This window comes from Lepisma saccharinum, chromosome 2, assembly GCF_977018435.1.
Source record: "Lepisma saccharinum chromosome 2, izLepSacc3.1, whole genome shotgun sequence".
Classification (NCBI taxonomy): Eukaryota; Metazoa; Arthropoda; class Insecta; order Zygentoma; family Lepismatidae; genus Lepisma; species Lepisma saccharinum.
This window is the reverse complement of record NC_139230.1, coordinates 53,782,863-54,066,929: the sequence shown is the minus strand read 5'-3', so window position 1 is coordinate 54,066,929 and position 284,067 is coordinate 53,782,863. Positions and strand designations below refer to the sequence as shown.

Sequence of the window (284,067 nt, the reverse complement as noted above, 5' to 3'; positions counted from 1 at the left end):
CCCTTGATTAAAATATTCCACTGAGGCCACTTTTCATTGGACCACTTCATCATGAAGCAAGCTCGGTGGCCAAGCTTGTTACGTGATCGACTTTTGAACTCTTCACTGAAGTTCCCGGGTTCGTGTTCCGACATGAGTGTTCAGAGTGTCATTTCATCAGCATCATCGCAATTAGCCAAAAGTGGCAAAAAAGCGACGCGAAATAAGAAAAATACAAATATAATAAAGCCATGCGATCAACAAAGTTTCCCCACTTTTCTCAAGAAGACAAGCTACTACTGGCGATTAGGGTTTAGAATTTTTGAAGTTTCTCGGTCACCCACCATCGCGAGGAAATTGGGAGCTACGAATGAGTAGCGTAAGCCAGTGATGGAAACCCACAACAACGATTTTGGGTTCCTCGTGCTGACCACACGTCTCCCAGCAGCTGGACTGGCCCTTACGGGTAGTTACGCCACGGGTTAATGCTAATTCTGATTCAACATTGGTTAATTTACGTCGGTTTTTCAATCCTCTAGGCCAATAGTAACGATAATAATATATGATATCTTGATGAAATAGTTAATGACACAAGCCCAAATCTAAGCTTTATCCAGGATTGGAACAGAGGAAACTTGGTATCGTTAAGGTGCTACACATGGGCACTTACCACCCTGTCGTAGAAGCTGGTAATTGTTCTATAGATCGACCACAAGGAAAAGAAACCTTGGACGAAAAGTCCCCGCGCAGCTTTCCCTTCTTCCGTTCAGCTCGGGCCATAAGGAAGCATGGTCCACTCTGACCCTCCCCTACGCGCGGGGGTACGGTGCACAGGAGTCGCGGGTCTGCGCAGGTTGTTTTGCTTGTGGTTCCACTATAACATATGACCAAGACATCTTGTAACAACCAGTAGCATTTGATTAATGGCAATTTTTGAATTTACCCTGTTCCCTTACTGTGAGTAGCCATGTTTTTTCCGCCCATCTATGTCACATTCTTTTTAATTCTAAAGTTGTCTCCGTGATAGAGCGTGTGAGTGCTAGGTGCTTCAGATTTAAGGGACTAAGAACTCCGATTTTTCAAACCTCTTGGATTCATCTCAATTATGTTGTTAACAAGTTTCGGGGCATATATGTAACGCTTCCTGGGGTATAATATTTTTAACTTGTGAATGTACCGTGCGTCCATTTCGATCTGCAGCCGAGAGATCGGGAGAAACGTGGCGGGCGGCGCTGACGGAGGTGCCGACATTTGCGGCCTGTAATGCCCGCATATTTTTATGGACATATGCAGACATTTATATAAATATTGCAAAACTAGCACTAACCTGTGTTATAAGAGTTGTTCAAAGTGATGTCCACCTACATTCACACATTCCTGGCATCGTTTGATGAAATTTTGATTCACACGCAAAAGTTCTTCTTCCGTAATTCTTCCTAGTTCTGCCCTTATATTGTCTTTTAGTTCGTCGATGCTATGAGGGTTATTTCGGTAGACTCTATTTTTCAAGGTTCCCCACAAATAATAGTCACATACGGTAAGATCTGGCGAACGTGAAGGCCATAAACCTCTTGAAATTATTCTGTCATCAAACACCTCCCTTATAGCGTCCAAAGAATCAGCGGCGGTATGGGCTGTGGCCGAATCTTGTTGAAAATACCCATATTGTCTCTCATTATCTGATAACAACTGAAAAAACGGCGCGAGTATTTGTGTGCGGTACCTCTCTGAATTTATTGTGTCTTCAAAAAATATAGGCCCTATTATTCTTTTGGCACTTACAGCACACCACACACCAATTTTTGCATCGTGTAACGGAACTTCGTGTATTATTCGGGGATTTTCAGTGCTCCAGTATCTATTGTTCTGTGAACAAACATGACCACGCAAGTGAAACCATGCCTCATCCGAAAAAATTATTAACTGTGGATCAACAATACCATCTACAATATTCTGCAAAACCCAATTACAGAAATTTACTCTACTTACGTTGTCAGGGGGCCGTAATTCTTGCACTATAGAAACTCTGTACGGTTTTAATTTTAGTAGCTTAGTGGCTGTATGTGCTGATGATTTTGACACGCTCATCTCCTGTGAAACACGGCGTAGAGGTTTGTTTGGAGAACGTTCTAACGCTGCACCAATTTCAACGAGTTTTGCTTCGGTTAGAATCCGTCGTTTTTGCTTAGGTGTTTTAAAATTTAACGATCCAGTTTCTCGTAATTTAAGGACAAGACGTCTAACCGTATCTCTATGTGGAGGTGAAACGCCTGGGAATTTCTGTACAAATTGCCTACACACGTCTCGACACGAGTCTGTTTTCACGTAAGTGTCATACATAAAAATTCTTTGTTCTAACGTGAACCTTGCGGCTGGCATTCCAATCGTCTGACTGACACAACACACATACACACTGCAATAACACAAACAAGTAACGGCAAGTAACCAAGAATAACACTCTTACGCACAGTACGAAATTAACACGCTCTTGGTTTACATCTGCCTGCCACTATATTCACAGCTCTGTAGTCGCGAAGGAACAAAAAACTTGAGCTAGGAGATTTCGGATTGCAAGGAAGCTCACGAACACCATTAGCTTTTAACGGTTCGTCTGCAGCGTAATCTTGATACAGTGTTGCACATTCGAAACCTCCAAACGATCCCCATCGACACAAAACTCTTTCAAGGATATAAACTTAAGCAGGGCCTTACTGGTCAAAACTATGATTAAAATGTTTTACAGAGTATTATCTGTGGCTCTTAATATAATTTCTAAAGCGTATTTATTTGTGTATATAAGTGTGGAACTTGGAAGAATTACAGAAGAACTTTTGCGTGTTATAACACAGGTTAGTGCTCGTTTTGCAAGATGTCCACAAAAATAAGCGGGCATTACAGGCCTCAAATGTCGGCATCTCCGTCAGCGCCGCCCGCCACGTTTCTCCCGATCTCTCGGCTGCAGATCGAAATGGACGCACTGTACTTAATAACTGTGTGCTACTTTGCCTTCTAATTAGTCGACCAGAGGCTCTAAACTATGTCTTGAACATTACTTGCTTTTAGAAATGATAGTTCATCAGTTTTTTTACTTGATCTACCCATGCAATAGTGCACTTGAAAACATAGTGAATTTAGCAACTGCTTTTTCCACACTACACCAAAATCTCCCATCAGTTATGTATTTCAATACATCGTTTCTCAACCTATGGGGCGCGACCCACTGCTGGGTCCCGAGGGGGCGTTTGGTGGGTCGCGAAGTCGGGCTAGAAAATTTATTTAAAGTGTCTTAAAAACCTATTACATTTACATTACTAAGATATATTGTTTTAACAATTGAAAGAAAATGTGTTGTACGTAGTCTGAACTCTACATTTCTGTACCATTGCACATTAGTCACATTAGTTCGGTGAGTAAAAAAAAAAATCTGTTTTCAATTTCTTGATGTGTGTTTAGTTAGATGTTGCACTAGAGTATTTTTTTAAAATTTACTTTTCTAGAATAAAGTATGTGTAATTTGTTTAAGCAAGTGTAAAAGAGGGCTTCTTTTATAAACTGGGTGCACACCCCTACAAGTAATTCTGCCGGCGCCCATGGTTATGGATCCCATGAAGTGTAATGTCCTTCAAGGTGAATACCGGACTTAAAAATGTTGAGAACCACTGCTATAGAGGTAAATTTAAAGCAACTAGTACGTTTCAAAATATTAAAGTTCAGTTGAAAATATTTTTTTTTCACTTTTGTGCATTATAATTTCACTTTATTGTTCCCATGATGCACTAGAATTAAAAAGTATCGAATTGGTAAATGTCAAGTTAGGAGGAATATATTAATTGTTTATTAACTATTATTTATTACATAGTATTACTTAATACGACACTGATGTGATTGACTCACAATCTAAATTCTATTGATTCCTCGGACCATTTATACGTAGTTACAATCCTCGCGCATATTGTTTGCCCCAGATTCCGTACCTACCTAGAACAGGAAAAAGTCTACAGACATATCTATAACATCAAGAAGGATTTACAAAAGGCTATATTATAGTAATGCAGCCATATATTAATCATCTCAAGAATGCATGCTACATTTTGATTTTATTTTAATTATTAGCATGCTCCCAATTATAGCATCGTGTAACAGAAAAGAATGTCTCATGCTTTGTTTAGGGTACGAAAAGATGTCATTATGAAGTGAAAACATACCGTATGTACTTTCTAATTAGATAGTAATATCAAGATGAGGTTCAACTTGAGAGAAGAAGACCGGGAAAGGCGAGTGCTTTGTGTTGTGCGTGAGAATATTCGAAAATTAGTTCCTCACGTCGACAAGCACATCTCATATGCCCATTAACTCTTCCACAAACAACAGAAGGAACAACATAAGATCAACAAGTTTCGTTTGAAATGAAAGTTTTGTAGAATAGCCCTAGAAAAGACTAGCCTCCAGGTCTTTTTAGAAGTGGTTGCGAATGTGGATGTATAATTTAGAAAATAACTAGTTAATACGATACAGATCAGATCATGATACATCTCTAAGAACGCGAGAGAACCACTTTCTTGAATAAAAGGAATAGACTGTATTTACGTAATTAGCCATGAAATACGAATTGTAAGTTATAACATTTAATATACACGGGGTACTCTTCGATACTTCTTGCTTGATGTGACTGGCTGTCTGTTCAATCAAAATATTGATTCGTATCCAGTTATCTAGTTATTTAACCGCAGTTGAAATAACGAGTTACAGCAGTGAAATAATTGAAAACAGTGAGAATAAAGAATGCAAGCAAAGACAACAGCATTGAATAGGAATTCTTGTTCAGATATTTTCAATGCAAAGTAGATATTTCTTGACACGCACCTTTCGGTATGTGCAAAGGTCCTATAATTTTTACCTTAACCGGACTTGTTTGATTTAACGGCGAGAAGCAGTACAAACTTACTTTACATTACCTTCAATACGTGTAGGAAAACTTCAATATCTTAATAATGTTGAGTTCCCACATACATTTGACATATTACAGCAATGCAGTTCCCAAATAATACACTCCAAACTTCATTCATATTTTAATTTTTCGTTCTTCAAGAAATGTCAACACATTTGTACACAGTAATACAATCAACACCAATATCTCAAAAACGGCAAATAGAATTAACATCAACTTTCATTTTGTTATATCCAATTCCATATAAAAACCACGATCATCTTAGATCATCATTTATCTCCTTTCTTAAAAAGAAAAAAAAATACAATATATGGATTCGTCGTTAACCACGCGCTCTTAACAATACGTCATAAACACTCTGTCTCGGTTATCTCTGTAGCAAGTCCGCGTATAGCAGCAGAGAAGGGGAGAGTGGGCAGAGCGAAGCAGTACACGCTGCTGCGAAGGCTGGTAAGAGCAGTAGCTTTCCTCCTTCCACGCAATCCCATTCCCTCTCACGTGTTCATTGGTGGAACCGTCTCGTGTCACTACTTACGCAGATACTTTTTTTAATTCGCTTGCTCCAGAGATAACCGGGACAGAGTTAGTTGAAATCATTGTGATTACTAGCACGGCACCTGCACTCTCTACATTTTCCCACTACTCTTTCAATAAGCGTTTACGGCTTGCGTTTCCTCCTTTCACTGTTTTCAAATGCTGAATGTTATGAGTCCATTCTTACCTGTTTTCTTCACTATTCTCCATTTCTCATTTTGGTTAAGTGATTGGAGGGTGCAAAAGCATCGGGTAGCCTACCCAAAAGAGAAGGGAGAGGTTCAAATCCCGGTGTGGCCATGGGTGTTCTTTGTCCCTTCATTAATTTTATCATATCCTCGCTCATTCTAAACGTCGAAAAGTGGAAGAAAGGCGACGCTAAATAACAAAAATACAAATACATCATATGCATGTTCTGCTTCGCTCGTAGCCTTGTATATGAACCAGATAATTTAGGCCAAACTTCAGCACAGCCAGAAATTAAATTCAAGTTTCTGGCAGTTCGATAATTTTAATCCATGATCCTTACATCAGTTTAGTGCACCAAATATTTTATTTACAGGGTGGGCGAAAGGTCCCTACACCACTGCCATCGATATGGATTTTAGTGTCCGTAAGAAGTAGGTAAATACGTAGTAGGTATAGGTTTGAACTGGTGTGCTGCAGTTGAATATAAGCGTGCAGAAGAATTTGATATTTTTCGTTCTAAAATGAGCAACGACATGCGAAAAGATTTGAAAATGAACCCCTATCGCTCTTTGTCAATGACTGGGCTATCATATGAATTTAATCCGACGCTAAGAAGCTTGCCAGTTATTTCTTCAGAATTTCCCAACAAGAGCTGATAAAAATTATTTTAGTTTTAGCGTTGAAAGTGATATATACGTGGAGGAATCAAAAAGTAATGGCTCCTCATATATTTTTTGGTAATGTGTAGCGCGTTGTTGATTGATTGATTGATTTAGTTTATTTTACTTCGCCTTTTGTGCCTCTTGGCTAATTTGCGAAGATGGGGATGAGTGATGAAAGGATGAAATTGATGAATGGACATTCACAAACAACCAAGCCCGACCGGGATTCGAACCCGGGACCCTTGGCTTCGCAGCGCGATGTGCTAACCACTTTTTTTCTTTTCTTTTTTTCTCTTTTCTTTTTTTTTCTTTTATTACTATTATTACAAATTACATTTTATATGAACATGGTTAAAAATAAGATACCTTCTTTTTATTCATATACAACCTTTAGGAAATTTGCATAATTCTTTCTATTATAAACAATAGTATTTTGCATTAATTCTTGTTGTAAGAAATCTTTAAAATTACATGCGTACTTAATATTTGTGCAGTTTAAAGTATAGTAAATATAATTGCTAATAAGCCATTGTACTGCATTCCATTTGGTTTTAGGATAATACTTAAAATCTGGTACTATTACAGTCTGTGTCGTATAATTAGCTGTTGATGTGCGACATATTCTACTTAACATGTTTCGTAATTGTTGCCACATGGTACTTGCGTGACGACATTTAGATATTCTGTGTTCTATTGTATCTTCCTCATTGCACACATTACATAATGACGTGTCACTGAATTGAAGTCGATGTCTTTTACTTTTGGTATCACATTTATCATGTACTAATATATACCATAAGGATTGAACCTTGTTAGTTAAATGTTTCGCCCAAACATTCGTCCACACTAGGTTCCATTCCTTATTGGGAGTTTGTTGCTCTACTTTCGTTGACTGCGCATTTAGGCCAAGTTCCTGGCGATACAAGTCATTGATTGACTTGTAGGTTCGCTATCGTACTTCCTGCTCCCAGTCTGTACACACATTCTGCAATAGAAGGTAAAAGATAAGCAAAGTTTTTCGGGATAGCTGCTGTGTGCATTGGCAAGGTCAAGGGAATTTTATCGAGGATCGATCGTAGCACTATCGCTGTGTAGCTATCTGGTTGTTGTATTAGCATCTGTAGATTACGCGTGTTGAACAATGCCGCTGCTTACCATTCCACGTGCATTAGTTCCAATCCACCTGCCGTTCGCTGTTGCACTGCAGTGTTATAAGCCACTCTGAAAACCTGACCTTGCCACAAGAAATACGTAGCTAGCGACCGTAAACGTGTTGCAAAAATTCTTGACAAAGGGAAGAGTGCTGCAACAAACCAAACTTTTGCGAATATGTATCTGTTTAAATAATGCACTCGTGATATAAGCGATAAATTTCTTAACACATTGGTTTTAATCAAACCTTGTATGTTATTTATTATTGTTTCAAAATTTATATTGATCGTCGATTGTAATTTATTCTGAAAAACTATCCCCAATATTCTTACTTTATCTTTAGTTACAATTTCACGTCCATATGTTAAGTTTGTTTGCTTTCCCAGTGGCAACAAATACGATTTTTTATAATTAATTTTTGCACCTGATATTTGCATGTATTCATTTAGACAGACTATAACTTCCTCATAATCAGTCTTCGAGTTAATGAAGGTTGTTACATCGTCCATATACCCATATACATGTAAATTATTTTCGCAATATCTCAGAGATGACAATTTTGTTTGAATTATGTTCAGAAAAGGTGATAACGATAACATGAATAGATATGAACTTAACGGTGATCCTTGTAAGACTCCTCCTTTCACCTGTATTGTTGATGTTAGGAACCCATTAACAAGTACCTTAATATATATATTTCTAGTTAATAGTTGTACCCAACTAATAAATTTGTCACCAAATCCAAGTTTTTGTAAAACTAATTTTAAGTATTTATGGCTAACACAATCATATGCAGATGCAAAGTCAAGCGCGAAAATAGCTGTATCAGTGTCATTCTTCTCTTCATATGTTGCTATTATATCTCTAGTTATCATTAATGCTTGGTGTATAGTGCCAACACTTGGCATTCCATATTTTGTGTTACCTACTAACAATGACATATATGGTTCTAACCTATTTGATATTATTTTTGTTAAGATTGTATACTCAACATTCATTAGATTAATTGGTCTGTATTCATTAATGGTTATCGGTCTCTTTACCTTAGGTATTAAAACAGTCACTCCAGTACTACAATTTTTTCCTATCTTAATTTTGTGAAATACCTCTTGAACCCACTTGGTTACTGTGGGTCCTATAGTAGGCCATATCTTTTTGTAACCTTCACTTGTAATACCATCGATACCTGGTGATACATTTCCACGTAAACTGAAAACTGCTTTAGTTATTTCATCCTGAGTAAACTCTTTTTCTAATATATTTCTATCTTCATCCTGAAGTATTGTGGGTATATTATTTATTATTATGTTTCCCTCTATTATGTCGATCGTTTCTGTTTCAAATTTTTGTTGAAAATGTTCCTTTATTACTTGTTGTATTTCAGATTGCATTATAATTTCTTTCCCATGTTTGTTTTTAATTTTGTTTATAATTTTTCTCTGACCTCTATTTCGTTCTTGTTTTATATGATATAATGTGGTTGTTTCTCCGTGATCAAAGGGCTGTACCTTACTTCTTACTTGAATACCTTTTATTTTATTTCTATGGAATCCTAATAATATCGCCTGAACATGCTTAATTTTATCTTGTACTAAATTACCTTGCAATACTTGATATTTTAATTCATGCAAAACACTATAGTAAAAATTGTACATACTATTTCTGTCTTGATATTTTTGTTTTCCATAGTTTTTACAAAGTTTTTGGAATTCTACTTTAAAGCAACTCTCCCACCACTCCACAAGATTTGTCTTATAAGTAGTTTTTGTTGACCACGTCTTCCATTTTTCTTGAAAAATTACTATGAATTCCTTGTCTTGAATCAATGCATTATTTAAATGCCAGAAACCTGGTCCTCTACAAATATTATCTGAATCTATTTTGATCCTAACTATATATGCAAAATGGTCTGTAAAGCAAATTGGGAAAGTTTGCTCATTAGAAACATGGTGCTTAATATTATTAGATACATAAATTCTATCAATACGCGAGGCATGATTTGGTTTGATGTACGTATAACCTTCTTCATTTCCTTTAAGATATTCCCATGTATCAACTAATTGTAATCCATCTATTAATGCCTTTAAAGTTGGGGAGTAATTGTAACCTGGTTTTTGATCAGTGGTTCTTAGAACTGAATTAAAATCACCTCCTAAGATGATAGATGTAATATTACCATTTAATTCCGCCGCCACATCTTCTAGAAAGAAGTGGTTCCGCTGTGTTCTGTTTTGTGAACCAGAAGGTGCGTAAATATTACAAAGTTTTATTCCATTTAATATTGCTGTTATTATTCTTCCTGAATAGTAACATTTTACCTGTTGCATCGGTATTCCTTTACGAATATAGATAGCTGTACCATGATTTTGTGGAGTAAAATTATTATACACATCATATATGTTACCGTCTTCTAAATATGGAGTTCCAATTTCTTGCAAAAAGGCTATATCCACATACGCTTTTTTAAGGAAGTCTAGTAAAGCTTCCTGTTTAATTTTACTACACGACTTATTATAATTAATAGTAGCTACTGTATAGGTCAACATATTATGAATGTATAATGAAAAACTAAGGATTACATGTATATATATATATAAATATATATAGAGTTATAAGAAAATACTCTTTTCCAGTTCATTTTAACTTAATCTTATTCTGGCTATATATGCTATATTTCACACCAATTATCAAGGCCAAACTATCTGTTAAATTATTGTTTTGATTTACTTAAATCACCTACCCTTCGCCTAGATCTTCTTTTCGCTAAGTTCATGTCGCTCACTTTCGCCGCACTTTTAGTCCGTTTTTTTGTACCAGTTACATTTTCCACTACCATTTTCATATTTACACTACTACTCTCACTATCTTCATCAGTAATCAACTCACTATCCATATCGTCTCCCATTGCGTTTTGTTGTTCTTCCTGTCTTTCTACTGTCGTCTGATCCTTAATGTCATTGGTGCGTACCACGCCATCCTCTACGACTACTTCTCTCACTGATTCCGGTTTGGAGTTTTCTTCCTTAGTTACCAAGCATGGTGTACCATCTTCCTCTGAGATCTTCGAAGCCGCCACTGCTACTTCTGCTTCTTTCGTGGTGTCTTCTACGGGGTTGGTAGGTGTTCCGTCCTTCTGGTGGTTAGGGTGTCTTTCTGTGTGTATTTCAGTTGATTCCAGCCGATTCTCAAGGCTAGTAGAAGGTGTTTCACTGGATGGAACTTCTTGGTATGGTCCTTCTCGTTGTTGCACCACTTGACTGTAGTTTCGTCCTGGCCTGAGAGGAACTCTCAGGACAGTGGGTTGACGAAGGTCGCACATCCTACGTTCGTGACCAGGCTGGTGACAAATCTGGCACGTCCGTTGCTGTCCATCATAGCTAACGTGACACTGAAACGAGCGTATTACTAGAAACGAAGGGATTGGTTTTGTGACTTCCATTTTAGCCACTCGCACTCCATTATACACTGGGTATCGAAAGTTGCCCGACCATTGTTCTTTGTCTACACTATCGACAGTTCCAAATTCTCGCAGTTTTTCTTTCACGCTATCATCGTCCATTTGCAATGGGAGATTAAAGACACGCACAAATTTCACTTCCCTTCCCGCATCTTCTAATGACACTTTCACACTATTGCCATCAGCGTAACGAAACTCCATGTCAGGCCCATGTTGTTCTAATAGTTTTCTCATTGTCGCTTCTCTCACAAATTTAATATACACACAACGCAAAATTGTCGGGAGTTGTATTCCCATCAATTCGTCAACATGCAGACGGAATTGTCCGTGAATAAATTCATGTATATCCGTTGCCCTCGGTTTAGGAGCATTCACTGGAAAGCTTATCTTTATCGTATTTAACCTATTCATTTCGTTATTCTTATTTGCCACTATAGTACTTACAAGTTTATCGATTTGTCTCCTATTTTACAAGTCCAATTTTTCAGACGTAGTTAACTCACTAGCTGCACTCGGGGAAACGCACTACCAGAGAACGATATCAGCACGTCCAACACCCACGGCGTCTACCGAGGAACTAGCGACCACTCGGCCACAGGGTCGGGCTGTAGCGCGTTGTTGATGTGTTATTACTATGTGATATATATTAGACCTTCACTAACACTTGTGCACTTTATGTTTCAGATTGACTGGAGGAAGCCATGGATTTGAGGCATAAACAAAGAGCTGGTATGGAGTTCTTGGCAAAAGAGGGTTGCCCCCTGTAGAAATGCATAGGAGGTTAACAAATGTCTATGGGGACACTGTAGTGGACGTGAGCAATGTCAGATGTTGGGTGAAGAGGTTCAACGAAGGATATTGCAAATAAACCGTAAAGCGGACGTCAATCAACATCACTGACGGAGGACAAGAAACGCCGGGCAGATTAATTGATTCGTCAGGATCGGCGCATCACAATCGAGGAGTTGGCAGTCGTACTAAACGTGTCTTATGGGTCTTCTCAGGCCTTAGTCTGTGACTCAGGATACCACAAAGTGTGTGATAAGTGGGTTTCCAAAGAACTGACCGCATACATGCGCACTAGGCGTGAGGAAGTGTCGCAAGAGCTCCTGGCCACGTTTGAAGCACATCAGAACGACTTTTTCAAAGATTGGGTCACTGGAGATGAAACATGGGCGTATATGTATGACCCAGAAAGTAAAGTGCAATCGATGCAATGGCGCCATAGTGGTTCTCCACGTCCCAAAAAATCAAGTCTGCAAGATCAACGCAGAAAGTGATGACATGGTGCAGACGAACTCCAGAATTTTGCCAACATGGATTTGATACTTGGGTTCAACGTTGACGTAGATGCATTGAACTGAACGGTGATTATGTGGAACAGTAGGCATATGTAGAAGAGGCTTCAGGCTTCACTATGGTGTATAGTTTATCTTGATTGATGCATTATTAAAGATCTTGGATGGAGGAGGAATTACTTTTTGATACCCCGTAGTATATTTAACGTAGTACGTTTATTTTTGGTACAAGGATAAATCTCTATTTTCCCTAAGAGTGATCACTCAGAGTGATTTTGTGTTTTAAGTTCACTTTATGCACAGTAAGGCTAATCGGGAATGGACCTACAGTTGAAAGTAGGATCCGAACGACTATATGCCTCCATCGGTTATTGATCCCGGGATCCCTTGATTACAAGGCTACAACGTTTACCACTACGCCATCGGAGAGAAATATGTTGTAACACTCACATCATGTGACGGTTTGGACAGGAATTAAAGATGATCAAGCGTTTGGATTCACAAAAGGCAGTTCACGTTATTCTCTCCACGTTGAGAGTTGAAACTGTAGACCCAGTCCCGATTAGCTTATCTGAGCATAAAGTGGACTTAACAAACTTTGATTTGCTCCATGTTGATGGACCCGGTGGAGGCAAAAGAGGTGGGATCCCACTTTAAACTGTATGTCCAGTCCCTATTAGCCTCCCAGTACATAAAGTAGACTTAAAGCCAAAACTCAAACTCAAACTCCATGTTGATGGTAGGAGTATATGGACTTTACGTTCACCCTATACATCCCAGAGTTAAACAAAGCCATTGTGCGTCTACGGAACTCACTCGCATGACCGAAAGTTTAGGTACAAATCAACAAGTGCGTATCTTAAATATAGCAAGTGATTTGTTTCTTATTTACCTGCAGATTAGTATAGAAGTTCAAATATTTTGGTCTAATATCAGATAACAGAGAAGAAGATGAACGATTTGAGTTTGGACTGAATGAGGAATTCTAGGTCAAGTTTTTATTTCAGAGATTCGATCGAGCATTTGTGTTCTCAAATGAAACGGTGTATAAAACACCTCAGGAAGAAGAAGAAGAGTGGAATGCAATCTTCTTTCCTCACACGTTCACTCTTCCCTCACGCCCCCTACGGCAGGTCTATTCTGTCCAAGAGCCCCTGAAGCCTTCATTACAACCCAAACAAATTACGGTCAAATTGATTATGAGGTTGTTAGAATGGGTCTTAAGGTTCGGAACAGGGGAATTGGGCTACCCTAAGTATAGGTTACACTTCAGCGTTTCTTTGGTTGTGCAGCAGTCACCAAGGACACGGGTAAAAGAGCCTGGAAAAACGAATCCACGGAGACTTCTTCGGGAAGACTGAACAATGGATGTTAAGTGCACAAATCATTTCTCACTTGCTAAAAACCTTCAAATACTGACTTCTAAATAAGTTTTTCACGTCTGCAGAACCTTTTCTAATAGTGGGAGTTATCGTTAACACAATGGAAGACGGTGGTTCTGACAAATATGCAGTTACTAGCTCTGAAAAAGGATAAATTCAACCATCAAATTTTATTGTTCTCCCTTTCATGCGGATTACTGACCCAATGGATGGTTTAGCGCGTTGAATGATCGACTCATGGTATCGCCATTGAAGGTTCAGGATTTGAGTCCGTCCTTGCTTCGAGATGCTGTGAGCGTATGCTTGTTGTAGAATAAACTTTTATTCAACTCTCTCCTATTTTAAAGCTCGAAAATCGATCTACTGTTTCTGTTCATTCTTCTTTCTTTTAGGCGGTCAAATGAAATATGGAAAAATGGCAAATTTAAGTGATTTTATTGAAGGGACGTAAAACACCAGAAGCCGTTCGCAATATATACCTTTTTTTGGCCAGGATACCGTCAACAAACAATAGCTCAACGCTGGTTCCAAAAATTTGCTAACGGTGAAGATGGTGGTCGCGAAGGTTCAACAACCAGTTGAGGACCATTATTGAAGCGATAAACCAAAATGGTCGACAAATGGGTGCCACATGAGCTTAATAAAATTGATTGATTTAGTTGGATTTTTAAGTCCACAGTAAGGCAAATCGGGACTGGACCTACAGTTTAAAGTGCGATCCGAACCACTATGTGTCTCCACCCTGAGCTTAATAAAAATCAAACACGAAATCTGCTCCCCGGGTTCGATACCCGGTGGAGGCACAAGTGGTTCGGATCCCACTTTAAACTGTAGGTCCAGTCCCAATTAGCCTTACTGTGCATAAAGTGGACTTAAAACAACAAATCAACCAACCAACGAAATCTGCTCTTCGCTTCTACGCAACAAAGAAAATAATCATTCTTGGATCACATTGTGACCTATAACGAAACATTGCTCTGTACGAGATCCAACGGCGTTCTGTGTATGGCAGGATTGAGGGGAAGCTTCAAAACAATTTCCCAAACAGAAACTTCATTAAATATTTGTGGCCACTGTTTGGTGGTCGGCAAGCGGGATCATTTTGAATCCTGGCAATATCATCGCAGCAGATATAATTGTTAGCAAGGAATAGGCAAAAGGTACCAAAAACTGCAACGCCTACGTCCAACACTGGTGAGTAGAAAGAAACAAAAGACAAATTGTTTGCTCCGCTAATACGTTTGACCACATGTCTCGAAAATGACTCTGCGGAAATGGTTTGAACTGGGCCATCAACTCTACGTTACCCATCTTACACAGTAGACTTCTCCCTGATAGACTGCAACCTTTGCAAGCATCTCTTCAACTTTTTCTGAGAGATATCGTTTTCAACAACAAAGCATCAGCTCAAAATGCCATCAAAGAATTTATCCCTTACAGGACTCCAAAATTCTATGCTACTGTAATAAATAGAGCCCGGAAGTTTGGCAAAATGCCTCTTTTTATCTACTGCATATATTGATAACATTTTTCCGGATATACGTTTCTCATGTTGTTTCGAATGTTTTAGAAGCCTTTTCATTTTGCCTATTTTGCCTATTTGGGACCCCACTGCCTATTTTTAATTATAATGCCTTTTTTGCCTTTTTCAATTAAATTTGACCATTTTTTTAAAAAAATGTGTATATAAATTATTTTTCTCCCAAAAAACGTTGTTGGCATTTATTTTTCTTTCGTTTATTATCTGAATAATTTTCGCCTTATTTAAGTAATATTGAACTCATGCATGTTTCAACATTGCTGAAGGAGAAAAAGTGTGAGAAAAATGTATTTCATGCTCAGTTAGGCTATTGCCTTTCGGTTAACATTTCCTTGTGCATGATTGACTGCTGAAGTGGACAGGTTAATTTCGAACACAAAAAAGATACGTATTTCTGAAATCTCCCTCTCGAACCCGAAAATTTAAGAAAGTTGCATCTGAGCTTAGTTTACCTCCGCAACCAGTCTTGACCAGATGGGGAACCTGGATATCAGCAGCTATATATTATGCTAACAACCTTGAAAAAATCAGTGAGGCGATAGATGCTCTTCCAGAAAATGAAGCGGCTTCAATTCGTGAAGTGAAAAAACTCCTGTGCTATTCAAGTTTATTTTTGCACATTATGGTGCATTCCCAGAGACAATTACAATTACAGAACTTAAAAAAAACACCTTGTAGCATCCATGAAAATGTACGAGGAATCTATGCAGCAGTGCCAGGAGAAAAGGGGTCAGCCGTTGCGGAAGTGCAAGCGGGTAGTGAGTGCAAATGAGGACTTGAAACAATTGAAAACAATTTGTGATATTCTAAAAGGTGAAAATGCTGTTACCGAAATGCGTCCAGCTACATTAGCTTGTTTTATGTATGCTCCAATAACTTCTGTCGAAGTAGAAATATCATTTTCTATTATGAAAAACATTGTCTCTGACAGACTACTATCAATGAATGTTGAGTAATTAAAAAAACACCTTGTAGTTATGTGCAATCAAGACGGAGAAAATTGAAATGCTCTTCCCAATGTAGATTTTAACATGTTGCCAGAAATTATAGATGAAAGTAAGCGACTTCCAAATGTGCCTTTTATCGCTTTATTTTGCCTTTTTTTCATTTTTAGTGCCTATTTTCCAAATTATAAATGCCTTTTTGCCTGCCTATTTTAACGAAAATGAATGCCTGAACTTCCGGGCTCTAGTAATAAACATAATTATTATGGTAAAGATTTTAATATATATTTTTTAAAGTTAATAAATAAATGTGTGCTGTGGGTTCAAAACTACAATTACTTATGCAACTTAAGTTTCTCCCTTTTTCCAAAAAGTGTTGAGGAAGTCAGGTACTTTGACCATTAACACAAGAAGGAAAAAAGTTAGTTTTTATTTTAAGTCCACTTTTATGCACAGATAGGTTAATCGGGACTGGACCTACGGTTTAAAGTAGGATTCAGGAATGCAAATTTAAGGAGAAATTTAATCAATGTGTATATACAGTATATACAGAGCATTCCTTGACATTCGCTACCAGACTCGGCGGCAAGCGCTTCAGCGTCAGCGATTGTCTTTCCCGGTGAACGGGGTCCGCGACAGTCGCACGCTACAGTCTGTTTTTTTCGCTCTCCCTGCCTTCGCTCTCTTTCCCTTTCTGTTGACGTTGCAGACTGACACCAGTATAATCCTCCCTCGGAAGTTGTGTTGTGTCGTGTCCGTGTGTTGAAGATTGTGGCTTAATATGGCACCACAAAAGTTTACATTACAACAAAGGACTTTTTATGTCGAGTGTTACTTCAGAAAGAGGAATTGTTGAGAAGTGCGACGACGTTTTGCAACGAAATTTCCAGGTGTTCCCGTTCCACATAGGACCACTATATTAAACCTCGTAAAAAAAGTTTAGAGTAACATGGTCAGTTCTGAATAAAAGTGTACTTACTGAGGAAAAACTCGATGAGATAGGACAAAGGTTAGAACAGTCTCCTCGGAAATCTATCCGGCGCCTCTCGCAAGAACCGGGTGTTTAAAAAACCCTCTAGGTCCCCCGATTTGTCAGCCTGCGATTTTTATTTATGGGGAAATCTAAAAAATAAAGTATACAAAGACAATCCGCACACCATCCGTGAGTTAAGAGAGATTATTGTACGAGAAATCGGGAGAATTACAATAGACGAACTTGCACGTGTAAATGCCAATTTCCTTCGGAGATACCAGGAATGTGTTGCAGCAGAGGGACATCATTTTCAACACTTTCTGTAGTCAAGGTTAGTACACAATATGAAAACTGTAATTTTAATAGCCGACTCTACCGACTGTCGCGGACCCCGTTCGCTGGGAAAGACAAGCGCTGATGCCGGACCCCTTGCCGCCGAGTCTCGTAGCGAATGTCAGGGAATACTTTGCATACTTTGCTTCCCTTTAAAAATGGCAGCTATACATCAAAGTATTACTTTAAAACAAGTTATAGTGAATGGAACTGCATAATATATGACGTTAAGAACACGCTTATTCTCAGTCTCCTCCGTGTTGGATTCAAATCTCCTTGAATTAGACAACAATAGGAAAAATTCTCAGCACCGCCGTGCTATGGTTTCTATGGAGACTTCCATAGAAACCAAACGACTTACCGTCTGGAGAACAACGTTACAGAAAGACTTTAATTTTTCAATTTTGAAACTGCTAAAAATGTATAATAAAATATATCAACTGTGAAAATTCGTTTCGAAACTGACAGTTATAAGTAAAATTCCGTTGTGATATACTGGTAGTCCGGAATAAATTCTTCCATGCCAAATTATTTTTTTTATTTTTACTATATTGACCGCAAGCAATATCTACGGAAAGATAAAAATAATAGGGGATCTTCGTTTTTTATCTTGCACGAGTAACGGAACAGCATTATATATATAAACATCAATCGAGTAGTTGTGCATTTTCCACAAAAGACCACACCTTAAAATATCTTTAGAACACCCTCTGGAAACCCCTTCAGGACAGGAAAGGTTGACTTATCGACCCTACCCCATTACTATTACCAATTCTGGACCCGCAATTTAGAATCTGATAAGTGTTCGATAAAATAACAGGAACTCCAAGCATGAAATCAATTAAACGCAAGAAAGCGATTCATCACAATCAGGAAGAGACAATGGAAGTTCTTATCTCGTAAAATTACTACGAGACATCACACGAATCCTCTTAGAGTAGTTCGGGAATTAACAAGGAAAGGATTGCAAATCACTTTCATTTTACTAGATGGAAAAAAAACAACCTAGACTATGAAAGATTGGGAGAGAAAGGGAAGAGAGAGGGGAAGGGGAGAGAGGGGAAGGGGGAGAGAGAGAATGGAAAGGGAGAGAGAATAAGAAGGGAGAGATGAAAGATGGGGAGAGAGAGAGAGAGAGAGAGAGAGAGAGAGAGAAAAGTAAGGAACAGAGAAAGCGAAGAGGGAGAGAAAAGGAAGGGAGAGAGAAAGGGAAGGAAGAGAGAAAGGGAAGGGAGAGAGGGAAGAGAGAGAGAGAGAAAAGTAAGGGAGAGAAATAAAGGGAAGAGGGGAGAGAGGGAAGGGAAAGAGAAGAGGAAGGGAGATAGAGAGGGAAGAAAGAGAAGAGGAAGGGAGATAGAGAGGGAAGAAAGGGAGAGAAAAGTAAGGGAGAGAGAGAAAGGGAAGAGGGGAGAGAGGGAAGGAAAAGATAAGAGGAAGGGAGAGAGAAAGGGGATGGAGAGAGGGAAGAGAGAGAGAGAGAGAGAGAGGAAAGGAATGGAGAGAAAAGGGGAAGGGAAAGAGAAATGGAAGGGAGAGAGAAAGTGAAGAGAGAGAGAGAGAGAAAAGAAGGGAGAGAGAAAGGAAAGAGAGAGAGAAAATGAAGAAAATGAGAGAGAAAGGGAAGACAAAGACAAAGTGAAGAGAGAGAGGGGGAGGAAGAGAAGATAGATTAGATCCATGAAACGAGGCTGAAATGACATTGAACATTGGGATAAAGAAGAAAGATGAAACTTATAAGATCTGCAGTGATAGATTAGGCTTGACCTCCATATTTCTGGAACACACTCAACTGGCCAGCTTTTTCTCTAATTACAAATGTAATAACTTTTGGTGTCATAAGTTTTTGTATTCACGCTTTGATTAAATTCGAGCGCTCGGTAATCCGTATTGCGTAAAATACATTTTTCAGTCATCTATCACAAGGAAGTTGTTGGTTCCAGCAAACTGGCTAAACCGTAAGTAGGGAGTAGTATTAAAAAGTTCTAAATAGCGATAATAATGTAACAGGAATCTCAACTTCTCAGGAATACTTAAGGCTAAGAAAGTTGAATTTGGATTCGGAAAAAGCGGAAACAAATCTGAAATTCAATACTTCTCTGAATGCTATACTCTATTCCGGGAATCTCTGGAGCAAGCGTAAGGAAAGAAGAAACGCGTGAGAGTGGAAGTAAGAATATGAAGAGGAAAATGCGGCTGCAACTACCAGCTGTTAGGAACAGCGCCTTTCGCCCACTCGCTTTCTTCCCTTCTCTACCCTTATGCGCGGCTTTGCTCCACAGTTTCCCGGGACAGAGTTGGACAGATAATTGGACATTATCCATTGTCGAGTGATTCTTTTTAAGGCTTCGTTTATTTTAAATTCAAGGCTCTTAATTTCTAACACTGACGCAATACTTTTTCCTCGGAAAGGGGTGTCGAGCCGGTCAGTCGACCACCCTGGAAATTAACATCAAATTTGAAAAGGCAGAACACTTATTATTTTTAGAGTCTACAGCAGAAATAAAGCCAATTAATGTGACATGTGAACAGAATAACCGAAGCGAAGAATGCGTTAGATCGAAAAAATGAGTGTAAAATGCAAAAACATGCCAGAACTTCATGTTTTCATTTTCTACTACTTAATCCAAAGAATAAGTTGTTTCACGAGTTTTGAATTTTTCAAAAAACAAATTTTTGTGTGAGAGGTGACAAAAGTAAACTTTATGAGTAAAATTTTCCTCTAGCTTCCAAAGATTTTTTTTAATGAGGTATGTAAAATATAATAACAAAATTTAATAACACTCCATTCCAGTATATTTTAACTGCATGAAATGTGAAAAATATAAAAGAAAAATTGTTGAATTAAATAGTTACTCATCTGGTGGATCGGGTAGAAGGTAAGGATAAAATAATAATAATACCCAATAAATAAGTATTTATTATGATTATTAGTTTATAAAAAAATATTACTATTCCTTCCATTCACTTTTACGTCAGAGGCACAACCACCTTATAAACATTCTGGTAATGGCTGGAATATAGCGATTCCTTACCATCAATTTCTCACTTTTTAAATTTGAAATTTAAAATTTTCCATCTTTGTAAATGTTTGGTTTTCGTCAGAATGTAAGTCCTTCTGTTATAAAAACGCTGATAGATATGGACACTTTTTCTTACCAATTTTTAAACTGCGCGGACGGGCAAATTCCATCTCTGCCCGTTAGTTAATAATTAAGAAGTAGCGGATTCTTAGTTCCTTTCGAAGCTGTAATTTTCTTCAAGCATTTCTTCAAGTCAGCTCCAGTTTATGGACAGTAAACGAAGGCCCAAGTTTTGTCTTTCTTCATCGGTACACGAGGTTGAGTAATAGTTGTCCTTTTCTATTTCCTTTCTGATTGGATATGTCGTCACACACACACTGTCATTATGTTCTGTAATTTTCCTTGTACATTATTTGATGCCTGGGAACTGAGGGCTTGGGACGCACTTATTATATATCACTTTGCGTTCCGCATCCTCTTACCTCCCTGGCACAAGCCAACCAACAAAACTTAATAACGACTGAATAACTTGGAAAACACATAAATACGTTTCCGGATGCCTTTTAGGCAAGGCACTATTCTCGTGCTGGAACGTCAATATATATTTCCAGTATTTCTCTAACGATCAACCCTACTGCAAAGATTTGTACAAGTATATCCCTCCTGACAACCAAAGGGACGGGCTGATGAAGCTGCAACGAAACCCTCCCAAAATCCATCAAAAAAAATATGCAATTTACCAGATTGATTTATTTGGTTTATTTTACTTCGCTTTTATGCCACTTTTGTCTAATCGCGAAGATGAGAATGAGTGATGATATGAAATTGATGAAGGGACACTCACAAAGAACACCCATTTCCAGGCAGGGATTCGAATCCAGGATCTCTGTCGTCGTAGAGCGGCAATTTACAAGAATATAACCATATTTTGAAAAGTATGAAATTACTCTGCAGTTAATTATTCGGGTCCATATTGGTGTGAAAACCATTCAGTACCATCCGGGTACTGAACTATGCCATGTGCATGTGTGAAGGTAAGGCTCTGCACATTCACAATCTGTCGTATTTGAAGGCCATGTGGTCAGCGCTACGCTCTGTCCTTTTTCCTTCCCAGGGTTGCCCCCAGGTTCCTTAGAAGCTGGGTGGACCCCGGAACGGCTCTAGGCAAGAAATTGAAAATTTGCTATCAACGGATACTATCAGTCAAATTTCTACTGAAAATACTTTAAATGCTAAGTGTAGTAATCATAAAATACTGAGTTTGATTCTCGCCGGAAATTATTGAAACACTTTATATTTCCATAGCTGCATAAGAGTCATTCCATGCCAAATCAACACAGATATGTGAAATTTTTAACCTGACCACCTCCGATTTTCATGAAATTAGGGGAGTTGAAACTATGCATAGAACGTAGTAACTATGAAAATTTTTAGTCTCGTGCGTTTTGTAATTGTTAAATTATTCAAGGTCAAAGTTTGCAGAAATTGCCTTTTTTGAGCCCGCTTAGCTATACTGAATCTGCTGTAACTCCGCCCCTATTTCGCCTAGGAAGCTCAAATAAAGCTTCTTGTACAGGGAATTGAACAAGCTTTCCAGTGATATATAACAAGCCTATGTTTGGATAAAAATATAATTTTGTCACTTGACCTTGACTTTTGACTTTGAATATCTCAAAACATGTCATCACCAAAAGTCGTGAAAAAAATATATTTGGTCCCTCATTCCATACTCTAAAACATATCAAAATATCATTCTGGGACTGCAATGGGATCAGAAGATACAAAATAATATGTGTAACTATGTGACTGATAAAAGCCTCATTGCATGAACTATGAAGAGTCAAGTGTCCCTTAACACCCCCTACAAAATGTGAAGGAGTTATCCTGGGTATAATTGGTCATGAAAGAAATAGGTTAGGCACAGGGAGATCCCTAGCCGTGTGTGTCAAGCGCAGATCCGGCATATTGTTGACCGCCATATTGAATTCAACGCAAAAATTTCAAAGGAAAGGGAGTTGATATACCAACTTTCCTTGCATCTTCACAGGTAACAGTGTCTTCATTGAGTGGAACGTGTGTGAGTAGATAGTAAATGTACCTTCTACGACAACCCTGATTTTTTGACCTCTAAGAAAATCGCACCAAAACCTCAAAAACTCACTTTCTCTCCACGTTCCGCGCCTCATTTATTGCGCTGACGATGTTTCACAGCGCAGAAAAGCAGTTATGAGTAAATGCACTTTCTCATCCTTGAAGGATGAATGCGCCTTATCGTAATTTTCTAAGTCCGGCCATGTTTATATATCGTGACCTTTGTAAACCTCGGAACGATGTGATCTTTCTGTCGCACACGCGCGCGCGCGCCTCTCATTATTTCAAGCAAACAAACAAATGATAATTGTTTTTTTAGGATTCCTGGCCCCTAACCTCGCCAGGGTGCGTGGTGCCCAACCAAAAAAGGTTCTAACGGCTGCGGTTAGATAACCACACCTCTGTAGAGTTTCACGTGTTTTTTTTTTCTCAAACTTCCATGAAACCCTACAGAGGACCTCCGTAATGCATGCAACGTGTACTAACGACTCTAGTGTTATTTGATGTTGTATTTGGATATAGAGTTTATTGTGAGATAGATAAAAATTATGTTTATTATAATATTTTCTTGATGAAGATGGAGAATGTGTGTTACAAATAAAGTTGCATGCTTTTTTTTTCTAGTGTGTATGTGTATGTGTTTTGATGTTCGACAGCATCTGAAACGATAAAGTAAAAAAAAATAATTTTATTGTTAATTTTCTCATATAAAAACAACAAAATTTTTGTGCAAATTCTGATTATAACTGATTGTCTCGTGCTATAGTGCAAAAACTGATGAAAAAAAGACATTGTAACTGATAGGATGAAAAAGATATTGTAACTGATAGTGCAAAAAAACTGGTGAAATTCGTATTGTGCATATTATCATTGTAACTGATTGTGCTAGTACAACTTCTTATTGTAACTGATTGTGCAAGTGCAAGAAAAAATGTTAAACTTGTTAAAACTGCTCTGTGACCCTCTCGTTCTTCACGTCATCGATGAAGGACTTCTCTGCGACCAGGATGACGCTGCACACGGTGTCCTCGGGCAGCGCGTCGTGGAACTCGCAGACGACCTTGATGTTGGTGCGATCGTTGACCACCACCTGCTTCCGCTTCGTGGTATTGATGACGAACATCGGCCTGTGGGTTTTGAATTCGCTGGGCGTGTAGTACATGTCGACGTTTCCCTCGGTCACGCGCTTGTAAGCAGAGTACGCTTCGTAAAGTTTTAGGTAATCATCTTTGGTCATGTCGAGGTTGTAATTCTCGCGCGGGAACACTTCGTTCCTGCCATTCTTCAGATAAATGTTTTTGATCTTGCAGTCTTCGAATTTGCTGGAATCTTTTTCCTGATTCTTGTCCCTCCCGGTCTGAAAGAGTACAATGACGAAATCTGGCATGTCGAACTGTATGTTGTTGAACTGCGTCGTCACGTCGAATTCCATGTGACTTCCGGACGCTATTTTCTGCACGCACTGGTAACCGTGAAAGTGAATGGGCACCTGCGGACTTTTCAAGATCTCCGCTTTGTACTTGAGGGCGTAGTTCGTTTCGTATTCCACGATCGGCATTCTCAACTCCATGCTCCGGATGACGCATTTGGCTGCTTCGGGAAATGTGTTGGGCAGCGGCGTGATACCGTCTGCGTTCAAGTTACTGTATCGCATCAGTGCGTCGTTATCGTTGGCCGCTCTTCGAAATGTGATTCTCAGTCCTCCCTTCCACATGATCTCCTTGGAGTCCGAGAAGAATCCCGGAAGCAGACGCATGGGAAAGAGCACCGTGTGACTTCTCGTCGATATTTTGGTTCCAGCTTCGAACCCCCCCCCCCCTTGATAGTATGCTGCGTCCGTTTTGGATAATTTCAATGTTCCCACTGCCGTTGACGTGATGCCTGGATAATCGATTCTGTCGATGACGGTGTTGTGTTTCCTCACCTCCACCTGCGAGAACAGGTGAGGCACGAAGTTGTCCACGAGTATCAAATTTGCTGCTGCGGGGAACGCGTCTCCGCTTTCTTTCTTCACCACGTCGAATTGAAGGTAAAGGTCCGCTCTGTGAGGATGAACGAACCCATCGCCTACGTCTACGTCGTATTCGATCTCCCGGTTCGCTTCGTTCAAATTTGCGAACGTGCGACGGTTGGGAGGGAAAGATTGCAGTTCGTAACTTTCGATTTGTTCCATTTTTTTTCACTATGTGTTATTTATTATACGTTGATCTCCAGGACGGCCGTCGTCGTGGCACCTGCAAAATCCACCACGTCTGCTTTCTCGTTCGTGACCACCAACTCTATGTTGTCTATGCGGTTGCGACATACTGGAAAATAGATCGGCGAAGAGGGTGTGTAGATGATCGGTTCCATGAATTCGGAACTGGGTTTGAACGTGGCTATGATTCCCGTCTGCTTGTGACTTCCTAATCCGTCGGATTTCGTGATCATGCCTTCCGCTACGTTGCAGTGAACGTTCAGAGTCGCTATGGCCAAGAATTTAGGAATATTGGCTGCTACGTGCTTGATGCCAGCTTCGAGTTTGGTGTTGTTCTCGAAACCTAAAAGTTCTCCTATGGTGCCCAGGTCCACGGTCTCCGTTGCCGATACGATTTCCACTCTGTGAGTGACCGAATTTTGAGAAAGGTACGTGCCTTTGGGTAATTGAGCTTGCAAAGTAGAAAGATTGTATTGACCTGGCGTGACGACTATATGTTCGCTTCCGACGCTAATTTTGTTGTTGCGCTGCGTGACGTTAGGTATGAGGTACATGCTGTAGAATGCACGCAGAGCTATGGATTTAGGATAGACGATGTCGTCGTGCAGCGTGAGTTTCAAGATCGTAGATTCGCTCGTGAGATGGAACACGCCCATCGTGATGCTTTAGGTTCCACAATGCTTTCTGGAAATCTTCCACCTGTGGCTTATTTATTTTAGAGAGAAACGCGAGCATGGAGAGACAGAGATGACCGCAGTTCACGTCTCCGAAATTTTGAATGCGTTCGTCGTTGTAGTATAGGTTGTTCGTTTTCAGATAATGAACAAAATTTGTAGGTGGAACACCTCCGAAAGAATCGAAAACAAATGCTTTGTTAATGTTTGCATTTTTGTGGTAACATATCCAATGCGTGCCTGGATTTTCTTGACTGTCCAAGTTGACTACTCCACATTCCCTTCTTTTAACGGTTGAAGGTAACGAGTCGGACATGAAAACGCCTCTGAAGTGTTTGATTTGTAATGGTTTGATCAGAGATTCAATGTCTCGGTTGGTGAGGCTGTTTCTTTTTTTTATACTTGCTCATGAGCCCCTTCCCTTTCTTCTCCATAGCCAGATTGTGACGTTTCTGTTCTTCCAATTCTGCCTTGTTCTTCTTCGAGTCGATGACGGTTTTCGCGATGGCGGCGCTACCCCCAGCCAAACTTCCAACGGTCCCCAAAGCCGCCAGGATGGCCGGGATGCTGAATATGAAACCTCCGATCTTGTGCTGTTTTCGCGAACGCTGCAACCGTCTCAATTGAGGTGTGCTGAGCAGCAATTTCATTCCGTGACCTTTGGACAGGCAAGAACGTTTCTTCTCGCGTTGTTTCTTGGTGAGTAAGCCATCCAGGGTACCTAGATTTTTTAGATTGGAGTATGGTATTTGGTACACTAAGCCCTTGGGTTTCATTTTTTTTGATGCTATGTTATCTGGGAAAGAGAACAACTTTTTTTTCCGCTAGGTTTACCGGTGTGTTATTTATATCGTCTCACTCAACACAACTGAGAATAGGTGGCGGTGTGTTATTTATATATATATGTATTCTGGGAAAGAAAAAGTTTTTGCTTCGTCTAATGCTATCATGTGGTTTACAAGATCGTCAGTTTCAATGTTCGACGCGTACCAGTCTTCGGTAAATATTCTTCTCCCCTGCCTCCACTCGTGCAGCTCGTCTAACCTATCGTCAATTTTTTTGTCTGCAGCTCGAAAGAGAGTCTCGGGATCGGAATATTTTTTCATTCCGCTTATTTCTCGGAGGTGATCCATTAAAATCATTTTGCACGGTGAACGAAATTCTGGCGTTACTTTACACAAGTCTATGAGTTTAGTTACATCCCCGTCGAACGTGAACGTAAATATTTTGTGCAACAATTCGAGATGAAGTTGAGTTATACAAGTTGTCATTTTTCATGGTATGTTATTTATATATATATATATTCCGGGGGTGGGTGTCTGTGATTAAACACATTCTATTACGTGCTTCGTTTTCTTACCAAGAAGTTCCTTTGTCCCCGTGTACACGATTTGAGTTTTGTTCTCGATTAAAATAGCTAGCTTCTCGTCGGATAACATGATAGCGTATCGATCTGGTAAAAATAGACTGTATTGTCCGTTGAGCAACAGACGCACCTTGGGACCATACTGGGTAGAAACAATTGAACCGGAACTTATCGTGTAAGGTTTGTCCACTTCCAATTCCTGAATTTTTACGTATTCGACTGATGAATTTAGCATTTGTTTCAATGCTTGGGCGTCTAGTGATTGTTTACTCATTTTCTTTATAAGATGACAAACACAACTGGAGTTTTTTTTTCACGTAGTGTTATTTATATACCGAAGAATTTTTTTTTCACGATTCGAGAACATTTTTTTTATTTCTACACTCCCCATCCAAATTTTTGTTTCGCGTTCATGGCGATGGTGGTGCCCAGTGCTGCAACTTTTTCTCCCAAAGAAGCATCTCTGCTGACGAATCTTTCGAAAGCGGTATGTTCCAATTTCTTGTCTGCTTCGTGACGTGCATCCAGATCGGTGCAAGTGTTGTAAGCGATGTCGTGATCTTTGCATGCCGCGTCCAACGGATTCACACCCTTGTCTCCTCTCTCCAATCTTTTCTCGAGTTTGGTACCCGGTCCGCAGTACTGGTAGCCAGGTAAATGCATCTCGAAAGGTAACTTGTTGATGATGTCGTTCACGAGTCCCTTTCCTTCGGCCACCTTCCAGAATCTCGGAGGCAGCGTGTTGATAATTTTGATCAAGTAACCTATGCCTTTGTCGTCGTTCACGATGAAGTTGGAAAGTTTGGTGCTGATCATGTCCACGATGCCAATCTTCTCGTTGTAAAAATTACGATTGCCTGCATTCTCTTCGCCGGCTATCACTAACAATCTGTCGATGAGTTTTCTCACGTCGTCCACCCAAACGAATTCTTTGGGTAACGTGTTGTAGCGTTTGACGCCGCTTCCACTCTTCACCTCGTTCCATATCGGTTTGATGAGATTCCTGTACTTCTCACCGCTACTCGATTTCACCCTATTCTGCGAGGCATCGTTGTTCTGGTACATGGCATCCGTCATGATTAGAATTTCCCTGTAACTCTGGTAATCTTCGTCGGTGTAATCTTTCGGATATTTTTTGGCAACGAGTTCCCACAATCCCACCGTACCCGGATACCTGGTCCAACTATTCATATCACCTAAATTAACTTTAATGTCGTTGCCTTCGAAGGTGACTTTCGATTTCCCAATCTTCCACACGACGCCTTCGTTGGTTTCCATGCTCGGATACAATCCGAACACTTCATCCTTGTCGAATTTCCCCGTGCTCAGGTAGTCTCGTGCCAAAGGTCCCAACTCGATCTTATCCGAAGAAGAGGTACTGCTTATGGCTTGACGTCGTGCCGGTACTTCCTTCAGTTCGAACGGCGTCGAAGGAATGCTTGAAATGGGCGTGGGTACAGTGTAACTTTTAGCTGCAAGTGGTACGAGTTCGTTGATCAAATTTTTATTTTGTTCCGTGACACTTTTAATTTCTTTACCTAGATCGCTGATGGCGTCGATCACAGGTTGATCTTGACGTTTCTTCTCTTCGTACAAACCACGATTCTCGGATTTCCAACCTTTGAATCGCTTCACTAGATATTCCCGCAACTTGAGATTGTCCTCTTCTTGAAATTGACGTTTTGACATTTTTCTATATACGTCGGAACGTTTCTGAAACGTCGAATTCTAAGCCTATACGTTCGGTTCTCGTAGTTTTCTTGCCGTCACCCGCTTGAGACTATCAACTTTTCTAACACTCACTTTTTTTTTGTAATGGTTATATTATATGTGCTTGAGACGTTTGAAAAGAAAAGAACGTTTTTTTTTCAAATTTAATTTGTTTGACTGTTTAGGTTCTCGACCGTTGATTTTTTTTTTTGGATTTTCTTCTTCTTGTTGCAAATCTGAAATTGTCCTCTTGTCCTCTGAGACGTCTAGATAAACGTTAATTTTATTCCTATACTTTCCATGGTTTGCTTTTCGAGTCATGTCAATGGTCACGAATCCGAAATCACCTTGGTTCCAACAGTGGGAGCAGAATTTAGAAAATATATTGTAATTCATATACGTAATCATCATGTGCGTGTTTTAAATTGGTGTGATCTTGTCGAAACAAGCAAATAAAATTAGCATTATCACGTAGCAGTTGTTTCGGAACCTTGGAAAAAGTTTGTGCCAGGTAGAAACAATCTAATCCTTTGTGACGACCTCGAGTGAAAAAATTACGAATCTCGTTTTGATTTTCCAGGATCATGTCGTCGAACACCACAACGGAATTCTCGAGACAATCGTCCAGTGGAATGATTTCAGATGCGAAAGTTGCAATGTCCAGTCCCTCGTACAGTTTCATAAGTTGCTGGTATTTTGCTTGTTCGAGACTTTTCGAAAATACGTAGAGGTGTCTGTTTTCCCAGTCTAACCAATTGGGTGCGAGGATAAAATTATCAATGAGCAGTGTCGTCTTTCCACACCCTGAAGGTCCTACGATCAGACATCGTATGCTATCGGGGAGCAATTCGCCATTCCTTTTTTTCGTTTGACTTTCCGAATCAGGTAAACGTTTCACAACATTCCACGTACTCATAGAATCACTTCGTTCGAGTCGATCCAACTCGTTCCCGGAAGTCCCAGCCATTTCACCAAAAGTTTGTCACCTCTCTTACGCAAAACTTTTTCGATAAGGTACGTGTCGGGGTATTTAGTTTTACAGAGTTCCTCCTCGTAGAAGCGCCCCAATAAAATTTCACCGCCACTGTCCTTTATTATATACGTGTGACGGTTCCCGGGTAAAACTCGAACCACGGTAAAAAGTTCCGTGCTCCAGTTTCTGGTGAAACCCCTGTCGAACGTTCGCTTCAATTTACTGATCCTCACCTGGTCTCCAATTTTGTATTTAGGTCTTTTTGTCGTGGGTGTGTACTTTGGGCAGTAAACGGTAGAAATTAAACGTTGCTCGTCGGACTTCGTAACGTCAGCTGGCTTCATGCCTATCGTTCTGTGCAATGTGTGATTATAGTCGTTAACGAGTTCCGGAAGAATGGTGACCCACTTGTAGCTTCCCTGAAACGTAAAGCGTGACCACATGCGCGATTTCAGAGTCCGATTGAATCTTTCCACGATGCTGGCTTTGACGTCACTGAAGGTCGAGTAATGTTGAACGTCGTGTTTCCGAATAAACTGCCTGAACGTGGCATTGTAGAATTCCTTCCCGTTGTCCGTGTGCAGAAACCGAGGTCGTCTGCCGCTTTCGCGAAAAATTAATTTGAATGCTTCCGTGACGCATGTTCCCGTTTTGGCTTTCAAAGGTACTGCCCATGCGAATTTCGAAAATGTGTCTATGACGGTGAGGAGGTACTTGTTGCCCTTGTTCAATTTATGTACATTTTTTAAATTGCCGCTGCTCATCTCCACGAGGTCACTTTCCCAGAGGTCATCGATGCCCTTGGTTACCACCGCTAAACGTTCGTAGTTGCGGCGTGCAGGTTTATGCAATTCTTCGACGATGGCTTGCCTAGACATTTTTTTTAGAGATTACGTTTGAAGAGAAGCACCAGCGTGATGGGATTCAAAGAGGGTGGCACCTCGCTTGTGCTTTGAATGATCAGCTTATCACCGGCACTCACGTCGAAAACAGTAAGATCTTCGTCTTTGTGTATTTCATATATGTTGTGCGTTTCGTTCCAACGTGCCAGAGGAATGTTTCCTGCTTTCTGGACACCACGATTCGATATCAACGTCATGGTGGGAACGCTAGCTTTTCTGCCGTGAGACCAGTACGAAAATTCGTTTATCTGAATCGTGCCATCTAGGAGAAACTTGTAATACGGATGATAAGGATGTAACATGTACAGTTTGTTACCTTCGACGAACGTGGAGATTCTCTGTTGATTGGGTACGCTGTTGATTTCGATGGCTTGCAAGGTGAACAATTTGGCGATTTTAGTATCGACGCTGAGCAGATTACTGTGAACGTGTCCAAGTTTATTTTCAATGGGCAACAAATGCTCGACTATGGTATCCGTTACGGCAGAAAATGACGGTTTGATTTTCACTTCCACGTTCAACTGCTTGTAGTTTTCGTTCAGTTCTTGCAACTTGGCACCGAAAGAGGCCAGCGTCGATTCCTGCGTGGATTCCAACACTCCAACTTGATCTCTGATGTTGACGACAATGTTCTGAAGGTTCTCAACTTGATTCAATTTCGAACTCTTCTCGGTAAGATCGTTCACGATGCTTCGCATCTCTGTAAACTGCGTGTGAAGATCCGTGACGCTCTGCGAAGTGGGCAACGTCGACACCAGCGAAGTAATTTCATCTCGAATCTGTTCCACGTTTGCCGTATCCGTTTCTAGTCGTTTCAGCATTCGAGATATGTCCCTTTTCAAAGCGTGTAATTCTTTGGAGGTGGGGAGATTGGCCACCGTACTTTCGAGATCGCTCAATGAACTTTTGATGTCACTCGAATCGGATAATGCCGTCACTGCCGTTTTCAATTTTTCCAAATCTTCCTTCGAAGGCACACTCGTCCGTAACGATTCCAAGTCACCCTGTATGTTGTCCAGTACGTGATGAAAATGAGCAAGGTTCGATTCGACGTTCAAATTTTCTAAATATTCGATCTTCTGCTGAACCGTGCTTAACGTGTCTTGAATACTCGTCAACGCGCTTGCTTGAACGTGAATATTTTTAATTTCTTCGTTGATCAACTCCAAAGACGCCTGAAGCGTAGCGATGGTGGTTTGAATGTGTTCGAAATGTTGATAAGCCTCCAATTGAATTTTTATGTTCGCAACGCTTTTACTGATGACCTGCAGTTCGTCTGACGATGGTAGGTTTGTCATTGTATCTTCCAAAGTCTGTAACTTGGATTTAATTTCGTCCAACGTGCTGGTGAATTCTTCTTGTAATTTAGAAACGACGACATGCAAGCGTTCTACATCGATATCATTCTCAAACTGTTTGAAGTTCAGAGAAATTCTTTTCAATTGCGGAAGTTCGTTCTTCGATTTCGAGTTTCAATTTTTCGAAATCTTTCGATTGAAATTGCTGTAATTTGGTCAAATCATTTTGAAGCGAATCCACGCTCAACTGTATATTTTGAACGTTGTCGTAAGAAGGTACATCAACATAATTTTTTATGAGTGTTTTCAGTTCGGAATCGATTTTCAAAATAGGATCGAGACATTGCGTTTGGGGCGTAGCGATTTCAGATTGTAAACTATTGTTTAAGGTCTCCTGCAAAGCAATCAAATCGCCCCTCAACTTTTTAACTCGAACGTCGAGCATGAGAATCTCTTCTGCGTGGTCTACACGCTTGGTGTGGCCGAAAATGTCGTTAGGCATTTTGTTAACGGTTATTTATAATAGGATAGGTGATTCGTAATTCTACGAAGAGAGGAATGAGTTTGTCGTAATCTCCGAGGAGTTGAACGTAAAGATAATCTCCTGCAGAAACATCGTACGCCATGTTAGAAAGCATCTTGTCGTGCTTCATTCGAAAAATGTTCTTGCCGGTAGACATTTTGATTTCGCCTGCGTTCTCCGGATTCACGGTGATACGAAGTTTCCCGTCGATCGGAATCTCGTAGAAATTTAAATTGTTATTGACGACGTAAAACATCTTGCCCACGTCCTCATCCAATTTTGTCCAAATGCTGTTAAGGTGAATAATCAGTAGACCGTTGAGTTTAGTTAACACGGAAGGTAGATCTGTCGTGCGGTGTACAGTTTCCATTGTTTGCTTTCGGAAACCAAAGAGATTCATTGTCCTTGGTAGTTATTTAAAATAAAATTTCTATGGTATGCCACAATTTTTCCCCTTGTAGATCGAAAAAAAAAGAGAAGGTTTTCTCTGCAGCGATGCAATTCAAAAAGACTCGAACATGTAATTATGTCATTAGATCATGATGAAGAAAAAAAAGGTAAGAGTTGAATTTAATGAGCCTCGTTAAAGCGAACATAACGACTTCCACTCCTTTCATCGCCTGAGGGCTTCCTCTTTTCCTCTCTATGTTTTTGGAGACGGAAAAAGACAGCGAAATTCATGGCTATGCGGTTAGGGTACACACACGTCACATTTGTCGCTTTCATTGCAGTGGCCCCACTCTCTTGTGTGGATTTGACAATCAAGAACACGTAACTTGTTGTCTCTGGCATCCAATGCTACCTTGGTTACGCGCGTCGTGTACAGTTCGTGTAATGTATTGGCAATACGATGATCGGTGCTGAGTTTTCTTTTACCTTGAAACAGGCATTCTTTGTAGTCTTCCATGGTGAATTTACCAGTGCTTGTTTTTCCCACCCCCTTCGCTTTCCTAATCTCTTTCTTATCTGCAATCTTGACGGAGTACATTTTGGCACGAAGGCCCGCAAATTCGCTGATGTACTTCCCGCCAACTTCATCTTTGTATTTTCCAATCGTCATTTTATTTTCTGTCGAATGCAAGTGATGGCCTGATGGTAAATTACTAAAATCAAAAAGATGCTTCATCGAATTCAGATCATGTTGTAGGTTTGGTGTTTGGATTAGAAAAACGAAGCTTACGTGTCAATGTAACATATTTCAATGTTATCTCCATAAAAGGGTTGAAACTGATCGTAGTAGGATTGGTACATGTGCAATTTAGAGAGTTCAAGGACGGTGGCACCTATGGCAATCGGCTTGTTGAGCATCACTTGCTTCTTGTTCTTCTCGACGAATATCAGATTCTCGTCGAAAATGGTGAAGTTTTTGAAGTAGGGGACCCGACAATCTTCTCGAATTTCTTTTCGTCCGTGACCAACGTTGCGTCGATGTAATTGCGCACGTTCTCCATCGTCTTGCCGTAGATGGCGTTGTTGAATAGTTTGTACAGATCCTTGTCTGCAGGGGATGTTGATTGCGCTCTGCGTTGTGTGTTCTCGGCTATGTACGGTTCCAGCCACTTGCTTTGTACAAACTTCAATCCTCTATGTATTTTCTTCAGGTGCAACCCGTGACTCACGTAAAATTGGAGAAGTCGGTAGTGTAAAATGTAATTCCTCTTGTTCTCCACGCTTAGTATCAGTTTTGGCTCCGATCCTCCTCCAGGTGGCTTCTCTTTGGTGGGGGCCAGGGCCAATCCGTGATGTTTCTCGTGAAGCGTTTCGGGATAATCGAGATCCACTTCCAAGAAACAGCCCCATTCGTTATTTTCGGTCCAGTTGAGAAAATCCTCGGAGAAGAGTTCCTCTTCGTTCATCCATTCGTAGCCGCCGATGGGAAGACACTGCGACATGGAATGACCATACAAGTTCTTGACATCCCAGTAGACAATGTAGGTGTTGGGCTTCGATGCATCGTAACCAGGCGTATGAGGGTTGTTTGCGAGAGCATGACGTCGGGGACATTGGACAATACCACCGCGTATCGCACTCTCCATGAAAGCATACTGTTCTTTCTCTGCGATGAGCCCCAGTTCTACGTTCGTGTATTTCATCATAGATTCCCATGTCAATCCCGGCGTCGTGAAGAAATACGCAGGATCCAACTTGCAGATCGCGATGCATCTCTTGCGAAACGACTCGAAAATGTCCATGAGAAGGGTCACATCCAATTTCAGATACAGGTCGTGATAGTCGCGAAAAGTTTGGCAATTGAATGCGTCCACACACTACGAGCGTGTTCGTAGTCCTCTTCGGAACAGACGTCCTCCGTGAGATGAGAATAAAATGCCTCCCGGGGTGGAAGTTCTGTCTCGTCAAATTTGATGAAATCATAGACGTACTCGTAGGGGTAGACGCCCTTGCGACGCAACAAATTCAAATTCTCATCTCCGAAGCATTGCTTGGTGGCCACAAGATCTTCGTCGCCAAGTTGAGTTGCAAGGATGGCGAGGCTGGAGGACAGGAAATTGTAAGAGTCCAGGATTCTAACTTCCACACTTCCTCCTTCTTCAAGAGGGATCCACACTCTTACTGCAATATACTTCTCGCTCGTTCTAGGGATGATGCTGATTCGAGTCGTGATATTGTACAACTCTTTGATGAACAGATGCGTATCATATTTTTCTGTGTAATGCAGATACACGGCAACAAAATATGACTCCTTAATTTTAAGATTACAGGAATTACAGATGGTGTTTAGGAAAAATCCATTCTGATGGTTATGGTGAACGACCTTGTGATTTTCGGGGGTGAAAGCCTGGTTACACTCCGCACATCTTGTTGCCGTGTCATGTCTCCGTTGTTGTTCCGTCGTGAGAGGAGGTGGAGAAACGTAAGGACCTTTCAGGCTGGGTGCAAGTTCCCCTGCACATTCCGCTATCTTCTTAACAAATTTTTTTGCCGCATCGGGTCCGCAATACAAGATGATATCATTTAAAATTTCTCCGTAAATGGAGAAACTGCAAGGTTCGTGGTGAAAAATTTGTATTGTGCTTGAGGTAGAGGGATCAGGGTTGCAAGACGTCATGGGAACTTGGAAGCTTTCAAAGTCGGCATAAAGGACAACGGGATGGTGGAGAAGAGCCTGGTGTTTCTGAAATTTCATCTTGGTTCCGGGTTCCGGCATGACATCTTCGGGTTCTGCATTCACGGAGCCAAAACACTTGTGCTGTTCTTTCCCCCGCGAAAAATTCTCAAACACCGATCGCAAATTTCAATCTTATCGTGATGCTTGCTGATCTGTCTTCCGACTAGGCGAGAAAAATTGCGAATCAAACTGTAACGGCCATCTACAAGCAAGAGTCAAATTACATTATTCTGGCTTCTCGCAGGTCTTAACACACAAATGTCGCAGCAATCGTCAACCCCGAACACAGAAATATCGAGATCTTCTCTTTTTTCCTCTCTATAGTTTTTTAAAAATTGATTGATCTTATTCAGGGGCACATGATAGGAAATTCCTTTCATCACATTCTTGTATCTCCTCTCGTATTGTCTGTAATTGCACAGACGTTCGGGTTTACTATTATTAGTGGGGTGTAATGCGGCGATGACAGACCATAAGAAACTCTTCGCATCATTACTTTCTATCTTTAACACGGCTTTTTTTTTATGTCTGGTGCAACATTTTTTGTTTTTTGAGCGCTGCGTAATGGTTTGAAGTTGCACACTCGAAGCTGTAACATGTGGCTGCGACCGCAAAGACTCCATCCACTTCCACGACCTTCAAAGTCTTCTTGTTTTTCTCCCAAGTGCTGAAATAGGCCTGTCACAATCTCGTCAAGATCGTCGTGATTGCTCTCATGTAAGCCTTCGCACCCTACGTAAAAGCTGAAAGTGCTTGTCTCGGACGTGACAACTTTCTCATACAGCAGGGTCAAGACGAGATGAATTTTAACTGCAACATTAATGAGGCAATCCCGTAATTTATCAACTACCAGAGATTTCACATTGTCGAGGAACGTGGTCGAGTCACACTTTTCGTCACTTCCAGATTTATACGTCATGATGCGTGCACTTTTATTCAAAGCACCGCCTTCATGCGCATCAATGCGAGATTTCTTTGCCGGGGGGACATCATGTTCCGGTAGACGACATTTTTTCAAATGCCTAGCAATATTAGGTTTAGAAACCAGCTTCCCACAGTTGCGACATGCCATTTTCCCGCAAAACCCTGAGGGGCCTGGTTGCGGTTCCATTTCTCTGTGTATATACAGGGTGATTCTAAAGGTATAATACAAACGAAAACCACAGATACCTCCCATGAAATAGAGACGAAAGTTCCCCTTCCACTTTGCCGAGAGATGCCTCCGTGAGGAGCTAGACAACGCCGAAAACGTGTGAAAATGAACTTCACACCTCTGTACGGCCAGTACCAGTGAAGATAGAAAGGCGGAACAAACGAAGTCAAAAGGAACACCAAAGTCGCCCATCCGAAAAACACTAGGCGGCAGCTGAGCAACGCATGCGCATGGGGTTCCACAAAGGAAATAGGAGTGTCCCTCAAGACAAGTGAAGGGAAAGGGTAGCGATCGACAACGGTAGGGAGAAAAGAAGCTATGAAGCATGAAGTAACAATTGTACAGCGGGAAACAAACACCTTGACTGAAGCAGTGCAGTCGAGAAAAGTAGTGTGGGGTTGCAGAACCACGGGAGGACGACGTAGGATGTAAAAACACACCGAGAATGCAAGCAAAGTGGTCCGTGACACTTGACAGGCAACAGACGCGTACATGATTCGGGGCAGAAATGGCGGCGCTGGCGGTGCAGCGCAAGGGGAGTCCCCAAAACACAGTGGGGAGACACCGCAGCAAGAACAAAGCACGGTGCAACAAAAGAGAAAGAGGACCGGACGGGGAATGGTACCTGCCAAGGAGACAACAAATGCGGGACGAGGGATTCCCCGTAGCAGCACCGAGGGGATGTCACACAGAGGTCGTGCGCCAGCAGGACAAACACAGCAACTACGGGCACAGGAGGTTATTGCTAATGAAAGGTGCACGTACAGATAGGACCACGTACCCCGTACTGACGTTGTAACAAACGTCGTGATGGGGCCCAATCAGCCTCTTAGAAATGAAGCCGGAGGCACATCGCTGGGTGGGAGCGGGCGAAAGGCTGCTGGATTGTCGTACGGACCCCACCACTCCGTACGGTGGACGACACTAATGGACGAGGTCGGAATGTTTCCATCCCCATCACCAGGTCCACCGTTCCCAGACCTGACGCGGCTGCTTGCTTCCGAGCGCAACCCCAGCCGAACAACTCGAGTCCCTCCTCGGCCGCAGCCTTCCGCTCCGAAACCAAGCGTGGCCTCACACCACCGCAGCCGCACACTGCCGCGTGGGTGTGAGACCGGGCCGAGCAAGGCTGGACAGATAAACTGCGTGGGACAATCGTGTAATGAAGCTACGTGGGGGTATGCACGTCTGTTCAACTGCTGGGTTACCCCACATTGGTGTACACAAACACCACACGATCGTTCGTAGTGCTCCCCGTCGGCTCGAGCAAGACGGACGAAGTACGTGTTGTGGGTGAATGGGGCAAGAACGAAGGACGCTACATGTGTTCCACGATGACAAGGCCCCAGAGTAAATGGCCTCACCTGACGGCAGTGGTCAGGTAGTGAAGAGCACAGGCACGGGTGGCTCAGGAACGTCAGCTGATTGTACCACAGCGCCGTGCGGACGTGTGGGCTGATTGGAAGTGCAGCGTCAGGGAGCGTGTCAGTGAAAGAGCCGGTGCGGTGGTGGTGTGCTTGACGTACGACAATTGAGTACGTTGTTTCGAAGCCGTTGTGACCAGTGTGTGTGTGTGTGCCACCTGTGAACTGCAGTACAGTATTCCATAATTGGCACTATCCTCACCGTACCATGGAACGCTACACATTTGTAGAACTGAGGGACATGCATTTTGTCTACGGCCTTGCAGATGGCAATGGCCGAGCAGCTGCACGCCTTTATCGCGGACGGTATCCGGAGAGGCGACAACCCGACAGCAGGTTGTTTTCGAACGTGCACCGTACCCTTGGTGAATCAGGTGTGTTACGTGCAGGCCATCATGTCGGTCACCCAAGACATGTGCGCCCCGCGGCGGTCGAGGAGGACGTACTTGCTCGCGTGGACGACACACCGTCCACTAGCATCCGTAGCATTGCACGTGCAGTGGGAGTATCACAGTCGACAGTGTGGCGTGTCCTTCATGATGATCTGCTGTATCCCTATCATCCACAGCGAGTCCACGCGTTGCAGGCTGGGGATTACCCACGACGTGTGGAATTCTGTCAACGACTGTTGCAGTTTTGTACCGACGATCCCCGTTTTTTGCGCCATGTGCTTTTCACGGACGAGGCAACATTCACCTGTGAGGGCATCTTCAATTGCCGAAACAGCCATCTGTGGGATTATGAAAATCCACATGCAGCAGTCGAGGTGCACCATCAGACCCAGTTTGCAGTGAATATCTGGGCAGGTATCATCGATGAACAGATTATCAGACCGTACCTGCTGCCACCACGTTTAAATGGCCGCCTCTATCGCACCTTTCTTGCATCAGTCCTTCCAGAGCTGCTAGAAGATGAACCCCTCAACGTGCGACATCGTATGTGGTTTCAATTGGATGGAGCGCCTGCACATTTTGATGGCACAGTGCGAACCCTTTTGCATCGTACCTACCCACAGCGCTGGATCGGCAGAGAGGGCCCCGTCCCCTGGCCCGCCCGTTCGCCTGACCTCACACCAATAGATTTCTTCTTGTGGGGCCATGTGAAAACACTCGTCTACGAGACCCCGGTGCCTGACAAGGAAACATTGGTAGCGCGGATACTTGCAGCATCGGCCGAGGTGTGTACCATCCCAGGGATTTTTGATAGGGTTCGCCAGAATTTCCTGCGACGCTGCAATGCCTGCATTGAATGTGGTGGCCGTCAATTTGAGCAACTTTTGTAACAACGTCAGTCCGGGGTACGACTACGTACTACGTACTATTCCTATCTGTAAGTTCACCTTTGCGTGGCAATAAACCTCCTGTGCCCGTAGTTGCTGTGTTTGTCCTGCTGGCGCACGACCTCTGTGTGACATCCCCTCGGTGCTGCTACGGGGAATCCCTCGTCCCGCATTTCTTGTCTCCTTGACAGGTACCATTCTCCGTCCGGTCCTCTTTCTCTTTTGTTGCACCGTGCTTTGTTCTTGCTGCGGTGTCTCCCCACTGTATTTGGGGACTCCCCACGCGCTGCATGTGTTTGTTTCCCGCTGTACAATTGTTACTTCATGCTTCATTGCTTCTTTTGTCCCTACCGTTGTCGATCGCTACCCTTTCCCTTCACTTGTCTTGCGGGACACTCCTATTTCCTTTGTGGAACCCCATGCGCATGCGTTGCGCAGCTGCCGCCTAGTGTTTTTCGGATGGGCGACTTTGGTGTTCCTTTTGACTTCGTTTGTTCCGCCTTTCTATCTTCACTGGTACTGGCCGTACAGAGGTGTGAAGTTCATTTTCACACGATTTCGGCGTTGTCTAGCTCCTCACGGAGGCATCTCTCGGCAAAGTGGAAGGGGAACTTTCGTCTCTATTTCATGGGAGGTATCTGTGGTTTTCGTTTGTACTATACCTTTAGAATCACCCTGTATATACTCTGTTATTTATATACGTGAAATTTTTTGGGGGTGGTGGGGAAAGCGCACTGAAACAGAAGGAAAAAAAATAGAATCAAAAAAAGCTGAAAAGTGCTAGACATTTTTTTTCTTCCACAAGTGCATATATATATATTAGACGCGAACAGTGTGTCCACTGTTGTAGGAGGTAAAAAAAAGAAAAAATGTGCGGCATGTGTGTCAATTTTTTTATGACTCCTCTGAATATATATGTGTCAGACGCAAAACAAAATTAAATATATATCATGAAAAAATAACACACTTGAAAATAGAACTTACCTTTTAAGAGAGAGAGACTTAAAAAAAAAAATTGTAGCTCACTGAACTTACACGATGATATGTATGTATACTGCCAGACAAACAATTAAGGATACTGAACTGCCACGATTGACGTTCACTATGATAATGATGTACAAAAGGAGAAACTGGTGCGTTATATAGGAACCCCACCCACGCGACCACCTGGTAAAAACACAATGAGCACTATAGTCAATGTCCTAGCAAATGAACCCCGTTGACCGATTCACTCATGCGTATGTGTGTGTGTGTTGCCCTGGTACAAACGAACAATGCTATATACTTCCTATTTTTTTTTTGACACACACAATGTCCTGGGGACAAATGGCAAAAATGGTTCGTTGACCGATCTATACCCATTGGGGCATTGGTCTGCTACAAAGAACAATGCTGCTTCATACCTTTTTCAGCGGACCGGATGTTTTTCTGGACAAATGATCGTTGACAGATCCACCACACCCATGAGTAATTTTTTGGCTTGGTACAAAATAACAATGCTACGTACTTCCTACTTTTTCACCCGAGAGCAATTGACATGAGAGAGAGAGAGGGTGATCATTTTTCCGACATCCGACGAATCCGACCGAGCAGGAAATTACATTACGACGGCGATCACATAGTTCAGAATGTCACCACGGACGTCGTGCCCGAAATTCACTCTGCTTACACGAATCACCTGATGCTTCAACGGGGATGATCTACAGTTGCGGTATGTTCACCAATCAATTTTGGGCTTCCGAGATTCTCTGGCGATTCTCAAGAAGAACACGGCGAGAGTTTTTTTTTACTTTCGTTCCTGCACGTGTTTCAAGTTGCGGGCTTTTTTTTACCACGCTACGCACTCGAAGAGGTTTTTTAGACCGGCTCAACAATCACTGCGCTGAATGTTTCACTCAAGGCCAAAAAACTTGTGTTTTTCCTTCGATGACGTTCTCGAATTATTAGATAGACAGGAAGAAGCAGCAGTACCTGACGCGACAACTTCCCCCCCAAAATAAAAAAAACTCCTCTCTGCACTTCCTCGCGTCCGTCGAGGTTCTCACGGTTCACACACCCAACCAATCTGGAGCAAATTTTCTCTTCGATAAATTGTCCTTTGCGAAACGTGCAAATTACTTCAATGGATACGGCGCCTCGTGTCTGTGGGAACACGTTTTCTCAAGAGTAGAAGTGCCCAAGTGGATTCCCCGCTTGCTCAGCATCCCAAAGGTTACAAGATGCTGCAGTGGTTGTTCGGCACGCCCCAGGACGTTGATTTGGAACGATCACATGCAGATGATCGAGATCACGTCCAAAAAAAATCCAGAGGGAGAAACGCCCGTATACCTGAGCAGGAACGTCCAAAAATTTCGTGAAAATGGACGATCGGATTTTATTCATGTGTTGCATGTACGATTATTTGAAATCTCGAGATTCTCTTGTCGATATACGCGCAGCGTTGCAGAAAGATGCCGTCACGACCGAACCGGTCCTCATCCGCTGTTTATTATACGTGTTGGGTGTTGTAGACAGGATAGAACGGCATGGACGATGATGATATAAATTATTTTATCGCCTGCGCGACGAGCGATGTCAGATTTGAATTTCGGATGGTTGATTACCAAGATCCTTCGTGAAAGAAGCGAAGGTTATCTAACCGCAGCCGTTAGAACCTTTTTTTTTGGTTGGGCACCACGCACCCTGGCGAGGTTATAGGGGCCAGGAATCCTAAAAAAAACAATTATTATTTGTTTGTTTGCTTGAAAAAAAACACGTCACAATACAGAAATAATGAGAGGCGCGCGCGCGCGTGTGTGTGGCAGAAATATCACATCGTTCCGAGGTTTACAAAGGTCGCGATATATAAACATGGCCGGACTTAGAAAATTACGATAAGGCGCATTCATCCTTCAAGGATGAGAAAGTGCATTTACTCATCACTGCTTTTCTGCGCTGTGAAACATCGTCAGCGCAATAAATGAGGCGCGGAACGTGGAGAGAAAGTGAGTTTTTGAGGTTTTGGTGCGATTTTCTTAGAGGTCAAAAAATCAGGGTTGTCGTAGAAGGTACATTTACTATCTACTTGTGTGAATCGTTTGTCGAGCATTTGTGGTGGGCGATTTGTTCGACAAACGATGCAGATTTTATCTTTGATTTGTGTTATCAATATGCCGGTTTATGGTTTATAAGTTCATAGAATGCACAAAACACTTCCATGTTCTTCGTCTGGTAAAGAGATATGTCTCCTAAGTTGGCCTTCTAGGAGGAGGGGTCAGCGTAACGTGCTCGAACCCAGAGGTCCCAGGTTCAAACCCCGGTTAAAGTATGGAAACATCATTGTGTTTGTCACATCATCAGTTTCATCAGTTCATCACTCAACATCATCGTCGCGATTAGCCTAAGAGGTAAAATAGGCTGAAAATAAGTTGGCTGTTCCTGCTATCGGCTACATAGCATCTCTATGTTCTGAATACTTGATTAAAATTTAAATTAATTGTGTGTCAATTAAGTTTAAGTCCTCTTAATTGACACACAATTAATTTAAAACTTATGAAAAGAGTTCGTATCGTTATTAGAAGTGTAATGCATTTGATTGATCAAATACATTACAAAGATTTTTCTAAAGTCACTGAACTTTGCTGACCTGAGCAAGTTGATGAAGCATAAATGAATAACGAAAGCATGGTACGGAATCTGCTTAAACGTTACAATGAAACTAAAAAAGAACTTCAAGGTTGAATCTTCCCACCTTGGCAATAAAATTCGCCCGGTTGCAAATATCATAAGCAATTATGAATCACCTCATAGAAGGACGGGCGCTTAACCCGGAACCTTGTAGTCCAGGCAGACTAAACGCTGGTAGCTTCTTCAAGATCAATCCAGTGAAAGCGTAGTAGTAGCAACATGATTGTTGAATGACTGGGAGAGAAAGGCCACCAGAATTTGGTTCCCACCGATACCTTAGTTGCACCTGGTTATTTCTGTAGGTCCAGTCTTAATTGGCCCCCAAGGTGAAAAAACGGACATTACACTGCTACTTCTGATTCGGAGGCTTACCGAAATAATTGCTCAGATAACGTTGTTGATAAATTAATTCAGAGATCACTTGTTTTGTGAGCGTATATTAAGGGTGTGTGTGCTTCTAAGCCCTCTTCCTCCTCTTGCCTTGTGTAACGGGTGAATTTAAAACTGTTTCTTGTGGAATGTGTAATCCAGGCAGGCAATTTATGAAAATAATGACTGCTGAAGCGTGTGGAAAGGATTTCAGCTTCGGGCAACTGGTGTGGTCTTCCGCGGTGTCTAGGTCATGAGTGTTGTCTAGTGGCCTGCGTTAGAAGTAGGTTAATGATTATTCCTGGCTGGTATTTTTCAAGAGAAATCACAAGAAATACTTGCACCTGTCTGCTTACACCTCTCATTGTAGTGTTCGTCGTGAAGAGAAAAGGTGATGAGAAAGATTAAGTTGCTCGCTTGGCCGAGTCCTTCGCCATGTCGTGCCTTACTCGTGTCAAGCTCATTCTGCTGCCTGAAAGATATGGGAGTTAATGGGATGTTGCTCGAACTGCCACCAGATCAGACGGCTTATTTTAGAAAAATGAAGTATCTTCTTTATCTCAGTTTGCCGAAGGCGAGACACAGAGGCCATGAATACAGAACTCGTTAGTGTTATAACTAGACTAGGGTTAGGATTTTCATGGCTTTGCATATGTATGTATGCATATAAGGTAATATGTACCGTGTCACGAAAAACTATTTAAATTAATGTACTTTGTTGCGGCAGATGTTTGCATATTTGACCATTTTCTACTTGCTAGAGCATATTTTAACCCATTTTGGTCATTTTTTCCCATGTATAAAAATTCCTTTTTCGCTTAGCTATTTTTCAAAGCAGATTAATTTGTTCCTCCTGTGTCACTCGAAGTAGAGAGTAGATGTTGTACGAAGTTGTCATTTGACACAGTAAATCAGCGGCGGAGTGGTTAGCACAGCGCACTACGACGCCAGGGGGCCCGGGTTCGAATCCCGACCTGGAGATTAGCCAAAAGTGGCAGAAAAGTGAAGTAAAATAAACAAAATCAATCAACCAATCAACAGCAAGTCAGAACTTGATGTAAAAAAATTCCAAAATATATTTTCAATATTAAGAAGAAAGTAAATAGTCCTACGTACTTTCAAATTTCATACTTTTTACTTGTTTCTCTTATGCTTCTTTAATTTTACGTACATCTTATATCCAATGAAGAAAACACTATTTAATAATTTAATGCTTTATGGTTGTTGGGGCATATTTTTGGAAATTTTAGGTCATAAAAATTACAGCCTAAGTTATCGTTGTTGGCACGGCCACCTATTGTACTGTACTAGATCTGGCCTCCCCGATGGCATAGTGGTAACGTTGTCGCCCTTTAATCAAGTGTTCGATACACAGTGGAGGCACATATTGGTTCCGATCCCACCTTAAACCGTAGGTTCAGTCTCGATTAGTCTATTTGTGCCTAAAGTGGACTTAAAATCTCTACTGTACTAAACCATGGGCGTAGTAGAAGGGAAGGCTGAGTGGTGATCCCCCTGAGACATCTAAAAGTAACAGTAAATCGTGAACTATCTATAGAGTACTATGCCCTAGAAACACATGAAATGGTACTGTAGCGAACCATCTTCTCATGGAGGAAAAGATACTTCTATCGCATGCAATAATAATAATAATAATACGTATTTCACAAAGAGGCAGAGGTATATGCGGGGCCTGGAGCGAATAACGTGGGAGGGCCTATAGAACCAAAAAAAATCGCATGAATTTAAGAGAGATTAGTTTCAGACCCAGGGCTGAAGCCAGATCCATGCGTTTGTAGCCATAAAGTCCTGGGTTTGTCCTGTTGTTGTGTTGATACTTATCTACTGTAAACTCCGAGACATTTTAGTTTACTGGTTACTGGACTTCGGTTCCATAGAGACCCATATGCAATTTTTGCATATTGCATTTTGCATTATTTGCATAATGTTTAGACACGAAATGCAACGTTTGCATTAAACTACACATATATCATCAAGCATTAACACAAAGCATCAACCGCGCCAAGTATATTTTTCCAATATGTTGTAGACTTTGAAAGTCCGCCATCTTGAAAACTGTTGACCGATTTCGCTCAAAAGTAACAATAAACCACACCTTCGAGGTATATAGAAACTACAGGAACTTCAGTTCAAAAGCTGTACATTTACGGTACTTATCGGGATCACAATATTGGTAACATGTCTCCACTTCGGGTCTGGCGTTCCTCAATACAATTCATTACATTACTTAATGAGTATTTTAAAAATGTATAGCTCGAGTGATTTACTGTAGTTATTGTAGTGGCTTTCACTCCTTTCCTGAACTGCACACTATATTAAATGTTTCATAGCAGAAAGTACTGCTTCAAAATTACTGGGTTTAATTCCTTACGCTTTGAGAAAAAGTAATGTAGGCAGAGTGTTGAAAAAAATACTTTAGTAGCAAGGTAAAGTACATGTGACATTGCAAGAATGAACCTAAAGGTTCACTTTATGCTCAGATAGGCTAATCAAGACTGCAATGGGATCAAAACCACAAAGCAATTAGTCTCCGCCGTGAGTCGAATCTAAAATCTCTTGATTACAAGACGACAGCCATAAAGGTTCTTGCAGAGGTAATGCTCATGCTACAATTTTTATCAACTTATAAATATTTAAAATAATATTTTCACATTTATCAGTCGATTAACGATGGATTGATGAAAAGGTAGGTGGCACAATCCCAAGGATAATCAATTCGTCACCCACGGTTCGAACTTGCGACCTCTGGCGTTCAAACGTGTTACGCCGACCATTCCACCACGAAAAAATGAGCTGCTCTCGGATAAGATTTTCACTGCCAATTCTGGCCCCTTCTGTCCTCGGGTTATCTCCGTTCGAAGCAAAATTCTACCTAAATATTTGTGAAAATTGAAGAGAGTTGTTCATGGGCTATCTTGTCCTTTTTTCCCTCCGCGCTTTGCTCCTTTTATTTTTTTCTCTCCGACCTCTTTCGCTCTGTTTTGTTTTTATTTTTACACCGATTGGGTGGAGGCAGTCCACGGGACTCACCTCGAGCTAGCTTGCGAGACAAAAGTTCAGCTACCAGCCAAAATGCTTCCCTCCAACCTACCTTGGGGACCTACCTCTCGGGGGGTAATTAACATACCAGACTACATACCATCTTCCCCAACCCCGCTCCGCCTAAGAAAACTTAGCAAGCGAGAAATCAACCAATGGAGAAAAAAAAAAGGCAGTTAAGAATAGAAGTGGGAGAAGCAGGAAAATTTATAATGAACCGGTTGCAAACACGCCAAAGAACGCATTGCCGTATTTCAGTAAGACTATCTTTCTTTTCTTTTTGTCCTCGATGAAAAGGTGTTTTGTGAACAAAGGGCAGGCACAGGTAAACAACACATGCTGAAATTTTTCAGGTGAAGGAAGGAAATGACAATCGATTTCGCTTCCAGCGCTTCTGGAGCTCGCAGAACTGAAGGCGATCTTAAAGTTAAAACACGAAAGATTTTCCCAAGACTTGTTCCAAATGACCTTCTGTGAAAGAAGTTCCATCTTATTTGTGCTGTCCGTAGGGCATTCTCACGTTCTACACGAGGATACCTTCTGAATAAACTCCTGCCTAATGATTACCCCAGAGATGGAAAACGGACAAGATTCAGCAATTATCCTCCTGCTGGAGAGGTCCGATGCCTGCGATTATGCGCCCACGATCGCGAGGCTCGGGTTCGATATAGTGTGGGGATATACCGCTCGTGGGCGCATGGCGTTTGAGGTCTCTCGCTATACATGAAGACTGGGAAGAAAAAGTGCCCATAAGGCTTTTGCCTTCCGCTCAACAGCCTCCCCTCTCTCCCCCCCTTTTTTGGGATGGATGAGTTTTCGGTGGTAATTATAACGCTAATCCTATTGTTAGGCGACAACAAAGCAGGCAATTTACAAATAATGTGAGAACGAGATTGCTAATTTTTTGAGAGTGTAATTCTAAGGTCAATAAAAATTTTAATGCACGATTCTTAACGGACGTTAGCTTTTCAGAACCGTATATTTAAATTATAAATCATCAGCATATGAAAAAATGTTGGTGCGAGGGCAAAGACTTCAAATATTAATTTTATCACCTTGCGGTGGAAACAGCCAAGCTAGATGATTGATTGAAATTCAAATTATGGGTGCTTCAGCACTTAGATTTGCCCCGACACATCATACGGGGTTCAGCCTCTTGCCGTAGCTAAAATGAATATCTCTATCCTAGGACTGCAATCTCCTTACCTAGTCAAAAGCTGAAGCTGCAAAGGGACACTCAGTACATAGAAGGGCAAAACACGGGGCAACACACAACCTTACAGTGGATTATACTGGCCGTAGGTCCAGGCGCCAGAGCATCGTTGGCCTGCAAGACTGCAATTGCCGAGGTTTATAGTACGTTCAAGTGACGTGGACATTTAGGTACCTTTTCGAAAGGCCATCCCTTACAGCCCCAAGTTAGAAAATTGTTGAATATAGATGTTACAAACTTTGAACTACTACAATCGAGATAAAAAGAATATCCTATGAGAAGCATAAATTATTTAGAAATGATGGTTAAAAAGATATAACGCATTTTCTTCTGACGGAATTTGGGAACAGTTGTGAATAACTTTATTTGGCTGTGTCGAATTTTGCACAAGTGCGGTAATGGAGAAGTGTAACTATCATTAAAGAAAATTGCATGCTCTTTTCTTTTCAATAGTGCCTAATTTATCCTGTGATCACCAGATTAGTAAATTTGCTTCATATCAATTATAAGTTAAATGGTAAAAAAAATAATGAATAACAATTTTATACTAAGTTCATAGAGGACATCAACTGTGACTACCTCCAAAGAGATTGCAGGCCTATTTTGGAAATTTTTGCAAAAATTAGTGCTAAAAAAAATTAAATGTGTTGGCTAGAGATTAAATTGAGACGAGCGTCGAGAAAGAGGTCTGCCAAAACTCTTCCAGGATGTTTACCGAAGGTAAAAGAAAAGTAGAGGGTATGCTTTAATAGACTTAGACAAGATTAATGTAGAAGTAAAATTATGCAGCAGCTTCTAACTATACTTTGTTTCATTTAATACAACACATAATAATGAGCTGGACAATTACATATAAGCAGTGTACGTGCATAGAAATGAGGTTTAGATTTACCGAGAGAAAAAGATTAAATATTATTAACGTTCAAGTGCAACTGACATTAGACAACTTGACGCGCAAATTATGCCTGCCACATTGCTAGTAACAGATTACATTACATAAAGTGTACAACAAAGTAGAAGACTGTAGACTGATGTGCACATAAGCATAAAAAAGAAACAGAAAATACTATAAGGAGCAAAGGAAAGAAGAATTGTACTGTACGTTTGCGTGACTGAAATCAAGCTATAATCTACAGATAATTACATCTTTGATGTGCTTCAAGTGGGAAGATTCATATTGCTCATTCTGGTATTAAATATGGCCTTGCAAGCTAATGAAAGAGTCATCAGTCAACTTGATGCTAATAAGCGCCCAAACAGCAATCTGCAATTATTAAATGGAAGTGCACATATTTTGCAGCGGTACATCCTCTAAAATCTTGTGCTATTTATTTAATATCACCTGGTGAATTATGTTGATATGTCCTTGATGAGTGCAGACGAACAAGCTCTCGAAGAAGTAAGCTTGTGTTACTTTGAGGTGCTATTCTAAAGGCAAGAAAACATCGTTAACACGCAGTAGAACTAGACAAGAAATCAGCTTAGATTTATATCAAGCCAATTTGAATCTTTACCTGTTGACATTTATGCTAAGTTTTGCAACATCGAGAGAAGTCGAGTGATTAAAAATATCCTCTTGATTCAAACTGTGCTGTACTAATATTTGTTTACGATGAGACTGAGTGGCAGTAATGGAATTTAGGGATGGTGCTGGCTGATATCGAGAATACATCTTGAAAATCGATTAGAACAACCGAGAACGAGACAGAGCTCTGTAAAATCGAGACGAGACCCAGGCTTGGTGTTCTGTACTCTATCCCGAGAATCTCTGGAGCAAGGGGAGAAAATTAGTAGGCGGAGCAAAGGCTGCGAACTCCAGTCCCATTTCCCCCTCCATTCAATCCCGTTCCCTCTCACTTGTTCATTGGTCGAGTCACTACTTGCGCAGAGACTTGCTTTCGTTCGCTCGATCCAGAGATTCCCGGGACAAAGTATAGACTTTGGTATGATATTTTTACAAATTGATTAAACTACTACTTTACTAGAAGACTTCTTGACACACACCTCATTATTTATAGATAACTAATATATTTTGTTTGTTGTAATTGCAAAAGTCAATCCATTTGTGGAAATTGCGAGCTTGTGCTGCGTCGTTGCATACACTCAGAATAAAATTTAGTTTTTCGAGGGTTTGCAGCGTCCAAACTATGCGTCAAGCATAAAACCCAGTAAGGTACATTGTTTGGCTTAATGACCATCATATACCGTGAAAGTTTTACTCTGTGCTTTGTCAAGTCTCCTCGTCTCGATATCATTTCTAGTGCAGTTGAAAGGATAATCGCGAAGTCCTTGCCAGACCTCCCCAGTGGGCGTAATGATGACGCTGTCGCCTTGTGATTAAGGGGTTTCAGGCTCTAGTCCCGGTGGAGGCACATTGCACAATGGTTCGTGTCCACTCCTGATTAGCATGTCAGAGCATTAAATGACAAACTGTGACTTCTTTTGTGAATTCCATGTCGTATCCAGGATGCGAAACAAGTACCTTAGTTTCGGAGTTCTAAACGTTAATTGCAAGATCACTGTAGATAAAGTAGTCAGACACTGGTGTGACATTTAGGTGAAGCCCACCCTCAAATTTCTTGATTAACTTGTGAAAAATAAACATTCTCATTTTATAAAGTAGTACATCTTTTCAATTTCCTAAAGTGCAACTGCAATGAAATCATGTTGTTTGTGGACTAGAGATGCGTGTAAATTTACACCGCGAGGTAAAGGGAAAAAAACAAACAACAACAACAACAAAGACCAAAATACTTACATCCCTCCACGAAATAATCTCTTAAATATAGCTACGCCTTAGCACTCAGATTAATTGGAAATAGGCTAGTTTTCCTATTCGCGTACATCATAAATTAAGTGATGCTATTAAGTTTCTATAACCTTGTTGAATTAATATATTTTTAATTTTTTTAAAACAATATCTTCAAATCTTCAATCAAACTTTCAAAACATGAAAATAGGAGAATGAAAGTTGCAGTGTACACCATTTTGCTATCAAATTCTTGGTCTGTCTTGTTAAGGCTCGACTGGCCCTTGGCAGGCGTCAGGGCGATTTTTTTTTCTTTTCAAATTTTCTTCTCCATTCAAGAAACCGCTTTGATATTCCAACATTTGAAAAATTACATCAGATTAGAATTCCTTCTAGAGTGTTGACGTGAATTTTCGTGTAGTTTGCTTTCACTGTTATCTAGATATTATCAATAGTTAGAGGCACATATTTTTGGTAAATAAAAAGGCAAAATTTCGGTACAAAAACTGAGTCAATTTCGGGTTCAAAAGCGGTAAATAAAATAAAATATCGGTGTTATAGCGGTGAAAAAATGGATGAAAAGTGGTATATAAAAAGACACATTGGTTTTAAAATTGTGAAAATAATCCTAAATTTGATTTAAAAACTACACTTATTCCACAGAATTAACATTTCACTTCTAATAGCACATTTATGTAGTAATCAGAGTATTAAGTTTATTTCTGTGTAAAGGAGTCCATTTTTGCTTCTCCAATATTAACAGCAGAATTAATCAATTTTCCGGGAATTGCATAACTCTCAGGATAATTCAGACCTCGGAAGGTGTCACGGCGGTGAATAAACCCTTAATTTCGTGTTTAAGAGTTAATTTCGCTTTTTGCAGTTCATTTCGCATTATTTCGTGACAAAATATGGTCACAAAATGCACCTCACACCTTTCAAAAACATGAAAAATTAACACTACAATGTGTTTTTTCAAATTTCGTTTTTTCGTCAAAAACGAAATATGCATGCCCCTATCAATAGTTTAATAGACTTACGTAATCGCAAAAGTATTGAGAATATCTAGGTAACAGTGAAAGCAAACTACACGAAAATTCACGTCAACACTCTAGAAGGAATTCTAAGCTGACCTAATTTTTCAGATTTTGGAATATCAAAGCGATTTTTCGAATGGAAAGGAACATTTGAGAAAAATCGCCCTGACGCCTGCCATGCCAAAGGTTTAGTCGACTCTTGTGACTTTCATTATTTAAGTACAGTTCATATTTCACGCACATCAAGCAACCTTTCTCTATTTTCTAGTGCAAATTTAATATCTTCACCAAAGAAGAAAAAAATAACAAAATCCTGTAAATCTCCGCACCACTGAGTGCAATCGAGCATTGAACCCAAAGTACTTTAAGTACTATCGAGAGAGCCCAGTATGAGCTTGCGTTACTCTGACAAGTTGTGTTATCTCTTTGAGAGTAATGCCTAGCAGCCAAGCTGCTTCACACTTCACACGTTACAAATCACAATTAGCTTTCATTATCTATATACCTAGAAATACCCATTATAAGGCTCGAGATCAGAAAACATATCCTCAGGCTGTGAAAATGATAGTCAAAGGATACTAAATGCAGAATGTTTAGGAGCTGCACAGCTGGAGTGAAAGTGTGAAAGGTGACATGTGAAAAAAATTTAAGATGTTGCATATCCAGTACTACAGTTCAAGCTCAAGTATTTTATGTATTTCGAAAGAGTAATTTGTGTGAAATATCTTAAGAATCCTTTTAAGTGAATTATGGAGACAAAAACTTGGCGCGGTCCTTCTTTAGTAAGTGAGCTTTCAACTTCGCCAAAACCTGTTGTGCTAGGAGTGCAGTGGAAATACAGCGTGCCTCCTTGTTCACCGAACAAAGACAGAGGAAGAACATGGTAGCATCGACCATGCAGGCGGATGAAGAAAGAAAGAGAACCAAAGCTTATGGACCTCTCTCTCTCTCTCTCTCTCTGGTTGTACTGTATTAAGAACAGATGTTCGCTAGGCAAAAGAAAATTAAAGCTCGTGCAAGTAAAGAAGTGACATCGACATTTATTTCATTGTGATGGGTTCCTTTAATGATGTTTCTGCAGAATATTTTCTTCTTCCCTTTGCAATACTCAGGAATCCCAAATCAGGGAATCCCGGGTTCGATACCCGGTGGAGGCACATAGTGGTTCGGATTCCACTTTAAACTGTAGGTCCAGTCCCGATTAGCCTAACTGTGCATAAAGTGGACTTAAAACACCAAATCAATCCAATCCAATCCAAATCAGGGAAGTGAATTTAGTGAAAGCATTTCTTATACAAAATCTTTGTGGATTCAGATAATTTCAGAATTAATTAATTAATTAATTTGCAGAACCAGAATTGCAAAGAGAAAGATTTATTTTTCTTTCGTTGATTTAAAGAAAAATGACAGGCTTCTCAGTAACGAGCTAACAACACAAGAAAAACAATAGTTAGGAGGCATATTTTCTGGTGGATAGTCACATGCAATATGTAAAATAAATACATAAAAGGAAGGCATGCTTGGGCTAGAAAAAAAATCTTTGTTTGAAGAAGGGGAGCGAGATAAGGAAACACACTGGTCAACATGGAAGGGGGTCGACCCACGACCATCTTTAATAGAGGCCGGAGCCTTCAATTTGGCCACCCACATCAGCCGGCCGATGTTTCTCGGAAGAAACATTAGAGAATGAACGTCCAAGAGTAAGAAAAGTAATAATTCTATGTAGCTTATTCATCCCGTAATAACTTAATTCGCTCAAATTGTATTCACTAGTGTATTGAACGTTATTTTTCTTAAGTAAAGCAATATGTTATCAAGTTGTTAAAAATATACATTACGTGCTTTGAGCAGCATATCAGCATTTCACGGAGCATTCCGTACGTGTCACATGTGGTGAATCATCGAATATAATAAATATCCCATATTGATGTCATTAATATTCTTAATGATCATGTGCAAAATAATTTAGCGACGTCGAAGAGCTATAACCATGACATAGAGGCTTAAAACATGTTTACGCAAAAAACAAATTCCACGCTGATGCTGAGAAAAGTTGTGTGCATGAGGCACCACACGCTAAGTTTTTACTTATATTGAGTACAAGGATTAAATTACAGCACTCAAACAAGAATTCGGGAAACAATACAAACTCGAACAAACCTCTAAGAGTATAAAATTGCCTAACCTAACAAAAATTGTAGAACACAAAATCACTAATTCCTTCACTGTAACATATCTCCGCAAGAGAAAAACAACTGAAATGTAACACCTTCTAATTTCTAAACCATGCAAAATTATCCACTTTCTGGCATGGACTAGATAGTCACCAGCAGTCGGCATTATTTTAGCCTTGTATATACATGGGCTAGCAATATGCAAACAAAACAAATATTTGTACATATGGATATCATCATTACAATGTACTGTCTGTTGAACAAAATCTTGGCAATTATGTCATAGACTGCTAAAATGAAGACGTTGTACAGAAATATGTAGGCTACATAAGATTTATTTAAACTCTGAATGTAACACTCGTTCATGCTGGTTTATCACATCCACAACTACTTTGTACGTCTTATTTTTAGAACTTTAACTCCAGTGTGTTAGATGTTTTGAATATGAAGAATATCACTGGATATATGGAGCAATTTATGGATGGTGCAATATCGTGAATGATTGGAATAAGGGATCGGTCAATTTGCAAACAATGTTTCCTGATGTGCAACAGACACTGTAATGGGATTATTGTTGTGTTGCAAATGATCTAATCTTGCTGTCCACGTAAAACTTATCATACTGAATGAAAAATGAATGCGATACATTTTCCCAAGTCTGGAACTAGCATCTCTGGTTTCGGAACATGTCCCTGAAACGAACACTGCTGCACAGTAGTGTTGCACTGTCTGTGGTACAACTGTGTGTGTTCAGGCTAATAATGTTTCTCAATGTGTGATCCTAGAACAGCAGGCCGTCTTCTGAGAAGCGCTCTCTCCCCCTCCAAAAAGTCCTGGAGAATTTGCGAAAACATTTGATAATATTAGTTCCCCTAACTGTATTGTTTATGCTTGATTCGCAAAAGTTTTTGGATTCCATTGTTAGTACAAGTTTGTATATGTCTAGAGATTAACTGATTTGGCCAGTAAATCTAAAAAAAATCCAAAACTAGTAATTTCAAAATTATAGGCGGAATTATCTTTACGTTATTGGAGGGGACATCCTGAATAATACAGCAATATTGATTGATTTGGTGTTTTGAGTCCACTTTATGCACAGTAAGGTTAATTGGGACTGGACCTACAGTTTAAAGTGGGATCCGAACCACTATGTGCCTCCACCGGGTATCGAACCTGGGACCCCTTGTTTACAAGGCGACGACGCTACCACTGCGCCATCGGGGAAGCAACCAATACAACAATATCTTACATATGTAACACAACACACTTTTCCAGATTATTGAGAGGGTCCACCCGCCTCCTGTCCTCCTGCTAACGACGCCTCTGTTTCAGAATGTAATAGCACAGATCTGTGGTGATAGTATTCTGGAACAGATTTCCATACAGCTGTACCAAAAGATGAAAAGTTATGACGGGTGAAACTGCTGGTGTCATTTCACAAATGAAGGTGTTCAGCCATTGAACCAAACTAGTCTCATGTTACGAAATTTTGAGAACTGATGCTTTAGTGGCTCGCATTACTATCCGGAAACATATTTTACCCCACTATTTTATTACATTTTCCTCGGACCATAAACTACAACGAGCAACATCATCTGTATATATTTTAAGGTGCTAAAGGGACGTCTTGTGGAATAGCATGACCAGCAATGATTCTATTCTGTGCGTGTCAGGTTCACTTTTCTTGGCTGGAAAGCTCCAGGCAGTTGACTTCCGAGAAAAACTCTCAGATTATAGTAAACATACTTGGAAGCAATATTCAATCGTTCAGTGAAGCAAATCAAGCCCCCTCCCAACTTCCACCTCATGCAATCTTTCCTGCGGTTCATTACTCTTTGTATGACAGCAAAGGACATTTTAGGTAGAAAATTATTTCGTCTTCTGGTATTTCCCTTCCGTTTGTGAAGGCTGTACCACAGTGCGTGCAGCACGCTATTTGAGTTGTTCCATTGGCGTCCAAAAAGAAAATAATAGTTTAATTGGCAGTTTGAAAAATGCAGATATCTCCCAAGCATTAAGTTACTCGTTCGAATACCATAGTTGCGTTTGGTTTGGCGAACGATTTTCTTCCAGGATTTTTTTCCTTAGAAATTTGCTTGCAGTCATGCCATACAGCTCTTAAAAGTTGTGCCTTCGGGCAGAAAGGAATCTTGCATTAGTAGCTTCGGTAATTCACAAGGTATTTTGCACATTTCCCACAGATATGCTGCCCTGTCTTTATACCCTGCACCCAATCGCGATGGACCGGTTTCCTTGGCCTTGCGGTAAGATGCATTCTCCAAAATCAGGGACCCCGTGTTCGAAACCAAGATTAAATCATGAATGTTTCTTTTTATTCTTGCGTCCACTACATCGCAGTGGCATGGTCAGGATTTATAAGGTTGGGTGTGGTATTGCCATGGGGTAGATTTTACGCCGTAGTGACAGGCGACACGCGACATGTCGTCTGGCATCCAACTGACATGTGACTTGAAAACAAATCTTAGACAAATTAAACCTTTCACACTGAATGGCACGACATGTTTCACATTTCGCTTGCCACTCGGACGGGACCTTTTTTTCTCGAGCGTGCGATGTGTAGCTTCGGTCTGTTCGTTGCGCATGCACGGTGAATTCTATTCCCAAAATGGAGGGGAAATGACTCATCAGATGACCACAGTTTGTCACTTGCTACTTTGACGAGTATTTGTCGCGCGTCACCTATCACTTGTCGTCTTTGTGTGAATTTTTTCTAAGATATGGTCATGATATAGTCAGTTATCAGTTATATATTTTGCCAGCTTATTGTACTTCTTTTTTTTTTAATAGGAAAGCTAGGTCAAATGGGGGAATAACTGTCATCAACCCCTCCTCGACGACAAGCATCAACTTCAGTAACAATATCATCCCATTTCGCCTAATGGCTTATCAGCACCTGTCAATCAGATATGAAAGCTATCGGCCAATTTAGGCGAAATGGGATATCCCGTTTCGCCTAATTCCATTTCGCCTAAACCGGTTGAGAGGGAAACATTGCAAGCAAGGAAAGTGTTGACGGTGGTCAACGTAAACACCAAACAATTCGGAACATGTGTCGTTGCTAATTGCGAACAATCACATGAGCCAAACAGTCAGTAGTTGTTGCTTCTAAGAAGGAGCATAGTCACACAATCCAGCAGCCGGGGACGTTTGTCTTATTTTGTATAAGATAAAAGAAAATATACGCAAAGTAACATACTTATAAAAGGAGTAATAACAGCAATATAACAGCCAATAGCCTTAGTCGTATGCTAAGCGCTAATAAATTACGTACTTACAATTAAATACAACACAAGAACTTACAAATGTTCTAAATGAACACATTGTGATGCAGCATCAACAAAATCATGTAAACTCACTCCACTTCTTAGTCTATCTTTCAGTAGGCAGAGTCGATCGTTAACACGTCTGCACTTCAATCTCTGACGCTGAGCCGGAATGTCAACTTCAAGCAGCTTCATTTTCTGCTTGCTCTTGTTTTATCGGTTCACTGAATACGTTGGTATGATCTCTTCCAGATATAGAGTTTAGCTTACCAGTCTTTCACGTTGTTATTCGGTGTGTCATATTTTATTATTGTTGAATCATTATTGTTATATTTATATATCTATATAGATTAGATAGAGATAAAAGTCAATCTGTGTGTGGATCAGGTGTGTGACCTCAAGGAGGGCAAAGGATGAATTAGCATAACAAAGGAGAGCACGCACCTCCCTGTTGAGAGACCCCATTTGAAATATTTCCCTTTCAATCAGTTTAGGCGAAATGGGATTTGGAGGAAGGGGATGTCCCGTTTCGCCTAAAATGGCGACCATATCATAAATCACTTTATATTGTGCTGATAAGCAATTAGGCGAAAGGGGATTACGCAAAACGGGACTACACGTCAGTAACGCCCTCCTGGTAGAAACAGAAGACAGAAATGTAGTGTTAATTTCAATTTGACTACTTGCCGTGTCGAAGTGTCTGGCCATGATAAATATGTAATGATTATGATGTCATACTAGAGATCAGCTTTGGTAACGACTACAGCGCCTTGAATAACGTAGTGTGGAAAACGACCCAAGAAACTAGTTCCCCAGACGGATGACAAACATAGATGGCAGTGCGATCGGACCAGGTGCTATTTTTGTTGTGAAAGTAATGCTGCTTAGTTAGTTTTTGGAATACATTGTGTAGATTTGTTTGTCTAGAAAACATTGATGGAAACAGTTATATTTGTGGAGTGATTTGCAGTCACGAAATGACGTTAATTTGGAAAGAAAAGTAAAATAAAATTAATAAATAAATAGCATACGTAACACAAAAAGAAACATCGCAAAGTGATTCCGGACGTCAGGTGTTGGATTGTGTACTAGAGTTTTATTTTTCTATGTTATTAGAATACAAATAGTATCCTGAGAGATATTTCATACCGAGGCGACAAACCACAAGTGTCGCTTGGAAGCGAGCAGTCGGTAATCAATACAGCCTTTCGAACCGTAGGGACACAAGCTCTGACTGCACCGTTTCCTCAAGGAGATTTTACACCAAAGCGATACGCGACAAACGATACGAGGATTTCACACCAAAGCGACACGGGTCCTTCGGTCCAAGGCAACTTTCATACCGAAGCGAGACGCGACACATGTTGCTTGGAAACGAGCCAATCAAGAGCAACATTTCACATTGTAAAGGCATGACGGGCAGCACAGGCCAGCGTTCGGTTGGTGAAATCCTCAAGCGATAAGTGTCGCGTGCCGCTTTGGTGCGCAATATCCCTAAAGCAAGACACTCATTGCATCGCGCAAACAACAAACCACGGCAACACGTTGCAAGCTATTGAGGAAATGGCCCAGTTTGAGCGACACACAAGCGACAAAGCGACACGTGTGGCTTATCGTGTCGCCTAGATCTGGTGTTCGCACAATTAGCAGCAAACGCTTGCTAATAGACTGAAGTGCCGCTTCAAGGCTGTCGCTGGTCACTTAGTTGGGAACTCCCCCTGTAGCGCGTCGCTTCGGGCTGAGCACCCTTCTTTCCGACCGAAAAAACAAATAGCATGCGAATACGACATATGAACGTGTCGCTTGCTGTTTCGACCCTCATGTGCAATGAATGCTATTTTACAGTCTGGAAGTGTGTGTCACTAGTGTGACAGTGTGAACATCCCGTGTCGCTTGTCCCATTGGTTTGAAAGTTTCCTTACACTCATGTCGATGGCACTAAGAAAGTTTTGTGGGGTTCCCCTTGTCGTTTCATGGAATCATCATTATCATCATCGCCACGATTAGTTTAAAGCGGAAGAAAAGAGACAGTAAATATCAAAAATACAAATGCTTCAGTGTGTATATCTTTAAAAGAAATGATGATGATGATAATAATAATAATGAACCTAATTCATACACAAAAATTTAGTTGCCAAGAGCATTCCACGCGTATTTTTTCTCCCGTATTATTAACGAAAGTATGACGATAACAGGACGTGGTCGACTGTCTAGGATGTTCGTTAATATCTTCGCGACCACTGTACCAAATATCATAACAATTATCACAGTCATAGAAATACTTCATGTAAAAGAATCAGACGTTGCAGCGAAAACTCCATTTACTTCCATTATAAGCAGACGAATACCAAGCACCGGGTCCAACACCAGCGCCTCTAGCGGATCATTTTCGAGTGGAACCAGCCAGAGAGCGCAGAACCGTGCCGTTTTCCACACTACGTTATTCAAGGCGCTGTAGTAACGACCTAAGTTTTCACTAAAACGTTTGAAAATAAGCATATAGAGGAAATTCTGCAAGGAGAATTTCATTTCTCATATCGCATTATTTGCTTAAGCAGTTCGTCATTTAGCCTCATTGTCGTAGTTAATCCAAAAAGCAGAAAACGATAGAACGTAAAATTACCGAATTGGAAATAGATTAGAACTTAGAGAAGCTCATGAACGGCAAACGTATAGCACTGATGATTTTGGAAGTTCTACATTTCAGAAATGAATCTAAACCAAATTGGAAAAAAAAGAAAAGATGTAGGCAGAGGCCCAACCATATTGTCTGGGGAGGCAAGTACGAGGACAAACGTACCAATAATAATAATAATAATAAAGTAAAAAAGGTAAAGTGTTCCCCTGTGCTTAGCACCACGCCATGAAGGCGTATAGGGGGTGTGGGGGTAACGCTAATAATAATAATAATAATAATAATAATAATAATAACAATAATAAATAATAATAATAATGCCATCTTAAAACTGCCGATTCAATTAATCTCAATCTCTTTCTCATTCAGGACAGACGAACACAAACATCCATGTCGTGTCGTAACCGGGATTCGAATCCAGAACATTGAGGCAGCCTATCTGTGCAAGCGTTTCCCTTTCAAACAAATGGGATTCGAGGTAGTCAGAGACCAGTGTTTGGCATAAATACAAATGTTTGCTACTTTATTATTTCTATAGTATTCATCGCAGTGAATGTAGGTAAAATATAATCATGTTATTACATTTTTATTTTTCTTGCATGTTAATTGTTAATAGTGTAATTCTGATCTTTTAATTCTCGTGAGACATTTTTACATGTGAAAACCTTACTACTAGAAACCACAAGAAAAGTTATGAAACTGTAAATAGGACCCGATATTCAATTTTGCACGGGGTCCCTAAAGCTTAGAACGTGTGCCAGGGGGATGAACGGCCAAGTAAGTGTTTTCTGGTTTTACCGGGAGGACGTCGTCAGAATGGAAAACAAAGGAAGAAATGACCTGACATTGTGGAGGAATTAGAAGATGTAGAACCAGAGATGTCCGGAAGACTATAGACGCCGCGTTATGCAACAGCAAAGGCTTCTCTAGAAACCCCATCTCTTGCCACTGAGTTGTCTTCATGCAAGTTCCAAAAACTGGGACATGGTCCTATTTAAGGCGAGTGTTTATTGGGTGCAAACCTCTCCAATTGGTTTAATCTGGAGTAAGTGCCCAAGATTCTCGTTTGAGACTTTGGTATGACATTGAAAAATTTGCCTAAAATAAATTATTTACTATGCGACTTCTTGAAAGATACCAAGCGGATATCTATACTCTGTCCCGGTTATCTCTGGAGCAAGGCCGCACATAGCGGCAGAGAAAGGGAGGGGAGTATCGAGTGAGCAGAGCGAAGCAGTACACGCTGCTGAGAAGGCTGGTGACTTTCCCTTCTCCACGCGATCCCATTCCCTCTCACGTGTTCATTTGTGAATACGTCTCGAGTCACTTGCGCAGAGACTTGTTTTCGTTCGTTTGCTCCAAAGATAGCCGGGACAGAGTGTACCCGATTGCAATTGTGAACCTGTGCTGCATAGTTGCACATATACGCATGATAAAAATTCAGTTTTCGAGGGCTCGTAGCGTCGAAATCAGGCGTCAAACAAGGAAACTTTATTGGGAAAAGTTGTTTGCCGTAAGTAATACCTTCTACACGCTGTGAAAATTTTGTGCGGTGACGCAGTGTATACGGTGTTTAAATTATATATTTCGAGACGGAGTCAGGAATGTGACGGATGTTTATAACTCGAGACCAGACATATATTTACAACAACAACAACAACAACAATAATAATAATAATAATAATAATAATAAGGCACGAGACCGAGACAGTCGAATACAGTTCGAGACAAGACGATCAATACACTGCCAAGTCTCGATTCCATACCATCCTTAAATACGAGCTAACTGTAATAATAACAACAGCATATTTTTTTTAAGAAAAAAAAATTAAGTATCTTTGGATGATCGAAAGCTGAAACTCTCTCGTTCCTTATGTATACACATGGCTAAGAGTAAAGCACAGAATTATATCAGTTTGGAGGCGGAGAAGAAAGCGCGTACTCAGCCAATGAGCAATGAACATCTGGCATTTCATACTACTGGCGGCTCTTTAATAGCAATGATTTTTCCGTCTTTGTTGCATGTGGGCGTTCAACAGTAATTATGCCCTCGCACATTTGCATTACGTCCCCTTCAGCAACATGTCTTACAGCAAAATTACGATATCCAGAGTTTCAAAACGGCTCTGGATAAAGATACCTCAAAACGCCAATAAAAGACCTCGCGTGACTGCTGTGGCAAGCGCGTCTGCAACAAGGTCAAAACCCAACGGCGTTGCTAAAAGTTACATTTAATCCTGTAATTGGAGCTTTCAAACAATGTGTTGCGTCTGGGAATTTTGCGTGTCATCTGCAGTGTAAGACGAAAGCTGAAGGTGACTCTTTTATATTTCGGCAAAATTTCCTTGTCTGGAATTACGTTATTGATAAAGACTGCTGTTCTCATAAATTGCAAACATATTACATCCCCGCCTTCTGTTCAGAAATGTTACTCAGACTTGTGATTTGCAGTACATAGTAATTTAATAATTTAATAACGAATGTGAAGTTACTGCTGTTGATATAATAATAATAATAATAATTATTATTATTATTAGACAGTCAAGACTGTCCTCTCTAAATTCATAGTTAGCAAAGTACATTACTAACTAACTAACTAACTCTCTCAGCCTTCTTAAACCCGAAGGTTTATATTTTGTAATTTATAATTTGATTTGATGTATTTTTCTTCTCCTTTTGTGCCACCTTTGGCTAATTTGCGAAGATAGGGCTGGCGTCGTAGCGCGATGTGCTAACCACTCCGCCACGGGGGACGGCCCGAAGGTTTATGGCTGCAGCAACACAAGCCTTCCAATATTTTGGAAGATCAATTCAATATTTTCCATCCTTACCGACTTCCTTTGATTGATTGAGTTGGTGTTTTAAGTGCACTTAATGCTAATCGGAACTGAACCTACAGTTTAAAGTGGGTTCCGAACCACTATGTGCCTCCACCGGACACCGAACCCGGGGCCCCTTGATTATAAGGCGACGATGCTATCACTACGCCAATTGGGAGGCCTTACCGACTTCCTTTAGGTCTATTTAAACTTTATCCCTCCATCTTCCCATTGGCTTTCCTACAGGTCTCTTACCATCAGGTTTTCCAACAAGAATCCTGAAAACTCTTCTTTCAACTCCCATCCGTGTCACATGGCCAACCCACCTAAGTCTTCTTGATTTAATTATTCTAATAATATCTGGACATAAACAGCAAGGTACATTAGGTTATGTTATCCAAGTTTTGACACCCGTTTCTGTATCTTTAGATCTATTTATAGATATGTGTAGAGTGCCTTAATTTTGATCATGTTCATGCTCCTTTCCTACTCTAGGAAAGGTTTCTGGATAAAGTACTGCTCTCGGCATCAGTGTGAATATCCCCATAGACATTTTCATCTAATCATGATTCATCCTTATCGTTGGGATTAGAGGCAGAAAGATGACGTGAAATGAGGAAAATAATAAATAGTCTGGAGAATTGTGCTGTGAAGTTTGGATCCCCCACAATCCACTTCATCAACAATAGTATTAACTTATCCGTAGTTGCAGTTATCCTGGCCACAAATAAGTATTTAAAAATCAACAAAAAAAATAGTTGCTTTGAGCGTCTTCTGTACAGCACAAGACAATTATTTCAATTTCAGGAAAGCTTTTCTCGTCTTTTCATCACTATTTTTAAATTCTACATTATGCCTTAGATTTGTACATAGTTCTTGTTCTTCGTCCATGGGTTCGCAAAAGTTAGTTCTAGATATCTGCTAGTGTTGGATGGAATCCGATTTTCTCAAGAACTTATGTTCCACGCACATTCTTTCATGGCATTTCTAGTCCAAAATCATTCATCTGCAGCTTGAGCACTACAATCAGGTATAGAGAGCGTTAGTGAACGTTAGTTACCTGCTTGTTTTCAGTTTCCTGTGGATGCTTACGCAATTGAATGAATATGATAATATGTCAAAAAAAGCTCTTCTGTTTTCTTAAATAAGAAAGAAGATGAACACACAAGATATGGAAGACTAAAACCGACGAATACCACATAAATAAAAGGAGAAAAAGTAATACACGACTTTGAGAGAATTATGACTGCTATGCAATCCAAGATTTATAGCTGAAGATGAAGCTGCAGCGTGACTTTTTGTTTCAAACCCCTTTTATTCTGAAGCTTCTATCTGAAATTCTGTGGAACAAAAACGCCAAAATAATACTTCGTCTGGCGTCTCCACTCTGTCTGAACTCAAGAGTTAAAAGTTTCGGCTATCGCATTGTTCTCATCCTTCTTCCATTTGTCGCAATTAGTCATGGAAGAATGCGCACAGCTATGTTTTGGGAAAGCCACTCTTCTAGTTTACAGTAGCACCAAATGATTGGTCAAGGAAAAGCCTCGAGGATGGATGAACGAGAAACGTGCACTGCATACTAACAGCACTGTTGAGAAAGAAACCTCAAAGCAATTGACTTTTATTTGTTGTCCCACATAAAAGACACCTTGCAGAGTGCCAACGGAGTATCCAGAATTCAGGAAAAGTTGATCTAGATGTGAAGGAACTGGTTTGCGTTAACAATTTACACGAGGGGCATCGGAATGTGCGATCTATATACACTTCCACATAATTATGGCTTGGACAAAAAGGAAGCGAAGGTTTTTGTACTGCTTCACCATGGCACTTAGTGGCATTTTAACTCAACGTATTTCCATCTTATAAATCCTCTTGACTGTGGTAATACGGGAAGCCACTGCAGAGAATAATTAGCTTACCTGTCGTTAGGTTCGCTTCCCAAGACCATAATCTTGCGTCGGACGCATTTACATTATGCTCATTACCGAAGAAAAGGCACTGAAGCCAGTTCACTCTGATTCCTAGTAGCAGTTACCATAAAATGAAAAGTGCACTCGTCGGTTTGGCTATACGTAATGATGTTTCCGATCACCCAGCATTTGTTTAGATCTTTAGAAAAAAATAAAGAAACGGAACTTGTTTTTGCATCCATTTCTCTGGCAACAGAAGTCCAGATTTTTCACCCGAGGCTACACGGCCTACAGTGTTCTTGGAAGGTAAGTAGGAAGAGATCTAGTGCTTCGCACATTGGCTTCATAAACAGAAGTTACGGTTCTGTTTTATTTTGTTGCTTCTTTTTATCGGTACTAACGAGAGATGGAGTAGAAATAATTATTTGTTCATTTGCAGTTCAACTTAAAGGAAGTAGGTACGGAAACCTAGTCTTGATAATGTCAGGAGGTGTGCTTCCAATGGTATCTGCATCGGTATTTGTGTCCTTGTTACTTAACGTCGCTTTTCTGTCGCTTTGGCTAATCGTGACGACGAGGATGGAATTGATGAAGAGACCCTCACAAAGAAATATCCAAGTCGAGCCTTCGGCGGCGGGATCGTAAGCCCTCGACAACAGAAACAGGGTCTGTATTGGTTTTATCACAATTGGAAATTCAATAATATCAGCAGCAGCGGCTACCTTTAGTGGCATGTCCATGATGCATCAGTTGTGGTCATAAACCCCTTGGCCCGATGTATGAAAAAAATTAACCCTGAATAAGAAAGCTTGGCAAGATAGGACTGAGTGCCAAAGAATAAAGATGCATAACTGCTCCTTTTGAAGTCATACCCTCCTCTCCCATATGTAGTGTATTGAATTCTTTACATTCAAATAGACAAGGATTTACATTATATATAATTAATTTAACAAGTAAGTCGTAGTAAGAAGTAATTATAGACATAAGGAGATGAGAATAGATGTATAATAAAGCAAAAATTACGCGTAGAGTAAGGTGGGGTAAGACTGCGCGGCGGGTAAGACTGCGCACCGGTTTTTCGAGGTGAAATCACACACAGTTGGCACCACTGCGCCACCGTTACTTCGTCCAAGATGGTAGCTAGCTGTGGACAGTGGTGAAGATACATTTGAAATTCGTTGCGCTCAGAGAGGTAAGTGAAAAGATTTTGAGGGTATTTGCTATTTATTTTGGTACTTCGTGTTTTGAGTACTACGTCACTGTGAATGTATACAATATTACGATTTTCATGGATAGAAGAAGCTGTGTTAATGCCGAGCCCACCTGTGTATTAGTTTCCATTGCTTTGTGCAATGGCTGGGCAGCATCACGTGATTTGTTCAGGAAAGCAGCACGGGGCAAGACTGCGCACGTGCACAATTTTACCCCACAAGTGTGTGGCTTGCAGGTGCAAGTGTGTGGCTTGCAAGGCCTAGCCATTAGGTCATTTTTTGGTCCACTGAAGTCGTTTCATTCATCTGAGTGTGATAAGTGGATGAGTAACCATCCGGGTCGCCCAATCACAGTTTTCCAAGTGGCATCCATTTTTACAAAGGAATATGGGAAGGCAGCTACAGTTGGGAATGCCATGAAGGGCTTTGAAGTGACTGAATTATGCCCATTCAATCAATACATCTTCACTGAGGACGAGTTTCTTCCCTCTACTGTGACAAATGTATCAGCTCCAACTCCATTTGAGCAGCCTTCAACAAGTGGGGTTAACAATACTGGATCATACGGGCACATTTCCGTTAACCAGATATCACCACTTCCACGTGCAGAGCATATTCAGCACCGCCGACGAAAGGGAAGGCAGTCTCAGGTGTTAACTGGATCTCCATTCAAAGTCAACTTGGAAGCCTCCTTGGCTGAGAAGAGTAAGAAGAAAGTTCAGGGGAAGCAGAAACGGAACATCATTGTTGAAGCAATGTAGCAAGCAGAAAACACCAGAAGAAAGAGTACAATTGCCCAGGTTGTAATGAGAAGTACAGCGATCCTCCAGTAGAGGATTGGATCCAGTGTTCCACATGTGACGAGTGGTGGCATGAAAATTGCACCTCGTATGAAACAGGAACCTTTATTTGTGATTTGTGTTAGCGATTCCTAACCCAAGTGAAGGACGGAATTCACTGTGCCTACTGTGAGAATGCCACGAGAAATGTATCCCATATGATAGAAGAACTTTTTTAGGTGATTTGTGTTTCTTTTTATACAAATGTGACTCTGTGTAGAAAGTGCGCATTCTTACCCCAACTTGATCGCAGTCTTACCCCGCGGTGCGGGTAAGACTACGCATTTGCATGGTCACGGTTTTGTAATTGTTTCATGCAGAAATATTGTTCATTCAGCTTTCGGAAATTTACTGTGAGTCAGCAAAGGATAGTGCAATGTGTATTGCATTTTTCATGTGTGTCTGTAGTTTCATAGCTTGAATATAAAATTATGAACTCAAACTGCGCAGTCTTGCCCCACCTTACTCTATATTAAAATTTATGATTTTGCTGTACCATGGCTGGAAAAGATTCAAGACAGACAATATACATTCGGAATAATGTATAAATTATCTATAGATTTGTTATAAATACATTAGAAAAATACATTTGGATACTGGAGCTTGCATCTTAAATTCATACAGCCAAATTGCTAAGTGTTCAGGAGCCCTGGGTTCAAGCGACCTCGCAGGGAAATCTAATCCCATTCCTTTCGAACACCAGACAGCCAACGGAGCTGTTTAGCTACAGGAGAATTCTGTAAAACTATTTACTCATCTTAGAAATGTAGAGTAAATGAAAAGCTGGACAAACAGGCGTCCAATTAAGAAGAATCAAGATTATTTTTTGTTCTTTTCAACTGTGAAGATTCCACATTTTCAATCAAAAACACCTTCTCTTTAGTATATTCACTGTTATTGCTACTTATATTACTCTAATATTGAATGTGTATTTTTCAAAACATTTTACTTCGCTTTTCTACCGTGGTCATGGGCGTCCGGAAGGGGGGACAAGGGGGGGGGGGCACGGCTCCCCCCTGGAAGATGGAAGTCAACTACAAATTATATATTTCACACATATAATTTCATTTCAACCACAATGATATACCAAGTTTTCAGTTTAAATCTCCCTAATTTCAATTAATCGTAGAAAAGAAAGTATGAATGAAATTTCAGAGAATTGAAGAAAAACTCATAAATTTTATTTTCCACACACTAATACACCTCTACATGTGCCCCATTGGTAGCACGAACAATATCCAGTCTGTATTCAACTTCTTGCCATGTTCTCTCCAACATGTCCTGTTACTGTTGCAATCGTATCATGTATACGGGTTCGTAACTCGGGATGTTATTCACTGGAGTCGCAAACACACGATCCTTGACGCAGCATTTCCATACCAAATTCTTTGCGACGAGGCTTATCATCTGGCTTCAATTGTTGCACAATCTGCACTTTATACGGATACAACCGAAGCCGCTTGTGCAGAATTCGATGCATTGTTGTTGGAGGCACATTGAATTGCCTAGATGCCTGGCGGATGGATTTACTCGGGCTTCTCTGAAACCCCGCTCGAATTTCTTCCAGCTTTTCCACCGACACACGACGGCGAGCTCCACCAGATTGTTCTAGGACTCTGCCGGTTGTTAGAAACTTACTAAACCACAGCCTAATTGATTTAGCATCAGGTGCAACTCCTCCGTACACTCGTCTGAAATTTCGTTGCGTTGCAATTACAGATTTTGTCTCCGCGGAGCTCAAAGTTATGAATAGCAGCAATTAAATTAAATCTTAAAGCAAAACGTTTTCGTCTGTTTCGATACCTATCCGAGATGATTTTAAACCTCTTCAATAAGCCAATTACGTTTTCAACTATCACTCTTTGGCTAGAAAGAGTCCTATTCTCTGATTTTTTGTCTTTTGGTAAAGGAAACCACTGCCTGCGCGCGTTGTTGAACAGTCGCCATTTTTATTTATGCGACCGTGGCGCTGCGTAGTGAGCAAACGGACAACTTCAAGTCATGAAAACAAAACTTGAAGATCTGGCCTTTCATTTGGTGTTACAGTTATTTCACAATTCATCGTACTTCGTTCACAGTAATTAATTGAAATTAGAGAGATTTGAACGGAACACTCTGTATGTTAATTATTGCATGAGCATGATAAATTCAAATTGAAACAATGTTTTTTGAGGGCACAACACTATTATCGGGGAAAATGTGCCTTGTTTGCCCCCGCCTGGAAAAAAATACCTTGCTTGCCCCTCCCTGGAAAACAAAATCCTGCGGACGTTCATGACCGTGGTAGTTTAATTGTAACAATAGGGACGTATGAAACAGGTGAAATGTAGTACAAACATAATCATTTAGAAACAACAACCATGCTTAGTGCTTCAATACTAAACAGTAGACTTTTCTGAATACTAGAAAACGGAGGCCAACAACTCAACGCCGCTAACAGATTTTCACTCGCGTCAAGCCTATAGCTTACAATCGCTCCATCCCGTTTTTTAACGGTGACTTCTCATTATATATATGTACACACTATCTAGTTTCTTAATAAATCAATGTTACGCGTTTTCGCATGCATGTCTTTGAACTTGGTTGAACCTTGCGCAAGAACAGCACATATCTCTCTCGTCAATCTGTCACTCTCTGGTCAGCCCTTTAATGCTGGCGAGTCAAACGTTCTGTTCCGGGATCTTGGGTTCAATAGACACCTATATCAAGCTGACGCGTGAACTTAATATAATGCAGACCTCACGACACGGGGAGCGAGTCTTTACGAACACAACTCTCTGAAGTGTCCTCTGAAACAAGGTCAAGCAGTTTCTTGCCTAGCAAGAGAGCCAGGCTACTTCAGGTCCTTTTTTTCTTGTTTGTTTGTTACCTTGTCTTTGTTTATTTACAAACGTTCATGAGAATCCCAAAAGCAAAAAAGAATGCAAGAGAAACATGGAATATAGTGATCAAGCCACTGTCTCGGGTACTTGAAGGTTGTGGTAATTAACATCAGCACCATGCTGTTGAGACTAATGGACTTGAGGAGCTCATGAGGTGCAACTATTTTTTTCTCTCCTTGCTTGAAGACGTGGAGAAACTCATTGCAGGTATTTTTTTCTTGCAGTTACCCATTTTGCTTCTTTGCCCAATAAAGACAAATTCAAATTAATAGGCTTCTAAATTCATTACCGGTACACTACGTATCAACTGAGAATATGTTTATATTTCTGGAAATTTTACGAAAATAAGTCTCAGGTCTCTTCTTTACCTCAATTTTCAGATAGGAACTTCTTGATTAAAGAAATGCACATTTCATTTTTTTTTTCGGAAACCCGTTTTAAGTATTGTGGAGTGGAGTTGAAAATATTGTTTCCTTCCGGTTTAAAATGGCTTATGCTGTACTGGAAATTTCAATAAACAAATAAATGATTTGATTGATTGATTTGGTGTTTAAAGTCCACTTTATGCACAGTAAGGCTAATCGGGACTGGACCTACAGTTTAAAGTGGGATCCGAACCACTATGTGCCTTCACCAGGTATCCAACAAACAAATAAATGAATAAATAAATAAATTTTCATTTTCAAACATTGTTTTTTGAATTATGACGTATTCAAATTCATTCAAAATCAATGTAGTATACTAAACCATCTTTCAAGTAGACTTTTCATTTACACAGTAACAATACATGATTCGGATGATAGAATGCTAAAGCTTTTCGAATTTTACTTACTATATAGGGTGTAAGTCCTCCTCCGTGGACGTGCGGTCTAAGACGCTGTGATATGGATTCCGACTGCGGGATGGCATGGGTTCGAGTCCGCCTGGGTTCAGTTTCTGGGTTTTCGGCCTGTGTATAGGAGCGGTGGCAAACCACCATCGTGAGGAAATTGGGGAGCTACGAGTGAGTAGCGTAACCCGGTCTCGGGTATCTCCTATAACGGCTGGGATTTCGATGTGCTGTCCCCACGACACCCCATTACCGGTTGAAGAACTCCATACCTCTAGGTAGGATTGTGGGAGGGGGGCTGGCAGTGGGGAGATAGGTCATGGCCCTTCAAGGGCCATCGCGCCGTGGGTTATTTTATTTTATTTATATAAGGTGTAAATGAAATTTTGTCCAAATTTTTCAGGATGGCATAGATTGTGTTGCGTCAAATTTAATTCAGATCGACTGATCGGTACTGGGCTTACAGTTTTAAGTGGTGATCCGAACCACCGGTATATCTCAACCGGGAATCGAATCCTTCACTCACTGATTACAAAGCTACATTTAGGACTGATATTAAGTATACTTGGCAATGAAAATAAGCCATATACAATTTTTCCGCTAAAAGTGCAATTTTATGAGACCAGGGATGTAAAAATAATGTTATCAAAAGTATGGTGAAATAAAAAAAGTTTGTAAAAATGGAGCATGAAATGCCATTGTTGGCCTTTTTTCTATGTAACTTTTTTTACGTACACTTTTGTGCCCAGGCCGAATATTTGATTTAAAAAAAATGAATAGTTTTATGCAAATAAGAGCATATGACTTCGAGAGGGAAACAGTGGATCTTATCATGACCCACAGAGATATTGCTATCAGACCAAAAAGTTGCGTATCTAAATCGATGAAAAATACCTGGTATTAAATATTGCACAAATACTTGAATGAACCATCGTTTCTTATAACTACCAATCTATGGGTAGGGTCCCCTTACCTTAGTATAGATTATTTAAAAAAATAAGACCTAACGGAATTTTAAACTGGAAAGAAAATGTTACGTCTCCTCTCTTTTTTCATAATCTCGATAGAGTGTTGGTCGAACATGGAACAGGTAATATGAAGATGCATGAATCCTAGTCGATTCCGCTTTCAATGCCTATGTCCCTTGTCTCAACTATCTTTTGCCAGCCATTATGAGTTAGCCTAGTTTCACACGCCATATTTACACAATAACTCGTATCACGTATTGCATGCATGCTTTGATGAATTGACATATTTCATTTAATTTTGCATGCAAGTGAAAGCGTAGTACTATTTAAGATATCGATAGTATACGTCTGCATCCAGTTTTTTCGTCTTTAGTGCAACAAAATTGGGGTGACATAAAATAGAATACCCCATTATAATATTATGTACATACCGTATACCTTAAAATTTAAATTGTCAACCATCAGATTTGAGATCAAAGATTGTATAGAGTTTAATCTTTTATCATTGATCTTCGTCTTATTATTTAACCAAGTGATAGAGATATTAGTTATCAAATGATAACAATAGTGTTAATACGTGTCTGGCTGAAGCCCCGTAAGATTTATCTGTGTTCAACTTAACCTGCTCGTAAGACTAGAGCTCAAGTACTTGCGCTTATTTGTAACGTTGATCTAGCACCTATTTCATTAATCCATAATTTGGACAGAGTAAAGCTAACTATAATAAATAAAATACTAGAAACACAAGCAAAATTGTGATATCACTGGTTCTATCATGATAAAAAAAGTGGTTAGACTCTTTAGATTTTCATTCACTTCGTAGGTTAACCTTTAAGTGGGTATGTGGGGTGGCCACAACACCCCAGGTCTAAAAATTGTTAAAAAATAAGTCTTAAAAGTTGGCAACACTGTTCATCTTTCCGTTACCTTCATGTTGTTTACTCCTTGAGAGGTAGGTCTTTTAGTCGCCTGATTGTTGTGCGCTGGTCCACAATAACAAAGAGCTCCGCTTTCTGGGGCGTTATCAGCACCCCACCTACCTACTTGCGTATTGTTTTAAACTTTATTTTGGTCGAGTGTTGCAATACTTTGGCTTTTCTTTTCTTCGAAATGGAATACAAGAAAGATCAGGAACGTGTCAAAAAGCTATTAGAGTTATTGGACGTGGTTAGTAGTGCAGAAGAAAAAAAAATAAAAAAATATAATAAAATAAGGAATTGTCCCTATAAAATAGAAGGAAAAAGGAAAATTATAAAAATGTCCTTAAAAAGTTTCAAATTTAGTTATTTTCATTATTCGCAATCTTACAACCGTAAAATTACATATATTACAATTATAATTGTTAGAAATATAACTGTAAGTGTATTTTTCTGTGGGGTGTTGTGAGCACCCCACTACCCACTTGTGTACAATTTGGCCACCTACCTACTTAAAGGTTAAAGAAAAACGTGTTGTGGAGACAACACATCTTGCATATTTGAAGCCGTCTAGCTCAGGGGTTTCCAACTGGCGGCCCGCGGGCAGCATGCGGCCCGCGAAGCCAGTTTGCAAAATACATTAATTGTATGGATTTTTATTAAAATATGTTCTATTTATGAATTTCCTTAAACAACTGGCGTTTCTAACAGATATCACAGGTCATCTGAACGAACTGAACTTGAATCTGCAGGGATGAAACAGCTGGTGTCAGATTTAATGGGAAACATAAATGTTTTTCGTAATAAACTGAAGATTTTTAACGTTGCTTTGGAGAGGAATAACCTGGTCCATATTCCAAGCTGTCAGCGGCTAGCAGGAGATGAAGAAACATTGGGCTTTTCTGAATTCAGTGAAAATATTAAAGAAATAATGGATGAGTGTGACTCCAGATTTAAAGATTTTGGAGAACTTAAAATCAGAATCCAGCTATTTAGAAATCCTCTTTTCGTTAACATCGAAGAACAAGAAGCTTCTCTCCAACTTGAATTGTGTGATTTGCAAGGCGATGTACGAAGGACGTTCCGAAAGTAAGTTTCGTCATTTTTTTTCACAGCGAAGCTTTATTACAAACAGAAGAATACAATGTCATAACAAAATACAATATTTTGGCTATTTTTCCACATAGTCGCCACCGACGTTGATACATTTATTGTTACGTGAAATCAATTTCAAGATACCCTCCTGGTAAAAAATCTGTGCCTAGCGAATTTAAGGAAGTTCTTCATAGCCTGTTGCACCTCTTCGTTGCTTCCGAAGTGACGCAGGAAAAAGGTGGACGTCTGATGGGGCAAGATCGGGGCTGTAGGCCGGGTGATTCAATCTCTCCCATCCCAGACATGAATGTGTTCTGCAGTGACCCTTGCTTTGTGGGGCCTTGCGTTGTCGTCCAAGATCAAAACCTGAACAGGAAGTCATTGCTCTCGCGCTCGTACCGCGTCAAGTGTTCACCCGTGAGCACAAGACTGGAAGATTGACAGAAGCCCATTCATAGCTCATGACAGCACGCACTTCCATTTGTGACCACGTTTCTGCCATACTGGTTTGCACTCGAATGAGCTCGGGTACGTCACCATAGACAAACTACTAGGAGAGACTTGTTAACTCAATGTTAAAATTTGTGGTCTTAATACGTCACGGGTGAAACTAGCGACACCTATTGGCAGTGCACCCAACTACGTTGCCGATTTGCTTCTCTGTGGGCACGCTAGATGGCAGGCTGTGTAGGGGGGGGAAGTTGTACCGGTTGTACCAACAAATATATTTCAAATATTTTCTAAGTTTCTCCTTTTTACATTTTAAATATTCTACTATTAATATCATCTTCTCTTCAATGAAAGCATGAGCGAAATAACTAATTTTGCAGCTATAGGTTACAATAACAGTGCATTAAACTGCATCCACCCATTGCCGTTGCTAACGAGTCCAAAACAAAGCATCCTCCATACATCACGCTGCACCTTCGACCCTTGTCTATCCACGTCTATTGTCCAACTGGCGGTGACGGCCGTTTCAAATTCAAAGCTGTGCTCGCGGGGGCTGGCGAACGTTGAATGAGTGTTGCTAACTCTACCCGCAGAAAATGAGCTGAGCACTGGATGACAGAAAAAAAATGATTTGTGGAAATAAACATCAATGTGAAGCGCTGTGTAATATAAGCTTCATATTACAAGCAGAAAATACCAAGGATTAGATATAATTCATAATTTTTTTTATTTATTTATTTATTTATTTATTATCCTGCGCACAACAGGCATCTGCCCTTTTACAGTGCACAGTAAATGTCTTACATAGGATTTATACACATCAAAATAATATTTATACATATTTCAGATATAAAAAAAATACATACAGAGGTTATATATATCGTCCTTAAACATTACCGTGGATAAGAAATTAATCAAACCTTACACAATTACATTCATATATGTATGGGTATATATATATATATATACACATAAAGAAGGTAAAAATAATAATAGTAATAATAATAATAAAAATAATAATAAAAAATTAAGCAAGAATGTTGTCCATTAAATAGCGTTTATACTCAGAAAATTTAGCAAATATGTCCAAGTGTATGACCCTCTCTAACCATTCATTATACAAGCTACACATTCTTCGCAGGGGAGCCATTTCTGCGGATTTTGTACGGGTGCGGGAAATTGCAAAGAGTTGTTTTCTTGATCGCAACTTTGGATGGGGGACATAGAAAGCTATTTTTGAAAGCAGAGAGGAAGAATCTAATTTGTCGTTAAGAAGTTTGAAAAGAAAAAGGAGCTGATGTAAGGTTCTTCTGTTTGCAAGGGAGGTAATGTGTAATTTAGTTAGTAATTCGTTATAAGGTGTCATCTTTGGATATGCACCATCTATCCTAAAAACTATATAGCGGGTGAACTTATTTTGAACTTTTTCAATAAGATCTATTTGTTTACTGGTTTGTGGACTCCACACTATAGATGCGTATTCTAATTTGGGCCTAACGTATAGGTTAAATAATGATATCAACGTTTTATTTTCATTGAATTCTTTTGCAGTTCTCATAATGAACCCCAGTTTTCTATGCGCGTCATTAACAGTCTTTGTGATATGTAACTGAAACGATAATTTATCATCGAACACTACACCAAGATCTGTTATTGAGTTTGCCCGGTCTATTTGTGTGTTTGCTATTTCGTAGTTATAGTGTATTGGGGATTTCAATCGGGTAAATGTTACGGCCCTGCATTTCTTATGGTTTAGATTAACTTTATTTGCTTTACACCATGCGTTGAGATTTTCGATATCCTCTTGTAATTTGATGGAATCTTCTTCATTGTGGATGCTCCTATAGAATTTTAAATCGTCAGCGAATAAGAGTTTCTCGGAATTTCTAAGCTGTTTTGGTAGGTCATTAATTAATATTAAATACAACAAGGGACCAAGATTAGAACCTTGAGGCACGCCTGAGCCAGCTACAAATTCATTGGAGCAGCAACCTTGATAATTTACGTATTGTTTTCTGTTTTTGAGATAGGAACACATTAAATCTACGAGGGAAGAGGAGAAGTTACAAAATGCTAATTTCTTCAAGAGAATATCATGGTTTACAGTGTCGAACGCTTTGCAGAAATCTGTGTATATAACGTCTACCTGACCTCTGTTGTCAAGTTCAGTGGAAATGAAGTTTGAAATTTCTACGAGGTTCGTCACGACAGATCTCTTTGGTACGAATCCGTGCTGGTGCGAGGAGAGAATTGGTTTTACGTGAGCAAAAAAGTGTTTATAAAGAATCTGTTCTAATAGTTTAGCTGGCGCAGAGAGTATCGCAATTGGTCTGTAGTTTGAAATTTGAGATTTATCTGATGTTTTTGGTATGGGACAAATTTGGGATAATTTCCATTTATCTGGAAATCTCGATGTTTGTATTACAAGGTTGAAGAGTATATGTAGCGGATATTTTAGACTTTCACCACACCCCTTGATTACGTAGGGGGGGATGAGATCAGGCCCTGCCGTTTTTTTAGGTTTAAGGTTCTTTATTGCTGCTTCTACTTCAGCGATTGATATATCCTGTAAATTTAGAGAAGATAGAAGGGCGTCGGTTTCAGACAGAGGGGTTGGTGGTTCGTAATAAGATGGTTCCTGTACGTAAACAGAGTGAAAGTGTTTCGCAAACGCTTCCGCAATTGAGTTGTTGCTGTCGAGTTCTTGATTTTCATTACAGATAAGTTGTGCGTATGATGGTCGTTTTTTATTTCTTATGAAGGACCAGAATTGCTTCATGTCCCCTGTTTTAACACTAGCTTCAATGCTTTTCAAGTAGTTTGAGTACGCATCCTGAATATTCTTTTTTAGTCTGGTTCGTATATTTTTGAATTTTGCTGCATGCATTTGAGTATTCCCTACGTTATACTTCATTTTACGATGATGTTTTGCTTTGGATGCCAGATCCCTTATAATTTGTCGCGTGAACCAACAAGGGTAGTGGCGGGAGGAGGGGGTTGAAAGAGGAATGCAATCATCAAACACGGAGGTGACGATCTGATAAAATTTTTCAACGGCAATATTAACGTCTGAGCACAATTTTAATTCTTCCCAATCTATCGAAGTAAATTTTTTATACATACTGTTAAAATCAGCTTTCCTAAAATTGTAGCGTTTGTCGTTTGGTTCCGGATTTCTTGTTTTACAACGTACATGACTTACTTTCAAATATAAAGTAGGGTGATGCTTATCCTCAGGAACGGACAGAGGTTCTTCTCTGGACAATTTTATGTGGTTCAGATTTGTTAGTACTAGGTCAAGCATTTTTCCATAATTATTCCTAATATTATTTTTGTTTTGTAGACCAGTTAGTTGGAGAAAGTTACATAATGATTGACAGGTTTTATTGTTGTTTAATGCTTTGCAATCTGTATCGCGAATTTCTGGAATGTTAAAATCACCAATTATTAGGATCGGACTCCCCGGCGGGCAATGCATAGTTATACAGTGGAAAAGAGCATCATACAGGGCAATATCAGAATTAGGAGGTATATAAATTGCACATATATATATATAACTACCAGGAATTGTTCGAACTTTAACTATTATAATATCAATATTTGGATCATCTATTAAACATTCTACTTGAAATGCAATAAGTTCGCTTTTGATTCCAATCATTACACCCCCTCCCAGGTTTTTGTTAGTTTGCAACGATTTACGATCGGCTCTGAATACATTGTACCGGTCATCAAAAAGTTCAGAACTGTTGTGTGTTGAATTCACCCACGTTTCGGTACAAATGACTACATCATAGTTATTGGCGTTTATAGCCACGTAAAAATCTTTAATTTTAGTACGTAAGCCACGAACGTTCTGGTAGACAATATCCAACAAGTGTTTTTCACGACGTGTGTCATCACTAATTAATAAATAATTAGTTCTAAGATGTCTACAGTATTCTTTGGGAACTCAGGACCAGATTTCGAGTTTCTTATTCAAGGAAAGAAGTTCAACACTGTATTACATAATGCACGATGCGTAAGACCATGTCGTATCCAGGATGGCGTAAAGGTAACTTCGTTGCCATGTAATCAAGGTGTGTCGGGTTCGATATTACACTGGTGGAGACTGGAGAGTGTGTTCGAATTGGAAGTTTTTAGATGAGGGAATGTTTGCTCGAGCCGTGAGTTCAGTTGTTGAATGCTCCTATGTTTTCAAATAATAAATTATAAAATAGGATAGATGGGGATGTTTCGCGTAGATATTTCTACCTTGGAGATACCCCGCACATCGTTGTCCATTTCAAGCATTTAATAGTGTGATCCCATTTTAACCTGCTGGGCCAGTCCCAACTAGCCTATCTGTGCACAAAACAAACTTAAAATTCAAGACTTCTTCTGGAGATATTCCTGCGAGAACTTTCCAAGTAGATGTCCTAAAAACGGTCAATGTAACTAGGATCAGCACATGTATATTGGGTTTGGTTTCACTGTTAGTTGGCGATGGAGTGACATCTAGCGTAGAACTATGAAATACTTGGCGACTGAGAAGCGCATAACTTGGGTGCACTGCCAATAGATGTCGCTAACATCGCTGACGTCACGAAGACCACAGCTCGCGGCATTAGAGTTTCACCCCCGTCACGTCGGTCTGCTGCTTATCTCTATTCTTCGGCACTTTGCGCAAGCGCAATCGCTCCTCTGCTCTCGCTCCTCCCGTCGTGAATTCAGGAAAGATTGTATTTTGTTATGGCAATGTGTTTTTTCACAGCTTCCCTGTGGAAAAAAAAATGACGAAACTTACTTTCGGAATGTCCCTCGTATGTGTTCCTTCAAACTAGGCAAGAAAAGGGGCCAGAGATTTTCAAATACCTTTCAAAGGAACGCTTTCCAACCCTACGTAGTTTTGGGCAAAGAATGACACCGATGTTCGGCAGCACATACACGTGTGAAAGTGTTTTTTCTTCAATGAAGTTCGTCAAGAACCGCTACAGAAGCCAACTGGCAGATTCTTCACTGCTTCACCTTCTGAGACTTTCAAATACAGAAATTGAAGTGGACATTCCAACTTTAATAAAAGAAGCAGATCGGCCTCAATTTTCACATTGAACACTTACTATGAAGGATTCTTATTTGCATGGTGTGTTTTTCATTTCTTTTAATTCATCCATAAGTATTGGGTTTTTGTGTAATAAATTCTAATTATACAATTTTGATTTGTGATTCCATTGTTTTTTTGCCCCATTTTAGAAATTTATGTCATGCGAAAGTACTACATTTTCAGTTCAGTACATAAAATTTTTGTAATTTTTAATCCCCCCCCCAAAAAAAATGCGGCCTTCCAATCAACTGCTGCATATAATTTTGGCCCTCGGACCTTTTGAAGTTGGAAACCACTGGTCTAGCTAGTCAACCAGTGCTTCAGCTTGCAATACCAGCAAGAATTTAATGCTTGAAATTAAGAAGTCGTTATGACTATGGTATGTTTCGTTTGTGGAAGAGGATGAATGGCAAGCGAGGGAACTGGATTCCCCGGACTGCCCAGTGTTGCTGTTCCAATCCTTCGCTTGGGGCTGGACTCAGTGAGCCAGTTTGACAAGCCCTCGAAAGCTTCATTGTGGTCACCTTTCCCAAACTCAAAATTACACCCCAGACCATATCGTCATTTCTTTTTCTTTTTCAATAAAAAAGATAGCGAGCGAAAGAACAGAGAGGGGGATGAGGACAGAGAGAAGAGCCAATAAAGGACAAAATTGGATTTGTCTTCGCCCTTTACGAATTTTTAAATACTTTTTTTTTTGTGGCAAGTGGGAGTCCTCGCTTCGTCAACATGATTTTATTTGATCTCGATGTTAAGCATCTTGAATACAAATAGCCGAGGGAGCTTATTTTCCTCTCTCTCTCTCTCTCTCTCTCTCCCCCCTCTTCCCTCCATCCATTTCCAAGTGCTTGACAAGAACCGGTCAGTCTTGTGGCATTGCTCTTCCTATACGTGGCAATCTCTCACTCCCACCGGTGACAACCAAGAAAAACGTCCGTCCACAAACTATGCCAGACAACATACTTGGCTAGCAGCCACTTCTTGCTTTTACTTCCTGAAAGGCATTCTTCAGCCAGCAGCGTTTGCGACAATTGATGATGGAAATTAACGAAAGGAAGTTAATATATTATGAGCACACGCTATTTATTTAAGAGAAGGATGAACGAACAGTAGCTCATTTGTAAGACAACTTTGAGATTCGTGATTAAACACCGGGTGTTTTTGCCGTCTATAAAAATGTTGGAGGCAAGTTTTTCTGACTGTTCGCGTTTCTTTTGTTCTCACTTAAATAAACCCAGTCTGTCAATCACACCAGTGGTCTTTTTTTCTGCTGGTGAAGATTACCTAAGACGAATGGCGAAACCATTGACAAATCATTAGTCCGTTTACAGTGGGAATTCGTTCATCGAACACTTAAAGTGTTACTTTTCTGGTCAATTGAAAGGTAACCAAAATAAAGGAGAAAGATACGAGAGGAAGAAATCGTTGAACAATCAAAGTGTCTGACTCTGGAAGAAATCAACGATTTGATAGAGAGCACTTACGCAGTCACGGACAGAAACCTTCACACTTGGTTAATTATGGTAAATATTTGATGCTTGGAAGCCCATGGATTCGATATATACATAGCCGACCTCTGTGGCGGAGTGGTTATCAGAGCGCGTTACGACACCAGAGGTCTCGGGTTCGAATCCCGGCGAAGTCCAAATCAATCAATCGGTGTACACACAGTCAAAAGATTTGCATAGGTTCAAGTATACTTTGTGATAGGCTAATCGGAGCTCGTATTAGTTTAAAGTGAGATCCGAATCAGTGTTGAATGCTCCTACACAGGAGATCGATCCGGGACCCCTTGGTTGCAAGGCAACAGTATTACAAACTATGCAATCGCGGAGGCATTTTTATACACACTGTTCTACATTGTGATTGTGATACATTTGACATTACTGTTTGAGTGGCAGGTTCCCAGGATACGCTCATTGATTCAACATACAATATTATTGCCGGTCTCAGTGGTGGAGTGGTCAGTGTCACGCGCAGAGGTCTCAGGTTCGAAGCCTAGTCAAGACATGGATGTTATCATTGTATTTGTCCCATTTCAACAGTTTATCCTCATCGTCGCAATAAACCCAAGGGGTAGACATGTGACGTAAAAAAATCTGAATAGAATTGTAGTACAATATCACTTTGCGGCTGAAATCCCTCAACTACGTATAAGCTTTTTTTCTTTGCTGAAAGACAATTTTGCATGTTGTATCTATAATTGTTCTGCGAATTCTTTTGTACTATTATTTGGATTTTTTGCCATTAAGGCGCTTAAATCCTGGGAATTTGGCGTGTTTAAAGATTCCATAAAAATAAATTTCACCTGACTGACCATGAAATCGAACGGTTCTTAGAAAAAAAAGTTACTCCAAACATGAAGCAATTTTTCTTGTACATATTTCACGGCGATTGAAGAGCCTTGTAATTTCACTAGGCCTGTCCTTTGTTGCCTGTTATTGTGACACTTGTTATACAAATAATAAGCTAATTTGCAATAATCAATATCGAATCTCCGAATGAATTTTGAAGTTGAAAGAAGATTTGCAGCAGCCATTTCTAAGATCTTAACTTTCTTGCTGGTACGTCACAATTCCCGCAATTGTTTTCTTAACTTTCTCATGTTAAAAGGACACTTTCTACAAAGACAACAAAGTTAGAGAGGACAAGAATGGAACAAAAACACACCGTATTTATAGTGTCAAGTATAACCTTGCTTTTTGTCTTCAGGAACCATATCTTTCTTCAAATTGCTCAAACCCATAAAACTACCTTTTAAAACCATCACTGAAGCAACCACTACCATCTACTCTATGTTGCTCTTAAGATAATAGTCCCGTCAACCATGTTCCTTTTTTTTCATTATTAGAAGGCTCCCTGAAAACGACATTATTTCAGGTCACTGGCGTACGCAGTTTTTCTTTCGGGGGGCTGGAATTATAAAGTTGGATAGTATACATGCTTTCTAGGGGGACGGTATACAGAATAAGATATTTCGTATTGTTAAAACTTTCTAATCTCAAAAATGGCACCCATGGGTCATTTTAAGGGTATTTGCATTTACCACTCTGGTTTTTCCCGAGTTCTTCACTGTGAATAATTTAAAATAATATCAAATGGGAATTTTATCAAAATCTCGGAATTAAGGTGTAGTCCCATCAGCACCCCTCTGCGTACGCCAGTGTTTCAGGCTAATGAGGCTCAGTCAACAGACAAAGTTTGTTTCTGAAGTTCACTTTATGTTGGGATAGGCTAATCAGGTTCTGGGGATCTGAACAACTGAATCGTTTGTTTCAGAAACCCCCATATCTCCGCAAATAACTTTTGTGAGAAAATAACAAAAACATGTCCTATTGCCCCACTTAATATTTGAGCACAGTAAAACAAATTGGTCAAACTGAAGTCCCATTGCCCAAGCACTCTTACGTGCTTCTTTTAGAGTTTCCGATACTTAGTAACGGGGGAATAATGATTTTCCTAATTTTTACATAGGGGGTTTCTGCAGTAAAACACTTTTGTACATTTGTTTTGTACCATAATCTGCATAATTTTATAATTATCATTCGTTATTATTTTGTTTTTGGAGGGGAAAACTCGAAACGAATCATAAATAATACTTTTGTTCTTTTTTATTCATGAAGTAGATGAAACATGAAGAAAGTAAAAAAATTTGAAAAACAGAAATACGTGTATCTATCTATCTATCTACATGTATCTATATATACAGGGTGTGTGCGTGTGGGGGGTCGTGTGTGTGTGTGTGTGTGTGTGTGTATAATGCCTAGTTTATGTGTGAAGTAGGGGCAAATTGACAAAATACAAAAATTGGCAAACAGTTAAAGATTTATATTTTTATAGCTATTAGATACCATGAACGATTCGTATCCTGTTTAAGCGAAATCGATCAAGGAGCTTCAATTCAAGGTTAAGCGCAAAAATAACATTCCTTTAGTCTTACAAGAGCTTCAATTTCTGATCATATTACCCTGGGCTTGTAATTTTTTTTAAATAGAATCGTTTTAACATACTGTGTAGTTTTGAACGAGGGAGAGGGGTGAATATGGAGACAAGACACCACTATTCTGACTCTTTCGGCGCTTATGGATATATTTGGAAAGTTCACAGTCAACGTAGGATTTTTGACACTTTTGTGAAAATTAATTTCTCTGTTACTATTTGCTATATACACATGAAATTTTGCATACTGATTCAAAGTACTAAGGGATAGAAGTTATCGTACAGAAACGTTATGTACATTTCTTCAAACGTCATTGTTGCCATCCCAAAATTAGTGTTGCCCACGGGACGAGACGGGACAGGCTTTTAAAAATTCGAGACGAGACGAGATTGATCATGTGTCCCGAGACAAACGAATATTTTCGAGACGAGACAGCATTTCACAGCATTTCCACGAGACGAGACAGGCCAAAGTCTCGTCTCGTGGGCAACACTACCCAAAATATATTTCAATATCTCAAAAATATATATATATATATATTCTTACATATATCTTTACTTTTCCAAGTATTCAGTGGATTATGGATATTCATTACAGTAAGGTAACATTTTTATTTATTATTTATCAATTACTATTTATTATTAAGTACGATTACATTGACATTGGACACGTAAAGAGGGGTGAAGATCACGAGAAATAGTAAATTTACCATTCATCTGGGAAAAGAAAGATTACGTGAAGCATTCAAGAAATAAAGTTGATATTGGCATACAAACATATCTTCAGACCTTCAATTTTGTGTTTGAATACAAAATACTAAAGTTTACAAAATAATTTACAAATGTTTATGAAATTTTCTCCAAGCATCAGTGTTGCCATCTCATAATAATAAAAAATTCTAAAAAATTTCATTATCATTTATTTAAAAAAAAATCATCCAATGATATATATTCATCCTCATAAGGTATTTTTTAATATTTTTATGTGATATATTTTTATAATTTCGTCAGTGTTGCAAACCAAAAACAATTACAATGTGAGTAAGAAATGCAAAAATCAGTTCATCATAAAAACAAATATGTTGTATGAAAAAATGAGAAGTTCAGTTTACTATGGCACCCAAACATATGCTACATTATAGTTTTTGAATTTTTGATAACGTGAAATCAGCAGAAGTTCACTTTCGTGTGAGTCTTCAAAGCATCCTATGAGGCACAAAGGAACTAGTACCTAGGTAAATGATTTGTGAAATTTCAGGAGAGATGTAAATAGTGTAAATTGTCAAAATATTATGTTTGTAAATAGTGGTACCATAGTGTATGAAGTTTGTGATTTATAATGTAAGTGTCTAGATGTTTGATGTATATTGTGAAAAGTGGTCTATATGTGAATGGGTTCAGTCCTTGTTGGGCGCCATACAGTTTTAGCTGCTTTTTTTTTATGAAAATCACGCTAGATGTCTCTTATGCAGAATACATTTGGATATTCACGTTTGACCTCGGTGAGGGATAAATTGGAGGGAAAACACCTTTGCTTCGTATCTATCAAATCACACTTTTTACACATATATCCGCCGGGAACAACCTGGGACAGAATTGTCGGCCATTGTGTGAACTCAACAAAAAGCACAGAACAGGCGTCACTCGTAAACATGTAAGCAAAACAAAGAAACCACACATGTGCTGCACCTTCCGGTCAAGTTATGTACTAAACTATCAAGCCTTTAAAGCGAAACAATCGCCGAACCACATAGAATCAAGCAAGAATTTTCATAAGCACTCAAGAACGAATTTGAGCGCAAAAGGGGAAAACGTATATATATACGTTCTCCGCACCGAAAGGGTTAAGCTGAAGTTCGACACTTTCATTGCTGACCTCGTATTGTATTTGGCCGAGTGATTAGCGAAGCGCGCAGGGTTCTTGGGTTTGAATCCCAGCCTGGGCATGGGTGATCTTCGTGAGTATCCCTTCATAAATTTCATCATATCATAACTCATCCTCATCTTCGCGATTAGCCAAAAGTGGCAGAAAAGCGAATTAAAATGAACCAAATCAAATCGTATTGCATCCGAGCGAAATCGATCAAAGCGTTTCAAAGATAAGGAACAAGAAATTAATGCTCGAAATTCAGCGCCGTGGAGTAGTTGGATAGCAAAGGTCTGTCACAGGTGCGATTCCCAGCACCGGCAAGAAGGAACTATGCACCTTACGACGAGAGGTGTTCTCTCGAAACGTGATGTTAGATTTGATTTGATTTATGTTGCTTAGCGTCGCTTTTTTGTCACTTTTGGTTAATTGCAAGGATGAATGATGATATTGATGAAGGAACATTCACAAAGAACACTCACCACACCCAGGCCGAGATTCTAACCCGGGACTCTCGGCGTCGTAGCGCGCTGTGCTAACAACGGAGGTCTGTCGGTGACGTACAGTGATGGAATACTTGATCGTAGTAGGAGCACTAGGCAATGGATAATGTCCAATTAACATTGCATGCTAACAAAGAACCATTGTCACTAACATTCAAATTGTCACGTTTACTTCACTAACCTGAGGCACACTTGTGAATTCTGGAAGGGAGCCTAAGTGTAGTGTGCAAATGACTTTGCTCCATCCAGCATACTCCGAGATCAAACCGAAACAAGGAAAGCATATTTACAGGGCATCTACAAACCACCATATTAGCTATATTAGAAAAAGGAAATGAACAAGAATATCAAGAGTAAATTTCAAGATACGGCGGAAGTAAGAATATGTGCTTCACTGCCTACAGCTGATTTTCAATTTTCTTCTCGTTCATGTGGAAGGCACACGATACTTCAGTCTTGAGAGAACTGCTTGAAAGGAACACAAAAAGTGGCTCAGGGATTATGTTCAGAGAGTATCGAGTCCAGTACGTGTCATCAGAAGTTTGGTGATCAAGGCCATATTTGGAGATGAGATTAAGACCCAAACACATCATTGTTCGTACCTAAAACAAATACCAATAAGGAAAAGTACATCAACACAACTCTCTACTTTATAAATTATTTATTACACTCACAGCTAAATGTTGTCATTACTTGGAATATAATGAAGACATTTGTTGAAAATGGTACACACAGAAGAAATTAAGAGATGTTATGGTATCACTAAAACGCATGCCATAGAATTCCTAGGCTACCATTTAACGGCAGCGTTTCAAAGAGGTTGAGACTGGGGGGGTCCGTGATTGAGTCTATGCGTTTCTCTTTTTGTTAATAACTTTGCAATTCATGTATTATTTTTTCTTTTTAATTTTCTGACTTTTATTGTGAAATATTCTATTAGCGAATGATAGCAACCACCCTAAAATTTGAATATTTCATCTTGGCAAAAGAGGGTTCGATCATTTTCTGCTGTAAATAAAATTGTTTTCATCTGGATACGAATCAACATGATCGAAAAATGGAACTTTTACTTCAAAACAGTAAAGTAATCTTAACGTAGTTTACATTGCCTATGTGACGATGTAAACTATAAACCAATGTAAGATCTACACGTAGATTACGTGTAGACAATCCATTTTGACATAGATTTATAAAATGAAGAAATTTCCAACTCCAACTAACAAATCGAAAGCTATATCTAATGAAATTGTTACTGTAATAAAATTCATTCATTTGCAAACGAAGATTTGTTTTTTGTGACATTTATTGTTTCTTTGAATAGTTATAAAATACACCTACCTAGGTTTGAATTTGATTGAAATAAGGTTACTGAAAGTGCATACAGCACGCAGATTTAGAATAAAATTTATAACCATAAATTGAAACGCAAGACTGTGGTAAATGTGTGTTTAGAACGAGGGTTTCATGGAATCGTAACGAATAAGGGAGGAAAATTGTGTGTTGCGGCATGTCTGGAATCTAGCTCATTGTTCCAAGTGGAAAGTGTTAGGTGGAGAGGTTCCTTGAACAATCGGGAACTGAGCGTTTGCTTTGCTCAATTTTTACTAGTTGAGGAATACGTCCCCCCCCTTTTCCCCGTATCCCTCCTCCACTTAGAGTGCTAATTTAGGAGAGTGCCGAGAAATAAACTTTTGGAATTCCTGATCCAAAAAGATCATTTGGATTAACGTAGCTCACAACAATGTGAATATCTTCTTTAAACAAACCAAATAGTCTTGTTTCTTCATGGATTCAAAGGTGTATTTTCGGGAAAGCGGCAATAATCAGAAAAGGAAATCGTATCTTCGAGAAGCATTCTCGTCGTCCGAGAAAATTATTAAAAATTTTCTTCTTTTTTCACTGGCAGAAATACTTCTACAATGTCAATAGAGATTCCAATTCCCTATCTTTCGGTAAAACAAAGTCGTTGTTCCGAATATATCAATTTTTACTTCTGGTAATTTCTTGCTATGTATGTGTCAAAATCTGTTGCCCGTAACACTCTACTCGAGTTGAATCCGGTCCTACAAGAATTAAAACTCCTAACTTTGGAATCCACTGAAGAAGTAAAAGCGTTCCACGTGAAGAGGCGAAGATGATTTATGTTGATTCTGTAGCTGTCTTCTTCCCCATTAATCCCAGCATCAAAATCCAAGCTGGTCATAACCACGTCAATAAAAAAGAGCAACACACAAATATGAGGCTATTCAACTTACAAGGTAGCTCTTAAAGAATGTTATTTTTTCTCTCTCTCGCATTGCATTGGACTGAGCATTGCTACAATTGTCGTAAATTTCAATGGCAGACTTGCTATAATGTGGATCCATAATTAGACAACAAGGAAAGGGTGTGCAGAAAAAATATAAACAGTGGACATAAAAGTCTCTCTTTTCTTAGAAATACCCTTTATATTTTTTTCTGTGAATGTCAAAGATCAAGACTAATTTTTATGGCTCCTATGTAACGGTATACAAGCTGTGCGCACACGATCATTGCTTCCATTTGTCGCCAACCAACCCTTTATTGCCATCATATTTTCAAAACCTGGCGTTTGGTTGTAATAGTGTGGGCATAAACGAACGACCGACTGCTTTCTTATTTTTCCCCTACCTACTCTGCCTCGTCTTCGTTGTGGAGCCAGATTCCTCGATTCCAACTCTTTAAAACTTTGACCCTTGTAAAGACGGCAGTGAATCAAACCCGTCTACTACGCTCATATTCGCATTTTACGAAGAATTTCAATATTCCTAGCCGAACATCCTGGCACAGCGCGCTACGACGCCAAGGGTCAAGAGTTCGAATCCCGGCCTGGGCATGGATGTTTGTGAGTGTCCATTCATCAGATTCATCATATCATCAGTCATCCCCGTCTTTGCAAAATTAGCCAAAATTGGCACATAAGCTAAGTAAAATAAAGCAAATGATTCAAACTATTTAGTTTCCATTATTTAAGGTCACTTTTCTGCCTATTTAGATTAATCGCGCCGAAGAGAATGATGCAACGTAACACAAGCTTTAATCTAAATACAGAAACACAACTTGAAATAACCAGGCACACACGCAAAAACAAACAAAACGAAGCTTTAATCAAGAAAATATAGGATGATTAATATTTCAGATACATAATCGGCCTACTCGTTCATAAACATGCCCCCCCCCCCCTTAACACACACACGAACACGCACGCACTGTTGGAGTTTAACAACACAGTTAACACAATGTTACAAACAATCCTGTAGGAAGTGTTGTAACACCTCAAGTTAATGTGCCCGAGTCAAGGTATTTCACAGGAGACAAATCGTAAATCGCTGCAGACCGGGTCAAGCAGGTATTCCTCGACACCCACATCAAGGGTTTTGAGAATTTACAGGTATTCTTTATCACAAATTACAGGAGGAATGTGTAACTTATCGACCAGCTACAAGACCTTAGCAACATAGTCCCACCTGCAGTTTCGAGAGTTGCAGAAATACAAATGTTGGTTTATCACGGTAAAATTGTGCTGTAATTGTTTATCTAATACGTGAAAGCCAAGGAACAACAGTTACTTAAACGTGATTAGAAAACAATAGTTGCAACAAAAACAAATGTGACGTAGTGAAACAAGGGCGTCCGCAGGATATTTTCTCAAGGAAACTTCAGTCATAGAAACTTATATTTTACTTATCATTATATTACAAATCACAAAATTGAAATTGAATTGAAAATACTTTTGTGACAAGTTCAGACTTGAGTCAACTATTTGAATGGAAACTGCATTCGCCTTGCTTCCTTTCCATGAACATTAAAAAATTCTTTATGAACGGTTCCTTATCTTCTTGTACTTTTCCACAATGCACAGATATCAAACATAGACCACTTAATATGCTCTTCCTCATGGTACTTCTCATCCATGTTTTTACGCACCGAAGTATAATTCAAAATGACAGCACGTGAATTGTCAAGGTCAGATTCCGAGTTCAGGAAATGATTTCTCCACTTTTCGGGATCCTGAACAGTGGAGAAATTCCAAATAATCATATTTAAAAGTGGTTAATTCTTGGCATTTTCTGCACTATAAGTATCGGAAATTTCCTGAAAATAACAGTTTCTATTCCAGAAGTGCCAAAACAAACACTCCAGGGGAAAATAGTGTGTCGAATTCGAGATCTTCACCGAGTCGGGAAATTTTGAGAATTTCCCTACCTCGTCGGGATCTTGGCGAACTTTTTCAGTCTCGAACGACGGGATTATAACATTTCCCTTACCAATCCCGTCCCGTACACCTCTAGTGGCGGCAGGCAACATGATCCTAATGTCTCTGGTAAAAACGTTTTCTCCTTATTTTGTTGGACGTGGCAGTTAATTGCTGTGCCTTACAGCCTATAAATTAAAAAAAAAAACACATTATTACTTGTAATTTGCACCACTTGAATTACATTAACATTTTCCAGATATCTCACGAGGGCAAATGCTCCCTCTGCCCCCCCCCCCCTTTCCCCTTGCGGACGACCTTATAGTGGCTAGCGCATCGGATTTGTAGTACAGGTTGATTATCACCACCATCAAAAGAAATTAGTTCAGCTGAAGGCGAGAGAAGAGGCTCTCTCGAAACTGAGTGATAGGCAATGGATAATGCTCAATTAATTATAAAGATATTATAAAGATATTCACTTTCTTTAAATATCCTTTACTTAGCACAAGCTGGAATTGAAATAATTATGGAATACAATTATGGCTGAATGCGATAATCAACATTGGTACTGTCACTGAAACTACTGGGCTGAAACGATGGAAACAAACATTTTTGCCCAACCAGAAACTCCAACCGAGAAACATCGATGGCAAGACCGTGAGTCGGCCACTCGACGTACTTGTTCACCGAGCTGACCCATTTTTTGTTATAATAAACCCGAGTTTCATAATAATAATAATAATAATAATAATTCTTATGGGATAAAATGAATGCAACAAGAGAATACTTATACCAAGGAAAGATTTTCTTTGGCCAGAAATAAATAGCATGACATTCCCTGCCTACTTAACGTTCAACTTTCGAGGTGGCAAACGTCTTGGATTATGATCAGTGAGATACGATCTATTTCTAATATTTCCTGAAGAGATGTAGGTTTCTGTTAACTGCAAAATTTCAATACAGTGTTCGTACAAGACATTAAATTAACGCTTTGCTACTGGCCAACAATAAACGGAACTTCAGTTGGCATTGATGCCAAGGTCTCCCCGATGGCGCAGTGGTAGCGTCGTGGCATTGTAATCAATTGGTCCCGGGTTCGATATTCGGTGGAGGCACATAGTGGTTCGGATCCCACTATAAATTGTAGGTCCAGTCCCAATTAGACTTACTGTGCATAAAGTGAACTTCAATCAATCTTTGAGGCCAAGCTTGTCAGACAATCTATCCACTAAAAGTTCAACTCCAAGTATCAATACGTGTTTTCCTTTTGATCGAAATTGGGAAGTAATGTAACGCCTTACACTTCGCGTTAGATATCTATTTGTCATTTTTCTCCAGAACAAAACTTGAATTCCCCGGAATAAGGGAGGCTTTAGCTACATTTCCCGGAATTCAACAAGATCGTGACCTAAACGAAGTGTAGTGTAGTCAGATATATTTTGCACCCCAAAATAACCTTCTTGTCCATCATCTTTTTTTCGGGCACCATGATCCGGAAATTCATTTCTCCAGCTAGTCTATACCCTGTCTCAGTTATATCAGGAGCAAGCGAACGAACACAAGTCTCTGCGCAAGCAGTGACGCGATACGGCTCCAACAATGAACACGTGCGAGGGAATGGGATTGCGTGAAGGGCGAAAGCGGCCGCAGTTAGCAGCCTTTGAAGCAGCGTGTACTGCTTCGCTCTGCCAACTCAATTGCCCCCCTTCTCTGCCGCAATGCACGGCCTTGTCCAGAGAGAGACGGGACAGTGTATAGTATTTGTTTGATGCAGAGTTTGAGATTCTTTGTTGGATATCCACTTAATGCACAGGTAAGCTATACTGAGCCTGCAGTTTAAAATGGGATCCGAACCAATATGTGCCTCCACTGGGAATCGAACCCGGACTCCTTACTTACAAAGCTAATAAGAGTTTCTAAATTAGTGTTTAATTTTCATTTCCGATGTGCCACTGGTGCAATGTTCATTATACTTAATTGCAAAACTCGGTGTGTTTGAAATTGAAGTGGGGATCTGACCCGGAAACCACGTAAATATCGCATGGGAAGAAACCGCCAAATTTCATGGACATCGGAGGGGGACACAGGAGTCAGATCCCCACGTCAATTTGTCCTCATTTTAACATTTGACGGGGGTTTGCCCCATAAAACCGTTTTTTAGCCGAAACAAAAATCACGTATTTCTTCCTTTGGGCCCCTTCTATACACCTGCTAAGTTTCATGGAAATCGGAGGGGGACACAGGGGTCCTCACTTCAATTTGTCCTCATCTTGACATTTGAGGAGGGTTTTGCCCCCTAAAACAGTTTTTTTTAGCTGAAACAAAAAACACTTATTTCTTCCTTTGGCCCCTCTATACACCTGACAAGTTTCATGGTAATCGGAGGGGGACACAGGGGTCAGATCCCCACTTCAATTTGTCCTCATCTTGACATTTGAGCGGGGGTTGCCCCTAGAACAGTTTTTTAGCAGAAACAAAAAAAACACGTATTTCTTCCTTTGGGAACCTCTATACACCTGCCAAGTTTCATGGAAATCGGAGGGGGACACTTAGATAACCTCCCTTGTTAATCTTACACTTTGTAATTATATAACACTTCATATATTATAATGTTTTATTTTAATATTTAAAACTGTAACTGTAGAACAATTGTATAATTTTTGTATAACATTTCTATCTTGTTAAATGTGTTAAAAGTTTCATCCTGGAATGGAATGTCTCACATTTATGTGTGTTTCCATTTCCAATACATTCGAATGAATACATATTCGTTTCAATGGCATTTACAAAATCACCTCTGACATTTTATGTTAAACAAGTAAGATTATTTTTGTGCAAGTGTGTGTTAGCCGATGTCTAGCAAAGTATTTTAGATGCAACACTTGAAAAAGAAAGAATCTTGTAGGACTAACTAGAGTGTGCGTCAAATCTCCTGCATATGACCTTGAACGGCTGAACAGCACCAGCGAATCACAGACGTGCGGCGTTGCCTAGTTTAGAACCTGTTTCACCTCGCTACTTAATCGTGTACCTGGCGCTCGGATATAAATAGATTATTTCAAGTGTCAGTAGTTCAACAGATGGAAAGATAATGAATTTGCGAGTATGTACGAAAAACAAGCGTGATTGTAGTTTATACCGTTCCCTCTGTAGAAGCAATGTTATTATAAACGTATTTGCATTGTATCCTTTTTGCTCTCCCTTCGTTCCTGTTTTTAAAATAATGTTCGAGTGAAGAATAGAGAAGTAAAATTGACTTTAAGAAGTGCCAACAGGAAAATCAACGACGGTCGTAAATTCCTGATGGAGAGAAGTGACATTGTTATGTCAAGGGTAAAATTCTTCCGTACAATGCACGAAATTCTGGTGATTCGAGACCAATCTTTTACCTTGACGAGACATGGGTAAAACAGAACCACACATAAAAATGTGTTGTTAACGAAGAACTTGACAATGTAACACAAGAACAATGGGCCGCTTGTGTTAAACATGCACAACAATTACAGGAAAACGATTTTGTAAGAGAGATAGATCGGGACGAAATTTTGGACCCAATTATAATAAATTTGAAGGACGACACAGAGGGCGATAGTAGTGCTGTCAGTGACGATGAGGACAACGACGGCAGTTGTTGGAGTGACGAGGAGCCCCTGGCAATCCCTCTGCATAATCAGGTATGATCTTTTCTCCCATTAAGTTTAATAATGTTATATTATCTAATGTGCGTTTCGCTCAACCACTCTGTCTCTTTTCCGTGTGAGATTTCGACATGGCACCGCTGCAGTGCGCTGCTATTGGCTATCGCCATATGCAGGAGATTTGACGCGCACTCTAATGAAATATTTCTTTGTAATCGAAGATCATAATACCTTTTAAGGTGTGGTAATATTATAATGGGATTGAGATACGAAACTCTCGGATCCGGAGCCGAATCCAGATCCGGTATTTCGGACACGGATCCGGAATTTTCGGATCCCGATCCCGATCTGGAACTTTCGGATCCGGATCCGTTTGGCCATCCCTACTATCCACCATGAAAGAACCAGCTTTTTAAGTGGAAGCATACACTAGATCTGCTTTGGACGACTCTGACCGCTAGCAAAAATAGTGCAAGACGTGGCTCAATTTTTTAGACAAAAGAAGATTGATTTCAGCATTCCCTCTGCCCTCTTACATCTTGACTACAGCGCCTTGAATAACGTAGTGTGGAAAACGCGCACGGTTCTGCGCGCTCTGGCTGGTTCCACTCGAAAATGATCCGCTAGAGGCGCTGGTGTTGACCCCGGTGCTTGGTGTTCGACTGCTTATAATGGAAGCAAATGGCGTTTTCGCTGCAACGTCTGATTCTTTTACATGAAGCATTTCTATGAATGTGATAATTGCTATGATATTTGGTACAGTGGTCGCGAAGATATTAACGAATATTCTAGACAGTCGACCACGTCCTGTTATCGTCATACTTTCGTTAATAATACGGGAGAAAAAAATACGCGTGGAATGCTCTTCGCAACTAAATTTTTGTGTATGAATTAGGTTCATTATTATTATCATCATCATCATCATTTCTTTTAAAGATATACACACTGAAGCATTTGTATTTTTGATATTTACTGTCTCTTTTCTTCCGCTTTAAACTAATCGCGGCGATGATGATAATGATGATTCCATGAAACGACAAGGGGAACCCCACAAAACTTTCTTAGTGCCATCATAGAATAGTTAGTATTCTATGGTGCCATCGACATGAGTGTAAGGCAACTTTCAAACCAATGGGACAAGCGACACGGGATGTTCACACTGTCACACTAGTGACACACACTTCCAGACTGTAAAATAGCATTCATTGCACATGAGAGTCCAGACAGCAAACGACACGTTCATATGGCGTATTGGCGTGCTACTTGTTACTTCGGTCGGAAAGCTCCTTAAAGGAAGGGTGCTCAGACCGAATCGACGCGCTACAGGGGGAGTTCCCAACTAAGTGACAAGCGACATGGTGCCTTCAGTCTATTAGCAAGCGTTGCTTGCGAACAACAGATAGGCGACACGTAAACCGCACATTACAACAACAGATCTAGGCGACACGATAAGCCACACGTGTCGCTTTGTCGCTTCTGCGTCGCTCAAACTGGACCATTTCCTCAAAAGCTTGCAACATGTTGCCGTGGTTTGTTGTTCGCGCATACGCGATGCAATGAGTGTCTTGCTTTAGTGAGATTGCGCACCAAAGCGACAAGCGGTACGCGACATTTATCGCTTGAGGATTTCACCAACCGAACGCTGGCCTGTGCTTCCCGTCATGCCGCTACGTACCGCCTTTCAAGACAAACAAATCTACATCATGTATTCAAAAAACTAACTAAGCCGCATTACTTTCATAAGAAAATTAGCACCGACATAGATCGCACTGCCATCTATGTTTCTCATCCGTCGGGGGAACCAGTTTCTTGGGTCGTTTTCCACACTACGTTATTCAAGGCGCTGTAATCTTGACGTCATACTAGTTCCTTAGGAAATCTGCCGGTAGATGTCGGGTTGTTACATCACATCCGAAGACGAAGAGATGTACTGATTTTTTCAGCAGATTGGCAACTGGATGATTCAGTCGTTTTGATCAACAATTTCCATGCGTTCTTTTCTTTTAAACTGTTTGGATTCAGCGGGTTGATGAGTAAACCCTTAACTACGGGTGAGCCGATACCTATACATCAGTATCGAAAAGTATTTGTTAGAATTTTTTACCGGTACCGATACTTTTCTGCCCCATAGATGGCAACACAATGTCACATGACACTTCGAAGAGTCTAATTATCTTGGAAGTTATGCAAATTTGTGCGAAAACTGGATTTTGTGAGTACATAATATGTATTTGAATATTCTGGTGTAATTCTTGAATATTCTAAATCAGAACACTTCGTAAATTGATACACATAATTACCAATATTAATCACTATTTTGAACAACTTTTTATTATAACAATTTTCAGGCATCGGTATGGGTTCAGCCCTATTCTTAAACTCTTAAGTCCCATTCATAGACCTAAAATCCTCTGTTTATTCCTGTAAAATAGAAAGCCATGATTCAAAAAATTTTCAACTCACGATGAAAAACCACAAGGAATTTTCCAAAGAGGTTGAGCTTAAAGATGAATTCTGAAGTAAAGAGTGTATGTGGCGAAATTTTTTTTTTGGGGGGGGGGGCAATCATTAGAAACAAAAATTCAAATATTAGGTTCAGAAGCATACAGGGTGGATAAAAATCATGATATTTTCAAAAATTCATTTTTGATGATTTTTTAAATTTAAATCTCATTTACGGCTCTGTAAAATATTTTATCAGTTTGATTAAAGCAAATAAAGAATTAAATGTAAATATACATTTTTATGTTTCTGATATGAACCTACTATGTCAATATTTGTAAAGTGTGTTAATGAAACTATAATAATTTCAGTAACTTTTCTTTCAGTAAAAATAAATCATTCTGGATGTACTCTATAATTGTAACTTAAAATATTTTTTGTAGACTTTGTGGCTCAATTTTGGCAATTTTTTAAAATTATAGTTTGCTGCCATGTTTATTTACAATTTAACGATAATTACACAATTCACGGTTTAACATTATTAGTATTTTTTTATTCGAAGGATAGCATAAAATCAACATTTTACGAATTTTCCTGGGGGAAAAAGCAATTACAAAATAATAATTTACGATACCAGGTGGAGTCACATAGCACAGTGGTTCCGGTTACACTTTAGACTGTAGATCCAGTCCCGATTAACATTTTGAGAAAATTGCCTCTTTGCCTCGCCCCTCCCTGGAAAAATTCTGCGGACCCCCTTGAGATGTTATGTACATTTTTAACTTGTTATGAATTGCGTTGCAGCAGGGGCGTGCAGTGATATTTAGGGTTAGGTAAGCGACTGAATACGACTTCATTAATGAATTTTTAAAATATTCAATCGCCTTTTTCTCGAAAGTACCTTCTTGTGGGTTGCATGGATACGAACCCGGGATCCTTGGTGTGTAATTGAATATGAATCGCAGTAATTACAAGTAAAGTGATACAGAGTGTCGCAAGAATGTAATAATATGAAAACAACAATTGAATTCAAGTAAGAACACAAAGATAAAACTGAATAAGAATCTGGTGGAAAATAAAAGGTGTGTGTGATTCATTCCTATCTGGAGACAGAATTAACCAAGATAATTTACATTGAAAGTGATGATTACCGCATTTCTTCATGTTTCCATTTCAGTAACAATGAGTTAAAGAATTACTAGGACCTGATGTCACTGTGTTAGGAAAGATTTCTCTTCGGCACGAAAACGCCGACGAAAGGTATCGATATCCTGAAGCTGGACATTTTCAAAATATCAATATTACAAAGAATAATATAACCCCCCCCCCCCCCACCTCCTTTGGAATACCCTCGATAATTTGCTACAAAATATTTATGTGCAAATATATATTGCCCCCTCAAACATAAATCCTCGTCTCTATTCAATTTAAGACGACATAACTACTGTATATACAAGATCAAATAATAATACTTTCTACCGTCTTTGATTACTATGTCACTATTCACGTTACTATTAATTTACAAGAATAATTAATAAATGATGACATATCCAACTTCCGTCTAATACTGAATCAGTTATTCAGGCAAATTTTCGTTACAGTAAATTCCTCTCAAGAGTTCCGTGGATTCAACCTGCATCCTGGAACTCCTGTTTTAATCCAATTGACTGAAACCAAAAATATCATATTGTCTTTCTTCTGCTATAGTTTGGTTGATATTGAGTGTTCATTCTCCGTTTTTTGTAACAATCAAAGAAACGATGAACTCAAACAGTGATTTATGCACACAACCCTAACACCCCCCCAACACCCTCCCAAACTTTGGCGACCCCCCACCCCACCCCAAGCAGAAATTTGGATTTTTATATCAACAATAGAATGGCAATACTTCAGCATTAACAGAAAGGAACCATTTGTACGTCTACATCCAATGGACCTTTCGATCAACTAAAGCCAGTGTCAAGGAATTAGGAAGGAGGGTGGAATGTGCGGCATGGACATTTCCTGGAAGACAAGTCTTCGGTCAGTTGTAGCGAAGGGACACTGCCTTCTGGAAAATGTCAAACTGATTTCTCGCCCTCCTTCCAAGGAGCACATACGGCACACAGTGTTGACAGTTCAGCGTGTGAATATCTAAATAAATATTTCATAAACACGTTATAGATTTGTAAATTCAACCCCTGAGTTCAATGAAATTTACATTTTGTTGCATTCTCCTTTCGATTCTTTCATGTGAAAAATGTACGATAAAAGTAAGGGAAGAAATTCAAAGATACAAAAATTACAGGTTTGACTCCTTGTATTGAATTGTGTTACTATGGTTAGCAACACTTATTTTCTGTAACTTGGGCGAGATGAATGATTTTGGAGTGGTAGAGAAGAGAACAGTCAAATGCCTTAGGTCAGTCTCAGTGTAGCATCTCAGTTCGTGTGTTGTCGTTCTGCTTAGTGTAACAATGTCTGAAACTTTAATGCAAAACTGGCTGAAGAAGGTAGAGAAAATGAAACCTGACAGAAAGAAACGGAAAGTGGTGAGTAGAAGAGTAGAAAAGCAGTGACACTATATGTAGCTATCATTTCTTCCAATGGATATTAATAAAGTACCAATATAAAATTTACTGACCTAGTATTCGATATAAAACGGTAGGTATTTCATGAACAACCTAAGTGATTCATTCACATCTATAGTTGATGTATGTGACCATTTTTGTGGTTCTAAGAGTTCTTACCTTTGTAAAAGAGATTATATATTAGAAAGAGACTTGTAAAAGGGAAAGGGGAGGGAGGGTCTATTAAATTAAAGTTATTGTCAATTTGCAAATATATAGATTTAGTAAAGTTGTCTTCCTCATTTTATCTAGTTGGTCCCCTGACATAATGACATATACAATTTTTTTCAACTTTTCAGAGGAAACAGAAAGTATAAGGAATTAGTAAATATATAAATAAATTTATTTTACATTAAGTCCCAAATTTATATCTGACCATAGGCGCACCAGTGGGGGCACTGCCTGCTGGAAAACGTGGAGAGAAAATTTTAATTTGGTTCATTGTGCTCTTTGTGTTGGAAAGTGAAATAAATGCTATTCAATTTTTAAATCATTGAAAATAAAGCATTTCCTCAAATTAGAAGTGAAATTTCCTTGCCTTCCCTTTGCAGCTAACATGCCATGCGTTTATTTGCACATGTAATTTATTTAATTTTCTTTTAAGGCAAAGAGGCACATGACTCCCAATTCCCTAGAGTCTCTCTTTCAGTATTTAAAAGATAAACTCTCAACAGAGCCAAACGTATTTTCCAAAGTTTTGTAAGGGTATAAGTAAGACTCCAATATGAAATTTTTTGACCGGTTTCGTTCAAAAACAACACCACGTATGTATCTAACGTCCTTCCCAATTTCTCACTATATTTTGAAGTCTTCATTGCCATACTCTAAATATGTAGAGAGTTCCATTACTTTTTTTCAGTTTGTGAATCATTGTTTAAACAGAGATTTGAAAACACCAGCAGAATTTGGATATCACTCGCAACATAGAACTATCATGTATGCATATTTTCCAACTGAAGCTAGAAGAGCAGGGGGCAGGGGGCATGTGCTGAGGTAAAGAGGACGCTGAACGAGCAAAGCAAGATTGTAAAGAATAAGCATCTTGGGATACTGTGAAATGAAAGTATTGTCGCTATGTTTATTTAATAATAGGCTATACATTATCAGTTCGCAAAGAAATAGTTCTAAAAATTTTGTTGCTCGCTTCCCTCGCATTCTCGTAATTTATTAAAGAGCTATATTATATCTGTGCTTATTACAACTACTTCAGACAGACAAGCACGCACGCACCCGTGCATTGTCACTGATATTTCGTTGATGAATTGGACACCCCCCAGGATGAACTCTTAGTTAGAGTCCAGCGCAGATAATTCTGCCGTGCAATGCGCGACAGAACTAAAGAAGCAGTGTTGCTAATGGAGCAGATAGAAAAATCGCTGCGGTGCGCCGATGCACAGCTGTTACGTACAACAATAAAATTAGAGAATTCAGGTCTATCTAACGTTGAGTTTTAAACGTCATGCATTATACCAGGACTAGGATTAATATGTACTAACAAGTGACTATGTATGTAGCTACATACATATGGACTAAAAATTCGCAAAATATGAACTAACACATAAGTAAAATTACCAAAAATGCTGCAAAGAAGACTTCTTCATACGATTCCTTATTTGAGTGATTTCAAACAAAATAAAAAAATATATATATTATTTTTCATTGCATTAATGCACTGGTGGCGTTGTAACTTTTCACTCCCAAAACCCGTATACACTGGTATGGAACTGCAACGGCAGATAATAACATGCCAACGTGTTAAACCGCTACAATTGCACCATAACACTCCTCCTGAAGCAGTATTATTATTTCCTCTCTGAGATCGGCGACAGTCGGTTGCCTTTGTTGTACATTTACAAAGGATGCCGGCTTCCACAACAATAACAAGTACATATACTGCCACTAGACGATAAGCTGCGCGGCTTTTTCTTTTGTTATGAACCAGGGCCGGCGCTAGTCATTTTGCCTCCCTGGGAGGTGGCGGCAGATGCCGCTCTATTTCGACCCCCCCGGTCATTACGCAGCAACGGAAAATTGAAAATCAATATATTCCTAACTAAAACATCAAAATATAAAATAAATAATGAGACTTCTTATGCTATTTCAATACTATTCAGCGCAAAAGAATATCTCGCTCGATCACAGTTTTCAATAGGCTTATTTTTTTTCTTCTCTTCAAATTTTGCCGCTCTGGGCGATGGGACGGTTCGCCCTCCCCTTCCGCCGGCCCTGCTATGAACTTGGTCACCCATCAAAGCATGGCAATTTTAACACAGAAAACAATATGTATCGCATTTAGCAGCAAAAATGACAGCCTCCTCTATGCAATTTCTACAAGAACACGTGCCGGAGCCAGAGTTGAAATGATGTTGGAGCCACATAATTTATTTATTTTGAATAATTCCAAAATTATGAAATATGAACAATTTGTTGCTGCTGTTCGCTGCTCTCTTGCCAAAATGCTTTATTGGGATGCTAACACCATGACTGGCTTCCTCCTTCATGAACTCGTGCACGTTGCTTAGAATTTCCCGAGCTTGGCTATGCAAGGTTTTTGATTTCAACTTCGACAGAACTGGAGGCATTATGGAATTTAACGTTCATTAGCAAACACACACTTTTACATAAACACACGCAATACACGCACACAACGTCAAACCGGTCAAATACTTAGTATAAAATAAAAATATGGTGCTTCCAATCCAACAAAACTCACCGCCACTTTACCTGCTTTCCCCTTCCGTGACAGAAATAGTGCTTCATTATTACAGTTGGCAACACTAGTTACTAGCTAGCCAATGAACATGCACTGCATAAAAGAAGCAACGACTACGCCGTGCTATATTGCCACATTGCCGTCCCTGCTGACCGGTGGGAACCGCGAGCTGGAGCGCTGTTCAATTGTTTTCAATGAAGTTTGCGCGAGTGTGTCCAGGAATGGAATGACAATATGGCAACAATAGCGAAGGTTTTCGAGCAGGGTAGAACACGTGATGCTAAGAGAGAGGGAGACGAAACGAAAATACGTTTCTACGCAACGGCAAATTTACGTGTGTGGCACTCTACATCTACGACAAGAACACACACAAATACAGTTAAAAAATATTGCGCAAGTGTTCCTAATTTCTTTATAGCTAGGATAGGAATTGCTTGAAATGATTCCTGGTTATAACATGTTTAAATTTTGTGTTTTTTAGTGTCATATATTGTGTTTTATTTAACGATTGATTAAATGAAGTACTGAACATTACCGGAAAGCAATATTCGAAACGTTAGACTGAAATGTTAACATTATCACAAAGATATATTTTTAATCTTTTCCTGCATTTCCTGGAGTTAAAAATGGACTTTGTGGTCGTTTATTTTTGCTTACTAAATACATATGAAAATAAGTGCCTAGAAGCTATGCTAAATAATTAGGCGATCTGACAGCAGCCTTCAAAAGTTAGAAATGGTCTGCGAAGATAAAATAGCATCCATTCTCGGGCAGAAGATAGAGAATAGGCACCAAAACCGACATACCATTTGTCTTTATCCTTAACTCAGAGGAAAAGGGGAGCCCAGCAATAAGCTGTGCTATAAGCTAATACCCCCTTCGTTGAAGTTTTGAACTTGAAGCGTATTTTAAGCACATATAGGCTAATGGAGACTGGACCTACAGTTTAAAATGATATCCGAACCACTGTGTGCATGAGCTCCACCGGGTATCGAATCCGGGGCCTATTGATTACAAGGTGACAGCTTTACCACTGCGCCGTTGTATCTTATGATGAGTTTTCTATTAAGGGTTAAATATTTCCCTTAGGAAGTGTAGTCACAGGCCGATTGCTGGAAGTGATGAGATGCCATCCCTCCAGTTAAGAATATTTTCATAAAACACCCCCCTTTAACTATGATAATTGCTTAAGCATCTCTCATCTACTGCACTGCCTCCATGTTGATCCTTACAACCATCCTCCACCTATCTCCACACTCGACCACACCCTCGCCCTCCCTCCAGCTAGGAATTTCAACCTTCAAGCACTGGTAAGAGGGTGAACTTTGTTTTTAAAAAATGCCTCATAGATGGCAGCACAATGGCAAGCAACTTTTTATCCACTCTAATTAAGTGATTTACAACAAATTATTGTAATGTTTGTTACTTCTAATGTACTATAATACGTACAATAAACCAAGAACATATGAAACCTGTGCACTGAAAAAATTCGATCAATTTCGTACATAAGTTTCGTGTTACGCAACATATTGCTATAGTTTCTTCTTCAACACTCAAGCTTTTCACGTGACTATCAACCCTAGTATAATGCATATAGGTATTTGCAATTTTTGGAAGGGCACATCGAAAGTGTCCCAATAATTAAATGATGTAATTTCTATCACTTATCGCTAGCTTGTGAAGAACAACATTAATTTTTTTCCAGAGAAGTTTTCGCTCAGCTGAAAAAGGTCGTTATTCTCAAGTTTGCCTCTTTCTGACATCCTGGATAAGTGTAACAAAAATGTATTTCCATTCATCACTATCGTCTCCTAAAATTAGTAGATGCGTGTTTTCCTGCGCAATAGAATTGGCAACATCAAACTTACATTTTTAGTAAATCCACAATGGCAAATGTTTTATCCTGATGCGGTCTGAACACAATGACGGTCATTATTATTATTAATAAAGTACAGGTGTGTGTGTGTGTGTCTCAGTCTCGCTCGCCGCGCCGGGGTGAAAGTTATTTGCGGTTGACATGATTTCCCAAGAAATAAACTAAGATGAGGGTCCGGAGGAAGAGGGAAGGGGGCCGTGCCCACCCTGGAATATGTAAGTCACTCTAAAATGATATATTTTACATATGTAATTAAATTTGATTGATTTGCTTTATTTTACTTCGCCTTTTGATACGAACCCGGGATCCTTGGTGTGTAATTGAATATGAATCGCAGTAATTACAAGTAAAGTGATACAGAGTGTCGCAAGAATGTAATAATATCAAATTGAAGCAGTATTTTGAGAAAATTGCCTCTTTGCCTCGCCCCTCCCTGGAAATATTCTGCGGACCCCCTTGAGATGTTATGTACATTTTTAACTTGTTATGAATTGCGTTGCAGCAGGGGTGTGCAGTGATATTTAGGGTTAGGTAAGCGACTGAATAAGACTTCATTTTACAAAAATATGTAATGTAATTATAATTCTGCCCCTCGGGGCAAGAAAATGGCAACCCACAAGAAGGTACTTTCGAGAAAAAGGCGATTGAATATTTTAAAAATTCATTAATTTCACAGATATCTTTTAAATGTCTTGCAACTATGATTTAGATATAAAATAGACTTTCAGTGATCACATAACACATAATCTGTGTATTACAGTAACACAATATTTTCACGATAAAATAATTTTGGAGACAAGTTGTGGAAAAAAATTTTTGTGGCATACCATTGTATTGCACCCAACTGACTTTTACCATTGTTTTTTGCAACATTTAATATAACAATTATGCATGATAAGGTGAATTTCAGTACACACAAATTGTTTCTTTTCTTTCAAAAAGTGTTTAATATAACACAAATGCTTTATGGAATTAGTGTAAATCAATCTCGTGCAGGAGCAAAGATATGAATTTTGGAAGTCAAAATTGGCAAGTTTCCAAAACTTCGTAAACAGCTTTTCTCTTTGATTAGCAGGCAGTTCTTTGAAACAGTGCTTAGGACACATAGAGTCTTCACCAGGAGCAGCTGCTTTCACCTTTTTCTTTGCAGTATGCCCACTGTTTCGCAAATTCTTCTGTTGGTACCGCACCCACTTGTTGCATTTCCTTTTCTCTTGCAGTTTTCTGGGTGATTTCCTTGAAAAGTAAACTTGAGATATGATGTAGAGGTAACTATATCATCCGAGGCCATGGGAGCAGTCTCGAATGGCAACACCGAGACATTTGTCAGAGAATTTAGGGGCAATATAGTGGTATTCAACACAAAACTTTTTTTTTCCGGTGCATCATAATGGTACGCAACCACAATGAATAAAAACGAAAGAAACAAATACTTATACTTTCAAAACTATCTGAGTAACTTCCACTGCTTGATGACTTGTACGATGAATCACTACTTCAAAATCACTTATATCTCCTACAAGTTCACTTTCCAATTGCTCCGATGGCCCCAGCACGGCGGCCATCTTGCCTTGTGGGTTACCACTATGTTACTACGAATATGTGGTGATAGTATAATTTATAGATGGCATCATCACATGCGAACTCTGACAAAACAGAAGGGAAGATATGCATACGTAGGCTTGTGAAACAACTCTAACTGAATTTCGGTCAAATTGTGGGTTACCATTATCTTCACCGAGGGGCAGAATTCCATGATGATATTACGATACACACGAAAGTTCGAACCTGCAATATAAAGTAGCCTATTTAAAAGCACTTTCGAAGAACACTTTCCATTGAGTATTGGTTATTCCTGTTGGATTATTTAAAAACTGGGTTAAATATTTCCCTTTTTAAAGGTTAAATTTCCTTTTTAAATTTTAAGCGCCGGCCGATTTAATCATACGCGTTCAATACATCAGTTTTCGAAATGGGGGACGCCATCCACGGCTAGGATAACTTACGTGAGACAGCCCCTTCCCAGCTTATTCCCAAGGCTCGAATAAACAATTTCCACTTACAAGTTACAACACGAAAACTATTAAGAAATCAACTGATGAAATATGTTGTTCTATCACTTTCAACTTTGCCAAGAAGTGTTGTTTTATAACTAGTTCACATGGAAATTTCCCGTCGTCTGACTTTCAATCAGAGAACAATATAGTGCCTTTTTCTCCATTGGAAATTTAATCTCCTTTTCCCACCTCAAATAGTGGCACATCCATCATTCATTCATTTCGTTTATTTTACTTCGCTTCTCTACAACTTTTGGCTAATCGCGAAGACGAGGATGAGTGAAGATATGATGAAATTGATTAATGGACATTCGAAAAGAACGCCCATGTCCAGACCGGGATTCGAACCCGGAACCCCTGGCGTCAGTGGCGTTGCAGTCGCCCCCTCAACCCCGCAATGCGGGGGAGGGGATGGATTGATTGATTGATTTTAGTTTATTTTACTTCGCGTTTTGTGCCTCTTGGCTAATTTGCGAAGATGGGGATGAGTGATGAAATTGATGAATGGAAATTCACAAACAACCAAGCCCGAGCGGGATTCGAAGCCGGGACCCTTGGCGTCCCAAGGCAGGGGGTGGAGGCGGGCACAATGTTGTCTGTGCTCCTGCACATTTTACGAAACAGATTTGGGTCAACAATGACACAATTCGAACTCAAAATTATTTGAGGTGAACACTTTTTTTCTGGTACATGACCTTAGAATACGTATCAGAGTTAGCTGTATTGTACGAGTCAATGGGCGTCACAAATAACTCTTTTAATGTGTGGAAGATTGTCGAGTGGGTTCCCAGTAACATATCATAAGACGATATCTGCGATAATGAGCAGGGTCGTACTGGCTTAGCCACAGTACCCAGGGCAACTTGACATGTTATAAATCTCCTGCATTGTCCACACCTGTTACGTGTTACAGGTTATTTTCGATTTTTAGCTATACTCTGCCAAGGTAGTTGATTTTTCTTTGGTAAACTCTTAGAAGGGGTCCAAAAACTTGCAGGAGGTGAGGCCCAGGGAACAATTATCCTCTTGCCATAAGGGACACTGGGACAGTACCCACATCTTTTCTCTCGCGAGGGAGGGGTTTTGCTCGCAGTGCAAAGGAAATTTAACTCCAAATAAATTAAACTGTTCTTATCACAAGATGCACTGTTAGTCAAATTGCAAGTGGCCTCCCCGATAGCGTACTGCTAACGTTGTAGCCTTGTAATCAAGGGGTCCTGGGTTCGATACCTGATGGTGGTTCGGATCCCACTCTAAACTATAGGTCCAGTCCCTATTAGTCTTGTTGTGCATTAAGTGGACTTAAAACTCAAACTCAAATTGCAAGTGAAAGATTGTGCATCACTTTATGTTTGCATTGTCTACTTCGCACCGGAAACACCTGGGGCCTCCCCCATGGCGCAGTGGTAGCGTCATTGCCTTGTAATCAAGGGGTCCCGGGTTCGATACCCGGTGGGAGCACAAGTGGTTTGGATCTCACTTTAGACTGTAGGTCCAGTCCCGATTAGCTTTACTGTGCATAAAGTGGACTTAAAACAGCAACTCAAACCAAACTGGAAACACCTGCGGATGTATGCAGGGAACTTTATGAAAAATTAGACGAGCTTCTCACTCCTAACTCTCGCCTGCCCCTTGATTTTAATATTCCAGGAAAGTAAGGGAACTTCCAAATTTTATCGGTTACTTTGATTTAAAAAATCTAAATTGGGTCACTGATGCTAGTAGCAGAACACTTGATCTCGTATTATCTAATCCAGGAAATGTCTCTATGCACAGAGAAACCGGAGTTATTTAGGGGGCGCATCCCCGCCAGCCCTGTTTATCTAGAAAGAGAAAACAGGAAGAAAAAAATTAATCTCACATGGATGGAAGTGGAGGATGCACTGAAGAGAATGAAGAATCTGGAATAGATGAAGTACCAGTACCAGTGGAAATGATACTAGGAGCAGGAGTGATCGGTGTGCAGTGGTTGTACACAGTAATGAAAACAGTCTGGCAAGAGAGAGAAGTGCCAAGAGAGTGGACAAACGGACTAATACAGTAGTTCCGATATTCAAGAAGGGTGACAGAAAGGAATGTAAAAAAACTACTAATGTAAAAATGTGCCACTCAGCAAAAGTGCACAAGAAAACATTAGATAAAGAATAAGGGAAGTAACAGAGCGGAACATGAGAGAGGAACAGTGTGGATTTAGAAGGGACAGATCAACACTTAGATCTAATATTCACCATAAGGCAAATACAAGAAAGACATTATGAGTATGGGAATGATTTGCTTATGGTATTCCTAGATATAGAAAAGGCATATGATAGCATGGATAGAACAAAGATTTGGAATGCTCTAAGACAGAAAGGAGTCAAGGAAGAGATAGTGTGTATAGAGTGCAGAGCACAAACAAGGCCAACCAGAACTGTGAGAAGACACCAGTGGGAAGAATTAATGAAGAGGTGGGAAAGAAGATAGGAGAGGAAGATGACTGTTCGCTAACAGGCGCGGTTGGCCCAATAGCGCACAGGATCAGTGAACCCCCAGTAATATACGATAATTACGTCGAGAATAAACAATAAACAATGTCTTTACCTTTTCACATTATTTCGCTATTTTTTTTTTTACACAATAAGTCATGTATTTGTGTCGGTAACACGGTGAACTCTTTGGCTGAGAAGGAGAAACCGCAAGTCGGCAGCCTGGTGCAGACCCTCTGTTGAACCCCCACACGACAGCTCGTGCCGTTGTGAAAGCTTTGTGCGGGAGCGGAAGCTCGAGGAGGAAATAGGGCAAAATACATGGAAGAGGATACTGTCGAACCCTGATCTCCAACCAACGGTCACAATGTTGCCTTGTGGGGTTCAAGTTAGAAGCGCACACATTGCATATTCAATCTTCTTTGTATCATTTTTATCCGAACTTCTTGGAATAAATGCAAGATTGTGGCAGAGATGGATGAATAGAAACGAATAAAAGCTGGAATTAGATGCAATGAATTAAAACAAAAGAGATGCATTACCAAATTAGCTCGTGCATGCATTCAGAGGTTTCTCCTTAAAGGTGGAAACACTTCGGGTTCGGGTTTGCGAAAGAGAAAGAATGGCGCGAAGACGTGACTCGCTGTCGCTCGGTGTCATTTGTTAGTTTGAAGTGCTTGGATATTTGTTGGAACGTATTAAATGATGCTGCGAATGAAGCGAGGGATAGACTTTACCTAGGTTACGTCATCATTTGATGCAGTGTAGTAGGCGTTGCTGTCCGCGCAGGTAAGAAATGACCGCTAGAAATGCACATAATTAACGTAAACAAACTTCCTTGTCCGCGGAAAGAAAAGCGTGTGCTGGTCGACCAGCCCCAAATTTGAACAAAGCTGTCGCGTATCAATGAAAGGGTCTCAGGTTCGATTTCTAATATGCACATACAATTGTTGCCATTTCCCTTTAATAAATGTAGTCGGCATGAACGTCCGGAAGGGGAAAAGGAGGCCGTCCCCCTGGAAAATGAATGTCGACCAAAAATTATATATTACACGCATATAATTTAATTTCAGTCACAGTAATTTATGGTAATTATTATAAAGCGTTGCAGTAACTTCGAACTGAAGGAATGTTTTTTGCCCCTCCTGGAAAAAAAATATCTTCCTTGCCCCTACCTCAGGACGTCCATGATTTTCCAATAAAACCCCACATTTTTCATAAAGGCACAATTTATTGTAGTTTCAGCCCTAAATGTATTCACACACCCCTACTATGAAACCTTATACTCCCAGATGAAAAAATTCTGGACAAACCTTTTAAGCCCCCCTTCCCTTTTCATCCTTTTGTTTGGCGAAGGAAGTGTATTTGCGGAACTGAATATGTGTCACATGACTTCAATTAACCCCCAGGTAAATAATGCACGAGCCGCGACTGCTACGTAATATAGGGAAACGGGGAAGAAAAAGTACAGAGGCAGCTTGATAGTTGGAATGAGGAAATTAGAAGAGCAGGAATGAAATTCAGTACAGAAAAGAGTGAGGTGCTAATAACAACAAGAAACAGAGCCAGAAATGTACCAAGAATATGAAGACATGGAAGAGTTGAGGGTAGCGGAGAGTTTCAAATATCTAGGAAGCATAATTGAGAGAAGCGGAAGAATAGATGAGGAGGTAAACAGAAGAGGACAAACGGATGGTGGACTCGATCAAAGCATTCGAAGATTAATATGGAAGAGGGATGTCCCTATAAAATGCCAAGAAGGTAGTAGGCTATGTAACACATACTATATACTAATAATTATGAGAGAGACAAAAGAAAGATTCAGGCAGTGGAGATGAAGTTCTTAAGGAGTATATTAGCGAAGACTAGAAGCGATAAAATAAGGAATGAGGCAGGGGCGTGCCGTGAAATTTCGTGATAGGCAAACGATGGGTGAATTTTTCGTTTCGGTTAATTATAACAATTTCAAATATAATATAGGCCTACACACATTTACAATAATGTGCATAATGGTGACATATCGGGCTTGAGTATGTGATGTGCATACATACCGTAAAATCAAATCTTCGCTGCACGGTTTTTAAAGAAGGAAAACAGCCTTTCGATATAACTTTCAAATTCCAACCATGAAGAAAATTATGATTTACCTGATATTTGAGGGCAACTATAAATTAAATTACGTTCTTCTTTAACCCTGAAAATAAGAAAGATCCTATTAGCATAAAGTTTTGATATTAAATAAACGGACGGGTTTCGGTTTCTTACTTGGCTAGAATTATGAATCATGACTTGTCTTCAGTTGGATGCAAGCGCAGATGCGATTCTGCGAACGTTCATGTCTTTGCACTGCATTATAAAAATTGCTCAAGTCACTCAACGTAGCCTGTATAGTTCCATCAGTGGCGTGCTCATGATTTTCGAAAGGGAGGGGTTATGTATACTTTTTCTTGGTAGTCAGCCCTCACTTTGTCATATTTTCCTACTTTTGACGTTCTTTTTTTTATTAATACTTGGCGAAAGGGGGGTTATAACCCACATCAACCCCCCCCCCCCTTGGGCACTCCACTGAGTTCCACGGTCCTACATTTGTATTGAATAAAACGCATGGCCAACAAAATAATTTATTAAGATCATTGCTGCCACATAACCAGATAATATTGTTGTACTGAGATGTTTTAAACTGCCTAATGAAAACTTTCCCATCTTTCTTAGTTGGTTTGGTTATGAACAATTCAGGACACGGTCGCTCATGGTTCACAAGCTCCAACCTTTCACCTTATGTTCTCGAACTGAATGGTTTTGAAAGAAGGCCCCTAATAATCAAGTCCTTACCTGCAACACTGCAAATCGATGGCTCGTCTGGTATGTCAACCATGGCGGAAATTTTCAATGTAGAATCATACTTTTACATCAGGTACAAAAACACTACACAAAGAACAGAAAAACACAGCACAATATCACAGTAAAAAACAACACGCATCCGCAGCACCCACGCTTCTTCCGTTTCACCCTACCTGCAGTTGCAGTGTTACATACCCTTCATATTTCCGAGTAAATGACTACATAACGGATATATTCAAGTACCGGCTGTGATTTTATTTCTTATAAATAGCACACGACTGGTTATCACTGGCTAACTTCATAATGTAATTTGTTCATTACTATAGAGTTTCGAACATGAAAATCGTACCGCGTGAGGTGGTGATACGGACGCACAGACAGTTCTGGAAGTTAGCAATCTTGTGGCCAGTGTGGACGAATTTTTTCCAACACCCTTGCCAAAGACAGATGCGGGCTTGGTGTCGCTTGCCCTCGGTCTTTTTTCTTCGTGAACGGGGATCGACAGTGACCATGCAAGAACTGCATAAGTTACTCGAAAAGCGGGAAGAAAGGCGAGCAGTCCTCTTCCTCTAACGCGGTCAGTCGTGCCGCATCGCCCAGCGTCGTCAAGGGTGCAGCCAGTTTATGTTTCAAGCCAATATAACAGGAAATAGGGGAAATGAAAATTCTGTAATGTAAATATCTTATAGTAAATAAATTCCATTCTAAGGTATATAAAGGCATTGAAAAACACGGACTTAAGATATCAAAAGTGTTTTAAAAAACAACGCAAGCGGCGCTTGCCCCGCCTTTCCTTACCGCACGCTTCTGGAATGAGGAGATCCGACAGACAGTGGGTGTGCTGAAGCTTTGGGACAGAATAGATGAGGCACAGATGATATGGTTTGGACACATGAAGAGGATGGGTGCAGAAAGACTGCCAGTAAGAGCATACAACGCACAAGGAGTGGGAATAAGGCCAAAAGGGGAGACCAAGATGTCAGTGGAAAGAGCAGATAGTGGAGAGTAGTACTAGGAGAAGAGGAAGAACCAAGACGATAACGCTGTACAAAACAAAGGGCGCAAAGGGAAGATTTTGATTTTGGGGGATAGCCATAGTCGTGGCATTGCGACGAGAGTAACTGAGAGACATACGGATTACGAAGTAACTGGATTTACCAAACCCGGGGCACCATTAAGTGAGGTAGTTAATTCAGTGGCTTTCAAGTGCAAGGACTATGGAAGCGAAGACTTCGTCATCATAATGGGTGGATCTAATGACGTAGCAAGGAACGATACAAAATCAGCAATTATAGCCCTTAAAACTTGCCTTGAAACAGTAAAAAACACAAACGTTATTGTTAGTACGTACCATCCCACTACGATACGACCTAATGCAATCATCATGTGTAAATGTGGATGTAAACAAGGCAAACTCCAAATTCTCCAAAGTTTGCCAAGTTTTCCAAAAAGTGCAAATGTTAAGTGCAAATGAAATCGGAAGAGATGGTCATACCACCCACGTCCAACACTTAAATTAAAGAGGGAAAGATTTGCTGTGTGACGAACTCTCCCTATAGACGGTGTTAAAGGCGGAGCTAATGCGGAGTATGCGCACTCGTCTGGCCCCCCTCGAACATCCGGTTACGCTTACGGTGCTATGGACGTTAATATGAAAGGGCAAAGTGGAGATTCTTTTACAAGAAAATAGGGTGTCAGCTGTGTAGCATATGGTTGCACAGTTCGATCGGGAACAAATTTATTGAGTCAAGTATCACTTCGTAGGTTTCCGAAGGACGTAGAGAGACGAAACCTGTTGATACAAGCAGAACGAAAGGATTTGTACGACCTGCATTTTGTTACAGACATGTTGATCGTTTATCTGCGTATTGTGTTGTGGTGAAAAGCCCGCCTGTTAGTGAGGTTTCAAACCGAAGCGACACGTGACAACAGTAGTTCGTACCGAAATGACAAGCGACACAGGCCCATTTAGTCTATAAATAAGCATTTACCGCTCATGGGAAATCAACTCTCAGGCGGCACAATACACGCCATTGGAAATCTGAGCGACACGTGTAGCTTGTCGTGTCGCTTCTGTTCGAAAAATTTTATTGATCACTGAGGATTCACTTTTAAGTGGCACGGAGATTACACACCGAAGCAACAAGCAACAGCCCCTTTACAATAAAGGAAACAACTCACCTTGCATACGAGTACAACAGACCGAGGCGACACGATGCATGGTACTGAGAAAACAACAGTCCAGTCCAAGCGACACGTGCATTTTCTCGTGGTGAATTGGTTCGAAAGGACGCTTTCAGACTGCAGCGATACGTGTCTCTTGGAAATCAACATTAAAAAATAAACACCTTCCGAATTAAAGAGACACGACAAATTGCAGGTGTCGCTTGTCGCTCGGAATGGGCCGTTTTATCAATATCGTGCATTGTGTTGTCCAGGCCTGTTATTTGCGCAAGCGTGATTTGCTTTAGATCGACTTTAGATCGAATGCTTCTGTGCGAAATCCCGATATCGCTTGTCACTTCAGTCTGAAAACTCCCTTGTTGTTTGAAGTAAATTCGTGCAAGTGAAAGTGGCATGCCATATCATAGGTTTTCCCTAAATCTCTCAGGCGGAAAGGCGACGTTGAAAGCACATATATTTACTAGCATTTGTTATGTGTCATTTCATTACTTCTGCAGATTTGTTGGCAAAGATTTACTTAAGCACACTTTATAATATAATAATATCACTAGTTTTATAAAATTATCTTTCCCTCACTTGACCATTTACAAAATAATTGAATATATCTAAACTTTCGTACGTTTTGAGTTCGTCGTGCGTGTACATGAGATACTTGTATGTAGTATGCTATACAACTGGCGCTCACAAAGACACGTCATATTTTAATAATCTGTTCTGCAGTTGATCATCCGACGGATTCTTGACTTCCACTCCTTCATAGTAGAACTTTAACAAATACCTTTCTTGACTATGAACTTGACAACTGATGAAAACAAACGCCCATTTCTTACTTCGTATGCCGGTGAATCTGTACTGGAAACAACGGCGACTGGCCTAAACCGGAAGTTCTGGGGGGACCGGGCAAGACCTCACCAATGTTTATGTTTACATTTTTAACATGGTCTATTGGTAAGCAGTACACCTCCCCCCCAAAACGGGAAAAATGTTATAGTTCTTCCGGCTCCAAATCCTACCGAGAAGACTAAGAATTTACCCTTGGCACAACTCTTACTTCAAGATATCACAGAAGTAAATCAGGAATTAGTAAATAGTGGTAACGACATCAAGAAAAATGCTAAAATCAATCAAGATGATAGTGAATTAAAGGAAAGTTTAACTAGTGAAACTGCAAATAGAAGTATTGAAGATTTTTACTTACTTAGTCGATCCTCTTCTACCGTCAGGTGTAGAGGTTTTGCAAAGAGCTCTCCATCCTTCTCGGTCTCTGGCTAACATTTTTGCCCTGTTCGTATCCAATCCTCTTCTCCTCAAAACTTTTTCCATCCAGCCGTCCCAGGTCTGCCTTGGTCTTCCCTTTGGTCTCTTTCCATCTACTTTAGCTTGCCATATCTTTTTAGGTATCCTTTCTTCACTCATTCTGTGGATATGTGGATATGTAAGAGATGCAAGAGTTTGGAGAGGCCCGGAAATTGGCAGTGACCACTATCTTCTTACAATGAAATTAGTAACACAAGTTAAAGAAAATAATCTTAAGACAAAGAAAAAGCATGTGTCAGAATCCCTCAAAAGTTATAAGTTGAAGGAGAAGAAATATCAGGATATCTATAAAGAGAAAGTCAAGGATAAAATAGAAAAGCTAGGGACAGGAAGGGATACAATAGATTTGGAAGAAAGTTGGATGAATTTCAAGAAAATAGTGCTAGATGCAACAAAGGAAGTATGTGGTACATACAGAATAGGAATAAAGAAGAAGAGGACCCCATGGTGGACAGAGGAAGTAAGAGAACAAGTGAAACAAAAGAAACAAGCATGGCATAAATATTTAACAACAAAAGACAAAGAAGACTACCAAAAATACAAATTGGAAAGACAACGCACTAAAGAAATGTTCATTCTTGCAAAGAAAGAAGCATGGGAAGAATTTGGTAAATTTATGGAAAATAATTATAAAGAAAACAAGAAACTGTTTTATAAAGTGTTAAAGAATATGAGGAAAGATAAAGAATGTCCACTGAAATTCATCAAACATAAAAATGGGAAAATGTTAACAGAAGAAACAGAAGTTATGAATAGGTGGAAGGAATATTTTATGGAATTGTTAGAAGGTACAAATATGGAGGAACAAGCTGATGAAACAACTCTAGAAGTTATATTGGAAGAAGATGACACAATTAAGGAAGAAGAACTTAATAATGCCATAAAAAAGGTAAAAATCGGTAAAGCTGCAGGTCATGACAGGATTACACCAGAAATGGTTAAATATATGGGAAGTACAGGAAAGAAATTATTACTCCATACTATTAACCTTGCTTGGAAATACAAAAAGACACCAAAGGACTGGAGAATTGCAGTGATCACACCAATATTCAAAAAAGGAGACAACCGATTATGTTCAAATCACAGAGGAATTTCATTGTTGAGTGTCCCAGGTAAAATCTATGCAAGACTATTGGAATACAGGCTCAGGCAAGAAATTGAACAGCAACTAGAAGAAAGCCAAAGTGGATTTAGTCCAAATCGAAGCTGCCAGGACTTAATTTTTACACTAAGACAAATATCAGGAAAAGTGATAGAATATAATAAAGTATTGAAGATACCCGTCGGAAATATACAAGGGAAAGGAAAGTCCCGTTAATGCATCACAGTAATTTTTTATGGGGAATGTAATTGGTTCAGTGGGCTGCAGGGACGTCGTTAGGGGAGGGCACGCAGGTGCACTGGCCCCGGCAAACGTCCACGTGGCCCCGGGAAACTGTTCTGTATTTGCTGGAAATTTTACTTTGATGACAAATATTGCAAAATAATTATTCAGTAAATTTTGCTTGCAACTTGAAACACTTCTTCAATTTTCAGTAGCACGAACCCAAGCAAGGTATTCCTTTCTTACTTCCCTGTTTCTTGCTTGTTGAACACTAACAGATGTATTGAAAGGGGATGCAGTTAATGGTTTTGTGGTCCGCCCCGGTCAGGGAAGTCTGAGACCTATTGAAAATGCACTTTTCCTCCCTGCTGCACACCAGATCCAGGATCCCCCAAAACCCGCACTTTTCCTTCATCTCGCCCTGCACTGGCACCATGGGCGCCGAAACGACGACACAAACAGGAAGATTTAGCTACGGGTGGCTAGAACTTTCTGGGTTAATTATTTTATGGTTCAGAAAAGATATCCCCATGCGTTTCAAATTCCAAGAACAGAATTCTATTGCTTGTCCCTTTTTCGGCGCGGGAATGAATGACATAGCGGTTCTTCTCACATGCACTCAACCCTCCTGCTAATGACCTGACCTGCAAAGGAGGGGAAATACCACTTTCTGGAAATTCGGAGAAACATCGAAGTGGTCGGTTCATCTGTTGATTTGGTGGACAATTCATATCTGTCAGATAGTTTGAAGTAGGATTTGTTGTCCGAGCGGTGGTAAACTTCTGTAAACGCGAGAAGATAGAATCACGAAGTGTTTGTGATCTCGTTTTCCTACATCGCGAGTACAATGTCGAATGAGAAGCTGCCAGATTGTCTTCCTCTGGAAACAATGGTTCAGGATCGACTGATCGACCAAATATCCAACAAATTGGCATTCTAAAAGAGCGTCTGACTACCACACAAGATCCTGGGTTCGGCTCCCAGAGTGGTTGATCTCATGTATAATGATGAATAAACTACGTTTCAATTAAGGTATATAGCAATTGTTTTTACAGCCGTCTGCATGCTCTATAAGTATTATGTTACAACATTTGTATATCTTTCTGACTTTCTGTGAATTTTCTTCATTTAGCCTCCACATTGCAAATGCGGAAGCTGCTGCTGTGGAAAGGTGGCTGGGTTGGCTAGACATAAAAATATAATTAATCCCTAGTCATACAGCGAATAATACTTATAATATAATCATGAGTTATGGAGAAGCAAATAACTTATCAAGCATTTTCTGTTTCTATTTGTTGTGCAGTGGTTAACAATGTGCATTACGATGGGGTCCTGGGTTTGAATCCCAAACTGGGCGTGTGTGTTCTTTATGATGGTCCTCTCATCAATTTCACATCACTCATTGTTATCTTCATCTTCACGATTAGCCAAAAAATGTCAGAAAAGCGAAGTTAAATAAACCAAATCAATCATTTATATATTTCTATATTACGCCGCTTTTCTACGTCTGGGGTTGAATGCGACGATGAGGATGAATGATGAGCCGAAGGAATGGTGATGGGACAGACATGATACAACCATACCTGTCCAATGTCCGAACCTTGGACCTCTCGTTTCGTAGCGTGTTATACTCAGTGGAATTCTTAGGAAGAAAAACTGTAAAAGTGGGGTGAAAAGAAGCAAAGTTGTACGATGCATAAAAAGCCATGTTTAGTTCTTCTAAAACCTTCCAATTATCGAGTTCGTGTTTTAAGTCCACTGTATGCACAGTAAGGCTAATCGGGGATCCGAACCACTATGTGCCTCCACCGAGTATCGAACCTGGGACCCCTTGATTACAAGGCGGAGACGCTACCACTGCGTCATAGAGGAGGCCGAGAAAAACTTGCAATTAGTCAGTAAAATTAATATTGAGGGACAAGGCCTGCGAAGAGTTCTTTCATTCGGTTCCGCGTGGTCATCACATCGAGTCCCATTGTTTCGAAAGCAGAATTTGCTTCCATATCGCTTTCAAGTATACTTCCCAAATTGTCCTCACTATGTTGGAAGAGCACAGAAAGTTTGGAACTAATACAAGCAGGCACATACCCAGGGAAGGGGCTCGGGAGCTGCAGTCCTTTCCCGAAATCCTACAAATATCTGATTTGAATAATGTGTAGTAGTAATTAAATTTACTTCATTAACATAATTAAACATCTTGTATATGGTAAGTTGCAATATACCAAGATATTCATGTTCTGCGCATTTACTCCTCCCCCCCCCCAAACTTTTCGCCTTTAGATGGTGGCTGCTGATAATGGATAAGCCCTTTCCGAAACCAAATTCTGGCTACCGGCCTGACCACCAAGGATCGAACCTTGAACCTTTCAATTGATTGATTAATTGAACTGGGGTTTTAAGTCCACTTTATGCACAGTAAGGCTAATCGGGACTGGACCTACAGTTTAAAGTGACATCTGAACTATTATGTGCCTGCATCGGGAATCGAACCCGGGCAGGTTGTTGAACCTGCCTAACCAAAGACGAGAGCGTAATCATTTGAGCGTGTGGGAACTTTGTTTTATCCAGTGTCATCATATATTCAGTTTTCCACACACAAAAGAGTAATTTTAAGAAATTAGACGTGTGCATAAAATTTCCTATCGTCACCATTCTCCAATCAGATGCCATAGAAGACTCGGACCCGCCTTAGAATAGTGCCTAACGTGGTCGTCTTGAACTAAGAGATACCGGATTCGATTCCGGTATAAACTGTATACATGAGGTGCCTAGCTTGAACTCACTATGCACACATTTCATATTTGCACTGTTGTCAATACTTCTAAACCTGGTTCCAGAACTTTATATCTAAAACCAAGGAAAAGGGTTTTATCTACTTCTCAATTTTCTTCCAGCAAATTTACAAATCTAAAGACTAATAACATTGTTCATGGTGTATCAGCCATTAAGCTAATGAGTTCATTCTGCATTTAGTTTCCCGAATAATGACTGTGGATTTTGCAAGAGTATATCCGTAGACTGTTGGGGGCTACAGAAGAAAATGATGTTCTTTTCCAATGTATTGATTGATTGAGTTGGTGTTTTAAGTCCACTTTATACACAGTAAGGCTAATCGGGACTGGTTCTACAGTGTAAAGTGGGATCCGAACCACTATGAGCATCCACCGGGTATCGAACCCGGAACCCCTTGATTACAAGGCGACGATGCTACCATGCGCCACCAAGGAGGCTCTTGCTCCTTTTCTTTCAAGACTATATATACATATATATATATACACACACACACACACATACATGTACAATGTATGTATACACAATATAGGCTTATATGGTGTATAAATGTTTGTTAATTTATAATAGTTTGATAGAAAAAATGTTACATTTGGGACCCCCAAACTGATCAACCTAGCTACGTCCCTGGTGGGCTGTATGGATACTATGGTAAGTTATAGGAAGTCAGAAACCTTAAATAATTCTTACCAAAACCTTCAAGTTGTAAATTCAAATGTAGATAAGAAAATAATGTGTACGAGGAATGTTAAGAGAAACGGTACTTCGGTAAGAAATGGTAGAGGATCAACAACTCTGAATATATTCCATCAAAACATCCAAGGACTAAACACCGAAAAGAAACTAATGGCAGAAGCACTCTTAGTTGATAAGTTAGCAGAGAAAAACATCACCTGTTTCACTGAGCATTGGCTAAAACATGATGAAATATCTTGTGTAAATTTTCCAAACTTCATTTTAACTTCAAACTTTTCGAGAAGTAAATTCAGGATGGTGCATGCATATATAGTAAAATTGATATCGCAGTAGAGGAATGCAAAAAGTTTGCTCACCTCAACATTAAAAAACACTTTGTATCATGCATTATCGAATTTCCAGAACTAAAATATATAATCATATGTGTATACAGAACGCCAGATAGTGATTTGAATATCTTTGTCAGTAACATGGAAGTTATTCTAAATCACTTTCAGCAGTCCAACAAAAAGGTAGCAGTGATAGGTGATCTAAATGTTGATTTTCTAAAAAAGAATGTAAATCATGAATTAAACATGCTTCTTAACATGTTCAACCTAGAAGCAATGGTTAAAGTACCTACCAGAGTAACAAAAAATAGAAAAAGTGGTCTGGACCAAATTCTATTGAACACACTAGTCAACCAATGCACAGTAGAGGTTTTTGACACTGGATTTTCAGATCACTTTACACAGTCTTTCTCACTTTCAACACCATTTTCACAAAGCAATAGCAATGTTAAACAAATAAATTATTATATACCAAAAGAGTTTTTAATGACGAAAATACAACTTACTTCAATCACTTACTCAGCAATGAAGATTGGAAACATATACGTATATGAGTGCAACACAGTCAATGATGCTTTCGACAAATTGCATTTCATATTTTCTTACTATTTTGATGTAGCCTTCCCAAAGAAGGAAGTTAAAGAGGCAACACAGAAAAAGAAACCTTGGGTCACAAAAGGAATAAAGATAGCTAGTGATAGAATGAGATTCCTAAACAGGGCTAGGAAAAGCACAGCTGTAACAATTGATTTTGAAGAATACTTCAAGAAATACAAGTCAACATATAAACGTGTGTTACAAGCTGCAAACAAAGGGCATAATGGGAAACTAATTTCAGACTCTTCAAATAAATCCAGAGCAATGTGGGCCATAATAAAAAAAGAACTGCAGGGAAATTGCAAAAAACTAGAAAACATCACACTTAACCAAAATGACACAAACGTAAGCGATCCTTTGGTAGTGGCAAACTTGTTTAATAAATACCTAATCAATGTAAATAAGGATAAAGTCAAAACCAATCAAAACTCTGGTAAGGTTAAAAAGAATACACATAGTGCATCAATGTTTCTACGCCCAGTTTCTGTTGAGGAACTGACAGACATCATCAACTACCACAATATTTGAATACATCGAACATGTCAGCCAACTCCTGGACAATAGTGAACAGTGTGTATGTCTCTTTCTTGATTTATCAAAAGATTTGACACAGTATCACATGACCAACTTCTGAAAAAATTAAATCACTATGGAATAAGGGGTATAGTAAACACCTGGTTTAGATCTTACCTGCAAAATCGCAGTCAAGCTGTAGAGATCTTATAAAAAAAGGGACAAATACCAATGCTGCTTCCCATATCTCTAGGCTAGAAGAGCAAATGGTCAAATGGTTAAACTACCTTATATGCAGATGACACGAGCATTGTGCTACGACGGCGATAAGAATAGATATAACGACGAAACCAATGAGAGAACATCGCTAACACTCGTGAAATTGTTTGGTACTCCAATGGAGAACTAACAAACAGAAAAGAAACATAATGCTTCTTTAGATTTTGAACGTTGTCCTACTTATTAATGCAAAATTCATTTGCCACACCTGCTAGACCTATTCAGAAACTGTATATGCCAACAATCAAAGAACAATCTCACAGTCACTGAATAAGTTCACCTACCAGACAGGCACCAGATTTCGTAGCAAGTATGGCAACTCGATTGGCTACACGACCCATTATTGTGATGGGCGATATAAACATAGATATTTTAAAACACAGTCCGGAAAAAAATGAACTAAATACAATTCTAACCTCCCATAATTTGATTGCAACAATAAATTCACCAACAAGGATAACACCAACAAGTAAAACATGTATTGATCAAATAATAATTAACCAAGATTTTTTTGAATACACCACAAATATTTTACCTTTAGCCTTGTCCGATCATGAAGCAGTTTTCATAAGTGTCCATATACCAGATAATATAAAAGAAAAAACTGCAAAACATATCACTACTGTAGAAAAAAGAAAATTCACCAAGGAAAATATAGGAAACTTTGTATATTCCTTAAAGAAAGAAAACTGGACTGATGTGCTCATGGAGGAAAATTTAAATACAAAAGTAAGCTTATTCACAAAGACAGTAAAATATCATTTTGAAGTAGCATTTCCATACAAAACATACAGACAACCCCTAAATCAAACAAAATCAATTTCCTGGATAACTAAAGGGATAAAAAAATCCTGTGAAACAAAAAGAAAATTATATAAAGAAATCCAGAAAAACAAGAATCCCATACTTAAAGACCACTACAAAAAATATGTAATTATTCTCAGGAAGATAATAAACAATGCTAAGAAATTGGCCATTGCAGATAAAATACGCAAATCTGCAAATAAATCAAAGAAACTATGGGAAATTGTTAATGATGAAACTGGTAAGAAAAGAAAGAACATGAATGAAAAAATAGAAATAATGGCTGATGGAGAGAAAGTAAGCAATCCCCTTGATTTGGCACAAATTTTTAATACATACTTTGAACATTCCCAATACCGTAAATAAGAATGCAGTAATTTCTACACCTAGATTAAGAACATATTTCAACAGTCCCTGAAACACAAACACTATGTTTCTCACACCAGTAACTGAGGGAGAAGTCGAGAAGGTAATTATAAATTTAAAAAATAAGTATTCATAGTGCTAACACAATTGAGACTAGATACTATGACTGAATCTTTACATGGATATCAAAACATTTATGTGAAATTTGTGATAACACGTGGACGTAATATTCAATGGATATCCAGAACTTCCAACACGAATATCCAAAAGATATCCAATGGATGTCTTTTGGACATTTGTGTGCTGTGTGGGTCTGGTTTCATATTTGTAGCCTTCAAAAGAAGGCATTGAAAGTTACCCTTAACTGAAAATACCACCCTGATTGTGAAATAATCGAAGGATGTAACATGCAATTTTGATTTTAAAAAATAATATAATTTCATTCAAACATACACATTTGTACCTTTTGTCTTTTGTAAATGAACTTAAAGCCACAACTGAGATCACAATCACACATTAGGGCTGAGCCAATACCACTTTGAACAAATACCGATACCAATGTCGATACTGTCATTGATACCGACACTTGCAAATTAAAATAATAAAGCCTAGTTACCAAGTCATACTATCACATCACATTCCTCTAATGACATTAAATAATTCACAAGTTATTATCATGTGGCATTATAATTATGGCTGACCCGATTCTGATGCCGATGTATTGGTATCGGCTGATACCAGTGGTATCAGCATCGGAAAGTATCAGTTGGAATTCATCTACTGATACCAGGCGATACTTTTACGGCAAATTGGTCTTTCACAGGGCCTGCAAAGATGTCATGCGACACTTTTGCAGAGTCTAACTATCCTGGAAATTATGCAAAATTCCAACTGTTGATTTTGCACCAATTTTGCATGAAAAACTATATTTTATGATTACATAATATCTATTTTAATATCCTGATATAATTCATAAATATTCTAAAACAAATTTCTTGGTAAATTGATATGTATAATTGGAGAAGAATATTTACACACCAATATTGATCAATGTTTTGAACAAATTTTAATTCTTGCAATTTCCAAGTATCGATATCAGTATCGGTTCAAAGTGGTATCGGCTCAGCCCTAATTATAATACTTTAAAATGTCTTCCGACATTTGGTAATTTTTTTATGTGAACTTCCATCTAGACCCAGAGAATGCAAAGAATGAGGTTTTTGAAATGTTGCAAGACTTTTTAACATGTTGCAGTTACAATAAATAAATAAAATAAAAAATATTGGTGGATTGTCTCTCTTCTTCAGTTTCATGTAAACACTATCCATTCCTGTCATCTGGGTTAACCTGGAGAGGGAGAAAAGTGATTTAAAAATATATGCAAATACAGTTGATAAAATAACGCCTCTTTATGCTATGCTGTCCATTCTCTGTCATTTGCAATAAAAACAAGTCCCTGCGGAATTGGCCGATACCAACATTCATACAAGAGACTTACACAGAATAATTTGTTGAATCCACAATCCTCCTTACCCACTTGAATGCAGATGAAATGAATTCCACAGTGAGCTTCACTATCTTTGCCAAGAACTCTGCAATCATCTGACCAGGAAATAGCCCAGCATGGTAGTAATGCTGGTTTTTAAAACGTCCATCTTTCTTACCCCACGAGTGTGCGAGCTAGAATTGGAAATGAATGATTTATTTTATTTCCACACAGCCTTTACCAGGTATTACAAGTCTTCGGCAAGTTTGGGCACAGCTTTCCCTTTACTCATGCATTTGATCTTGTCAATCATCTGCTTCACAGGAGGCTTAGGGCTCTCCAAAAAACTACATCCGGAACTATTTCCAATCTACCACAAGGAAGGGTGAACAAACTTGTGAAAAGGACAAATGTTGCTCTTGGCCTTGGTTCTAGCAACTCAAAGACAATGGTATTGGTGGGGAAATTTAAACTGTTACTGATACCACTGGTATCAGCTCAGCCTTAATTTACATGGCGGATGCACACAAAAACACACACACATGAACTGGACATGTGACATCCCCCCAACCACTGAATTTTCCCCATGTTGATCCATGCAAAACTGAGAAAATCATTCGCCCAACTAGAAATTTTCACTTCCAGCACTGGGGGAGGAGGGAGGGGGCAGAGTTAGATTGCACATCTTGCTCTTCAGTCATAAAAACTCATATTTTACCCTTTATTATTGCTTTACAAATCATAAAATTGAAGTTGAATTCAAAATACTGTGGTGGTGTTGTCTAGTTCAGACTTGGGTCTACTATTTAAATAGAAACTGAATTTGCCTTGCTTCCTTTTCATATATATATCTTTCACTTTGCTGATGAACAGTTCTTTTGTCTTTCTGTACTTTTTCACAATGCACATATACACACACCCCACTTAATCTGTGGTCTTTCATGGCACCCCTCGTCCATATTTTCACACTACAATTTCACCATTCGAATTATGTGAATTCTTCCAGATATCTCAGAGGGGGAGGGCAACTGCCTCCCTTGTGTATTTACATGAACATATTCACAAAAATGACATGCAGAATTATCTCTTATGAAACCCTATTTTGCAGCTCATGTATTCTAAACGGAGCTTGGCAGCGAGCCACAACAGAGTTGTCAACACTGTACCTTTTGAAACAGCAATGGTAATGCTACTCTAATCTGCAGCCCTGCAGCTCTAATCGAAAAAGTGGATAGTATAAATCACAGGATAAAAGTTTTGTATGTAGGGGATGAGGAGTAAAGTAGTTTGCAGATCAAGAAAGCTGAAACAACACTGGAGAGGCTGCTGAACACCTAATACCTACCTAGGAACATCTACTGATGTACAATTTTGTGTATGCCATGCAATGCAAAGTTAATAACTTGGTAGTATTGCAGCTCTGCATTTCTTATTGTAGAGCCATCTCTGGAACCATGGTAAAGATATGGAAATAGGGCTGTTTGTTTTTTCATTTCCAAAATGTCAAAGGCACATTACTAGTGAATCATGGACAATAATTCCCTCTTCAGCTTAATGCATCATCCTTTCTGGCTGTATCAGGGTGGCTACTCTAGGACCTTAATAAAAATAAAGTATAATTCCCAGTTTTCAAGGTGAATTTTTCAAACAATTCAAGGATACAAGCACATGTTTTCTCCATTTCAAGCTTACGTATTACGTATTACCACCTCTTACATTCACACAAGTATATTAACGATATTAAGTCTCTGTGCGATTCCAATGTATCCAAAAATTCAAATTCAATTCAATTAAACGATATATATATATATATATATATTTAAAATATTTAATTCAAGGCACGGAGTTTACATTTGCCATTTCATATACTCATACTCGAAATACATCCAGAAACACATGTCACAAACGTTACGGGATATACTAATCCACGAAAGATTGTTAATTGTATAAGAATTTCAAACTCAAATTTACCTAATCAACTTCAAGATATCTTGCAATAATCTTCAGTCTGTCAGATAGATTGTTCTGGAAAGCACAGTTACAAAGTAATCAGATTGAGCGAATTCTATTTTATATTTCCCCGCAGCTTTCTTTTCTTTCCTCCATAAAAATAGAAGCTAAACTCTGAAAAATGTGCCTCAGAGCATTTATAAATATGTATAAATTCAATGGGATTTGGATTAATAAATGTTGCAATTTTTCATGTCTACGTAGAAAAATTCATGCAGAATTCATGTATAATTCCCAGTTAATAATTCACGCAGAATTCCCGGTGAGTAGCACCTTGTGTATGTATATCTTAGGCCCTTGGGAGATGCTAAACAAAAACTTTACATAATATCCTGATGTTTAGAAAGAAGTTACTCGAGTTGACACTGTTTCAATATGGCAACCAGACAGGCTGGACACCTCCTCATCACACATCATTATGGATATAGATGGTACCTCAGTACTTCATGAAATTTATGTTATCTTATTGATACTTCATTTTGTGTTTGTTTTTAAATCCACCTTGTGCACAGATAGGATAATCAGGACTGGACTTAACAGTTTAAAGTTGGATCTAAACCACTATGTATTTCAAACCATGGACCCCTTGATTACAAGGCAACGAAGTTACCAATATGCCATTGAGGTGGCCCTGAAGATTTTAAAAATGGTGGTGGTTGAGGCCTGTTACCTACACACTGATCAAACGTGTGTGGTCTTGATCAATGAGCACCTCTGATGAAAGGCAGGGGTCCCAAAATCAGGATAATGTATTTACCTCAATGTTTTATAACAGGGTGGCTACTCCAGGACCATAATAAAATTCAAGTATAATTCCCGGTTTTCAAGGCGAACATTCCAAAAATTCAAGGGTACAAGCAGATGTTTTCTCTATTTCAACCTTACATATTACCACCTCTTACCACCCCCCCTCACCCCCCCCCCCACACACAAATATATTAATATGAAGGGTCTGAGATTCCAAAGTATCCAAAAATTCTAATTGAACTAAATTAAACTGAATATATATTTAAAATATTTAATTTAAGATGCGGAGTTTACATTTGCTATATCATATACTCAGACTCAAAATACATACTGGGTGGCCAGAATTAAAGTTACCCAACTCAGAGCCCTCTGTAGCATGATCGAGGCATTGTAGAACTCTGAAATTTGGTGAATCCACTATGCAGACCATGGGGAAGAGGATGGCGATAAAAAAAAAAAGTTCAATTTTCCACCACCCAGGGTGCGAAATCACTGCAGATTGGTGGGGGGAAGGAGCAGACAGACAAATACACTATATATATATATATATATAATGTCATTAAATGTCAATTATTAAATAATCATATTATATTATAAAGTATACAATATATTATATCGACTGTCTTTCATTCAAAATGTAATTGCAAATTGAAGATTTTAATGTACAATGCTATGAACAATGAGGAGGGACAAAATTAGACATTAAGAAGATAATAGTTTCCTGTATAAAATTCACATTTAAATCCAATTACATGTTTTATTAATATATTTATATACTTCGTGGTTACTGACGAAAGGCGATGAGAAGTGGAGAAGAAATAACAAATCTGTCTAATTTCTGTGTTCTGGGGATTGCTGGGTTCAGTGTCCTAAGAGATGAGACTCTTTGCTGTCTGTTCATTTTGTAGGTTTTTGATATTATTCCAGTCAAGCATATTCGAATACCAAACTAATTGTTTATGTTTCTTGTTAAAACAAAAACTCTCCTCCCCCCAAGAGTTTGGAGGGGGGGAAATTTCAGCACAAGATTGTTGGTGGGGGATTCCCTACTGTTTCCCCCGGGATTTCACACCCTGTATTGACCAGGTGAATTGTGGAAAGGATTCCAAGCTTTTCAGAGCTAACATCACTCTCATATTCAGGGTAGAAGAGAGAATCATTTCACCATGTTCTTGACTACAAGAGGCATACAACAATCGCACACAAACAGCTGATCCAAAATGAAGGATGGCTTATACTCTTCCATAAAATCTGACGGCAAAAATATACTTCCACTTCACCCCCAACCTCAGTACAACTATTACCAGTTGGAAAAGATAAATTCCAGTGTGCAACAATAGGAATTTTACAAACAAGTAGGCAGATATAGTTACAATGCTCTTGCTTCTGAAATACTTAGTGCAAACAGAAAACACTAGATGTGGAATAACATTACAGTTTGCTTAGTTTTCAATACCAAAAGCACACACAATACAATGAAGAAACATGAACTATCTGTAGCATTGAAAAAAGGTATTTTATGAACTCAAGTAATTACAATGGTGAGCTTCCCAATGGCATATGGGTAATACTGTTACTTTGTAATTGAGGGGTCCAGTGGAGGCCACGGTTGGCATTTTGCCTGGGTTTTTTCGAAAAACCCAACCTGGGTGGGTTAATTTTTTTTTTTTTTTTTTTTTTCAGATAAAGTGGCCACAGTGGCTCAGTTGGTAATGCGTCTGACTACCATGCTAAAGGTCCCGGGTTCGATCCCCGGCTGGTTCAAATCCGGGAACTTTTCTAACGATGGAAGCGGCCCCGGTGCCCACCCAGCATCGAATAACATGGGTACCTAGGGGAAACCCTGGGGGGGTAAAGGCAGTCAGGGGCATGATGCTGATCACATCACCCCCACTCATGACCAGATCAAGAAAGTGTGGGATGTTACCCCCACACCCCCTATACACCTTCATGGCGTGGTGCTATGCACAGGGGAGCACTTTACTTCTTTTTCTTCAGATAAAACCCAATTAAACCCAGGCAAAACTGGTTTTATTGTTTTTTTAGGCTATGTTTAAAAATATATATTTTAATTATCAAATACATTTTTTCCCTGGTAGTAGTGTATCGTAACATTCAATTTGTATTGCTTTATACCTGTCCCTATCTATCTATCTCTTGAGCAAGTGAATGAAAACAAGTCTCTGCGCAAGTAGTGATGCAAGACGGCTCCACCATAGAACACGTGAAAGGGAACTGGATTGCGTCGGGGGGGCGGGGGGGGGGGGGGGGGGTTATGAACAAACAAAATTTTGAGTACTTCGAAGTGCTTGAGTGCTTGAGTGCTTCAGTATCCAGATGGCTGGTGTCCAGTTTGCACGTGTTTGTGAAGTGTTAAGGTCTTAACAAGTGTTCTAGATTGTTTCGTTTTAGTTTACTTATTACTGGTGCTTTTCTACTGTCCAAATAATGCTATGTATAATTTGAAACTATGCATCTTTATATACGAGTTATGTCATTACGAATTCTTGTAGGGAAGTCAGAAGGCGTTTGGCAGCAGAATCCCCAGGGGCATGTCAAGCATCTGAGCGATATTCGCTGAGCAAGATTTTCGCTCGTTGAGCAGAGATCATTTACTTGACACTAGCCGCATTCGGCGAGCCAGACAACTGCAAGATGTATCTGAGAGAAAACACGTGACTACAAACTTCCGGCTTAAGATCATTTTAGCTGAATCGCCAGACGACAAAAAGGCATACGCAGTCTGTGGATGAAACTAGTCAATGCAACTAGCATACAAGCTGCAAAGGGGAAAATTACGGAGAATAAATATATTTAGGAAAGAATGAAAAAAGGAGCTACCATTCTCGGAAAGGGGGTAAATATGGTATATCATCTTTGGTCATGCGATTAATTTTATTTAAGTAATTAAAATTAATGTTGAGTTCATTTTCATATTCAGCTTCATAATATTCCGAGTTCAACCAAAATATTTGTTCTAAAAAGAAAAAAATGTTACCACGTTAGATTTCATTATGGATATATACTTAGCATTAATTAAAGTAGATTGTATTGTTCAAATCTTGTGTCAAAGTCACACTCTTCGTTCTTTGAAGCAGACGAGATATTCAGTGAACATGGTCTTCATATAAAACAATGAACATCTCTCACTTCAAACCAATATTTCAACAATTTCAAATATCATTTATTTATCTTGAGTACAAATAATGTTGTCAGACATTGCCATGTATAACTATAGCCATCCCCGCAAAAACCGCAATAACATTATCCCAAATTGCATATATCTGCATGGATCTTGTGCAGACAAAACAAGTCAACTTTTCCTTAACTTGCTCCGGAGCCGGACGCTTTCACTCTCTAAGACGTGATGTCAACTTCCACCCGCCAAACGCTAAACATGCAAGATCTTCAAGCCGACTTGAAGTTGTCTGGCCCGGCTCATTGATCAAAATATCAATGCCTTTGAGTAATCCGTGATAAATGTGGCTGCGTCGAGTGGACAAGATTTCAGTGTTTGAAAAGCTGTTTATTTTGAGTGATAGTTCATGTGGACAAAACTGTCAAAATTTTCAATTTCACAACCTCGCACAACTTTCCAAAACTACGGTGTATATTTATTATTTGGAATCAACAACACTTTAATTTTAATACAATTACAAACACTGGAATATTACATTACCTTCTGTTACTTGAACTTCCTCTGTAATTACGCTATATCGCAAGCTGTTAATCATAAATATTTCCTCATTGGACGCCAACACGCCATCCTCATACAGTTTTCCTCTTATTCCCTTTCCCTCACGAGATCGAAACACAAATACGCTATATTCTGTGGCTCAACCTGAGGTGAGCAAGGTTCGTTCGCTCAGTGATCAAGTGAGCAGCGCTCGCCGAGCAACGCCTATTTGGCCGTGAAGTAGATGAGCGATCAGATACTTGAAGCGCCCCGGATGTTCCTGTTCCACACAGAGACAATGTTCGAGAACTTATGATCAAATTTATGGAAACAGGGTCTGGTCTTGATAAGAAGCGGCAAAGGGTGAAACAGTGTGTGATTACTGGGGAGAAACTAGATGACGTTTGAGCACGATCCGTACACACTTTTCAAACATCCCTCCGGTGCCTTGCACAAGAAACAGACATTTGCATAACGTCTGCATGGTGAGCTATCAAGCTTTTAAACCTGAAACCATACATTATAAGAATTGAAAGAAAGTATCAGGAGAGTAATTGAAGCAATTTTGGAAGAGGAACTGACACGTGTTAGTAAAAATTTCCTTACAAAATGCCGTAAATTTTTGGAAGCTGGAGGACATCATTTCCAACATCTCTTGTAACAAGGCTCATTTTAAATTTAACTGTCTGTGTAATTGTATGAGTGTATGACCTTATTTCATTACATAGTGGTTCGAGTTATGCGGATGTTGCATCCAGTTTGCCGGCAGACAGGCTCTCGCTGCTCCATGTAATGGCCGCTGCTCTGTGGAAGACTCGACTGTGAAACGCACTGTACTATGCTTCAATACAGTTATTTCACAGTTTATCACAGTTGTGTTTCCCCATTATCTTTCTGGATGTTTCAAGCATCTGTGTATTAACATGCCAAATTACAATTTTGCCACATTTAATTGTCTGGCTGATTTCGTCCAAATGGAATACCTTATACACCCTCCAAAATATCTGGCTACTATGAAAATGGCAATTCCCATGGTCAAAACATCAGCGACCATCAATGGTCCCCCAACGCTCCCCAAACATGCACTATATTTAAAACATTTATTGTCTAAAATCCTTAAAAGTGTTTCTTTTCTTAATCTCCACAAATATAGTTTAGGTATTTGAAAGTCACCAGAATTTGGAATCTACCTCAGCATATGAAAAATCAATTTTTCATTTCAATTAAAAACCTCTTAAATTTACTGCAGTTATCATGGTCTCAAAATTGGTGACTTATCCCCACCCTTCCTAAAACACACACTATATTAGTGTTTTTATTAAAAGCTTAAAACTCAAGTGATGCCGTAACATTGTTGAAACTTGTTTTCTTAATCTACGAAAATTTACAGCTCTTGGAAGACATGTTAAACCAGTCTGTCGTCTACTATCTTTAAACATGACCAATTTTTTGAAAATAGAATGTGAGACTAATCCTTCAAGTTATCTTGCAACTCAAAAGCTTTCCATTTATGGTGGTTACCATAAATACAATGTTTGTGATTTTACCACAACACCTCTCCTAAGCTATGAAATATTATTTAAAAGTTTTACTGCAAAATTGCGGACCAATGAAATCTCTAAAATGACTCAGTTTAATTCCTTATACTCTGAAAATGTATTCTAGACAGTTTTGAACAAAAAAAAAGGTGTAGAGCATAGCATAGAGTCTGCAACATAGTGAAAATCAGTTTTTCATCCACCATCTTTAAACACATTGTCCAAATTTACTCGCAAGTTTTCTAGCTGCAGAAATAATTTTACCTAAATCATTGTAAATTTACTGCAGTTATGGTAGATGACATCCAACCTAATTCATGTTCCTCGTAAATCATGCACCACATTTTGATAATTTTATTGTCAAATTATAGTGCAAATACATAATGCTCCTGTAAGTTTCATGCACAAAGCTCAAAACTATAGCCTATTCAAAGGTTTGAAAATGTCAAAAATGATCAAACTATGAAAGTATACATGTATACTGTATTTACTTGAGTACCCCATATACCCTTAAAAGAAAGTAAGAAAAAAAATTGTGGTAAATCATGAGGGTGCAAGACTTACATGTAACAAGCTCCTAACCAGACATAAACAACATTTATCTTGCATAGGCAAGCAACCCATTGTGAGAAAAATAATTTAAAGAACGTTCAGATTTAATTATGCCACAATTAACAACATTTCAATAAAATGTACTCAATTCTCCCTCGTAATGCTTAAGCATGCAAAAAATTTATTGTATCAATTGATCATCACAGTTGAAACTATGATGTGTCACTATGGATTCCCTCACATAAGGAAGTGACTGATAACCAAAGTGCTCCCACATTTCAAAATTATAAGCTTTGTACAACTATGCTGCATCAATCAATGCAAACATTTTATCTAAAAATTTCTGATACATTTTCTTTTTTGTTCCTTGGATATGTATTATTTTTATTTCTGTTAAAAGTCCATTTTTATCATGATTTGAGGAAAATAGCATGAAAAAACCCACTATGACACTACATTCATTATTTTTAGCATTATAAGCTCCCCTTTACAAGTTTTCCAAAAAAAAATTGACAATCGTAGAACCAAACTTTTGTAAAGTTGAATGGATGCTAATAAATAAATAAATCAATCAATCAATCAATCAATCCTCACAAGTATTTAAAGCAATAATTTATATTTTCTGAAAAAAAAAAACACTTTTTGACTGGGATTTTTGGTGGTATTTTTCAAGGTGGGTTTTTCTGAAAAAACCTGCATGGGGAAAACTGGGCTGGGCCCACCCAGGCAAACCCTGGTGGAGGCACATTCAAATTCAACTTTAAACTGTAGGGTCATTCCCCATTAGCCTACCTGAGCATAAAGTGAACTTAAGAAAAACTTTTGACAATTTCAATGGTAAGCTGTAACTATTAAAAATGTATTAAATACCTTTGGTAGTAAAAGTGAACCATAACATCTGTAATGGAATGATTAATTGGAATCCTACTGAAAACAAAAATAAAAATTCAGTATATAAATATCAAATAGTATATTTTAAAGCCCAGTACAGTGTACAATTGCAGTTTATTTTCCTGGTATACAGATCTATTTTTAATAGAATTAAGACCACTTCCAAGTCTGACTCAGGGCAAAAAGATTCATTCAACAAACATTTCATTCCTCAGTTCATTCAGTCATACCAAATTTTTCAATTTATGAAACTTGGAACATACTGAACATAAGGGTACAAAACCACAAACCTCCAACATAAATACATGTTACATCTAGTAAATAAAGATATGTATGTATTTACATAAACTATTCCTGAAACAATTGTTTTACACAAGACAGGGAATATAGTAATTAGTGATATCCATTAGAGATAATTTTTGACAAAAAAAAAAAAAGGAGTTGAGATATAATGTGTATACATATCTTGAACTTGTTTCCTTTTGAACCTACATACCTGAAGAAAGCATGTACATGTGAAACAGTTCAATAATATTCAGTGTTGTATTACATGTACACACAACTAAATACAGAATAATAGTAGGCTAATAATAAAAATGTTCACTCAAATGTCTTCCATCTACAAATCTGCAATACACTCATCATTTGCATCTTAGTAATTCTGTAAAAATGTATTCATGGAAATGATAGAAATAATATCTACATTCTATCACTTTACAAGCAGTTCATTGCAGTATGTGATGACCAGAATCTCTCTCTTATCTGTGATGTAAAGAAAGAAAATGCCTGTAATATTTTAACCTAGTGGACACGTGAGTGGTTGACACCAATATAATTGAAAAGTAAGTAAATGAAATAAGGGAAAACTGTGGTAAATAAATTATATACTTGCATCTACTGCTAATTTTGGAAGACGAATGTGTCAGCTTCAGTTCAAGAATTTTATCTTATTTTATCTTGCACTTCTAAATATAAACAAGCAATCAAAAAGCTACCTGGAAATGCAGTAAGCCTATTATTTTTTTTAGGATACATACTGAAGTTATTCTTGCATAACAGATAAAATTGAAAAATGTAGAATGAAATTTGCATATATGTAAATATTAAACGGGTGTGAAGGGGGGGTAGGTGGTATGTAACAAACACTCAGGATACCATTCTTCATTTTTTTCTTCTTCTTTTGTGATGATAATGTCATAATTAATCATTGAAACTGTGCCTGCAGCAAATATATTTAATTAAAGGGTATTTCACACAAAATCAGAGTTTGATTTTAAAGAGGTGTAGGGAATTTTTTCTTCCATTCAAAGATATCTATTCAATCTAATAAGTACAAGAGGACAATCCTTGGAAATCATAGTGGCATTTATTGTGCCTTCATTTAGTGCAGAGAACACAAGTAAGTTGAATTGCTATTTTCCAATGTCAGTCTCTGGTGAACAATTATTGTATTATGGTTGTAGTACTGACATTTTAAATTTGGAATTGAGGCAGCAGTAGCCGAAACTTTTACAATATTTGGGGATGATTTCATGCTGGTGTATTATAAACCATGTCCCCTCCCCCAACAATTCAAGATGGTGTAGTGGTAATGTCGTCACCTTGTAATCAAGGGGTCCCGGGTTCGATACCCAGTGGTGGCATATGCACAGTGGTTCGGATCCCACTTTAAACTGTAGGTCCAGTCCCAATTAGCCTTTCTGCCTACAGAGTGGACTTAAAACAACAAACCAATCAATCAATCATTCAACAATTCAGATTTAGTAAATGTAAAAGATAAAAAAGAAATAGATTATATTCACCTATGTGGATTAACTACTGAACAATTAAGAAAATTGCAATGGATATTACTTTTTGACACTCCTACTTATCAACATCCATGAGTTGCACATTTGAACATGAAGAATTGTAAGGCAATCATTCTGTTAGGAAATAAGAAGACACATTTCAATTTGCAACATTGTGCTGGAACTCCAGACTTCACATATCGATTTCAAGTGAACTCTCCAAGACTTTTATTTTATTTCTTGTAATTAATTCTTTGCTTAAAAAAGTACAGAAGTTATAGTTTACTTGTAATATGTATCTATTCACTTGTTTCACTTACAAACTGTACTTTGATATGATTGAGGAAAATGTGAGAACATATAAACACAATACTTTTTGAGACAACTAATTCACAAATATGTGCAACAACTTTCTTCACATCTGTAAATTAATGATACATACTTACACATCTAGATATTATTAGTTTCTTCCCCTTATGTTCATGTAATATTACCAAAGAAAATGTAAAGAACTTGGACCACTTATATGGTATATTTCACTTATCTGAACTTTTATGTCTCAAGCAATGAATGAAGCTACTGGTAAAAACAATATGTTCATTTGAAAATTAACGTGCACATACTCATTAATTTTTACAAACTACTAGTAAACAACAATGGTTACACAATCATGGACAATTTAAATCTATAGTTTTCATCCATTGTCTAGGCATTTTTTGTTTTTTACTACAGCAAATTTAATTATTATTATTAAGGGAGCTAAAATGTACAAACTAATAGTTTGACTGCCATAAAGGCTAATTAAATTAGCTACAAAGAGGTTACTGCATTCACTCAAAGATTATAAACCAGTTCCTGGCACCACATACGCATTGCAATCTGTTATTCTTTTCTTTCAAATATTACAAGGCTGAAGCTGAGCCAAGGTTGGTTAGAAAACTGCTAAGTCAAACCACATTCAGTGTTTTGTTAAACCGGAAGAATTTGGATTATAAATTTCAATAACATGTTCAACCAAGTAGTTTTTTAACATCCAAGTTCTGTCCCAACAATATTGTTATAAAATGAAAAACAAAAATGCCTGAGCAATGGACATATTTAACATTTCAACCTGCAACTAAAGAAAATGATCACAAATGTCATCCTTCATATGTATCTGTTTTCTTCTTTCAGGGTATCAGGTTTGCTTTGGTGTCAAAAATCAAATTTGACTGATTTCTCAATGTTAAATATAGTTTATATACTATAATGTATCAGAAAAATCTGAGAGAGAGAGTTCTGCATGCAACCTTTTTCCTTTCATAATCATTCTAAGTTCAGGCACTTCTTCTTCATCATCATCATGTTTCTTTTTACAAAGGGTACGAATATCATCAAAAAATTTTCTCTACATGTCTATGTTCCGTAATTATGCACATTCAAAAATTACTTAAAATTGGTGTTTTTAACGAATATAAAAATCAAACAAGATGTGACATTTGATTATAGCACTTATTTCACATTTGTTTCACAACCAATATGTATTGCATTCTTTATATTAAGTATGTAGCAATAATAACACTTATTAATTTATGTAAAATATTCATTACATTGTTTACAGCAAGCTATTAACAAAAATTTTCAACCAGTTGTGGAAATGTAAGTTAAAAGCATCATTATGGCATTCAAGATATTCGAGAACTCAACTACAATACCAGGTACACTATGGCATGGCTTACATTTGACAGGAATACAGATAGGAACAAACAAAGAAATTGCAATGCTTTCTCTGTGTAAGCATATAGATGAGTGATAATTGACAGAAAAGTAATGAAGTAACAAAAGAAGTATGATGTCAAAAACAATTTAAATCAAATATTCTTACTACAATAATCCAGCAAAATAATCTGTAATTTAATGTGTCAATGGTAGCATTGGAGTGAGTACGTAACGTTTATTGCTGTGTAATATTCCACAGTATCAAATTTCATTAGCATCAGGAAATTAATATAATAAATCACACACCAAGAAGAATAGATTTCTAACTTTTATGTTGCTCCATTATTTTCCTTGAGCAGAAATAAAAGTGTAAGCTGTGAAAAATGTGCCTTGTAATTGTTATAAAGTGCCATCCATAACTTTTACAGAGAATAATACTTTTACTTTCTGTGCTGTTCTTTTAAAAATTAATATATACCTGTAACAATACACAGACACAAAATATGAATACACAGATATTATTTCCCATTTTCTCCTCATACTGATTAATTATAATTAACTATATGCACCATGAATTCCATAAAATTATAGATACATTTATTTTTTATCTTTTATTCTCATTGTTGAATTGTTTACAGTGCATAAATCCCACATTAAGCTGTTTTTGGGTGTAACATTTGTGTGTGTGTGTGCTATTAGCTTTCTGTTCTCATTTTAAAAAAACAAAATTAGGCACATACTAATAATATGAACAGTACCATGAAACAAAGCAAGCTTGAGTTGAAAAGAAAATTTGAATTAGCACATTTCAAGTACATTGTGGTTTTTTAACGGCAACTTAAAAAACGCTTACACCTTTCTCTTTAAAACCATTCACTGAAACACCAAAGGCGGATTCTGTAACAAAAATTATAGTTAACATAAATAGATAAGTTTAATTAATTAACAATCCAGAAAGTGCAAATGATTGCTTGAACTTATGTCCCAAAACCAGATAAGAATACCAATGACTACATTAAAATTACATCTTTCAGCTTTCCAGTTAATTTTAAAAGACTATTTCAAAATTGAACATGGTCCTGACTGACAAAGTCCATTATGAGAAAGCAGTTTTAAAATTTATTATTTGCTAACAAGTATAAACTTTCATTGCCTTTAAAATGATGAGCTAGTATCCCACATCAAATTACCTGACACCAATAAATGAAATCCTGCATTTGTAACAAAGAAATATCACATGCACATTACAGACAAACCACATGTAATCCACCTCACTGACATATGAAATTCCCATAAACTTTGCCTCTGTTGCAATTTCTTTCTCTACATAATGGCTGTTGTGAATCAAGTAAAATAGCTAAAAGTTTATTAAACAATATGCCATAACATACAAATACTGCCAATAATATATTAATTGTACAGTACCATTTGCACATTAAATGAGCCTTAGCTCAAGGGGAGAAAACACAAAAGGCATTGCATTGTCATTTTAAATTCCTTCTCTGAAAATTAATTGTATTCTATATTCCCTTTTATCAGAATCAATGGCTCAAGGTCGAGATTCTGTGCCCCATCCAGAGTTCCCAGCTCCATAGCAACGATTATGATTTCCACTTCAGTGGCTATATTCAGCTTACATTTTATAAATAAAATATATGCAATGGAATATACAATACGTAATATTAAGAGATGCCAGTAAAAATTTACACATTATCGATTGGTTAATTTCAAACTGAATATTTGGGAAATAACCTGAATTTTGTGATGCTTATATAATATTGTCGAAGTGGTTAGGCCAAATACAAAGAGACAACCTGAGAAAATGGTACGTATAGTGCATCATCTAGGGTAAATGCTACACAGATAGTCTTTTTTAAACTTTCTTAAATCCAGAGTACCAGTACACAGGGATATTTTAACAATCGCAAGATTCACTCGCAAATTTCAAGCAACATGCAATTCCCACTGATGACTTTTCTCTCCCATAGAAATTTTACCACACATGTATCAGGTTTGGCAGTAAAACACTCAATCATTGATACTGATTGGCAATGTGACTGAGGAGAGGGAGGAGTTAATAAGGGCTGGAAGTTGTGGACTCTGGGGGTTGGATCATGAGACCTTTACCCATTGATTTAAAAGTAATGCATCATAATAGTTTATTTCTTGACAATGCTAAGGAATCTCCCAATGGACGAATTTTACTCTCCCCTTTTAGTCTCTGCTTCAGTCATACATTACAGTATGTTCAGAACAAATTTAAGCCAAGCTACATTAAAAAAGCTGGGTATTTCTCATAATACTGTTCAAGTGCACTTTTAGTGCAAGCACATCACATACAAATACAGCTCATGTTTCAACAAATATTTATACAAAATTTTGACACTTAATTGTTCAGTTTTCTAGTTGTTGTATAATAGTATTTATAAGAGCTAAGCTAATACTGATACATCAGTTTGATTTGATGTTTCAAGTCCAATTTATGCACAGAAAGGGTAATTGGGACAGGACCTACAATTTAAAGTGGGATATGAACAACTATGCTATGTGCCTCCACCAGGTATTGAAACCAGGACCCCTTGATTACAAGGCAACAATGTTACCACAACACCATCAGGGAGGCCCATATACATATATATTTCTAAAATAAAATTAAAATGCAGAAAAATGTAAAATATGGGGTCCATTTAATTTTCTGGAGTCCATGTATCTTGAAAATGGTGTGCAACACTTTTGCAGTGTCTATATATCATAGAAATCAAGCAAACATGGCAATTTTCATAAAATTTGCACCCGTATTGGGTTGAAACTGATTTTGCGACTGAATAACAGCTAATTTAGTTATTGATTACATGTCAACTTATGAATATTTCAAAATATGATACAGTTATCAAGGAATACTTACACGTTGATATTAATGTAATTGTGAATTACTTGATATTGTTACAATGTTCAAACATAACTGGTGTTTGTGCAAAGCGGTATCAGCTTACCCCTATTAGTTATTTTGTATGACTTGTATGTCACGTGTCAAAAGATATGCTCAACATCAATTCAAAAGAAAGCAAAGACATTGCCTTGTCATGTTGCAAAATTAAGTCAAGATTAACCTACTTCTAATACTATGAAATGGAACCAAAAAAAACCCTAGCTTTTGTTCTGCATATTATTATATCTAACAGGTGTATCTAAATCCGAAAAGAAGTAAGACTTGAAACTAATGAAGATTGGTTCTTATCATGCCTTAGAAGCTGTAGCATGTAACTACCATATTTACGCGTGTATAATGCACACCCTGGTTTCTGATGGGGAAAAGTGACTAAAATTTTATCTCGTGTATAATGCGCAGTATAATCCAGGTTCAAGAAATGGCTGTCTTAGTTGTAGGTCATAAAGCTGTCGCTATGCCAATCAAGAGCTAGTGACATCATATCTATTCAATGAGTCACCTGTTGCTATGTGGACCAAGAGGAGAATATCCTGTTGTGTAAACAGCAAGTCACCAACCCAAGCCACCTCCCTCTCTCTATCCACTGTGTTTAGCATCCCAAAGCTTTCACTCTTTAACAATTATATTTATTCTGTAATAGTAGAAAAGGAGATCAAAATTACATTATGGATTTGCAGTGCTCAGGAAGTTATTTTCCATGTGATGGGAGGTGCATACTCGAATTCTGCCAGAACAGCACTGCTTTTCTTGTGTTGCAGAACATTACATTACAAAGTGAAAAATCATGGAAAATGGCCTTTGAACTTTTATGCATGGTTTTGCTCATTTTCTCTTTACTTTTCTAAAAAAAAAAAACACTTCAAAATATATATTGTTTACATGACTAATGTAACATTTATAAGAGGCCCATTCAGGACCCTCAAAGTAGCAGTTAGCAGAACAAGATTTCTTTTATTAAGGCATTTACACACTTCATATATGTCATATTATTTTTCCAGTAATACATTTTATTATTATTTTCTTTCTCCTTTTCTTTCATCTAAAGTACCACAAAATTCAGACCATTACTTCATTTTGTGATGAGCTTATTTCAACTGCATTGCACATTAGTGTCACCATCTTGAATGGAATACTGTTGCCATATTCAGAAACTACAGAATTCAAGCTTTACAACGATATATAACACGATAGAGTTCCGTAAACATGAAAACATGAAAATTTTATTCCGTGCATAATACGCACCACATTTTTTGGGGGCAAACATTTTGGGAAAAAGTGCGCATTATACATGAGTAAATACGGTATTCTATTTCATTCAAATGACAACATGCACATATTCTATTATACAGTAGAGCGTCGATTATCCGAACGTCGGTCAACCGAACGACCGCTTAACCGAACTGTGTACTCGCTCACTTTCAGATATCTGTAATGAAAAAAGTACGTGACTTAGATGCTCGTAAGCGTGTAGGCTTGCTTAGACAGACCAAAATAAAGGATTTTTTTAAACGTTAATTTAGTGTACTGTGTGTGTTGTTCATGCAAAATGCGTATGTAATATGTACATATTTTTGTTTAATAAACTGTACCACATACTATATATTCCTACTAAATTTGCCTTTGTACGTTACTTTGTAATACATACTTAAAGAGATGCCTGTTTTTATGAATAAATTTACTGTACAGTACTTCTTTTTGGCAAATAAACATGTACAGTTCGATTATCCGAACAAACCAGTTTTCCGAACACCCATGTCCCCCAATTACTTCGGATAATCGACGCTCTACTGTACTTTCAAAATATGATCTGATGTAAATAAAATGGTGTAATCATAATCATGATTATGAAAGGAAAAATGTTTTCCAGAACCTACACATATATCTATCTGTTTTGTGGCACATGGAGATCTAAGATAGACAAGTGTGATACAGGATCATGTCTCACATGATCTAATCCTTCAAGCTTCTCTGAGAGGTGTGTTTTTGTATAAGCAGATAGAAAGTTGCTTTCGGTCTTATATGCTGTTATCATCGTTTGTGTTGCTTGTGTTGCCCAATTTCTTTCTCTGTGGCCACATCATTCTTTAAATTATTTTTGTTGTTGTGTCATTAATCACACAATGATTTGGCTCATTTTGTCATTGAGGTTTCAATGTAGGTTTTAAAACCCTCATCAACATTGAAGGAAATTCCAGGCATAACTGAATTTTTTACCCAAAATTTCTTCAAATAGCCCATGCAAATGCTGTGGTTGTACCTGTAACAGATGTTACTACTTTCCATTTCCTCCCTTCTGGTCATTGTTAACCTAGCAGTACATTATGCTATGTGAAATACCAAGACAGATCTCTTGCATGGTGGTATTAATGATAAGAAACTGTACATGCATACAACCAGCATATATTGTATTACAAGGCTGACAAACCTTTATTATAAATCATTTTGAGCAACTAAATATATCGTTATGATGCACTGTCTGTGTTAAGTATTTTTTGTCCAGTACTACTTGCCTAATCATATCACAAACTGAACAGGAAGAAAAACATAACATGTCACATGCCTATGAACTGTATTCCTATAATGGAAAAAAAATAATTAAATCAATATGGTATACTTAATTACATACACATACACAAACATTTGGTTAAAAATCAAATTCGTGTTAAATATTTTTGACAGAATGGTGAAAAATCAAATGCACTTTCTGAAAAGTTTACATTAAATCTCTAAAATAATATTTGAAGAAGTTAAAAGCACGACAGCCTCTCCAGAGAATGTTGGTTGTTACATGCACGTACAATAATAAAAGATCCTTAAAATTATTCAATATTTAGTCAGAGTGACTATCCCATTTTGATAATGCAAACTTACTTTTTTAAAATACAGGATCATCATTAAATGATAAAAACTTAAATTCTGATGTAATTTAATTATAAATATTACACAAACATGAACTAGTTTGCAACATGACTCTGATTTAATTACCTGTGAGGTCTTTGTCCCTCTTCAGTGAATGGATTCTACTGAGAAGAAAGTTTTAAATATGCACAGTACAACCTAATCATCTTATGTACTAAATTGAACAACATCACATACCGCACAAAATAATGACATTCATGAAACTATGTGGAACATGGGTACACTCGAGCACTTATTCATTAAAACTGAGAATAAGCCTACCTGAATAAAAAAGGGAAGGAAAACAACCTCTGCAACAAACTTTTCATGTTTCTACCCCCAATCACAAAATATCAAACCAAATCCGAAATCATAACTTGGGAGAACCTACATATAAAATCTATGTTTTCTACAAGTGTACATGTTGTGTGCTTTTTAAGGAATGATAATAAATATTTGTTCTATGAGACATACAAAGGACATATCAATAACAAATCATATAATAGGTGAGGCTCCTTGCAACAACTAGATACACACTTTTACATCATTTGGTAAGACAGCTAGGGTCATGTAAAACAAGATCAAGTCAACATTCTAAATCCAACTTATTATGGGAATAAACTGTGCTACGAACATATTCAAATAAAAATCAGCTTTGTGTACCCTGTCTTTATTATTTTTACAGAATTCTTTTCTTTCACACTTAAAATGATAGCTGACAAGTATATTTGTATCCTTTCGGGTTTTCAATAATCATCTGATACAACAGCAATCAACTTCACATATTGCTATACAACTGATACTCAAGTACAGTAAACATTTCTACAAAAATATTATTTCAGTACCTAGTGAAGAAAAGCTGACTTCGTGTTTTCATTACCAACTAATCTTGACATCTAGATATGTCCCATGTCACCATCATTCAACAGCAAAACTTGGAGCCCAAGGATGTAGCTTATTTTCCTTTCATCACTAGACTTAACTAATGCAACTACAACATAATGTTTCATGTGATCAATTGCTGCTGAGGAATCATTTGGTTCCAAAAACAAAAGATCCTTTACTAATTATCTTCAACTTTCTTGTGAATTTAGGGAAACAAATGCCCAATAAGACTCTCAAGCCAAAATCTTCTGTACAGATTGATAATTTAGTAATCTCACTAATGCCAGTTTGTCCTCACGAATTTAGCCATGGATGATTCAAACATTCTGCCGCTGTAACACGTTCATTAGGATCAAATGCTAACATAGGAAGAAGGAAGTCTGCAAAGTCTTGTGCTCCTTTACGGTCCCACTCGTATTTCTCTGTCAGTACCTCAAACAACCCCCATGGTTTCAGCCTTGTAATATGTCTCAATTCACCTGCAAAAAAAAAGATATAACACCTCATTGTAAACATATCTATGTACAAAAAAAATAATCCAATTTTATGTTATATAAAATGGAATAGAAAAATGTTAATAGTAATTATGGCGAAAGTTGAGAGGAGGATGAAGGAATTACCCTGCAATCAGACTAAACAATGAAAATATTATGTACTGGGGGGGAAAAAAAATGGGAATTGTGAATTGGTGTGCCTTCAAATCAGATGCAAAAGTTGATATGGAAATTACGAGCATTATAAAGATGCAACAATAATATGCCTTCCTTCTTTTTAATTAGTTAAAAATAATCCAAAACTGAAATTATTTCCTAAGGCCTCCTCCCTAATGGTGTAGTGGTAACGTTGTCACCTTGTAATCAAGGGGCAGAGGTTTGATACCTGGTGGAGGCACATCAAGCACAATATAATATAATTTTTAACATATTCTCTCTGGAATCAGCCAGATCAGTTCTGGATATGCTTCCAAGCTTTTGAGAGCTAACGCCACTATCATCTTCTGGGACTGAAGTGAAGAGATGGGATGGTGTGAAATCAGTTTCTATGTATTTGTGTGGGAGGAGTTTGGAGTAGGTGGCGGGCCAATCGAGTGCTGTCTCTCCCACTATCATTCTCTCAGTTGACACAAGCCAGGCCCGATTCAGTTCGATTCCCATGTTACTGCTGAGATTTTGTTTTCCTTGGTGGGTGGGTATTGCTTCATTGATGATGTGGTTCCAGTAATTGGATGATTTATTGATGCTCTTCATTCGTTACACATAGGTAACCCCTGTGCATTGCACCATGCCATGAAAGCACATAGGGGTGAGTTGGAGGTAGGGGCATGCATTCTCGATCTCTCTTGATCAGGGTGCTTTTAAATCACCCTCCTCCCAAGGTATCCATCGTTCAGATACTGTGCAAGCCCCAGGGCCACTCTATGTAGGGACAGTTCTGAATTCCCCCTAGATCACCCACCCAGGGAATCAAACTGGAATCCCACATGGCAGTTAGGCACCCTACCGACTTGACCATAACAATGACAATAAAAATCTTCGAAATTCTGAACAGGATGAACCTTGCACAACTGCACTAGACAAGGAAACCAGAGCACTACTGAAGAATCTACATTGCTGAAAGAACACCAGGTCAAATTAACATCAAAATGGAATGGTACCACAACTGTATGGCCTTCCCAAAATACACAAAGCTATTGTAACATTAAGACCTATCATCAACACTATTGGATATCCAACTTCCAGATTTGCCAAATACGCTTCAACATGTGCAGGCAAATGTGAAAAACTCTACACAATTCACTAATACACTGCAGAGTATCGAAATGTCTCCCAGTGACCTTCAGGTCAGCTGTAATATTACTTCACCAGAGTACCGCTTCAAGATTTGTTGGGACTTACTAACATCGCTTCACACCAGATATCATTCAAACATACACCGACACTAACTTTTTCAAGGAGAACTTTGAACAGTAAGCACTTCATATAGCACCACAGCGACCAGTGGTGGATCCAGGAATGGCACTTGGAAGAGGCGATTTTCATGCGGAAGTCCATTATAACCAATATTTACATAGTTTTTATAAAACAATACAGCACTACTTCTTGGCCTATACAGATTAACGTGCATAGGGTGAAAATAGGGATACTGGGTCCAAATCCAAGATAAGTAAAGGATTTTTTTAAATAAATTTTCTATCATTATTATATCATTCCATTGTCGTGATAAACCTAACGATATAAACATACGATGTATAGTGGGGAAACGAACAAACAAAAATATTTTCTCCAGAATCATCCACAATGTTTTACGCCAATGAAATAATAACTTACACATAAAATACTGAGATACAAATAAAATATAATGTAGCAGAAACCTAGTCTAGGGATTTGGGAGCCCCTATCGCCCTCCCCTGGATCCACACCTGACATACTTGCTGCATTTTACAGGTACATAACTCGGTCTTCTGGCTGCACAGTAAAGCTACCCTATACTAAATGTTGCTGGACCACCTCTGAACATCAAATTCACAATGGAGACATAGACAAATGGTAACTTCCGATTCCTGCACATTATCATCACATGCAAGCTGGATTGAAAACTATGACATAGTGTATACAGGAAACAGATGCACAGATCTATACCTCAATGCCACCCAGCTCAGTCATCAACAGTACTTAAATAGTTTGTTGTTTCACCAGATGATCATCAGTGACACAGAGCACCTTCAACATGAAATTAGGCACCTGCACACAGCATTTGGGAGGGACAGACACTGAGAAGGCACCATCAATGAAATACTAGTGAGAGTCATGTACAACAGCAACAACACAAAGCTGGACAAATATACCAGACCAGAAGATGATAGCTATCATTTCATACACTAGTAATCTGTCTGCAATCATCAGCCACATTCTTTCAAAATAAAAATCAGAAGCAAACTACGAAATCCGAATGACAGAAGACACCTTGGGGTTTACTTTATCATGTGCACCTGTGGTAAAGCCTATATCTGACAAATTGGGAGAACAATCAAAGTACTTTGCAAAAAAACAAGTCAGCTACATCATGAATTTTCATCCAGAAAAATCATGTTAGTACAGCATCCATCAATGATAACCAGAGAACAGACTTCAAAACAACTAAGATCATCAATAAGTCATCCAAATGCTGCGACATCATTATCAAAGAAGCAATAGCCATCTGCAGGGTAACACAAAATCTCAACAAGGACACAGGACCAAAACTGGACTATGTCTGGCTCACGATAATCGATTGATTGAATTTGTAATTTTGGGTGTGTCAACACCTAGGCTATCTTAAACCCATCACATTATACGGGGTCCAGCCCCTTACCATAACTAAAATGTAACTAACATAACTGTAATGTCGAACTAAAATATTCTTACTCGAGTTAAAAGCTGAGGGTGTAAAGGGGCACTCAACACATGCAAGGACAAAACAGAACAACATACACACAGTCCTACAAGGATTATACTGGCCATAGGATGGTATCACTTCTTTATGGCATATCTACCAGTCATTTGAATCAGATCAGAATTTTAATTTCTAAAAAATTTAAAAAAATAGTTTAAAAAAAATACATGGCATATCTTGAAACACAGTATTGAATCAACTTCACAAACCTTTTTTGTTAAAGAATTCCCTTGAGTACTTTCCTGAAAAGGTAATTGATCGAGGCATTTCTCCCAATAGCTCTATGATGTGAGCCAGGTGATCTTCATCTCGAGAATAATCTTCACCAGAATGTGGTTCAAACAGATAATCCCCAGTTGCTAGTTCAAATGCCTGAAACATGTAAAATACAACCATGTTGCTTAAACTTATTTTACACATGCTGCTTTTAGCAATTTTATGCAAAAGAGTTTTTTCAGAATGTGTTAAGACATTTAATAAAATTGCTAGCACATTACAAATGCATATGCAAATTGTTCACTATTGTTGGTACGAAAAAAACTTGCTCCATAAATATGTCTCAACATATCATCAGGAAGTACTAAAATAAATAAGACTTATTTAATAAATTGTAGTGGAACCTCCATGTTACGTTTTCCAGGGAACCAAGAGTTTAAAATGGGAAGAAATTTAAAATCTGGGAAAATTTTACAACATTGATTGAATGTATAATGCAGGAAAATGTAAAATTGGAGTTCCACTCTATTTACTGTATGAAAGAGTGGCTAGACCAGATGATGAACACACAGTTTTGAATTTTGCAGAATATTTTTTTTAAAAAAAAAAACCAAGGCAAAATATTATTGAAACACTGTTGGCTTGTTTCAAGTGACCAATTTCATTTTTAAAAGAGAACTAATATGCCTGCTAACCACCACAGAAACAAGTTAAAGTAAAACCTGCTGTAAACAAAATCAAAAGGGACCATAGCATTATTCTGCTAAAGTCAGGTTTCTGTTTAACAAGTGTAAGAAAAAAAAAGAGTGAATTCACACTGTAATTGAACACATGTAAACATTAGAAGGAACAGAACAGAAGATTGTTTTCTTCTCCAGTACAAAGCAGGGTTTTCTGCACACAATTTATAGTCTTGGCTGCCTGACTTTCCACAAACAGTTTCGCCTAACAAATCGCAAATTGCTGAAGTTATTTAAAACTTTTGACAGGATCTCAAAATATAGATAGCTTAACATTCTTCACTCCACACTTTTCTTCTTCCAATGCAATGTGACTTTCCTCTTCCCCTTTCCTACTTTCTCTAAAATTCTCAACTGAGGTCAGAATATCCATCATGTCTGGTTCTGTTTGCACATCTTTGTTCATGTTGATAAGTTCTTAGCATTGCAGTTATTGAAAGCAGCTTCATTCATTCAGTTTTGTAAGTCCTGCTTGTCTTTCTTATTTTCTACACTAGCAGTAACTTTACTCATAGGAAATCCTGCTTTTTGGAAACACTTTGTCACCGTTTCTGGTAACAAGCTTGACTTATCCAAATAACCACATCCAGAAACAAGGCAGATCATGCAAGCTCCGAGATTTGATTTGATTTGGTGTTTGTTATTTAGTGTTGCTTTTCTGCCACTTTTGGCTAATAGTGATGATGAGGATGAGTGATGATTTGATGAAACTGATGAAGGGTCACTCATACAGAACATCCAAGCCCAGGTTGAGATTTGAACCTGGAATGCCTTGTATCATAGCAACTCTGCCACGGAGGCTGGCAAGAAGTTCAGAAGTGGAAGAGGCCGAATTCATATTGGCGAGCAAATATTGCATTAATAATTTACGATAGTGCACTTTAACATTCTGAATGGCACTCTGATCCATTGGTTGAGATAGACTTATGGAAAGTTCGATGTGGGAATGGCATGTTGTATTATGTAAAAATAACAGAACATGTTGATTTTGATTTTTCATTCAATAATTAAAAGCCGTTAACCATTCCCCCCTGATCTGTGACGTCATCCACACATTTTTGTTCAATCTCTACTCAATGGGGAGTTTCTGTATGTCCATGTTTCTGAAGCACCATGACTCTGTTGCCTTCCTGATTGATCACTAAAGGTTTCTTCATTTCACCTGATGAAGAGCCACACATATAAAGCAGTCCATCTTTCTACAGAAGAACAGTCCAGTCTCACCACCATTCTCTATGTTTTCAGGTTTTCCAGGTAGTTTAGCAATCCACTCCTCAATGGTTTCGCTACATAGTACATTACTCGATTCACCACACAAATGAAAAACTATCTGATGTCTTTTGTGAAAACTCTACAGCCATCCATTACATGCTTTGAATTCTTTCTTACCCAGTTTTTAAATAACTTTTGAGCATATCCCTGAAACATAGGACCTGACACACTGTCATTTTTTGCCCTGGCACAGACAAACCAATCCCACATAATTTCATTAATGTTTCTGTTTGCAGTATTCTTAAGTTCTCTTTTTATTTTTCCTTTAGCATAGATTTCCTACAGCTTCAACATTTCAGTTTTCTTTTTTAGAATGTTGTACAGGGTGTCTGAGAAGTCCCCACACCCCTAGGTTTGAGTATCACAGAGAACAATGTCAGTGTAATTTTAGTTGTGGTATTGGTAACACTCCCCTCCAGGGAACGCTGCCTTAAAGTAGCACTGACCGTGCGGGCGGAGGGGTTTGCGTGCTTTGTTGAGGCTGAGAGCTATGCCAGCGGTAGATTTTCTACCAGCAGGGTCACCCATGCTGGACAGGTCTCAGAAGAGAAGCCAGACTAAGGCGTTCTGCAACGCCCCATCTTACCTAGTATATCCTATCCTAATATTCCTACCCAGTCCCAAACAAACAAATGCGAACATCTGCATCTGTGTCCCACATTGTGGAGTGGCAAGTGCCAAGGCCTAAAGATGGCAGCCCCATCATGGCACTCAGGGTCAGAGGGCCAATAACCCACTACCCTTAAAATAGATTATTAAAGAAACCAAACGAGGAAATAGCCGGACGGACAAACTGTTGACGACCTTTGGACTTAAAAAGAAAACTCTAGTGGGGTTTTGGAATGTTAGAACATTATATGAGGCAGGAAAATTGCAACAAGTAGAAGCAGAAATGGAGAAATATAAGTTGGACATCCTGGGAATGAGCGAAGTGCGTTGGAATGAATTTGGAGAGATGAAAACATCTAGTGGTATGACATTCCTCTATTCAGGTAGACCAAATGAAGATGATGAACATCGTAATGGAGTAGGCATACTCATAAACAAGAAGACTGCTCGAAGTATATTGGACTGGAAGCCTGTATCTGAACGAATAATTATGGTCAGATTACAGGCAAAGGTTAGAAATGTGAGCATCATACAATGCTATGCACCCACAAACCAAGCAGAAATAGAAGAAAAACAAGAGTTCTACAAAGAATTACAAGACACTATAAATAAGGTTAAGAAGAAAGATGTTATTATTGTAATGGGCGATTTAAATGCTAAAATTGGCTCGGAAAATGTTGGACTGGAGCAAGTGATTGGCAAGCATGGTCTAGGTGACAGAAATGAAAATGGGGAAATGTTTGTAGATTGGTGTGCCTCAAATGAAATGACTATTGGAGGTACACTATTTGCACATAAAAATATACATAAGATCTCTTGGGTATCCCCAGATCATAGAACTCAAAATCAGATTGATCATATAGCTATAAGTAGGAAATGGAGAACATCTTTATTAGATGTGAGAAGTAAACGTGGAGCAGACATTAGCAGTGATCATCATCTTATGGTAGCCAGTTTTAGGGTAAAAATTATGGCCGCAAAGGAGAAATTTAATAAACAAAGCACAAAGTTTGACATTGGAAAACTACAGAATAATAGTGTAAAACAGGACTTCAAGTTGCAACTTCAAAACAAATATCAAGAACTAGGGGAGCTGGATGGTGATGAGGTGGAACAACACTGGGAAAAGGTGAAAAATACATTTACAACGGTATCAAAAGAAGTTTTGGGATATAAAAACCCTAAGAAAAAGAACTGGATGTTAGAGGAAACTTGGAGGAAAATAGAAGAAAGGAAACACATTAAGCAGAAGATTAATATATGTAAAACTAGGAAAAAGAAAGCAGAATTACAAGAAGAATATAGGAAAAAAGATCATGAATTGAAATATAGTGCGCGAGCTGACCGTAGAAAATGGACCAGCAAGTTAGCCGGTAAGGCAGAAAAAGCAGTAAATGAGGGAAATATGAAGGAAGTATACCAAATTACAAAGATCTTGTCTCAAAAGAAAACCATACGGAACCGCCCAGTGAGAAAAAGAGATGGAGTACTCCTTACGAATAAGGAAAATCAGCTCAATAGATGGAAAGAACATTTTTCAGAAGTATTAAACCAAACCATAGAAGGGACAGAAGATTTGCTTGAAATACCGGAAGAAATGCCAGAATATGAAATAGAAGATGAAATAACTACTAAAGAACCAACAAAAGAAGAAATTAAAAAAGCATTGAGAGAACAAAAGAGTGGTAAAGCACCTGGAATTGATAACATTCCACCAGAAATTCTTAAGGAAGACATGGAGATGGCAATAGAAATATTAACCACTTTTTGCAAAAATATGGAAAACAAAATCAATACCAGAAGATTGGAAAAGCGGTCTACTAGTAAAAATACCTAAGAAGGGAGATATTACTAACTGCAATAACTGGAGAGGCATAACACTACTTTCAGTTCCTAGTAAAGTTCTAAGTAGAATTATTTTAAACCGAATTAAAGGATGTGTTGAGAAAAAGATCCGGAGAGAACAAGCAGGCTTTCGAAGCAACCATTCCTGTATAGATCAGATAAATACACTGCGTATTATTATAGAACAGAGTATGGAATACTTCTCTAATATGTACCTTATATTTGTGGACTTCCAGAAAGCATTTGACTCTGTAAATAGAATGAAAATGTGGACAATTGTAAAAGAATATGGCATTCCAACACACATGACTGATCTTATTAAAAACTCCTATGATGGTTCCACATGTCAAGTTGTGCATGAGGGAATACTTACGGATCCAATACCAGTTATTTCAGGAGTAAGGCAAGGATGTATTTTGTCACCAACAATATTTCTGATGGTAATTGATAAAGTAATGAAGAGGGTAACGGAAGGAAAAAGGAGAGGTATAAATTCACCCAACAGCTAGAAGACTTGTGTTTTGCAGATGATGTTTGTTTGCTGTCTCATACATACCGTAATATGAAAAATAAATTAGGAGATTTGGATAAGGAAGGGAAAAGAGTTGGTTTAAAGATAAATAGTACAAAGACGAAATCATTAAGAACAAATGTAAAAAAGATGGAAAATATCCACTTGAATGAGGAAAATATTGAAGAGGTTAAGGAGTTTACATATCTGGGGAGTTTGGTGACAAATACAGGGGGAACAGAAGATGATGTTAGATCAAGAATTAGGAAAGCAAATGTGGCATTTATTCAGCTATATAAAGTTTGGAAAGCCAGAGAAATTTCAATAAGAACTAAGCTGCGAATTTTTAGAACAAATGTGAAGTCAGTTCTCCTTTATGGATGTGAAACTTGGAAAGTAACGAAGAAAATTACTGAAGACCTACAGACATTCATAAACAGATGCCTAAGGAAACTTCTGGGAATATATTGGCCAGATATTATCTCAAATGAAGATCTATGGAGACGTACGCAAGAGGAACCGGTGGCAATACAGATCAAAAGAAGAAAATGGAAGTGGATTGGCCACACATTGAGGAAAGATCCATCGGCAATAGAGAGACAAGCATTGAGCTGGAATCCACAAGGACAACGTAGGAGAGGAAGGCCAAGAATGAGTTGGAGAAGGACAATAGAGCAAGAAATATGGGAAGCAGGAAAGACCTGGAACGAGATAAGGAAGATGGCTGGAAACAGAGTCCGTTGGCGATGCTTCGTTGAGGCCCTATGCTCCGTAGCGGAGTAACAGGAAATAAGTCAAGTAAGTCATTGGTAACACTGCTTTCATGGTCACAGACAGCAATATCTGGTATCCCTGCTTTCAAGGTCGTGTGGATCATTTCAGTTGTGAAGCCATGGCTGATGTTGAGTGGTTGCAGTTACACAGTTGAGGAACGGTTAGTGGCATGTGTGTGGGTGCACGAACGAGCGCACACAGGGCAAACAATGACACAGGTAATGACTGTGTTTGCTTCGGGATGTGTCAAAGACAAGCCATGTAGTGGATGTAAGAAGACACGTGAGGAAACATGTGCTGCCATCGCTCGGTAAATTGTGATGTCTCCAACAAAATCAATTCGCAAAGGAGCAGCTGAACTGAATATACCACGTTCAACAATGCATGACCACATTAAAAAAGATTTGCATACGAAAGCATTTAGACCAATGTTTGTGAATGAATTATCTGACGACGACATGGAGCAGCGTGTTGCAGCCTGCCGTGCTTTGTTGACACAATTTCCAAATGCTGTGTCTTGCTCACGAGTGTTATTTTCAGATGAATGTGCGATATATCGCAGTTCGCACAGGAGGAATGTGGTCTTGTGGTTTACGAAAATCCTCATTAAGTGCAAGAGTTGGAACGAAACCCGCCTCATGTTATGATATGGGCCAGGACGACATCACAATACTTGTTCGGACCATATTTTTTTTACGAATATGTGAATGGACATTCTTATTTACACATGTTGCAAACGTCGTTAATACCTCAGCTGCAAGAGAAGGGAATCATGCATTCATGTGTGGGTACAGCAGGACGGGGCTCCAGCCCATTTTGCTCTTCAGGTGCACGATTTCCTTAATGAACAATTTCCAGGCCGCTGGATTGGGAGTGGTTCTCCAACATCTCCATCCTCATTGAAATGGCCTCCACAAAGCCCAGACCTTACAATGCCAGACAACTCATTGTGGGGAATAATCAAGTCACATGTCTCTCATCGTCAGTACAGGACAGATGAAGAATTGCACGAAAGTGTGGAGGAAGCCTTTCAAAAGATAACTCCTCAGATGCTCTGCAACATGTCAAGGAGGACATGGAGATGCATACATCTGTGCACGATGGAGCACATACAGATCCACTGGATACTTAGTTCGTATATGTAAGTACTGAACCATAGTATGTACTAAATAAATAAGCTAAAATTACACTCACATTGCTCTCTGTGATATTCATACCTAGGGGTACGGCGACTTCTCGGACACATTGTACATTTGAGTTTAACTGATTGTGAACATCATCATGATCTGCTTAACAAGACAATTTTTCTCTCGCTCTCTTGCATGATTCACTTTTACTCTTGTGTTAAGGTCACGCACAACTCTTTGTCTTTGTAACCATGATGGTGACTGCCAGACTAAAGTATACACAAATCAAATTTCAATAGAGGTGCAGTATACATAGTAGTGTAGTATATAGCTTAGTATACACGCAGTGCAACTTGGAAGACACCTGGCCAGAATTTCAAAGGCGATATTGACAGATCATTAGTGCAGAAATTGGGAAGAGCAGAGAATATGTTTTCTGAAAAATGGATTCTGGAACATAGGGAATGTTCCATATAAAGGTTTCTCTTGATTAATGTTTCTGCATTAGACAGTTTCCAATTAATCCAGTAAAGTCAAGGGACTGGGAACTATTCCTTATGAAGCCAGATTTCCATTCAATAAAGGGTCTGCTTACGGCAGGTTTCACTGTATAATGAAATTAATTATCTCTAATAGCAAAGTAATCGAAGAAAATTCAAACATATTTGGGAAACAAATTACAATCTTAGATATAACTGCAACTCTGTCCTTCTTGGGCCCACTTTCAAGCTTTTGGTCAGAAATTTCCAATCAGGCTAGATAGAAATTGGATTTAATTTATTTGCAAGTTATTTGCAGAGTAATTTGTAAATGTTAAAATCACCCCATAATTTACATTCCTGAAAAATTATACTGGTGAATGTCCCGAAAAAATTTGATTGTTATTTGTATTAAGCAAATAATTCAGAAAATCCTTATACAGAGTTGATACTAATTTTCAGGGAAAGAGAATTCCCTGATGCAAAATGGAAGAAAAAATCATTGAAATCACTCATTGTTTCACATGATACATGGTTCCATTTTATTTATCACCATGTGCATTGGATTTGTGTTAACAATCCTCTTTTCCTTTCTAAGCAAAATAAGCACAAAAGCGATATACACACATCAGAACCTTTATGAAATTGCATATTTCATGGAAATTGGTTACTCAATACCACATTTAATTTCTTTTCATGTTTGTGAAGAAAATTTACACATGCAATTCACATATAATTCCCAGTCAGTAGACACCCTGATATTGTTTATGCTCACCATGCAAGCTGTACTCCAAATATCAGCTGGAGGACCATAGCCAGCACCCAGTAAAACTTCTAAGCAACGGTATTGTCTTGTTTGGATATCCTCTGTGAAATGATGGTACTGAAAGAAAATAATGTGTTCATATGTAATTTTGTATGGTTTCTTAATGTTACATGTAAAATGCAATGAAAATGTTGAATATGATTAGCCCAGTCCTCCAATCAAGTAGTAACGTAGACTACAAAACTTCTACATGATGAAAGGACTATCAAATACACACATGATATAACCAGGATTCCAACACGAGTGTTAGTTTCATGACAGGAATCATTCCAATTAGTATACATATTACACATGTAGCCATGATTAGAACTTAATGTAATTTGGTCAAATCAATTACCATAAATAGAGCACTACCTAATATCAATTTAAAAATGACAAGCATGTCATTCAGAACCTAAATAAAACATATACCACCTTAATTGTTGTGTGACGATAATTGAAAATATTATTTAGAAAAAGACAGTTTATTCTTAAAGTTAGTTGCAAGTAAAAAGTGCAAAATGAATTTCATTTTTATATTCACCTAAGAAATAAAAATAGTTTTCTATTGTCAATTAAAAAAATATCATAAACATCAGGGAATGATGACGTGTTCACATTTCTATTAATGTAAAAAATAATCAAGACAAAAGTTAGAATGGAAAATTTTGTGTGACTGGTGCAAAGTTGTCAAAACAAATACATGCTATATTTAGTGACACAAATGTAATTTTACAGGTAGTTCACGATCTATGGTAACAAGTTGCAAAGATGTCACAGTAGCTCCATATGTAAACGTACGCAAGTGAATCAAACTGCGGCAATGTGAGTGATACATGCAGAGTGTACAGCAGTGCACTCAAGTGTCACATATGTAAAATGGCACCAAAAATAGAACCATTCCGGGAAGGGCACATTACTGCACTTTCCGATGCAAAATACTTGTATTGCAAGATTATCAAGCAATGTAAGAGGTGTGGTTTCACCATCTCCAAGAAAGGCATCTCATGTGTGCTGCATAATCAAAGTAAGGCCAGAAGAGGACTGATTCCAGAGGGCAAGAAAGAAACATGCACATCCACAACCAGCCGGACCCCGGAGATCATTCGGAAGGTGAAGGCCCTAGTCTCTGGACCGAATTCAGCAACACAGAGAGCCACTGCAGTGAAATTGGGGATGTTCGTGACAATTGCCAACACCATTATCAACTGGAATTTGAACCTGCAAAAGTGACATGAATGCCAAAAGGATTTGCAAGATGGTATCGGGAGATGAAGGAAAGTTTCCCCAAGGGCTTCGTGGTCATCGCAGGATACAGCTACAATGGCAAGTTGACCATTCTCCGGGTAGCTACAAATGTGAAAGTCAACTCGGCCTATTATCAGACTCACATCATGACCCCAGTTCATCCCACAGAAATCCCAGCTCTCTATGGTGCAGATTCCACTAAGGTTTGTCTGCATCAGGATGAGGCTTCAAGCCATACGCCTGCTTTGAACCGCTAATTCTTGGGAGGATATGGAGAGAAACGGGAATACATTCCATCCCTTACAGCGACATCGCTGTTAAATCACCTGATGCTTTGCCAATGGAGTTCTGTGCATCTGGGTTATTGAAAAGAGCCCTTGGATGCAGATGACTGTGAACCATGGGCGGTCTCTGGAAAGCCTACCAGAAGGAGTGGCATAAACTGAATATCACTGTACTTCGTACCAGCTTGCTGCAGTGGAAACTGACATGCAGAGCGACAGCTTACTCTCGTGGCCACCAAATTGAACATCACCGCTGGCGGAGGCATGATTTTTCATCAGTTACAGCTGTTTGACTTTGTTATACATTGCAAACAACCTTCTGTATGTATTTTACCATAAAATATGAGACTCTATAGTTATTAGCATTATAGCTCATCATTATATACTTACAACCCAGCAAGCATTTCCAAGATCGGCTATTTTAACTTTCATATCACAAATGTCATGTACAGGATCAGGTTGGCTAGTAAGTTGCTTGTGATCTGGACAGGAAGCCACCCTTCGAAATGTTTTACCTGAGGATTAAAATCTTGTTTAGGAAAGAAGCACTTAATTCAAAGAGGCAATGAAACAATGGAACCTTAATTTTACATTCCAGATTTTACCTTTCTGGCCCCATTAAGTAAAATGTTTCAAAACTTTCCCAGGTTATACATTTTCCTGCATTAGTAGCCACTGCCCCCAAAAAATGTATAATTGAGGTTCCATTGTATCTAGTTGTCAAATCAAGTACATCAACGACTACCTATATTCATTTACTGGAATACAACAATCAAGGAATGCAAATTAAAACTGAACTACATTGTGTGCAAGTAATACAGAAATATCAAAGTTCATTGTGCATTTGTTTAATTGTAATGTGTGTGACATGGGCAATATTTCAAATTATATCTGGGTTTCTCAATTCTTTTGAATAGAACTCTGATGAGATAATGAAACAAAAATCAAAATGATCATAGTTACAGATTGATATATATTTCCCGATTTCAGGTATCCTGTTTAGTTTTAAATGTGTCATCCAATACTATTCCAGAATTTGGATAGACTCTGGTAGATCAGTAATATATTCATCATCTGATTTTTAAAAATATCTAGGAACATTCAAAATTTTCAATGTCCAAGTATAGAAATCAGCATTAGAATCATCAAACTTGTATCTACCAACCCCCCTCCCCTTTTTAACTCCTGTTGAGATAAAGTGGCACATTCTTCAATTGTTCAAGCCTGTAAAGTATGCCACTTTATGTGAACAGGAGTGTACATGTACAGTCATGGATGCTTCTGGGTTGTAACAATTCTATTGAAAGCAAATGGTATTCATGTTTGGGGAATAAAAGGTGCGAACTTTTTGCGCAAAACTTTCGCTTGTGTCAAATTATAATCAAATGGTATTGCTATAACCCAGAAGTGTCCGTGACTAAACATGGTATTTGACAAGTTACTCTCTATTTCAAAACTGTAATTTGGATCAAATTTTGCAAATGAAGTAAATAAATGAGGTTCCTATTCTGGACCTTCCATATTTCATGTTACAATGAATGCAGAATCATACATGCATATGCTGATTAAACACATGTGGTCACTTGACATATTAATGGTTATGGAAACCCTCAACTTCATGCAAAATTACACCCTCCTGACTTCTTAAAAAAAAAAAAAAAGTACCAATTTTGCCGTAAATGCCTACTTTATTCCCATGGAGGGATTTGAAGGCTTTCAAGAGCACAAGTATATTTCAGGGTACTACAATCATTAAATGTAAATTCTATTGTGCTAAAATTGTCTATTTGGACTGATAGTGCCTATAAGGTGGAACAAAATAATATTTTAAATGTGAAAAATGTCTCTGTGTCTTCTTGCTGAAATTTTCCCCACAGGCAGATTGAAGTATGGGAATGTTATTCCTGTTTCCCTATGGTGACTAAATCTTACTATGAATTTTCAATTCCCACAAAAGTCAGTGAAACAGTCTCCTTGATGTCATCTTCAATGTTTATAGGAGATGACAACTAGTAAAAAGAAATAATTCTTGACACTTTTCTGGCAGCGAAAGATGAAGAGGTTTTCTCAGGATATCAACCAGGTGATTTGCAGCTAGGCTTCTGAGCTCTCGAGAGCTAACATCACTCTCATCTTCAAGGATTGAAGTGTCGAGATATGTCAGGCTCCCAGTCAACTATTGCTAACCAGGCTGGGTCTAGTTCAAGTCCAGTGTCCCTGTTGAGATTTTTCTATTTCCCGTGGATGGGGTATTGCTTCTTTGATAATTCGGTCCCAGGAATTGGATGATTTATTGATGATCTTGGTACCTGTGAAGTCGATTCTATGGCACTCCTGGATGGAATGTTCTGCTAACCCTGATTTTTCAGGATGAAAATTCTTGATGTAGCTGGCATTTTCTTTACAGCATTGTTCAATTGTCCTCCCCATTTGTCCAATGTAGGTTTTACCACAGGAACAGTTGATATGGCAAACCCCGGGTATCTTCTGTTCTATGTCGTCTTTAGGATTTCGAAGTCTGCTTCTGACTTTTGGTGGCAGTTTGTGTATAGTCTTAATGTTGTGCTTTGAAGGAATGTGTCAAATGACTGCAGAGAGGTTTCTAATGCATGAGATAATGGCTATCTTCTGCTCCTCTTGGTTGTCAGGGAGGTCCGAGTTTGTTTGTTGGTTGTTCTTGTTATGCGTTACTCACTCTAGTGACTTGTTGATGATGCCTTCAAGGTATCCATTCTGTCCGACAGATGTGTGCAGGTGTCTTATTTCATCTTGAAGGTGCTCTGTGTCACTGATGGATATGGCCTGGTGAAACAATGTAGAGAGTAGAGTTGGCTGCTGCTCTCAATGGTTAAGTGAATTTGATGTTTGGGTGCTGGTTGTTAAGGTGATCCAGGAACGTTTGTAGTGCTACTTTGCCATGCAGCCAGATGACAAAGGTGTCATCTACATATCTGTAAAATGTGGCAGGTTTCTGTGGAGTGCTTCATGTTCGAAGTTCTCCATTAAGAAATAGGCTATTGCAAGCAAAAGTGGGGAACCCATTGCCACTTTGTCGGTCTGCTCGTAGTACCTGCCCTTGTAGCTGAAGTAGGTTGAAGTCTAGGTATATTTGAAGAGAAAGATGATAGGTCTTAATGGTACAGCATCTTTCTATATTTTGGGAAGGCCGTAAAGTCATGCTGGTATTGTTCCATTGGATGCTAACTGGTCCTGGGCTTCTTTCAGCAGTGGGGAATTATTCAGTAGAACTCTTGTTCTCCTCTTTATTGCAGCTGTGGGGTCATGGAGTAAAGGTCGGTATGTGCCATTGGTGATTTTGCTGTCGTAGTCTGTGGATTGGAGTATAATAGGCGCGTTTCCTTTGTCTGCTCGTAGCATGATGACGTCTGGGTCTTCTCTCAGTTACTTGAGCTTTCTCTGCTGCTAAGATGTTCAGCTTTGGTGGAGCAGCTGCATTCTTCCAAAGCACAACATTAAGACTATCCACGAACCACCACCAAAAGTCAGAAGCAGACTTCGAAATCCTAAAGATGACCTAGGACAGAAGACACCCAGGGTTTACCATATCAGCTGTTCTTGCAGTAAAGCTTACGTCAAACAAATGGGGAAGACAATCGAACAATGCTGTAAAGAACATGCCAGCTACATCAAGAATTTTCATCCTGAAAAATCAGGGTTAGCAGAACATTCCATCCAGGAGGGCCATAGAATCGACTTCACAAGTACCAAGATCATCAATAAATCATCCAATTCCTGGGATCAAATCATCAAAGAAGCAATACCCATCCACGGAGAAAAGAAAAATCTCAACAGGGACACTGGACTTGAACTGGATCCAGCCTGGCTAGCAATAGTCAACTGGGAGCGCGGACGTTGGAGAGATGGCACCTGATTGGCACACCACATACACCTGACCCTTCCCACAATAAATACATATAACATCCCTGTGACATATCTCTGCACTTCAATCGTTGAAGATGAGAGTGGCGTTAGCTCTCGAAATATCGGAAGCCTATCCGGAAATGACATGGTTGATATCCCGAGAAAACCTCTTCGTGGCAAAGGGAAGTTCATCCTTCCATACCTCAAGAGAAAACTCATCCGTCAATGTTTGTTATCCCCATGTTTCATTAGGTTCAGGTTGCAAGACAAGTATGTTAATTCCAGCAGCAAAATATTCATAATCTCTTGTGGTGCACTCATGCACCCAATATAAAAATGAAGTTTTGTTACAAAAACATGAATTTTTGATATCCAAGTAGAAAGGAAAAATCCCTATGATTTACTGTCATCTTTGGACAAATATCTTAATTCACCCATAGTTAATTGTAATTTCATGTAATGTGAATTTTAATTCAGAACATAGGATTGTTTTTCCTTATGCGCTGAAGAAGATTGTCACAGAGTTAAAGGATGTCCTGTCAAATATTTCTAGAACATCTCTCGAGATATGTCATTTAAATTACAATGTAAGATCTAATTAAATGTATGTGTCTCGCACATGGTGTTTTAGTGTGTTTATGAACACTGATTAGCTTGTGTGTGTATTAATTGAAACACATGGGGACAATAATAAACACAGAAAATTTGAGAATTTTTAAGGCAAGCAAAGTTTATACTTCTTCAAAAATTGTTACAATGAAATATGTTCCAATAGATTCTTATGTAGTTCAGAGTTTTTTTGCTAAATATAAATATATTTTTCAGGAAAACAAAATTTCAGTTTGTTTGAATTTTTGTATAAAGTTCACTTTATGTACAGATTGGCTAATCAAGACTGGATCTATAGTTTGAAGTAGGATCTAAACCACTGTGCAATGTGCCTCCACCAGGTATCAAACCCAGAACCCCTTGGTTACAAATTGACAATGCATCATGCCATTGGAAGGCCCCATGGCTGCAAAGTAGTCTGGTGTAATGTTACTATTAATTGAAAAGGCCATTTAGGATTTTCATTATTAATAGTAGTTTATGCCTATTATCATGTATTTTCCCCAAATTTTTAGTGTCTAGGAATCTGGGCATGCCTTCTGATATTTCCTTTAGTGTGAGCAACAAAAGATTTTAGTAAAACCTTAAAATCTTCATGCATTTGAAAAATAATTACTGATGACTTCTGTATTTACAGATCACAAAAGAGGCTGAAAAATTTGTATTTGCAATCTTATCTGTTCCTTTTTCACAAATATATTTATTAGAAGTAGTATTCTGAAACCTTAGATTTGAGATTTGTAAATATTGATTAAAGACAAAATGGAAATTGTAATTTTAAAACTGGGATGCATACATGAAAAATTAATATGCAAAAATAGAACAGGGAGAGAGACAAAGAAACTTGAAGAATGGAGATGCTACTCTACAAAAATATCAAAACTTTTTCATATTATATAGTACTACCTACTCAATCATAAAATTAAAAAAATCAAATGCACAAACTATCGTAAATCATTATTTCACCTTCTCTTTCTTCGGAAGATTCTCGAATGTCAGAAATGGCTTGGCTCTCACTTCGTCCAAGTGGTGCTCTTTGGTTGTCGGAGTCATGGCCATTGCAGAAATTATTTGTTTCAGATGGGATCTGCAGAGAATTATGAGAACCAGCTGGCTGAATTTCAGCATGTTCCATTTCTGCAAAACTTTTGCGGTTCTCGAGATCTGGAAAAAGAATCAAATAATATATATATTAAACTATAATGGTCCTGAAAGGATTTTATATTGGGTTGACATTTACAATTTACCTTCATCAATGCATGTAAACTTGTCTCTATAAAGGAAGATACATATATGGGTGCAAACTTGAGGTTAGAAAAGCACTTATATCAAGAGGAAACAAACTTCAATTTTCACATAAATAGGCCAACTGTAGGAAAATCGATCACAAGTAACCTGAAGTGCTACATACAATGTGCATAACAGCTGAGAAGCATCAGGTATTTATTCCATTTTGTATTACTATATGATAAAGCACATTCTTCACGATAAGATTTTGACATCTGCTGCTCAAAAATTAAAATGTTTGGATCAAAATAAAAAAAAAATGTCTTCACAGCCTGTACATTCAAAATTGAGAAGGGAAATTAATCAGACGTTCTAGGAAGATCAACCACATTAGTACGGAGTTCACATCCACCATTTTGAGAACTGACTTCAACATCCAACTCAACTGACTCATCTTAAAAAAAAAAAAAGGAGTGAAAATATATGTATGTTGCGGAGATTTGGGAAGAGGTCCAAGATTGTTCCATCTTGGATTCTGGATTTTCATTGGCTGACTTTGTTGTGTTGTTGCAGAGTTGAAATCTGACATCTCTCTTCAGGTTCTCTTTCCTCCTAGGTGATACCTAAGGCTTCTTTATTGCACATTTTCCAGTAACCTTTGCATTTAGCTCTATTCTGGTGCCTTGAGAATACAAAGTGCTATGTGTTCCTGTGATGATGTGTTCCACTACTATAGATTTATCACGTTAAATTTTAAAATTAAGTACACAATATTATAAACTCATGTTAATATAATAGCACAATTGCAAGCCAAATAATATTTCTTTCAAAACTCTCACTATATTTTTACATCTGGAATCTCTACACCCATGTAAGCTACACACCATCATTTTCTGCCACATTACAATGACACTATCTGGAGTTATGCTATTCTACAGTGGAAACTAGACTTTGTTTTACTGCATAATACACGTGATCCTAATGATCCCAATAAAACAAGAATGTTAGAATTTTTTTTCTGGAAGATACATTTTCTGATATTTGGAGATTTTTTTAGCCTAAGGTATCTGGAAAATGTATGATCAAAGTTCCACTGTATTACAAAAACGCACACATATATATTTTACATGTGTTACTAATGTAATTAATACACAAACATCTAAAAACTATACAACTTTCTCAGCAATATCTTCCAATTTTTGTGGTAGTATCTACCTCTTGCTAATAGGAAACAAAAGAAACAAGAAAACCATCTACCTATGCACTGCATCCAGCAATAGTGATAATACTGGGCTGCAAAGATTTCGTAGGAAGGATAACAGGTCATAATGGTTAAATCAAGTCCACCAACTTTAAAAAAATACCACTCATAACAAACTATGCATGTATAGATTTTGTATAATTGCAAGTTGTCATCAAATTCATTTCGGCAAAACCACATTCACATCAAGGAGACAACATATGTGTACTTGTATTTTTGTGTGTGAACGCATGAAATATATGTATTACAATATAAATAAATTGAAAGTTACTTTTGATAAATATTTCCTCAAAATGCCATTACTACTTACATTTTGAGAGGGGAGGGGGGACACTGCACTGCAACCTCAAAAGCCTTCCCACTTTCCTGTACATCCTGGTGTCATAAAGTTTATTGCTTATTAGTGTTGGTTGAGTTGAGGTTTTGCCCGACCCTGTGGCCGAGTGGTTAGCACATCGCGCTGCGATGCCAAGGGTCCCGGGTTCGAATCCCGGTCGGGCTTGGTTGTTTGTGAATGTCCATTCATCAATTTCATCATTTCATCACTCATCCCCATCTTCGCAAATTAGCCAAGAGGCACAAAACGCGAAGTAAAATAAACTAAATCAATCAATCAATCAATCAATGAGTTGAGGTTTTCAAGTACATTTTATGCACAAATAGGCTAATTGGGATTTTACATACAGTTTAAAATGGGATATGAAACCACTATGGGCCTCCAACAGGTACCAAACCCGGGACCCTTTGATTACAAGCTGATGACATTACCACTACATCACCAAGGAGGTCCAGCATTAGTGTTGGTGTCTATCAGGATAAATATTACCAACATTACATACAACTTACATTTTCAATGGAAGGGTTTGGCAAGTTTATAGTTGTTAACATGGATGTTTCTAGATCAATTCTTGTTTTATTAAGCATTATACTTTGTAATAAACTTTCATGTATTAGACTTAAATTTGGTCCAGTTATTTCAATCGTTTCATGTTATTTCCTCCATGTTTATATTTTTTCAAAAAGTAGCAAAAATCAAAATAATGACAAAAAATTACTGATGCAAAAGCCTTAGTGCTTCAGAGGAATGAAAGGCTTGCAACACGAGCTATTTTTGTTTAGGGGTGCTATATAAACAACGGGTTTTTATCTTTAAAATGTCAAATTGACAACATATTGTCTCATTTCATTCATTTTTGTGATATTTTTATAAGCATGTATGGCACAATTCATGTTATTAAGATACAGCAGATATTTGTAACAACAGTACCAACATATCAGACTTTTAACCTATAGCGTTCGACTGGTTGAAATTTTGTATGCCACATGTATATATCTGTTGAGGACGGATGGCCGATAACAGCAGCACATGGCAGCAATTAATGTGCCATTTCTTCAAAACTACACATGGTATTTCAGTTCTGTCCTTTTTGATTTTTGGTATACATACAAAGATATGACACACTGGAATTACAAAACAATACATATATTGTTACTACTATTAACAAGCAGTTTGAAAAAGTCCTTATTTTCCCTTCGTTACTGCCATATTATTATGAGATATTTAACCTTGAGCCGCTGGTCCTCTCGCATGCCTGTATTCTTGTTCACACCGGCGCATTGTCAAGCATGTGCTTTCAAAATTTGCAGTGAAGTACAAAAAAAATCGTAACTCAAGAACTAATTGTCCTGGACAGATGAAATTTGTTTAGTTTTCTTAAAGTCTGGGCTTTTAGTGGAGGTACAATTTATACATTGTGCCTCCCAATAATTAAGTGTTAAACATAGAAGAAAGTTGAATTTTTTAAAAAAGGTTTGCATCCATTGTTACTATATTATTAACAAGCGTTGTTTGAAAAAGCCCTTCCTTTACCTTTTGTTACTATGGATAAATTGAAGATAAAAGGCTGTAACTCCTCAACCACTGCATATTTTTTTAACAATGTACATTCTAATTGTAAGAATGAGTAAAAAGCAACATTTTAAGTAACATCCAACAATTGAGAGTCCAGAGGGGAAGTGGGGGCAAAGGCCCAAAGTTCAAAAGGTTCTGTAATTACGCAAAATTTCCAGCATTTATTCAAAGTTGCAGAACAAGCATTACATATCCTCAAATAGTGGTCTTTTGTCATGTTCCCCTTCAAAAGTTTGGTCCATCCAGCATCCATAGAGCCGACGCTAGAAGAGTAATTCTGGGCATTGTCCCAAAGCTGGCAACACTGCCGATTTATCGCTTTATGTAATGTTATTGTTTATTTTTTACTCAAGAAGTATCAGTTTGATTCCAACGAAACTTTGTCATCTGTCTACGACAATTAGTTCTAGAGTTATGATTTTTTTGTACTTTGCGGCAAGTTTGAAAAACAGCACTTGAAAAGGCACTGGCATCCTTCAAAATACAGGCGTGTGAGATGTCTGGTGTCTAATGAAACCATTTATTACTTACGTGAAATGTAGAAATTTCGTATTTCCGCATTGCACAATTTAATAGTCAAATCCTATTAATTTCGAAGATCTTCTGTCTTCATTCACTAAGGGTATGACATCTGGAGCGGAGATTGTACCGCTCCAGACGCTGTACCCTTAGTGAATGAAGACAGAGGATCTTCGAAATTAATAGGATTTGACTATTAAATTGTGCAATGCGGAAATACGAAATTTCTACATTTCACGTAAGTAATTTTAAACCGCGTTTACCACATCCATCATGAAACCATTTATGTTAATTTTTTCATAAAAAAAATTATAAACTTATTTCTTCATTGTGCCTTTCAAGTGAAATGCCTAGCACATTGTCCAATATTTTCATAAATTTGTGGGGATATAACCACAATATGACTAACTTCTTGGTTGTGTTATATTCTGCCATATTTTTCATATAAAAAGTTCTGTATTAGTGTCTCATATAGGTGTACAGAACCACAATGAATTCTAGTGAAATTACCTTGTTTTCACTCATGGAGCAGGAGGAAATCATTTTTCCTTATGATGTTGAGTGCATAACTAAAATCCATAGGTTATTATTTGGGATTTAATTTTTGTATATGGGGAAATATTACACCTTTCTATAATTTTGTTGTGTTTTGTTTTTGCACATAAAACATCCTTTTCTTATAAGTATTTTGAATTTAATATATTATATTCATGAGTGTAGCTATCGTTGATATGGGATGGAACCCCGGGTGCCACATTTTTCAAGGAACATTTTGACTCCAAAGCCGGAAGAGGAAGTTTTGTAGCTTATTCTAGTGCTTGGAAGAGATCATTATTTATATGAACTGGTATTTTAATTTTACAAATGTTTATGGTAAATGCTTATAGTTATTTTATTCAAGTTTAGTTCATACACATTTAATATGACTGTTTATTCTGTTGGTACACCTAATCAACTGAAATCTATTGTCCTATTGAAATCATATGCCATGCAGGATATTTGCATGGAAAAATTGAGAAAGGAACTAGTTATCTATGCTGTACCAAGAATTGGTATAGTTCTGATATAAGCTTCCATCTATCAGTAACATCAATGACAAACCTGGCATAAATTTGATGATGATGAGGAATTGAATAGTCAAGAGAAAATTGTCATTGTTATGGAATCAAACATATTGTAAAATTCCTATAATTTACATTCCTTTTGGACAGACAAGCCAGTTAATGGCAAAAATCACCTGATTGCTGCTACAATGGCACTGTTTTGTTTGGTGACACAAAATGTTCTGATACAAGGAAAAAAAACAATCTGAAGCAGTTTTTAGTGATATTTTACTATATTTCCCTGTGAACTTATATGGGTAAGATTTTCATACGAGAGAGAGAGAGAGAGATAAGGTATGGCTGAAATCGGGAGAAGAGAGACAATTTGCATTCATCACACCTCTCCTGATGGAGACATGGGCATAATTTGTAATTACGCCTGTTGATATATGTATGTTACACACAGCAACAGTGAGAAACATGCATGAAGAATTATTCCGCACAGTTTTTTGGGTTTTCCATGTGCACGATACATGCTCGTAAATGTGGTATGCACCAAAGTTTGCTGTATTGCACTAATCTGTTCTAAATCATTAAAGTAAAAAGACAAAATCGTGAGGATTAAAAAGTTAATGCAGCTGGGAGGGTTTGCAAACAAGGTTTTCCCATTCAGCCATTTAGGTTCCGGCATAAGACCATGTTAAACATAGGAGGTTTATCTGGAACTTACGTTTGCCATAACTCTTGTTTCTCGCTTTGTACATTTTCCAAGCCTTGCCAATGCTATAGAACCTCCCAGAAGCAGCCGAGGGACCTCTCCCCTCCCATTCCTTGCTCTTGCATTAATTCACAATGTGACCTTGAACTTCTAAAGGGTAAGTTTTTCATACAAGAGGAGGGAGAGATTAGGCATGGCTAAAGAGGGGACACACACAATTTGTCTTCATCATACCTTCCTTGATGGATGGGAAGGAAAAAGGAACTCTTACATTCCCCATGAAATGGGAATCCATGGAGCCTTCTGCAATTGTCTACGATAGGCTATGAGTTGTGGTGCCAGTGAAATCTGACAGCTTGAAAGATACGTTCTCGACCTGCTTCAGGCAGATATAACTCACCCAAGGAAATACAAAGAACAAAAACAGGATTATTCAGCACTGACCTATCTGGTTCAATGGTGCACTGCACCTACACTGTACTCCGATGCAAGCAATAAAATTAGAATTTCATATCAAGATTCTCATCCCATGGTTATAGCTGATAAGAAAACCTGAATGGGAACAAGTGGAACATGTTATCTTCATGGAAAGCTTAAACTCCAAGAGCAGCATTCTTTCAAGCAAGCAGTATATATAAATGTATAACTGAAGTCTTTTTCTTGTTGGGACTTAACTCATTGAAGATATAACTCATAAAATCATATATCTGACAATCATATAACTGAAATATAATAGTAGACAACCTTTGGGAAATTGGTAGGGACCACCAGAAAAAACAAACCAAAAAAAAAACTTACTAATGAGGGAAAAATACTATCGCAAAATTTACAACTTTGATTTCACTGTACTTGAAAACTGTAGCAAGTAAAAGTTGTTCAAAATATTGATAAATATTAGTGTTATTCCACTCCAATTTGAAACACCAATGTACCAAAGTTTTGATTTAAAATAATTAAAAAATTCATCAAAATATAAAAATAACTGATATGTAATCCCAAAATAGTTTTCCTCTTAATATTGGTACAAAATTAATGGAAACTTCGAATTCTATGTAACTTCATGAAAGTGTTTTGTGGCATTTTTGCGGTCCCCGCGAATGATCTAAATGCTGCAAAATTATAGGCTGGTATCAGTAAATAAAATCCAACATACTTTCCGATACATCAGCATCAGGTTAGACCTAAATTTTATTTCTTATGACCTGTTTGCATGTAATTATGCATGTCAGTGTGAAAACGTGCACCTGTCTTTTGAGCATCAATAGAATAAGAGAATGAGTAATATAAAATAGGACCAATAAATGTTGCCATTTACCATTACCTGGTTTGTCTGTCCAAAGTAATTTTATGTTTTAACGATTCCATAACGAGGGCAATTTTCTCACTGCACAAGTCATTATAAATTTATGCCAGGTTTGTCATTAATGTCACTGAAAGGTGGAAGCTTATATCCACTATGTAGTTCTGTTGTGTTTTATTTTTGCTTGGGATTAATGCCCAGCCCTGCATTTTGCAAGTACCATTTTCATGCCAAGAGCAAGAAAAGAAGATAATTATAGGAGAGTGTATCTCTAATCCTGAACCAACTAAAAATTAGGTGACATTAATAAATTGAAACTTTATTATATTTTTGATATTAACATCATTATTTTAACTAATGTGGAACCTTAAAGTAGTTCCTTCATAATGATCTATAGATTTTAGTTCTAAATAGGGCCCAGACTATTAAGTGCTGCACCTAGAAAATAATGCTGGTGCATACAGACCCACTCAGCCACAGTCACAGACAATTCTGGGTTGTAACAACTACACAGACTTTCAATGTAATCGCTGTACATTATTCTCTCACATTTGTACCTAAAAATGAAATCTCCAATTCTGATCTTAAAACAGTGTTTACAGTATGCAAATTAGATTAATTTACATTTCATGTGTACAAAGTCAGGTGGAGAATTTTACTCAATTTCTTGCTTGGTTTTATGTTAAACCCCTCCCTCCTACATTTTGCAGTTGCCCCTGTGTGGTTTCAGTTGTTTGTTGGTGTGTGTGTGTGTGTGTGTGTTTTCAGTGTAAAGAAGAATTTGTAAAGTGATATGCTAGAAATTAAAAGATTGATTGATTGATTGATTTGGTGTTTTAAGTCCACTTTATGCACAGGCTAATCGGGACTGAACCTACAGCTTAAAGTGGAATCTGAACCACCGTGTGCCTCCACCGGGTATCAAACCAGGGACCCCGTGATTACAACACAATGACTCTACCACTGTGCCATCGGGGAGGCCAGAAATTAGAAGAAATAGCTCAGCTGCATAGAGAAGGCATACTATCAAATTGCTGGGTCATAAATAGACCTCGGAGGGCCTCCCCGATGGTGTAGTGGTTGCGTCGTCGCCTTGTAATCAAGAGGTCCCAGGTTTGATTCCTGGTGGAGGCACATAGTGGTTCTGATTCCACATTAAACTGTAGGTCTAGTCCCGATTGGCCTTACTGTGCATAAAGTGGACTTAAACAACAAATCAATCAATAAGTAGACCTCGGACCTTAGGTTTTGAACCTATTTTTTTCCTTTACAGGTATGTAAGAAGTAGTAAGTTATGTCAGAGTTTCGTTAAAATAAACAACAACTGATGAAGTTTTATAGTGCCTAAAATAACCTATTTTGCTTGTTAGAACCTATTTAAGGTTTATGCACATAAATCAAGCATTTTTTAAAGGTTTTTATATATTTTTAAAGGTTTTACAGGATTTTTGTCACACAGAGGCATTTGCTTTGTTGTACTACTTCATATCTTACGACATCCTTGCATGAAGAAATTTCCAGGAAAGTACTCACCTAGATCAGTTTCAGATTAAAGCACTCTATGGAAGAATTACATCAAACTTATTTATAATGCTCCTTTCCAGAAGATAATTTCTGTAATTAGCGATTCTTTCATGTGTTCTAAAATGGATGAAACTACGAATATTAGGTAAAGGTAAGTCTTATAAACAGGAGTCTTTCCTGCATGTTAGTCTTTCTGGATGGAAACTTTTCATTGATGTGCTTTTCAAATTTGCTTTGATGTACAAAAAAAATCAGAGCTTGAGAACTAATTGTTGTAGATACTGTAAATCTCGTATATAATACACAGTACAATTCAGGTTCAAGAAATGGCTTTCTTAGTTGTAGGTCGTAAAGCTGTTACTATGTTGATCAACAGCAAATGACATCAACCTATTGCAATGTGGACCAAGAGGAGAATATAGTCTTGTGTATACAATGATCACCAATCCATGCCACCTCCCCCTCTCCTGTGTTTAGCTTCCCAAAGTTTTCACACTCTAACCCATTGTTTATTCTGTAGTAGAAGAAAGCAAGATCGAAATTACGTTATGGATTTGCAGGATATGCATTCCGTGCGAGAGCAGGTGCATGCCCAAATTCCACCAGAATGATGTCGATTTTCTTGGTGTCACAAAATGTTCAGTTACTAAGTGAAAAATCATGGAAATGGCACAATCTTTTACATTTGATTCTTTTAAATTGTCATTGCTCAAGAAATCCAACCTGGTAATTTGTTTTGATTGATTGACTTGATGTTTTAAGTCCACTTTATGCACAGTAAGGCTAATTTGGACTGGACATACAGTTTAAAGTGGGATCCGAACCACTATGTGCCTCCACTGGGTATCAAACCCGGAACTCTTTCACTGCACCATTGGGAAGGCCCTGGTAATTTGTATTTGCACCTGTTGATATATACGTGTTATACGCAGTGAAAACAGGCTTGGTTTCACAAAATTGTTTATGAAAGACCCGTGGGAATAATTTTTATTTATGCCTGTTGATATATACTTGTTACATGTAGTTACCAGGAATCACTAGCATCTGTTTATGACATTTTCTAAAGTGGACACAATTTTTGAGAAAGTTTTTCCTATTATTTCTCCCACGACAGACAAATACTGCTGATACACCTCCCATGTGAAGGGAGGTGCATGTTCGAATTCTATAAGAATGGTGACACTTTTCTCAATGTCTCAAAATGCTCCGATGCAGAAAAATCATGGGAAATGGCCGTTTCACTTTTACAGTGATATTTTAAAAATTATTATTACTAAAGAAGTCCAACCTGGTAATTTGCACCTGTTGATATATATGTGTTATACACAGTGACATAGTGAAAACACGCATGGTTTCATGTTGGTGGTTCGAATTATTCCATGCAGAATACACACCACAGTTTTTGGGGGCAACAATTTTGGAAAAAAGTGTGCATTACACATGAGTAAATACGGTATATGAAACTATTTTCTTTTTCTTTTTCAAAATGACAGGACAATTATTGGAGGTGAAATTTATACATTTTACTTCCCAATAATGAAAGTTTAAGGAAGAAGTCTAAGAAAATTAAAATTTTGCACAAAAATTCATATCTAGAAGCCCCTGTAGCCACCACAATAAACCAAAGTGAACGAAAAATGTAGCATGTAGCAGTGGTATATTCCTACAACCATACAAGGGCACGTTGAAAATAGGCAGATAATTATTGGGGAAAAATAACAATGTATAAGGAAGGCAGTGTTGCCCTCTTATGGATTTTTTCTCTCTGGAAAATCACTTCTAGCTTCAGCTCTATGGATGCTAGATGAACCAAATTTGCAGGAAAGCATAACAGACTACTCTTCGAGGACATGTAGGCCTCATTCCCCAATTTTGAAAAAAAATATGGAAATATGCAAATGTATCAGCAAAAATTGATGACCTCTGAAGAATAATACCCATTCATGCATTACATAACAAAATTTTGAGGGAATATATCAACATTAAAAAATGCATTTGTTAAAAACAGCGGTCGTGGCCGCGGTGGCTCAGTCGGTAACGCGTCTGACTACCATGCTCAAGGTCCCGGGTTCGATCCCCGGCCGGTTCAAATCTGGGAACTTTTCTAACGGTGAAAGCGGCCCCGGCGCCAACCCAGCGTCGAATAACATGGGTACCTGGGGGAAACCCTGGGGGGTAAAGGCGGTCAGGGGCGTGATGCTGATCACATCACCCCCGCTCACGACCGGATCAAGAAAGTGTGGGGCGTTACCCCCACACCCCCTATACGCCTTCATGGCGTGGTGCTAAGCACAGGGGAGCACTTTACCTTTTTTTTTACTTTAAAAACAGTAATAATAAATACATTCCTCACAAAAAGTTTGGAATATTTTTACATTAGGCACAAGAAGTTTGAAATATTATTATATTAGGCAATAAGTGATAGGCACGGTAGCATATGTCAGCGAAAAGATGAGAACATCCACTACACAGATACCATGTGTTGTTGCATTCGAAGGCCGTGTCTATCACCTATTGTCTAATATAACAATATTCCAAACTTTTTGTGAGGAGTGTATATTGTTTCATGATTTGAGTATATCGTACTCTCATATGTATACAAATGAACAAAAAAGACAACCGAAATATAGTGTGTAGGTTTGAAGAATTGGCGTGTTTTAATTGTTGCCACGAGGTGGTGGTCAGTCAGTATTGGTAGGCTGCTCATCCTCTAAAGGTTAGCAGGTAGTTATGTGAAAACTCATGCTAAAGAAAATGTACGAGCTACAAAAAAACAAATGCCAGTACTGTAATGCAATGTTTTCATGATGCATGCACCAAGATATTAACAGGTGGAATTGTCTACAATATTATATAATGCACATGATACATTGCATCCAAAGATATCCATTTGGTGATTACGTGGAGAGAGGTAATTATTTCACTCTAATAAACTTATGGTTCATTTTACTGCACAGTTTTGTTCACGATCGATTTCATCACCTGCCTGTACATGGCTAGCAAAGCTACCAGACAGGTGGCAAAATTAGTCGCCAACAAAAACTGCACAGAAATATGAACTGTAAGTTTATTAGAGTTAATTATCACATGAATCTATACATTTTTTTTGTACCTAAATATGCATGAAATTTGGAGTTTTCTTGAACCTAAATGGTCAAATATGTGCTCCTACAAATACAGAACCTACTTATGTGTCTTTCTAACCATATAAGAAAAAAAAATATTCCCTTCCATTCTTTAAGAGAAGTAAAGGTAAATTAAAATGGAACATTTTATATGTGAAAAGACACAATAAGGCACATGAAACTGAAAAAGTTGCATCCCTTGTGGCCATTTCTCATGCCTTTAACCTTACAAGACAGAGCCTTGTGTGAGGGTAAACTCTTTGAAGATGGAGCCTTTTCAAGCATGTGGTTTTCAAACTTGCCACAAAGTACAAAACATAGTAGCTCAAAAACTAATTGTCATAGAGAGATGGAATTGGTTTTGTTTTCTTTCTTAAAGACAGGGCTTTTTAGCAGAGATAAAATTTGTACATTGTGCTTCCCAATAATTAGTGTTAATGGATAAAGATGAAAATTGAAATTTTGCAAAAAAATTGGCATACATGCCCCACTCCCTCCTCAGCCAATACACCGAAATAAATGAAAAATGTATGTAGGATTGGTACATTTTTATAAGCACGCAAAGTTTCATTGAAAACAGACTGTTACTTCTTAGTTTAAAAAATAATAACAATGTATAAGAGCAGCAGTGTTGCCACAGTTCACGGAACAATATCTGGAATTTTGCTTGTAGCGTTAGCTCTATGGATGCTGGCACCATTATTCATCTAGGTGCACTGAGGGTGTTCGGAATGCTATTTAGGGGGTGCAGTAGCATCTACATTAAACACCAATCAACTTTTAGAGACTTTTTTGAAAATATGCCAAGGAGACTGAAAAGTACTCGGGACTTGATTCACTTTTGCTTGCTTTTATTACAACAACTAAGTCATAACGTAACCTTGCAGGAGGTAATAATATTTTTGGATGGAAATAGGTTTCAAAAAAGAGGTTCAGAAGGGCATGCACAAGCACCCCGTCGGCACCACCCTGGATGCTAGATAGACCAAATTTGGAAGGAAGCCCGACAAAAGACCACTCTTTGAGGATATGTAATGTCTGTGACCCAACTTTGGAAAAAAAAACCTGGAAATTATGGTATTTGTAAAATTTGCATATTTTCCGAAAATTTCAAACTTTGGGCCTCCCTGGAACCTTAATTATTGTATGTTGTTTAAAGTGTTGTTCTATATTCATCATTGCATGTAAAATTTAAATGTTTCCAAAAATTCAGTGGTTGAGAAGTTATAGCCCTTTATCTTCAATTTATCCCATAGTAACAAAAGGAAAACAAAGGACTTTACAGGTATACTAATGAACAAAAAAAAATAATGACTACAGCGCCTTGAATAACGTAGTGTGGAAAACGACCCAAGAAACTGGTTCCCGCGACTGATGAGAACATAGATGGCAGTGCGATCAGAATCGGTGCTAATTTTCTTATGAAAGTAATGCGGCTTTGTTAGTTTTTGGAATATATTATGTAGATTTGTTTGTCTTGAAAGGCGGTACGTTAATTGATGGAAACAGTTATATTTGTGGAGTGATTTGCAGTCACGAAATGGCATTAATTTGGAAAGAAAAGTAAAATAAAATGAATAAATAAATAGCATGCGTGCGTAACACAAGAAGAAACATCGCAATGTGTTCCGGACGTCAGGTTTATTTTTCTATGTTATTAGAATATAAATAGTATGCTGAGAGATATTTCATACCGAGGCGACAAACCACAAGTGTTGCTTGAAAGCGAGCGGTCGGTAATCAATGCAGCCTTTCGAACCATAGGGACACAAGCTCTGACTGCACCGTTTCCTCAAGGAGATTTTAGACCAAAGCGACACGCGACAAACGATACGAGGATTTCACACCAAAGCAACACGGGTCATTCGGTCCAAGGCAACTTTCATACCGAAGCGACACATGTTGCTTGGAAAGGAGCCAATCAAGAGCAACATTTCACATCGTAGCGGCATGACGGGAAGCACAGGCCAGCGTTCGGTTGGTGAAATCCTCAAGCGATAAGTGTCGCGTGCCGCTTGTCGCTTTGGTGCGCAATCTCACTAAAGCAAGACACTCATTGCATCGCGTATGTGCGAACAACAAACCATGGCAACATGTTGCAAGCTATTGAGGAAATGACCCAGTTTGAGCGACGCAGAAGCGACACTTGTGGCTTACCGAGTCGTCTAGATCTGTTGCTGTAATGTGCGGTTTATCGAGTCGCCTATCTGTTGTTCGCAAGCAACGCTTGCTAATAGACTGACGGCACCATGTCGCTTGTCACTTAGTTGGGAACTCCCCCTGTAGCACGTCGCTTCGGATTCAGCACCCATCCTTTAAGGAGCTTTCCGTCCGAAGTAACAAGTAGCACGCGAATACGCCATATGAACGTGTCGTTTGCTGTTTGGACCCTCATGTGTAATGAATGCTATTTTACAGTCTGGAAGTGTGTGTCACTAGTGTGACAGTGTGTCGCTTGTCCCATTGGTTTGAAAGTTGCCTTACACTCATGTCGATGGCACTAAGAAAGTTTAGTGGGGTTCCCCTTGTCGTTTCATGCAATCATCATTATCATCATCGCCGCGATTAGTTTAAATTGGAAGAAAAGAGACAGTAAATATCAAAAATACAAATGCTTCAGTGTGTATATCTTTAAAAGAAATGATGATGATGATAATAATAATGAACCTAATTCATACACAAAAATTTAGTTGCCAAGAACATTCCACGCGTATTTTTTCTCCCGTATTATTAACGAAAGTATGAAGATAACAGGATGTGGTCGACTGTCTAGAATGTTCGTTAATATCTTCGCGACCACTGTACCAAATATCATAGCAATTATCACATTCAAAGAAATGCTTCATGTAAAAGAATCAGACGTTGTAGCGAAAACTCCATTTACTTCCATTATAAGCAGACGAATACCAAGCACCGGGTCCAACACCAGTGCCTCTAGCAGTATCATTTTCGAGTGGAACCAGCCAGAGAGCGCAGAACCGTGCCGTTTTCCACACTACGTTATTCAAGGTGCTGTAATAATGACACATATGTGGTTTTCAAGAAATGGCATGGTAATTGCTGCCGTATGATACTGGTCAAAATATTGACCACATAAAGGTTAAAAAAATGATGAGTATGCTATTGGCCATAATATGTATTCCCTTTCACGTATGCTGTAAGCTTTACTTTCTACGTTTAAAAAATGTAATGTTATGGCACAAATTTAGTTAGAAATGTTAAAAATCAAATTTTCTGTTACTATTTTTGCATATAATAAATAAATAATAACAACCCATGGCACACCAGCCTGCGATGGCCAGGGCCTACCTACTGACTGCCAGCCTCACTCCCACCTGCCAAGGTGGCAGATCATCCAACCAGTTACAGGGTGATGTGTGGTCAGCACGACAAACCCTCAGTCGTCGTCGTAGGTTTCTATGACACAGACCAAAAATTTCAGGAGAAAAGTTGTTAGCTTCCAAGGAAACTCGAACCTGTGCTGATTAAAATGTTTGTACAGGGTGCGGCAGAACCGACTAAGCAGTTTCTATCAATTACCGCGGGAGCTGTGGTGGGGGTAGGCAGTTGCACGTGGTCTGCCTTTGTTCAGGCGTTGACCCCATTTCAGTAGCTAAGATGGTCTGGACCGGCGCACATCGTGGGATTGCCGTTCGCGCGTATTATGAAAACAACAGATCTGTGATCGCTACACAACGAGCTTTTCGGCGCCAGTTCAACATTCCACGCAACAATGCCGTTCCTAATGCAAACACAATTCGGTCATGAGTTCGGCAGTTGGAGGAAACTGGTAGCACACTAAGAAGAGATACACATGGCCGACGCAGATCCATCAGAACGCCAGAAAATGTGCAGCGGGTGAGAACAGCAGTTCAACAATCGCCGCAACGTTCTGCTCGATGACATGCTGTTGCATTGGGGATTTCAGACCGCAGTTTGAGAAGGATTCTGCACTGCGATTTGAAGTTCCATCCTTTCAAAATAATGATTGCTCAAGAATTTCGCCCAGCAGACTACGCCAACCGTAAAAATCTGTGTGAGCAAATGCTTGCTCAGATCCCTCCAAATGCAGCTTTCTTCAGTAGTGACGAGGCAAATTTTCATCTTTGTGGATGCGTGAATAAGCAAAACTTTTGCTACTGGGCTGAACATAACCCCCGCATTATTCATGAAAGACCGCAACATTCTCCTAAAGTGACAGTGTGGTGTGCCATATCACAATTTGGCGTGGTAGGACCTTACTTTTTTGAGGAGGAAGGAGTGACAGTGAATTCCACACGTTATGTTTCAATGTTGCAAAATTTTCTGCAACCCAGAATGGATGAGATTGTTGAAGAACATGGACTGGGGGACTTGTGGTTCCAACAGGATGGAGCTACTGCTCTCACAGCTCGAATTTCACTTGATGTTTTGAGAGAAATGTTTCCGGGACGCCTCGTCTCTTTGAGGGGTTATGTCCGGTGGACTGCGCGGTCACCAGATTTGAGCATTTGTGACTACTTTCTTTGGGGATATCTGAAGGAAAAGGTTTTCAAAAGCCGCCCTCACACCCTACCAGAGTTAAAAGAGCGGATTATTGACGAAGTGAATGCCATACCCCGCGATATGTGTGCAAGAGCTGCTCAAAACTTCAGGGATCGTCTACAACAATGTATTGATGCTGACGGCCGCCATCTTGAGGACATTATTTTCAAAACTAAATGAATGTAAAATGGTATATTGTACTAATTTAGAAAACAAATACATTTTTTCTCTATATATCCAGATTTACTTTTTATTGCTCCTTAAAACTGCTTAGTTGGTTCTGCCGCACCCTGTATGTACTGGGTAAAATTCTTAACTTTATATTTGCAGGGTCTTTCAAAATGATTTGACTTACCAGTAGTAAAACTACTGCCAGTGGAGATGAGAAAGCATTTTGCATCTTACAATTTACGTGAGCCAGTCTGTGATGAGTGTGCAATGTCAATTTCATGCATGATTTAATACAGAAACACCAACAAAGTTTAATTGGCAATGCAATGATTAACATGGAGCTATTTCACACAATTCTCTCCACATCAGCCTCCGGGGGCATGTCAAGGACACTGTCCAAACCACACTCTCAAATGATTTGCATGAACTGCAAGATGCTTGGGTATTTCATAAACTGTTTTTGGAGTGGGTAGCATTCCTATTGAGAAGGAGATTGAATAGGCTGGCTTTCAACAGGGAAAGAGGTCTGGTGAATTTGGGGGCCAGCATAGATGATGTTGATTACTGATAGCTGAACATTCAATCAATCGATGTAGTCTCGTCGCTCAACACTAACTTCTGGAAATAACCATTGCCACTTATCGACTCAGCACGGACAGGCTCACATGAAATTGTAAGATGGCACAATGCTTTCTCTTCACCATTGGTAGCCATTTTACTTTGGTCAGCCTGCCACCTGGCGGTAGAATTATGAACCATTGAGCCCATTCCTAAATAAATTTTAGGAAGTGTTTGAATGTATTTCACGGTATATTTGATCGCTGGTAATGTTATATTTCTCATGGAATGTTTTGTTATTGTTCACATCCATTTGAAATGCTTTGTATCAATATAAATTATTTCATGAGCAGAAACCATTATCTTCATATGAAGCGCAAGGCAGATATTCCTACTCCTAGTGATATGTATGCACTGCTATTTTGCTATGTTACTGTATTTATTCATGTATAATGGGCACTTTTTTCCAAAATTTTTGCCCCCAAAAACTGTGGTGCGTATTATGCATGGAATAATTAGGACAGCCAACATGAAACCGTACAGGGTCATTCCATGATTTTGTGACACTTGCAATGATTTTTCATATTTACGGAACCCTATCATGTCATATATCATTGTAAAGCTTAAATTCTGTATTTTCTAAATATCGCAACACTCAAGATGGGGGAATGTTCCAATTTTTATGGTACTTTGGATGAGAGAAAAGATAAGGAAAAAGAAAATCATAATTAAAATGTATTACTTGCCAAAAAATATTATATACCGTATTTACGCGTGTATAATGCGCACTTTTTTCCAAAATTTTTGCCCTTCAAAACTGTGGTGCGTATTATGCACGGAATAATTCAGACAGCCAAAATGAAATCACGCATTTTTTTTTTCCACTATGTCACTGCGTATAACATGTATATATCTACAGATTGCCTTTCTTTAGCAATAATAGTTTTAAAAAATAACTTTTAAATGCGAAATGGCCGTTTTCCATGAGTTGTCACTAAGTAATGGAAAGTTTTGCGACGTCGAGAAAAGCAGCACCCGTTCTGGCAACATTCAAGCACGCGCCTACCGTTACACGGGAGACGTATCAAGCGGTATTTTTCGCGGGAGAAATAACTTCCACAAAAATTGTTTTCGCCTTAGACATGGCCATGATCAGAGATCGGGCGAAAAATACGTTTTTTGCACTCATTCCCTTCAGAAGCACTCTACCGCTCGCAAGTGGGTCTGATCTAAAAATAAACACCAGACCACGCTTCAGTTATATCCAATAGCACTTGACCTCTGCCCTCCCCTCCCCCAAGCGTACCAATGTTACCCGCAGCCGACGGCTGCTACGCAACATGCCAGGCTTGTTTTGCCTTTGTGATTTCGTTTGCTCTTTTATACATAAGAGATCGAATATGCTTGGATGTTATTTTAAATCGACTTTGTAGCGTACAACTTCCGGTAATCGCTTTCATTGAAAACGTATTCTTTGTTCCCTGTAACACTTCATAAAGAAGTGAAACTGTTATAGATAATCAAAGCCACATAGACCAACTAAAGATCATCAACACTCTTAATGCATTTTCATCCAGGTTTCCGTAAAAGTTCACTTCGATCTTACTTGCATCATAACTCCCGTTTACCACTTTCTACATTTTCATGACTGTGCCGATGTCCTAATATTTGCCAAAAGTGTTCCGTTGGCAGAGTGACTTCTCCCTCTTTTCTTCTCAGCAAACGTTTAGGGGGGGGGGGGCAATGCCGATTGTCTTCTTGCTCGTGTGTGCACACACAAGCTGATTACAGGCAAGGGTGGAAGTGGACCGCTCTTTCTTTCCTTTGACTTCTAAAATGGTCAACCAGTTCTGGATGCATTCTTGAAAACGAACAAAAACCATAGGACAAGTATAAAAAAAATTCCTCCCTACCCAGCTTTCTCCGCCACTGGTCTGCACGGCAATGTAATAATTGCAGAATTCAGGTCCTATTTTTTTCTTTTTTTAATGCTATTGTATTGAAATATTGCCCGTATTATTGTCTGTTGCAAGGTAAAACGTAAAGAAAGTGTTTATTCTTTCTTCTTCACACAGCTGATAAAAGTTCAGCCTTCGACAGTTGCGTTATCTTGGAAATACGGAGGATTTTCCCTGACCACCTGTTGCTCGAACTTCCAGCCGGTCGCATTGTTTTTACGCTGCAACTGGCGCCAGTGTTTTGTCTAGCGTCTGCGAAGTTGTCGCTTGTGGATAACAGCAATGACTCATCCAGCGCGAAGGCAAGTCATTGTTTTGTATCTCGCAAAGCTGTTTTGATTTGACGATAATGAAATTCGATCTTCAGAAAGAAAAAGTAGTTAAAACAACTTCATGTTCTGCACCTTTATCTTCAGAACCTCAATGTGCAAGCTGCGAACGATTTAAAAAATGCTCAATGTATAAGCTGACACCGATTACCGTCGATTAACGTGAGAGTAAATAAAGATCTCACATTTTGATATCTGAAAATGCGCAGGTTTCATAAAGCTTGTTTTGAGTTCATTTTATGCTTTTGAGCTAATCGGGACTAAATATACAGTTTCACTTTAGTGAAATCTAATTCCAAACCAAAATGATTATCGAGTGCGACACTGTTCAATGTGTCTTAGAATACGCATTGGGTGCAAATAGATCGCAAGTTGCCCGTTTCCTTTTTCAGGCTGGCTTACAATGCAAGTTGAGGAAGAGGAAGGACTGCTCCCTGGAATGGGGGAGGGGGTGAATTAGAAGTTGGTCGAAGGAAGGAAAATGACATTTTTACGACGTATTTTACACAGCCGAACCAAAACGAAATTTACAGCCCCTTTTTTTTGTGCCTAGAAAGGTGAGATCTTCCGAGAGATCTTATTTTACCGGTTCATCTTGTAACAGACAATGCTCTAGTAGACCCGTATTAAATCCAACATTCATTCTGCCCGATTATCTCCTAATAATCGTTTTTGGTGCAAATTCCAATAACAACCCCTTCGAAATAACTACCTTCTTCCTGGGAACTATGAAAGGTCGTTGTATCGAGTGTTGACTGTAACAAATATGAAGTTAAAATAATTACGTCAACTTTTACCAAATAGAAATAATTACTGTATATTTACTGCGCTATTGCGGCTTGACTCACGTAAATAAATAAATAACGTTTACACTTAATTTCGTCATTCACTCCCAGTTACTAATACAAGTAGTCTGAAATGTCCTCACTTCCATCCATCTTGTTCGATATTCCCGTTACCTTAAAACTTTTGATCATCATTTCAAGGGAGATGGAGTTCCATGCCTCACGAACCCATTCACAAACAATCGGCAGCGACGCACGTTTCACCCTCCCCCTTGTTGCGAGTTCATGCTATTGTAAGCATCACGCACTGCGACCTTGAACGGGTGGTTGATAACTTTGCTCCCGCCTCTCCTATGAAAAGCCCAACATCTGGAAGTTCAAGGTCGCGTGGTGAATGCATCAGCTACGAAAGCAAGGAAAAGATCGTTTTTATGATCTACTGATTAATTTTAAATGAAATACGTAAATGTTAGTCCGACGCTAAGAAAGCCATTTCTGGAACCTGAATTGTACTGCGCATTATATACGAGATATATTTTTTTGTTGCTTTTCCCCATCAAAAACGAGGGTGCGTACTATACACGCACGCGCATTATACACGCGTAAATACGGTATATGAAGTGTGCAAATGCCTTAATGGAAGAAATCTTGTGCTGCTAACTGCTACTTTGAGGGTCCTGAATGGGCCTCGTATAAATGTTACATTAGTCATGGAAAAAGCATACATTTTAAAGTTTTTTTTAGAAAAAGTAGAGGAATGAACAAAACCATGTCATTTATCACAATTTTTCACTTTGCGATGTAATGTTCTGCTACACCAAGAAAAGCAGTGCCATTCTGGAGAAATTCAAGCATGCAATTCCCGTCACATGGGATGCATATCAGCAGTATTTGATGGGTGAGAAATAATAGAAAATAACTTCCTGAGCACTGCAAATCCATTACATAATTTTGATCTCACTTTCTACTATTACAGAATAAATAAGGTGGTTAAAGAGTGAAAGCTTTGGGATGCTAAACAAAGTGGAAAGGGAATTGGCATGGGTTGGCGACATTGTTTACACAAGAGGATATTCTCCTCTTGGTCCACATAGCAACAGCATTATGATCTACAACTAAGGAAGCCATTTCTTGAACCTGGATTGTACTGTGCATTATATAAGAGATATAATTGTTTGTCACTTTTTCCCATAAAAAACTAGGGTGTGCATTATACACGCGTAAATATGGTATTAATAAAAAATACTCTCTCATAATCTTAACACGAACACCCTTGATTACAATGCTTACATGACTAACACTAAAAAAAAAACTAAAAAAAATGGATGAAGCATTGAAGCATCTGAAACCTGAATGAAACACTACACAAATTTTGGCTAATAAACTCACTCGACTTGGATTTCTTGATATCACCATTTTGATGAGCACTGGAAATCTTCGGCCCCTGGCAATTGGGAGTGAGTTCAGTATCACTAGATTGGCCTTTAGTAGCCTGCTGACTATTACTTATGTCTGTAGTGTCTGTACTAAGCTGGCTATCAGAACAAGTAACACTGGGAATATCTGGCACTGAAATTTCTGGGAATTCATCTGCATCACCACCACTTGGTCCATCAGCTTCTGGTTCACCTTCTTCCCCACCAGAGTGAGCACTACTTTGATTTTTCCCCTCCAATTCCTCCATTTGCTGGATCTGTTTTTCCAAAAGTTCTGCTTGTCTTTTAGCCTTCTTTTTCAACTTCTTTTTCTTGTTCTTTGACATCTTAGCAGTAAGATCAGGAGCTTGGAATTGTTTTGGTGCAGTGCTCACTGAAAAATAGAAAAAAACATATCAAACTTTTGAAATCTAAGAAAAAAGTTAGTAATAAAACAGTGACATTATTTTAATACAAACTAGAATAGGCAAATAATTTTAACTGACAAAGTGAATATATTCTTTTATATCTAAACTCCATTTCACAACATCCTTTTGAGGGTGAAGGTCTGCCAAGAAGCTATTTGTTGTGCAATGCATGGTGCATAAAGTCTCATTGCTGTTGTGAAGGAGTCTGCTACTAACGGTTTTCAAGTAACTTCCATCAAGAATCAAACCCAGGACCTTTTGTATCAATGCTAAGTACTTGGATATGCCAAAGCTCAATATCCAACACTACAAAATTAGATAAATCTGCAACACTTTAAAGATTTTCAGCTTAGATAAGTTTGGTAGAGCATAATGATGTTGACAATAATTTATTCAGGAAAGAACTATCGGAGATGAAAGCAAAAAACACTCAAACCATAAAAACTTAAGACAGTCCAGAAAGAGTTGACCAATTTGAAGTAATACCATTAACAAGTCTCTGTGCCCCATGCAATCTCAAACTGATTGGTTACTTGCAGCATTTTCTCCTTGATGTAGGATTATACAGAACTGTATCATCCGTATTTCTATTATCTGATGAACTGCTCACACATGTACACAAGTGAAGTGAAACTACTATTTGGGAGAGGGGGGGGGGGGTACACGATGCATTTGCATTTTGTTACTTCTTTTTTTACGCCTCTAGGTTGTGATGATAATTATGAATTCATGAAAGAGCTAATACATCCTATCTTCATGATTAGGCCAAAGTGGTAAAAAAGTGAATCCACTCATCAATCCACATGTTACACAGAATTCTCCAAATCTGGTTCCAAAGTGCAGTATGAAAACAAATAAAACATTGGAAAGCTTTCCTGAATTTGGCTAACAAATAAAACTGCATGGAAAAAAGATCATCATGAACAAATAAGGTTAGTTGTTTTGTTTGGTAAATTTAGCACTTCAGGTACATTTCATACTTCCATTTCTATCAAGTACTTGTTATGTAAATGTAAAATAATCCTCACTACAACAACAAAAAGCATAGAAAATATGAACAATATACAGTTTAATAAGAAGAATGCCGTGGTTAATTTCTTGGACTTTAAAAAAAAATATTATTGTTACCTACCAATGGTAATTTTCAGAGTTGAATGTTATTTTCCATTGGTACTGTACCATAGCAATCTAGTTTTGCTTCAAAATATTCAAAATCTAATGAGATAATAATTTAATCACAAAATTCATTTCTTTCCACAATGCTGTTGCAAAAATTATGATTTCATTGCAGTGTGTGTAGGTGTGCTGAATCATGAAAATATTGGGTTGATGCGAATGAAATGTCCGCTTTGACGTCTGGTGGGAAACTCATTTCAACAACACAACACAGGGATTGACTGAGGTCATGGATCTAAGGTCATAAACTCTGTATACGTCCAGCAAACAGGCTGGAACACCCAGTCAGGAGGCAGTGTGTTGCTGAACAGGGTCGTCTGAAAGTGCACCATGGAGAACACACAATAGCGAGTGATTTGTCTTTACGAATTCAAACTGGGACATTCTGCTCAGCAAGCCGCCAAAAACAATAATAGTGCATTTGTGCCAGGAATGGTAAATGAACGGACCATTCACCGCTGGTTTGTCAAATTTCGTTCCGGTGACACAGCATTGCAAAATGAACCCCGTCGTCATAGACCAACATCATGTTCGGATGAGCTCCTCAGGAACCCCGTGGAAGCGGACCCTTGGAAAAGTGTTCGTGCCATTGCAGACGAGTTAGGCATACCCCATTCCACTGTCGTTCGGCAGCTCCATGCGATCGGTAAAGTGAAAAAGTTGGACTCATGGGTACCACATGATTTGACACCGGTCAACAAGACTCGCCGTCAGGAGGTGTGCAGTTCTCTGAGTGTAAGGAATAGCCGGGATGGTTTCCTGCATCGGATTGTCACTTCACATGAAAAATGGATCTGCTATGACAATCTTAAATGATCAGGATAATGGTTGGATCGTGATCAACGTCCAGGGCAGTTTTCGAAACCACCTCTCCACCCACGGAAGGTGTTGTTGCTGGTATGGTGGTCTATGGTGGGTGTGATCCATCATGTCTTTCTCAGGCGAGGTGAAACCATCAATGCAGATCGTTACAGTACTGAACTCCATGAAATGCACCGCAAACGTCTCCGCAAGCATCCAGCAATGGTCCACAGACATGGTGTCCTCATGTTGCACGACAATGCTCGCCCACATGTCGCGCAAAGGACGGTGCAGGCTCTCCATGAGTTGCAATATGAAACCCTTCCTCATCCAGCATATTCTCCCGACCTCTCTCCCACTGACTACCATCTCTTCCGGCATCTCGATCACTTCCTGACAGGGAAGACCTTCACTGATGATCGGGCGGTGCAACATGCCGTTGAGGAGATCTTTGCGACGCAGACTCCAGACTTCTTTCCCCATGGAATCCAATTGTTGGCTGAGCAATGACAAAAGTGTGTGGCTGCAGAAGGCGACTATTTTCATTAACCAGGTATTGTAGTTTTGATTTTTTTGGCCTTTGGCAATGATGCACCTGGGCCGGACATTTCATTCGCACCAACCCAATACAATATCAGGTATACTGTTCAGGCAGGAGTAAAATGCTACTGTTAGGGATTTACTGTAAAACAAGCTGGAATTCCTGCAAGTTACACTCTATTTCATAAAACAGCCTTGCACTATGTACTGCCTGTTGATTTTGACCATTACATGCCAAGAAAGGAATATAAATTATAGGATTTTTTGGTTGTTCTTCAATGATTCCATAACTATGGCAATTTGTTTTGGACTGTTCAGGGTGATACATAAGTCATCAAACATTTTAGAAATTTACTTTAGATAAATGACACGACAGTGGTAATTCTAATGCCAATTGAATGACAAATTCTGAAAGTTTATTTTTGTACATCTCTCACAAATGCTCTATTTGTCCACCTTTGCTGATGTGGTAGATATCTAACCAATACTGCATTTTGTTCTGTATGTTTGTTTGAGTTTGTCTTGAAGTCCACTTTATGCACAGAAAGGCTAATCAGGGCTGGACCTACAGTTTAAAGTGGGGTCCAAATCATTAGGTACCTCCACTGGAACCCCTTGATTACAAGGTGAGGACGTTACCACTATGCAATCAAGAAGCCCCTATTTTGTCCACACGAATGGTAGCAGATCACTGTCACAGTGCCACAGCCGTGGAGTTCATGGAGATAAGCAAGGAGAAATTTCCTTCTAAAATTCTGCTCAAAATAGTCACTGCAGTCACAACAGACAAGGTTCTTGTGTGTTCCAGCATGCAAAATGCAGTCTCACATTAATTAGGACCAAATTTGCTACTGCTTCCATGCAACAAACCATGGTAACTATGCACTTGTGTTGTTTCCTACAAATAGATCAATTGGCATCAGAATTTCCACTATAGATTCCATAGTTTATCTGTGGTGAATGTTACACAGAATTACAAATCACCCTGTACAATTATTATTCTCCACAACTCTTTACTCTGCAATCTGAATAACATAAAACTTATGAATATTCTATTTGGAGTTATCCGCAAACTTAGAAAGTATCATCATCTTGTGCACATAACATGTTTCACGCAACACTTTTTTTTAAAAAAACTGTAATCAACAACACATAAAGTAGAAGATTAACAAGCATAATATTTTCATACCAAGAGAACCAGGAAGTTTAATGCCCATCTTGTGCCACTGCGTAGCTTCGGCTGCAAGTTTTCTGACATAAGTTTCTTCAACACACAGCAAGATATTCTCTGGCTTGATATCAGTATGTATGATCTTACATTTTGTATGCAGATAATCTAGACCTTCCAGAACCTACAAAGAGAGATCAGATGTCCCTAATTGTCCCTAATCTAATTTCAGACATTACGGGGAAAAAAATCACATCTGATCTGATACAAATCTAAAATATTACCCTGTAAAAATCATGAAATTAAAAACGCAGCTGAATGTATTAAATAATTATAACACACACTAATACACACACACAGAAAATTTCCTATGCTACTAACATTAAGCATCCATCTGAACAAATTGCAGTAAACAAAGAACTGAAGAAAAGATGGCACAATAGCAATTTCAAATGAAATATTCATGGCTTTTTTTTTTTTTTTCATATGTAACTATGTCCCAGTTTTTACATACAATTTTAAGGATGATGTGGGTTTGCTCAAATAAGATGAGATTTTCAGAACCATTTGTAAACTTTTTCTAATTTCTATAAGTTCTCATTTTTCATGAAATTGATGCATGATTACAACACTTATAATTATTCTTTCTCAAATAAAGACAAAATTATATGTACTTCTTTCTACACAGGATTTTTTTGGGGGTAGGGTAGGGTTAATGTTAATTTTCTTCAGCTCATTAAAAAATTAATTGTAATGAAACATGCTCAAACATCATAATAAGCCATAAGCTGATAATTTAGAATGAGAAGCAAGCAATTAAAGCCACTATCTAAATAACAATGTATTAAAAAGTGTTGAAAAAATATCACACAGATTCACATATTTGATTTTATATTTGTAACACTAAAACTACGGAAGTGCTCTTCGAGGAAATGCATTTGCATTAAACTTTTGTAACAGAAAATACATGAATTTTAAGCATACCACCCTAGAACTACAGTTGGCAGTCATTTTGATGATGTAAGCAAAACACAGTTTAGTTGTAATCAGCACACACACTCAGCATGTTTGATCTTCTGCAAAGATATCTGTAACCTCAAAAAAATATACACACACTTATATTTACTCTGCTGCTGCTATGGCAATAATGGCCTTTCCATCCTTGGTTGAAACAGGATTGCTAATTTTACTACATTCTAAAAATTGATGAGTTTTGGAGAGGTGGAGTGGGATTTCGAGTTATTGAAAGCTTTTGTATCAAGCACTTGATTTGACAATTCTAGAAAACATGTGTTTCTACTGTCCCTGCATGTTCTGGTTTGTTCAGGCTGAAATGCCTTCTCTCTCTCTTCACAAATTTGTCAGTTTCATCTTCGGTATTGACAAGAGAGGATGTCACCTACGTCTAACTGTGAAAGAAATCCAGGAGGATGTGGAGCACTCAGGAGATGAGGATAAACTGATGAATTGGGGCTGGAAGATGATTTTGTGCTTCTGTCCTTATCTTCATCATCTGAAGAGGAAGAAGAGTTAGAAGTCCCTCATGAAGCAGCGAATCCAAGGGTGGATCATTCTGGATTGGACAAAATAGCTTTCAATGGCTGGCAGTTACTAAGAAAGATTCAGCAGAAGGGAGATAAGGAGCTGTGAACATCTTGAGGGAACAAGGTGGTCTTACCAGTTACTCTCAATGGCAAATCATTGAATGAGTTACTTCAAGCACTTTATGTCTTCTGTTCAATGAGTCACTGTTGTGTCTCATTTAAAGATGTACTCAGAAGCACACTACCAATGAGTGATAACTGGACAACCACACTTGAAGAGTTGGAGGCAGTAATAGCTCTCATGTATGTGCAAGGTGTCTACTAAACTAGAGCCATATCATTTCATGTAAAAAAAAACAAAAAAACACATTTATAATGTATTAAAAGACAAACTGACCAAAATTGTCAAAAACCGAAATAACATAAAACCAGTATAGCATTTTGGATCAGACTCGAGAATGAATAAAAATTATTCCTACAATAACCTATGGAAAACAGCACTCTGCATAACGAATGCCATCGTGGAATAGATTGAATTCATTATATGAGGCATGACTCTATACTGGATATTGGACACATTTTACACCCAGGTCACTTGGGCTCCCATGGAAAGCTGGGAGAGGAGCTGTGAGAATAATTTCTGAAGAATACACAAATAAAGAATAAAGGGGAAAGTGAAGCATTGGAATGGATGATGCATTAATCAACAACAATACAAAAAGGAGGCAATGTCAAGAAGGTAGATGCAATAAGAATAAGGGTTGAACACAGTATGCAGTTTGTGGAAAAGTTGTGTGTGGATAATGCAGTGGGAAAGAAAAGGATCTGCATTTCAAGTATGTGTAGGAAGCAAACAACTGTGTATTGTTATATCATATTAAAGTATTGAAATATGACAACACAATGCTACTAAAAAGTGGAAGGAATGTCATGTGGTGGCTTTTGAAAATTGTGTGTGTATGTGTGTAAGTAGCAAATAACAAAGTATAATAATATATCACATAAAGATATCAAAATACTAGGTGGCACAAGGAAACGGGAAATTTTCAAGTACAAGGTGGCACAGGGAAACTGGAAATTTTGAATCTAGGATTAGCAACACTGTAGCAACAGCATTTCTTCGGGACTGATGCAACACCATTGAGAAGGCTTTGCATTTAGTAATGATGGTGCATTAGATTGATGTGGAATGTGCGTTCACTGTGAAAGCATTTTATAAGAATGGTGATAGTGTGATTGCAGCACAAAGGGTATTTTGTCAGCATTACCAGCTAGGACGTCATGATCATGTCCCATCAGCTCACACAATTACAACCTGGGTTCATAATTTCGAAGAAACTGGTTCAGCCTTAAAGAAGAAGCTCCCAGGTGGTGTTTGAATGGTACATACCCCAATGAATATGAAATCAGTTTGAGTTGCCATTGAGAGGAGCGCTCGCCACTCCGTTCAACAACATGCATCAGCTCTACAGGTGAGTCAAAGAAGAGTACAAAGAATAATGCATGGATTACAGTTCCACCCCTATAAGTTACAGATTGTGCAGCAATTAAATCCTCATGACCCTGTGTTGCATAAGGTTAACGAGGATGCCAATTTCCTTAACAATTTGTGGATGTCAGACGAAGCCCACTTCCACCTTATCAGCTATGTTAACAAGCAGAATTTCTGTTACTGGGCAAAGGAAAATCCTTGTCAACTTCATGAGCATCCATTACATAGCACCAAGGTTACAGCATGGTGTGCAGTGTCATGGTGTCATCAGCCCTTATTTGGAAGTGAGGAGGGCATTGAAACGACAGTGACATCGGCTCGGTATGTTGCTATGCTTAAAACATTCTTTGCACCAAAGTTCCACGATGCACACCTTGACATCGAAAACATGTGGTTTCAGCAGGATGGAGCACATACTGCTACAGTCGATGGAGGCCATTTGCAAATTGTCTGCAAGGCGGGTCATTTCATGTAATGATGATATTCCATGGCCTCAGAGATCCCCTGATCTCGGTGTTTGCGATTTCTTTTTCTGGGGACTTCTCAAAAGCAAAGCGTACAGCACACGTCCTGCAACCATTGCTGAACTGAAACAGAAGATTGAAGAAGAAATCACTGGCTTTCCTCAGGACATGATACATCGACAATTACAGTTTTCGCAGCAGACTATCAGAATGTGTACGCTGAGATGGAACACATCTTTCTGATGTCATCTTCAAGAAGTAAAGTAGTGCCATAGTTAATGCATAGTTAATGCCATTGTTAATGCATTTCAGCATTAAATGTATTTTTCCTGTGTTTATTCGTGCATTTACGTCAATTGAAATTTTCCCGTCTCCCTGCGCCACCCTGTATAACAATGCTCCACTAATAAGAAGGAAAAACAATATCAGGTACATATATGTAATAAAAATAAAACTTGAACGAAGTAGAGAGCTTGTAAAAAAGTGGCATGTGAAAGTTGTACCATGGTCAAAAAGGTTCTGTGTTTCAAGTATGTGTAGAAAATAAGCATGTGTTTTACTATGTCATATAAAAAAAATCAAAACATGAAAAATAATAAATACTTCTGACACTGCCAATGTTTTGCTTCTCATTTAAATTACATGGTGATCAAAGTGGCTACTTGCTGTAAATCTAGGATGGTAAATTTTTCCACAGTTTTAGTGTTAAAATTATTGCATCACTCAGCAATAATAAAAAAAAAAGCTTACAAAAGAATGAACACTTGGGATAATTGCAGAAGTAAAGATTATACATGTATAAATTTTCTTGCTTCACACCAAGCACAAACACTATTTGGCAAATGATTACCTGTCTTATGATAGATTTCACATTCTGCAATGGTATTCCTTGATAATTACTTCTAATGATTAATTTTAGAAGGTTATGGCCTAATACTTCGAATACCATACAAACATGTGTTCCATTAACTCCACTTATCTTAAAATCATCCAGTAATTGAACTGTCTTATCCCTTTTTGGGTCATTTACATCATTCTCTCGAACCTAGAAGGATAGAAATAAGATCAGATTTCATGTGAATTCTATAATATATTCAAAACAAAGTGTGACAGTCAAACAATTTAAAAACAGAAAAAAAAATAACAAAAATAAACAGAGAAGCCAAAATTACAGTACCACAAATAGGACTTCTCAATTACAGTGATAAACCCATGAAACAATGATTTGTAAAAGGCTCTATAAGTGTGTGATATTATTTTTCCTTTGAGATGGGGCATTTCTACTATCAAAGGCTGGGTGGTATGTGCCAGAAAACTTGTCAAATCACACGTAATTAACATACATGATGAAAGTACCAGTGATTTTTAAAAGGAGAAATGGACAATAGGAACTATGTATAAACATGTAATAGTTCAAAAAAGACCAAAATGCATTACTTTCTCTATAGCGCTTCTATCTAGCTCAGGGAAGATACATAAAATAGTGAGGAAGAATTGGCAAAAGTTGAATGTTGATAAATGTATATGTAATATACAAAATGTTGTAATTATTTTCCAACTAGCCTAATAAATGAAATTGCTACTTTATCTCTCTTGGACACATGACAACAAAAAGGCCAACTGGAAGCAATGAATACTTCATTGAGATAACTTACTGTCATAGCATTATTTGCATCTGGGCATAGCAGAATTAACCTCTGTGCCACTAACACCATCAGCACCACATTTTGAAGGGAGGAAGGAGAACCTAAATTTTACCCATCAAATAACATACTATATATTCATATTATCTGATTTTCCAAGATTACTAATATTTTGCTTGAACGACCATACTGTAAATGACACCTGAGAAATTATTTTCTCGCATAACTAGCCATTTAGTGAGAAATGCACTATTCAAGAAGTTCAATATTAAAGTAAATCAATATTTATTTATAAATTTAACTGGCTTTCATACTTTCATGCAACTTAAATATGATTGGGACTCAGGGCTAGAGTCTGTTATGTGACGAGTGATCAGGGCATTTATTTTCTGTCTTTCTATACTGGGGCCCACTTTCTTCATACCAAGCAACACTGATTTTCTTATGATGCTACTACAGGGAGGTTATTTCAGTCATTTACCATCAGACCGTCGGCCGCCGAGCGGCCCCTTCATGCAACAGGTCCCGGCAAATTGACTTACAGGAAGTCCGTAACAGAAACAGCTTGTTTTGTAATGTTTCCACTTTTCACAATTACAGTTACAATTACAATTGAAATAAGCACGCACCTTGTGGCAAGGATGCTGCAAAAGGTGTCCTCCCAAATACAAATATTTCTGGCACCTTATTTCTGACATCTAATCTTAGATTAGACATCGCTACTTTATCCTCAGTTGTCGCAAGAGCGCCGGCAGCTTATCGGGGGTCGGGGAGTTGTCAGCCATGAGAGGGTGCTTCATACTGAACGAATGAGACACCCGTCGGCAGTGATGCCAACCATAGGGACTTTTCACTATATTTCGCCCGCGTAGGGACAGATTTTACCAAATAAGGGAAAACGTAGGGACTTTTTCCAATCTTGGAAAATAACATTTTATTGTGCAAAAGTGCAAAGCTTACTCGCCAGTCAGTTGCACTTTCTTCGTGCTCGGTTTGGAATGAATGGATTAGTTTATCTGGATACTTTAGCAAGGAGGAGAAAAAAGAACTAACAAATCTCCAACAGAATTTTGGATCATGTTATCGGTTACCAAGAACTTTCAAGGCAAGTTCTTTTTTGAAAACATTTCCACTCTCGCGAAAATAGTGGTAACATTGCCACATTCTAACGCGGAAATGGAAAGAATATTTTCAATGTTAAGTGATACAAAAAAAAGAGAGAAATAAAATGGGACCAGAATTTTTCAAGACTGCAAGAAATACAGCATCACCAACCAACATCTATCTCCTCACAGCAGCAGGATGTATGACTTCAAATAATAATCAACAGCAAACGACTCAACTTTATTCATTAGGGATGTGCGGGATCCCAAAAAGTCCGGACCGGGATCGGGAAAAAATTTCCCGTCCCTATCCAGACTTCGGGAAATACCGAATGGTCACTTTAAAAAGTTGTTAATTCTCGACGTCTTCTGGAACTTGATTGGAAATTGTAAGTTTTTATTCTAGAAATGCAAAAACAATCACTTAAAGTGAAAATGACATGTAGAATTCGAGATTTCCAGAGCTTCGGGAAATTTCAAACATTTCCGTCTGAAAATTTTCCGACTTGGTTGGGAAATTGCAATTTTTTTCGTCCTGAATGTCGGGATTTACAAAAATTCCCGTCCAGATGCAAAAAATTCTGTCCCACACACCCCTATTATTCATTAAGGCAAGAATTTACAATACCGGACCATTCTGTAATTTCTATGCTACGTCTTATACTCACGAAATAATTAATCGTGATGATTTATCTCAAGTTAGCACGTTGGGGTGAGGTGAAAAAATTGTTCATTAACGTGTAGAAGTTGTAAAATAAGCTTTTCAATTCTCACAATGATTCTCAGTATACAAGTATGTTAGCCATATTTGTTGATATGAACGATTGACAACGTTCGCAATTAGTTACACTGTCTACAGCATTGCCACACTGTTGATTTCATACTTGGAGAGCATGGATCATGTAAGAATGGCGGAACAGAACAGTAAAAAAGTTGTTAATGTTGTACAGATTGTTAGGTGGAGTGTGCAGGAGGATGGCCGTGGGAGAATTAATAATCTTATGGATTTCGGTACATTGCCCAAAGAAGATGCTTACATGTGACAGCGACAATCACGATGTAGAAGAACTGATTTGCTTACAGGTAAATTTGGCAACAGTACGTCGATCATAAAATTGCAGGATACGAAAATGTCGTCTTCGATGATGAACGTTTGCCGTTAAAGTGCTACGAAAATAAGATTATTTTATCGGTTCGTAAACACAATTACCGCTAAACCAATCAGGAATAGCCCCACTGACCATTCTCGGTAAGTTTAGGTTAAGTTAGGTTAGGCAAGGCAAACATAGTTAAAATTTGGGCTGGAAAAAACATGCACGGGTAGCCCCACAAACCATTGACGGATAGCCCCACGAACCATTCAGGTAAGGTTAGGTTAGGATAGGCAAACATAGTTAAAATTTGGGGTCGTAGTAATATCAGGAATGTATATTTTGTTTTTTTAAGTATTGGAAACACAAAATCTTCCAGTAAATAATGAGCAATTGCGGACCACTCAATTTCACTTATTTTGCAATTTCTACACGTGACCCCCAAATTTGAACTTCAAATTCGTGATTAGGAGGCCTCAATTAGTGAGTATGCGAAATATTACAAATATCGGGGAGGGGTCCTGTATTGTAAATTTGCTCCTTCATTAATTGTGGAAGCACCGAGCAGAAAGATTTGGTAAGTAAATGTGTATGTTTTGCATGCTCATGAGGTGTTGTTTTTTCTAGTCGCTTTATTTGGCATAGGGACATTTGGTAAGTTGTAAGGACATTGCCGAAAAATGCTTAGCAACACTGTTGGGCTACCAGATGTAGTGAGTGTACCATAGCCTCATGCTCACTTCTGTTTGCGTTTATCAGTACACGTGCTTTTTATACTGTGTTATTGAGTTGTGTGCCATTTAGTGCTAGTGCTTTATTGTGTGTTAATTGTTATTCATTAATTAGTTATGCCGCTAAACAAATATAATCTTGAACAAAGAGTTTTTATGTACGATAATTACGTGAAAACGAATTCTTGCAGAAAAGTGGTCAGGCAATTACAAGAGACAGGATCTCTTGAACCTAAGAAACGTGTTGTATTGCTGTTGAGGGAGGTCATTTTCAACATCTCTTATAACACAGGAGGTTAGTGATCATCATTATTATTACTTTTAAATAGCATTTTATGCTTTCAGTTTGCTTTATGCACCGGATTGCTGCCTTCCCTTTCTGTCAACTGAGGATAAAGTAGTGGTATAATCTAAGATTAGATGTCAGAAATAAGGTACGTGCTTATTTCAATTGTAATTGTAATTGTGAAAAGCAGAAACATTACAAAACAAGCGGTTTCTGTTACGGACTTCCTGTAAGTCAATTTGCCAGGACCTGTTGATTGAAGGGGCCGCTCGGCGGCTGATGGTCTGACGGTAAACGACTGAAATAACCTCCCTGTATAATAATGCAAACAACTGACCTGTCACTGCCTGAAATCAAGTAGAAGATAAGCACAGGAACAGAAGTACGGATAAAAATAAAATTAAATAAAATATAAAAATTGTATAGTCCTATACAATTCTAAGGAAAGAAAGATGTTAAACATCAAGATTTTACTACAAAAAATGAACAAGTTCATAATGCTGAGAACATTTATTAAATATAATACACTTTAAAAGAATTTGTAGAGCATATTCTTCAATGTTCTAAGTGAATTTATACTTTCTGTAAATGGACACCTTATGAAATAGAAAGCAGTAGATATAACTCGGATAATAACTACTGTAGTAAGACATGGGTAATGTTTTCAAAGATTTCTTGCTGCTGTTGTGTTGTGTGATATTATGTTTCTACAACTGTAGTGTACCCAAGGGTAAGAATTGTATACTAGTCAAGTTTAACAATTTTCTTTGAAACAGAATTATTGATTTCTCCAAGCTGCTGACATGGTGGTTTTCAATACCGCACTATCTTTTTCTGACAGATACATCTTCTGTAAATATTAATACATATACAGTAGATCCTTGGCTTTTACATTCCAAAATTTTAAATTTCCCCACAAACTCATATTCAATTGAGGATCCAATGTTAAAAATTTCCTGCTGTATGCAGAGAAAATGGTTCCAACTTAACAAATAAACAATCTGATAACAGATCTTCACAAGAATATTAGAGATCTAATATAAAACAAATGAAATATGCTTTCATTTTTGTCATTCATGTTGTATCTGGTGTATATTCTCTGCACAAATTATTAAAAAGATACTGAATTACATTGGTCTAAACAAGATGCACCACTGGATTACTTAACTTTCAATGGCAGATAGTGTAAGCTTCTGTGTAGAAATGGGGAGGGGGGACAAATTTTGAAACAAAAATGCCTTGGTTGCACCTTTCCAGGAGGAAACTATCAGGATTACCTCAACAACAATATTTTGCACTTTAAAAAAAAACATCAACTACTTACACACTTGAGCAATTTTATTTCATCTAAAGCAGTTTCTGTATAGTGAGCTGCACTCTTCACTACTTTCAAAGCTACAAATCGTTTGGCTCTGAAAAAAAGAAGGAAATATTAAGTACATAACAGATTGTTTTACATATATAAATGTTTAAATACATAATGATAGGTAAACATTATCTACATACATAACATTTTCAGCATTTTTTTAAATAATAATGATAATAATATGGAACATCATTTTCATGGACAGCAAGTGGCACCAAATTGCATAAATCAATGTAACAAATAAAATGTTATACTCTTTCCACTTATTAATTATTCTGCTTAAGCTTTAGAGGACAGAGCCTCGGGTGCCTGGAAAGCCTCTGAGGGCAGAACCTTTTCAAATGTGCTGTGAAGTACAAAAACAATTGTGGCTCGAGAACTAATTGTCATAGAAAGACGAAATTGGTTTTGTTTTATTTCATAAAGAGAGGGCTCTTAGTGGAGGTAAAATTTATATATTGTGCCTCCCAATAATTAGTGTTAACGGAAGAAGAAAATTGATTCTTTTTTTAAAAAAATGGTACATTTTGTGGCCCCACAATATGTAGACCGATGTGATATGTACAAGTTGTAAATTCCTACAGCCATGCAAAGTTTAATTGAAAGCAGACTGACACTCCTTGGCTAAAAAATAATAATGTGTAAGAGCGGAAGTGTTGCCAGCTTATGGAACAATATCCGGAATTTTGGTCATAATGTCGGACCTATGGATGCTGGATGCACCAAATTTGGAGGAAAGCACGAGAAAATACTACTCTTTGAGGATATGTGATGCTTGTGCACCGATTTGAAAAGAAAAAAAAACTGAAATGACAATGTTCGGAAATCTTGCAAAACTTCTGAAAATTTCTAAACTTGGGCCTTTGCCCCTGAATCCCCCTGTATCCTTAACTGTCGAATGTTGCTTAAAGTGTTACATTTTACTCATTATTACATGTACTAATAATTTTTTCTAAAAAATGCAGGGGCTGAGGAATTATAGCTTCAATTTATCCCATAGTAACAAAAGTGAAACAAAGGACTTTTTAAAATGGCTCTTGTTAATAATAGTAACAATGGACATAGTATTTTGTAATTCAAATATGTAATATCTTTTGGGGTATACTAATGAACAAAAAATACAGAAATGAGATATCTTAAATAGTTTCTAAGAAATAGCCATGAGTAATTTCATGTCAAATCAACCACTGCATAAACCATTGATGTCATGGATTTGGCTCAATTTTGGTATACATGTTTCTTATCATCTGAAATATAGAAAATATTTTATTTTTATGTTTCAGGTTGCCAGTTTTTGAGTTATTGAAATTTGAAAATTGACAAAATTGCCCAAAAACCGCTCACCGCTGAAATTTTAATACAATTTGCAAGAGACCTGTTTCAACTACAGGGCTGGGCATGGTCTCATTTTAAAGCTTATGAAGAGGGCTTTCATTTGATATACAACATGCTTGGTTTTTTGCGGAAAACAAATTTTTAAAGTAGTTTCAAAATTTTATTTTACAATTTCCAAAAAACTAAATTTTCAAAAAAAATTTGCACATATTAGTACAAATGTACTGAAGGTTCAGTCAAAATTTCAATAACTGTCCACTCCAAAACTTGTCTGAACTTAGTATATGGAATTAAAAAAGAAATACTTACGTAAGGTCCCAACACAACCACACAGTAGAAAAATGGCCCCAGCCCAATTTTCGTACTACATGGTACCGGTTATGGAAAAGGTCACCAATTTTGACCGGATGATAACCACCTGTAAAATAAATAAATTCCATGAAAGCAAATCAACAACTATTGTAATTGCAGATAGAGCCTAATTTTTATTTACTTGGTGAAAAGTTTCAACAGAACATTTTACTAAGGTAATTCCCAAAATATTCAATTTATTGTTTGTAGATGTTCAGTGGTATGAAAATCATTATGAAGGAGATATATTTTTACAGATTAGCATAGTAGAAAGAGTGATGGAACAACATGGGAAATTGGAGAAGACTGACTTCTATGCCAACCCTGACACAGACTGGAAACAGGTAAATTCAATTGTTAACTTAATGTAATACAATTTAACATTCAGCTCCATCAAGTTAACAGTGGTTGAAAGTCCAACTTACTCGACAAACACTTCACCTGCAAGTTAATTTTCAAAACAGATGCATACAACACAAAATAATAGTGCAAGAAATGGTACAAAGATCAGGTGTTATAAAATGTTTACATCATAGTTAAATGCTAACACAGATCTGAAATTTCTCAATTTCTTTGGCAAACAAGTTATTATCAACCCAGATCATTTATCGTTTGTTTACCACCAAATATGTATTTCAAATTGTTTGGTACTACCATATTTGGTGCACACAGTTGGAAGTTCAATTCTTGGAAAGACCCAGATTTCTTTTTAAAATACTGCAACAGCACCTATCATCATATAATATGATCATTTGGGGAAGGTTGTCGACAAGGCTGACCTTCTCCTAGTGGCGAAATAAGATAAAAAATAAATGAAGACAATATTTACAAGAATTTGTGTATTTTGGAATGTACTAAATTAAGATAAGATTCTTTAGTGCAAATACAGTGTGTTTGTTTTGACTCCTGGCTGAGATAGTGCGTGACTGGACAACAGCGAGGCACAGCACAGATGCAGACATTTTTGACCTGTGATGTCCCATTTATTTATATGCACATACCTTTAGCATGCAGAAACTTGTATTTATATTGCATAACAAGTACTAACATGTGTTATAAAAGTTGTTCAAAGTGATGGCCAACTGCATTCACACATTCCCGGAATATATTGATCAAATTTTGATTGACACATTTGTTCTCTTTGCAAGTTGGTTTCTTGCCATTGTTATCCCAGCAGGATGCATGCTGGGTAAAAAATACCCAGAAGAAAATTGCTTCTTAAGTCCGAATTTTAATTGTTTCAAAGCATGTAAATAATAATATCTTCAATGATTAACCTAATTTTATTAAGTTTGAACATTTCTATTTCATTACGCAAAGATAAAGTTGAGAAAAAATTAGAAAGAAAATTTTACCCATGCAGTTGTTCTTACGGATTAAACACTCTATGGAAGTTATCAGTGCAGTTGCAGTGTCGTTATTCTTGACCATTCCATGAAAGAAAACTCCATAACATTGACATGCAAAAGTTGTATATTTAGGTGCCGGGAGAGCGTTGAAGCTGTCTGAAATTAGCATTGCAGGCAGAATTGTTGCTCGCTTATCAGTACAGTTCTCTTTTAGCATGGAGGTGTAATTTTCTGTTTAATTTAAGTGCGTGTGTGTGCATTTGTCCAGTCTCATAGATCACATCAGTGTTAGTTTATTTCTGTGTAATCCCAGTGTGCGTTTGTGTGCATTTAATAATATTGTGAGACTACTGAAATGCCAGCCGAAAAATTCACGTTAAAACAAATAATTTTTATGCATGACACTTAAGTGAAAACCAAATCATGTTTAAACATTTGTAGGCAATTTCTTATTTGTGGAGACCCCTAAAAATAGCATTTTGAAACAATCCCCACACTATAGATGAACTGAAAGACAATGTAAGAACAGAACTTACAAAAATTACGAAAGAGGAACTTTTGCGAGTCAATCAAAATTTGATCCAAATATGCCAGGAATGTGTGAATGCAGTTGGCCTCACTTTCCTCTCATAACACAGGTTAGTACTTGCTATGCAATATAAATACAATTAATTTTCTGCATGCTAAGATATGTGTGTAAAAATAAGCAGAATGTCATGGGTCAAAAATGTCGGCATCCACACCGTCTGCAGTCACGCGCTATCTCGGCCAGGAGTCAAAACAAATTCACGGTATTTTTGATATGCATTATTCATGTGTGCACTACATTTTCTGCATTTACTGCTTAACGTACATCAGCCCAATGGGTTTGCACAAACAATATGTGCTTGATTATAGCCCTATGCTGCTGTTGCTTACATGGGCAACACTTTTAACTTGTTTACACTCTGGCTGCCATGGAAAGGAAATTAGTGTGCAATTTATCCCACTCAGTTTGCCTAAATGTCTTGATTGCAATAAATAAAAAATATATATACTTTCTCCTTCTAACTCTGATGGAAAGAGGATTTCAAAATTACATTCCAAGAGTTCATAGTTTCCAAAACTTCAGTGCAAATAAGTTTTTCAGAACCATATTTGACGATTAAAATCTGCCACAATAGGTTCGGTTACTGTTCATCCACATAGACCTTATGTTGCAAGGCAGCTGAACTTCATTTTATACAATCATTTATCTGTGCAGCAACTACTAAGTGGTTTCCTCTGCCAGTGTGTTGATTCCAACTGTTACTTTATTTGGTTTCTCTAGATAGGAGTGGCCTCCCTGATGGCATAGTGGTAATGTTGCCATGTAATCAAGGGGCCCCAGGCTCAATACCAGGTGGAGGCACATAGTGGTTCGGATCCTACTTTCAACTGCGGGCCCAGTCCCGAGTAGCCTATTTGTGCATATAACGTGGACTTAAATCAAATTTCAAACTACAGACAAGAGACTATCACTACTTCAAGTAGCTCCCCAAGTACTGGGTCAATGTGGGTCAACACTGATAACTTAAGTACCTATAGGGCTTCACACACAACAACTCGCACAAAAGAAGTTCCTCACAAACTAGTTCTAGTTCAACTTGCTCATAACAAGATTAAGGTAGTCACAGGTTCAAATCCTGTATTCTGCTGGGACAGTTACTTTAATTGTGGAAATGCTTCATTCATTTTCTTGTTTTTTTTCTTCCTTCCTTTGTCCTCTCTCACCTTTTCCAGTCATGCTTAATCTAATGGCAGATACTGAATGCATATACATCTATCCATCAATTTATATTTCTCTCTCTCTGTATGTGGGTGTGAAAAAAAGAGAAATTTTATTGGCATCCTATTGACATGACAATCTAATTTTTAGCCTGCTTGTGGTTTGACATACTTTGGTGAAATGACAACTTCAGATCTGGGCTGCTAATCTATGTGACAGAAAAAAGTGTACCTGTCTGTCCAACAAATCCACTGCTACTTATCAAACAGAAATAAATTTCCATAATTTTCTAAGATAACACATTCCACGGATTGGTGGTTGAGCCAAGTTAGAAGCATGTTTGTAGTCATTGGCAAATTTTACAGCATCAATTACAATCAAGCTGTTACATATATGAGAGAAAGTATATGTCGAAACAATACTTTGGGAATGCAATATTCATATCAGATTATAATCCAGAACAGTTCCTGCTGCAGTATGATTGTATTAGTAGTCTTAAATGTGTTTTTAACTGGTGTTATTATTAACAGTGAACAAATATCCTACATAATCTGAGAAAGAAATATTGGAGATCTGTATTTGTATTTTTATTACTTTGTTTTTTTTTGTCACGTTTGGCTAATTGTGATGATGAACATGAGTTATATAGTTGAATTGTTGTTTTAAGTCCACTTTACGCAAAGAAAGGCTAATTGGGACTGGGCCTACAGTTTAAAGTGGGATCCGAACCATTGTGCCATATGCCTCCACCAGGTATCGGACCAAAAAACCCTTAATTACAAGGCAACAGCATTACCACTGCACCATCGGGAAAGCCCCAACCATGAGTTATAAGATGAAAAGAACAACTGTGCCAAGACTGGGACTTGAAACCCAGGAACTTCAGTTATGAGATCAAAAGATAACCACTTAATGTGCTTGGCTACCAGCCAGCAACAATGGAGCTCTAAAATGATTTACACAACAAAAGTTGTTACTTCCAATCACGAGTACACCAGCATTATTACAATTTAAGCAGTGCATACTGAAGTTATGATTTATGATTAAAATGTCAACTATAGCCCAATGATTGTAGTCAGAAATTATAAAAAATCAAAGCAATTGTATTTTACCTGCACATAAAGATATTGATCAGTTACTGAAATAAAAAGCATAACAACTTTTTTATTTTGTAGTTTACATCATTTACCTTTAGTGCTAGAACTAAAACAATTAAAATGGGTAGATTACTAGAAGCTAGGTGAAGAAACTCATCATGTATTACATATAAGTTGAATAAGACTTTCAGAATTCCAGCACACTATGCAGAAAATTATAATCACTTTAGAAAAACTATTCAAGTGCCAAAACGTTAGGTTTAAAATATTTTTTTATGTACTTCTTGCTTTCCCTTTTATTTTGACACAATCAGTAGAGGGGCTTCTCACACTACACTATAGTAGGAAACAGATGCATTATAAGCAAGAAGGGTAACTATTATTAAGATTAAGAAGCTATGGCAGTGTGGTTACTGTCCTTTAATGAGAAGAAAATCATGTAAAATTGTGCATTTCCCAGGGAGAAATTTTCACAATATTCACGGCTACAATTTTACGATGTCCAGTTTTTTTCCTCTTATTTTGAGAAGATGTTTTTAAAAGAATCAAGAACATTTAGTCTCTAGCAAGTCCCACCAAAACAAATAATCAAAATTTGAACTAAATGCTATCACACTTTTACATTTATTTTAGGGTCCAGAATGAATAACATGGTTCAAGCACATATTATGACCATGAATTCATAATACTGTCTGTACTTGATACATAATATTTAAATATGTTACATATGTGTGATGTTATTTCCTTTTTAAAACAATTGCCAAGTCTTTTGACAATACAAATAACAATCAAACAAATTTGAAATGAGATATGTCAGTTGTGAAAATTGAAGTCCACTTTATGCTCAGATGGACTAATGTAGACTGAACCTAGAGTTTAGTGGGATACAAACTACTGTACAATGTACTGTACCTCCACTAGGGATTAATTGATTACCAGGTTACCAGGTGACAATATTATTCTATGACACTGTGATGGACCAAGATTTCAGTTGTGTTAGCTAGCTATTGTATAAATCTTCAACAATTTGACTGCATACACTTCCTCGTTATACATTTTGTGAAGAAAACTGAAGCACAATTTCAAGATCCAATAACTGAAATGTAATTCCTACGATTCAATAATTCCTGTGGTCAGTAACCATTATATCTTCTGATTCCACATTTTATGAATCGATTGATTGCTTTTATTTCGCTTTTCTGCTACTTTTGGCTAATTGCAAAGGGTAGTGACAATATGATGAAATTGATGATGGACACTCACAGAGAATACCCATACCCCAGCTGCAATTCGAACCCAGGACCCCTGGCATTGTAGAGCTAACCACTCCACCATAGAGGTCTGCTCATTTTATGAATATATATTTTTTCATAAAGTGCACTTATGATTGATTATTCTTCTCTGAAAAAAGGAAACTTCATATGATTGTGAATATGTATTAACCCCCCCCCCCCCCAACACACACCCATGAAATAATAGTAATAACCATGTCATTATTTTAAAATAAGCTCATATGTTAATTTTCTCAAGCACAAATATTTCTGAGTTGGTTTATAATGCTACCATGTATGTTGGTTACAATGTAATGGGTTAATATTAGGATGTTCAACAGAAATTTTAATTATTAATTTCTTACCTCGGGTGTAGTCTTTTGGATCCTCTTGTTCATCATCATCGGACCCAAGAATTTCCTCGTCATCATCTTCAACTGTTTCATTTGAGAATGAATTACGAGGTTCAGACCTGCAATAGAACAACACGTTCTCTAAAAATTACATTGACTATAAGTGCTAGATTCCTGAATTATACAAAATTATCAAAAGGTTTTTTATGCCATGCAAAATATTTTTAAGTGGTCTGTTGAAAATCATGCTACTTATATCTACTGGTTACTAAGGATTACAAAATGACATGTACTTGTATGTTCTGTGTAGAGGAATTAATTGACTGGACCTACAGTTGCAGTGGGATCTTATGTACCTATATGGGAATAACTACAAGGCAATTATTATTGGGACAGCACTCCGATTGTAGTGAACAAATCTATTGGGAGGATAAGTCATATGTGAAGAGTTTTAAAACAATATATTTGAAAAAAATAGTTGATGAGCATGCTAGACAGATTGTAAAAAAATCACCACACATCTAAAAAGTACAGTCTAAAAAAAATCATCTTCAAGGGGTACCGTTCAGATACCTAAGTTGCCAGGAGTAAGTTCAAATGCTAGATAAACTTCTCTGCATTGACTTTTTCTTTTTGAACAGACAAGAGGAAAGTTTATTTTGTGAAACCCTATGCTCAGAAATGTATTGAGTAGTACGTACACTGACAAAATTTTGCAACTGTTATGATATTTTAAAGATTTGTGTAGCTCTCAAATAGTGATGATATGGTGAAGTATGATGTTCACAATGTTTGAATTGGACTCAAGTGTACTATTTATTGAACCCACACAAAATTCTTACAGAACATTTACACAATAGAATAGATAAAACAACAATAATTTGATACTTTCATAAAACTGATGGTAGAATCCTTGCTCAAAAGTTCTGACTTCAAAATATGCAACAGTTGCCACATTGGGAAAAGATCTATCTGTTTCAATATTAAGTAGGGTGAGCAACAATGAAAAAAAGGGTAATATTACAACTACACTAATTGATAACATGATCTACAATATTTTCTAGCTTGAAAAACAAAACTGCTGTAATTTTGGGAAGCAATTTTGAATTTCCAAAGATGAAATGGAATTAAGTCATGCTTAACCTGATACTGCTCAATTTATCACTTGTCTGATAAACAGGCACAATCACCACAATGTAGAAAATTCTAAATTTGTACCAAAATAGTTCTTGAACACTTTAATGTGATTTCTGCCTCTACTGGATATCATACAGTGCATATAAGAACACAAAAGAGAGAAAAGTGCTTCGGGCACTTCCACCTCTTTGTTAGAAAGTTACTGATACTGTACAATATACAGAGCATTCCCTGACATTCGCTACGAGACCCAGCGGCAAGCAGCCCGGCATCAGCGATTGTCTTTCCCGGTGAACGGGGTCCACGACAGTCGCTAGAGTCAGCTATTAAAATTACAGTTTTCATATTGTGTACTAACCTTGACTACAGAAGGTGTTGAAAATGATGTCCCTCTGCCGTAACACATTCCTGCCATCTCCGAAGGAAATTGGCATTTACACGTGCATGTTCGTCTACTGTAAATCTCCCGATTTCTCATACAATACTCTCTTAACTCATGGATGGTGTGCGGATTGTCTTTGTATACTTTACTTTTTAGATTTCCCCATTTTTCTTTCCACTTTTATTCAGAACTGACCCTGTTACTCTAAACTTTTTTACGAGGTTTAATATAGTGGTCCTATGTGAAACGGGAACGCCAGGAAATTTTGTTGCAAAACGTCGTCGCACTTCTCCACAATTCCTCTTTCCGAAGTAACACACAAGATAAATCCTTTGTTGTAATGTAAACTTTTGTGGTGCCATAATAAGCCACAATCATCAACACATGGACACAACACAACTTCATGGGAGGATTATACTGACGTCAGTCTGCAACGTCAACAGAAAGGGAAAGAGAGCAAAAAAAACAGACTGTAGCATGCGACTGATGTGGACCCCATTCACCAGGAAATACGAGTGCTGATGCCGGGCCACTTGCCGCCGAGTCTCGTAGCGAATGTCAGGGAATGCTCTGTAGTAGTACAGTTACATACTGCACAATACACTAAAGTCACATCTTGATGAAGTCTTAAACAGTGGTAGAAATAATCTTTTCCTTACTTGGACCTTCATTGTGGCTGATTGTACAGCTGCAAGCAAAAGAGCTTTGCACCTGATCAATCAAACATTATATTCTTCGATCTCACAATGCTCAAATATATAATCTCATGGTATAATTGCATTTACAACATAACATGGAAATCTGGAATAAGAAACTCCTGAGATATGTGATGAGGATAAATAACAATAAAACAAAGACCATAGCAATAGCAAGAGAGGAGATAGAATTAGAACAGATTAATAGCTTCAAATATCTAGGAGCAACACTACAGCAAGATGGTAAAATAGACAATGAAATTAACAGCAGAATCCAAGCAGCAGGATGTTTATTTAATGCCTTGAAGAGAAAGTTTCTCAATAAAAATGAAATAACACAATCAACAAAACAAGCAGTGTATACTGGGAATCTCGGGAGCAAGGATACACGTAAAAGGATGAAAATAAGTGGGTGAAGCGAAGCAGTACATGCTGCTGCAAAGGATAGGACTGCAGTTCCTTTTCCCATCCACGCAATCCCCTTTCCTTGCACTTTTTCATTGGTCGAACCATTTTGAGTCACTACTTGTGCAAAGACTTGCTTCATTCACTCACTCCAGATTCCCGGGACAGAGTATATATACAAACCCACAATTCTGCACAGCTGGACAATGACATCGAAACACCACAGTAAACTACAGACAATGGAAATGAGATTCTTGCATAAAACAGAAGGAAAAACAAGAAGATATCGAGTGAGAAATCAAATCATAAGAAATTGTTTGAGAGTTTCTCATTACTAGAGAAAGTGGAACAAAACCAAATAAGATGGTTTGGTCACGTGAAGAGAATGGCTGGAAAGCCCATAGCCAAAGGGATATACGATGTGGAATGCAGGGGACAAGATCAAGAGGAAGACCTAGAAAAGTGTGGGAAGATGATGTAAAGAGAGCTGTGGAAGTAAGGAGCAGAGACTGGAAAGAAGTGCAAGATCTAGTCGATCCTTCTGGAAAACTTCTACACCGCAATGTAGAAGGGGACAGATTAAGTAAGTAAGTGTACATACAACCCACTTCTAACTGTATATCTGATGATTACTTACAAGTATTACTAGCAGATCAATACATATTTTTAATCATTTCTACATGTAGTTGAATGTATATCTCCAATTCATTAACATTTTCAGAAGTTTGGTAAACTCTTATCTGCAGACTAAATGGCTTTCTTATACCTAACTGCTGGGCATCTATAGACAGAAGTCTGAAACTGTGATTTTTCTGGCCCTAAATAATAGTTAGATTCAAACCTGCAAAATCTTTGATAACTAGCATGGAAAGTTACATGACTTGAGTTACTTCTGCCTTAATTGATTAACTGCAAATCATAGCTATTTGTGCAAAATAATTACACTATCCTGTAAAATAGAGTCTGAGGGTGGAGAGTCCTAACTACCTAGTTCTTGTATTACTAGGGACCAGAATTTTTCAGTGTTGCTTCTCTCTCTTTTCTGGAACATTTGACACATACACTGGGTATAAAAAGTATTTGTACACACAGATTTATTTTATTTAAAGTAGTTTCCTTAGATCAATTTTGATCACTCTGATAATGAACACTATAACATCCAATAGATTGCACATATAATGGTGTTGTCAATTATTTGCACTTCTAAAAACTACACATGTGAGAAACTTGTACACCTTACAAAAATGGAGCTTAAATAAGGTGCAAGAAGTATTTGTACACCCTTTACTTGCTTGTAGTAATGATGTTAAATATCTGTGTTATTACTTAACTTGATACGATCAGACACATTAGTTGATTATAAGAATACATGCTTTATTAAGACTCAATTAACGGTGCCAAATATTGATTGATTGAAATTAAAATTGTGGGTGCGTCAGCACTTAGGCTATCATATTATATGGGGTTCAGCCCCTTACCACAGCTAAAATCAATATCTACCTCGGAGGACAAAAATATCCCTTACCTAGTTAAAAGCTGAGGCTGTAAAGGGGCACTTAGCACATATATGGACAAAACACAGGACAAAATAGCTCTACAGATGATTTGCACTGGCCGTAGGTCCAGGTGCCAGAGCATACTTGGCCTGCAAGAAGCAGTTACCAGGGTGTATTATATGGAAGTGAGGTTGATATTTGGGTGCCTTCTAAAAAGGTGGCCCCTTAAACCCCTGATGCAAAATAAGACTCATCTTATTTCAAGATCTTATCTCTCATCTCAACAATAACAATTACTCATTTCTGGAAGTCAAAAAAGGGCTAGTTTCATATTTTCAAACAAATATGTGCATCTTCTTCCTGTGATTCATTTTAATAACACAATAATATGGGAGCCATGTTGGATGCTATTCTGTAGAAGTTTCTTATTGTACTTTGGTTAATTTTATTACTTTTGTCTTAAGTTGTTTCTCTATTGCCAGAACACAGGTTACAGACTTCTTCTACCCTGGAGCATTGAGTAATGCTTGTTCCTCTCAGTCAAATGTGTCATGAAAATGGTATTCCTTTTTCAGTATTTGTTGCCTCAAAACAATCGGCCCTAGATTGTTCTTTTTAAACTAGACCTTCCTACATGGCAATTCCTACTGTCTATGAAGACTATAAGCAGTCTTTGTTGCAGACAGCCCAGTTTAATTAACTTAGCTCCCATTTGACATTTCACTGCTCAAAGCTCAGCTTGCAACCAACTTAAAACCAGCTGAGAATTATTAGATCAAAGAAGGAAACCAAAATGGAATTTCTGCATATTATGGAGATAAATAATATTTAACATGGTATTAAACTGGATGTACAAATACTTTTTGTGCCTCATTTCTGTGCAAATAAATTATTATTTTCTCCTGTATGTATTTTCATTAAACATTTCATACAAGTGTTATTTGACACTGTGGTCAAAACAGGTGTGAGGAAACTGCTTTAAATGGAAAATGTGGGGTGCGTGAATACTTTATATTCTCAATGTAAGTTCAACTTCATTCTTATCTTCAAATTATATATCCCCTCTCACCTTCACACTTATAAATTAGATTTCTCTTTGTTTAGTTACTTTATAATGTGCATTTCTACCACTACCTTTATAACAAAGATAGAATGGATGATGAAATGCATGCTAGCACAGACAAAAATAGCTCTACAAACTTAGAAGCAGGTAATTTTTAAGTTACATCAAAATATCTACACAGTGTGATAATTCTTGAATCACTGTGAAAGTCATGATGCATGCAGAGAGGAAAATGAATGAGTAAGCAAATGTGAAAAAAATAAAAATAAAGAGAAATGCATACAGAGAACTCACATTCACACAATGTTCTAAAAATATGAGGATGCTTTTAATTTATTTCTTCTAATCACTAGTGGTGAAGTAATTCAAAACTGTCTATGATACAACTGAATGTTTTTTATGTTAATGTACTGAAATAGAATGGGAAAAAACTCAATATTTAAAGAGGTCAGTTCAGGCTAAATATTAGTTTCTGAACATAACACTCATTTCCAAAGTTCCTGTACATATGTACAGGAAAGGTGTATCTGTAGCACAAGACAAAATCTGGCCTGTTAATTTTATTTTCAGATTTGTCTTTTGTAAAATTTTAAACTCTTTATTGCTCTCAGGAAAAAATGGACAAAATTCAAAATATTTCATATATGACAAGCATATCTTAATAGGGAACATACTAATTACGGTAGTGAAATTTTTTTTAAAAAAATAACTATAATGTTTATGTCTTGACAAGTGCTACTAAACAAGTATGTGTAAAAGAATCTACAACATGCAATCCACTCTAATTTCTATTAACTAGAAAAAACATGCTGAAAGGAGAGAAAGCTTTCAGGTAGAACAGTGATGCTACGAGTTATGTGGAGAACCAGAACCATGATGCTACAAGTTATGCGGAGAATTACAGAAAGTTTATTATTATTATTATTATTATTATTATTATTGGCAGAGCCAGTAACTTATGTGATGGGTTAACTAATATTACTGAATTGTATTGTTAAAGTGAATATGCCCTGCCAGGGCCCTGGTGGCAAGTTCATTTTTAGTCTAACTTTTCTAAAACAAATATTCGAACTCAGAAAAAGATCATAAAATGTAAGCCTAACCAGCTAAAAAATATATATATTCCTATTTAAGGTTATCACCCCCTTACATAATCCTAGTAATGTCATGTTTTACACCATCATACACTTCAAGTTTGTCTCCATGGTTTAGTGTCTTGTTTCAGCAGTTGAGCAGATTTAGTCTCATTGCAGGTATTAACCAAGTTAAATAAAAACATTATAATTATTCAAGAGCAAAGAAATATACCTTTCACATCAAGTTTTACAACAATATACAAAATACAATCTTTAACACTAAGAAGAGTGACTAGCACTCATTTTTTTTAAAAAAAAAGTACTTAAAAGAAACCTGAATGAGGAAATACAATGTTACAAAATTAGGGTACATTTATGGGCAAAGTAATGGTGAAAAGGTTCACTTCACAGATACAAAAACGCTATTTCAAAAAGCAGATTTTATCATTTTCTGTGCGCCTCTCTCTCTCTCTCTCTCTCTCTCTCTCTCTCTCTCTCTCTCTCTCTCTCTCTCTCCTTGTTTCCCACGGAAATCCAATATTGAAAACAATCTAAATTTCTGCAGCTGTTAAATATAAATCCACAATCTATGTAGTGCACAGCTAGTATAGCATAAAATCAGAATATAAATCATCCACAGAGGTAGGGTTGGAGTGAGGCAGAGATACACGCAGCTGTTATTTTACATTAACATTAGTAACATTAACATCTTATTTGTGCCATGCATCTGCATTCTGGAGAAGTAAATGAAAAATACCTGTCATTGAGGAATCAAGCTTCGCAAAAGTATTACAGATCTCACTAGTATTTTTCAAAATACACAGGTTTATTATCCTCCGACATTATTCAGTGATATTAGCTTAAACATAAAACAAACATGTATAAACAGAAGCACACAAACAGGCATTTAAGCCCACCATCTCAGATTTCCTACATTGGTTCCTCATGTGGTAGTTACAAAAATGCAAATTTATAATATTCTTGTATATTTGGTTTAGAAGGTACAGGGTGTAAAGTTTGCCAAAACACACATTCAACACACAATTGGAATCATGCATTCATTATTTCAATACCTTGTTGCTGCTCACGCAGTGGTTAGAATTCTATGAAAATTTGCATTTCTTTGGAAATACATTGTCTTTATACAATTTTATAAAATTCTGAGCCCCCCAGAATTCTCTCTAAGGTTAAACACAAAATTTTAAAAATGATGGGGTCAGTTTCATTCTAGTTTTTCAGCATGAGATCCATTTTGAAAATGGATCACAATTACAACAGTGATACTTTAATGTATGTGTATTAATAAGGGCAAAATCTATAATGGAGAAATGTGGAAAATATTGTATCCTCAAAGTTGTCAATTTAAGCTCAAGTTTTGTTACAGTATCCTATGGGTCTTCCAGACAACAGTTTCAAAAGCAGATATTTGAAATTTATCATACAATAAGGTAGGTAGGTTATATTCTTGTATGATACATTTGAAGTAATGAATCCAGATGTCAGGCACCTGACATGTTGCCAGAACACCTTGCAATGTTGAAAAAAAACAACAGTTTTTATGAATATGCCATAATTAACCCCATAAATCGTCTGCAACACATTAAATGTATAGAAATTATCGTTCTTTTGTAAGTTCAATAAATACCCACAGAGACCATGGATATACATCGAAAATTTTTGAAAGCGACTGCACACCTGTCTTCTATCCATGTTTGTTTTCACTTGATACAAAAACTTTTTTACACCTTAGTAAATTTTTCTCCATACTGAACATTCATGAAGAGCACGATTGTCTTGTTTAATGTTTAAAAATATCCACATAGAAAAAAGTTAATACCCAGTGTAAGTTTCATGTCTATCGCTTCTTGTACAAAAGTTATGTAGTCTCAGTTGCATGACTTTCTGGACACCCTGTAGTTGTAACAAAGATACTGCATTACAAGTAAACCATTTGAAATGCTCGGAATTTTGTAGATAATGCCAATGAAAGGTGAGGATGATGAATTACTCACAATGGCACAGGAAGGGCTGGCTATAAGTTTCTCAAATCAAAATGTTTCTGTGCCATTGGATTATACGTTGCACACTGCAGTATACACATTGACAATTGCACAAGAAATAGACTGATTTCTGAATAGTACAAAACTGATTGTACAAATAAAACAAAGCCAGGAACTACACCTTCACAGAGGTGGATTTTATCATGAAACTGTGTCATTCAATACAGACTAAGGTGAGCAGAAATTTCCATAAAAAAATGACAGTGAATCATGCTGTTGAGCCAATATGTTAAACTAGTGGAACTTTTTTGTTACAGACAATACTACACTATATCATCAAGCCTTCTGAGTAAAAGAACAAAAAAAGATGGCAGAGAAAAAAGGGAAAGGGTAAGTGTTAAAAATCAAGGGCACTTTGGTGATAGTATTTCAGAGAGCTACCTCACACAAAAGGCAAGATAACAACGTAAATTTTGTATACTGGAGGGCATAGTGGCAGTCGACACATGTTCTTCAAGCAAAAGTGAAATTAAAACTTGTAAAGGCGAAGGGGACTTGTTACATATACAGTCACTTCACCTTTGGCACACACTCATGCATAAGAATATAGATGGTGGATTAGGTCCACAGTTAACATTGCTAATTCTAAATATACTTACAATGAAGTACCTCAAGCTTAAAAGATGTATTTATTTGTATCACTTTCCTTTTTGAGTGTGTGAGAGAAAGAGAAAGAGAGAGAGAGAGAGAGAGAGAGAGAGAGAGAGAGAGAGAGAGAGAAAGGGAGAATGAAAGTAAAGAGCTGAAAAATAAAACCAAGGAGCCAAACTAAAGGTGATTCAAAAGCCCCTGTAAAGGCGTTAGGCTGGGCACAATTGGTCATGATAGAAACAGGTTAGGCCTAGGGGGGAACCATATTGGTGTGTTCCAAGCAGACGTACGCCATATTGAATTCAACTCAAAATTTTTAAATGGGAAGGGGCTGATGTGATGTATGAAATGGGGCTAGGATTTCATGAGAAATGCAATGGTGAAGATTTTTTTCAACCTATCTTTAATCAGGAAAAGGCTATGACTGCATGATTGTAACAAAGGTCTCATTTTCCAGGTATGAGAAAACAGTGGCAGAATGCTCCTAACGCATGAGGAATGCACTGAGATCATACTGCTGTCTGGGTAGAGAAGTTCACATGCTGTTGCAAATTATTTTAATCAACGATATCCCCAATGAGATCTAGTGTTGCATGTGACAGTTGCACAATTACTCCAAAAGTTCTGGGAGACAGGATCTGTCAACGTCAGGCGATGATCAGGACGTTCCAGAACCTCACATTCCACGGACCTAATGTCATTGGAATTTTACCTGTGGGGACATGTAAAGGCAATGGTATATGCAATGAAAATCCGTGATATTGGTCATCTGCGAGAATATATAGTTGCTGCTTGAAATGCTATCACACCTGCTACATTGCAAAATGTTCTGCATTGGTTGGGAGTGATGCCTACAAGTGTGCATATAGGAACAAGGGCAACATATTTTTTTGATCACAAATTTCTGTAAAATGAAAGCTTTCTGAATTTCGGAAAATTCGCGGATTTTGGAAAAATTCGGAAATCGATAAGTTGTTTGTTGCATTTTATTTCAATGTCTAAATTATTCAATTATAGTATGAGGAACTACCGGTTTCCGAGGCAGAGTGGTCAGGGTAATGATACCTAGCTAGAGGGCCCAGGTTCGAGTTCTGGTCAGTCACATACATGCCATTGTGTTTGTCCAATTAAACATCAGTTCATAATTAATCCTCATTGTCGTGATTAACCAAATAGGTTGAAAAGCATTGTAAAATAACCAAAATAGAAAATATGAGAAACTGTTGTGTGTTTGTCATTTTAAAGAAACTTCATGGAGTTCTGAACTTTCCAGTTCAGATGATATTCGCAATTGTAAATGAACTATATACGTAATTTACTGGAAGAAATATCTACAAACTAATTATAAAAAATATAACAGTCATTTCTATAAGTCTACTGTTGGCCAAAACCTGCACACTCCAGTTTGTGATTGCACTGGTAACACTGCTTTGATGTGCTTGGAATTGTTTCACATCAAAAATTCGCAAAACCTTCAAAAGTAGTATGAACTGTAACATGTATGAGCTCAGGAGACTTCTCAGTGCTTTATAGAACACCAGTTTGGACAAGCAGTGAAAATAATATACATATAATGTGTGTGTATCATCATTTACAGAAGAAAGATTGTATGTATAGGGGGAAGGTGGGTACCCGTGGACAGAGGGTAGTTGCCTACATTATGTGTTGTCATGAATTGCGATGAGATAGCAGAATCTACTTATCACTGTAAGACTTCCCTCCAATAGAGATTACGTGGTGTTTCAGTTGGTTTAAGGCTGGGTGAGCCCCAGAGCAGCTTTATGAGAGGACAAGGCTGACCTTAGATCACCCACCCCGGGAATAGAACCCGGGTCTCCTGCATGACAGTCAGACGCACAACCGACTAGACCACCGTGGCTCTTTACAATAACTGATTGATTGATTTGGTGTTTTAAGTCCACTTTATGAACATTAAGGCTAATCGGGACTGGGCCTACAGTTTAAAGTGGGATCGAAACCACTATATGCCTCCACTGGGACCCCTGCTCTTTACAGTATGTCTGAATTAAAATGAAAATAAAGAATGGCGAGGATTCTCAAATAAAAACTATTGTCTATTTTCTTCTACACACTGTCCCGGGAATCTCCGGAGCAAGCAAACGAAAATAAGTCCTCTGCGGGGTTTGACCAATGAAGGGAAAACGCAGAAGCATGCGCTGCTCTGCTCCACTGACTCCGCTATTTTCCTTCTCTAGTGTTATGTGCTCTACAAATTCCGGAGACAAGAGTGTACATGAAACAATCGGAACATAATGAAAGCAAGTAATGTCTCCTGGGTTCAATTCGGTCAGTAAGAGAAAAAAATGTCACTTGAAAAAACCTGAAAAGTAAGGGTAGGAGCTATTGCTATAGGTCTATATTGTACTCTGGAAATGATGTTTGATTATGTGGACAAATATTAACAAGCAGAAATATTCAATAATAAATAAAATCTCAAAATATAACCAAAAAAAAATGCTAAAATCACCTCAAAATGTCGAAAAATACCTATCCCTCGAAAATGACGAAAAAAGAAAAACAATGCCCAAACAAATTGGCTCTATTTAACCAATTTTATTTATTGACACACATTTTTATATATTCGAGCAATTTTCAACCTTTTTAAAAGAAAGATGCAAAATCATCAAATGCCTTGCCCTAGTTATTAGTAGGCCAGGCATTTGATGAAACTGTAAGGGATATTTTTACTTAAGAAGGTTGAGAGAAATTCCTGTAGTCTTATCAGAAACAACCATACTTGACTGCCACGAAGGTAGAATGCTCTTGATCAACTGAATTTTTATTAAAACATTTCGCAGTGAAGGAATAAGTTGGGACGGGCGAAGAGTAGAAACCACGAACTTATCTGTATTAACAATTTGAGAGAGCACCCTCTGGCACGCCCGCACCTTTTATCCGCCGTATACATGTAGGGTAAGGACGGGGCAAACGGACACCGGGGCAAACGGACAGTCCCTAAGAAAAATACGAATAATTTGGCTTTGAAGTTTGCAACAGTGCATCGGTTGGCGTTGTGATTTGAAGCAGAACCTTGGCGAGAAGGTGTGTTGAACATCGGTTGAAATCTTGAAGAAGAACGCCAATCCAGCCGTAAAACCTGACCAGGTAAGGATATTTGTACTAGCAAAAACCTAAACAGTAAAAATCTGTGTGCGGAACATAAGGATTGCTTGGATTATGATGGTCCCGCCAAAGTTGCGCTTTGTAGTGTCGATATGTCATTGCCTCCTCGACATACACAGCCTCTGGCAACATGCTGCTGCCATCTGGTGGGCTTTTTCGAAAATGTAAAGCCCAAGGCTACAGGCGGGGCGAACGGACAGGCTTGTGTTGGGGCAAACGGACATGCATAAAGTGCATATCATTTAAATACTATAAGGTATTATGTAATTCAGCAACTAATCTACATTTAACTCAAAGTCGAAAGGACATGTGTGAATTGTATGTAATACATGTTTTACCCTTCAGATGTATGCCTTTCTAAAATAATGTGTCCTTGTTACAGGATAGTGCGACATCGTGAACGATCCACAGACCGCTGTTCCTGGACAGATGACAATATGCAGAGGGCTGTTAATGCAGTACAAGATGGCATGCCTCTAGCTACAGCCGAAAGAACATTGTCTGTTCCGCGTATCACTTTACAGAGACGGGTGAGTAGCAACGTGCAAATTCCGAAATTTGGCCAGCACACTACGCTTTCAAATGCAGTGGAGGTATACCTTCTGTGTTTACCTTCACACAGCACATACAAACTTCAGCCGCTCGACGTTTCGTTCTTTGGGCCACTTAAAACATTTTACAACGACGGCTGTAGAGTTTACGTGCGAAGAAATCCGGGGAAAGGTATCAATAAAGTGGCCTTTGGTGGCACTTTTGCAGAGGCTTGGAATCGTGCGGCCACAGTGGGGAATGCAGTAAATGGGTTTCATGCGTGTGGAATTCATCCATTTAATCCACAACGCCTGCCTGAGCACGCATTTATTCCTGGAACTGTCCATGAAGTGAGTGTTCAAGATCAGCAATCACCAGAACCTTTAGCGACAGACGATGCCTCATCCCAAGGAAGATTTCAAGAACTCAACCTCTTGCCATCAACTTCTGGGACCTCGAGCAGGAAACGAAAAACGGGGGAATCGGACTTATTAACGGATCAATCCTTCTTTCATCGCTCGCCTCAAAGAGAAAAACTGACTGCAGCTAATCAAACAACAAGACTGGGAAAGCATGTTAAACGCACCGCAAAAGATGTGTGCCGTGTATGCAACGTTGTGTACAAGCAGGGTCAACACTGGGTGCAGTGCTTAGTGTGTTCTGTCTGGTTCCACGTAAGTAGTGGGATTTATGCTATAACAAGCACCACTTACAAGTGTAGAAAGGAAGAGCCCCCCTCCAGCAGATTTGCTTACACTTAAAACAAGCTCAACATGGGCATATGAGCTTTTTGCTCAAGTGTGGAACCCCCTCAATCCAAGATTTTTGTAAAAATGCCCTCAGGAATTTCTCGGAAAGGAAGAGCCCCCTCAGATTGTTTTGCCTATACTTACAAAAGGCACTTCTGTGAGATTGTTGTCCATAAACTTGTCAAAAATATGCCCCTCTTGATGGCCACACTTAAAACTAGGCCAAGACACACACACACACACATATTTACTTCCGGTTTAAGTTTAATTGGACCCCAGCCTCAACTTGCATATCACCCACATATACACCCACACCCATACATATTTACTTCCGGTCCACTTCCGGTTTACTTCCGGTCCACTTCCGGTTTGACTACTTCCGGTCCACTTGTGGCCAAGTTGTGGCCTATTTCTGGTTTATTTATATTGCATTATGCTGTGCAACAAATTATTATTGTTATTAAATTATTGAATTCAAACCGAGCCACGATTTTACCTACCAACTAGAAGTGCCTTCACAGAGCAGGTAAATATTCTATATACACCCCAACATGGAATATAAGAAAGATTTGATTCCAACTGCACCTCCACTCTATCAGGAAGATAAATATTTACCAAATGTTTCAATGTTAAAAAACAATCAGAATAATATCTTCCAGGAAATATAGATACCTGAACATGCAAACATATTTTGAAAGAAGAAACATTGCAAGATATATAAAATCAGACCATCTGTTGGATTGTTTTAGGGAAAAATTTGAAAATCTATCAGAATATGATTTTTTTAAAGTGCAAAATGAAACAGAGGCAAGATGGGTACTTAACAGTGATGTTGGGTTTGGGTATGTGAGCATAGAATTGGGTTCTGAATATGATGATTTTGAATCCAATACATACTGGCATAGAATTGATGCATACCTGTTGCATTGTTATTGGGGAAAATATGTTGCTTTTTTTACAAAAAGTACTTCAAGTTTAGAAAAATTTAGGTTTTACAAATTTTTCCATGATCATAGAATTTATACAAACAGCAGGGGGCCTGTTGATGACACAACAATTTCCATACTTGATGAGGCAGGAAAATTGGATGTAAATTCTGGTTTATATTTTAATGAGTTGATTATGTACCTGCTTAAAAACAATATCAATTCTGGCTCATTCAATACAAGATGGACTTAAATAATTCGAGTTTTTACACAAAATATTTTTTTTGTAGATGGAACCTCCACCAGATTATAAGTTAATTCCATGGATTCTGTCACACCTATTCTAATACAATTAATATCACAAGGCACGCACTGCATAAAATCATAATTCCAAGCGATGGCATGGAGTAATCATTTTTCCACGATTCCATATCATACATACTGCAATTGGAGCTTCAACAATTCGGGACTGTGCAATATATTGTCTACAAATGTAGGAAAAATTATATTGACTGGGTTGCATACAAAACTCCCAATTCAGGTTCCTGAAATTTGAAACAGAATCCAAACTGTCTGGAAGTTCATAAAAGTGAAGCCATTCTACAAGCGGGTCTATCTCAGCTTCTGCATGATATATTTGAGCAAGAGGTGATGTGTTTATAATATTTGTTGGTATAGAGGTTTGTTCTGAGTATCTTATCAATTATGAACAGCTCTGCTGCATGTTGTGATGATGAATATCTAGTCCCTAAACCTAACAGAGCTGTGCAGTGATGTTGTTATTGGGAACAGGATTCAAATCCTACACAGATTTATGGATAGGAGTGATTGCCATGAAATTATATCTAGATCCCTGTGCAATAATGCTGTTATTAGGAACAGGATTCAAATCCTACACAGATACAGATTCTTGCTGAGCTTAATAGGTGATTGTCATGGAAGATACTCAATATTTCTGCTGTTATTAGGTACAAAATTCAATTACACAGACACAGATATAATATCTAGATGCATACAGAATCTATAAATCTATACTCAATATCTCTATACCTGACAGATGTGCGGTGATGCTGTTATTGGGAACAAGATTCAAATCCCACACAGAAACAGATTTTTGCAGGGCTTAGAACTATTATGGATAGGTGATTGCCATGAAATAATACCTGACAGAGCTGTGCAGTGATGCTGTTATTGGGAACAAGTGTAACAGAGCTGTGTTTTCCATAAATCTATACTCAATATCCCTATACCTGACAGAGCTGTGCAGTGATGCTGTTATTGGAACAGGATTCAAATATACAGATTCTTGCTTAACTTAGAACTATGCCATGAACAAAACTGTGCGGTGATATAATTATTGGGAACAAGCTTCAAATCCCCGCACAATGCTGAGCTTAGAGTGAAGATACCAGTGATATAATTATTGAGAACAGGATTCAAATTTTGGAACTATTATGGATAGGTGATTACCATGAAGATACTCAATATTTTTGTTATTAGGTATAAATATTATTTCATTCAATTCTTCGCCTCCATATCTATAACATCTCTGTGTAATTCCATAACAGTTCCATGCTCAGCTCACAAACAAATCTCATCTAACAGTTCCATAACAGTTCCATGCTCAGCTCTGTGTCTGTGTGAGGCAAGCACAGCTCTGTTAGAGATAGGGATTAAAAATTATTTCATTCTTCACAAATAAATCTCATCTAACAGTTCCATGCTCAGCTCTGTCTGTGTGGGGATTTGTGCCTAATAACATCAAAAACAACACAGCTCTGTTAGTTCAATTCTTCACATCCATATCCATAACATCTCTGTGTAATTCCATAACAGTTCTATGCTCAACTCTGTGTCTATGTAGAGCAGATAGGGATATTATATAAATTTAAAAATTATTTTATTCTTCACAAACAAATCTCTTCTAACAATTCCATAGCAGTTCCATGCTCAGCTTGTATCTGTGTGGGATTTGTACAGCAACATTAGAGACAGAGTAGATGGGTATTATTCAATTCTTCACCTCCATATCCATAACAGCTCTGTGTTTATAATAGATCTTCACATCTAACAATTCCCATAACAGTTTCATGCTCAGCAAGGCTCTGTGTCTGTGTAGTTTCATAACAGTTCCTGTGTGGGATTTGTACAGAGCACAGCTCTGAGATAGGGACTAACAGTTAGGGTATAATTAATTCTTCACATCTAACAACTATAACAATTCCTCCTATCTATTGAGTGTCTAGATGTTATTTCATCCCTATGCCATGACAGTTTCAACTCTGTATTTGTGTGGGATTTAAAGCTTGTCCAATTCTTCACATCTCCCAATGTGTGGCATGAAATTGTGTTTTTTTGCCAAAAAAAAATCTCAGCATGGCCCCTGTGTCTGTGTGAGATTTGAGGCCTGTTCCCGGTATAGGTAGATTTGAAATAGGATCTGTGCCTCCCGGCTTGAGAAGAAAGGGACTATGCATATTGTTTTGAGGTGGGATCTGAATCTCAGCAAAAGCCTTAATCACAGCGGGGCTGTGTCAGGGATCATAATTGATAGGATATAATTGTATTCAGAACAAACCCCCCTATAAGATATGATAACTTTCAAGCTCTGCTGTTACAAACACTTCTCTGTATACATACTGGGCTATCACTATAATAATATTTGCCACATGTTCTGTGATCTTGTAATAATTATTCCTGTCGGTGATAAAAATATTGTTCAATTCTAACTAGTTCAATTCTTCACAATTCCATAACAGCTCCATGCTCAGCTAGCAGATAGGGATATTAAGTATAAATTTAAAAATTATTTCATTCTTCACAAACAAATCTCATCTAACAATTCCATAACAGTTCCATGCTCAGCTCTGTGTCTGTGTGAGGCAAGCACAGCTCTGTTAATAAATTTCATTCTTTCCAATTGTATAATTGAGCATAGCAAAAAATCTGTTCAACATACGTTGAAACGTTTATATAGAAACAATAGGCATTGATTGCCACTTTTCAGACAAGTTTTAAATTCCATACAAATACAGAGTTGAAACTGTCATGGCATAGGGACGAAATAACATCTAGACACTCAATAGATGTGAAGAATTAATTATACCCTAACTGTTAGTCACTATCTCAGAGCTGTGCTCTGTACAAATCCCACACAGACACAGGAACTGTTATGAAGAAATAAAATATTAATATCCCTATCTACACAGACACAGAGCTTTGCTAAGCATGAAACTGTTAAGGGAATTTTTAGATGTAAAGAATAAATTTCACAAAGCTGTTATGGATATGGAGGTGAAGAATTGAATAAAATAATATTTATACCCATCTACTCTGTCTCTAATGTTGCTGTACAAATCCCACACAGACACAGAGCTGAGCATGGAACTGTAATGGAATTGTTAGATGAGATTTGTTTGTGAAGAATGAAATTTAAATCTATACTTAATATTCCTATATTTAACAGAGCTGTGCTTGCCTCACACAGACACAGAGCTGAGCATGGAACTGTTATGGAATTGTTAGATGAGATTTGTTTGTGAAGAATGAAATAATTTTTAAATTTATACTTAATATCCCTATCTCTAACAGTTTTGCTCTACATAGACACAGAGCTGAGCATGGAACTGTTATGGAATTGTGAAGAATTGAATATTCTGTCTCTAACAGAGCTGTGTTGTTTTGATGTTATTAGGTACAAATCCCCACACAGACACAGAGCTGAGCATGGAATTGTTAGATGAGATTTGTTTGTGAAGAATAAAATAATTTCTAGATGTTTCAATACTCAATATCCCTATCTCTAACAGAGCTGTGCTTGCCTCACACAGACACAGAGCTGTTATGAAGAAATAAATAAAATAATATTTATACCTATTTGCTCTGTCTCTAACAGAGCAGCTGTGCTGTACTGATGTTATTAGGTACAAATCCTCGCACAGACACAGAGCTGAGCATGGAATTGTTAGATGAGATTTGTTTGTGAAGAATAATTTCTAGATGTTTCAATAATTAAATCATCCCTATCTCTAACAGAGCTGCTGTGCTGTACTGATGTTATTAGGTACAAATCCTCCTCGCACAGACACAGAGCTGAGTATGGAATTGTTAGATGAGATTTGTTTGTGAAGAATAAGCCTTGTTGATATTTCCTCAAGACAGGAAATTTGTGACAATGTTTGTATCACCGACAGGAATAATTATTACAAGATTACAGATCACAGAACATGTGGCAAATATTATTATAGTGATGGCCCATATGTTGCAGAGTATGTATACAAGGAAGTGTTTGTAACAGCAGAGCTTGAAAAATACAGAAACACATCCAAATTATATTTTATTAGGGCTTTTGCTGAGATTCAGATCCCACCCAGTAAGGTTTCAAAACAATGTGCATATCTCAAGCCGGGAGGCACAGATCCTATGTGATTGCCAGATTTGTACCTACCTATACCGGGAACAGGCCTCAAACACAGACACAGGGCCATGCTGAGATTTTTTGCTATGCTCAATTATACAATTGGAAAGAATGAAATTTATTAACAGAGCTGTGCTTGCCTCACACAGACACAGAGCTGAGCATGGAACTGTTATGGAATTGTTAGATGAGATTTGTTTGTGAAGAATGAAATAATTTTTAAATTTATACTTAATATCCCTATCTGCTAGCTGAGCATGGAGCTGTTATGGAATTGTGAAGAATTGAACTAGTTAGAATTGAACAATATTTTTATCACCGACAGGAATAATTATTACAAGATCACAGAACATGTGGCAAATATTATTATAGTGATAGCCCAGTATGTATACAGAGAAGTGTTTGTAACAGCAGAGCTTGAAAGTTATCATATCTTATAGGGGGGTTTGTTCTGAATACAATTATATCCTATCAATTATGATCCCTGACACAGCCCCGCTGTGATTAAGGCTTTTGCTGAGATTCAGATCCCACCTCAAAACAATATGCATAGTCCCTTTCTTCTCAAGCCGGGAGGCACAGATCCTATTTCAAATCTACCTATACCGGAACAGGCCTCAAATCTCACACAGACACAGGGGCCATGCTGAGATTTTTTTTTGCAAAAAAACACAATTTCATGCCACACATTGGGAGATGTGAAGAATTGGACAAGCTTTAAATCCCACACAAATACAGAGTTGAAACTGTCATGGCATAGGGATGAAATAACATCTAGACACTCATAGATAGGAGGAATTGTTATAGTTGTTAGATGTGAAGAATTAATTATACCCTAACTGTTAGTCCCCTATCTCAGAGCTGTGCTCTGTACAAATCCCCACACAGGAACTGTTATGAAACTACACAGACACAGAGCCTTGCTGAGCATGAAACTGTTATGGGAATTGTTAGATGGTGAAGATCTATTATAAACACAGAGCTGTTATGGATATGGAGGTGAAGAATTGAATAATACCCATCTACTCTGTCTCTAATGTTGCTGTACAAATCCCACACAGATACAAGCTGAGCATGGAACTGCTATGGAATTGTTAGAAGAGATTTGTTTGTGAAGAATAAAATAATTTTTAAATTTATATAATATCCCTATCTGCTCTACATAGACACAGAGTTGAGCATAGAACTGTTATGGAATTACACAGAGATGTTATGGATATGGATGTGAAGAATTGAACTAACAGAGCTGTGTTGTTTTTGATGTTATTAGGCACAAATCCCCACACAGACAGAGCTGAGCATGGAACTGTTAGATGAGATTTATTTGTGAAGAATGAAATAATTTTTAATCCCTATCTCTAACAGAGCTGTGCTTGCCTCACACAGACACAGAGCTGAGCATGGAACTGTTATGGAACTGTTAGATGAGATTTGTTTGTGAGCTGAGCATGGAACTGTTATGGAATTACACAGAGATGTTATAGATATGGAGGCGAAGAATTGAATGAAATAATATTTATACCTAATAACAAAAATATTGAGTATCTTCATGGTAATCACCTATCCATAATAGTTCCAAAATTTGAATCCTGTTCTCAATAATTATATCACTGGTATCTTCACTCTAAGCTCAGCATTGTGCGGGGATTTGAAGCTTGTTCCCAATAATTATATCACCGCACAGTTTTGTTCATGGCATAGTTCTAAGTTAAGCAAGAATCTGTATATTTGAATCCTGTTCCAATAACAGCATCACTGCACAGCTCTGTCAGGTATAGGGATATTGAGTATAGATTTATGGAAAACACAGCTCTGTTACACTTGTTCCCAATAACAGCATCACTGCACAGCTCTGTCAGGTATTATTTCATGGCAATCACCTATCCATAATAGTTCTAAGCCCTGCAAAAATCTGTTTCTGTGTGGGATTTGAATCTTGTTCCCAATAACAGCATCACCGCACATCTGTCAGGTATAGAGATATTGAGTATAGATTTATAGATTCTGTATGCATCTAGATATTATATCTGTGTCTGTGTAATTGAATTTTGTACCTAATAACAGCAGAAATATTGAGTATCTTCCATGACAATCACCTATTAAGCTCAGCAAGAATCTGTATCTGTGTAGGATTTGAATCCTGTTCCTAATAACAGCATTATTGCACAGGGATCTAGATATAATTTCATGGCAATCACTCCTATCCATAAATCTGTGTAGGATTTGAATCCTGTTCCCAATAACAACATCACTGCACAGCTCTGTTAGGTTTAGGGACTAGATATTCATCATCACAACATGCAGCAGAGCTGTTCATAATTGATAAGATACTCAGAACAAACCTCTATACCAACAAATATTATAAACACATCACCTCTTGCTCAAATATATCATGCAGAAGCTGAGATAGACCCGCTTGTAGAATGGCTTCACTTTTATGAACTTCCAGACAGTTTGGATTCTGTTTCAAATTTCAGGAACCTGAATTGGGAGTTTTGTATGCAACCCAGTCAATATAATTTTTCCTACATTTGTAGACAATATATTGCACAGTCCCGAATTGTTGAAGCTCCAATTGCAGTATGTATGATATGGAATCGTGGAAAAATGATTACTCCATGCCATCGCTTGGAATTATGATTTTATGCAGTGCGTGCCTTGTGATATTAATTGTATTAGAATAGGTGTGACAGAATCCATGGAATTAACTTATAATCTGGTGGAGGTTCCATCTACAAAAAAAATATTTTGTGTAAAAACTCGAATTATTTAAGTCCATCTTGTATTGAATGAGCCAGAATTGATATTGTTTTTAAGCAGGTACATAATCAACTCATTAAAATATAAACCAGAATTTACATCCAATTTTCCTGCCTCATCAAGTATGGAAATTGTTGTGTCATCAACAGGCCCCCTGCTGTTTGTATAAATTCTATGATCATGGAAAAATTTGTAAAACCTAAATTTTTCTAAACTTGAAGTACTTTTTGTAAAAAAAGCAACATATTTTCCCCAATAACAATGCAACAGGTATGCATCAATTCTATGCCAGTATGTATTGGATTCAAAATCATCATATTCAGAACCCAATTCTATGCTCACATACCCAAACCCAACATCACTGTTAAGTACCCATCTTGCCTCTGTTTCATTTTGCACTTTAAAAAAATCATATTCTGATAGATTTTCAAATTTTTCCCTAAAACAATCCAACAGATGGTCTGATTTTATATATCTTGCAATGTTTCTTCTTTCAAAATATGTTTGCATGTTCAGGTATCTATATTTCCTGGAAGATATTATTCTGATTGTTTTTTAACATTGAAACATTTGGTAAATATTTATCTTCCTGATAGAGTGGAGGTGCAGTTGGAATCAAATCTTTCTTATATTCCATGTTGGGGTGTATATAGAATATTTACCTGCTCTGTGAAGGCACTTCTAGTTGGTAGGTAAAATCGTGGCTCGGTTTGAATTCAATAATTTAATAACAATAATAATTTGTTGCACAGCATAATGCAATATAAATAAACCAGAAATAGGCCACAACTTGGCCACAAGTGGACCGGAAGTAGTCAAACCGGAAGTGGACCGGAAGTAAATATGTATGGGTGTGGGTGGGTGTGGGTGATATGCAAGTTGAGGCTGGGGTCCAATTAAACTTAAACCGGAAGTAAATATGTGTGTGTGTGTGTGTCTTGGCCTAGTTTTAAGTGTGGCCATCAAGAGGGGCATATTTTTGACAAGTTTATGGACAACAATCTCACAGAAGTGCCTTTTGTAAGTATAGGCAAAACAATCTGAGGGGGCTCTTCCTTTCCGAGAAATTCCTGAGGGCATTTTTACAAAAATCTTGGATTGAGGGGGTTCCACACTTGAGCAAAAAGCTCATATGCCCATGTTGAGCTTGTTTTAAGTGTAAGCAAATCTGCTGGAGGGGGGCTCTTCCTTTCTACACTTGTAAGTGGTGCTTGTTATAGCATAAATCCCACTACTCACGTAAAGTGCGTTGCAAATGGAAATGGCCCATACTTTGTGTGTTCTTCTTCTGAGAGACATGACAGTCCATAAATGAGCTAGTGTCCATTTGCCCCTCTCACATGTCCGTTTGCCCCGCCATGGCGGGGCAAACGGACACTGCTACACACACTGATTCATTTAACAATTTAGAGGACAACGTTCATTATTTTGAATTATACATTGTACTATTTGTTAGCTCAATGTTCACACTTTCTATATCGACCATAAATGTAATTTTTCAATAAACAGTTTGATAGTTATTTTGCAATATATCCTTAGGGTGTCCGTTTGCCCCGTCCTTACCCTAACTTTCGATTCGAGCTTAAGTGTAGCAAGTTATAATTATTACCAAGGGAAAACACTGCAAGTACACATTATTCCGAATTCCAGATTTTTTCGGTTTTACTTATCGGAATTCGCAAAACAAAAATTCCGGAGTTGGCCACCCTTGGTTATACCATGGCGTCTCCTGTCCGATGTTTGAGGTTAGGCAGCAAATGGGGACGAACGCAATACTCTGGGCCAGTAGTTCTCAACCTTCGTAAGCCAGGGAGACGGTAAATTCGTTTTTTGATTCTTTTTAATTCGATGCCCCGATCCCAATAATTTTACTCGTAAATAGCTATTTTTTGTAACTTATATACGTTAATGAATATGTAACTTTAAAATTTGGTTTAAATTACTTGACAACGACTGGATCTAATGGAATCTTTTGGTTTCCTCTGGTCAATATCATTATACGTTTTATTCGGTAAGTGCTGATTTTCATTGGCATGTTCCATTCGGACACTGAAAAACGGGTGAAAGTCCCCTCTCAGTTGCTTTGAATTCTCACGGACACTGGCGAGAAAGGATTTCCTCTTATCGCTGGTGAACCCTGAACGAAAGGTCATCTATCCAGGTGGCCGTCAGCTTGGGCTTCCAAGTCGCTAACTTCAGGAGAAACTCGCGCGGCCCGGTACCGGGACGGGGTCCGGCGGTTGAGAAACACTGCTCTAGGAGCCCTACAAGATCGTACGGTGGCCTTTTTAGAAACCAGAAATAGAGACGGAAGAGCCTCTGGATAGTAATTACTGACTCAATATGTTTTTATGGTGAATGCAACGTGTTCTTCCGACCACGACGCCACGATTATCAATGTAACGCCCACCTGAAGCTACCCCCCCCCCCCCCCCGCCTATAGCATAATATACTATGCGAATTAAATGAATTTTGCTCTAGTCTATCGAATTATTTCACACAGCATATCAAAAATTCCGTTTCTTATAAAAGGCTCTTGGGTATTAGTCGGCAGGTGGAAATAGTCTAAGTTAACATCAATCAATCCAAGGAACTTTGCACATTAAACATTTTTTAGGAGAGGGTGTGTGTGTGTGCCCAAATCATGCGTTAAATACAACTGTTTCATGTTTATTAACAAAACATTATGAGATTGTTAATGTCGTTATAGTTTGTATTCGGGTGCTCAAGACTCTCATCGACTTGATTTTTATACAAGAAGAAATTCACATGTAAAGAGGAAGAGGGGTGCAATGTTGTTGCCACAGGAACCTGACAAACCTAATACAATTAGCCTATTGATGCATAAACACATGGAAGAAAAGTGGTTCACAAGTGTGTACATCCATGAAGATAATCCTGCTATTAAAGCATAATGTATCCGCCCCCTCTCTCACCTCTTATCTTTTCACTTATTTTTAGGACTAAGGAAGTGCCTAAACATACATATTTCTCTGTCTCGGCGAACCTCCACGGTTTGAAGAGCCATTTATCAGGGAGTCTGCCTAGCGCGTTGTGTTCGACTCAAGCGAGTTCGACTTGAGCTTCTAGGCTCAAGTCTCGAACAGGTCATGTTGTTCCGAACAGATGCTGAATTACCAAAATTATTAAAACAAACAGTTTGCTCTCGCAACTGGGTTGAAGCACTCATGCTCACAACACAACTTGACAAATGCCGATGACGTACAATACGGTAATATCGATAAAATTGGAACTAAAAAAGCCAATAATAAAATTTCAAATTGTGACAATGCACAACGTCTATCTGTATAACGTCTTTCTTTCTTTTTTTTTTAACACCAAGAGCCTCAGGTACATTCTAAAACCATCAGATCTTTCAACCTATTGCATCTTTAGGCCTGTTTTACTGTTACTGTACGATAGAGCTTTGTGTCATTCATAAACTGATACCAGTAATTTTGCTACACACAGCAGCGTGCACTTAAAATTTTCCTTCGCAAGCTTTCAAAGAAAAGTTAATGCTTGGCATTCTTACACCTGTGTACCCGAGATTAATTGTTCTAATCTCATTTTAACTATTCGTTACACAGCACTGTTTTCACAATGAAACTTGTGATAGCTATTAAAAGCCACGGCCACTTTCTTCGGTGTCGGCGGTAACCTTGCCAGCTGGCTGCAGTGTGTTACGTATCTCCATAAATATGGATGTGGGATGCAGCAGTTATTGGTCTGACGCCAGTTCTCATTCCATTCTCCTTGTGCTGCTGTTTTGGTTTCATTACCCACAAATTCCAGAGCTTCAAGGATTATCGTCACTTTCGATGAGTGAAAACGCTTCTGCGACAAAAGTCTGGAAATGATAAAACACAGTTCAGGTTTCAATTTAATTCTCTTCGGGTGTTTGAAGGGCGTGTCAAACACGAGCGAGTTATCTTACTACACTCTAAAAAATGTGCAACTGATTTGCCACCAAAGGTGGTGTTCACAGAACACTCTCTTTGGTGTTAATGCGGAATTGGCGTTGTATAGCACCATTTTTGGTGTCCTTTTACACCATTTGACGACACACCACAACAAGTATGGAGGCATTTAACACCCGATAAGGTGTTACACCACTTTTGGTGGCAACTCAGTTGCATATTTTTTTAGAGTGTACAGTAAATCATTGTAAGTGATGAAATTAAGTTGTGTACAAAACACAATTTACATTTGTGCCGTAGAAAGTATTCTTGCATTATCATGTCCAAATTATGATTACCCGTAACATTGTCACTGTTCCTTAAGTTACTACTGTCATTTTCATTCACTCACTGCATGATAAACTGCGAATCTAATGTGAAAAATATAAAGCAAACATTCTTCTTCACCAGGAAGCATTTTTTGCTATTGACAAGCTACCGACTGTAGTCATGCACTCGCCCTGCTATGCCCTCAATCGATCCCCTGGAAATACGTGTATTGTTTGAACGGTTAGTAATTAATTGCACATATATGTTCACGAAATATTTTAGGAAGGTTTTGAAAACCAAAACCCGGAAGTTGGAAGAAAATTTTAATATTCATAACTGTAACCCGCGGACAGAAACAAGGCGCGCGCACAGACACACGCACAAAGACAGAGAGAGCACAAACAAACTTTTAAAGTAAAATAATTAAAAAACTAAAAAAAATAAATGTTAATTCATTTTGAGGATCTGAGGCAACGAGAATCTGCAATATTTTAAATTAGTTTCCAGTTATTATATCGCCCATTTCAATTTTGCATCTTGCAGCTTTCAGCTATTGGACCTACTCACTTATTTCAGTAATTCGTTAATTCGTTAAATGTCTAATCCGAGAAAAGGAAAATACAATTACTATGTATAAACAAGCGAACATAGAGACAGAATACATCACGGCGTGGCCATACTCGCATCTAGAAACGGTGTATCAAAGAAATAATCTAGGTGATAAAGGTGTCATGGTGTGGTTAATAGAAATGAGCTATTCTGAGTTCGAATCTTGAGCAAGTCATGGATGTGTGTACCGTTCTCTCACTAATTACGTAGTTACTCTAACGCAACAAATACAGGGAAATTACAGAATCTGTTCAAAGTGTCCGCCGAATGTAGAAATTTTGCCACATTTCGAATCTACTTTTAGTAAGTAAATGTACCCCTTTGCGTGTGCACACATGCCATGAAGGCATATGGGGTGATGTGGAGGTATAGAGCTCCACATATTCTTGATCTTGGCCATAGTTGGTATGATCACATCACTCCCGGCCGCCTTTACCTCCCGGCACCCATTTACGAGACTGGGTGGGTCTCAGAGCCGCGCATAAACAGGGAAATGACTGGAAAAATTCCTGGTCCAGATCATCCGCCCCAGAGATTCGAACCCGGGTCTTGTGCGTGGTAGCCAGATGCTCTACCAACTTTTTTTTTATTATTATTATTCTATTATTTTTGTTTGTTTCTTATTTATTTTTTAATTTCTTTTAGCTGAGTTGAGCTACCGCGGCTCATCGAATCTACTTTTAATGAAACAATTTTAAAAATTCTTAATACATGCACTCATGGACCTGCATGCTATGAGTTTTCAGGAAAGCTTCCGATTTCAAATGCAATCATCTGGATACTGAAGAGTATGTTTTTTTTTTTTTTTTTTTTTCAGTCAGGAACACAATTCTACGAGGAAAGGCTGGCAATTCATGGAATCACTCGATTTTAGCACGAAGCATACAATTAGGAGTTGGAAGTTCATAATATATCTTGCAACTGATGCTGAGAAAGAAAAAATATGTGCTTGATACCAAGAAGAGAGTTTCTCGTTCATACAAAAATTAGAAGTCCGAGCTTAAAATAATGTTCTTGAGTCATGAAGACAAAGACAGTCCTTACCCATCGGCTTCTTCTCTCGATGATAATCCAGTCCGTTGATGTATACACCCATCACGGCGTGGATTCATGCATATGACCTCATGTAGGATTGAGTCATTCTTTGGGGAATTTCATCATCTTGCTTTAGCACGTAGTTAAAATAAAGTTAGATGAGGAGCGATGGATGTCCTGCTGGATGAGAAAATATTTTTTTCTTCAGGATTCGGACTCAGGACACATGGTTTCGGACCATGGAAGTTATTTGAATTGAAAATAAATATTAGCAATACATGAGAAAAGTCAAGTGAAGCCAACACCTTGAACTTTCTCAGAATGTGTGTTTTTATTTACCACTTTTGCACCACTTAGCAACAAAGAATCAATTATAAAATAGTCCAGGTCAAAGCTCAACAACCTCAGTTGCCTCAAGAAACCAGGGTCGAGCAATGATCGGATATTTAGCTCGCAAAATTTCTGCAGTTAAACATCTCATATGCAGAACGTAAATGTACAATTGCAAATACATGAAAGTTGTTTTCAACGAAACAATTTTTTTTTCGGCACGCTTGTATAATGTGACACACATAATACAGAAGAGAGCAACACAGCAAGAACTGAAATAGCCCTATCGTATCAATCGCATGTGTAAATGTAGAAATTAAGCATATATGAAGGCTCAAGCAATGCTCAAACCCGGTTCTCTGGATTACCGTATCACTGCTTCACCAACTGAGCTACCGAGCCAGTCCTGGTTTCGGTAGATATTTCGCTTCCGCTATTTTACCTGAGTCGAAATTGACTGTCAGTGATACCGCAACGATATATGTTGACTTTGAAACGCTGATGACGTCGACGGTATCAAGTACCTCCCAGTGTGAGTGAAGCTGTATATTATTTTGTGTTATTTGATGAAAACTTGTTTTCCGTTTCAAATGCTAAATCCTTATTTTCTCAGGAATGTACGATATTATTCCCGCCGGTCCAGTGAATTCTTCCTGCATGGTAGAAGGTTAACGACATTTCCTTGGTGTCATCCTGCAGGTTCACAAAAACCAGTTGCTCAGTTCTCTCGGTTGCAAGACCGGTTATTATTGACATCAATAACTACGTAGTTGCTTGCTATTATTTTACATTTACAATTTATACAACGAGACATACATTTAAATATACCACGTAAAAGGCCATATATATTTCAGGCAGGTTTCTCTGTAGTTAAGCGACTGACTTGTAAAGAATGCTCGGGGCTTCATTTACGGCAAGGTGTAATAAACACTTTCTGAAGCCACGGCTTTTGAGAAAAGATGCATGGGAGGCTGGTACTTTCACAATGATGCTGCGCGATGCGTATTGTTTCTCACACTGCGAGGTCGCGGTGGCATTTGCAGAGCACCTGTTGAGGGATATAGACTCCGTGGTCGCCTCTATGGTTCTTTGGGAGCCTAGCACTCCTCACCTCTCAAAAATGCAGTGCGTTAGGATGCTGCGAGGCTGTGATATGCAATTTTAGGGAAATTTCACACCGAAATGGCAAGTGACAAGTAACACACAAACAAGACGGAAGATTCACACCAAAGTGACAAGGGCAATTTGGATAAAGCAAAGAGCTTACGCACTAGTGGCTTTAACGCTGACTCTTTCGAACATAAAGACACGCCAAAACGGATTAAAAAAAAAATCTGCATTTTCCCCTCCAGGCTGTAAAAAAAAATATTCACTGCGCATGTGGGACCAAAAGACCGAGGCGACATTATGCAGAAGCACAATGCACTATTGAGAAAATGACCCAGCCTGAGTGAAACGTATGCAACAAGCGACACATATAGCTTATTGTGCAGTGTTGCTCACGAGACGGCTTTTGAAAAGTTTCGTCTCGTAAGTCGAAAATATATATATATATATATATATATAAATATCAAAAATATAAAGTATTTAATCAGTTGAAAATATTGGAATAAAGTAGTTTCCTTGGAATCAAGTAGATCAGCGATATTACGTCTAAAGAAGGGTATCCTACAAAGACAGATTGATTGAGTTTATTTTACTTCGCGTTTTGTGCCTCTCGGCTAATTTGCGAAGATGGGGATGAGTGATGAAATTGATGAATGGACATTCACAAACAACCAAGCCCGAGCGGGATTCGAACCCGGGACCCTTGGTATCCTACAAAGAGTAGTGAATGAATACCTAAACTTATTTTTAATACTCTTTCGAAACCTAGCGTTACTAGTAATTTCTACAATTTATTAAAGGCTAATAACTGTATGTTAATACCCCAAGATACAACTGTAATGTTAAAATACCAATTCAGATATCTATTTTTGTATAAAAATTCTGTTATAGAGAACTGCCCAGTTTAAGACATATTTTAAACTGTATGAAGAAAATTTCGGGCTATATTTTTATTAAAATTTATTATTTGTTTAACCACACATTTTTAAAAAAATATTTTTTATTGCTCCGCAGCGGCAAGCTTAGAATTTAAAGAAAGCAATTTTCACAGCGTACAGAAGTTGTTCAATATACAGATAGAAATTAGGTTCAAGGAAAATATTTCACAGCTTCAAAGAATTATAGCAGTAATGAAAAAGAACACGCACTCGGGGAACTTTCAGACGGAAGGGACACACGTCTCTTGGAAACTAACCTTCAGAAATAAACACAGCCTTTCGAACAGAAGAGACACGACAAGCGGAGCGTGTCACACTGTCTGTAGCTCGCACATGCGCGGTGAATGATTTCTCGTGGATTGAAGGGGGCGTGTTGCTTGTCGCTTCGATGTGAAACTTCCGTGTCGTTTGTAGCTTCGGTCTGAAAGGAAGGTTTCAGATCGAAGTGACTATCGACGGGCTACAAGCGACACGTGACGTGTTGCCTCAGTCTGAGAGCTCCCTTAGTGTACGACGGATAAATAGTGGATGGGAGCCAGAAAAGCAACAAGACATTCCGTAAACTACCTAGCTGTCGGTAATCAACAAACTGTATTTTAAATATTAATATCCTTTTTGACTAACGAACCTTATTTATTTTCACTATACAGTGAGCACAATGTTTGAAGGTTTAACCCACTTTCGAAAATAACATTTTGTGATTCTCTCACATTTAACTTTTGTTGGCATGATATTTCGCACTACTTTCACGGGACGAGACGGGACAAACGAACATTTTCGAGACGAGACAGACCAAAGTTTCGTCTCGTCTGCAACACTATTGTTGGTTGTGTCATTTAAAACCAAGACTGTAAGGAGCAATGTAGTTTTCGTTGACTCCTACTTTGATTCCTTGCAATGGGAAGAATACAGAGACCCTTTATCATACATTTGAACAAGACTTTGGTTACGCTAAACAATACATCATGAACTGATACTAAGACGCTATTAACGTCTCCAGTAACGTTTGAACATACATGTATCTTTGGTATACGTAAGTACTAACTTGTTTCTGACCATGTACACTGCGATATTTCAAAACACATTCTGGTAAACAGTTACTGTCGTACTAAACACGAAAGATTGGGAGTCAACTAAAGTGCACAAAATATTTATAATTATACATATATAAGTTACTTAAAAAAACAACTCAATTTCAAAATATCAAATTTTACAAAACTAGCCAACTTTGCAAATCATTTCGTATACCTACAAGACAGTGAAACAGAAACGCTTCTCAATCATGCAAGGTGCATAAAAAATCATTAAATTCGCATAATGTGAATGAAAGGAAAAATATCCTGATGTCATAAAACGTAGCAAACAATGCCTCGAACATAAACTTCCCTTAGGACGGTATTCTTGTCACTGTAGTGTTTCAGCAATATGGACTAGTTTGTTTCAATCAATGAATTGAAGCAAGGGGAAATTCATTAAAAAGCAAACATTTTGCAATATTGACCGAAGCCAGTAGGATTTCACAAACACCAGGGCGAATTAAAGGAAATCAAGTATCTCGGTTAAAACCTACAGAAATCTCGACTCTAGTTTCGCTTCGCTTTTTGAATAGCATAGGCTCCAGTCATTGCATTGGTAGTTTAACGAAGGTGGGTTATTTTTAGCTACCAATTCTGTTCCTCCAAGGCGAACTGCCATAATGTTAAATGTTCTTTGAGATAAGCAACTGATCTGAGCAACCCACCACCCCATTCGTAGCTTCTTTCGAAGTGGTGCTCTAGTTGCTGCCAGAAGTTTCGTGGGACTTGGTACTGCGTCTATTCAATGACCAGAAAACGCTGGCAAGGTTATGGGGAGGGGGGAGGGGAGGAATGCGCTCTACATATAACATGATAGTATTTTTAAAATTAGTCTTTAAAAAACCGACAACAATGTAACTTGGCTTCATGACAAGTATTCTTATTTACAATATCGGATTTAAGTTTTGGTATTGGCTTAAATTTAATCATCAATACCGTTCTATAGTCACACTATCCTGTAGGATATGCAGACGTTGGTGCATGGATAATATTGGATACACAGATTTCCGCAAAATTTGGTGCAACTGTCGCGAGAAAAAAACTGCTTCTTTATAAATGTCACGTTGTTTTATTAATGGATTACAGTATGTAGTCAGTTCAAAGTATCGGCTCAGAAACATAATGTTATTCGCACTGCAGTGACTTCCGCGAATATCTCTCTTAAAAAATGTAAAGAAAGCCCTGCTGATAAGCGAGCACACGTTATGGTATTTTCCCATGTTCAGTGATACAAAAAAAAGTGTACACAACTATCTACCATTTCATTATAAATGTGGAAGCCACCTGCCTCTTCTCAGTTTAGTTTCGATACATAACCTCAGCTTTCTTCTTGTCTCAGTCTTAAGTATCGAAATCATACATACAAAAAATATAGGTATATTAAACAAGTTATTGCACCGAATACATACAACCCAGCTGTAGATTGTAAGACAGCCAACTCCTTGGAATGTCTGAATAAGTCTCAGTAAAGCAATTCTGATTTAGGCAAAATATCTCTATTTCTTACATCTCAATTTATAAATTTTACACATTTCATATTCCCAAAACATGAAATACTTTGGAAGAGTGCATGGGGTCTCTCCCTCCCTTTGTTACATAAATAATGCCGATGGAGAATGGACAAATTAATGAACGTGAACCAATATATTTGCGGCTGATAGTACACTGAAAACATACAAAATCATGTAATTGAAAAGGGGATTTGAAGGTAACTTTATGTTTAGATAAACTGAGCCTACAGTTTCAAGTAAGTTCCGAACCACTGAGAGATGTGGTTGCATTTGGAATAGAACCTTGGACCCCTTGTTTACAAGGTGATTACCCTAACGGAGTGGTGTTTCATGTTACACACAACGTTCTTTACTTTCTAATCTCAATTAGTGTCTTCGAAACAATCTTTCCTTACCCTCATACGTTGTTATCGGCATTTTTGTCCATGTAGAGTGAAACTCTCCGGCACAGTGATGATCATCAGTGGCAAATTTAAGGTACTTTTCATGAGCTACATATACAAGGGCTGTAATTAACAGCTGCCTCATTACATTGTTGGGATTTTCCTGGCATAACTGTTATCGGAATTCTCTTTTGGCTTGTGCGAATGCATCAGGTCAGTAATTAACAACTGATGAGATAATGTTTTCCTCTGCACGGTACAGTTTAATGATTAAGTTCAGGATACTTTTTACGTGTTTTATTGAATTCTTGCTAAATCCATATTCTTAAAATACGAATGTCCTTTAAAAACATGTTTATACAATGCATACTTCGTAAAATACGCTTCTATTAGTATATTAGTTCGCTGAGTGCGTTTTGTATACAGATGATACATGGATATTACAACGTTATTACTTTATAATTTTGGCAATTTTTTTGAGGAAATTAGGTGCAAATAGGAAAAGAGTGAAATACAGGGCCTGCATCAGATCCTGTATGGATATCTATCTCAACCTACATAATAATACGTGCAGATAAACGGAAACAGACCTGTGAATTGAAAAATCCTCTTTTGAATAATGCAAAATGAATTATTGCAAGTAGTAATAGCTTGCTTGTGCAGAAAGTACTTTCACTTCTTACTCTGCAGTAAGTACAATTGATTTGCTGCTCATGTTCATTTTTACTTTGCATGCATATTTTCCTAGTTTTTAGTTCATATAAATCCTCAGTCTAGTTGTTATACTTAATATCGAAATATGGAAAAACATTTCTAAATTCTCGGCCTCCTCTCTATATTTTGTTAAATTCGGACACTGCACCCCAACCCACACGCACGCACATAAACAGATTCAATAAACTATAAAAATGCATGTCAATAAATTGATTTATGAGTGCACTGTAATTGAGGATAAACAATTTGGAATCAAAGACTGTCTCGGGGTCGTTGTCAATAACCACTTGCGCTTTCTACCTGTAAACAAACCCCAACTTTAGACTGAGGGGAAAAAAGGAACTTGCACCTGTCTACTATTAAAATACCGCCAATTTCTTATCGCCGACCTTCCTGGTCAGTGGCCAAATGAGAGCAGCGCCCTGAATCGATGCGATTCCTTCGTGAAATAGTGTCTTACGAGGAGACACCGTAAGATACTATGATGCTGAGAAAACCTTTCAATGCACGAAAATACATGCAAATTAGTAAACTTTACTTAGCATCTACGATAGCTACAACAAAATATACTTTGCACTTTACCTCGAGTCACTATTCTCCTCGTCATCATCGTCGTCGTCGTCGTCGTCGCTGTCAGCGTTCTCATCGTCGCACCACTCATCTTCAAGCAGCGGGGAAGCGTGCCAATGTGTACACGACGCAGCACATATCACGTGAAAATTGGTTATGTGGGCAAGAAGCAAAACAAAGGCTGTAAATCCTAACAAGTCCAGAAGGCAGCGGGTGCAATGCTCCAGTAGGTGCGGAGTACAAGCAATCGTGGACAAAGCATCCAAGTTCTCTGCTTGCGAATCTTTCTCGGTCCACTCCAACCGCATATTATTGTTTTGGTGAGATTTCTCGTCCAAGCTCGACCAATTTGCACGCAAGGCAAGACAGACGCCATCACCACTCATATTGGGCACCAACTGCTCCCGTCTTGTTAACAACCGGCATGGATAGCATAACACAACCACTCTGATGTTACCATCGTCGTGCACTATTCACTTGCTCCTTGCCCACCCCATGCTCTAGGTGCGAACATTACAAATTCCGACGAGCGAACGTAGAAAATGCTACGTCAAAAACCTGCGTCCGATCAAGTCGCATCGTCTCTTCGAACTTCAACTTGGACGCGCTCAGCTGTCCCCAAAATAGAAAACTCGCGGGGCAAATCGCCAGTAGATGGCATAAGCAGAATGCAAAAATCGCACATGCATGTCTAACATGTAACGTACGTACGAAAGGTCATTACTGCAAGAAAGCCTAGAGTTGTCCTCATCTGAGCACACAAATCATCTGACAAAACAAACTACAAGGTGTTAATGTGCATTCAATTAATTTTGCATGCGATCCTAGTTAACAATCTATCGCAGCTTTCAAACCAAACAAAACCAAACCAAAGTGACAAGCTGCCTATGCCTGCATCAGTTTAAGACACAGGTCGACATTCAGCCTATCTCAATAACAACGTCCTCTACAAATTGTGTATTGATTTGATTTATTTTACTTCGGTTTTGTGCCACTTTTGGCTAATTTGCGAAGAGAGGGATAAGTGATGACGTGATGAATGGACGCTCACAAACATCCATGCCCAAGTCGGGATTCGAACCCGGCAGCCCTGGCGTCGTAGCACGATATGCTAACCACTCCGCCACGGGGCCGGCTCTTGTGGAATGTAAATGTCTCTTAGAAAACAAGTGTACAAGCAATACACGCGTTCATTCAGTTGACACGAGAAAGCTGTTTTAATGTTAAAAGGTCCTGTTTGTGCTTGGTATGATCATGGGCGTCAGGAACGGGGGGCAAGGGGGGCTGTGACATCCCCCTGGAAAATGAAAGTCAACCAAAATTATGTATTTTTTAACATATAATTTCATTCCAGTCACAATAATATATGTTATTTATTGCATGAATATGATAAATTAAAATTTAAGCAATGAGGGAACAACACTATTATTGGGGAAAATGTTTCTTGTTTGCCCCCCCCCCCCGTGGAAAAAAATCTGCGGACGTCCATGGGTAAGATGTGTGGCTGGATTAGCACACAGTAATAAATTAAACTATTTTAAGTTGCAGATGATGCTGATGGCTTGTAGGAAGTTGGTTGTACCATGCTCATACGTTACAAGAGCTTCAAAGAGGCAGATAATTTATTAGAGACGTGATTAGTTGTCAAGGGCCATCGATGTTAACAAGGACTCCATCCAGGCAATGAAGAGAGATTTTGGTTTGGTAGCTGAGTATAATGCTGGTGAATGAAATGACATCCTGTACCAATAAGACTCATGGCATTTGCATTCAAGTTGATCCGTATTTGTCTGAATTATCAACTGATGTCCACTTCATGCACAGAAGCAGCTGGGATAATTTGATATTAAGGCTAAAACCTCAAACCATAAAATGACTGCAGATAAAATTCTAAGCCCATTTTCACACGAGTTGGGGCAGTTACCGTTTAGCAGATATCGCAACTTCTACAAACGTTCTCTGGAATATGAGATATGAGCAGCCAAAATTTAACGATTATTTTAAAAATGAGGTTTTCTTTAAACATTAATTTATATTTCTATGCTCCCTACTGGACTTGCATTACCAATATTTTGAATTTGCCGAGAAAACTTTTGCATAAGTAGTTACCAGATGGTTGTATTCCTTTAATTTCACAATTACAAGTGTTGGGGATTTTAATATATGTAATTACATAGGTATATTTTACTAACGAAAAGGATTTTTTGAAATAACAAAAAAAATAGGTGCTGATGATAAACATTTGCTTAGATATACTAAGTGAAATTTTAAAAAATAGTAAAGGTTACCACGCATTTTTGTTTTTGGTTACCAAAAGATTGGACCATACCTTTTGTTTAATTCAAAAACATTTTGTATGTGTGTGTGTAATAAAATATATCAGTTCCTCTGGGCAAGTTGGGGGAGGGGGGTAGTGTTGCCCACGAGACGAGACTTTGGCCTGTCTCGACTCGTGGAAATGCTGTCTCGTCTCGAAAATATGGGTTTGTCTTATGACACATGGTCAATCTCGTCTCGTCTCGAATTTTTAAAAGCCTGTCCCGTCTCGTCCCGTGGGCAATACGGGGGGGGGGGGGGTATGCGTTCCTTACTTACGGTGTAGCTGAACTGCCCAGAAAAGTTAGCAGCTTTCATTTGAAACAACTGGTAGTTGTGCCGGGTGAAACAATGTTACACGTTTCCAGACGCATTGATACCAGAGAAGATATGGGAAGAACAGACCTCGAAATCGTAATTAATTGCAACACAAGCAATATACATCAAAATTTGCGCAAAAATCCGCCTGTGCCAAGTGTCGGAAAATTTCCGAAGACAAAATAATTCAATGCTTCGGAAACGGCATATTATGTAAAAATGTGGCTTAAGCAGGACTTAACCGGGCTTTAATTTCCTGACAGTGCTCAAGAACTTGAGTAAAGAAATGATCACTTGACTTCACTCGCACCTTTCTACCTGAGTAGTTCGACTTTCCTGGGCCCGATAGTTCAGGATGGCAAGCAATGTCAAGCTTTCTAGTTCGACTTCTAATTGAATAATATTTACCTGAAAATCTATAAATGAACATTTCCCGTGTGAGCAAAATTAGTTAAAATACCGTCCGTACCCCATCAAAGGAAGCTCGAACAATGCATGTTCAATCCATAACCAGAATTTTGCAATAAAATCTCCCGTAATATGCCTGTGAAGTCGAAACTTCGCATACTTGTTCTGCGATTAGTGATTCGTTTTCTGCATGCCGAGGGTGATGACTATTGGTCAGACTGTCTCGGGGATGTCTTGCAACCACCATTTTCGCCTCCGAAAGCAAGAGATACAAGTAGCATGGAATATTGTCAACCACTTTCTCCTAGGCCCAAGAAAGCGAGATCGCAGCCAAAAGGCACGACTGTGAACAGTGTTTCCTACAGTATAACGTTGTACTTTTCTGTGAGATCGTTTGAAGCCAGCAATAAGACGAAAACGTCCTGGACTTGCTTCGACAGGCATTCTCTTGCACCATGACAATGCCGGGCCAGATACGATGCTGCGACTGTTCAGACCATTGTTCGCGTACCAATAGAAGTTATCCTCCTTACTCTCCGGACTCAGGCCTTAAGATTGTTTCTTTTTTCTGCGAAACACTTCATATCTGACGAAGTTCTGGTTAATTTAGAAACCTATTGGCTTTTACCTAAGGGCATCGACTCACCGGTGACACCGTTGACTCATTGATGTTATTTTTCAACATCCCTTGTCTATCGATACAAGGTGTCTACATTGAAAAATAACAATGAGTCAACTGTGAGTAACGCTGTTGCAAAATTCTGGTTATGTCTTGAACATATCTGGCATATAACGTTATGGTCTCCCGGTAATCAAGGTCATGCCATTCAAAACTAACTGCCACTTAGAGCTCGTGGCATAGGCATTTTGTCATTTATTTTTATAACGTCGCTTTTTCTACATATCAAGGATGATTTTATGAAATGGTACATACGACTAACACAATACACTGACTAGTTTCGAACTTCCGGAGCTAAATTCTGAATCAAAGCATTATCGAACACAAAAGATCCGACGTCAAAAAATATATCTATTGCTATTGCAAGGAAAGGACACTGTAAAATGTGTTGGTGAGAAATGCATGCTGGAATAAAATAGATTTTCTGAACACACACTTGAGTAGGATTAGAGAAATTTGAATTTACAACAACGTCAGATGAATTGCAGTGAACAATATATAAGTAATTTTTCATCCTAGTGAATGCAGAGTTAGTTTCCTCCTGTGAATTTGTTCGTTACAGTATCATTCGGTCTAGCATTGGTTTATGGTTTATAAAGGATTCTATAAAATCATAAACTTCTTTTTGCGTGTTTTCGTCGCACACTAGGGATGGTATCGGGGCGAGACTTGGCAGTGTTACGTCTCGAGTTGTAAATGTCTGTCCTATTCTCGGTCTCGAGTTGTATGTGACCGACTCGTTCTCGGTCCCGTTCTGATTTTTACACACCCGTTTCGTTATCGTCTCGAAATGTATAGTATAACAGAACATGCTACATCTCGCTGCACAAACTTTTACAGAGTGTAGAGGCCATTATGGAAAAAAACTTTTCTCAATGATGCTTTGTTTGACGCCTCGTTTCGACCCCAGGAGCCCTCCAAAAAAAGGAATTTTATCCTGAATGTACATGCAACCAAGCAGTATAAGCTCACAATTGCCACTAATGGATTGATTTTGTAAGTACTATGAAGAAAATATAAGTAAATTACATTTACTTAGTATACGTGAAGAAGTAAATAAAGACTCTGCCACTAAGTCTTGGTCTCCTCTCGAAGTGTCTGGCCTCGTTCTTGTCTCGATTTTAACAAGACAAGGTCTTGGCACGAACCCTACAAACTAACAATCCCAAACAAGGATAATTTAAAAAAGAAAGAAACTAAGGACAATGAATTAATGTATTTGTCTTTCTTTCAGTATGCCATTTAGATATTTGCATGTAGTGATTGTAACCGATGTTAGCAATTTTAGTTCATTGTTTATCACTATATGTCGCTCTTGTCTACCAGGATTGTTTATGAATGTTATGTTAAAAACAAAGCTAGATGTTTCTCATAATGGACCGATGCCATGGACCAGGAATCTCTCTTATTTTGTATCAATATATACGTTTGCATTAGTATTGCTACTCGTTCAGTTAAAACAAACGCCACTATTTTCAAATCGCCTCCCATAATAATAGAAGTTAGAGGCAACCTTGCAAACACATGTCCCTGAAAGATAGGCAGGCATCGTTACTTGTTGTATTGGGTTGCATACATTTAGGCTCATGGTGCTAAACTCGAGGTTTACGAGGCAATCACGCAAAGTTGCTTGGTTCAATGGTATCTACGGCCACATAATGTTGAAGATATTATTCAACACCCTGTATATCACTCCAGCGACTTATTGCCCCCACAAGAAATTCTTTGAACATCACTGAGCAACAAAATGTACACGTTTAAAGAACGAAAATACCGTTCTTCTCGTACATTAAAATTGCACCATATTTTTATCACTTTTTTCGTATATAAAACTGCATAGAAACATTTAATGGAAAACCAATTCTTCACAAGGTATGAGCAAACTAAACTCATATTTTTTACTTCTCGCTATGTGCAATACTATAAGGTGCCATCAAATGAAAAGGCCCATTTCCACGTACAGAGTTTATTACTGACATTGACTACACATATTCGCCATATGAGGTAAGGCATTTATCCCACTTGGGTACCAACTGATGAATGCCTTGGTAGAAGTAGTCCTTGGGTTGTGAGGTAAACCATTCTGTCACTGCCACCTGCAGATCTGGGTCCGACGCATAGCGGCGTCCTCTGAGGTGTTTCTTCATTGAGCTGAAAATGTGGAAATCACATGGACTCAAGTCAGGACTGTAGGCAGGGTGGTTGAGCACTTCCCAACCGAAGGAATTCAACAGGTCCTGTGTTTGAATGGCGACGAGCATTATCGTGAAGTAAAATGATGCCTGTTCTGAGCTTGCCGGGTCGCTTATGCTTTATTGTTATCCGCAGACGACGCAGTGTTTCGCAGTACGTGTTGGCATTGTGTCCTTTTGAAAGAAAATCCACAACAGGGGACCACGGTCATCGAAGAATACGGTCACCATGATCTTGCTGGCTGATGTTGTTGCCCGACATTTCTCAGCTCAGCACATCCCTATGCGTCGAACCCAGATCTGCAGGTGGCAGTGACAGAATGGTTTACCTCACAACCCAAGGACTTCTTCTACCAAGGCATTCATCAGTTGGTATACAAGTGGGATAAGTGCCTTACCTCATATGGCGAATATGTGTAGTAAATGTCAGTAATAAACTCTGTACATGGAAATGGACCTTTTCATTTGATGACACCTTATACAATGTGAAAAATTCTTCCGATAAAATTAATTTATATATTTAATAATAATATTACTATATTATTCTTTCACTTTCGACATGTTTAATAAATGTCTTCGTTTTCCTTCAACGGCCTTTTTTACCTGCAATTGCGAGGTCTTGTGTGACTGCACATCCAAAAACAATCCCTTCTAGAGAATATGCATATCGACACACTAGAATGCATTATATAAACGCACAAGGCCTAGATTATTGTACCCAACTGTTAAATCAGTCTACAGAGAAATTATCTACCTGTACCCGACAACTTTATTGAAATCTAGGAACTCTATTACTATTTTTCTTCCAGTTCTATGACTAGTGATAATAAATTAGAATCAATCCATTAATTTGCTGTTCCAAGAATCCTATTTAGGCTTTATCATCGACCAACAAATTCGGAAATGAGCACCACTAACTTTGTAAGAGGAATGTGTGACACTCGAGCCGGTGTACCTAAAAAACGTAATGCTAGCACAGCAAGTATGACAGCAAATAGCACCTACAGCTGAAGGCGAGGCGAATGGCGTTATCAGACAAAAGAGACCGACTAACCTAGTAACAAAATCGATCCAACCCCCCCTCCCCCCACCTCTCCAACCCCACGACATGCTTCTCGCATGAACGAAGTAGTTCGCCGTCTCGCACACACTCCAGTCTCGCCCATTATTAGAAACATAACATTGAAGGTAATCCCTCTACTTCGCGATAACTTTCGAATGCAGCCAGAAAATAAAATCCGGTATTCAACATTTGCGACTCGCTTTTGTTCTATTGTCCCAAGAGTACAAGAAAAAGCTAAAATTTAAAAGTAATCTTTATTGTGAACCACAATATAACAAGTTTTTATTTAAGAACATAGCAGCTTGTTTAGAAAAATATTTTCAATATTCTACATTTAACGTATATGTATTATAAAGATTGAATAGGATAGGGTACAGCTGGCCAACAAATTCGGTCGATTGATTGATTTATTTGCTTTATTTTACCCTAGGTTTTTGTGCCACTTTTGGCTAATTTGCGAAGATGGGGATGAGTGATGATATGATGAAACTGATGAATGAACACTTACAAACATCCATGCCCAGGTCAGGATTCGAGCCCGCTAACCACTCCGCCAAGGGGGCCCACACAAAGTCGGTCGAAATCAACCTGTCATCGCGATGTGATTTTTGGCCAATCGTGAGCTACGTTTCCAGAACTTAAGTGTACTGCAAACATTTCTAAGTAAAGGTATCCAAGACTAGCAATGCTGCGAAAATCACTGTACTTGGAAACTGTTGCACAACCATTACAGGGTGTCTACCGAAATAAGAAATCCAAAATTCTTGACATTTTCATGACATTATTTTCGTTTTCTTGACCTTTATTTATGCGACCCCTACTTAGAAAGTGTTGGAAATTAGCAACTAAGAAAATAAATATTTTTTAATGAAAACCCCCTACCAAAAGGCCACTTAAGATGAAAACTGAAGTTATATTTAACAAGAGAATTACATTTGCTTTGTCTATTAATACATCCTGGTCTGCATTTGGCAGACTACTGAGGCTCTAGCGTCTGGACGTGTAATCTTATGTGAGGCTCGTGTTGTACCTATATTTTTGTGATTCTCCCTTCATCCATCTTATCTTACACCATTCATCCTCATCTTCGAGATTAGTGAAAGGGGCAGAAAAGAGAAGTAAAATAAACTAAATCAGTCATTGTGATAGTAAAAATCCTTTAGCACAAGTATAATTTCTTGACTTTTTTATTGACTTCTTGACCAACTTATTGATTTCTTTACTTTTTCTTGACTTTCATGACTGGTAGACACCCTGCATTAGCAATAATTTAAATCTGCATTTTTTCTTCTTCACGATACATTGCTGCCCGAAAAATCACGGCTGGTTTACAATACGGAGAGAAGATGCTGTGTTTCTCATTTTAATGAAATTATTGCAATGTGTGTCTTTTTTCCATTCAAATCAAAATTAAAAGTAGTGTTGCCATTATCAGTGAGAACATTTCAATCAAAAAGCCAAAAGTTGATAACAACCTTGCAAATTAATTTCTTCAAGGCTAGTGGAGTAGTAGCTTTATCCTGCGTGGATTACCCATATTTCTTTCAATCTACGTTTTAGCTAGCCGCCGTTGCCTTGTAATCAAGGGGTCGCGGGCTCGATACCCGGTGGTTCAGACCCCACTTCAAACTGTAGGTCCAATCCCGATTAGCCTATCTGTGCAAAAAGTAGACATAAAGCAAAAAAAAAAAAAAATTAAAATATAAAGAAAAAAACATCCTCAAATCCAGTCCTCATTACACTTTCAACGGTTGGTTGAAAAAAATGCAGGCACATTTCCCGCACTAAGTTTGCAAGACTGCATAAATTCACACGTTTACAGCAAGTAAGTGTAGTCGGTTCATCTTTTACAATTAGATACTCTATTTGTATCTTTACGGATAAATAAATAAAAGTGTGTTGATGGATTATGGGCAAGAGATACAGGTCACCGGAGTGTATAGTTAGAATAGGAAAGCTATAATGAAAAGGTGAAAATCCACGATACATTCCTAAAAAAGCAAAAAAAATAAAAGTTCCACGCCTTTCTGATTTGAAACATGATATGTACAAAAAATATTTGATTACTCAACTTACAAAGTTTTAAGAAACAAATTAACATGATCAACTTGTGACGAATCCACATCCTATACTTCGCATAGGCGTTTTTATTACGAGTACGAACCGGCTCGGTGGACGAGCATCTTAAGTGACCGACTTTTGATCTCCTCACCGAAGTTCACGGGATCGAATCCCAGCATGCAGTGTCTTCAGGTTTTATCACATATGTCCTCGCTCTAACCAACTTTCGAAATAACATAAAAATACGAGCTTCAAAAATGGGAACATATCTGCCAATTCTAGTATTTCTTCAATACAACTTTCAAACCAGCAGTACACTTTTCAGATTATACTACAAAAATGGAACCAGACACTTTTATTTCCAGACACGATTTTGCAATGATAATGAAACTACAGTGGCCATTCTATGTAATGAATCCACATGCTCTGTGATCGAAAAACGTGCTCAGCCTAGTTTAAAAGTTTCCAACGACGCAGGAGGCTTATGAATTTTTAATCAGTAAATCAATTTTAACGAAGCATACACATGCGAGCTATTTTTTCCCGACCCAGTGCCCCTGCAGTCAAGGATCTTGTTCCTCTCTCTTTAGTTAGAACTTAATTTAACTGAATCCTTTAGTCCCCACAGTATGTAAAGGGCAACACGCAGTTGCTCATGTAGCAACAATGCGATTTGTGAAGTTATGAACGTATTTCCTTTTATGTTCAAAGAAGGCCTCATGATTTATATATTAAAATTAGCATGGGCGCGTTAACACTGAGGCTATTGCCCCTAGCGTAACACAAGGTACACAATCTTAACAACAACGGCTAATTTGAGGCAGAGAAGAAAATAAGTGACTGTAACGAATATATCAAGCGCAATGTAAGAACTAAAATGACGTCGTTTCTGATACAAGCTGAGACCGTATATACACACATGGACAACACACGATCCCACAGATCAGCTGTTCTTAACCTGTGGTCCGCAGACCACAAAAGAGCCGCAATTTCCTCCCATGGGAACCTGTGAAGATCGGAAATGTTCCAAGGAAAACAGACAGTCAAATATTAAATGAACCGATGCTCATTTAAATGTCAATGTTTCACGGCCTGTTTCAGGTAACAACGAGACAATATTCTTTATCGGTTATTAATATTAGAAATTGCTTATAATACAAACTTCTTAATGTAAAATCTTCATCTCTGGATCATCAGTAAGTGAAGCGTAATTCGTCTGCAATAGTCACGACCTTTCATGCAAACACAAAAACAGAGATATACTAAACGACTCGTACGTTATTCACTTTCCCATGTATTTAGCGTTATTACATTAAAAATATTAATATTGCGTTATGATTGGAATGAAGGACCATTCATGAAAAATATTTGAGCACTTTAGGACTTCAAGTACTGGCTTAAGTCCTGGGGGTCCTCAACAGCAAAATATATTTAAATGGGTTCGGTGGTAAATGAAAGGTTAAGTTACGCTGCTATATATAACGGTTGTAAGTTCACGCGCCATAACCTCGTTAGACAGGTTTAAGAATCACAAAGACATTCACCTGCAGCAACAGGTTGAAGTGTTTCGCACGCACACACACACACATGCATACATACGCGGTATCTCGTAGACAGTATATCATCAGGGACAATAAAATTTGGTGTGCAATTTACTATATTTTAAAGTTGGTTTGCTGGCACATTTTAACACTGAAAAAATAATAAAGAAACAAAAGTGTATGCCTTGTCACCTCTGAGATTGTTGCTTGAAAGCTCTACTCAGACTGCCAACAATCAAGCCAAATTCCTTGACAACAAAATATATACTTATATTTTTGCATGATTTTCTATTTCAGGTCACCTTGAAATTTTCAAAATGACTGATGCGTGTCAGCGCAAGTGAACTAATAAGGCTAGCTGGGCCAGGTTCGCATGGAAAAGTCCCATCCCACAGCCGGAACTACCAACCTTCCCGCAGACACGGATCAATAGTTGGATTGGTCTCGCCTTGCACAACTCTGGATTCTAACAAATACAATTTTCTTTGCTGAAGTTCAATTAAATTGGCACTTTTTACATTTTAGCAATCATACGGTGCAAAGAACTTTGGTAAATCAAAAAAGTTTTTTATTATTATTAAAGAAGTGTCCAACTGAAAAAATACTCGATATAACATTAACTCCGGGTGAACACGTGGCAACTTTTAACTAAGAATCTCGCCGAAACCTTTGCGAAATATACATGCCTACAGACATGCTCACACCAATCAAGGGTCAAACTGGAAAACCTTAGTTAATACTCCGCAACCTTGTGTATTCACATATTTACTGTACTAGATTATTTACAGTGAGTGAGAAAGCATATTGGTTGCTCGCACTGAGCGGCACAATGACACGCACTTATTCGCGTATAATACAAACAACATATACATTCTACGGCATAATAAGGGTGGGGCAGGGAAGATTTGTCATTTGTCATTACTTCATAAGAGTGGAGCGTTGAAGAATTTACACGTTGGAAGATTTAATAAAGGGTTATCATATATCAGCAGCAATGCATCATCAGGGGCAACTCGATTGTAGAAGTGCTGAGTTTCGACATAAGATCGGTAATGAGCATTAAAGAGGACATGTTGTTACAGCGCGAGAATGTACTGTCGGTTATTTTACGTCGCTTTTATAGCTCTCTGGGTTAATCACGACGATGATGAGTGGCGAGATATCAAGAAATAAACAATGAAAGTTCATCTTTTATCTAGGATTCAAGCCCAAAGCTCCTGACTTCATAGTGAGATACGCTAATAAATCTGCCAGGTACCGCAGAAAATCTGAAAACGAGATGCAACAGTACAACTTCTCTGCTTTGATATGAGAATTTAGCTGGGCCTATTTTCATAAGGCATTTATGCACGACCGTGGAACCTGTGAGAGTAGCTCCACAAATGCAGTTAAACCCGGTATAATGGATGAGTTTCTAATTTTACCTAATTTCCACGTACGGAGCATACGCAGGCTACAGTAATAATGAAGTATGTTTTCATAGTTCAATCTTTTAGTTTTCGAATGGCATTCTACACATACACACTTTTAACCTGTAGGAGAACGCTTGACAACAATTGGATGTAGCTAACTTCGTTTATACTATAGGAAAATGTAAAAATTTCTATGTATTTCAGGATTCACATACGTGTACGTTGCTCCTATCACGATTAGCGGAAGAGAAATGAATGTGTCACGAGCGGGCACGAGAATCGTCGCCGGGAAAGGCGAAAGTAGGTTTGTCTATTTTTTCCTAAGTTTATAATATACATTGGAATTTTCAATTTTAAATATCTACTGAACTTATTGTATTTAATTATTTATTTACATAAAAGCGGAACAGACAGTTACAGTTATCCCAATTCTGCGTGAAAGGGTTAGAGCCGATCAGCCGATCTCATCGAAACTGACATTTAATTGCTCGCAGAAAAACAACAACTTATGTTTAGGATGGTAGACAAAATACGCAATTAAAATTAGTAAGTATTTTTCCCGTACCTGGTCATGACCTAAATCAGCTGTGGAACATATTGAAGCTTAGAAACACGATACATTCATGAGGTAAGTGAATTGCCACACAAATTTCCACGTTTAACATTGCGTACCTACTGTATTCCTTTAATTTAGTCACTTATTTACATAAAATCAAGGCTTTGCCAGTATTTGAAGATCAAAGGCACAGTTATCCAAAATTTGAACAAGGTGGTTGTAATATTTCCATTCCTTTTTGTCATTATTCGTTATCATTGAGAAATGTCTGGGAATATCTAAGCTCTAAAAAATCGTTTGTGGCTCTTCTATGAGCCGGAACAGTGTGGCCACTCGCATTCAATTCGGATGCGACCAGGAAATCGAACGACTTCCGTTCCGAAAATGGAACTGAAATGTGTGGTCAGACCCTTAGACACAGTTTCAGAACAGGCTTCTCTCAATGTCCTGCCCTGTAAAAGAAACCCGCATGCGCTTAAGCTTCCAAGAAATTCATCCGAACGGCTGAAAAGTATCTTATGCGTACGTACAGGTATGTGCTCTAGGTACGACTGCAGTCGTTCCACTTCATGACACAAATTCATCACGTTGGTGAAATAAGTGTGTTCTCGTGTCATGAAAAAAAAAACACGTTGCCGGTATGTTGTGGCATATGATGAGGCACTTTATTATCACAACTACTTCATCGCGTTTCATGGCACTTGACAGTAAAAAACGGCGTGACTGAAACAAGATCAATTTGTCATCAGCATGTTACGGCGGACGCGGATGGTGCGCTTATCACATCATCTTAGGTTAAAAACTAGAAACAGAAAATAACAAGGAAATGTTTCAGTATCTCCGATCATCCCCTTTTTAAACAGGTACTATAGGAAAACTTGTGGATGCGTTCAGACCAAATGTATTAACGTGAGAGAAATATGAAACTAAATTAAATATGCGAAGAAACGCCCAGGAGAACCGTGTCCAACACTCCGACAGTATCTGTGAAGTGGAACGCGGTCTGATAAATAAAAAGACTCGAAACATAGCATGCTGCAAATATAGCGGTTTATTATTTTAAACTTTGATGGTAACTGATTTGGATTCACTGTTTATTCTTCTTTATTTTAGGCTGTCGATGGAAGAATTAAAAATGCCAATTCGATCTATTTTGTTGTACGAGTTTGAAATAGGACGTAAAGCAGAAGCAACTGTTCGAAATATCAAACAATTGGTCAAAAGACCGCCAATGACCATGGGGATGGTTGCGGACGTCCTTCTGCGATTGACGACAATGAACGGAGGGCTATCGAAGACCCACACAGAAAAATTAAACGGGTTCCAGAACTGAATGTCGGCCATTCAACAGCTGTTCGACATATGCAACAAATGAAAAATATTAAAAAAAAAACGATAAAATGGGCACCACACGAGCTGAACAAAAATCAAAACTTTCGCCATTGCAAAGTGCCCTGAGCTTATGTGCAACAAAAACGATTGAGTTCTTGATCACATTGTAACGATAAATAGCTTCTAGGCGTCAATGACGGCGTTCAGAATGACTGGATCGAGGTAGCTAATGCGCAAAAACGCTGCTTAACAATGAAGGCCCAAAGAATGTTGATGGTCATTGTTTGGAGGTCTGCAAGTGGGGATCATCCACTATAATTCTTCATTCTTGGCTAAGCCATCAAAAGTACAGAAGTATTGCCTGGAAATGAACCAAATGAGTAACCTCGGATTTTAGGTTTTTAACCTATTTTTTTCCTTTACAGGTATGCAAGAAATATAAGTTATGTCAGCGTTTCGTTAAAAAACGCAACAAATGATGAAGTTCTATAGTGCCTAAAAAACCTATTTTAGGTTTATACGCTTAAATCAAGCATTTTTTAAGGTTTTTTTTTATGTTTTTAAAGGATTTACAGGATTTCTATGTGACACAGAGGCATTTGCTTTGTTTTGTCACGAAAAAATTCAATGACGAACGTGTTTGAAACGTACTCTCTGTCAATTTCCATTCCTCCAAGTCCATGGTGAATTTTCAAACCTAAATAAAACAAAATGTCTGGTGCCACTGTTACCTGTACAATCCAAAGTGGTCTGATCTGTGTGGTCTTGCTCCCTTTCGGGTCACTTCGGTGCTTTGTGGCATTCGCGCCTTGCAAACTAACATTTCAGCATTGAAGTCTGCACCACTGACTATGTTCTTGTTGAAATATTATTTTCAGCATATAAGATGATCCTCACAGACAAAATTGCGAAGTTTGACTGTGGATAACATGAAAAAAGATTGTTGCCTAACTATATGGCGAAGAGCGCATTTTAATAGAAAGTTCTGCCGTCGCCGTAGGGTTAGGCAACACACACAACGTTATGTAAGATAGTGCGTATTTCAGGATATAGGTGTCCCATTTTCATTGCCGGTGACTATACCTAATCAACATTTTACAGGAATTTTGAACTACGTATTTTAAGTTTCTTTGAACCTACTTCAGGATTTTGCGAGCCTGACTTAAGATTTTTAGGACCTATTTTGGGATTTTTAGAACCCATTTTAGTTTTTTTCGAACCTATTTTAGGATTTATAGAGCCTATTTTAGGAACGTAAAAGCACACTTTTTAGAACGTAAAAATCCGAGTTCTGCAAATGAGCACGGGACTGCAATCTTTACGTCAAACTTCGATAAATTGAAAATGGCCACTTCTTCACGTCAACGCCTGACCGCAAGTATCGAAAATGATATATTACAACCTATCGGCAAATTAGCATTTTAAAAGTGAAACAGTGAATCTGTTAACAAAAAAATGATTATCTGGCATCCAACATCGCTATATTGAACACCAACTATAATTTTTGTGAACACACGACAATATTTTCACTATTGTACTATGTTTTCATATTTATCACAAAGTTAACTGTAAACAAAGGTGATTTGGTAACAAAGTGATGAATAAGATAAGCAGAGAGGAAAACCTAGCCTTCAAACCAGAATACATCAATTTTTCAGCAATTATGGAGAGTTGGATGATCAAGAAGTTTTCGTAACTGCTCTACTTTGTCGTAATAATAATAGCTATTACTACTTTCTTCTGAATCATCCAGATTAACTTCTTGCAAGAGATTTTCAACAAACACGATCAAAATGCCATCGAAAAATTCATCTGTTGCAGGACTCCAGAAACCTATGCTATCGGAATCAAGGCTTGATTCTAATGGTTCTCATTTTGATTAATAAATGTTATTCAAATCTGAGATATACTGCTACAATGATGATGGTCAAAAACTTAGATTACTTTTGCACCAACCTGATATCCGACAGGCCATCAATTGTAAAACGACGGAGAGCCAAATTTTGACCAAGTTTATTTAAAAATCCGACTTAATAAAACAGGCATGAATTTATAGTTTAAAAGTGAAGTGGGATACGAACCTCGAAAACGCGGGTTTATACACTTTCAGTATGGTTCAATGACCTTAAAAATTAGGTTAACAGGAATAACCAAAATAACAAACACGACGCACTACATAAGAAGTCGTATTCCACTTCATGCGCATGTAGGCTAATCGTAACAATAGATATAATTTCAAGTGAGGTTCGAACCACTGAACGTGCTCCTGTAGGAAATCGGACGTGGGAATCCATAGATACGAGGTTATCTTTCTTTCTATTTGGGTTATTTTAAGTCGCTTTTCTATCTCTTGAGTTATTTGCGATGATGAGGATGATCAAACTTATGAGATGGATGCTGGGTCAAACACAATAATACATCCGTGCCTTGACTAGTTCTAACTTGAGACCCCTGGATTCGTAGCGTTACAGTCACCAACTAAGAGGTATCATAAGCAAATATATCTAGAATACTTAATGGGAACTTCGACAACCAGTGTGTGGGATTTCCCACTGTAAATATACTTCTTCATATTCCTTCCAAAATATCCCGTAAAATTATATGAATGAAAATGTTGCACAATACAGTTATACTAACACGTAAATTTACTACCTAAGTAGTAATAGCAAGTGGTGCCAGATCCCCAGTACAGGTGCATTTCACAGCGGTTTGGGTTTCACTTTAAATGTGAAAGTTTAAGTCCACTTAATGCACAAATAAGCTAATCGGGATTGATGGATCCGAACCGCTGTGTGCCTCCAGCGGGAATAGAACCAGGGAAAACCCTTCATTACAAGGAGATAGCGCCACTGGAGAGGCCCAATCGTGAATTGAATCTGGGAGGCAGAGCGAAGTAAATACATAACACAATAGCGTCTAGATATTTTAGTTAGTGTTATTGTATGCAAGCTATAATGTAAGTTATGTTATTATGCACGTGATTCTGCTCCATGTTTGCTTTCAAGTAGAAAGGATTTTATAAAAATGTTAGTAATGCTAGTGTTACAATTTGTGAAAACATAGCATAAATCATTTATAGCTAGTTGTGCATAAACGGCATCTCATATTTTTTAAAATTTATCATACTTCGACAAGGAACAAGCAATTGCAGGGATCCAAAAAACATCTTCACAATACACATACTATCCAAAAAAGTCAATTTAAAGGACACACACATATTAAAAACCCAATTGCACAAGAGTTTTAGTGTACCTTTATTTTAAACCCTATTATAACAACACGAAATATCATGAGAACTTGCCTTGAAATTGCAGTTTTTCAGTAGAGATTTTAATTTTTCACTCTTTGCAAGTGCATTTGATGTGTAGAGGCTGAACCTAAGTTATAAAATTACTATAAAAATCACCACAATCACGGCAGATGGCAACTGAAGTCGGGACCTTTTTAAAGAAAAAGTTAGTTTTCAATCCACTTTATGCAGATAGGCTATCAGGACTGGACCTGCAATTTAAAGGGGTATCCGAACCATTTCGCAATGTCTCTCCAAAGGGGGTCGAGCCCAGGACCCCTTTATTACAAGGCGATAGCATTACTACTAGGCCATCGAGAAGATTTCTCCTTCTATTACAAGACTGACAGCATTAACCACTAAGCCGCCTCCTACTTCCACGTAATCTCTCGATTGATAGTTATTACTGGATTGGCATTAATATGAGTTGTTAAAATCTACAGTGAACAGATTTTAATTTCTAATAATCAGCCTATGCTGTAATAAATCAAATCTGTAAATACAGATGCAAAAGCAATAAAAGTGATTCCACTTGACGTTGCACGATTGTACTGGACACGAACTAATTAGAGACCCTCATTTGAACAGCAATGTGCACAGTAGTTTGGACCCCACTATAAACTGTTCCGATTAGTCTACCTGAGTATAAAGACGACCTAAAACAAACAGCAATATTCTTTTCCTGGTAGTCAGTAAGTCATGGGAATAATATTTTTGATGCAGTTAGGAAATGACGATCCATCTTAATTTTTGTAGCTGTTACATGTTATGTACATGAGAATATGAATAAATAAGCAGGGAGAACTACTACTGAAATTTACTCAAGTGTAAATCAACACTACAGCCTCGGAAAATGGGTGTCAAAAATCCTGTTTCTGGAATATTCTTATGTACAGCAGATGTAACATTATGACGACGTCCAATTTATGAACTTTTTTTTTTGTTTTCGGGTAGCAACCCCACTTAGAAGGAACCGTAACTACTATTAGATTTCTACCGAAGCATTATAAACATTCACCTTACACTTAATAAAATACAATGAAAAACACACAAATAAAACAGTATGGGGATAGGAAAAGGTATATGAGTGTAGGCTATTTAATTTAAAACAAGCATCCATGCACTTGAAAGGGTGTTGGGGGTTTTGCAAGCAACAAAAAATGTTCAAAGACTTCGCAATAAAGTTTCTGGCGATAGAAATTTAATTCCATTTTCTACGCACAGATATTCTAGATCGACTTCAATTACATTTTGAACGCACAGATCGCTAAGAAATGAAAGATAATCTCGAACTATTACTTCAAGTTTTTTGTTTTGTTTCAGTTACTCGAAAATAACGCAAAGCTTGCTCCCAAAGCTTGCTTATCAACGCCAACCGACAGAGAGGGGAGGGGGGACTGTCAAGGAAACTGAGAGGAAAAGAAAGAGGAAATACCTCCAAAATAATCCCATTTGAAAATAATATGGTTTAATAAATCCTCGGAAGTAGAAATGGACTAACCTTTGGGGAATTCCACTATTTTAAAGTTAAGAAATTAAAGAGAGCTTGAATTAACAATTTTAAAAAAACCGCTAATATATGCCAAGATCTATCGCACATACTTGGTCCCAATTTTTAAAAAGATACTGAAAATAACATTCCGAAGCTTCCCACCCAGTCAAGAATTTACACGAATAAAACGATACAACACTACGTGCGGAGTAAATGCATGACATTTTTAGACGAGAAAACTTTGGTGAGATGGCAACCCTAGCGTTTGACTGCGAGAGCGTACGAAGCAGTCTTGGTTGCTTTATTTTACGTATTGATCCCATAAACGCATACATAACCTTCGTACACAAAAGTGCTTGTGTATGGGTCAAGCAGTTTCAAACTGTCATTAATGTAGTTTATACTCAACGCATTCGTACATTATGCATTCGTTTCAATCGATAAGGTAGGATCAGGCAATACAGTGCATTCATTCACAGGGAGTTTTTCCTTTGTCCCCTTTGAGGTCGGTACGTTACCCAGAGTGATGTGGAAATTATTCCGTGTGTTTTATTCTTTATTTTCATTATAGGGGGGGGGGGGGTAAACATTCATAGAGGCATGTAGACTGGTGCAGGTGTGGGCAAGCCTTTGACGTGCATTTAGAGTACATACAGAAGGTGGAAGAAGGAAAGAGTGAGCAGTATAGTACCGCAGCATAAGACACATGGAGTCTGCTTACCGCTGAGTCCAGGCAGCCCGAGAGTAGTGTGTCCCTGGAACGTGTTGGGACTTCCCAGACACAACCGCTGGCAACCACGCGGGATTCACGGGACGAACGGAGGGGGGAGGATATGAATGACTCTTCAGATCCTTAAGCGAAACGCGAGGTACGTTCAAATGCTGCTGCTGCTGATGATGCTGATCCTGCTGTTCGTGATGATGTTGGTACTGTTGCGGCTGCGGCGGGGCCCGGAGTCCCGGCCGCGGCGATTGAGAACTCGTGGCGTGAGGGGCCCGCCAAAGGTGATTCGAAGAGGACGGATTCTGGTACGGCGAATGGTGATGGTACAGGAATGGATGGTGATTGTGGTAGGAGGAGTGGCGGACGCCCGTCCCCCACAGTCCCCCCACCAGCTCCGAGAGTTTTGGTCTGGTCCCGTAAAGCATGTGATAGTCGACGTTACTACCCGGAGGTGGAGGAGTGACCCCCCGACCCGCTACGGACGGGAGACGACGTCTCGGGGGCCCAGCCCAGGCGGAAGCCGCGTGTCGGTTCTCCTCCTCGGGGCTCGGGCTCGGGCTGGGGCTCGAAGTCGACGCGACCGACGTTATCCAACGCTTCATGGCGGCGCCGGAAACGCTATCCACCCCCTCCCCCATAGTGCACTCGATTCCCGACTCGCCATGCTGCTCCTCTCCACTATGGTGTCTGCTGGGCACGGAGATGGGTGCGACCGTTCCGATTTCCAAGCTGCTGCTCACTGCCAGTCTGCACGGCGATGATCAGATACCCTCGGCTCTGCTCGGCACGGTCCGGGCCATCCAGCTTCGATTTACGCCGAACGTAATTTATCCGGCACGGCACGGTTCTAGGATCAATCCCTGCTGGAGCCGCGCGACCTACAGACCTACTCAATGTAGAAATTTCTCCCGTTAGCCAAACAAGAATATATCTCTCGTTGAGTTTGTATTATATCTAGCTCTGCACAGTTGCACGTCTACTTCAAAACCAGTCATGCCATGCGCACATTCAACAGCACTCTGTAAGAGAAAACATTGTAACACGGCATTTGAGATGAAACGGTTTCACCCAGACTAAAAGCAATTTCCCCTACAACTGAGTGCACACGTGTATGACAAATAGAGCAAAAGACCAGATACACAACGCAATCTGGTTTCCCTTATATATTTATAGTGCATGCGCTAGGCAACAAACTACTTGCACAGAAAGATGAAGGTTTGATAAGCTCCACCCAAGAAAAACTCATGCATTTCACAAAACAGGGTGGCTACTCCAAGACCGTCAAAATTTCAAGTATGTTTTCAAGGCGAACTTTAAGCGTACATGCAATAGTTTCCTCTATTTCAACCTTACTCATTAACCCCCCCCCCTCCAAACACACACACATATATATTAACAATACAAAGGATTCTTTTGGTTCCAATGGGCCAAAAAATCTAATTTAATTCAACTGAAAGATCAACTTTGTGGTTCGTTAAGTAACCAGAATTCCAATCCCGACGTCGGTGATTTCAGGTGAGAATATTGTAATATTCAGAAAATGTCCCTGCAGAAGATCTGTGGCTCACCCAGACTCTCATCAACGTGTACCTGGGGATTAAGGTGGACGGAGCGTAGTGCTGATCACATCACCTTCAGTATGGCCGACAGAGAATGTGTGAAGCTCTAACCTCCACACCTTCTGTATTTCTGAATGGCATGGTGCAATGTACAGTCACCGGCAATAAAAATGGAACACCTAGGTCCTGAAATACTCGTTTGCCCGCAAGGCGTTGTGTGTGTTGCCTAAATCTACGGGGCTGGTAGAAGTTGCCATTGAAAATTATCTATTAAAATCAGTTTATAGCCGTAGAGTTGGGTAACACACACAACGTCTTGCAGGGAAGCGAGTATTTCAGGATCTACGTATATATCTCACTAGCTGATTACCTGGCGTTACCCGGGTATTTATTTATCCCAATATTGTATTAGACAGGAATATAATGAATTCTAACTATAGTGTAAAATGTAACTAATTTTAAATGTGATCGTGAATGTCACCAATTAGCTTAGCGACTCCGAAAACTATGGATTCGACACTAATCTAGGTCATTTGTGGCATTTTATTCCCCCCCCCGCCACAGTCACCCCATGCCGATAGGTGATGAACTTGAAGTTGAACCGCATTGAGTGTGTCACGAAAACTATGGATTCCAAACTAATATAGGTAGTTTTCGAAACACATCCTGAATTTTAGACAACCCGAGAAACACAATCGTTGTGCGGGATTGCATAGAGTCACGGATGTGTGTCTGTGCGGAATTTAATATCGGTCGATCTCTATTATTTTTACGTCACCCCTTCCAACCCCGCCCCTAGGGGTACAAGGGGTGTCTTACCCCGAATGTATTCTTTCCAGATTGCAAGTAATGTGTACCAAGTTTGGTTGAAATTGCTCCAGGCGTTCGAGAGTTATGCCAGGATAAGCATATATACACACCCACCCACACACACACATCCATTTTTATATATATAGAAGATTTATATTGCCGGTGGTGACTGTACAGGGGAACACTTAACCTTTACAATATTCCTTGTGTTATAAAAAACAATAGGTGCAAAAACACTAACAAACACAACATATGGCATTGTATTTCTAAAGTATTTTGTCGTTCAATAAACACAATTCAGAATCATCATAGTAGGACCTGGCCAGACAGATCACTAGCACATTATTTCAAAATTCTTTACAGTTGAAGATTGTGTTGCATAAAACAATTTTTGTAGGAGGATGCTTGGATAAGAAGATTACCAAATTTTTGAACAAGCACATCAAGCAGGTCTCGTATATTATTTTCCCGAACTGTCACAGATTGTAGAAAACGAGAAAAAATTATATTTACAGTTCTGGAAAGTAATACTGCACTTGCTGCTTCTATCCTAAAGAAATATAAATGATGCAAAATAATGGTTTATCTCCGATATTGTACTCGTAGATAAACGTCGCAGTTTTAGAAATGATACATTGTTCATAAAAATAAGCTAAAATAAGGAAAGACTGCACGAGAAGCTAAAATAGGAATCTATACTAATTCCATTACTGCACTGTACCTTCCTCTGGGATCTTTTCTCGCATCTAGCAATTATCCTAGCCTACCAACGATATACATTTGTCCTACCACGAGTTCAGATAAGAATTCTGTTTTATAATATTTTCCAATGCATCTTTCAATTACTTCCTCGACAAACACAAAATCTAAAATGTGAAAAACATGCCTCTGAACATTTATGAATATCAATAAATTAAATGAGATTTGGATTAATAAAAGTTGCAAATTTTTCATGTCTAAGGAGCAAAATTCCCGCAGAATTCACGTATAATTCCCGGAGCCAATAATTCACGCGTAATTACCGGAATTCAAAGAATTCCCGGTGAGTAGCCACCCTGCAAAATCTGTAAATGCTTTGTAACCGAGTTAATTACAATCGTCTCAATTTTATCAGTATGTACTCAGCACAAATAATGTGTTTCTATTTATGTGATAAAAGGAAACCGCCACTGAAACAATACCTGAAAAATATTATCACATGTAAACTGGGTTCTCTTTGGTTTACTTTCGCTGTTCTAAAATAAACTACTTAATCTGTGGCCAAATGAAACAATATCCGTGTGCACCGGCACATGCGAAAAAAATCAATCTAGTGGTAGTAAAGAGTATATAAATAAGTAAATTCAGTTACAAAACATTATCTCACCATCATTTAACTTACACGCAATAAACGCTTAAGTCTGTCGCCCCAAGTATATAAAAAATATATATAAATATATATATATAAAAATATATAATTATACACGTTCAGTTGTTCAAGAAAAAAATACATTAAATGTACAAATTGTAAAAAAAAACGTTTCAGCAAGTTTATTTTTTAAAATATTTTTCCTATTTAATGGAATATATATCTCCTATGTTAATTATTGCGACATGGATGGATGTAATAGTAACTACACCACACACATTGAGCAAATGCTAATAACTGTTTATTTTATTATGTCCATGTGATTTTCTCTAGCATTGATGTCGTCCTGTAGGCATGCTCGAGCTGCCATACAATATATATGCGTGTCTCTTCTTACATTAACACCAGTTTGACACTTTTGCATTAGGTTGATTGATTGATTGATTGATTTAGTTTATTTTACTTCGCGTTTTGTGCCTCTTGCCTAATTTGCGAAGATGGGGATGAGTGATGAAATGATAAGATTCACAAACAACCAAGCCCGAGCGGGATTCGAACCCGGCACCCTTGGCGTCGTAGCGCGATGTGCTAACCACTCGGCCACAGGGTCCGGCACTTTTGCATTAGGAAAATACGTACTAACTAGCATACATTTCGGTCAGTAGTGTTCTCATATTAGTAAAAATGCAGAGCCCTTCATTAATTGAAGAAAAAACTGGCCTCTGTGATTAGCTTAATTTACTTGGAAGGAAGGTTCCACACTTTCTCAAAACTTCGCTACAGTAGTGATGTGATGTTAGCACCACCCTCTGACTGCCTTTACAAACAGAGAATATTAGGCAGTGTTCTATACTCTGCCTCTAGAATCTGTGGAGCAAGGCCTCGTATAACGGAAGAGAAGCGAGATGGCGGAACAAAGCAGAGCGCGCTGCTGCAAACGGCTGGTAGATGCACTCACTTCCTCTCTACAGATTCAGGAGTCGTTGGTCGAGCACTCTGAAGTCACTACATGCGGAGAGTTTTGTTTTCTGACCAATGTTCTGACCAACAGCATTAATATTGCCCTTATCATGCAAATTTGTTAATTCCAGAGAAAATGTAGAGGGAGGATTCAAAGGTCCACTGTATTATTTATGCTACATTGGTGTCACAAAAGATAACTGCGAAAACAAGGAAATTCAATGTACTATGAACGAAACAAGTACGAGGGTAATATGTTTTAAATAATTTCACAAATCACAAGTGGAATTTCAACCATTTTATCAAACGTGCATAGGAACAAGAGAGGAGAGGGGGATTGATATTTAAAATAATGGATGCGTAGCACTTTGACTATTTCGGCCGTTGCATAAAGCTGAGGCAAACCCATAAAAAGGCCTTACAATGAAACACAGATAACTCCTTGCTAAGACTAAAAAGTACACACACGTATACCTCCGAGGGCGAAAAATCTGCATACCTATGATAACAGTTAAGGATGTACTACACTCAGCACGGACAATGAACACAAGAGCATAGATGGCCGACGTGAATGCAGTTTCCTATTATTTATGGAAGAAAGGTTGACACTTGAGTGTCCTCCGAAAAGTTGCACCTTATACCCCGGACAATGCTGAAAATTACCAAACCCGAACTTACGATGTGATGCCTAAAATACTGTCGTCTTTAATCAAGAAAGGCACCATTCACATATGAGGATATTAACGTAAAAGTTCCGGGGAAAGCCTGGGCATTTCAAAATTATCCGCTACAGGGGCCACAAGAATAAAGGGGGGTTCTACTGGAATAAATCATCAATCCAAATTCAGATATTACACTCTTCCTATAAACTGCCTGAAATGTAACCCAGCTTATCAACATTCGCTGTCTTCTACCTTATTGTTCATTGTGAATGCGCCGCCATGTTAATCTCTCTCTTCTGCTACCCATCTGTTTCTGCCGCTTTCTTCCACATCCTTTGAGGTCCATAAACGTGTTCTCACTGCCCTGCTCGAAATTCCCTCCGAGGGGAGAGGGTTCGGAACAAAGGAAATTACGAATCAAGAGCAGAAACCCACCATTAGCTGTCAGATTATGCGAGCGGCCTAAATCATTCCTCTGCAGGATCCATGTTTTAACCGGAGGGTTCAGATGTAGTAAGACTAAAGGGAATGCAACTCACAAAAGTAATACTTCTTTTCTTTTTTTACTTACGACGAAGTGCGATTCCGCCCGTGCGTAGGTGACTACGAACAGGAAAAGATCAATTTCCGTCAACAAGCTATACCTATGTATACGACTACATATAACAACTAGCGCTTTTGTAGTACATTTCATTGAAAGCAGAGGATCACTCAATCAGCTTTCCAAAGAGAATAAAATCTCCGCGAAGTTTCCTTTGCCATTAAGAAAAACTCCATTCTCAGACACCAAAGTAATGAAAAATTCTTTAAAACACGTTTGAACATTCCTATGATGTTTCCTTAATCACTGTCCCACACAGCTAACGTTCAAGGCATGTCGCACCACTCTTGTCTTTGGTTGATGAAAAGCAATAAGTCGTCGACCACTGATGAGTCAATAAGCTTCTGACCTTCTAGGGGTACATAATAGGGATAGAAAATCACCAATGACATATTAGGACTAAAATGATGGTCGCGAACTCTCGTAACTAAAGAGCAGATACCAAAGCAATGTGTAGAAAGAACAAACGTGACTTAAAATTAATATTAATTACGATAAACATTTCAGTTATTTTACATCCCTCTTCAAACTTTTCTAGGTTCATTACAAAAATTTAAGGTTCACAAAAAAATAAATCAGAAAAAAAACAATGTTTTTCAAATGTTTCGAACAATTAGGTTTGGTAACGAACTACCCTAAACGTTAAGCAGGCGCAGGTTGGACTCCCATATGACTACATAAAGTATAAACGAATACTACTTGTATCGTACAAATAGAAGTATAAAAATGTATGAGGGAGTATAAATTCAACATGATTGCCAGATTAAAATCAAAGTGTAACCAAGTTTTCGTAAATCATTTGAAAACAGCAATTACTTTATATTCCTACTGGAAGTGGTCGCTATCATTTGCAGTTTTCCTTGTAATCGTCAAGATGAGCAACTTTGTAATACGAGACAGGCGCCAAGCAACAGAAAAATCTCAATTTCGCGAATTGCAACAGCTAATTTCGAACCTTAGTTTTGGTAGTAAGCTCATTTTTATACTGCACACTTTTAAGTAAGTACTTTTCTCGCAGTAATCACTTATTGCTTTTCAATTACCTTTTTTTTATAGTGAATGTCAAAATATGCGCTAGGAGAGGAAAACAATACCTTTTGCTAATTTCCAATTAATTCGCGAATGGAATCTCATTATTAAAAATATTCATAATTATCGTTCCTTCATGAACTGAGTTGAAAATTTCTGTACTTTCAATGTTTCTTCTAATTTCTTCCTCGCAGGGAATTGGACTCGAACTACTAACCTATTAAGGAAAAAGTAACATTTTGAATCATGTAACGATACAGTTCGCGTGCTCTGCAACCCCAAATACTTCCGTGTTCAACGGGATTGCATCTTCGCAGGGGAGTGGAACAGTGTCAACAGGAAATTAATTTAATATACGTATAGTAATGCCATGTTGATCACTATGTTACATAATTTGGGGTATTTCGAAATAGTGTACATTTCCATTAGAAGCAAATGAAAATACTTCGATTGAATTTTCAATTCTTACAATCACTTTACAATATACGAACATACTAGAGCTCCCATTTCCTCATCTCGAAATTAGTTTAAAAAACTATATACTAGAGCAACTTTGTCAAGCTCAATTTCTAGGTGTGGACATTGAACAGCCAAGTCAAAATCCTGAAGGATTAACGGATTGTAATTATTTCTATTACTACTGCTATTGTTAAAATTATTACTGGGGGATATATACAGAGCTATATTTTTGTTGAAAATTATACCACTTCTTTTGATTACTTAACTTCCCTTATAATGTGCAACAAGGAAAGAACATTAGTGCATTAACAACAATAACTACAGAATAAGAACTATGATGAATACACAGACTTTTCTTAATGCGTTGTTCAAGATCGTATTCCATGTTTTCTTATTTTCTTGCATCGTCATCCAACAGAAATTACAGTATGTAATAATATATAATTACTGGCGTGAATGTTCAGTTATTGATACAGTGATATGAAATGTGACTGCATTAAATCTAAAACTTTCCTACAAACACGCATGAGTACGTGCAAGAAATATTTATGTACAAAATATGAAGGACCAAAGCGGGTCGCAATAAAGACTGGAGAAACTACATCAAGATTGGTTTGCTTGGTAAAAATCGCAAATGATGCAATGTGAGCATTACAATCAGAATGCACTGTGTAACAACACGCTGCATTAAATGCTTTAAAAAAAACATTATTCTACAGTTATTCCGACATCGCACTTGATAAATCAACAGTTATTTTTTTTAAAAATTTTCATCTCTTTTCGTATAAGAGATCCGTTGATCATTTCACGTGTCGTGCCCACTGCACATTCGCGATTTCGGTTATTTGACGTCGAATATGTGTAAAATTTGGTTAAAAGCAACTATGGGGATGGGTGAATGATGGAGAGTGTGGACAAAGGAAAACAGCAGTGACTCACAAATTTGAGCTAAAAACTGCGAATTAAGCCATTCCAGTTTCAAGAGAACAATTTCAGTATGGGGTTGGGAGGAATAAAAATATCACCTATTGGAAGTTTGGAGCAAGATACAGGCTGGAACCATGTACGTGAGCAAGATAATTTCGGGGGGAGGGGGGGAGCGATAATGATACAATATATACGTACATATTTTTAAAAAAACCTGTGTCACCCACTGCCATGCACGCTACGAACTTCTCTCAATTATTCTCGAATTCTCAATTCTCGAAATAACTTCGATGATACTAACACATTCTACAGGTTGCTAGATCGCTGCTGCAAATGATACGGGCACAGCAACTGAGAAAATAACGTTTCGCAGAGTAATTCTTAGAAAATTCAAGATTGAGAAGGAGGAAAAAGTATTCGTTCCATTCCTATGGCAACAAATCTCGAACGTTCTATGGCAACCGATTAACAATACCAGTGACGACATTCTAAGAAGCCATGTGACTCCCAAGAATTGATGTGCAGACAGCTAGTTCCGAGAACTGCCGCATTGGTCTGCCTGGCCGAGTGGTCATAGAAACAAACTACAAAGCCAGAGGTTCCAGCTTCGAATCCTGGTAAAGGTATATACTCATCTTTATCATCGCGATCAAGCCAAGAGGTAACAAAACTACTTAAAGTAACAGGAATAGAAAGAGAACTGCCAGAATGCTTACAAAATCTAATATCTTTACCTTTTCTTTCAATTGCAAATGAATGGAAATATATGTGGCAGTAAGTTATTTCTAACGCATCATTCCCCTTCCTTTAGCTCCTATGCTTGAAAAAAAAATAATAAAACCGGTACAACTTGCAGCTTCAGAAACCTCGAAAAGACGTCAACCACCGCGGACAGAGTTGGCAACGTGCCAGTAATCAATACGTGCTACTCCACTGTTGAACTCTTGGGAAAGCAATACGCTGAGAATATGGAACAAAATAAAACCCTTCCATTGTATTGACAAAGCCGCACAAATATTGTCTATTTGGTACAAGCATCGTGCCTATTATACGTAATATTCTTGAATAGGCATTTATTGAGATTGCCTGGGATTCTCATGGAGTGACGTGTAAAGAATACAAGTGTGTCAATATCACAAAAATAAAAACAAGACAGCTACGATTAACTGTTCATGAGCCCGTCATCGTGAGCAAGACATTTATATTATGATACTCTTAACACTAACTGAGCATTTATTGCAAAGCGTTCAGTTCATTCATGCCTTCAAGCGAGCAACATCAAGTTGTAAACAAAAAAAAAAAAAAAAAACTCATTAGACAAGAGTAAAAACCCAGAAATGTAAGAATTCGTAAAAATCTGCTTCCATGCAGTAGTTGGCAGAAACTAACGTGACACCCTCATTGCCCTCGATAGAGGACAAAGGAATCGTTTCGGTTGTTCTGCGTACCGGGTCAGTAACCTTCAGTGATTTCGTTCTAAGATATACGAATCAATAGCTCCTACGAAAGTTTTACGAGCTGAGTAAATAGTGTCCCCCTCCCTGCGTACATCAAGGAACCGGGGGGAGCGCCCTCAATCACGATGCAGGAGGAGGGGGTGTAATCAACATCGTTCTCCGACCTCCTCTACCACTCGGTTAGTCATGCAGGATACGGAAGAAATGCTCGACGGTTCATATATCAATATTTCCACGACAATGGAATATATTATCTACCTCAGGCATAAAACTTCACACGATAGTTTATTGCACGAGGCCTGGTGAATCATCCTGACTGCAATGCAGCCAAAGATCATATTAGCTATTTTTATTTTGCTTTCCTTGCGTTGCATTTCCGCCACTTTTGGCTAATCACGATATTACACTTTTTTGACCAGGGTCTCCTCGGTGGTGTAGCGGTAACACTGTCGCCTATAATCAAGAGGTACCAGGTTTGATCCACTGTGGAGGCATATTGAATAGTGGTTCGGATCCCACTAAAAATTGTAGGCTTAGTCCCGATTGGCCTGGCTGAGCACAAACAAACTTATAGGATTTTACTAGTTTGTTGAATTTAACTAACAGTTGGGCTAGTTTCTTGAAATACTTATCGTCGCTTTTCTATCTCACTACGATGATGTTGAATGATGAGCAGATAAAACAGAACTATGTGGTGGGGGTGATTAGAATGGCGCACTACGACGGGTTCTAGGTTCGAATTCTGGGCAAGGAATGTGTAGATGGTTCATTGTGCTTGTCCCCTCGTCTATTTCATCAAGTCATCATACATGCTCATGGTCGAGATTAATCTAGACAGGCAGAGAAGCTACCGTTGATAAGCAAGGAGTTTCCACTATATTATAGTCAAATTCTAGAATCAGAATTATCGCAGTTTTCATGTATTGTATAAAATTATTCACACTAAGCACGAAGAAAATGTTCTTGATTCATCTAACCAATACACGATATTATATTTCAATCTTCGATATTATAGGAACTTGAAAAGCGGTCGATATCTTAAAACCATTTGTTTTGGTGATGATAAACTACAAAAATATTGGTTACATTTATTAGTTTGAGTTTCTTGCCACAATTGTAATCCAATATACACTGTAGTGTTCGGATATCAAGTCTTCCATTCCAAGAAAATTAATAAAATATCACGTGTATTAAAAGCTTAATGTTTCATGGAAACATCACCACTGAATTTCTGGATTTCCGCACATTCTTGACCTATCCTCAGTCTGTAGGCTAATTAAATGTTCAATTAACGTCTGAAAAACAGCACAGAAATTGCATTCCACAGAAAATTACATCTCAAGGACACGATAATATGTACCGTACGTACGAAATTGATTTGAGAAGGAAGAGGAAATTAAGTTATTTCTTATTTGGCTCCAGTGATACGTTAAGGATAAACTGATAATGATGGGGATACTCAGAGGGAATCAAAGGGTACTTTCATCAGCTGCTGTTCCGTGTGATGCATTAAAATATTAAAACGCATAACTGAAAATAAACGATCGTTTCAAAGAAACCAAAATTACACGTTTAACTGTGTCAATTGACGCACCAAAAGTGCAACAATAACCTTGATTTGTTGTTTTAAGTCCACTTGATGCACGTATAGGTTAATCGAGACTGGACTTACAGTTTGAAATGGGATCCGAACCACTATACCACGTACCTTCACTGGGTATCGATCCAGGGACCCCTTGATTACAAAGCATCAAACTTGATTTGATGCACTTCGAGTTCTGTGTGTGCTAACCAAAATTGGCTGGAAATAGTTTACATCTGGTTCGCACATGATGTTTACTGGTCGGGATGGGAATTAAGCCTGTCTCCAATATGACACATGGCTACATACAAGAAACACTGCCCTCAAGTTCTCAACGATCATAGTCGCACACTTTAAAAAAAAGACATGGGGTTTAAGGGGTGACGCTTTTCTTAAAGACACCCAAATGTCAACCTCCCTCCCACGTAGTACATTCTGGACTGCATTTTGCAGGCTAGCGAGGCTCTGACGTCTGGACTCAAAGACACTATAATTCTCTGTGGGGCTCGTGTTGTGTCGTCCCTATATGTTTGTGATGGTCCCTTCATCCATCTCATCTGATCACCATTCATCCTCATCTTTGCGATTAGCCAGAAGTGGCAGACAATCGCAGTAAAATGAACAATATCAACCAATTAAAAAAAATATATAACACATGCGCTGAGCCAGAAAAATAAATATGCCACTATGGGGGTAAAAGATCCATCGGCATCGAAGCCATTTCATTCACAATCTGGAAAAGGTCGACTAACGAATTACTTACAATGTCGACTAACAAATTAGTTACAATATCTAAGTTAAAATACAATTAAAGTGTACGTACATCTGTACAGATCCCAAATGGAATAAAATTCAGGCGGGATAGAAGTGTTTAATGTTAGCAGCAGTGAGAATCATGACAAACATTATTATCGATTAAGTCCCCTTTGTAACATGACGTATGCTAGGAGACGCAGATCGATAGCGAAAGAGGTTTCAGAACACTAAGAGGAACTTTATGCATCATTAAATAAATACGGAGATTCGCTAAATAGCCATTATTTTAATTGATGAAGGAAAGCTTGCAAAGTTGTATAACATTTACGTTACTAATTTCTGCAGTCAAATTATTCATCAAACACCGCAAAGTATTGCACTTTTATTTTTCTTATTTTACGTCGTCTGTCAATTTAGATAATCGTGATGATTACATTAAAATCATGGACATTCACAAAGAAAAAGTTACTGTATGCCCAGGTCAGGACACTACTTGGAATATTCGGTGGAAAGATCGTGAGTCGAGTACCCTATACTCGGCCACAGAGATGGCAAACCTAATTTATCATCTGTTGACTCGCACATTCGAGGAGATGCTGGTAGTAATCTTTGTAAGACCATCTACCAAGCTGACGGCTGGAGCACGATGATATCACATCACCTCCACTTTGGTCGAGATCTAGAATGTGTGGTGGCCCTCTAACTCTAAAGTTATGTGGCTTCATGGTATGGTGCAATGCACAAAGGATAGCTTTAATTTATTTACCTATTATTCACAGGCTGGTTCTACAGTTTAAAGTACGATACAAACTACCGAAATGGGCGCCTCTGGGACTAGCACCCGGAAACTTGTACTTACAAGACGAGAGCATTTGCAGTCATCTTTTGTAATGTAAAATTCTTATCCAACTCTCTCACCCCCAAAAACAAAACCACATATTTCACGTAAAGAACGCTGTAACATTAAATACAATAATGGTAAATGTATGGCTTACAGTCAACATGCAATCTACATTTATTTGCGCAATCACAGACGGACTATCTGCTACTCTGACCTTCATCCAACCAGTTTTCATTAGAAATTTATTCACAACATTACCAGATGGTCTTTCTCGACGATGACTAACAGGGATTCAAGGGTATTAGTGAACCACCCCGGTTTGCTTACTTAACTAGAAAGTGAGGAAGACCGCATGCCAAGGTGATCAGTGAGCCTTTAAGCTCAACCGACACCAACGGATGAATAAATTAAGAGAATGTTTATATAATGCAAAGGTAGCAGCGTCTTGAATGAAATTAGAATGCTTTATGCACAGCATTTTTCATTCAAATTGCCATCTGCCGGAAGTGACCATAGTTATTTATACAATGGTAAGATTTCATCTGGCAACCTAATCCCGATTCCCCTCTCAAATGTATGTATGTGGATATGTATGTAACATTCAACTAAACTTATGTTTTGTATTTATAATATGTTCAGGCATCAGCAATAGGAAAACATGCATATTCTCTGTCGACTGTAAATACATAAAGGATTATGGCAAATCGACAATCCCTCTTCCAAATGACAAACAATATGTATACCTTGGTCTCTCTCTTGGTATCAATCAAAATACATGATCAGTAGAGAAAATACAGTTAAAAGCTCTCCCAGAATCTAGCACGGGTAGCTCCCATGGCTAGATAACTTACCATATACGCTAATAATGAAAATGTCGGTGATTGCAGGTGTAAATTATTTTTTAAAAATAAGTCTTCAAGTTTCACTACAGGCGAGTCCAATTTATGCACAAAAAGGCTAATCGGGACTGAACCTACAGTTTAAAGTCGGATCCGAACCGCTGTGCCATTTGCATCCACAAGGTATCGAGCCTGTGACCCTTTGATTACAAGGCGACGACGTTACTACGCCATCGGGGAGGTCGCGAATTATAATATTCTATCGGGAAAATCTTATCTAATATTTTTTTTTTGGTTTATTTCACTTCGCTCTTCTGCCATTTTTAGCTAATCGCGAAGATGAACGATAAGGTGAAATTAATGAAGGGACACTTACAAAGAACACGCCAGAATTCGCGCCCATCGTCGTAGCGCACTGTGATAACTCGACCACGGAAGTCGGCTTGAAAATCTTTTTGTATGAGAGTCGCGTCTATTACTAATATCAAATTCTCAGCATCACCTGCACTGCATCCACTGTATTCACTGCAAATAATATTCTGGCAACATTTTTGCGTTACAAAGGTCCACTGATCGTGGAAACTGAAGGGCAGACATTCAATTCGTTATTAATATACCAAAACATGTACACCTATAAAAATGGTGATCATTGCCATGGGAGGTTCTTACCTTAATGGGCTTTCGGGTAATCATGTGAGGCTAATGTTTGGTTGTGCACACACATACAGAACTCTTCTTAATATGTGATGTTAGTACTTGAAATAGAAGGTTACTCAAAAATAACATACGAATTTTAAGGCGTATATATACATATATATTTATTCATAAGAGTTGCAGAGTTGCTTGAAGTTCGTTTGTAGCAAAATTCGTCAAGTTCCTCTGATGCAGCGTCGCAATATCGTATTCCATCACAGTCAGCACAAGCATGTATGGATTTGATTGCAAAGTTCTCATTCCAAAAAGAAACTCAAGAAGGATGGATTCACCTTCAGCAAGACTGTGCACAACGTCACTGCACTGGGAACGACCGGGATATCCTCCATAAACATTTCCCATGCTGGTCCCATCCATTCATTGGGAGAGGCCAGCATGGGAGATAACATGGCCACTCCGTTTCGATATCTAGAGCGATTTTATTAAAGAACGTGTTTTTTTCGTTCTTGCATGCACATACCGGCGAACTGAAAACACTAATCACTTCCGCAGTTGCAGAAGTGATAACTAGCATGCTGCTATAAGTTTGGTAAGTGGGGATGGTACCGAGATGAATTGGTAAAAATCGAGACAAGCCCGACTTGATGTTCAAAACTCTCGGTCTCGTTCGAGACTTTGGTATGATACTGAAAATTGTACTTAAACCAAATTGACTTTACTTCTGCGAGTTCTTCATACATATCTAGCGAATATCTACCACATTGTAGAAAAGTCGCATATTTTATTTATAGCAATTGCAAAGTCAATCGTGGTTAAGGATAAAATCATTTTTTTCGATGGCTCGAAACAAGACGTCAAACTTAACATTTTATTTCAGAAATTTATTTTCCTTCATGACCTTTAAATGCTGAAAACGTTTGTGCGGTGACCTGTTATATTTATACAATATTTTTCAAGGCTTGAGACTAGACCGAGAACAAAACAGGTAAGACACTATAGGTACCACGTCTTGTCTCGACACCATTCATGTTGGCACGAAACTGAGTTTAGGTGGAATGTTTGCCGTAACACCAAATGACAGTAATATTGAACAAAAAAGATTTGAGGTTTCCTACATATTTACATCAAATAAATAAATTTCTATTTTTTTTTCGTATGCTATCAAAGTTGTAAAGCACATTTTGAATGGCTCTGTATTTTACAGAATTCGTGTGTCTAGTTACCCAAGATTTGATTTGATTTGATTTAGTTTATTTTGCTTCGCGTTTTGTGCCTCTTGGCTAATTTGCGAAGATGGGGATGAGTGATGAAATTGATGAATGGACATTCACAAACAACCAAGCCCGAGCGGGATTCGAACCCGGGACCCTTGGCGTCGCAGCGCGATATGCTAACCACTCGGCCACAGGGTCCGGCTCTAGTTACCCAAGAGAATCAAAAGTTTTTCGAGTGATGTTTAACGTACTTCAAAACATGACCTCCCCCCCCCCCCCCCAAAGAAATCTTGATATTCCCCAGAGAACGAATTAACCTTGATCATCACTTGTCAGGCCCCCCCTCACATTTAACTTAAATCTTGAACGAGTAATTGTTTGCCTAGTTAGCCAATCTTGGCGTCGGCTTTTGCTACAAACAAACTTGTGCAAACAAGCTTTGCTGCAAACTTGTACAAACAAGATTTAGGAACAACAAACTACAGGGCAAACGATAAACACATGCACAAAAAGGGCTTAAACACCGCTAAAGCGACACATTTCGGCCGCCCCGTTCCTTAGATTTCTCGGCGTGCATGCCTCCTGCTCTTGTATGGCTACTTTAAAATCAGTGTATCACATTCGTCTGTGTATTTCAAAAGTATTTCTTTTAAAAAGGCAATGATACATTTCCAGCAAGAGCTTCATGTAACAGGCAGGTGACATGACTGGATGATATCTCACAGATGTTATTTACAACAAAATAATTTATGTTACTAAATAGTGATGAACACTTTCACAAAGTTGCATTTCTTTGGTAAAAATTAGCATCCGGTATCCATTATGTTTTCTTGGTGTCAGTACTTAGCAAAGGTAATTTTATGAAAGTGCTACGTGAGAAACAAGTTTATTATTTTTTAATATATTATTTGGTATCCGGAAAAGCAAGCAAATTGGCGCAATAAATTCGACAATTTAAAATAAAAAATGTGCTATAAATATACATAAAAGCAAAGTATATATATCTGATTTCTGTAAAGTACGCACTACAATCTACGAATAGAACAGGCAGAAAACTTTAAATAACATCGCAAAGGTAAGAAATTGATACACCATAAAAGAAGAGCGTTAAGTGAACATCAAGTAGGAGAAAACGAAACAATTGGTAATATCCATTGTAAGCTAAATTAATCAGTCAAATTTTAAACGATAGACAAGAATGAAGACAGAACCCAACATACTGCAAAGAGGAAGCATGCATATTGCCTTTACGCAGCTTATACGTATTACATTTTATCCTTTCCCCACGACAGCTGTAGACGAGACAAGAATTCATGTTTAGCCTCAAATGAAAATTACTCAAAATGGATGAAAAACTGAATATTTAACCTAAAACAGTTCAATACTAAAACATTCAACATGACAATAAATTAGGCCTAGATGTTTCAATATTATTTACCTAATCCTTATTTCACTTACCATCAATTGAATTGTTATGTATTATATGACTTGATGGTGTCGCGATATAATCCTGATACAGTTAAGGCTGCCGTGAACCTAGAAAGTATGGGAACCGCTGGTGTGTTTTGTATGTGCATTGTATTATATTTGATCTAGCAGTATTAACTTTTACAAAGAACCAAATTTCAAATGCAATGAGAATGAATGTACGGTGTAAATGTACACAAGAGCACCTCCATGTCACAACAAACATCATGCAAAGGACGGAGGATGCTTTTATAAGTTACTATTTGCGGCACACAAAACTCGTGTTTCTCTCTGGGTTCCATTAACTTCAAACGCCGAAATCATGCGAACCAGTGCGACAGCCCAGCGGAGCGTGGTGCGTTGTGTTTGAACGATCAACCTGCCTGAACATAAAAGGAACATGGCAAAATCAGTGAATTCTAGCCTTCCTTTCGAGGCCTTGTCCAATGACCCGGGAACATTCTGCAACGTGCTCTGGTATGTGAAACTGCGTCTTCTCTCTTAATCAATCGATATTAACTCTGGAGATGAAATCTTGTTTACCTGCGCGTACGCGTTTCACAGAACGTTGAGAGGCGTAGTATCTAGCACACGCACATGGTAAACATGTGAAAATATCACTTGACTGACGGTTACAATTTATGGGTACGTCAGTACTGAGGCTGTTTACACCATGACAAGATAATGGCTCAATTTGTCTAACTCAAGCAAGACTATCCGATTAATGAAAAACAGCTCGCAACAAAACACAACCAAAAACGCCACAACCTCAGTAGCCTGTAACTGTTTAGTTTCCAGAGTTAACTACTACGAGAATATACCGCCTATTACAAGCAACTTCACATTCTGCGTGTTCATCGTTGGATAACATGCACTCTCGTAAGGGTCGTTACGTTTGAATTATTTTGGGATAGTGTATTATACAAATGTCGCACACTGTATCTAGATTATTGGGAAGAACTATCCACCCCTCGTCTATTTCCCAGCTTCCGATACAAGTGCTGACGTGTACATTTACAGCAATGCTTCCGCACACGTTGTATTCTGAATCATTCCCTTGAATTTGGAAAAAAATACTCGAAATCTCACACTCTTTTCCACTTACTAAAGAACTCGAATTTGAAAACAGGTTCACACAGAGAAATTAACCTCGATAGAGAACGAAGGAGTTAAAAAAATCTAAACACATCTAATTATTCCTTAAAATTAGGATTGTCACTTTATAAAGTACATTTTATGCTCAGATAGACTAATCGGGACAGCCAATGGGATCCTAACCACTATGCCATGTGCTTCCATTGGAAATCAAACCCACGATCGATTGATTGCCTGTAAAATATCTACAAACCTGTGTGTCATGAAAATGCAGAACAATATAATCTACTTCTACGTGTCTTTCTACTTCAAAACGTCCATGCAGGTATCGCAGTCTTCATAGTGTTGCCCACGAGACGAGACTTTGGCCTGTCTCGTCTCGTGGAGTCTCCTGGAAATGCTGTCTCGTCTCGAAAATTTTCGTTTGTCTTATGACACATGGTCAATCTCGTCTCGTCTCGAATTTTTAAAAGCCTGTCCCGTCTCGTCCCGTGGGCAACACTAAGTCTTCAAAACATCCATGCAGGAATCGCAGACTTCGGATCGCTAGTACAGTCAGGTCCAACATTTTTTTAACCATCTGTCGCTAGAGTGACACCTGAAAATTATTTTCGAGCTAACAAAACCAATCAATTAAACAAATGCATCCTAAGAGAATTTGGAGGTTGCATATATACAGGCGTTAACGATCCCCAAAACAGCTCGGGGGGCACACACTGTTGTAGTTGAGGAAACAGGGACTTCTAAAAACTTGTTCCTTAAAGGAATAAATGCATGTCATGTATTAATGTGTCGATACGAAGCACTGCTTTAGAAAATTAGATATACGACTAAGACAGTAGACTTGTCAGTGTAACATTTTAATTAAACGAACGCCAAAAAAAAAAGTCTCATTAGTTGCAATTTAGTCACAAAAGTTTCCAAAGTTAGAACTTCCTTTCGCTACATTTCCCCCGAAAAAAAACACTATCAACGCACGCCATACTCACAGGCTAAGGTAGCTGCCCCTGTAGCCCGGCATCCCGCGTCGCCGCTGGGTAGGCGGGGATAGCGAGAGAGAGGGCGGGGGCAGATTGGGGGCGTGGCCTCACCACCACGGCCGTAGTCGCCCAGTCCATCCTCCAGCGGCCGTAGCCCGGGACGTGAGCCGAGTCACCATGGTAACACACTGGAACACTGAAAAATTGCTCGAGACGATACGCAGAGCTTCCCTTCCGAACGCGGCCCAACTCGCGACTGCAGTCAAATACTAACTTACTGCCCCGAAGCAACCAACAACGCATGTGCCGTACAATGGCCTGCCACACTGCTGCTCCCTGCCGAAAATACACGTGACACTTTCTCAAAAGCGTCATTCATTTCATTTTTTAAATCCTTACAGAGGGAGGAATCTTCCTGGTTACAAAACCATCAGAACAGTCCAAAAATTAAAATTGGCCCCATCTGAACACGTTAATACTGCAATGCGCAGAAGTAATTTTGTTTAATTTCACGATTCCAACATCGGCAATTTATAACTTACACTATTATTAACTGCCCGCATGGTCAGTTTTGTGTAACGTGCACAAAATTCCGTGTGCCAACGCAGCGCGCTACGACGCCAGGGGCCTCGAGTTCGAATCCCGGTATGGGTGTTCTTTGTTTGTATCACTTCATCAATTTCATATCATCACTGATCCTAATCTTCGCGATTAGCCAAAAGTGGCAGAAAAGCGAAGTAAAATAAGCCAAATCAATCAATCAAACAAAATTCCATGTAGTGTGAGATAAGATAAAATGAATTTCTTATTTTACTACCAGCAATACAGCCTTCACACCTGGGCAAGTTGGGTTCTGCCCCTGCCTTATATTTACTACAGTAGAGCGTCGATTATCCGAAGTAATTGGGGGACATGGGTGTTCGGAAAACTGGTTTGTTCGGATAATCGAACTGTACATGTTTATTTGCCAAAAAGAAGTACTGTACAGTAAATTTATTCATAAAAACAGGCTTCTCTTTAAGTATGTATTACAAAGTAACGTACAAAGGCAACTTTAGTAGGAATATATAGTATGTGGTACAGTTTATTAAACAAAAATATGTACATATTACATACGCATTTTGCATGAACAATACACACAGTACACAAAATTAACGTTTAAAAAAATCCTTTGTTTTGGTCTGTCTAAGCAAGCCTACACGCTTACGAGCAGCTAAGTCACGTACTTTTTTCATTACAGATATCTGAAAGTGAGCGAGTACACAGTTCGGTTAAGCGGTCGTTCGGTTGACCGACGTTCGGATAATCGACGCTCTACTGTACTTCAAAATAAAATAAGATATGCACAACAAAACAATATAACAGTGAATGGCCTGTACACAAGCAAGAGTTCATTATCTAATTCATGTGCAACGTTGGAACATTTTTTACCAGCTCGCTCGACACACATATCGTCGGTCGGATGACATAACGACGTATCTCAATTTTTTTCGAAATTCAACTAACTAAATCCAACTAATAAGGAAGTTATGGATATGTTATAATTTGGTGTATCTCAATTTGTTAAAGAATTTGGTATGACATCGCGGCGTCTCTTGAGTTACGTCGTTATGTCAGACAAGTAAATCCTAAACTGTATCACAAGTTGGCGTATCTTGTTTTGTTTACAGTAGCAAAATGTTACAATAGGAGAAAATTTGCACAAAAAGAGAACGAAAGTGCAGAAATGTACATTTCAATGGTTACAAATCGGCGAAGTCACAATCTAATAATAGCAGCACATTCTGACAAAGGATAATGAAAGAAGGCATGAGGTAAAATGAATACTGACACCTTTTGTTGAAGGAATGTCAGATGTTTCCTAATACAGAAATATATTGGACTGTTCATAAGTCGGAAATATCACAATTCAACAATAGCGGCACAGTATTCCGAAGAAGGGTCAAATCTTATGGATTGATACGATATGTTAAATAATCTTGTTTAAATAATCTTGCCCCTGATCATTTTGCGATCAGCAACCTAAGAAGATGGACGTGTTAGTACTCTGGGAAGATGGCTCAAGAAGTATTGTTATTGTTTCATCAATAGAACTCCATGTGCTTGGAAAGAAAATTTTACTGCCCTCCAGAAAGAAAGTGGTAAAAAGGGACTGTTATGGAAGCAGTTAATGAAGAATCTGCTGCATCATCTGATGAAGATATCTCTGTCTCAGCTGCTGTGCAAATGAAGATATACCATCCCCTACGCAAGAACAGGGCGAGAGTGACAATGATATCGACAGTGAATTGTTTGAAGATGTCAGTGATCCGGATGATCCCGATTATGTGCCAGGAAAATCACAACATTGTGAATCAAGAGGATGTAAGGATGAAGTCTTCTCCTCGTGTTCCAGGTGTCACATCCTGTTGTGCTGGGATAATTTCGTTCAAGATAATGGCCGTACATTTCACAAGAAACTGGTGCTTACTGACAATTCAAAATGTGAGGTAAACAAAGTGCAGAAGGACAATTCTTTAATACCTGATAGCATTGCCATCACTACAGACCACACTGCAACAAATATTGGATGTCGACGGTTCATGAAAAGAAGGTGAAAGGCTTCTCGAACAGGAGGGAAGAAAAAACTGAGTAAGAAGTTATGTAATGAAGGCTACGAATACATCAGTTTAGCTGCAGTTGTGTTGGCCAAGACAAAAATATGAATGTGGTGTCTACATTGATGTGTAATATTAACAGCCTAGAATATAAAAGAAATTGTGCTAAGATTTTTTGGCCTCTTGTTGTTGTTTCTTGATAGGCACAGATGAAAGGCTTGTGTTGCTGCAGCCATTAATCTTCGGGTTTAAGAATGCTTGAGGGTTAGTTTGCTAGCTCAGATTTTTTGATCCACATCATGAGCAAAACGAGGGAGATGACTGACCACAGTGTCGTCTCCAGATCGCTAAAGCAAGTTGGAGAAATCTTTGTCCCATCTCAGCTCGTAGCCATCATCCAACTGGCACGATGAAACCATCCTTACATCGTGCACACAATCCAGATGGAAGATTTTCTAGATTTTAAGGCACTTGATGAAGATCTGAGGCTTTTTCAGCTTACGAAGACTGATGATGGTGTTACGTTTTGTTGGAAAAATATTCCTAAACTACGATTTCAGAGAAGCAAGCCGAACACAATCTACATGAAAACAAGTTTACTGCAAGGGGATCCCGCAAAAATCGTAGTGAAGAGATAGTTGCGAGTATGCCACTTCAATTGAACAAAAAAACCTGTGAAAATAGCGCAGGAGAAGTATGTGGAGTTATGTTATGTGTGTTGGTCATTTTCCCGTGGTTCGAGTGTGACTGGAAAAAAAAATACGCAAATTTGAACTACTGTATTGATCAGTTACAGAAAGTGTTTCAGGTCACTGATTTTCACAAAAAAACTTATTTTTTATGCCAATGTAATGTAGACAAAATATCTCTCGTTTTTGTGGTATGTATTGTTATGAAGTAATTTTGCACTTTCTGTTCTTTAATTGTACTTACGTTAGTGAAAAGTTTTGTAACTTGCCTATTGTGTTTAAAACATGCAAATCTAAAGAACTTCAGAATAAAAATAGCCACTCCCTTTGAAAAGAAATGAAAAAACAAATAATCTTCACAGACAATAACATCATGAATATTACGTGTATGATTAAAAAAAAAATTGTCAAATCATGCAGTTGCAACTTGATACTACTTTGCATGGCGTATGCCCAAGATATTTCCGAATGACATACCGACGTATCTCAACAAATTATGAAATTTCAAGCATGTACAGCAACACCTGCATCAATCAACCACACTATTTTATTGCAGAAACTAGGTCACTTTTGTGACAAAATAAAATGTATTGGGGGCAAATAGTATTCTCACAACTATCTAAGTGTGTGCGAAAATGTTTTTTTGTTTCTGAAAACTTTAGAAAACTGAGATACGTCGTTATGTCATCCAACCGACGATATATAAACAGGGTTCCGTCAACTATTTGTCGCGGAATCCAAATATCTATGCCAGGGCAGCCGTAGTTTTCGGCGTGAGGTAGGGCCTCCCTTTCAGCTTTGGCCGCATCCAGCTAGGCTGTAGCACATTATTTTTATGAAGAGGCGACGTGACTGACCCTTACAATGGGGTGCATTTCCAACACTTCTTCATACCAGGCGCATGAAGCATATTCTTGGCCTCGCTCTTACACTACTGGAGGCCGGGAAAAACTTCGGCCCTACTTTAAGGGGCGACCACTACCCAGTGTTTCAAAAGTCGTGCAACACATTAACCGCTTCTAAGATAAAAAAAAAAAAAAAAAAAAAAAAAAAACAACCTGGGGGAGACTAACAACGGGTTCTCTGCAATATGAAGTCTCACCCATTGGGATATTTTAAATACTTAATGTGATTTTTTTTTTCAGAATGCTAATTTGGAAAGAAGAAAGAGTATAAGAAACTATCGCAGATCAGAATTAGCGGTTTCGCGACTGGTGCATTACTATTCTCTGTTTGCAAATAATATGTATAGCAGTTAATGGATTTGGGAATAGTGGTCTTATGGGGAAAGTGGCATTTTAGTCACAAACAAGCTCGGTTAGCAACACTGTCACTCCAGAATTTTGTCAGCGGTGCAGGTAACATGTACCCAGGTACTGACTATATAATAACCTTCATATTTCCCGGACCTGGATCCCAATTAACTTTTGGAAGACGTGTTTCGGAGAGGAAAGCATCATTCCAGAGAACTGATAAACAGCCTCTTGGATAGCTCGAGTTTCTAAGTTCACTTTATGAACATATAGGCTAATCGGGACTGGACCTAGTTTCATAGTGGGATCCGAACCCCTGCAATATGCCTTAACCGGGTATCGAACCCGTCCCCCTTGATTACAAGGCGACGACGTTACTCATGTCCTACTGACTTTCAGATCTGATGTCATTCATGGGAACAATGAATTTACTGTCACTGCACCAAGATGCTCTGGGAGTACCCACTTGGTTTTGTCGTTCTTTGTTCCACGGTGAGTATTCCAAGAAGCCTATTGCCTACGCAAGAATTTATTTTGATATTCGCATTGTTATTTGTGAAGTAAAAAAGGAATAATATTTGTATAAAAAATCATACAAATTCAAATTTTGCGTTGAAAATGTGTTAATTTTAGATTCGATTTTACAACATATGTAGTAAATTAAAAATTATGAACTAATTAACAGTATAATGTGTTATTAGGAAACAAAGTAATAAAACAGTACTTCTGAGATACAACTAATATCAAAATTTAAAAAAATATATTGAAAATTCACACCATTAACGAGTCTGATGTACTGATGAAGGCAGGAGTTTCTTATCTAAACAACTGGTTGTAAGTGAGGTGGCATTCGAACACTTCATCGTACAATTAGGAAAAATCATTATTTTTCGAAGCTATCATAACTTACATGATATGTAGGATGGGGACCTCTGGATTGTGTACATATACCGTGAATAAACTCAGGACCATTTGATTACCAGGCCATAAGAGTTAACCAGTAGGCTATCGAAAAGGGTAAAAGGTAAAGTTCCCCGTGCATATAGCACCGTGCCATGAAGGCACATTTAGGCGGTACGGCCCCACACATTCTCGATCTCGGGCATTTTGGAGGTGATTTGATCACCACCGCACTCCGGCTGCCTTTACCTCCCAGGGTTGCCCTCGGATACCACTGATTTGAGGCTGGGTGAGCCCCAGAGCCGCTTTATGCCGGGACAAGGCCGGAAAAACTCCGACCTTAGATGACCCACCCCGTGATTCGAACCAGGGTCTCCAGCGTGACAGTCAGACGCCCTACCTAGACCACCGCGGCTCTAAAACTATCGAAAAAGGCCAGCACCAAATTGTAAATTCAGGTGAAATTCCCAAACCTCTAAGGCCCGACAAATGATTAACACCTTCACCTCACGTGTCATATTGCATAAATGTGGTGTGTAAAAATTTCTGCAATATTCGCTTTAGTATCCGAGAGAAATGCGTCCTCAAACTGAAATTCACTGAGGTGGGAACGATACCTGACGTCATGAGGTCCATGATGACGTCAAATACAGGAGACTTGATTTATTCATGTCATTTCACAATGATATAAGTTCCACAATTTTCGCACACCAATAATAAGCATAATGTTGTTTATTTTTAAAGTTTAATTTGTAAATATTACAATATCTACACTAGTTTATAGTGACATTCTAATCGTTCTATTCTCTATGAGAATACATCTTTCCAGTTTTGACCCGAATTGAGAGATGAAAGTTAGGAAGATCATATTTATCGATGATACAGATTTTTAAAATGTTAAAAAAAACCTGCTATGAATGCACAACACTCGTTAAAAAAAACTGTCAAACTCTTTGGCAGATCCTGATATATAAAAAAAACATTGTAATTGCCAATTCAACTTTGCCACGATGTATATTTGGTTTTCTGCAAGCATATTAAATGTTCTTACGTAAACAACACACATTACGTGTTGTTTGTGTGTGTTAGCGATATGTAACTGTAATATGGTCGAATTGGAAGTGGTATGGGTGATTTGGAAGGTTTCACATTGGTAGCTAGGAGTGATTTCTAGGAGGAAGTCAATATGGAAACTTCCAAGGTCGTCCCCTTTTAGCGACAAATGCAGCCTTAGGTTATAACAAGTTTAACAGAGGCTGTACTATAATTGTGTCGCCGCAATTTCCGGCCAGACTCCTCCTCTTGTGTGCAACTGTGGAACATCATTGCCCTGATGCTCAAACTAATAAAGTAACAAAGTCAAGTGTTGTAAAGCTCTCTCTGTATTGCGATTTTTTGCTTGGTGAAAGACGCTGTGACATTTCTGATTCTTCCCATTGCCGATACTGGTGATACAACTAATTGCCGGACATACGATATACTGATAACTTTGGAATTACATGCTGAATGCAGCAGAAAAAATGATGGTCTTGTTCCCACAAACCAACATAAAGGACAGCTGTGGACATTCGTATCGTTACAAGAAATTGTTGAAACAATATTCGAAGAGTTCCGCAGTTGATTCCCCAAACAAACACATTCCTACATTTCATTTTATAAATTCATATACAATGGAAGTTTGTATCTACAAGAAAGAAAAGTTAATAAGTAAAAATTCTAACATGCACCACGATACCATCACAACCATTAAAACTCAAATATCTTTGTTGTGAATCGTAACACGCAAAAGGTTCAACGACCCTCTTAGTATACATGCAATTGGTTCAATAACCCCCTATTTCGGCAGATGCGTGATAAGAATGGTACCTTGGCAGGAATCTTCACTCCTTAATTCTTATTTAAATGCCCACTACAACCCAAACGTGCCTGCAAAATCGATGCTTTAACAAGAAACGCCAAGGGCCAATGCATACCATGAGTTACACTCGCACTGCGGCAATGGAATCTGGTGGGTTTTTTTTCTTTTAACAAATTTATTTTCTTCGCTCATATTCGTGGACGACTAATTAAGTGTTTATTTCCTCAACCCCAAAGAATTCTAACTTATTCCCTTATATCTATAATAAAGAAGTCTGGTCGAATATACGAAAATATATCTTAATTTTTTGCCGATGCAGATAAACTAAATGAATGGCTTATTGCAGAAAGGGACCTGAGTCACATTTTTGAGGTATCGGAGTTACAACCTTTTCATCTCCACTGTCGCTAGCAGCATACTGCAGGGGGACGCATTGAGGGTTGCAAAATTAACTATTAATTATGCTGAAAATGTGAGCCAACAACGGCACATTTCTTTCTTACACTATCAATATTATACGATTTTTCTTGTTTTTTTCTCAGAATTGTGCAAAAGTGACTCAGGTCCCTTTCTGCAATAAGCCATTCAAATATAAATTTGCCAATATTCTACAGATCCGATATAAAACTGCAAATATGCCTTGAAGAACATTAACATTAACCTGCTTAACTAATGTATGTAACTAGGTGACAGCAATGGATTTTGCCTTTAAATTTGATTTGATTTTTTGTTACTTAGCGTCGCTTTCCTGCCACGTTTGGCTAATCGCGACGATGAGAATGAGTGATATGATGAAAGTGAAGAAGGAACAAAAACCCAGGCTGGGATTCGAACTTTGGACCCCTGACGTTGTAGCACTCTGCGATAACCACTCCGC

The 284,067-nt window shown here is 38.4% G+C and overlaps 1 protein-coding gene across 3 annotated transcripts; it reads right to left on the bottom strand.

The window, feature by feature from the left end:
- Positions 1-132,595: 132,595 nt before the first annotated feature.
- LOC145984035 (SRSF protein kinase 3-like) lies at positions 132,596-276,124 on the bottom strand. 3 transcript variants are annotated; one of them, XM_083117371.1, is made up of 12 exons: positions 275,903-276,124; positions 203,349-203,455; positions 197,478-197,586; positions 195,792-195,879; positions 190,464-190,658; positions 186,135-186,297; positions 181,975-182,394; positions 160,598-160,795; positions 155,531-155,655; positions 153,579-153,686; positions 145,440-145,602; positions 132,596-142,277 (listed from the first exon to the last, which is right to left on the bottom strand). In XM_083117371.1, the coding sequence occupies exons 1-12, from the start codon at positions 275,932-275,934 to the stop codon at positions 142,093-142,095; spliced, it is 1,893 nt and encodes a 630-aa protein (XP_082973497.1). In that variant the 5' UTR covers positions 275,935-276,124; the 3' UTR covers positions 132,596-142,092. The 3 variants fall into 3 exon arrangements, with proteins under 3 accessions (XP_082973497.1, XP_082973495.1, XP_082973496.1); XM_083117369.1 differs by lacking the exon at positions 275,903-276,124 and adding an exon at positions 256,651-257,380; XM_083117370.1 differs by lacking the exon at positions 275,903-276,124 and adding an exon at positions 237,283-237,807.
- Between the last annotated feature and the right edge of the window lie 7,943 nt (positions 276,125-284,067).

Coding starts and splice junctions, on each gene's coding strand:
- LOC145984035 (XM_083117369.1), bottom strand. CDS start 257,291: ATGGGGGAGGGGGTGGATAGCGTTTCCGGCGCCGCCATGAAGCGTTGG. Junction 182,395..186,134: donor TAAACTTCCTGGTTCTCTTG/GTATGAAAATAT, acceptor TCTATTTTTCAG/TGAGCACTGCACCAAAACAA. Junction 145,603..153,578: donor TTTGGAGTACAGCTTGCATG/GTGAGCATAAAC, acceptor TACATGTTTCAG/GCATTTGAACTAGCAACTGG.